Source organism: Bubalus kerabau, chromosome 6 (genome assembly GCF_029407905.1).
Source record: "Bubalus kerabau isolate K-KA32 ecotype Philippines breed swamp buffalo chromosome 6, PCC_UOA_SB_1v2, whole genome shotgun sequence".
NCBI classification, from domain to species: Eukaryota; Metazoa; Chordata; class Mammalia; order Artiodactyla; family Bovidae; genus Bubalus; species Bubalus kerabau.
The window spans coordinates 34,472,080-34,725,958 of record NC_073629.1 but is presented as its reverse complement, the minus strand read 5'-3'; the positions used below and the strand labels follow the sequence as shown (position 1 = coordinate 34,725,958).

The 253,879-nt window shown below is 46.1% G+C and overlaps 7 protein-coding genes, 2 long non-coding RNA genes and 1 pseudogene across 24 annotated transcripts; 6 read left to right on the top strand and 4 right to left on the bottom strand.

Moving 5' to 3' along the window:
• The first annotated feature begins 15,006 nt into the window (after positions 1 to 15,006).
• LOC129655001 (glutathione S-transferase Mu 1) lies at positions 15,007 to 43,850 on the top strand. 2 transcript variants are annotated; one of them, XM_055584819.1, is made up of 8 exons: positions 37,297 to 37,398; positions 37,684 to 37,759; positions 38,199 to 38,263; positions 38,565 to 38,646; positions 38,746 to 38,846; positions 39,940 to 40,035; positions 40,123 to 40,233; positions 43,292 to 43,850. In XM_055584819.1, exons 1-8 carry the CDS (start codon positions 37,363 to 37,365, stop codon positions 43,379 to 43,381), a joined length of 657 nt encoding a protein of 218 aa, XP_055440794.1. In that variant the 5' UTR covers positions 37,297 to 37,362; the 3' UTR covers positions 43,382 to 43,850. The 2 variants fall into 2 exon arrangements, with proteins under 2 accessions (XP_055440795.1, XP_055440794.1); XM_055584820.1 differs by lacking the exons at positions 37,297 to 37,398; positions 37,684 to 37,759 and adding an exon at positions 15,007 to 15,528.
• A 4,688-nt stretch (positions 43,851 to 48,538) lies between these two features.
• Positions 48,539 to 55,280, top strand: LOC129655002 (uncharacterized). The gene is made up of 3 exons (XR_008715702.1): positions 48,539 to 48,669; positions 48,757 to 48,867; positions 54,592 to 55,280. It is a non-coding gene; the product is annotated as an uncharacterized LOC129655002 (long non-coding RNA).
• Positions 55,281 to 71,438: 16,158 nt separating this feature from the next.
• On the top strand, positions 71,439 to 80,490 carry LOC129655000 (glutathione S-transferase Mu 1-like). Of its 4 annotated transcripts, none has more exons than XM_055584818.1 (9): positions 71,439 to 71,584; positions 71,859 to 71,934; positions 72,375 to 72,439; positions 73,014 to 73,095; positions 73,195 to 73,295; positions 73,952 to 74,047; positions 74,136 to 74,246; positions 79,525 to 79,569; positions 79,981 to 80,490. In XM_055584818.1, the coding sequence occupies exons 1-9, from the start codon at positions 71,549 to 71,551 to the stop codon at positions 80,068 to 80,070; spliced, it is 702 nt and encodes a 233-aa protein (XP_055440793.1). In that variant the 5' UTR covers positions 71,439 to 71,548; the 3' UTR covers positions 80,071 to 80,490. The 4 variants fall into 4 exon arrangements, with proteins under 4 accessions (XP_055440793.1, XP_055440792.1, XP_055440791.1 ...); XM_055584815.1 differs by having other exon boundaries at positions 71,495 to 71,627; positions 72,969 to 73,095; XM_055584816.1 differs by lacking the exon at positions 79,525 to 79,569 and having other exon boundaries at positions 71,441 to 71,584.
• A 2,074-nt stretch (positions 80,491 to 82,564) lies between these two features.
• On the top strand, positions 82,565 to 93,403 carry LOC129654998 (glutathione S-transferase Mu 1-like). Of its 2 annotated transcripts, XM_055584810.1 has the most exons (8): positions 82,565 to 82,690; positions 82,998 to 83,073; positions 83,481 to 83,545; positions 83,848 to 83,929; positions 84,028 to 84,128; positions 84,890 to 84,985; positions 85,073 to 85,183; positions 92,869 to 93,403. In XM_055584810.1, the coding sequence occupies exons 1-8, from the start codon at positions 82,655 to 82,657 to the stop codon at positions 92,956 to 92,958; spliced, it is 657 nt and encodes a 218-aa protein (XP_055440785.1). In that variant the 5' UTR covers positions 82,565 to 82,654; the 3' UTR covers positions 92,959 to 93,403. The 2 variants fall into 2 exon arrangements, with proteins under 2 accessions (XP_055440785.1, XP_055440787.1); XM_055584812.1 differs by lacking the exon at positions 84,890 to 84,985.
• A 7,693-nt stretch (positions 93,404 to 101,096) lies between these two features.
• Positions 101,097 to 111,710, top strand: LOC129654999 (glutathione S-transferase Mu 1). Of its 2 annotated transcripts, none has more exons than XM_055584813.1 (8): positions 101,097 to 101,247; positions 101,574 to 101,649; positions 102,056 to 102,120; positions 102,423 to 102,504; positions 102,603 to 102,703; positions 103,476 to 103,544; positions 103,632 to 103,742; positions 111,392 to 111,710. In XM_055584813.1, exons 1-8 carry the CDS (start codon positions 101,212 to 101,214, stop codon positions 111,479 to 111,481), a joined length of 630 nt encoding a protein of 209 aa, XP_055440788.1. In that variant the 5' UTR covers positions 101,097 to 101,211; the 3' UTR covers positions 111,482 to 111,710. The 2 variants fall into 2 exon arrangements, with proteins under 2 accessions (XP_055440788.1, XP_055440789.1); XM_055584814.1 differs by having other exon boundaries at positions 103,449 to 103,544.
• Positions 111,711 to 116,659: 4,949 nt separating this feature from the next.
• On the top strand, positions 116,660 to 231,387 carry LOC129654995 (glutathione S-transferase Mu 1-like). Of its 9 annotated transcripts, none has more exons than XR_008715698.1 (9): positions 116,665 to 117,026; positions 117,324 to 117,399; positions 117,817 to 117,881; positions 118,500 to 118,581; positions 118,669 to 118,769; positions 119,569 to 119,664; positions 119,751 to 119,861; positions 186,393 to 186,561; positions 231,234 to 231,383. XR_008715698.1 is itself a non-coding variant. In XM_055584802.1 (8 exons), the coding sequence occupies exons 1-8, from the start codon at positions 116,991 to 116,993 to the stop codon at positions 120,659 to 120,661; spliced, it is 858 nt and encodes a 285-aa protein (XP_055440777.1). In that variant the 5' UTR covers positions 116,661 to 116,990; the 3' UTR covers positions 120,662 to 122,391. The 9 variants fall into 9 exon arrangements, 6 of the variants coding, with proteins under 6 accessions (XP_055440778.1, XP_055440777.1, XP_055440781.1 ...); XR_008715699.1 differs by lacking the exon at positions 231,234 to 231,383 and adding an exon at positions 196,850 to 197,675; XM_055584802.1 differs by lacking the exons at positions 186,393 to 186,561; positions 231,234 to 231,383 and adding an exon at positions 120,371 to 122,391 and having other exon boundaries at positions 116,661 to 117,026.
• On the bottom strand, positions 146,320 to 151,552 carry LOC129654997 (uncharacterized). Its single transcript, XR_008715701.1, has 3 exons — positions 151,514 to 151,552; positions 151,344 to 151,388; positions 146,320 to 146,494 (listed from the first exon to the last, which is right to left on the bottom strand). It is a non-coding gene; the product is annotated as an uncharacterized LOC129654997 (long non-coding RNA).
• GSTM3 (glutathione S-transferase mu 3) lies at positions 156,209 to 159,517 on the bottom strand. The gene is made up of 8 exons (XM_055584809.1): positions 159,362 to 159,517; positions 158,889 to 158,964; positions 158,258 to 158,322; positions 157,492 to 157,573; positions 157,305 to 157,405; positions 156,884 to 156,979; positions 156,685 to 156,795; positions 156,209 to 156,406 (listed from the first exon to the last, which is right to left on the bottom strand). Exons 1-8 carry the CDS (start codon positions 159,407 to 159,409, stop codon positions 156,308 to 156,310), a joined length of 678 nt encoding a protein of 225 aa, XP_055440784.1. The 5' UTR covers positions 159,410 to 159,517; the 3' UTR covers positions 156,209 to 156,307.
• Positions 162,206 to 173,273, bottom strand: EPS8L3 (EPS8 signaling adaptor L3). 2 transcript variants are annotated; one of them, XM_055584800.1, is made up of 18 exons: positions 173,200 to 173,273; positions 172,994 to 173,058; positions 171,165 to 171,323; positions 170,729 to 170,878; positions 170,588 to 170,643; positions 170,047 to 170,186; positions 169,849 to 169,967; positions 169,477 to 169,597; positions 169,316 to 169,377; positions 168,930 to 169,004; positions 168,428 to 168,576; positions 165,074 to 165,155; positions 164,806 to 164,840; positions 164,130 to 164,313; positions 163,802 to 163,930; positions 163,407 to 163,480; positions 162,988 to 163,120; positions 162,206 to 162,731 (listed from the first exon to the last, which is right to left on the bottom strand). In XM_055584800.1, exons 1-18 carry the CDS (start codon positions 173,228 to 173,230, stop codon positions 162,720 to 162,722), a joined length of 1,776 nt encoding a protein of 591 aa, XP_055440775.1. In that variant the 5' UTR covers positions 173,231 to 173,273; the 3' UTR covers positions 162,206 to 162,719. The 2 variants fall into 2 exon arrangements, with proteins under 2 accessions (XP_055440775.1, XP_055440776.1); XM_055584801.1 differs by lacking the exon at positions 168,930 to 169,004.
• LOC129656419 (L-lactate dehydrogenase B chain-like) lies at positions 209,853 to 234,834 on the bottom strand (annotated as a pseudogene).
• Positions 234,835 to 253,879: the final 19,045 nt, after the last annotated feature.

Genomic DNA, 253,879 nt, shown 5'->3' with positions numbered 1-253,879 from the left:
AACTTTTTACAGCTTTTTTACCTTCAGATTTTGTCCTATGTTTTCCCTTTCTCTCTCTTACTCTTTTTAACTTTTCTTTAGGATAAAATTCCTTTTTTTCCTTAACAAACACGTTTTTATTCCTTGCTTACCAAGATGTTTTTCCTTACTAATTTTAGTAGTTTTCGTCACACATATTGATTGGAATTCTTAACCTTTAAAAATCTTAATTTCTAGTGAAAACTAAGAAGTAAACAACTGTAAATTTACTTTCACATTTGTTGTTAGTGGCTAAGGTTGTGTCCGACTCCTTTGCAACCCCATAGACTGGCCTGTCAGGCTTCTCTGTCCATGGGATTTCCCAGAGAAGAGTACTGGAGTGGGTTGCCATTTCTTTCTCCAGGGGATCTTCTCAACCCAGGGATCTAACCCCTGTCTTTTGCATCTCCTGCATTGGCAGGCAGATTCTTTACCTCTGAGCCACTGGGGAAGCTCTCACTCACTTTCACATTAGCAGTGTGAGATTGGCAAGCTTGTGAACACATTCCACAGCCTCTAGAAACACACATGTCCTCCCAGCATAATTTATTTCCTCATTGTGGTACAAGATGTGTGTCTGATAAACCGAAACATCTTTCTTGTTTTGTTTTTTTTTGTCTACTAAGAAGATAAAAATAGGTAAACTTAGACTTGTTTAGCAATTAATGCCTAAGTATTTTGTCTTATTTTGAAAATAATCTAGACATTCAATGAATTCCCATAATTTAATTTAATGTAGCAAAACTCCAAAGTTTCAAGTCACCATAAAGATTTGGAGAAACTTTTTTTTAAATTCAAGATCTTTCTTTCCTTTTTTTTGGCCATTCTGCATGGCTTTCAGGATTTTAGTTCCCTGACCAGGGATTGAACCTGAGCCTGTGGCAGTGAAAACATCGACCAGGGAATTCCCTGGAGAAACTATTTTTCAGTAGATATACCATAAGACATAATTATTCTCAAAAGTGAAATTGCTCAGTTGTATCCAACTCTTTGCAACCCCATGGACTTTAGCCTACCAGGCTCCTCTGTCCATGGGATTCTCCAGGCAAGAATACTGGAGTGGGTTGCCATTTCCTTCTCCAGGGGATCTTCCCGACCCGGGGATCAAACCTGGGTCTCCCGCACTGCAGGCAGATGCTTTACCATCTGAGCCACCAGGGAAGTTATTATTCTCAAAAGTTTACATCAAACTCTTATCTCACTTACATTTAGTTTACTTATGAAAATACCATCATACCAAGTTATTTTTCTTGATGACAAATTTTGTTAGAGATAACATGAACTTATTTCACTTTCGGTAAACTTAGGTAGAATAAAGGTTTTAATACTGATAACTCTGTAGACAAGATAGGCCTATGTAAATTAAGCCAAGCAACAAACTTGTTTTTATTTACTAAGTATTGGTTTTAGATCATGCGTGCAGGCTGGCTCAGTCGCTTCACTTGTGTCTGACTCTTTTGTGACCCCATGGACTGTAGCCCACCAGGCTTCTCTGTCCATGGGATTCTCCAGATAAGAACACTGGAGTGGGTTGCCATTCCTTCCTCCAGGGGGTCTTCCCAACCCAGGGATAAAAATTGCATCTCTCATGTCTCCTGAATTGGCAGGTGGGTGCTTTATCACTGGTGCCACCTGGGAAGCCCCAATCCTAGATCACATAATCTTAAAAATAATGCATTGGTTTCTATTACATTTAGAAATAGTTAATTCACAAGCGTTTACTTTTAAGCCAATTAAATAGAGCTGCTTTACAAATTAAGATTGGCAATACTGTCAGGAGTTAGAAACATAACTTATCTATAAAATATATAAGACATAATAGATAGACACAACCAGAGATCACATTGCTTTCATTTTAAGGCTTTAGTTATGAATCAGGTATAAAACAAAACTCACTAGTTTATAAATAATTGTTAATTTATAGCTGTGCTGGGTCTTTGTTGCTGTGTGGGCTTTTCTCTAGTTTCGGAGACCAGGGCCGCTCTCTAGTTGCACTGCGCAGGCTTTTCACTGCAGTGACTTCTTCTGTTGCGGAGCACCAGTTCTAGGGTCTGCACGTTTCGGTAGTTGCAGTGCTTGGGCTTAGTAGTCGCGGCTCCCAGGCTCTAGAGCATGGCCTCAGTAGTTGTGGGGCACAGGCTTAGTTGCTCTGAGGCATGTGGGATCTTCCTGGACCAGGAATCGAACTTGTATCTCCTGCATTGGCAGGTGGATTCTTTACCACTGAGCCCCCAGGGAAGCCCACTAGTTTATGATTAACAGCTGGAATAAATTAAGTCTCTCGCCTGAGTTTAGAAAGGCCTTTTTCCCTCTCAGTCTCAGGAATTGGAGATGGTCTAGATAAGAGCATCCTGAAAAGACCTGGAGAAACATCCACATCTCACAGGCACAGGAAGATAAGTGTAATTTCCTCCCAGAAGGACTTTTGCTCCCCTGGGGTCAGAACTTGGAAATGATGTTTTTCTCAAGCTGGCTTTCTCTAGCTGCGTACACAAAAAAGCCATTTGGAGCCTCATCTTGACCATTTCAAGGCCAGATCTTTAGTTCCCATTTAAGTAAGTACTTCTAAGTATATTCTCTGTACATGCATAAGCCCGGCTAGCGTGGTCAGGGTTTGACCATCCATCTGTCGCCCCTTTTTCATTCTATCTGAAGCCTTTGCCTCCCATTTCAAGGTGGTTTGTCAGGACAGAATTACTATAGAAAACTGTGGGGCTGGTGTGCTGCTTTGAGCTGAACTCCTCTAGGTGTCACTCAAGAGTCATTTCTTCCCCCTCCAGCAGTCTAAAACCAGCATGGGCTCTCAGAGCCGATCTCAACATGGTTCTCACATGGCCAATCTTAATGCGTGTGTCCCTCAGACAAGCAGTTTTTAAACCAGTGAGTGGTTTTCCCTGAGGGACCACTGCACAGGTATAGGACTCACCTCCACCACTTCTGTAAATTTCTCAGTTGCCTGAAAAATCTGTAACTGGCCAGGAGGAACTCTGTCCCTTATCTTCGAAGCTGAAAGCTCTCATGTGATATCTTCACTTTTATTCAAATAAACTCTGTTAAAGTAGCCAATTAACAAAGAACACCAGGTCGTTTTTAGCCAGGTCAGCCCCCTACCTAAAAACCGTCTCAGTGTCTTTCCAATAAGTGACCTTCCTTCCCAGTGTCTTTCAACTGAAAGTCCAGGTACCTCTTTCTGAACTGCTTTAAGTTCAGAGAAACTTTCTCCTCATAGTGAGGAGTTAACCAATCATGGAATAAAACTCAGGATCATTAACCAAGATGTGAGATCTGAGGCCGGGAGAGACATCCAGTTATGGGACTCGCTAAGGAGGTGAAGGGCGCAAGGAGACGTTACTAGTACCAACGCTCTGGATCCTTGTAGATTCAGGTGAAGAAGAAAATTTGCTCTGGGTCTCTTTGTGGTCACTAAAACTGTTAACCAAAAGAAAGACACCTAACATAAGAGCTGTGAGTTTATGTTTTATTCAGTATCTTACTGAGGACAACAGCCCAGCAGATAGTCGTTCAGTAGCTCAGAGAAAATGAATCCAAAGAGGTACACAGAGAGGCCAGTTTATGTGTAATTTTAGCTAGAGGCTATGTGCACTCAATCACTGAGGAAGGCTTTCTTATCTCTCCTTGCTATTCTTTGGAATTCTGCATTCAAATGGGTATATCTTTCTTTTTCTCCTTTGCTTTTTGCTTCTCTTCTTTTCACAGCTATTTGTGAGGCCTCCTCAGACAGCCATTTTGCTTTTTTGCATTTTTTTTTCCTTGGGGATGGTCTTGATCCCTGTCTCCTGTACAATGTCACAAACCTCCATCCATAGTTCATCAGGCACTCTGTCTATCCAATCTAGTCCATTAAATCTATTTCTCACTTCCACTGTATAATCATTAGGGATTTGATTTAGGTCATACCTAAATGGTCTAGTGGTTTTCCCTACTTTCTTCAATTTAAGTCTGCATTTGGCAATAAGGAGTTCATGATCTGAATGACAATCAGCTTCTGGTCTTGTTTTTGCTGAATGTATAGAGCTTCTCCATCTTTGGCTGCAAAGAATATAATCAATCTGATTTCGGTGTTGACCATCTGGTGATGTCCATGTGTAGACTTTTCTCTCGTGTTGTTGGAAGAGGGTGTTTGCAGTGACCAGTGGGTTCTCTTGGCAAAACTCTATTAGTCTTTGCCCTGCTTCATTCTGTACTCCAAGGCCAAATTTGCCTGTTACTCCAGGTGTTTCTTGACTTCCTACTTTTGCATTCCAGTCTCTCATAATGAAAAGGACATCTTTTTTGGGTGTTAGTTCCAGAAGGTTTTGTAGGTCTTCATAGAACTGTTCGACTTCAGCTTCTTCAGCGTTACTGGTTGGGGAGTAGGCTTGGATTACTGTGATATTGAATGGTTTGCCTTGGAAACCAACAGAGATCATTCTGTCATTTTTGAGACTGCACCCAAGAACTGCATTTTGAACTCTTTTGTTGACTATGGTGGCTACTCCATTTCTTCTAAGGGATTCTTGCCCACAGTAGTAGATATAATGGTGATCTGAGTTAAATTCACCCATTCCAGTCCATATTATTTCACTGATTCCTAAAATGTCAATGTTCACTCTTGCCATCTCCTGTTTCATGCAAAAATGGGCTCAATAAAGGACAGAAATGGTATGGACCTAACTGAAGCAGAAGATATTAAGAAGAGGTGGCAAGAATACACAGAAGAACTGTACAAAAAAGATCTTCATGACCCAGGTAATCATGATGGTGTGATCATTCACCTAAAGCCAGACATCCTGGAATGTGAAGTCAAGTGGCCCTTGGGAAGCATCACTACAAACAAAGCTAGTGGAGGTGATGGAATTCCAGTTGAGCTATTTCAAATCCTATAAGATGATGCTGTGAAAATGCTACATTCAATATGCCAGCAAATTTGGAAAACTCAGTAGTGGTCACAGGACTGGAAAAGGTCAGTTTTATTCCAATCCCAAAGAAAGGCAATGCCAAAGAATGCTCAAACTACCGCACAATTGTACTCATCTCACATGCTAGTAAAGTAATGCTCAAAATTCTCCAAGCCAGACTTCAACAATGCATGAACTGTGAATTTCCAGATGTTCAAGCTGGTTTTAGAAAAAACAGAGGAACCACAGATCAAATTGCCAACATCTGCTGGATCATCAAAAAAGCAAGAGAGTTCCAGAAAAACATCTATTTCTGCTTTATTGACTATGCCAAAGCCTTTGACTGTGTGGATCACAGCAAACTGTGGAAAATTCTGAAAGAGATGGGAATACCAGACCACCTGACCTGCCTCTTGAGAAACCTATATGCAGGTCAGGAAGCAACAGTTAGAACTGGACAAGGAACAACAGACTGGTTCCAAATAGGAAGAGGAGTTCGTCAAGGCTGTATATTGTCACCCTGCTTATTTAACTTATATGCAGAGTACATCATGAGAAACGCTGGGCTGGATGAAGCACAAGCTGGAATCAAGATTGCTGGGAGAAATATCAATAACCTCAGATATGCAGATGACACCACCCTTAAGGCAGAAAGTGAAGAACTAAAGAGCCTCTTGATGAAAGTGAAAGAGGAGAGTGGAAAAGTTGGCTTAAAGCTCAACATTCAGAAAACGAAGATCATGGCATCCAGTCCAATCACTTCATGGCAAATAGAAGGAGAAACAGTGGAAACAGTGTCAGACTTTATTTTTCTGGGCTCCAAAATCACTGCAGATGGTGATTGCAGCCATGAAATTAAAAGATGCTTGCTCCTTGGAAGAAAAGCTGTGACCAACCTAGACAGCATATTAAAAAGCAGAGACATTACTTTTCCAACAAAGGTCTGTCTAGTCAAGGTTATGGTTTTTCCAGTAGTCATGTATGGATGTGAGATTTGGACTATAAAGAAAGCTGAGCACTGAAAAGTTGATGCTTTTGAATTGTGGTGTTGGAGAAGACTTTTGAAGAGTCCCTTGGACTACAAGGAGATCCAACCAGTCCATCCTAAAGAAGATCAGTCCTGAATATTCATTGGAAGGACTGATGTTGAAGCTGAAACTCCAATACTTTGGTCACCTAATGCGAAGAGCTGACTCATTTGAAAAGACCCTCATGCTGGAAAGATTGAAGGCAGGAGGAGAAGGCAGAGGATGAGATGATTGGATGGCATCACTGATTCAATGAACCTGAGTTTGAGTAAACTCCAGGAGTTGCTGATGGACAGGGAGGCCTGGCGTGCTACAGTCCATGGGGTTGCAAAGAGTTGGACAGACTGAGCGACTGAACTGAACTGACTGATGTGCAGTCAAGCAGGCATCTTGGCAAAATATTACTGCTAGTCACGAAAAATAGATACCTCAAGTTGCTGATTTAAATGCTTTTCCATGTATTGGAAGGTAAAAGAATCTGAGGTCATTAAAATTCTTCCTGAGATTAATTAATTAATAAATTAATATTAATACATCTAAGAGGCCTGCTTGTCCAACACATGGTGCATCCTGTTATCATAGTCCTTTCTTCTGTCTGGAGCGCAGAGTGCTACCAGCCAGCAACTGCAGTGGGTTAATCCTTGCAGAACTGGGTGATGAGCAATGCGGTCTGTTTTTTTGTTTCCACCTCACCCAGTCACACCCTTTCTTTCGCATTTTCTTTGTATTTAGAAGTTCACTAATCTTCTTGTGTGCAAAAGCCCAAAGGTTAGATACAATGAGTCTTCTGCAGCCCAATGAGGTTTTTGTGCCCCTGTGCACTGTTTTGAATCTTTCCAGCACATTCTTTCTGGCTTATTATGATCTCCCTCGGGTGTATCAGTTACCTTGTTCACACCACTCAAAGTATTTATAAGATCTACTAACTTTCACATAATCTGGCCTTGTGAAGTTGCATTTCTTGCTGATAAGGAATACAAAAGACATAGAGCATTCTAAGAAACACCCACTATGTTTGGTGTGTGAGGGCCCTTTGCTTACTGCCAAGTTTGTCTAGTATCAGCTCCCACGGTGTTTGGAAACACTCTTGAGTTGTTGTTGGATCTTCTGGTCCTGTGGTTTCAGTTTACAGCCTTTGTGGGCAGGGTGGTGTCTTGGGTAGAAGCAGGCCTTGGGGTGGTCTGCACTGAGCCAAATATACTTCAGTGACTTACTAGCTATGTGTCCTTGGGTAAGTTAGTTAATTTCTCTGAGACTTAGTTTCCTCATCCATAGAATGGGAGAAGAAATATGTAATTTAAAGAGATGTTTGATGGTTATCCATTTTAAATATAGCAGTGTGTACATGTCCATTCCAAACTTCTTTAAAATGGATAGCACAGGACCTCTATATAGCACAGGAAGCTCTGCTCAATGTTATGTGGCAGCCGGGATAGGAGGAGAGTTTGGGGGAGAATGGATACCTGTACATGTATGGCTGAGTCCCTTTCCTGTTCATGTGAAACTACACAGCATTGGTAATCAGCTATTATTGCTGTTCAGTCACTAAGTTGTGTCTGACTTGTGGCGATCCCATGAACTGCATCATGCCAGGCTTCCCTGTCCTTCACTATCTCCTGAAGTTTGCTCAAACTCATGTCCATTGAGTCAGTGATGACATCCAACCGTCTCATGTACTGTCACCCCCTTCTCCTCTTGTCCTCAGTCTTTGTCAGCACCAGGGTCTTTTCCAATGAATTGGCTCTTTGCATCAGGTGGCAAAAGTACTGGAGTTTCAACTTCAGCATTAGTCCTTCCAATGAATATTCGGGATTGATCTCCTTTAAGATTGACTCATTTGATCTTGCTGTCCAAGGGACTCTTAAGAGTCTTCTCCAGCCCCACAATTCGAAAGCATCAATTCTTCAGCGCTCAGCCTTCCTCATGGTCCATCTCTCACATCCATGCATGACTACTTGCAAAACCATGGCTTTGACTATATGCACCCTTGTCAGCAAAGTGATGCTGCTGCTTTTTAACACACTGTCTAGGTTTGGCATAGCTTTTCTTCCAGGGAGAATGCGTCTTTTAATTTTGTGGCTGCAGTCACAGTCTGCAGTTATTTTGGATCCCAAGAAAATAAAATCTGTCACTACTTTCACTTTTTCCCCATTTATTTGCCATGAAGTGATGGGACTGGATGCCATGATCTTAGTTTTTTGAACGTTGCGTTTTAAGCCAGCTTTTTCACTCTTCTCTTTCACCCTCATCAAGAAACTCTTTAGTTCCTCTTTACTTTCTGCAGTTAGAGTGATATCATCTGCATATCTGAGGTTGTTGATATTTTTCCCCGAAGTCTTTATTCCAGCTTGTGAGTCATCCAGCCCAGCATCTTGCATGATGTACTCTACATATAATTTAAATAAGCAGAGTGACAATATACAGCCTTGACATACTCCTTTTCCAATTTTGAACCAGTCCATTGTTCCATGTCCAGTTTTAACTGTTACTTCTTGTCTCGCATATAGGCTTCTCAGGAGACAGGTAAGGTGGACTGATATTCCCATCTCTGCCAGAGTCCAACTCCAGCAACCAGGGATTCAACCTGAGGAGGTGAACGGTGTCGGCGATGAGACAGCCTCTCAGTTTTCTATGGACTGCCTGTTTATTTCAAGTTTAAGATTCTCTTTTATAGTTTTACAAAAACATTAGGCCAGAGGTTTGACATTTTCAGTTCCCCCTCTCCCAGATTGATTATCCCCATAAATCATTGTTGCTCTTCAAACAGAGTTCCTGCTTCAGTGATTCTCTCAGTATAATATCATCTATTATCCACCTCTTCTAATGTGTCCTATAGTTAACTTGTGATTACATTGTAACTCATGCTACATTCCTCAGTTTATTAAGTATCTTCCTAAATCCTGTTTGCCCCTAACATCCTGAGCTCACTATCTCTTAAAAAAGGCTTCTAGCTATAGTGTCTCTAAAAATTCCTAACTTCTATAAGCTATATTAAAATATGCTAACTTTACAACATTCCTTAAATCTTTAACTTCTAAATATTTTAATTATTTCTAAGCCCTAAATTCAGTAAACTCCTTTGCCATAAACATTCTCCTCACAAATAGGCTTCAGATATCAATTTCTCCCATGGCCTCAAAGTACGGCCTATGTGCTCATCCTGGAACACTCTTTTGTAAAAGTCCTTGAACAAATGTCAATGATTAACTTTATGAATTATTTTCTGAGCAATGCTGCAGAAGGCTTTGTGCCTTCTCATGCTCCTCTCAAGACCAATAAGCACCTTAATATTCCTTTTCAGTCAACTCAGCCAAGGAGAGGAAAAGACAAGTCAGAATTATAAGGCCTAACTCCTTCATCCCAGGATCCGTGCCTGCGGAATGAGGAGAGGGGGCTGGGGACCGTGCCTCCATTTTGTCAGTAATGCCTAACGCGGCTCCCGACACATCTCTTTGAGAATTTTCCATAGTTTGTTGTGGTCCACACAGTCAAAGGCTTTAGCATAGTCCCAGTGAAGCAGGAATAGATTTTTTTTTTTTAATTCCCTTAAAAAAAGAGGCAATGCCAAAGAAGGTTCAAACTACCACACAGTTGCACTCATCTCACACACTAGCAAAGTAATGCTCAAAATTCTCTAAGCCAAGCTTCAACAGTGCATGAACTGTGAACTTCCAGATGTTCAAGCTGAATTTAGAAAAGGCAGAGGAATCAGAGATCAAATTGCTAACATCCGCTGGATCATCGAAAAAGCAAGAGAGTTCCAGAAAAACATCTATTTCTGCTTTATTGACTATGCCAAAGCCTTTGACTGTGTGGATCACAGCAAAGTGTGAAAAATTCTTCAAGAGATGGGAATACCAGACCATCTTACCTGCCTCCTGAGAAATCTGTATGCAAGTCAAGAAGCAACCGTTAGAACCAGACATGGAACAACAGACTGGATCCAAATCACGAAAGGAGTGTGTCAAGGTTGTATATTGTCATCTGCTTATTTAACTTACATCGGAGTACATCATGCAAAATGCCAGGCTGGCTGAAGCACAAGCTGGAATCGAGATTGCTGGGAGAAATATCAATAACCTCAGATATGCAGATGACACCACCCTCATGGCAGAAAGCAAAGAAGAACTAAAGAGCCTCTTGATGAAAGTGAAAGAGAAGAGTGAAAAAGTTGGCTTAAAACTCAACATTCAGAAAACAAAGATCATGGCATCTGGTCCCATCACTTCATGACAAATAGATGGAGAAACAGTGGAAACAGTGGCTGACTTTATTTCTTTTGGGCTCCTAAATCACTGCAGATGGTGATTGCAGCCATGAAATTAAAAGACACATGCTCCTTGGAAGAAAGCTATGACCAACCTAGACAGCATATTAAAAAGGAGAGACATTACTTTGCCAACAAAGGTCCATCTAGTCAAGGCTATGGTTTTTCCAGTAGTCATGTATGGATGTGAGAGTTGGACTATAAAGAAAGTTGAGTACCAAAGAATTGATGCTTTTGAACTGTGGTGTTGGAGAAGACTCTTGAGAGTCCCTTGGACTGGAAGGAGATCCAACCAGTCCATTCTAAAGGAAATCAGTCCTGAATATTCATTGGAAGCACTGATGCTGAAGCTGAAGCTCCAATACACTGGCCACCTGATACGAAGAACTGAGTCATTGGAAAAGACCCTGATGCTGGGAAAGATTGAAGGCGGGATGCGAAGGGGACAACAGAGGATGAGATGGTTGGATGGCATCACCGACTCAATGGACATGAGTTTGAGCATGCTCTGGGAGTTGGTAATGGACAAGAAAGCCTGGCATGCTGTAGTCCACAGGGTTACAAAGAGTTGGACATGACTGAGCGCCTGAACTGAACTGAACTGAACTGCTTTTCCTATGATCCAATTGGCTATAGTCAATTGGCAATACCCCAGTACAAAATTTAAAAAAATGTTTTTCAAAGAAATGTTTTGAGAATTCAGTGAGAAAGTATATGTAGTAGATGTGATTGGCACTCAGAAAAATATTGGTTAGGGTTACTAGTCAATTAGTAATTAGTACTGGGATTACAGGCTCCTCCTTTAAAAAGGAACATAGCTCTTTACTAAACACTTTGCCAAGAAGTTGTGGTTCCCCCAGACATCCAGGAGCAGAGGCTGGGGAAAGGGTTATTTCAGGGAGCAGGGGAGAGGGGCTGCCCCTTGGTGCTAGGGATCTGCAGCCTCAGACAAAAAGCAGGAGAAGGGCCATTTCCAGCTTCTGCAGTTTGAGGAGCTGAGCCCTCCACCTGGGGCAGGTGAGGCAGAGGCAGGTTGTTCTGGGGAATTATGTAAAAGGACTGAAGCCAAAGGTGGGATCCAATTTCAGGGAGCAGCAGAGCTTCCAGGAGCCTCGGGTGAGAACTCAGGCCCCAGCCTTAGCAGAGTGGTTGAGGCTCCACAGGCAGTGAGCCAGGTCTGGCCTGAGGATCACAGACACACACACACACACACACACACACTCATGGAATTTGGGCCCTGTGCAGAGCACTGTTCAAGGTGCTCTTCACATGTGAGCAGATTCAATGCCCCAAACCACCCCCCATGAATGCGTTTTGCAAAATTTGCCTGTTTTGTTCACTGCGGAATTTCTCAAGAGTTCCTGCCACACAGTAGATGCCTGATACACATTTGCTGAAGGAACAAGCCCTGTGAGGTTTGTCAGTGGCGCTGGAATCAGGAGGAAGTTCGAGTACGCAGGGAGATGAAGTAACTTGCCCAAGATTCCCCAGCTGGTAAAGGGCCAACTCAGGATGGAACCCAGGCCACAGGGAGAAACTGCCTGCAAGCGTCCGGATCCCCAGTCTCCCCTCTGCCTGTTTTCATCGAGTGTCTGACCAGCTTCTTTTCTTTCTTGTGATCTGCTTACTGGAGCTTTCCCTACCTTGCCTATCTGTAGATGTTTGTAAACTCGGACAAATTACCTTTGGGGCACTTATTTTCACCCACACTTGATTTCCCATTTTCACAGCGTATGTCGCTATACTTCAGTAGAAGAGTCTGGTTTACATGTTTGCAAACTCTAGTTTTTCCTGATGATGAAGGTATTCAGAGAATTAGATCTTCAAGGTTGAAGGCTGGTGATTTGCACCAAATCAGAAAGCCTTCTGGACTGTCCAGGCGTGTTCTGCACATTTAGTGAAGACGTGAGAAATGGGAGGGATGATGTCTGAACCTGCGCTTCTTCCAGGCCAGCCTGGAAAGAAATCAAGAACAAGCTGGAAAGAAAGCAGCCATCTTCGAGGTGTCTGGATCTTGGCCTCAGTTCAGCAGCTCTTCTGCTGCTTGCTTTTCCCATCCCTCCACCCTCCTGCCTCAGCCCCAGAACTGCTGTTACTCTGGTTCCGAAGCTGGAGGGCTTCGGGCCTTGTCCTGCCCAGCCTGAGGATGTCCTCTCCGGTCTGGGGCTCTCAACCCTTCCTGCCCATCATCAGCACTTGTGGGTCTGGAATAAATATATGCAAGTGCCCTGTACCACTGCCCTCCCCAGAGTCGAATTCAACAGGTCTGGTGGAGGGTGGAGGGGTCTGCATTCACAGACTCTGCCCACCAATGATTCTCATCAGGCTTTGATTGACACATTGCCCTTTGATGTTGCCAGGTTTCCTTAACTTGGGGTGATACAAAAAAGAAATGAAAGGATATATTTGAGTTACTGTGCTGTTTCTGTGAAAAGAACTATTGTGCTCAGGAAGTTTACTTGGAATATCCCCCCAGCTTTATTAAAATAGATGTAACTGACATAAACCACCTTACCTGCCTCCTAAGAAATTTGTATGCGAGTCAAGAAGCAACAGTTAGAACTGGACATGGAACAACAGACTGGTTCCAAATCTGGAAAGGAGTACGTTGAGGCTGTATATTGTCACCCTCCTTATTTAACTTAATGCAGAGTACATCATGTAAAATGCTGGGTTGGATGAAGCAGAAGCTGGAATCAAGATTGCCGGGAGAAATATCAGTAACCTCAGATATGCAGATGACACCACCCTCGTGGCAGAAAGTAAAGAACTAAAGAGCCTCTTGATGAAAGTGAAAGAGGAGAGTGAAAAAGTTGGCTTAAAGCTCAACATTCAGAAAACAAAGATCATGGCATCCGGTCCCATCACTTCATGGGAAATAGATGGGGAAACAGTGGAAACAGCCACAGACTTTATTTCTTTGGGCTCCAAAATCACTACAGATGGTGACTGCAGCCATGAAATTAAAAGACACTTGCTCCTTGGAAGAAAAGCTATGACCAACCTGCTGCTGCTAAATCGCTTCAGTCATGTCCGACTCTGTGCAACCCTACAGATGGCAGCCCACCAGGCTCTGCCGTCCCTGGGATTCTCCAGGCAAGAACACTGGAGTGGGTTGCCATTTCCTTCTCCATGACCAACCTAGACAGCATATCAAAAAGCAGAGACATTACTTTGCCAACAAAGGTCCATCTAGTCAAAGCTATGGTTTTTCCAGTAGTCATGTATGGATGTGAGAGTTGGACTATAAAGAAAGCTGAGTGCTGAAGAATTGATGCTTTTGAACTGTGGTGTTGGAGAAGACTCTTGAGAGTCCCTTGGACTGCGAGGAGATCCAACCAATCAATCCTAAAGGAGATCAGTCCTGAATATTCATTGGAAGGACTGATGTTGAAGCTGAAACTCCAATACTTCGGCCACCTGATAGGAAGAACTGAATCATTGGAAAAGACCCTGATGTTGGGAAAGATTGAAGGCAGGAGGAGAAGGGGATGACAGAGGATGAGATGGTTGGATGGCATCACCAACTCGATGGACTTGAGTTTGAGCAAGCTCCGGGAGCTGGTGATGGACAGGGAAGCCTGGTGTGTTGCAGTCCATGGGATCGCAAAGAGTTGGACACGACTGAGTGACTAAATGGAACTGACATAAACCATTGCATGAGTATAAGGCAGACAGTGTGATGAATTGATATGTGTATATATTGTGAAATGATTACCACAACAAGGTTAGTTAACACATCCATCACCTCACATAGTTACTGTTTTCATGCAGTGTGTGTTGAGAACATCTGAGATTGACTCTGTTAGCAATTTTCGAGTGTACAATGCAGTATTGTTTACTATGGCCACGATGCTGTACATTGGGTCCCCAGAACTTGTTCCTCTAACAGCTGTAAGTTTGTACCCTTCGACCAACAACTCCTCACCTCCCCTACCTCCTGGCTCCTGGCAACCACCAACCTATTCTCTTTCTATGAATCTGGCATTTTTAGATTGCACATATCAGTGAGATCATACAGTATTTGTCTGTCTTGGTTACTGTAAGTAATGCTGCAATCAACATGGCAGCACAGGTATCTCTTTGAGATAGTGATCATTTCCTTCGGATAAACACCCAGAAGTGGGATTGCTGAATCATATGCTAGTTCTATTTTTAACTTGTTGAAGAGCCATCATATTGTTTTCCATAGTAGCTATGCCAATTTACATTCCCACCAATAATATACGAGGGTTCCCTTTTCTCTATATCCTCACCAGTAATTGTTGTATCTCTTTGATGATAGCCATTTTAACAGGTGTGAGGTGATATCTCATTGTGGTTTTGATTTGCATTTCCCTGATGATTAGTGATGTTGAGCATCTTGTCATGTACCTGTTAGTTATTTGTATACTGTCTTTGGAAAATAAAAACTGTGGGCTTCCTAATGGCTCAGATGATAAAGAATTTGCCTGCAATGCAGGAGACCAGGGTTCAATCCCTGGGTCAGAAAGATCCCCTGGAGAAGGGAATGGCAACGCACTCCAGTATTCTTGCCTGGTGAATTCCAGGGACAGAGGAATCTGGCAGGTTAAAGTCCATGGGGTTGCAAAGAGTTGTACACGACTGAGCAACTCACACTTTCACTTCAGTTTTGGAAAATATGTCTATTCAGGCCCTTTGCCCGTTTACTTATTTATTTGAAACTTTTTATTTTGTACTGGGGCATAGCTGATTAACAAATAATGTGTGGTAGTTTCAGGTGAACACTTTTGCCCATTAAAAAATTTTTTTTTTTTTTTTGCTGTTGAGCTGTATGAGTTCACTATGTTTTGGATGTTAACTTCTTATCAGATATATGGCTTGAAAATGCTTTCTCCCATTCTATGGGTTGCATTTTCATTTTGTTGATTGTTTCTTTTGCTGTGCAGAACTACTTGGGTTATTGTAACTTATATGTTCTCATTCTGATTACACTGAGGTAACACTTCATTTTCACACTGATTGGTGAATAGCAGGAGCCTCCTTGACCCAAGTGCCAGATCACATAGACTCTCTCTCTGCTAGCTGCCCATAGCACTGCTTCCCCTGCTCTGACCCCATGTGATGGCCTTGAGCCAGGCATAGCTGCTGACATCCTTGATAGCCCCGTGTTTCCACCTCAGAGCCTAGAAGTAAAAACAGCTGGGAAGCAGTTAACCAGACTTTCCTCCAGGTGTGAGGAACATGGAAGGAATTACCATCATCGTCATCATCATTATCATCTTCACAGCTCACACTGTGTGCCAGGCAGCTCCAACTGCTTCACTACATTTCATCCTCCCAGCAACCCTCTGGGGTAGGTACTGTTGTTAACCCCATTGAACAGATGAGGAAACTAATCTCTCAACATCGGGCAGCTAAGTAAAACCAGTGTGTCTCTAGAGGGGCTTACTTGCAGCATCCCACAGGCATGAACATTACTGAGAGTCCCATGTACCTCCCAGAAATCTTTAAACCAGAGATGCAAATTCAGCCTCTGTCAACGTGGCCCTGCAAATCTGGAATTCCAGGTCAAATTGCCTCCCTCTCCACTTCATTCTTGTCCCATTCTTCCCTTCTGGTCTAATACAACCATCTCTGACCATTAGTGAGAACAAATATCCCCTTTGGGGAAATTCTCTCCAAATGCAGGAGACGTGGGTTCGATCCCTGAGTCAGGAAGATCCCCTGGAGAAGGAAATGGCAACCTACTCCAGTATTTTTGCCTGCAAAATCCTATGGATAGAGGAGCCTAGTGGGCTATAGTCCATGGGGGTCACAAAGAGTTTGACATGACTGAATACTCACATACACATCGTTCACCATTACTTTTCTCAAGATTTGAGTTGGGGACTTAAGTAGACACCAAAGAGGGACATCCCAGGCTAGCTCTGAGGTCCTCGCCTTCTCTGGGACACAAAAACTAGCCATAAGATTAAAGCACAAGCACCCACTAACCCCAAAGTATGCAAATAAACGAGGGCGTGCATTCCATGTTAAACAAATGATCTTTTCAGAAAAAGAGGACAAACAATTTCTCAAAGGAGTTCTTTTGTTTCTGGTCTTCAAAATCTCTTTAAAATGCTTAACCAAAAGTTCATGCAGTGGAGTGATTTGCCAATTTTGGTTTATGTTTTGATATTAAGCCATCAATAAAAAAGTGGAAAGGGAATTAGAATAACTTCAAGAGCTAATTCTGATTAAAGTCTTACGGGGATTATTAGGGAGACAGTTTCTCACATTTTGTAATTGCTTTAGCTAAAGAATATTTTGGAGAGGCAATTTTTGAGTCTGAATTATGATTAGAAGCTAGCTTCCTATTACCAATGAAAGAAAGCCAACTTGTGGACAGTGGGGCTTTTGTTTGTTTTATTTGAAGGTGCCTCTCAAATGAACAATTTTTCCATCTTAAAGTTCCCCTAAAGTGGCCAGTGTAATTTAAAATTGTCACTGATGAAGCTGTGTCAGTTAGAAAGATACACAGGAGGGAGCATTATAGTGAGAAAGAATGAAGGGGGTGCTGCTGCTGCTAAGTCGCTTCAGTCGTGTCCGACTCTGTGCGACCCCATAGATGGCAGCCCACCAGGCTCCGCCGTCCCTGGGATTCTCCAGGCAAGAACACTGGAGCGGGTTGCCATTTCCTTCTCCAATGTGTGAAAGTGAAAAGTGAAAGTGAAGGGGGGCAGGTGTCTGACTTGGAAGGGGGCACAGGTTCAGATGGAAAAGCCCGCATTAGAACTGTGGTGTGACCATCCATAAGAACGTTCAGTGTGACCTGCATCTCTGAGACTTGGTCAAAGACTAGGAATCACCCAGCTAGGGTCAGACAAGAGCTTCTGAGAGAGACAGAAATAAGGTGGTTTCTAAGCAGAGTGGGAAGATACAAAACATTGGTTACTAAACATAATTTTAATTTGTCTTTATTTCTTAAAATGCCAGACAATAACAGAATATGGATAATAATGCACATGCAATGAAATATAATGTATATTTCCTTTGACCTTCTCAAAGCGTTTACATGCTTTGAGATAAATGCTCATTAAAAAACAGCTGGATGGTTTCTAAACTTTCCTTTCTCTTAGTGCCTCTTCTGTCTAAAAATAAGAGAAAATATTGATTAATTAAAGATAATAATTAGTGTAGATGGTTAATTGTCCTGGTTATTGTAATTGCAGAGAGATATAGGTATACGTACAGAGTAAGAGGTGATTTTCTGCTTAATTAGAAAAATTCTTACAATTTATTCAAATGATAAATTTAATATGACACATTGCTTAATTTAATATACTGAGAAGTTAATTATATTTTAAAGCTATAGTTAAAAACTTTAGATTATCATCTGTTTCATTTGCCTAAATACATACAAATAAAGAAAAGTTAACAGATCATTTACTATAATCTGTTACAAAAATAATGTACTAAAGCAGTAAAATTAGAATTTGGATATTTCATGTAAAATGACTAAATTATTTTATGCCCAGAATAGCAAAGTTTCTTTAAAAAAACAAAAACAAAAACAAAATCATTCTCATAACTTTCAGTGCTTTTCTCATACTTTGAAATAATATTGTTAGAAATTCCCCTGGTTAGCCCTTACATAATTTTGTTTGTTTGTATTTTAAAATGCTATCACAGACCTAAATTCACCCTTAAAATATAGACCAGCCCAGCAATCAAATCAGCTCCAAAGACTAAAATAACTGCCCTCATCTGAGTCTGCCAACTGATAAAATGTAAAAGAACAAGCATGTATATAGTAGGTGTGCTTTGGGAGTAGTCTGTAAATTTGGAATTCCTTAGAAATGAAGAGTTTTCTAATTTTGAAAAAAACATATAAAACATATAAAAACATAGCATCACCAACTTAATGGGCATGAACTTGAGCAAACTCCGGGGAGATGGTGGAGGTCAGGGAAGCCTGGTGTGCTGCAGTCCATGGGATCGCAAAGCGTCAATCATGACTTAGTGACTGAACAACTGCAACATAAAAGTTGGACAAGTTAAAAAAAAGCTTTTAGCTGATTTGCTATTACCTAAAGAAATAGCTATAATAAAAGTAGAACTGTTCAAAGCACCAAGACCCACAATCTCCTGGTAATGCTTTAGCTGGCCATTCTTCTACATAAGCAGTGGTAACCAAGACAATGCCTCCTGTAATTGTAGAAGAGAGAGATCCTGGAGGGATTCAAAGAGGCTATTCTTTTTTTTTTTTTCAACATTTATTTATTTATTTGACCGCGCCAGGCCTTAGCTGTGGGATCTTTAGTTGCGGCATGTGAATTCTTAATTGTGGCACGTGGGATCTAGTTCCATGACCAGGGGTTGAACCCGGGTCCCCTTAATTGGGAGTTTTAGCCATTGGACCATAAGGGAAGTCCCAAAGAGGCTATTCTTAACTGTCAGAGACAAATCCCTAACTTGGAGAAGTGGAAATTGGAAAAATTGAAATGTGGGGAAAGTTACATAAAGATAAATTTTGGTGCTCTCAGAATGGCTGACTGATAACACCAAACAATTTAAAATGGAGCTGAGCAAAAATGCTTCCTGATATCACTTACAGTAGCATATACACTGCCAACAGGACTAAACGTACAAGTGGTGCGGTAACTTGAAAGATATTGACAAGGACCGAAGTCTGATTCTCCAAATGGACTTTGTACAAGTGCCCCTTGCAGTGGATTATAAATACCATGTTCTAGTTATTTTCTGGTTTCTTCTCAGAGTAGGTTAAAGCTTTCCTTTATCAGAGAGCTGTGGCTCTAACTGTTGTAAAAAAAATCTTTTTTTGCTTGATTTTGTTTTCTGGCCTGGAGAATTTCTACCTATCTCTCTAATAATGATACTCTCTTATTTTACTGGTACCATTATTAAGGGATGCTAGAATGTTTGCCTTTTACCCCCAAATCTTACTGTTTTTTATCATCCACTGTCTTTAAGAAAAATAGAGAACTAATGGAATTCTAAGTACTAAAATTAACAAGCTCCTTTGAATGTCCATGGCCTAAAATATTGCCATTGACTTTAAGGTGTATGAGATCAATCTCCTCTGGGACTCACAGTTTATCTCCTTATGAAGTAATTAAAATCTAGTCCATGCCTTTGAAAATTTCATGCTCAGTCTAAGTTCTACCCTATAGCAATGATATATGATCAAGCACTGGGAGGAATGCATACAATACCTCCAGCTTTATCATCAGTGATTACAAGCTACATTTCCAAACCACTCACTTGTCATTTAGGGCTTCCCTGGTGGCTCAGATGGTAAAGCATCTGCCTGAAATTTGGGAGACCCGGGTTCGATCCTTGGGTTGGGAAGATCCTCTGGAGAAGGAAATGGCAACCCACTCCAGTACTCTTGCCTGGAAAATTCCATGGACGGAAGAGCCTGGTAGGCTCCAGTCCACAGAGTTGCAAAGAGTCAGATGTGACTGAGCAACTTTGCTTTCTTTCTTTTATTTGTCATTTACAACAGGAGATTAAGTGTTCTGGAAAAGATACCTGAGATAAGCTGCCTTAATTCTTTAATAAAAAAGGACCTATTAAGGTATTGTTAACAACTGACTCACTAACGAAACTCCAATGTATTGATCCTTAGGTTAATATTTCCCAGTTCAAAAGATTAAACACTTCCTTCTGACTATTCCACCAGAAATCTTAAACTGAGATTATGAGGAGATGCTGACTTCAGGAGTAGACAATTTCTGCTCAAGACTTCAGATCAAGATGATCATTCTGATACCAGGACTTCCCTGGTGGTCTAGTAGTTAAGATTCCGTGCTTCCACTGCAGGGGTGTGGGCTTGATACCTGGTTGGGGATCTAACTAAGATCCCTCATGATGTGCAGTCAAAAAAAATTTAATATTTTGATATCAATTTATCAACTTATATCAATTAAAAAACTAGGGCCTTCCCAGGTAGCTCAGTGGTAAAGAATCCACCCGCAGTGCAGTAGGTGCAGGAGACTCGGGTTCAATCCCTGGGTCAGAAAGATTCCCCTGGAGGGGGAAATGGCAACCCACTCCAGTATTCTTGCCTGGATAATCCCATGGACAGAGGAGCCTGGTGGGCTACAGTCCATGCGGTCCCAAAAGAGTTGGACATGACTGAGTATATATATATATAGGAACAGAACTTGGAAAATTCGAAAGCTAATAGCATCAATTCTATTTAAGAGGATAATTTAATTCCTTTGTTTTCTGAAAAGGAAAGTAGCCCTTTACCTTGCTGTTTGGAGATGTAGTACAAGGACTGAAAGTCATTTAGTTCCTGACAACTGCGTATTTGACCGTTGGCTGATGTCCATGTGCTGAGTCTTAAATGTGGCCGCACAGCCACTGTCACATCATGCAGTTCAGCCCTTCGTCCTGCAACAGGAGAGGAAAAGAGTGCCTTCAGTTTAATTAGACTGCTGTCAATGTACACTATTCTCTTAGCAAAATCTTGACATTGGAGGAACTCTGGGATCCCTGGATAAGCATCCTGTGGTCTGACTTTGTCTGTCTTTGGTCCAAAGATGGGGATGGGGAAAGCAGAGGGGTGGTGCTGAGAAAGAAAGGAAGCAGTCCCTGGTGTCTGGAGCTGATCTGCCATTTCGAGCAAGGCCTCAATGTTATTGCAAGCTGCTTTGATGCTCACAGCAGGGCCCTGCTCTCCTCTTGGACAAGTGGCCCCACAGAATAACAGTCTCATAGTTACTCTGAGCTCATGATAAAATGAGACAAAACAACACCACCCTATAATTTTACCTAATCACAGACAAAAACAAGATCACTGTGTAACCCACAAAATACCCAACCACAGAATCCGCTCCCCGCTTTCTGACAGCATTAAATCTAGAGGTAGCCCCTGCTTCCTTGGACCTCTCCCAAATTAGCCAACCAGAACCCAAATTCTGTGATAGAACCCTCTTCCTGAGACACTCTCTGGCTTTCCGAGGGTTTTCCTTGGCTGTGAGGGTCAGTAAACCTGTCTTACTACCATGGCTATGTTCCTGGTTGTCCCTGGCTGCAGTGCAGGGAAGGGACAGTGTCCAGCAAGTAAAATTCTTGGCCCATCTTTCAAAACATTTCTCTGTCTGGTGATGTAGGTTGTCCAGTGCTGCTTTCTTTTGTAACAGTTGTTCTTCTCAGGTGCCCATGTCTCTCTCTCGCCCCCACTCTGGTCTCTCCTTGTTTCCAAGAGGCATTTTCAAGAGACATAAAAAAGACATACGGAATTTTTAAAAGTGAGGTAATTCAGGGGAAAGTACAACAAAAGGAAAAGAAATACTGCTGAGTCAGAGGCCAGATTAATACAGAATAAACAATGTGAGACCTTGTGTTCTTTCCGGGTGACAAAATTTGGCTGTAAATTTCCTACAAGGAAAGGCAAAGAGTGAAGTACAATTTGTTATCCAATTCTGGGTCTAGAACAATTTTTAGAAATGAACAAGTGGCTTGGAGAAAGTGCCCTTGTTCTGGTAATGACCCCTTAGAGGAACGTTTCCTGGAGGATCCTGTTAGAGTGAATGCTCTCCACATCACTCACAAGGGAAAATTCAGTGACAGGCTTCAGGAGGCTATTTCTTCCAACATCCTTCTAAAGAACTGGTTTAGCATCCACCAAGATGAGGACTGCCTCTCCCTCCTGGCCAGGCTGTACTGGGCCTCTCATGAGCACAATGCCCAGGGCATCACAGGGCTCCCGCCACGAGGGCCAGTGCCCACCCCACCCTCTCCCAGGAGCTGCCGTTCTTCCATTGTCTGGATAATCCAGGCCTGACTCCATCCACTGGACTTTGTGGAGTGACTGGTCCCTGACGTGTCCAGGCCTCCGCAGGATACCCTGGGCAGCTCACAGAGACGGAGGACTGTTGGTTTCCTTAGCAAGCACTGTGGGCAGCAGGTGACAGCCAGTCACACGTCCCTCACTTCTTCCTGGGCCCTGAGCTACAGTGCTTACCCTCTTCTCTGAAGTAAACACACAAAAAGAGTGGGACTGAAAACACTTTAGTTTACTGCTTTGTCAAAAGTCTATAATAAGCAATCAGGGAAGAGACACACAGGTCTTTGAGCACCTTTTGTAAGAACAATAACTCACAGCCACAGGCTGTGCCTCCCTTGTGCTTCCCACAGCAGAAGCACCTGTCCTGTGATGATGTCAGAGGGTCTCCAGTCCATAGAGGGGACTTTCCCCAGGTTCTCCCGTAATGGCAGGTGGACGACAAAATGCCAAAGCTCTGCTGGGTTAAAGCGGTTTTGTGATAGAGCAGTGTGGTCAAGGTTAAAATGGTGAATTTTATATTAGGTGTATTTTACCTCAATTAAAAAAAAATTATGGTCTAAAGACTCACTTTCTGAAAGTCTGTTTTAATCTAGCATTATCAGTATCTAAAGGAATGAATAAAGTACAGAAATAATCTAAAGAACATTATCTCTTGCAGTGGAGCATTTGGTAATTATCAAGAGGGTTTAGACTGACATCTGGCAAAATCCTGGAGTGCAGATATCCCATGTTTCTGATGAGAACAGCATGCTCTGTAAAGCAACTATTCAATCCTGGCTCACGAGAGAATCACCCAGAGAGCTTTTAAACCTCCAGATGCCACCACATTCGGAGATTCCTACTTCACTGGCCTGTAATGTTGGACCCAGTATCGTTTCAAAAGTTCTTCAGGTAATTCTTGTGCAGACAGGTTGAGAATTACTGCCTTTAAAAGTCAGAGAGGTTGAGGAAAGGCTGATAAATTGAAAAAAAAAAAAAAGTAAGCATAGAACTTTCCCTGGTGGTCCAATGGTTAAGAATCCACCTTCCAATGCAGGGGATGCAGGTTCAATTCCTGGTCAGGAAACTAAGATCCCACATGTTGTGGGGCAACTAAAGCCCCTGTGTGTGCAGCAGCTACTGAGATCTCAAGTCCCAACTAGAAAGAAGTCCACGCATTGTAACAACTAGGATCTGACACAGCCAAAAATCATAAATTAATAATTTTTTAAAAAAGTTAGGCAGTACATACAGGGCATGTGCCTGGATTAGAGGATCAAGGATTGCCTGTGTCTCTGTGAGACAGTTTCTATCTTTTAATCTTAGTCGAATCTACTCAAATGACAACTTCCTTTGCTTGTACTGTAATTGGGTACAACTCTTCAGAGTTTGCAGATCACTGTCGCTTGATTCACACAGCCACCTTGTGAGACAGGATGGGTTTATCAGACTTATTTTCCAGGTGAAGGAAATCTTTATTCGGCCTGAAGGCACCAATTAACCAACTAGCCACCGGATGTGTGTGAGAGGTGAGATAGAGACACCCCACTGATGGCCCGTGTCCTAAAATCTCGTGACACAGCCCGCTGTCACTAGCTTGGGTGAGTGTTCCCCACACCACTGTGGCCCTTGGCCTTTTGGTCCACTAAAGGAACCTGTGCAGTTCTATGTCTGCGCTGAAGTGTTCTTTTAGGCCCTACACACACTCTGCATAACAAAATACTAATGGAATACACAAATCTGCTCTGAGAAGCAGACTGTAACCAAAGATGTCAAAGTGGAAGAAAAAAGCACACAGACTCTATTTCCTCAGTGGTCAGATGCACTGTTACTTTATGGACAAATAAGAAGTTTTAGAAACCCTATGACAACCCACTCCAGTGTTCTTGCCTGAGAATCTCATGGATAGACAAGCCTGGTGGGCTATATAAACCATGGGGTCGCACCGAGTCAGACACAACTTAGTGACTAAACAACAACAGCAACGATGCAAACAACAAAGTGTTGCTGATTGTAAGACATTTTGATTTTAGAGATGTTAGCGTGTGGAAAAAATAAGTGCATTTAAAATATTTTATTTATTAATATTTTTGGCTGTGCTAGGCTTTAGTTGCAGCATGCAGAATCTGGGATCTTCAATCTTTGGTGTTGCCTGTGGAATCCTTAGTTGCGGCATGTGGGATCTAGTTCCCCGAATCAGGTAAAAACCCAGGCCTCCTGCATTGAGTCTTAGCCACTGGACCACCAGGGAAGTCCCAATGAGTGAATTTTAGAATCAATAAAATGGGTACTTCTTTTTTTATGCTCTGTAAAGAATGTGATCCATATTCCCAGGGCCCAGAATAAAAACAGGGTTGCAGGGACTCCAAGTACCTGCATGCAGGAATTCCGACCGTCATTCCTGGGGTCTCCATGGCACCTCTGCCTCCCAACTCGGCCCTGTGGCAGCTGCTTCTGTGAGGCTGCTGACAGTTCTGAGGGATGCTCTCCCTAGGCAGCCTCTGAAAGCACTTTAGCTCAACTTGCCCTGGAAGTTTGGCTCAGCTTGCCCTGGAACTTGCCCTGGAAGTCCCTGCAAGTAACAAATCAGTGGACTTAGTGTTCATTTCAAATGCCACACCTGAGAAGTGAAATTCATCACCGCCCCCTGCGCACCCCCACCCTGCCCCTTAAACAACTCAGAAAGTACATCGTCTTGTCATCTTGGAGACTGAGGCAAGGTTTTGGATTTTCTTTATCTCAAGCCAAGATCCCTGTACTGCCTTTAGACATAGGGTGTAGCTCACATCATCAAGTGTGTGTTGAAATGTATAGATGGATTTCAGGACCCAGTAGTCTCTCTCAATTTGGGAGCCCAAGGAAAGCAGCACAAACATGCTCTCAGGTCGAGGGAAGCCTAAGTGTGGGGGCAGAGGGACAGCCCCCTACCCCAGCACCTGCCATTGCCTTTGCTTTTCTCAACTGCCTCCTTGATTATGGGCTGTGGCTGCCAGTTCCAGGAGAATTGAAGAGCCCTGCCTCCTCTCTGGCCATCACTCCCATCCCCCTGCAGTTCCTGAAAGTGCCTATTGCCTTCTGTTTGTGTCCTTCCTCCCTCTGCTCAGAATAAGTGTACCTTCCAAGGTCCCACTCATAGTTGACTCTTCAGACTTTCCTGACTATTCTCTCCTGGTCCTCCAGACACTGCCACACCAGTTGGCCCTTCTCGGATTTCCTCAAGCTCTCTACCAGCGCCATCCTGAGGAAATGCAGACAGTCCCTCATTTATGCTGGTTTGACTTTACGGTAGTGGGAAAGCCATAAGGGTCCAGTGGAAATGGGGCCTTTTTTTTTTAAGATTTATTTGTTTTCGGCAGCACTAGGTCTCCATTGCTTTCTCTAGTTGTGGTGAGCAGAGGCTGCTCTTCATTGTGGCATGTAGGGCTACTCATCGCAGTGGCTTTTCTGGTTGCAGAGTGCAGGCTGTATTGCGTGGGCTTCAGTATTTGCTGGGCACACGGGCTTAGCTGCTCTGAGGCATGTGGGATCTTCCTAGACCAGAGGTCAAACTTGAGTCCCCTGCATTGGCAGGCGGATTCTTAACCACTAGACCACCAAGGAAGCCCAGAAGTGGTGCTTTGAATTTTGTATTTTGCTCTCTTCTCGGGCTAGGGATGCGAGGTATGACACCCTTTTGTGATGCTGGGCACTGGCCTGTCAGCAGCTCCCAGCCAGACATGTGCATAAACAACCTGATGCACTGGCCACCATTTGGTAGCAGACAGTCATTCTGTTTTACACTTTCAGTATGATATTCCATAAATTACATAAGATATTCAATACTTTATTATAAAATAGGCTTTGTGTTATTGATTTTGCCCAACAGCAGGCTAATGTAAGTGCTCTGAGAACTTTTAAGTTAGGCTAGGTGTATTAAATGCATTTTCAACTTACAGTGGGTTTATGGGGACATAATCTCTCCTAAATCGAGGAATATTCACATGATGCCAACCACCTGTCTAATTTTAAGTGTTCTACTGCTATTGCTAAGTCACTTCAGTTGTGTCCGACTCTGTGCGACCCCATAGATGGCAGCCCACCAGGCTCCTCCATCCCTGGGATTCCCCAGGCAAGAACACTGGAGTGGGTTGCCATTTCCTTCTCCAATGCAGAAAAGTGAAAAGTGAAAGTGAAGTCGCTCAGTCGTGTCCAACCCTTAGCGACCCCATGGACTGCAGCCTACCAGGCTCCTCTGTCCATGGGATTTTCCAGGCAAGAGTACTGGAGTGGGTTGCCATTGCCTAGCCTCATTATAAAGTTTATAAAAGTAACTTTAACAATATATTTTATTTAACCCAATATCCAAAATATCATAATTTCAACATGTAAATCAACTTAAAATGATTAATAAGATATTTTACAAGCTCTTTTGTCCCTACTAAGTCTTTGAAATCCAAAGTGTATTTTATACTTAGAGCATGTCTCAATTCAGATCCTAAATTTTCATTGGAAATACTTAATCTGTATCTAGATTTATAAGCATTTACAGTTGAAAAAAATTGAGTCACATACCCAGTTCATCCCAAATATACCTAAAAGATTTCAATGACGGAACTGAGTATCAGCTTAAAAAACGAAGTTAATTAAAATTAAATAAAATGAAGATCTGCGTTCCTCAGTGGCACTGGACACACTTCAAGCTCTCAGTGGCCACATGTGGCTGGTGGATCCCCAGTGACTCAGCACAATTCTCAACCATAGGCTTCCTGAGAGTAGGAATTGTTTCTTTGCATTCGCAGAGTCATACTCCCAGCCTCACACAGAGGTACTGAAATGTTTGTTGAATGAGTCACTAACAGAGCTGGGACTTTTAAGAAAGTGAAAAACAAGAGGAAAACACCATGTTTACAGATCAAAGGCTGCTGGGGTCAGTGCTCACCAGGGCATTTCTCTGGAATGCTCTTCCCTCTCTTAAATCCTTTTAGGTTTTAGAGAACCTTCTCCCCAGCACCAACCCAGCTCTTGTTTCCACCCTCTCATTTGGCTTCTAAGGCCTTCCAGAGTTTGGCTTTCAGATCCTTAGGGTTGAGAGGTAGAAACAGACTTTATTTCTTTCCCGGATGTTTCCACAATAGAGGCTCTGCCTTTCTCAGGTCTCAAAGCACCTGGCAGGCCAAGGGGGCAGGAGTGAGTCGAGTCACCCTCGCAGCCCCTCGAAGGACCATCCAGAAAGAGTTCTGTGCTCCAGCCACAGCTAAGGCCAGTGGCACTTCCATCCCATCACTGATGGCCCCTCAGGGACAAGAGAGCAGAGAAGACTGGGGTGCCAGACATGTCCTCCAGGTCAGTCTCTGCAGAGGGGAGCCTAGTGTATATTTAGGTCCTTTCTTTCAAGCCGGAATGTTCTTCTTGGGAGGTGGGTGGAAGACAGCCAAAGATAGGAGGATTGTTAACTTCCTCAGGGTCAGTGTGGGAGAAAGTGGTGTGAAGATTTTGGCATTAGAAAATGAGGTCATGTTAATCTCTCCAGGTTCTGAGGGAGTTGTTAATTTTCAAACCCCTCAGTCATGTTACATACTTGAGGGCCATTCTGCCTCAGTGATCAGGAGAAAAAGCTATAGGGGCAAGTTAGGAAATCTGAAACAGTTCTTGAACCAGGCTAAGGAGTTTCACTTTCTCCTCTAAGGGGAATAATTAGAACCTGGCCTGGCACCTCCTCCTCTTCCTACTTTATCCAGTTTTACTGTGTCATTCAGCCTCTCTTGCAAGTTGTATAGGCATGTTCTTGCAAGTTTGTTCTTCTGGGTTACCTCTTGTGCTTGCAGCTCTTAAGGAACTATGAGCCTCCTTCTGAAACAGAAGAATATTGTAGAGATGGAGTGAGTGATAGGGCAGCCTGAGGCACAGAAGGTGGTTAGGGGGCAGTGAGGAGAGTGCAATGGAAAGAGCGTAGACCTTGAGGAGAACCCAATCCTGTGGTTGCCTCTGCCCTGAAGAGTTCAACTGGACCTCTCCTCCACTGTCCTTCCAGGAAAGTACCAGCCTGTGTGGAGGCCTCCTGGCCAGCTGGGTCTTTCACTGCTCTCAGTTGCAGCAGCTAGCCTGGTCCCTGTCCCTGACATGTCTGATCACCAGGTAAAGACTGGCTAATACCTACTGTGTCTTGTCTTTTTCCCTCCTGGATACCTGGACTCACCAACTAGCCCCACTGCTTCTAGGAGATTTAAAGGGCCAGCACCATATTTCCCCATTCTTTATTTTTCACTTTTAATCCTTTTGGAAGCCAGATGTTTAAGGTCTAGGATATTCAAAAGCAAGCATATATATGGGAGGATTTAGAAAGGTACCACACAGACCTTACAAGTACATCTCAGACTGATCCCATAGAGACAGCATATAACACAAACACACATAGACTGCAGCAAATTCTAAAGAAGGGGCAGAATCTGATTTCCACAGTTACTACATTATAAGATCCAAATATCCATTTAAATAAGTCACAAAGCATACTAGAAACAGGAAAGTATGGCCCACTCCAAAGGGGAGGAGGTAAATCAATGGAAAAACAATGGAAACTATTTCTGAGAAAGATCAGATTATGGGCTTGCTAGACAAAGACTTTAAGCCACTAGTCTTAAATATGACCAAAGAGCTAAAAGAAGATGTGGACAAAGTTAAGAAAACAACGAATGAACAAAAGGGAAAGATCAAAAAAGATATAAAAAACATAAGAAGGAACCAAAAGTAAATTTTAGAGCTGAAAATTACAATAATTGAAATGAAAAATTCACTGGAAGAATTTGAAGGAAGGTTCAAGAAGGAAGAAGAAAGAGTCAGGGAAATTGAGGACAATATAAGTGAAATGATTGACTTTGAGGAACAGAAAGAAAAAAGAAGAAAACTGGATGGAATGTAAGGGACTTGCGGAACACCTATGCATCGTGGGAGTCCTACAGGGAGATGAGAGACAAAGAGACTGAAGATTTTTGAAGAAATAATGTCTGAAAGCTCACCAAATTTGATGAAATACACAAATATAAACATTCAAGAAGCTCACAAAACTCCCAGTAGGACGAATTCAAAGAGATGCACACCAAGACACAGGGCAAATTATTAAAAGGCCAGATCTTAAAAGCAGCAAGAAGGAAACAACATATACAAGAGATTTTCAAAAAGACTGTTATCAGATTTCTCTTAGAAACCTTGGAAGCTAGAAGCAGTGTGTTGATATATTCAAAGTGATAAAGGAAAGGTTTTCCTGTCAACCAAGAATCCAATATCTGGCAAAACTGTCCTTCATTTATTAGGTGAAATTAAGACATTCCCAGAGAAGTGAAAGTTGAGTTTGTCACCAGTAGACCTTTCCTGCAAGAAATGCTAAAAGGAGTCCTTCGGGTGGCAGTGAAAGCACAACTAGAGAGTTATGCGAAACCACGTTGAAGAAGTAAAGAATCCTGGGAAAGGTAAATATACGTATAATGATAAAAGCTAGTACTACTACTGTTACTTTGTTTTATAACTCTTTTGGTTTTCTATATAATTTAAGAGACTCAGTTCAGTTCAGTTGCTCAGTCGTGTCCGACTCTTTGTGACCCCATGGACTGCAGCACGCCAGTCCTTCCTGTCCATCACCAACTCCCGGAGCTTACTCAAACTCATGTCCATTGAGCCGGTAATGCCATCCAACCATCTCATCCTCTGTCATCCTCTTCTCCTCCTGCCTTCAATCTTTCCCAGCATCAGGGTCTTTTCAAATGAGTCAGCTCTTCGCATCAGGTAGCCAAAGTATTGGAGTTTCAGCTTCAACATCAGTCCTTCCAATGAATATTCAGGATTGATTTCCTTTAGGATGGACTGGTTGGATCTCTTTGCAGTCCAAGGGACTCTCAAGAGTCTTCTCCAACACCACAGTTCAAAAGCATCAATTCTTCAGGTCTCAGCTTTCTTTATAGTCCAAGTCTCACATCCATACATGACTACTGGAAAAACCATAGCCTTCACTAGATGGACCTTTGTTGGCAAAGTAATGTCTCTGCTTTTTAATATGCTGTCTAGGTTGGTCATAGCTTTTCTTCCAAGGAGCAAGCATCTTTTAATTTCATGGCTGCACTCACCATCTGCAATGATTTTGGAGCCAAAAAAATAAAGTCTGTGGCTGTTTCCACTGTTTCCCCATCTATTTCCCATGAAGTGATGGGACCAGATACCATGATCTTAGTTTTCTGAATGTTGAGTTTTAAGCCAACTTTTTCACTCTCCTTTTTTCACTTTCATGAAGAGGCTTTTTAGTTCTTCTTCATTTTCTGCTATAAGGGTGGTGTTATCTGCATATCTGAGGTTATCTCCCAGCAATCTTGATTCCAGCTTGTGCTTCATCCAGCCCAGCATTTCTCATGATGTACTCTGCATAGAAGTTAAATAAGCAGGGTGACAATATACAGCCTTGATGTACTCCTTTCCTGATTTGGAACCAGTCCGTTGTTCCATGTCCAGTTCTAACTGTTGCTTTCTGACCTGCACACAGATTTCTCAAGAGGCAGGTCAGGTGGTCTTGTATTCCCATCTCTTTCAGAATTTTCCACAGTTTATTGTGATCCACACAGTCAAAGGCTTTGGCATATTCACTAAAGCAGAAATAGATGTTTTTTCTGGAATTCTTTTGCTTTTTCGATGATCCAGCGGGTGTTGGCAATTTCATCTCTGGTTCCTCTGCCTTTTCTAAAACCAGTTTGAACATCTGGAACTTACTTCATGGTTCACGTATTGTTGAAGTCTGGTTTGGAGAATTTTGAGCATTACTTTACTAGCATGTGAGATGAGTATAATTGTGCGGTAGTTTGAGCACTCTCTTTGGCATTGCCTTTCTTTGGGATTGGAATGAAAACTGACCTTTCCAGTCCTGTGGCCACTGCTGAGTTTTCAAAATTTGCTGGCATATTGAATGCAGCACTTTCACAGCATCATCTTTTAGGGTTTGAAATAGCTCAACTGGAATCCCATCACCTCCACTAGCTTTGTTTGTAGTGATGCTTCTGAAGGCCCACTTGACTTCATATTCCAGGATGTCTGGCTCTAGGTGAGTGGTCACACCATTGATTTATCTGGGTCATGGAGATCTTTTTTGTACAGTTCTTCTGTGTATTCTTGCCACCTCTTTTAATATCTTCTGCTTCTGTTAGGTCCATACCGTTTCTATCCTTTATTGGGCCAATTTTGCATGAAATATTCCCTTGGTATCTCTGATTTTCTTGAAGAGATCTCGTCTTCCCCATTCTATTGTTTTCCTCTATTTCTTTGCACTGATCCCTGAAGAAGGCTTTCTTATCTCTCCTTGCTGTTCTTTGGAACTCTGCATTCAAATTGGTATATCTTTCCTTTTCTCTTTTGCTTTTTACTTCTCTTCATTAGACAGCTATTGTAAGGCCTCCTCAGACAGCCATTTTGCTCTTTTGCATTTCTTTTTCTTAGGAATGGTCTTGATCCCTGTCTCCTGTACAATGTCACAAACCTCCGTCCATAGTTCATCAGGCACTCTATCAGATCTAGTCCCTTAAATCTATTTCTCACTTCCACTGTATAATCGTTAAGTGGTTTTCCCTAGTTCCTTCAATTTAAGTCTGAGTTTGGCAATAAGGAGTTCATGATCTGAGCCACAGTCAGCTTCTGGTCTTGTTTTTGCTGAATGTACAGAGCATCTCCATCTTTGGCTGCAAAGCATATAATCAATCTGATTTCGATGTTGACCATCTGGTGATGTCCATGTATTGTCTTCTCTTGTGTTGTTGTAAGAGGGTGTTTGCTGTACCAGTGTGTTCTCTTGGCAAAACTCTATTAGTCTTTGCCCTGCTTCTTTCTGTAATCCAAGGCCAAATTTGCCTGTTGCTCCAGGTGTTTCTTGACTTCCTACTTTTGCATTCCAGTCCCCTATAATGAAAAGGACAACTTTTTTGGGTGTTAGTTCTAGAAGGTTTTGTACATCTTCATAGAACTGTTCAACTTCAGCTTCTTCAGCATTACTGGTCGGGGCATAGATTTGGATTACTGTGATAATCCAGACTGAAAACCACAATCACAGAAAACTAACCAATCTAATCACATGGACCGCAGCCTTGTCTAACTCAATGAAACTCTGAGCCATACCGTGTAGGGCCATCCAAAACGGATGGGTCATGGTGGAGAGTTCTGACAAAATGTGGTCCACTGGAGAAGAGAATGGCAAACTACTTCAATATTCTTGCCTTGAGAACCCCACGAACAGTATGACAAGGCAATAAGATAGGACTCTGAAAGATGAACTCCCCAGGTTGGTAGGGGCCCAATATGCTACTGGAGATCAGTGGAGAAATAACTCCAGGAAGAATGAAGAGACAGAGCCAAAGCAAAAACAATACCCAGTTGTGGATGTGACTGGTGATGGAAGGAAGGTCTGATGCTATAAAGAGCAATATTGCATAGGAACCTGGAATGTTAGGTCCATGAATCAAGGCAAACTGGAAGTGGTCAAACAGGAGATGGCAAGAGTGTATGTCAACATTTAAGGAATCAGCAAAGTAAAATGGACTGGAATGGGTGAATTTAACTCAGATGACTATTATATCTTCTACTGTGGGCAAGAATCCTCTAGAAGAAATGGAGTTACCGTCATAGTCAACAAAACAGTCTGAAATGTGGTACTTGGATGCAATCTCAAAAACGACAGAATGATCTCTGTTTGTTTCCAAGGCAAACCATTCCATATCACGATGATTAAACAGACTAGTCCATTAAAGAAGAATTATTAGTCTATGGTTTTGGACACGCGTGTATAAAAATGTAATTTTGTGACACCAATAATCAAAGAGAAAGGACAGAGATGTATAAGAGCAAAGTATTTAAGAGCTATTTGAATTAAGCTGGTATAAATTTAAACTGAAAAAACTAAGATCATGGCACATGGTCCCATCATTTCAAGGCCAATAGTAGAGAAAAAAGTGGAAGCAGAGACATATTTTCTTTACTTGGGCTCCAAAATTACTGTGGACGGTGACTGCAGCTATGAAACTAGAATATGCTTGCTCCTTGGAAGGAAAGCTATGACAAACCTAGACAGCATATTAAAAAGCAGAGACATCACTTTGCCAACAGAGGTCCCTATAGTCAAAGCTATGGTTTTTCCAGTAGTCATGTACCGATGTGAGAGTTGGACCCTAAAGAGGGCTTTCCAATTGTGGTACTGGAGAAGACTCTTGCGAGTCCCTTGGACTGCAAGGAGATCAAACCAGTCAATACTAAAGTAAATCAACCCTGAATATTCATTGAAAGGACTGATGCTGAAGCTCCAATACTTTGGCCACCTGATGCAAAGAGCAGACATTGGAAAAGACCCTGATGCTGAGAAAGATTTAAGGCAAAAGGAGAAGGGGGCAGGTGAGGATGAGACGGTTGGATAGCATCACTGCCCAATGGACGTGAATTTTAGCAAACTCCGGGAGATAGTGGAGGACAGAGGATCCTGGCACGCTGCAGTCCATCCAGTCGCAAGGAGTCAGACATGACTCAGTGACTGAACAATAACAACAAAAAATAAGAAAGCACAAACACTTAGGAGAGAAACTGAAAACACAGAATGCAAACACTTATGGAACGCAGCAAGAGCATTGCTAAGGGGGAGATTTATGGCTAGAAATCTCTACTTTAAAAACAAGAGGATCTCAAATAAACATCCTAACTTTATAAATTAAGAAATTAGGAAAAGAACTAAACTGAAATAAATTAAAGAAAGGAAATAATAAATAGTATGGCAGAGATAAATAGAAAAATAAAATAGAAAAACAATAGAGAAAATCAATGAAAATTTTAAAGAAATTTCTTTGAAAGATTTATGAAATTAACAAGATTGACCAACCTTTAGCTAGACTAAGAAAGAAGGGAGAAGATGCAAATTACTGAAATCAGAAATGAAAGTGGGACAGGACTGCTAAGTCTACAGAAATAAAAATATTGCAACATATATTTTTATTATCATGTATGAAACGAGTTGCCAGTCCAGGTTCGATGCAAGATACTGGATGCTTGGGGCTAGTGCACTGGGACGACCCAGAGGGATGGTATGGGGAGGGAGGAGGGAGGAGGGTTCAGGATGGGGAACACATGTATACCTGTGGCGGATTCATTTTGATATTTGGCAAAACTAATACAATTTTGTAAAGTTTAAAAATAAAATAAAATTAAAAAAAATATTGCAACAGAATACTACAAAGAATCATATGCCAACAAATTGGATAATCTAGATAAAATAAAAATGTTCCTAGAAACACAAAACATGACAGGACAGAAACACATAGAAATACAATTCCACATGTTATTTATTTTAAATTTAATTCCTGTTTAAATTCCTGAAGCCTTTGCTTATATTTATTTGTTCTTAAAACTATGACATCTGACTCTTTGTGACCCCACGGACTGTAGCCCACCAGGCTCCTCTGTCCACGGAATTTTCCAAGCAAGAATGCTGGAGTGGCAGGCGGATTCTTTACCACTGCACCACCTATAAAGTCCCCATCTTAAACTATATACTACTATCATAGAATCTTATAAATTATGGGTTTATTTTCTATTCAGATTAGAAAAATATCCTTTATATCCTGGATTACAAAAGTTTATCCAGATAATACCTTAAAAACCTTTAAAAAATTACTATCAAGTAGAACACAATTTAATACTACTCTTGGTATTTAATGTGTTAATTTGTATTCTGAGGCTGTTTTACATAGAATTTTAAATTTACTCTGGGAGTTCAGAATGTCAGCAGTAGAGCTGGAAGGATGGAGTGCAGTGCAGAGTCAGATCAGAGGCAGGATTCTCAACTGGATACTGGACACTGTGTGTTCTGATGTCTTGCACAGTGTTCTCTAAAATATTAAAACCTGTCAATACTTACAGTCAAGCGAGAGCGCCTGTAAATCCAGATGTGGCCGCTTTAACACTGAATTTCAGCAAGGCAACCACTGGCTGCATTTGGCCCTTCAGCCCCCTCTCCAGTTTCCCGAGTCCCCGTGCCCCCTACTGCCTTCCACACCCACTGCCCCCATCGGTGGGACCCCTGGGCCTGGAGGCTGAGTCTGAGAGCCTGCTCCGCTAGCCCCCCTCCTCCTCCTGCAGGATTGATGTCTTCCTCCTGACTGGCCGCCTGTGCTTGGGGCCTATCCCTGTGTCCTCAGTTCCTTGTCCCAGTAGGCACGGCCTGTTTCTCCTGCCTTCAAGCTCCCTCCCTCTCAGTGTCCCTCAGAGATTTTGAACACTTAAATATCTCTTCTATATTTTAAAATCTCTCCTTGTATTTCCTAGCTGATTTCCAGCCTTTACTACCTAGAATTTTCTTTTTCTTAGTGCTGCTCTATGACAGAATTTCAATGATTTTTGTAAATAAATGACTGACTGAATACTAGCATAACAATATCTAGTTTAACTGTTATTAACAATTAACTGTTAATGAACAATTAACAGTTATTATTAATTTTTAACAATATCTAACAATTATTATTAATTGTTAACTAACAATTAACATTTATTATTAACTGTTTTTAACAATATATAACAATTATTGTTAACTGTTATTAACAATATCTATTTAACTGTTTTTATTCTGTTTAGAGTTTTTAAGAAAGTCATTTTCTCAGTGGAATCCAGTCATGTGTCTTTTCCAGGCTTAAGATGTGTAAAACTCAGAATGACAACCCCTTTATAATATGAAAAATACAACTATTAAGAGAGGCAGCACTTTTGTGTGGCCAGAGCCACTATTGCCTCCCTTTGGGCAAAACGACAAGGGAATCTGCCTTTCCCTGATCTGTCTCCTGGCTTTGGACCCAGAGTTGAGCTCTGAGGACTGGCAGGGTGGGAATGGCTAGGGGCATCCATAGAGGGACTGAGCTCTGCCAGTCTCTGCTGATACACTTTCCCTGCTCCCCAGCTTAGCAGAGATGTGTAGACTCTGAGTCTGTGATTCAACATGGATTAGAGAAAGTCTGTCTTCTTCAAACCCCCACTCCATACTTCATCTTGGTGGTCTGAAACCTTTATTGAATACTGGGACCTTTCTATCCTTAAAAAGTGTTAGCTAATTTTAAACTGACTTTCCTGTAGCATTCCAAGCTTGCCTTTTGACTTCTGAAATCAATTTGTTTTTAAAAGGTCTTGTCATCTCTTTTTGTGTATCCATTACTTTGTAGTGTAAACAAGGGAAAAGGAAATACAGGCCAACCTTGTCCTCTTCTCGTAATTTTGAAATAGCCTTCAATCTTCAGAGGAAAGTTGGCAGGTAGGACACTGTTTTTGAGGAGGTTGTATCACAGAGTGACATCAGAGGCCACCTGAGCCACCCTCTCCTACACAGAACCACATCAGGGCAGGAATCTGTGGACTGGGACAGCCAAGCTGTGCTGGGCCCACTCTGACTGCAGTCCTGTGTGGTGTGCTCCAGGCTCCTTGCTGGCCACCCCTACCGGTCCCCCTTGCAGCAGGAGAGGCTCCTACCTGCTCAAAGAACAGCTCTCCCCCTTTCATTCGGAGCCCTCTGTGACTACCAAAGTCCAGGTCATCGACCCAGTCAAAATGAAGTACATCTAGCTGGTTGTCGGGTTATTTCTGGAGTTGCACCTGGATATCTTCTTTGCTGGACCTGCTTCTGTATTTAGATTCATTATTTAGGCCATAAATCTACTTGATTAATTTACATTTGATCATTATCACTCTTAGCTACACGACTGAAGGGACGAGTCCCCTCTAGTCCCTGAAAAGAAAGCACTGACAAACTTCTTCCGGCACCTTGTGGGTGTTTCTTGTATCCCATTAATAGTCTGTTCTAGAAGACATGCTGCCGTCAGGAATTATAAAGAGTCAGGGGAGCGTGAGGATTACTTGGAATACTGATCTTCCTGTGCCAGCGGCTCATTTAGAGTTTCGATGTGAGGGGCACCCACTCGTAGTCTTAACTTGGCAGTTAAGAGCTTCCCAGAGCCCAAGGGAACTCGGTAACCCAGGAACCAGTCTGAATGATTGTGGGAGAACAGGGGAGGTGGAAGATTCGTGCTGTCGTTAGGATTCAGGCTTGTTTCCTGAGCGTGCTACCAACTCCCCCGATTTAGCTGAGATCGAACTGGCGACGGGAACCAGGCTGCCCTCAGCGTCCTGGTGTCCAGAGCTCGGCTCCCGAGTTTTGAGGCTGGAGGGGGAAATGGACTATTTCGACTGCCCTGGGCGCAGATGCCTCGTTGAAGAGTCCCGGGTGCCCCGAGTGCCAGGAAGCTTCGGAGATTGGGCAATAGTTGGGGGCGGGGCGGAGAGAGGCGATGGGGCGTGGCCTCACTCAGGCCACACCCAGATTTGACCCACAGATAAACTTCCAAATCAACGGTGCAGAGCTGGAAATCCGATCCACAGACGCTGACTATGACGATAACCCTGGGTTACTGGGACATCCGCGGGGTGAGCGGGGGTCCGCTAGGACGGGTGGGATGGAGGCGGGCTGGGATATGCCGCGCAGCTGGGGACCGGTAAGCCAGAAATGTTTTCTGCTCGCTTCAGCCTAGCCCCTTCGCACCGCCGCCTCCTTCCCAGGTGTGTGTGTGTGTGTGTGTATGTGTGCGCGCGCGCGCGCGCTCAGAAGTAGATGGATAGGGGGAGAGGGTTGGGAGTATGGGAGTGACTGGAACCGTGAAAGTTTTGCAGTCAAGACCTGACATCTGCCCTGTGTCCTGGCATCTCTCTCAGCTAGCCCATGCCATCCGCCTGCTCCTGGAGTACACAGACTCAAACTATGAGGAAAAGAAGTACACGATGGGGGACGGTAATGGCATCCTTGCCATGTCCTGACTTCTGCTCAACTCATGCTGGTTTGGTGCCAAGCATCCCATGTCCTGACCCCTATCACGATATCATGTTCACGTCTATCGCCTTCCACCAGCTGGAGCAGGGCCCTGCCCCTTCCCGAGCCCTTTGGGGTGCGGCTGGCCTTCAAGGAAGGCTGTGAGAGCCCGCAGCTGGGTCCTGTATCAGCCATTGGCACAGGCTCCCCTTAGTGCTTACCTAAACCCTTTGTAAGGATTACTCATGTAGTTTCAGGAAATTTCTGTTTGTTTTTCCCCTCAAAGCTCCATGTGAGGTTAGTGGTTCAGATTCCAGATCCACCAGTTCAGGGAGGTCTTGCCCCTGACTCCTTTGTAGGTCCCCTGCAAAGGAGGGTTGGATTTGTGGGAGGTTGTTTCACTGCGTCTTCTTTTTCTCAGCTCCCGACTATGACAGAAGCCAGTGGCTGAATGAAAAATTCAAGCTGGGCCTGGACTTCCCCAATGTAGGTGCAGGGGCTGGGGTGCTGGGAGGGGGAGTGGACAGTGTCTCCATCCATCTCCTTTCCTGGCTTAGAGGTTTCAGGAACAGGTGCCTTCTGCTCTGTTTCTTAACTTCCTGGTTCTCTCCCCTGCCCTTCAATGATACTCTGTGTCCAGCTCATCCCTCCATTTTATAGCATATTATTTAGTGCCTACCATGGGACAGGCTCTGTGGGTGCCAGGTTTCATCTCTGCCCTTGCTCAAGGGAGCAGATGCAGGGGGAGCCTGGTGGCCCACCTCACCTGGCCTTATTGTTCTTCCAGTTGCCATACTTAATTGATGGACCTCACAAGCTCACCCAGAGCAAGGCCATCCTTCGCTACATTGCTCGCAAGCACAACATGTGTGAGTGGGGCTGGGGTTGGGGGCAGGGATAGAGGTGGCCATGCCCTGGGCCGGGCTGGGAGGGGATACTGAGGGTGAGTCTCTGTTGTGTGGGTACAGGTGGGGACACAGAGGAGGAGAAGATTCGCGTGGATGTATTGGAGAACCAGGCTATGGACACTTTTAATGACTTGGTTATGCTCTGCTACAACCCTGAATTTGTGAGTCTCCTCCCGCTGATCTGGGATGGATGTGCTTTAAAAGGAGACTAGATTAGTTTATCCCTTCTACACAGATCATTTTGTAATTTGATCTCCTTGGAGCTACTGAGCTGGTCTATATGGAGTCCCCTGAGTGATTCTCATAACATAATTCAGGATATAGAACCTCTGACTCAGTTCTCCCCAATCTAAGGATAGAATCCAGACTCCCCAAGGTGGAAATTCAGTTCCTAGACAGGATATTTACCTTGTTAGCGCAATGCCTCTTCTTCAGCATCTCAGGCATAAACCCATTTTGCCCGGTGGGCAGGGCTGGGTCTACATCTACATGGTCAGGATCTGTTAAAGTCCTGACTGTGAGTCCACTCCTGCTGAGTTGGACAGGGTCTTATCTACACTGGTCCTTTTGCCATTTAAACTCCTTGGAACTACTGATTCACCAAGCTAGTCCCTACAGAGTTCCGAGAGTGACCCTCAGAACTCCCAGTGCATGAAATGCAACCTTGGACTCAGTTCCCATCAATCTTAGGGTAGAGTCCAGCCTCCCAGGGTAGAAATTCAGATCCTAGATAGGTGTTTATGAGTTCAACCAGTGCCTCCTCCTTGGCATCTCAGGGATCAGGACATGTGTCCAGTGGGCAGCCCACCCTTCCTTCCTTCCTTTCAGCTCCCAATTCTTTCCAATTGTCCAGAAACTGTCCAGGCATCCACACCATTCTGTCTCCCACACTGGAACAAAGGACTTCTTTCCTAGTTATTTTAGTGTTGATCAGCCTGAGGTCTGAGGCCTGAGCTCTGCCAAATCTCACAGCACTGCTGGTCTGACCCCGGGCAGGTGTCTGGACCACTGGTGACAGGGTCAGGGACGGTGTGGTTTTGCCCTTTGCCTTCCCATCACCTCTCACAGATGGGAGGTGGTACCCATAGGAGTCTGAAGAACACAGGTGGGTTGAAATGGCAGGTGGGTGCCAACCCAGGTTCAGTCGGGGGACATGGCTGCTCACCTGGCAGCTGGGATCAGACACATCCCCAGGAGGTCTGCTCTGCCAGGGAGTCTGTGTCTGAGGGCAGTGACAGCTGTTTTGTGTCTCAGGAGAAACTAAAGCCTCAATACTTGAAGGAGATCCCTGGAAAGATGAAGCTCTACTCAGAGTTTCTGGGGAGGAGGCCTTGGTTTGCAGGGGACAAGGTAAGTGGGATGGCTTTAGGGGAGGGAGAGCTGTCACTTTCCTGAGGTTCAGAGTTTGGTGCGCATTCATGCTTTGTCTTTCTGCAGCTCACCTTTGTGGATTTCCTGGTTTATGACGTTCTTGACGTTCACCGCATATTTGAGCCCAAGTGCCTGGATGCATTCCCAAACCTGAAAGACTTCATCTCTCGTTTTGAGGTACTCTGCTGATCGTCCTACTATTAATACATCTCTTTTCTCTACACTCTTCTCCCTGCAGCTTTCCTAATTGGAACTAAAACCAAGTATAAGCTAAGCTAAGCTAAGCTAAGTCACTTCAGTCGTGTCCAACTCTGTGCGACCCCATAGACAGCAGCCCACCAGGCTCCCCCGTCCCTGGGATTCTCCAGGCAAAAACACTGGAGTGGGTTGCCATTTCCTTCTCCAGTGCATGGAAGTGAAAAGTGAAAGTGAAGTCTCTCAGTCGTGTCTGACCCTCAGCGACCCATGGACTGCAGCCCACCAGGCTCCTCCATCCATGGGATTTTCCAGGCAAGAGTACTGGATTGGGGTGCCATTGCCTTCTCTGAAAACCAAGTATAACTAGCATTTATTGAGAACTTGGTTTATGCCAGGTTTTCTGCTCAGGACTTTACATACATTGTGTCAGATTTGATCTTTGCCTTATTTCTACAAGGTAAAGAAGTATCACCTCCATCTTAAAGACAAGGAATAAGCCAAGCGGATGTGTAATTTCTGATGGTCACAGAACCAGTACAGGCTGTGCTGGGCTCCCAGTCAGAGTGTCTGCGTTCTATGGGCAGCAGTCAATGGCTCTCCGTTTCCTGTGTGGAAGCTAAAAGCTCAGGTCCTTTTGTTGTCTGGGCTCAGAGCTCTGGAAAGTGTGGAGGAAGGAGAAATCTCAGGAGTTTGGATGTGGCTGGCATTAGTTGAGTTGAGGCACAGTAAGAGTGATCTTAGGTGTCAAAGACATAATGTTTTTTCCTGATCACCCAAGGGCCCTGCGGCTTATTGGCTCCCTCTCTGGGGTTGTACCGAGATTTCCAAGAATGTAATTCGTTCTGGGATTTTCTTCCGTAGGTAGGTGCCTTCTTGGGAAGATCTTATCTTGTCTCTATAGTAGGCAGTTTCCTTCCCTCTCTTTTCTTCTTCCAGTTACTCATAATTCTGTCTCAGAGACAGGATGGTCCATTCATTTTAAGTCACATTCACCAATCTGACCCTGTCTTCTGTATAAGGCACTGTGTCAGGCACAGGAGGGATACAGAAGTCACGCAATCCTGGAGTCCTAACTCTGGGGCTCAGTGCAGCTGGAGAACTTGAGGAATCCTGAAGCTGTGTGGTATGGGTGGAACGTCCTTGGTTTTGGAGGAGCACAGCCTGACCTCACCTCCCAGCTCATCGTCATCCTCAGTCAACTATTAATAATTGGAGAGCAACAAAGAGTTGAGATGAGTGCCTGGGAAGGAGGACGGGGACAGATGTGGACTGCAGTGTGTGGCCTGTGGGCCCTGGGCTGTGGGGTACAGTCAGCCCTGAGTTGACTCTTGGGAACTCTGGGCACTGTCTTGAGAAGATGGTGCACAGGTGCATCTGAGTGTCTCACTGCCTGTGTGGCTGTAGCAGGACTGGGATGAGGTAGGTCGGGGCCCAGTGAGAGTGGGCTCAGGTCCCAGGCCAGGAGTTGGATTCTGTCCTTTAAGTGGAATAATTACAGCCTGGTCTTGCTGCTTCTCACCCTCCTATCACCTTTCTTCTGGGTTTTGCTGAGTCATTGGGTGAGATCTGGTCTCTTCTGCAAGCTGCTCATGTATTTTCTGAGGCTGTTTGTTGTGCTAGGGGTCCCTCTGTGGGCAAAGCCTGGAGTCTCCCTCTTCGAAAGAACCAGGTTTGTGTGCAGGAGGAAAGACAAGCCCTCCTGTGGGGAAATGGGGGAAGGGAGTGCTTTGCCAAGAGCACAGAGTTGGAGAGAGAGCCAGCTGTGTTCCATGCTATCACTTTCTAGTGGCTTGAACGTGAGGAAGGTGCTTAACCTCTGTGATCCCGTTTCCCCCCGGATAAGGACACACTGACCACTCTTAGGTTACTTCTGTGGAGGTTCTCAGTCGTCACATATACCTCAGAATTCCTGTAGTTCTCTAGCTGCACTGAGCCCCAGAGGCCGGGCGCCAGGACTGTGTGACTTCTGCATCCCCTCTGGGCCTGATACAGTGACTCATACAGGGGAGAGGCTCAGATCAGTGAATGTACCTTAAAATGAATGTACGATCCTGTCTCTGAGACAGAATCATGAGTAACTGGAAGAAGGAAAGAGAGGGAAGGAAATTGCCTACTATAGAGACTTCAAGATACAACCCTCCCTGATGTATTGAGGGTTTGGGTCTAAGATGTCCACAATACAGTGAAGTGAGTCACATAGCTTTTTTGGTTTCTCAGGGAATGTAAAAGTTGTTTATAGTATACTGTAGCCTGTAAAATGTGCAATAGCATTATACCTAAAAATATATATATATATATATATATATATTTATCTTAATTTAAATATCCTTTATTGCTGGGCATTAATTCTCTGGCAGTCCAGTGGTTAGGACTCCATGCTTTCACTGCCAGGGGCCTGGGTTTGATCCCTGCTCTGGAATCTAAGATCCCACATGCCGCACATCTCGGCCAAACAAACAAACAAACAAACCTGAAACTTTCTTGCCAAAAAATGCTGAGACCATCATCTGAGTCTTAAATGAGTTTGATTTTTTTTGCCACAGTAACATCAAAGATCCCTGATCACAGATCGACATAACAAACATAATCATAATGAAAAAGTAGAAATATTGGGAAAATCACCAAAGATGACACAGAGACAGAAAGTGAGCAAATGTGGTTGGAAAAATGGCATCAGTTGACTTGCTTAATGATGGTTGACACAAAGCTTCAGGTTGTAAAATACACAAAACGTGTGAATCACAGTAATTTGAAGTGGACTGGAATGAGGGATGGCTGTGTTTGCTCATCTCTGGGTATATACAGCAGCTAACACAGCCTGTTCTCCATGTGTGGCAGGTCTTAGTAAGATACCACATTAGTCACAGGAAACTGAAGAGGTAACTTATCAGAACTGGGGACCCTAAGAAGATGGTTTTTTGCTGATTGCTTCACTCCACAAGGAGGGGTTGGACCAGGGTTCCAACTCAAAGTCTGGAGTAGAATTGCGTGAGCCCCACTGGGGCAGCAGACCTGACCTTCTTTTTTCCACCCTCAGGGCCAGAAGAGGATCTCTGCCTACATGAAGTCCAGCCGCTTCCTCCCACAACCTGTATATTCAAAGATGGCTGTGTGGGGCAACAAGTAGTGCTCTGAACGGCAGGAGATGGAGTGAGGAGCCTGAGCTGTGTGGAGAACAGCTGGAGCTTCCTGCACCCCAGAACCAGATGTCTTGTTTTCTCCTTCTCTCTTTCCATTTGTCGCACTTAGGTCTTATTTGGCCCCAACTCTTTCCCAACCCCATTCATCCAGGATCTTTAAGCCCTATAGCACCCCACTCTTCTTCAGTGAAGTCACCCCCTGACATTATGCTTTCTGCTCTAAAGCCAACCAGATCATCCTTCCTTTCCATGTTGCTGTTTTTTTTTTTTTGTTTTTTTCCCTGCTGTGAGTAGCCTGACCAGATCCCTGGCTTGGAGAGTTCAAGCCTGAGCCCCCAGCACTGCCCTGAAGACCAGGACAGGCCTAGTGTGCAGGCCTTGCTCTCCCAGTGTGAGCCCTGCCCAGCCCTGCTGATCACCAATAAAGCCTTAACCACACCTGCTATGTCATCCTTTTTCCTCCTGACCATCTGAACTGTATAACTGGCCCTGCTGCTTCCTAGGGATGGAGTGGTGATGCTGGCAGTGGCTGGGTGCATGGGGATCCTGTCTGGTGGTAAGATGTTCTGAGACTTCTTGTTCCCATTTCTGAGCAGGAGTCCTCAGAGGGCTCCTTCTATTAATAGAAGGGAGGCCTCTTCCTGAGCCTCCATCTCTCATCCATTTCTCCTCCTTATTAAGAGCTCAGGCGCCCTCTGTTGGCTGCTGCGCAGCTGTTATTCAGGACTGTCTTTCTGGGTTACTTCCTCATTTTCTTAGCTACCCACAAGGTAAATTTCTTTAGTCCTCACATATCTGAAGATGTGTTGCTAGTGTACACGAAAGTAATGTTTTTGTTGGTTATACAATTCTAGGATAAGGACCTTCAGGCCTCTGATGCAATTAGACACAGCTAGAATTAAGCCTTGTTCACGGGAAGGGTGATGCCAGTCTCTCTTGAATATCCAGTCTCTCTTGAATATCTGATGGATACATATATTTTTTAACTTAAGGCACTTGCTTTTTAGTTCTTGCCAATGTGAGGTATCCGAGTCCAGAGTCTATATAGAGATCTTGGGGCTGTTGTGTTTTTACTTCACATCCTTCTATGAGTATACTAAGTTTCCTGGTCTCCTTTTTATCAGGCACAATTTGTCACTGCTTTGCATCCTCTGGAAGTAACTTCAAATCACACTGTCCAGTGGTCTGCTTAAGAGAAAGTTTCTAGGACCTCAGGAGTTCCCAGACCATGCTACCATAAATAGTTGTTTATTTTGGGGTCTAGTATTCAGTCAAGGCTCAGTTGGGAGAAAATATTACAAATCACAAAGGACCTTTATCCAAAAATATTTAGCAAAAAATGTAACCAATGGAAAAAAAAGGCCTAAGTGGCTTTTTGGCCACATCATGTGGCTTGTAGGATCTCAGTTTCCTAACCAGAGGTTGAACCCAGGCCCTGGCATTGAAAGCCCAGAATCCTAAACAGTAGGCCACCAGGGAACTCCAAGGCCCAAGTCTTGATTGGGTATTACAAAAGAGAATATTCCAAAGGCCAGTCAGTATATGAAAAGGTGCCCAACAATATTGGATTTGGGGAAGTTATGAACACAGTTAATCCAATTATATACTCACAGAAGCTAAAATTAAAAGGACCAACAATTGTTCACAAATATGTGCAGTAACTGGAACCATCAGTCACTGCTGGTGGAACAACCACTTTGGAATACCAACAGCACTTCCTGGAACTAAACATAACATCTACCCTACGCCCCTGGAATGCCACGCCTTGTTATATACTAATAGGGATGTGGACATGTACCATAGTGTTCAAAGCGGCTTTATATGAAAGAGCCAAGAACTGGCAACTTTCCAATGTCTGGCAATGCAAGAGTGGACAGATAAGCTGTGATATGTTACATAAGTCCATTATACAAATTCATTATTCATATGATGGAGTATTATACAATATATATACTTATGATGAAAATATTATGAAGGGCTACTGCTACACACAATAACACGGATGACTCTCAGAGACACAATGTGGACAACAGGATGTAGACACCAAATGCACCTACCACATCCTTCTATTTACATGATTATTAGTAGGCAAAATAAGTCCAGGGTAACAGATGTCAGCTGAATGGTGAGCTTGTCTTTGTTGAAGAGATTGTGCGGGGCTGGAAATGTTCTCTATCTTGACCCAGGTGGTGATTCCATAAAAATATACATACCTAAAAACCCACTGAGTTGTCCACTTAAGATGGTGCACCTTACTGCTTGTGACGGACATAGACATGGTCTCATTGTTATATTGCTTTTGTTTTTCTTTATCATCAGTCTTCCCTGTAGGATATAAATACCATGAAAGCAGGCATTTCTGTCTCTTCTTGTTCCTGGTCTTACTGGTGTTTGCATACAACCAGAACAGCACCTGGAAGATACTGGGTGTTCAGTGAAGAGTTATTAAGCTAGTTGTATTTAATATTAGGGGGATCACTTCAAGTATTCACTTGATTTTTACTTGTGCCTACTTCTTTGGGTACATGTAATTTGTGTGTACATACATTTTTAGGTTCTGCTCTTTTTTCTCTTAAGGTTTCCCTTAAAAATCTATACCTATTAGCCATACACTTGTGCACGTACTACTAAATAGTTCCTGGATCCAGTAGATAAAGTGTAATTTGTCTAGTCAGTCACTCATTACTGGGCAATGTGGGGTTTTATATTTTTTACTTTTTCTTACGATAGTGTCATCTTAAACTGATGTTTTCCTCTGGTTTGTGGCCTTTATTTGGTAGATCCCCTAACAGATACTAGAAGGCAAAATGTGAGAATGGTTTTAAGCTTTAATAGCAGACTATTTTATTGCTCTGTAAAGAGAGTAACTTACTTGATGGTGCCCCCAGCAAGGCACGTGGGCCTCTTTTTCCTGTACCTTAGGCACTTGGGGTGTCACAATTTCATTGTATGCTAATTTTATGGGCTCATTATCTACCCTGCTGTTTCCGACCTTTACATTTTTCCAATTGTTTATTGGCTGTGCATGTTTCCACTTGCTGAATAAATCCCAGTCTATAAATCTCCCTGTGTCCTATGCTCACCCCATTACTCATTTAATTCTGGATCACAGTTAAAAGGTGAAGTGATGGTAGTCACAACCTTTTTTTAATGGGCAAAGTGGAACTTATTGTGGTTCTATTCTAGCTTATTATCTAGAGCAAATGAACACACACATTGAATATGATAATAAATATGTTTTTAAAGCAAAACATAAGAGCTAAAGCAATCCGTTTTTACAGAACTTATGAATTAGAGGGGACTGGCTGAGATGCCTTATAAAAGAACTCTAAGTAGGTTTGGAGAGAAGAGGTCCTCTTTTCCACTGGTCAATCTCCTTGACATTGTCATTATTTTAAGGACTTTAAAGGGCAAGTCGTGTCAGTCTGAGTGTTTTGCCAATTTGATGTATATGAGTGTCTCTAGAAGGCCTTGAGTGATGGGCCAACAGTGGTAATTGAGATACACTGTGGTCCTGTCCATCACCAATATCCTTGTGTGGCAGTCACTAGATGCTTACATATTCAACTTTCGATCACCCTACAAGGGTGATAAAAACAGGTCTCAGTCTAGACACTGAGTTTGCAGTGACTTGTTGCAAATTTCTGTACAATCTTCTCAGTCATGTGGGGTTTTTATTATTATTATTTTGTTTTTCAAATTTCTTTTCCTGTTTCTCAGTGCCAGGGAGGTTTCCAGCTGTGATCCTAGAGGCACGGCCAGCCAACCCAGCCCTTCACCTTTGGTGTAATGGGGTTGCTCCACCTCTGTTTCAGGGCCACCCCAGTGGCCCAGGGGCTGGAGGATGGCCTTTAGACTGTCACAGGAGCTGTGGACTCCAGTGCCTGGCTGTGGGGAGCATGGATGTCCAGGCTTCTCCTGAGCACACCACTGCTTTTCAGACACAGGTGTCCTGGTGACCGCCTGACCCAGCTCCTCCAGTCTAAGTGGACACCTAAGCAGGGCTATGCTGTGAGAGCCACGCCAAAGACCTCCCCCAAACTTGCCCCTTGGTGGACACAGTTTAACAATCCATTCAGTTCTTCCCGGTGTAGGTTTGAAATTTTTCTTCTTAGCATTGTTCCTTATTTTCCATATTTTTCACCTTGAACTTAGTTTCTTTTCCAAAATCCTGCAAAATCCTAGTTTGTCCGCGTTTCTTTATTCAAAGTAATGTAAGTAGACAGTTTTCTTTTCAGATATCCCACTTGGCAGATTCTTGTCAATGTTTATTTTCATTTTCTTATTTTCAAGTGAAAAATATATTCCTTTGTTTGGCATATTCTAAGCTTACACAGACAACATTTAACAATCTTTAAAAAATTAACATAAATTAGGACACATTTGGCACGACTGAGCGACTTCACTTTCACTTTTCACTTTCATGCATTGGAGAAGGAAATGGCAACTCACTCCAGTGTTCTTGCCTGGAGAATCCCAGGGACGGGGGAGACTGGTGGGCTGCCGTCTATGGGGTTGCACAGAGTCAGACACAACTGAAGTGACTTAGCAGCAGGACACATTTAAATCTTACTGTTTGTATTTATTTATACGACATAATTTAGTATTCTGAGGTTATTTCACATAGAATTTCTGTTAATTCACTAGAGAGTTCAGAATGTCTGTCAGCACTAGGGTTGGAGGGGATTATGGAAAGCCATGCAGGAGATCAGAGGCTGGACTTTTTGACTGGATACTGGACACTATATGTTCTGATGTCCTGCACCGTGTTCTCTAAAATATTAGAACCTGTCAACATTTTATAGTCAAGAGAGAGCACATGTGAATCCAGAAGATGTGGCCGCATTGACTCTGAATATCAGCGAGGCAACCACTGGCTGCGTCACACCCTGCATCACTCTCCAGTTTGAGAAACCCAGGGCAGGTGTCTGGAGCTGAGTTAGGTTAGGAACAGTGTGGTTTTTGCCCTTTGCCTTCCCATTGCCTCTCACACACGGGAGGTGGTACCCATAGGAGTCTAGTGAACACAGCTGGGTTGAATTGCAGCCCGGGCACCGACCCAGGTTCAGGCGGAAAACATGGCTGCTCACCTGGCAGCTGGGATCAGACGCAGCCCCGGGAGGCCTGCTCTCTGCCAGGAGTCAGTGTCTGAGGGCAGTGACAGCTGTGCTTTCCTTCAGGAGAAAATGAAACCTGCATAACTGGAGGGAATCCCTCTGAAGATGAAGCTTTTATCCCAACTTCTGGGGAAAAGGCATGGTTTTCAGGGGAGAAGGTAAGTGCAGGGGCAGATTTGAGAGCCAGGAGTTCATTTTGCCCAGGTTCAGAGTTTAAAGCCCATTCTTGCTTTGCCTTTCTGCAGCTCACCTATGTGGATTTATCTGCTTATGACATCGTTGACCTGCACCACAGATTGGAACCCAAGTGCCTGTATGAATTCACAAACCTAAAAGACTTCCTCGACCGCTTTGAAGTAATTCTCCTGGTCCTCTCACTATTTATATCTCTTCTGTCTTCTCCATGATACTTTCTTAGTCTCGGGGCTAAAAATTAAGACTACCTACCATTTATCAATGATTGATTTATACCAGGATATCTGCTGAGCATCGTACATATATTGTGTTTCATCTTTGCAGCATTTCTACGTGGTATAGGAATTATCACCTCCATCTTTTTAAATTAATTATTTTAATTGGAGGATAATTTATTTACAATATTGTGGTGGTTATTGCCATACATTGACATGAATCACCCATGGGTGCACATTATCACCTCTGTCTTATAGTAAGGAATTAAGTTGAAAGGACAGTAATTGCTGAAGATCACAGAAAGCCTGTGCTGGGCTCCCAGTGAGAGCATCTGGCTTCTATGTGCAACAGTCAGTGGTTCTGTTTCTTGTACTGAAAAGAAAGGCTCAGGTCCTTTCCTTGTCTGAGTTCACAGCCCTGGACAGTATGGAGGAAGCAGAATCTTTAAGAGATGGTATGCAGCTGTGAGTAATAGAATGAGACACAGAAGGATTGATATCAAGTACCAAAGATGGACACAATTTTTTCTCCTGGTTCCTGGGGAGCTTAGCAGCAATCATATCCCCGCCTGGGGTTGTATTATGATTCCTAGGACTAACTGGGGGCTTCCTTGGGGGCTCAGTAGTAAAGAATCTGCCTGCAATGCAGACAGATTCGATCCCTGGGTTGAGGGGGATCCCCTGGAGGAGGGCATGACAACCCGCTCCAGTATTTTTGCCTAGAGAATCCCATGGACAGAGGAGCCTGGTGGCTGCAGTCCATGGGGTCGTACAGAGTCAGACAGGACAGAAGCGTCTAAGCAGCAGCCCCAGGACTAATTGATGCTGACATTTGAAAACATAGGTAGATACCCATGTGGAAGTATTTTTCTTGACGCCTCTTATGGTGATCACTACTCTTCCCTTTCTGTCTTCCTTTCCTTCTTCCTTCTAGTTACCCCAGATTCTGTCTCAGAGATATGATAGTACATCATTTTAAGTCACATTCACTGATCTGACCCTCTCCTGTGCATGAGGCACTGAATCAGGCACAGGGAGTCCTGGTGCCCAAACTCTGGGGCTCAGCGTAGCTGGAGAACTATAGAACCCCAAGCTGTGTGGTATGGGTGGAGCCACCTTGGTCCTGGAAGAGCACAGCCTGACCTCATTTCCCAACTCATCACTGGTACCCTCAGTCAACCAACTAGAGAGCGACAAAGTCTGCTTTATGTCAGGTGTGGGAATTTGAAGCTCTAGTCCAATAGGTTTTCAGCCTACAGAATGCTTTTTATGCCCCCTCTCCATCATGGAATCTCCTCTCAGCTAGTTCTCATCAGTTCTGGTTCTGGTCCAAGCTGATCCGCCTTGGGGATCATTCAAGAGTCATCTGGATCATCATTCAGATGACTGCCTGGAAGTGAGTTGGAGACAGATGTGGGCTGCAGTGTGTGGCCTTTGGGGCCTGGACTGTTGGATACAGGCAGCCCCAGGATCTTTGGATCCTTGAAACTCTAGGGGCTCAGTGAGACTAAGCTCAAGTCTCAGGCCAGGCAGTTGGACTTTGTCCTTTAAGAGAAATAATTAGAATCTGGTTCTGAGCTTTATACTTTTCTATCAGCTTTCATCCAGGTTTGCTGAGTCATTGGGTACAGTGGTCTCTTCTGCAAGTTGTTTATGTATTTCTGAGCCTCTTTGTGGTGCTAGGGGGCCCCCTGTGGGCAAAGCCTGGAGGCTGTCTCTGATAAAAGTTATGTTTATAGTATACTGTAATCTTTTTTAAAAAAATAATTTTTCAATTTCTTTATTTTTGGCTGTGCCTGGTCTTCACGGCTGGGCTGGCTTTTCTCTAGTTGTGGCAAGCAGGGGCTACTCTCTAGTTGCATTGGGCAGACTTCTCACTGCAGTGGCTTCTCTTGTTGCTGAGCACCGGCTCTAGGAACGTGGGCTTCAGTAGTTTAGCATGTGGGCTCAGCAGTTGTGGCTCCCGGGCTTTAGAGCACAGGCTCAATAGTTGTGGCGCCTGGGCTCGGTTGCTGCATGGCATATGGGATCTTCCTGGATCAGAGATGGAACTTGTGTTTTTTTGCATTGGCAGGCAGATTCTTTATCACTGAACCACCAGGGAAGCCCCTACTGTAATCTACAAAGTGCGCAATAGCATTCAATTCAGTTCAGTCGCTCAGTCGTGTCTGACTCTTTGCGACCCCATGAATCGCAGCACGCCAGGCCTCCCTGTCCATCACCAACTCCCGGAGTTCACTGAGACTCATGTCCATCGAATCAGTGATGCCATCCAGCCATCTCTTCCTCTGTCGTCCCCTTCTCCTCTTGCCCCCAATCCCTCCCAGCATCAGAGTCTTTTCCAATGAGTCAGCTCTTCTCATGAGGTGGCCAAAGTACTGGAGTTTCAGCTTTAGCAGCATTCTTTCCAAAGAAATCCCAGGGCTGATCTCCTTCAGAATGGACTGGTTGGATCTCCTTGCAGTCCAAGGGACTCTCAAGAGTCTTCTCCAACACCACAGTTCAAAAGCATCAATTCTTTGGTGCTCAGCCTTCTTCACAGTCCAACTCTCACATCCATACATGACTGCAGGAAAAACCATAGCCTTGACTATGTCTACAAAAAGAATGTATTTTATCTTAATTTAAAATAGTTTATTGCTAAGAAATGCTAACCATCATCTGAGCATTCAGGGAATTGTAGTGTTTTTGCAATTGTTGTTTAGTCACTAATTTAAGTCCGACTCTTTGTAACCCCATTGGCTGCAGCACACCAGTCTTCTCTGTCCTTTACTATCTCCTGAAGTTTGTTCAATCTTGTGTCCATCGAGTCAATGATGCCATCCAACCAACTCATCCTCTGTTGCCTCTGTTGCCCTCAATCTTTCCCAGCATCAGTCTTTTCCAGTGAGTCACCTCTTCACATCAGGTGGCCAAAGTATTGTACCTTCAGCATCAGTCCTTCCAATGAATAGTCAGGGTTAATTTCCTTAAGGATTGACTGGTTTGATCTCTTTGCTGTCCAAGGGACTCTCAAGAGTCTTTTCCAGCACCACAATTTGAAAGCATCCATTCTTCGGTGCTCAGTCTTCTTTAGGATCCAACTCTCACATCCATACATGACTACAGGGAAAACCATAGCTTTGACTATAGTGACCTTTGTCAGCAAAGTGATGTCTCTCCTTTTTAATATGCTGTCTAGGTTTGTCATAACTTTCCTTCCAAGGAGCAAGCGTCTTTTAATTTCATGGCTGCAGTCACCATCTGCAGTAATTTTGGAGCCAAAGAAAAGAAAATCTGTCACTGCTTCCACTTTTTTTCCTCCTATTTGCCATGAAGTGATGGGACCAGATGCCATGATCTTAGTTTTTTGAATGTTGAGTTTTGCAATAGTAAGATCAAATGATCACAGACCACCTTAACAAATGTAATGATTATGAAAAATTTGAAAATGGTGCTATAATTACCAAAGTGTGACAGAGACATTTAGTGACCTTTAGTGAGCAAATAAATGCTCTTGGAATAAATAGTGTCGATATACTTACTTGATGCAAGGTTGACACCAACCTCAGTTTGTAAAATACACAATACCTGGGATGCACAATTAAGTGAAGTGTGATAGAACCAGAGATGCCTATACATCACCCTTTCTGGTGGATATCCTCAGAGTGGAGTCTCCATGTGTGGTAGGTCTTAGTAAGATAGCACATTAGTTAGAGGAAACTGAAGGGGTTGAGTTCTGACCACTAGGGATTGCAGGATGACTGTGCCTTCTGTAACACTTGCCCCCACAAGGAGGGGCTGTACTGGGCTTCCCAACTTGGGTATCTGAAATGGAACTGCTGAAGCCCCAGTGGGGCACCTGATCATGATCCAACTTCCTTTTTCTTATCCTTACGGTCTCGAGAGGATTTCTGCCTACATGAAGGAGCCAGTGCCATGCTTGTTGCACCAGGGCCCTGGAGAACAGCTGGAGCTTCCTACACCCCAGGACCAGATGTCTTGTTTTTTCCTTCTTTCTTTCTGTTTGTCCCCACTCAGGCCCTATTTTGCCCCAACTCTTTCCAATCCCATTCATCTAGGATCTCTAAAGCTCTCCAGTACCCCATTTTTCTTCAGTGAAGTCATCCCCTGATGTTATCATTTCTGCTCTAAAGCCAACCAGATCATCCTTCCTTTCCATGTTTTTTTTTTTTTTTTTTTCTGCTGTGAGTAGCCTGACCAGATCCCTGGCTTGGAGAGTTCAGGCCTGAGCCCCCAGTACTGCCCTGAAGACCAGGACAGACCTAGTATGCAGGCCTTGCTCTCCCAGCGTGGGCCCTGCCCAGCACTGCCGATCACCAATTAAGCTTTAACCACACCTGCTATGTCTTATCTTTTTTCCTCCTGACCATCTGAACTGTCCACCTGGCCTTGCTGCTTCCTAGGGGTGGAGTGGTGACGCTGGCAGTGTCTGGGTGCATGGGGATACTGTCTGGTGGTAAGATGTTCTGAGACTTCTTGTTCCCATTTCTGAGGCCCTCAGAGCAGGAGTTCTCAGAGGGCTCCTTCTACTAATAGAAGGGAGGCCTCTTCCTGAGCCTCCATCTCTCATCCATTCCTCCTCCTTATTAAGAGCTCATGGCTTTGTAGAGCTGTGTGTCTTAGCAGGGCTCAGAGTGGTGGGAATGCCTAGTGGAGAGAACAGGATTCGTTTCCCTTTATAGTGCCAGACTTTATCACATCTGGAATGTGTCTAAGGTCCCATCTCCACTCTTTTCTCAGATGCCTTCAAGGTGCCTTCTGTTGGCTGCTACACAGCTATTATTCAGGACCTTCTTTCTTGGTTTGCTTCCTCATTTTCTTGGCTACCTAGGAGATAAATTTCTTTAGTCCTTGCATATCTGCAGATGTATTGCTAGTGTACATTAAACTAACATTTTGTTTGGGTATAGAAGTCTAAGACGAAGATCTTCAAGCCTCTGATGAAATTAGTCATAGCTTCTAGAATTCAGCATTGTTCATAAGAGGGTGATGGCACTCTTGCCTGAATCTCTGGTGGATGGCTCTTAATGCTGCTGACTCTACTTTTAGTATATGTGCTTCTGAAGCGACCACAACATCCATAACCCTAAAGACGTGGCTGTGTTAATTAAACCGATAACTTAAACTGGTTTTAATTCATTAAATATTAAATATAGTTTTAAAATTGGGGACAAGTTTCTGTTACATTTAGAAATATTTAATTTGTAAACACTTTTAAGTCAATTAAATAGAATTCTTTTATTAATTAATTTTACTAATGCTATTCTGAGGGAAAAGCATATCATATTTATAATGTGCACAGACAAGCATACATCTAGATAGACACAGAGATCTCGCAGTTTTATTTTAAAACTTAGTTATGGGGGTCCGGTGACTAAGATTACATGCTCCCAATGCAGGGAGCCCAGTTTTGATCCCTGATCAGGGAACGAAATCCCACATGCCACAACTAAGAGGTCACATGCTACAATTAAGCCCTCACACGCTACAATTAAGCCCTCACACAGCCAAATAAATAAATGAAATATTTTTTAAAAGTAAAAAAAAAATACTTAGTCATGAATCAAGTATTGTAAACTCACTAATTTATAAGTTGGAATAATTCATTTACACCTTGAATTTAAAGAAGGACCTATAACCCTTTCCCCTTTTTTTCTTCATTTTTAGGTTCTACTGATGGACCCAAGGCTGTTGTTTCAGGCAATATGGGCTGTGTTTACAGGTCTCAGGACATGATAAGAATTATAACCACAAGCTTTCTCCTGGGAGCACTTTTGTTCCCTCAAGTTTGGAATCTGTAAAAGATGTTTTTCTCTAATTTCAGAAACAAAAAACCAGTTTGGAAATGATGAAAGCACCCTATCCTGGCCAACTGGGGGCAAGATAAGGACTTTCAGGTATTGGCTGTGTACCAGTTGTACACAAAGCCAGCTGGAGTTCTAGTAGGTGGCTGCCAGCCCCGGAGCTGATAGACTTTCAGTTCAGTTCAGTCACTCAGTCGTGTCCAACTCTTTGCGACCCCATGGACTGTAGCACGCCAGGCCTCCCTGTCCATCACCAACTCCTGGAGCTTACTCAAATTCAGGTCCATCGAGTCGGTGATGCCATCCAACCATTTCATCCTCTGTTGTCCCCTTTTCCTCCTGTATTTAATCTTTCCCAACATCAGAGTCTTTTCAAATGAGTCAGTTCTTCCCATCAGGTGGCCAAAGTATTGGAGTTTTAGCTTCAGCATCAGTCGTCCCAATGAACACCCAGGACTGATCTCCTTTAGGATGGACTGGTTGGATCTCTTTGCAGTCCAAGGGACTCTCAAGAGTCTTCTCCAACACCACAGTTCAAAAGCATCAGTTCTTTGGCACCAAGCTTTCTTTAGTCCAGCTCTCACATCCATACATGACTACTGGAAAAACCATAGATTTGACTAGATGGACCTTTGTTGGAAAAGTAATATCTCTGCTTTTTAATATGCTGTCTAGGTTAGTCATAGCTTTTCTTCCAAGGGGAAAGCGCCTTTTAATTTCATGGCTGCAGTCACCATCTGCAGTGATTTTGGAGCCCATAAAAATAAAGTCTCTCACCGTTTCCATTGCTTCCCCATCTATTTGCCATGAAGTGATGGGACCAGATGTTGTGATCTTAGTTTTCTGAATATTGAGTTTTAAGCCAAGTTTTTCACTCTCCTCTTTCACTTTCATTAAGGCATTTTAGTTCTTTCTACCATGAGGGTGGTGTCATCTGCATATCTGAGGTTATTGATATTTCTTCTGGCAAGCTTGATTCCAGCTTGTACTTCATCCAGCCCAGCATTTCGCATGATGTACTCTGCATATAAGTTAAATAAGCAGGGTGACAATATACAACCTTGACGTACTCCTTTCCCAATTTGGAATCAATCTGTTCCATGTCCAGTTCTAACTGTTGCTTCCTGACCTGCACACAGATTTCTTAGGAGGCAGGTAAGATGGTCTGGTATTCCCATCTCTTTAAGAATTTTCCACAGTTTGTTGTGATCCACACAGTCAAAGGCTTTGGTGTAGTCAATACAGCAGAAACAGATGTTTTTCTGGAACTCTCTTGCTTTTTCGATGATCCAACGGATGTTGGCAATTTAATCTCTGGTTCCTGCCTTTTCTAAATCCAGCTTGAACATCTGGAAGTTCATGGTTCACGTACTGTTGAAGCCTGGCTTGGAGAATTTTGAGTATTACTTTGCTAGTGTGTGAGATGAGTACAATTGTGTGATAGTTTGAGCATTCTTTGGCATTGCCTTTCTTTGGGATAGGAATGAAAACTGACCTTTTCCAGTCCTGTGGCCACTGCTGTTTTCCAAATTTGTTGGCATATTGAGTGCAGCACTTTCACAGCATCATCTTTCAGGATTTGAAATAGCTCAACTGGAATTCCATCACGTCCACTAGCTTTGTTTGTAGTGATGCTTCCTTAGGCCCACTTGACTTTGTATTCCAGGATGTCTGGCTCTAGGTGATCATACTATTGTGATTATCTGGGTCATGAAGATCTTTTTTGTACAGTTCTTCTGTGTATAGTTTTTGTATAGTTCTTTTGTATAGAACTTCTGTATAGTTCTTCTGCCACCTCTTTTTAATTTCTTCTGCTTCTGTTAGGTCCATACCATTTCTGTCCTTTATTTTGCGCACCTTTGTATGAAATGTTCCCTTGGTATCTCTAATTTTCTTGAAGAGGTCTCTAGTCTTCCCCATTTATTGTTTTCCTCTATTTCTTTGCATTGCTCATTTAGGAAGGCTTTCAGAAACACAATTTTGACAGACTTTAGAAATACAATTTCTCATTTTCTTATAAAGTACAAATCTTTCCAATTTTAAGCCATATTAAAAAAAAAAAGTCAGTCAGATCAATTCATTCGAAGGCTCATTCTAGACTTTTCCTGTCTCTGGATTTCTTCTAGGTTCCTGCTAAGAAATCAATTCTAACTTCTTGCCTAGTAAATCACTCCAGATTTTTTTTCTAGGCTTTTCTGCCTAGGGTTTCCTAGGCTTATTTCACTGTGGAAATGTGCGATAATTTCTTCTAGACCTTTCTTGCTTATAGATTCCTCATAGGTTACTTTAATCTAGGAAATGTACTACTACCCTATTAAGACTTCAGGTCTTGGGAATTCCCTGGCAGTCCAGTGGTTAGGACTTGGCGTTTTCATTGCTATGGCCCAAGTTTGATCCCTGGTCAGGGAACTAAGATCCTGCAAGCCACGAAGCCCAGACAAAACAAAGCAGAACTTAAAGACTTCAAGTCTTAATATCCTAAGATTTCAAATAATAATCCTTATTAAGTGAAATTATCCTAAGATTTCAAATAAAGTTACCATAAGGAGGTCCAGATATCAGGAAGAGCTCCCAGAAGCACCTGGAGTGCTCTATAAGGCTAAGGGAAGGGGGACACAGAAGGTGCAAGCTTAGTACTGAGCACTGTACCAAGTGCTGTACTAAGTCTACCACATAGACTCCAAGTGCCCTCAGGTAGATTTTCAGATATCTTGTCGACTCTGCCAAGCAATGTCTGTGGAAATAATCAACAATCCAATCTATAACAGAAAAGAGCTTTCTTTGAGGCAAACTGAGAAATTTAGCCCAGGAAACAGATTCAAGAAGCACTTGAATTGTGTTCCTCCAAACTGCAAAATAAGGGAGGCTTATAAAGGCAAAAAAAAACCCCCCACAAAATTATCTAAGTTGTTTGTGAAGAATTATAATTGAAGTTGCCAAGAAGTAAGGGTGCTTGTTAAGCAAGGCTTGATTGGGATCCAGAATGGTTGCATAGTTGTGAGGGGAGACCTTGAGAACATAAGGTTGCAGCTGGCAGGGCTAGTGTCCTAGAGTCTGATCTTGCTCAGAGAAAAAGTTTGCAGCAGCACAGGAACACATCTGAAATTATATCCACAATGGCCACAGGGCTCCGTTTTGGATGCCTGAACCACAGTTACTGCATTTTGATCTGTAGATGCATTCTTTTCTTTAAAGATTAAAGCAGATATACAATCCACGTTTGACAGATCACAAAATAGGCTGTTCTGTTGACATAATGTTTAAGTCATAAAAGCCAATGGCTTTCTCTAACCTCCATAGGTGAAAATTTTTTCCATTACACCCTTCCATGAATATTTTAAGCATAAGTTTTCTCCACCATGATTTACCGTCACCGCTCCTCTCTCTGCATTGCATCCACTAGAAGGAATTTCAAATCACACTGCCCAGTGGTCTGCTTAAGAGGAAGTTTCTAGTATCTCAGGAGTCCTCAAACTGTCCTACCATACGTAAGTAGCTTCTGATTTTGTGGGTATGGTATTCAGGCAACATTCAGTTGGGAGAAAACATTGCAAATCAACAAAGGACATTTATCTAAAAATATAATCCAATGAAAAAAGGCCCAAGTCTTGAATGGGCATTTCCTAAAAAAGAATATCCAGAAGGCCAATAAGCATATGAAATGGTGCTTAGCATCATTAGATACGAGAGAGGTTAAGAACTCAGATCTGATTACATACCTACATAGACAAAAATTAGAACAGAAAAGAGTGCTTTTTTTTAATTTAATTTTTTAGGTTGAAGTATAGTTGATTTTCCCCTTCATGGATCACAGCCTTATCATGGCAAAGAGGCTTGTGTAATTCAATGAAGTGATCAGCCATGCTGTGCAGGGCCACCCAAGACTGACGGGTCATAGTGGAGGGTTCTGACAAAACATGGTCCACTGGAGTAGGGAATGGCAGACCACTACAGTATTCTTGCTGCAAGAACCCCATAAACAGTATGAAAAGGCAAAAAGATATGACACTAGAAGATGAGCCTCCCAGTTCAGAAGGTGTCCAATATGCCACTGGGGAAGAGCAGAGGGCAACTACTAATAGCTCCAGAAAGAATGAAGCAGCTGAGCCAAAGTGGAAAGGATGCTCAAGCGTGGATGTGTCTGGTGGTGAAAGTAAAGTCCGATGATGTAAAGAACAATATTACAAAGGAACCTGGTATGTTAGGTCCATAAATCAAGGTAAATTGGACCTGCTCAAGCAGGAGATGGCAAGACTGAACATGGACATCTTAGGTATTGGTAAAGTAAAATGGATGGGAATGGGAGAATTTAATTCAGATGACCATTATATCTACTGGGGGGAATAATCCCTTAGAAGAAATGGAGTAGCCTTCAAAATGCAGCACTTGGGTGCAATCTCAAAAATGACTGAATGATCTTGGCTCATTTCTAAAGCAAACCATTCAACATCACAGTAATCTAAGTCTATGCCCCAACCACTGATGCCAAAGAAGTTGAAATTGACTGGTTCTATGAAGACCTACAACACTTTCTAGACCTAACACCAAAAAAAAAAAAAAAAAAAAAAAATGACCTTTTCATCATAGGGGACTGGAATGCAAAAGCAGGAAGTCAAGAGATACTTGGAGTAACAGGCAAGTTTGACCTTGGAGTACAAAAGGAAGCAGGGCCAAGGCTAACAGAGTTTTGTAAAGAGAACATGCTGGTCATAGCAAACACCCTATTCCAATGACACGAGACAACTTTACACAAGGACATCACCAGATGGTCAATACTGAAATCAGATAGATTATATTCTTAGCAGCCGAAGATGGAGAAGCTCTATACAATCAGCAAAAACAAGACCGGGAGCTGACTATGGCTCAGACCATGAACTCCTGATTGCAAAATTCAGACTTAAGTTGAAGTAGGGAAAACCACTAGACCATTCAGATATGACCTAAGTCAAACCCCTTATGATTAACAGTGGAGGTGACAAGCAGATTCAGTGCCCAAAGAACTATGGACAGAGGTTTGTTACATTGCACAGGAGGCAGTGACCAAAACTATGCTAAAGAAAAAGAAATGCAAGAAGGCAAAGTGGTTGTCTGAGAAGTCTTTATAAATAGCTGAGGAAAGAAGAGAAGTGAAAAGCAAGGGAGAAAGGGAAAGATATACCCAACTGAATACAAACTTCCAGAGAATACCAAGGAGAGATAAAGTGAAGTGAAGTGAAGTCACTCAGTCGTGTCCGACTCTTTGTGACCCCATGGACTGTAGCCTACCAGGCTCCTCTGTCCATGGGATTCTCCAGGCAAGAGTACTGGAGTGGGTCGCCATTTAAGACCTTCTTAAATGAACAATGCAAAGAAGTAGAGGAAAGCGATAGAAGGGAAAGACTAGAGATCTCTTCAAGAAAATTGGAGTGATCAAGGGAACATTTCATGCAAGGATGGGCATGATAGAAGACAGGAATGCTAAGGACCTAACAGAAGCAGAAGAGATAAAGAAGAGGCAGCAAGAATACACAAAACTATACGAACAAAGTTTTAATGACCAGGATAACCACGATGGTGTGGTCACTCTCCTAGAATCAGACATCCTAGAGTGTGAAGTCAAGTGGGCCTTAGGAAGCATTATTGAGAACAAAGCTAGTGGAGTGATGGAATTCCAGTTGAGTAATTTAAAATCCTAAAAAATGATGCGGCAAAAGTGCTGCACTCAATATGTCAGCAAATTTGGAAAACTCAGCAGTGGCTCTAGGAGCGGAAAAGATAAGTTTTCATTCCAATCCCAAAGAAGGGAAATGCCAAAGGATGTTCCAGCTACTGTGCAGTTGCCTTCATTTCACATGCTACTAAGGTTATGCTCAAAATCCTTCAAGCTAGGCTACAGGAGTAGGCTACAGGAGTACGTGAATTGAGAACTTCCAGATGTACAATATGGTTTTAGAAAAGGCAGAGGAACCAGGGATCAAATTGCCAACATTTGTTGGATCATTCACTTTCATGCATTGGAGAAGGAAATGGCAACCCACTCCAGTGTTCTTGCCTGGAGAATCCCAGGGACGGGGAAGCCTGGTGGGCTGCCGTCTATGGGGTCGCACAGAGTCGGACACAACTGAAGCGACTTAGCAGCAGCAGCAGCAGAGATGCAAGGCGATTCCAGAAAAACATCTACTTCTGCTTCATTGATTACTTGAAAGCCTTTGACTGTGTGGATCGCAACAAACTGTGGAAAATTCTTAGAGATGGGAATACCAGACCATCTTATCTGTCTCCTGAGAAACCTGTATTTGGGTCAAGAAGAAACAGAACCTTAGATGGGACAACTGACTGGTTCAAAATTGGGAAAGGAGTGACACAAGGCTGTATATTGTCACCTTGTTTATTTAACTTATATGCAGAGTATATCATGAGAAATGCTGGGCTGGATGTCAAGATTACCAGGAGAAATATCAACAACCTCAGATATGCAGCTGTTACCACTCTAATGGCAGAAGTAAGGAGGAACTAAAGAGCCTCTGGAAAACGTGAAAAAGGTAGGTGAAAAAACTGGCTTAAAACTCAACATTCAAACACTAAGATCATGGCATCCAGTCCCATCACTTCATGGCAAATAGGTGAAGAAAAAGTGGAAGCAGTGGCAGATTTTATTTTCTTGGGCTCCAAAATCACTGTGGATAGTGACTGCAGCCATTAAATTAAAAGACGCTTGCTCTTTGGAAAGAAAGCTATGAGAAAGCTAGGCAGTGTATTAAAAAGCAGAGACATCACTTTGCCAACAAAGCTCCCTATAGTCAAAGCTATGGTTTTTTCAGTAGTCATATACGGATGTAGAGTTGGACCATAATGAAGTCAGAACACTGAAGAAGTGATGCTTTTGAATCCTGGTGCTGGAGAAGACTCTTGAGAGTCCCTTGGACTTTAAGGAAATCAAACCAGCCAATCCTAAAGGAAATCAACCCTGCATATTCATTGGAAGGACTGATGCTGAAGCTGAAGCTCCAATACTATGACTACCTGATATGAAGAGCCAATCATTGGAAAAGACCTTGATTTTGGAAAAGATTGAAGGCAAAGGAGAAGAGGGCAGCAGAGGATGAGGTGGTTAGATAGCATCATGACTCAATGGACATGAATTTGAGCCAACTCCAGGAGATAGTGAAGGACAGGGAAGCCTGGTGTGCTGCAGTCCATGGAGTCACAAGGAGTTGGACATGAACAACATGAGCGACTGAACAACAATAGCTGGTTTACGAAGTTGTTCCAGTCGCTACCGTATAGCAATGTGACTCAATTATACACAACCTAGTTGTGTAAAAAACAGTCTTTTTTTAAAAGATTCTTTTGCATTATGGTTTATCACAAGGGATATCAAGTATGATTGCCTGTGCTATTGCATTTGTTTTTTACCTATTGTATATATAGCAGTTCGCATCTGCCAATCCCACACTCCTGGTCCTTGCCTCCCCATCTCACCCCGTTGGCAACCACAAGTCTGTTCTCTCTGTCTATGAGTGTTTCTGTTTTGTAGATCGATTCATTTGTGCCATATTTTATATACCACATATGGTATTAGTCTTGCTCTTTCTGACTTACTTCACTTAGCATGCTAATCTCTAGGTTCATCCTTGTTGCTGCAAATGGCATTATTTCATTTTCCCCATCCTCATCCCAGCTTCTTCCTCCCATTTGCTTGTGGCTGGTTCCAGGTTACAGAGGTGCAGTACCACGGTGAGATTCCCAAATGCTATTAGCTTTTACTCGGGATTTTGAAACTATTGTGGCCCACTCTGGACAGCTCTCTATCATTGCTTGAAAGGGGAAATCCAGAGTTGCCTCGGGGCCCCTGGCCTCCTGCCTGAGTGAGGCTCGTTCCCTGGGGTGGGCTGGGCAGTGAGGCTGGCTCCCCAGGTGTCTGAAACAGGCTGCAGGGGTTCTGAGGCCTGAGAGGACCCACGCCCCTCCAGGGACATGCCAAGACACTGTTGAGGTGGCCCAGAAAAGCTGTGTTGTTTACAGGCTCAGCACAGTTGTTACTTTAAGATGTTGATGGAAGGCAGTGTGAGGCATGAGACCCCCGGTTGGGTTGGGGCTGGGGGGAGTTGCTAGGCACACCGGAGGGGCAGATAGCCACAACTCTTTTCAAAATATAGGTCCCATAAGGCCTCAGCCAGAGCATGGACCTCAGAGTGGAGTTTCTCTTCCTCCTAGCCCTAGGCAGAGACCCATAGGAGTAGGTTTATATAACCCTAGGTATATATGTATGTGGAATACATACATATACCACATCTTGTTTATTCATTTTTCTGCTGATGGACATTTGGGTTATTTCCATACTTTAGTTATGTGAACAGTGCTGCTGTGAACATGGGGTGAAGGTATCCTTTTAAATCACAGTTTTATCCAGGTGCATGCCCAGGAATGGTATTGTTGTATCGTAGAGTAGCTCTATGCTTAGTTTTCTGAGGAATCTCCACATTGTTTTCCATAGTGGTTGCACCAACTTAAATTCCCACCAACAGTGTAGGAGGTTCCCTTTTCTCCACACCTTCTCCAGCACCTATTATTTTTTTCTTTTTTTTTTTTCCATTTGTTTTTTTGTAGACTTTTTAATGGTGATCATTCTCACTGGTGTGAGATGGAACCTCACTGTAGCTTGGATTTGCAATTTTCTAATAATTTGTCATGTTGAGCATCTTTTCATGTACCTATTGGCCATCTGTATGTCTTATTTGGAGAAATGTCTGTTAAAGTATTCTGCCCATTTTTTGATCGGGTTGTTTGTTTTGTTGTTGTTGTTGCTGAGTTGTATGAGCTATTTGTATGTTTTGGAGATTAAGGCCTTGTCTGTTGCACCATTTGCAAATATTTTCTCCCATTCTGTAGGCTGTCTTCATTTTTTAATGGTTTCCTTTGCTGTGCAAAAGCTTGTAAGTTTGATTAGGTCCCATTTGTTTATTTTTGGTTTTATTTCTATTGCCTTGGGAGATTGACCTAAGAAAACGTTGATATGATTTATGTCAGAGGATGTTTTGTCTATGTTCATGTCTACCTGTGTACATATATCCTTAGGTTCTTCTTCTTTTCCTTTAACATTTCCCTTTAAATCTATACCTATTGGCCATACACTTGTCCACATACTACTAAGTATTTACTGGATATGTTTCATTCTTTCCAACAGATAAAGTGCAATTTGCCATGTCAGTCGCACACTGTTGGACATGTGGGGTTTTATAATATTTTATCTTTTTTACCACACTATAGGATTATCTTAAACTAATGTTTTCCTTTGTCTTATTTCCTTTATGTGGTAGATCCCCAAGCAGATACTAGAAGGCAAAGGGTGAGAACGGTTTTAAGCTTTGATAGTAGATTATTTTATTGCTCTGCAGAGAGAGTAATTTACATAATGGTGCCCCCAGCAAGGCATGTGGACTTCTTTCTGCAGTATCTTAGGTAGTTGGGGTGTCACAATTTCATCTGATGCTAGTTTTATGGGCTCATAATCATACCTTATGGTTTTCCACCATAAGATGTTTCCACTTTTGGTGTTTATTGGCTGTGCTTGTTTACAGCTGATGAATGAATCCCTGTCTGTGAATCTCCCTGTGTCCAGCGCTGTTTGACTTTGTTCATCCATAACTTATTTAATTCTGGATCATAGTTAAAAGATGAGGTGGCAGAAGTCACAACCTTTTCTCATAGGCAAAGTGGAACTACTTGTGGTTTTATTTTGCACTTCTTACCACATAGCAAATAAATATATAATTATAATAATCAATGAATATGTTTGTAAAACTAATCATAATATAAAAAGCTAAAGCACCCCATGTTTTTGAAGTCTCCTCTATCAAACTGGACTGGCTGAGATATCTTATAATAGAACTCTAAGGAGGTTTAGAGAGAAGAGGTCCTTTTTTCTACTGGTCAGTCTCCTTGATCATAGGGACTGTTTTAAAGCCTTTAAAGAGCAAGTCACAAACATGTCTGCCTGCATGTTTTGCCCACCTGATGTGTGTGCATCAGTGTCTCTAGGAGGCCTTGAATGGTACGTAAAATATGGAGAAGGAGCTGTTTCTATGGTTACTTCCATCACTGATATCCATGTGTGGCAGTCATTAGGTGCTGACATATTCAACTGTGGTCACCCTATGAGGGTGTTAAAAACAGAGAGGATCATCCTGGTCTAGACATTGTGAGTTGCCAGTCATCCTTAATAGAAATAACCCCCAGAGAAAAATCAGGGATATCTTGAAGCAAAAGGACAGCTTTATTCTCAAGGTTTACAAACTGAGGATGTTCAGTCTTCGGCTGGAACGGAAAATATGTTGGGAGGCGGGGCGCAGGGAGAGGGAGTGAGTAATTTTTGTAAACAAACAAACAAAAATACCCACAGAAACCATAGTTTGAGAGACTTGTAATGGGACCGGATGGTCCTTGCAGCCACAAATCCTGGCTGAGTAATGGCAAGATTGTTTTCAATGATTGGCTGTCATCCAAGTTTCCTATTAGGGTGTGTTTTTTTGTTTTGTTTTGTTTTTTTTAAGATAGGACCCTTTGCAAAAACAGGCATCCTTGTAGATTTTGCCTGTGGTTTTCCAAGAAAACAGAGCACATGAGTGAAACTCAGGTCCATCATAACTGCCTAGCTTCATTTTATTTTGGCTCCTCATTAGCTACAGGGGTCCATTTTCTAGGTTTTCCTTTGTGGATTTTTCTTCATTTTCCTTTCCTTAGGGGATTTTATTTTATTTTTAAAGCAGTAACTTGTAAGAATTTTCTGTACGTCTTTCTCAGTCATGTGGACAGTTTTTTTTTCTTTTAACTTTTTCCCTTTCTCCTTGGGGCCAGGTCAGTTCCCAGCAGGGCCCCCAGAAACTTGGCTGGTCAATCTCAGCTCTTCACCTTTGGTGTAATGGAGTTGCTCCACCTCTGTTGTAGGGCCACCCCATTGGCCCAGGGGCAGGAAGATGGCCTTTAGACTGTCACAGGAGCTGTGGACCCCAGCACCTGGCTGTGGGGAGCATGGCTTCTCCTGATCACGCCACTGCTTTTCAGACAGGGGTGTCCTGATGACCACCTGACCCAGCTCCCCCAGTCTAAGTGGGCACCTAAGCAGGGCTGTGCTGTGAGAGCCACACCAAAGACTTCCCCCAAACTTGACCCTTGGTGGACATGGTTTAACAATCCATTCAGTTCTTCCCATGTAGCCATGTCAGCAGCTCCTGGAGAATTAACTGTCCTGGCGGAGGTCAGCACTGTGGCCCTGGAATGAACCTTGGGGAGCTCCACATGAACCCACTGTCTGACAACCAGAGCAACCCCACACCACACTCTGCACCCAGGAAGCCCAGACTGCCAGCCCAGCACCACATTCTCTGCCCCGCTCTCCTGCTCTTGTCCTGATTTACTGCCTGGTGCCCGCGGAGACAGCTCCCAGAGCAAGACTGTTTCAGGTCGTCCCTGCAGACAGCCCTTCCTGCTGGGTGCTCTGGCTCCTCCTGCCAGGGCAGTAGGAGGAAAACCAGCTGCAGGTTTTGACCTATGGTCGTAGACTAGAATACCTTAACCTCAGCACCACGGACAGTTTAGATGGCGTAATTTTAGATTGTGGGGGGCTGTCCTATGCATATTGAGGTTTTTTGCAGCATCCCAACTCCTCACCCATCAGACGCCAATAGCACTTCCCAGTCATGATAATCACAAGTGCCCATAGACACTGAAAATGTCCTCTAAGGGAAAGACTCACTCCCCGCCCCAAAGGAAGACAAATGATGTAGTGAATGGAGGCTAGCATTTAAAAAGAAAAGAAAATCAGACTTCCCTGGAGGTGCAGTGAATAAGAATCCACCTGCCTATGCAGGGACATGGGTTCAATCCCTGGTCAGGGAAGATTCTACATGCTGAGAAGCAACTAAGCCCGTGTGCCACAGCTACTAAAGCGTACACACTCTAGGGTCTGAGGGCCACAACTACAGAGCCTGCATACTGCAACTACTGAAGCCCGTGCTCCTAGAGCCTGTGCTCTGCAACAAGAGAAGCCACCACAATGAGAAGCTCTGCAATGAGAGAAAGCCTGTAGCAGCAACGAAGACCCAGTGCAGCCAGAAGTAAATAAAATAATAAATAAATAAATAAATAAATAAATATAGAAGTGTATCATTTCAGTTCAGTCGCTCAGTCGTGTCCGACTCTTTGTGACCCCATGAATCGCAGCACGCCAGGCCTCCCTGTCCATCACCAACTCCCGGAGTTCACTCAGACTCACGTCCATCGAGTCAGTGATGCCATCCAGCCATCTCATCCTCTGTCGTCCCCTTCTCCTCCTGCCCCCAATCCCTCCCAGCATCAGAGTCTTTTCCACTGAGTCAGCTCTTCTCATGAGGTGGCCAGAGTACTGGAGTTTCAGCTTCAGCATCATTCCCTCCAAAGAAAGCCCAGGGCTGATCTCCTTCAGAATGGACTGGTTGAATCTCCTTGCAGTCCAAGGGACTCTCAAGAGTCTTCTCCACCACCACAGTTCAAAAGCATCAATTCTTCGGCGCTCAACCTTCTTCACAGTCCAACTCTCACATCCATACATGACTGCAGGAAAAACCATAGCCTTGACTAGATGGACCTTTGTTGGCAAAGTAATGTCTCTGCTTTTGAATATGCTATCTAGGTTGGTCATAACTTTCCTTCCAAGAAGTAAGTGTCTTTTAATTTCATGGCTGCAGTCACCATCTGCAGTGATTTTGGAGCCCAAAAAAATAAAGTCTGACAGTTTCCACTGTTTCCCCATCTATTTCCCATGAAGTGATGGGACCGGATGCCATGATCTTTGTTTTCTGAATGTTGAGCTTTAAGCCAACTTTTTCACTCTCCTCTTTGACTTTCATCAAGAGGCTTTTTTGTTCCTACATGTCCAAAAATAATAAAAATAAATTTTAAAAAAAAGAAGAAAGGAAAATCAGAATGCAACACATGTTGATAAGGTCAGTCTTCCTTGACAAAACTTCTATTTTGATTAATAATATATCCATGTATGTCCTAGATCATCTGGTAAATTATTTTTAAGCTTTGACATTTCAGACTTTTAGAAAATTTTCAAAAGTACAAAGAACTTGTGTAGACCCCAATACTAATTTTCCATACTTGATTTCTCTGCCTTCTCCCCTCCCTCTCCTTCCGTCGTCTCTGTTTCTCAAATGCTCCCTATGAGCACATGGGCCTTTTGTACCAAAACACCACCCTCTGTGCTCTAAGCTGTCATTGCTAATGTTTGGGTTTAGGTTCATAAGTGACAGTGATTTATAATTGTTCTCACCTGTGTTGTCATTTTAGGGTATTCAGGCCATACTTGTCTACAGTTTGTGACAATTTCTGTATTGCATTTCTGTTTAGAAAGTTTTGAAAAATTACCAAAAAAATTCCCAAGGACCAAGTGTCCTTTTGGGTTATTATTGTTCTTTATAATGCTATTATTCATTCAGAATCTTTGTTTCTTTAGCACATGTTTTGATGTGTGTATGTTTGTTCCATTTGTTTGCAACATTAATTAGCCATTACCTGAGAGAGATTTACCCCAACTTTAGAAATTGTTTGACTAATTTTTAGGTATCTTCCTCAGTCCTGATTTTTACTATCATGTAAAACTTTTTGTTTTTGTTGTTAGACTGCTGTTATATTGATTTATTAATGTTTTCAGACAATTAACTAAAGGTTTTATAAACATTTGTTTAAATGTGGAATTTTTGTTCTTAGCATTGTTTATTTTCCATAATTTTCACCTTGAACTTGGTTCCTTTTCTAAATCCCTGAAACCTGAGTTCATCTGTCTTTCCATATTGAAAATAATATGAGCAAGTAGTAAAAATTTGTCAAACATACAATTTGGCAGTAAATTGTCACTGGGTTTTTTATTTTGTTATTTTCAGGTTAAAAAATGTTCTTTATATCTTGGATATCCTAAGCTTACACAGACTATTTCCAAGTCTTAAAAAAATTAACAAGTAGGGCACATTTTAATTCTATCGTTTGTATTTACTTATACTGTATAATTTAGTATTCTGAGGCTATTTCACATATGTTTCTGTTAATTCACTAGAGAATTCAAAAGGTCAATAGTAGAGCTGGAGGAAATTATGGAAGGCCACGCAGGAGACCAGAGGCTGGACTTCTTGACTGGATACTGGACACTCTATGTTTTGATGTCCTGAACAGTGTTCTCTAAAATATTAGAACTTGTCAACATGTTACAGTCAAGCAAGAGCACGTGTAAATCCAGAAGACGTGACCACACTGACACTGAATATCAGCGAGGCAACCACTGGCTGCATCAGGCCCTTCAGCCTGCTCTCCAGTTTCCCAGGTCCCCCTGCCCCCTACTGCCTTCCACACACTCACTGCCCCCACCGGTGGGACCCCTGGGCCTGGAGGCTGAGTCTGAGAGTCTGCTCGGCAAGCCCCCCTCCTCCTCCTGCAGGACTGATGTCTCCCTTCTGCTGGGGCTGCCTGTGCTTGGGGCCCATCCCTGTGTCCTCAGTTCCTTGTCCCAGCAGGCACGGTCTCTTTCTCCTGCCTTCAAGCTCCCTCCCTCTCAGTACCCCTCTCTCATCGCCCCTTGGTGTTTGAACATTGAAAATCTCTTCCATACTTAAAAATTCCTTCCTGTATTTCCCAGATGACTTTCAGCCTTTATTACCCAGGATTGTCTTACTCTCGTGGCTACTATATGACAGGATCACAATGATTGTTTTTTGCAAAAAAGGAATGAAGGACGGATGAATAAATTACGTTATATTACAGTATCAGCTTTACCTACTTTAAAAATTATTATTCTCTTTGTTCATTTGAAACAGCCATTTTCTTCATGGAATCTAGTCATGTTTCTGTTCTAAGCTCAAGATGTGTAAAACCCAGAAAGGCAACTCCTTAATGTGCTATGAAACATATAATTTTCAAGAGGGCCAGCACTTTTGTGTTTGCATGGCCACCATCATCTCCCTGTGGACAAACCTACCAGGGTATCTACCTGACCTGAGCCGCATCCTGAGTCTGCACCCAGAGCTGAGCACTGAAGACTTACAGGGTAGGGACTAGATGGACATAGAGGGACTGAGCTCTGCTGGTCTCTGCTGATACATTCTCCCTTCTCCCTAACTTAGCAGAGATGTGTACACTCTGCGATTTAATGTGAATTAGATAAAGTCTATCTGTATCCTCAACCCCTTGGTGGTTTGAAACTTTTATTGAATACCTGATTCACTTAGTTCAATCTGAACAAAGTGTTACATAGTTTAACTTATTTTTCTAGTACATCAACCTTGAATTATTTTAAAAAAATATTCATTTATTCGTCTGCACTGGGTCTTAGTCGCGGCATGGGGGATCTTTGATCTTCCTTGTGGCATGTGGGATCCTTTTTTTTTTTCAGTTGTGGCATGCAAACTCTTAGTTTTGCCATGTGGGATCTAGTTCCCCAACCAGGGATCAAACCTTGGCCCCTTGCATTGGGAGCATGCAGTCTTAGCCACTGGATCACCCAGAAGTCCCTCAACCTTGTATTTTAACTTGTAGACCCATTTGTTTTTAAATGTTCTTCTCATCTGTTTTCATATATCCACTAATTTGTAATACTCTTTAAACAAAGAATAGAAAACATAGGCCAACTTATGTCCTATTCTCCTAAATTTGAAATAGTCTTTAAACTTCCAAGAAGAACACTGACAGGTAGAAGCTGGTTTTCTGGAGGTTATATCACAGAGAGAATTCAAAGGACACTTGAACCATCCTCTCATACACAGAACCACACAGGGGTCAGGAGGCAGGATGAGGGCTGGAATCTGTGGACCTGGGCAGCTGAGGGTGTGCTGGGCCCACTCTGACTGTGGTCCTGTGCACTGTCCTTCAGGTTCCTGACTTCCACCCCTTCTGGCAACTCTCTGCTACAAGAGAGGAGACTGACTACTCCGAGGACAGCTCTTCCCCTTTCAGTCACATTCCTTCTGTGACCACCATTCTCCCCATCACTGTATCATGTGAGAGACATCTAGCTGGCTGTTAGGATATTTCTGGACTGCACTTTGATATCTTCTTTGCTGGCCTGATTCTGGATTTAGATTCACAATCCAAACCATAAACCAGTTGGTTACTCTACATTTGATCAGTTTCACTCTTAGAACAGCAGGGAAGGGCTGGGTCCTCCATAGGCCCGGAACAAAGGCACTGAGGCACGTTTTCTTGACCTGGGTGGTTCTTCCTATCCCAGGGATAGGCTTTTCTTCCAAGACTTGAGGCTGTTAGGGATCGTAACTGACTGAGGAGCTTTAGGATTGCCTGGAGTCCTGTTCTTCCTGTGACAGGTGCCAATTAAACTCTCAATCTGAGGGGCACCTGCTCTTGGCCTAAACTTAGTGGTCAGAGCTCCCCAGAGCTCGCGGGATATCTGAAGCCCAAGGGCAAAACTAAGCGGTTACTGAGAGGGAAGGGAAGGCAGAAGAGCCTTGCTGCTGTTGATTCCGGTTTATTTCCTGAGCGTGCCACCAACTCCACCGACTTAGCAGAGATCTGACTGGGATCAGGAACCGGGTGAGCCCTACTTGGGGGTTCTTGGCATCTCAGAGCCCACACCTTGTCTCTGGAGCCCCCTTGGCTCTGAGGCGGAAATAGGTCTCATTTTCGCTTGCCTAGGGCTGCATCTGGGAAAGGCCTCGCCGAGTTGGGGGCCGCGCTGGGGGTGGGGCCTAGAAGAGGGGCGGGTGCTTCCGGCCGCGCCTTCACCGCCGGATCAGAGGATAAATTTCCAGCCCAGCCCCTGTAAAGCGTTTCCACTCAGCACGGAAACCAGCCCCATGACCATGATCCTGGGTTACTGGGACATCCGCGGAGTGAGCTGGGGTCACCAAGGCGGGAAGGATGGAGGCCGGCAGGGTAGGGAGGGTTGCGGGTGGGAAATGCTGTGCAATGGGGATTGATTTCACTAGAATATTCCTCTTCAGAGCTTGGTGGAGCCAAGCCCAAAGTCCTATCCCTCTGCCCTTTTTTCTCAAGCGGGGCTTGTGCGCGGGAGTGTGGGTGGGGATTGGTGTTGAGGTTGTGGGAACATAGAAAGTCAGGCAATTAGGACCTGACATCTCCTCTCCCTCTGGCCTTCTCTCTCAGTTGGCCCACGCCATCCGCCTGCTCCTGGAGTACACAGACTCAAACTATGAGGAAAAGAAGTACACCATGGGGGACGGTAATGGCATCCTTGTCATGTCCTGACTTCTGCCCAACTCATGCTGATTTGGTGCCAAGCATCCCATGTTCTGACCCCTGTTGTTCACGTCCGACGCCCTCCCCTCCAGCCCGCCCAGCTGGACCAGGGACCTGCCCCTTCCCGAACCCTTTAGGATGCCACTGGCCTCCAAGGAAGGATATGAGAGCCCACAGCTGGGTCCTGTATCAGCCGTTGGCACAGGCTCCCCTTAGTGCTTACCTAAACCCTTTGTAAGGATTACTCACCTAGTTTCAAGAAGTTTGTAAGTTGGTTTTTCCCCTCAAAGCTCCATGTGAGACTTGGTTCAGATTCCAGATCCACCAGTTCAGGGGGGTCTTGCCTCTACTTCTTGCTGGGTCCCCCTAGAAAGGAGGGTTGGATTCCTAGGAGGTTGTTTCACTGCATCTTCTTTTTCTCAGCTCCCGACTATGACAGAAGCCAGTGGCTGGATGAAAAATTCAAGCTGGGCCTGGACTTCCCCAATGTAGGTGCAGGGGCTGGGGTGCTGGGAGGGGGAGTGGACAGTGTCTCCATCCATCTCCTTTCCTGGCTTAGAGGTTTCAGGAACAGGTGCCTTCTGTTCTGTCTCTCAGCTTCCTGGTTCTGTTTTCTGCCTTTCCATGATGCTCTGTGTCCCAACTCATCCCTTCATTTTACAACATATCATTTAGTGTCTGCTGGAGAAGGAAATGGCCCCCACTCCAGTACTCTTGCCTGGAAAATCCCATGGATGGAGGAGCCTGGTAGGTTGCAGTCCATGGGGTTGGTAAGAGTTGGACACGACTGAGTGACTTCACTTTCACTTTTCATTTTCATGCATTGGAAAAGGAAATGGCGACCCACTCCAGTGTTCTTGCCTGGAGAATCCCAGGGACGGGGGAGCCCGGTGGGCTGCCGTCTATGGGGTCGCACAGAGTCGGACACGACTGAAGCGACTTAGCAGCAGCAGCATTTAGTGTCTGCAGTGGGCCAGGGTCTGTGAGTGCCAGGTTTCATCTCTGCTCTTACTCAAGGGAGAAGATGCAGGTGGCCCAAGTGACCAGGCCTTGTTCTTCCAGCTGCCCTACTTAATTGATGGGACTCACAAGCTAACCCAGAGCAATGCCATCCTTCGCCACATCGCTCGCAAGCACAACATGTGTGAGTGGGCATGGGGTTGGGGGCAGGGGCACAGGTGGCCATGCCCTGGGCTGGACTGGGGTGGGATGCTGAGGGTGAGTCTCTGTTTTGTGGCCACAGGTGGGGAGACAGAAGAGGAGAATATTCGAGTGGACTTATTGGAGAACCAGGTTATGGATGTCCGCTTGCACATGGCCAGGATCTGCTACAGCCCTGACTTTGTGAGTCCTTTCACATTGAACTGGACAGGGTTTGAAACGCTGGACACAGTCCTCTACACTGGAGAATCTTAGGAAAGACTCCGGCTTCCTCTGGGTGGAAATTCAGTTCCTAGACAGGTGTTTACATTGTTAACCCAGTGTCTCCTCCTCAGCATCTCTGGCATAAACACAGGTGCTGGGCAGGCAGCCCGGGGTCAGACTTTATTCCTCTGCCTCTTCTTTCAGCCTCTCAGATTCTTTCCAACTGTCCAGAAACTGCTCAGGCGTCTACACCATTTCTGACTCCCAAACTTGAATGTAGGACTTTTTTCCTAGTCATTCTACTGTTTATTGGCCTGAGGTCTGAGGACCGAGCTCCACCAGGTCTCACAGCACTGCTGGTCTGACCCAGGGCAGGTGTCTGGAGCTGAGTGGTGACACATTCAGGAACAGAGTGGTTTTGCCCTTTGTCATCCTGTCGCCTCTCGCAGATGGGAGGTGGTACCCATAGGAGTCTGATGAAGACAAGTGGGTTGAATTGCAGCCTGGGCACTGCCCCAGGTGCAGTCAGGGGACATGGCTGCTCACCTGACAGCTGGGATCAGACACAGGCCTGGGAGGCCTGCTGTCTGCCAGGGAGTCTGTCTGAAGGCAGTGACAGCTGTTTTGTGTCTCAGGAGAAACTGAAACCTGGTTACCTGAAGGAAATTCCTGGAAGGATGAAGCTCTTCTCAGTTTTTCTGGGGAAGAGGTGTTGGTTTGCAGGGAACAAGGTAAGGGGGATGGCTTTTGGGGAGGGAGAGCTGTCATTTTTCCCCAGGTTGAGAGTTTGGTGCACATTCCTGCTTTGTCTTCCTGCAGCTCACCTATGTGGATTTCCTGGCTTATGACATCCTTGATTTGCAACGCATATTTGAGCCCAGGTGTCTGGATGAATTCCCAAACCTGAAAGATTTCCTCACCCGTTTTGAGGTCATTCCCATGATCCCCCTAGTATTTATGTCTCTTCCCCCACCTTTCCCTGATGCTTTCCTGGGTGTATGCATGCTAAGTTGCTTCAGTTGTGTCCAACTCTTTGTGACCCTATAAACTGTAGCCTGCCAGGCTCCTCTGTCCATGGGATTATCCAGGCAAGAATACCGGAGTGGGTTGCTATGCCCTCCTCCAGGGGATCTTCCCAGTCCAAAGATCGAACCTGCATCTCTTTCATCTCCTGCATTGGTAGATGAGTTCTTTATCACTAATGCCACCTGGGAAGCTTGGATGATTCCCTAGTTGGAGCTACAATGAAGAATAGCATTTATGGAGAACTTGGTTTATGCCAGAATCTCTGCTCAGCAATGATATATATTGTGTCAAATTTAATGTTTATAACATTACTACACAGTAGAAAAATTATCCTCTGCATTTTACAGATAAGGAGTCAACCTGAAAGGACAAGTAGTTTCTGCAGGTCACAGAACCAGAGCAGGCTGTGCTGGGCTCCCAGTCAGAGCGTCTGACTTCCATGGGCAGCATCAGTGGCTCCTCGTTTCCTGTAGGAAAAAGAAACCTCAGGTCCCTTTCATGACTGTGTTGACAGCTCTGGAAAGTGTGGAGGAAGCAGAACCTTCAGGAGATGGTATGCAGCTGGCATTAGTAGAGTGAGACACAGTAGGATTGATATCAAGGACTAAAAAGACAGACAGTATTTTCTCCTCATCTCCAAAGGGCTTTGCAGCAATTGAGTCTCTGCCTGTTGTTCTGAGATTCTCAGAGCTGTAGTTGGTGGCTTCCCTGGTGACTCAGATGGTAAAAAATCTGCCTGCACTGTGGGAGACCCCAGTTGGATCCCTTAGTTGGGAAGATACCCTGGAGAAGGGAATGGCTACCCACTTCAGTATTCTTGCCTGGAGAATTCCATGGACAGAGGAGCCTGTGGGGGGCTACAGTCTGTGGGGTCCCAAAGAGTCAGATATGACTGAGTGACTAACATAACATTTCTGCTAACATAATATAGATGTCCTGTGCAAGGATTTTATCTTGACTTCTCATTTGGTGGGCACTTTGCTTCCCTCCTCATCTCCCATCCTGTCTTCCTTCCCCTTACTCCAGATTCTGTCTGAAAGATGGGTTAGTATTTTCATTTTAAGTCACATTCACTGATCTGATCCTCTCCCCTGTATGAGACACTGTGTCAGGCACAGTGGGATATAGATGTCACACAGTCCTGGTGCCCTGCGTCTGGGGCTCAGTGCAGCTGGAGAACTATAGGAGGCCTGAGCTGTGTGGTGTGGGTGGAGCCACCTTAGGGCTGGAGGCGCACAGCCTGACCTCACCTCCCAGCTCATCATTCACCCAACTGGAGAGCAACAGAGTCTGCTTTGGGACGGATATGGAATTTGAAGCTCTTGTCCAAGAGGTTTTTCAGGCTACAATCTGTTTTGTATGCCCACGTCTGTAATGAAATTTGCTTTCTCAGCTAGTTCTCATCAGCTCTGGTTCTGGTCCAAGGCTTGTCACCTTGAGGATTTTGCAAGAGCTGGGGTGACTGCCCAGCAGGGAGGATGGGGACAGATGTGGCCTGCAGTGTGGCCTGTTGGGCCCTGGGCTGTGGGGCACAGGCAGCCCTAGATCTTGGAGTCCTGGGAACTGTTGGGCACTGTCTGTCTTGGGAAGATGGTGCACAGGTACACCTGAGTGTTGCTGCCTGGCTGGCTGTAGCAGGACTGAGGATGAAGTAGGTTGAGGCCCAGTGAGAGTGGGCTCAGGTCCCAGTCCAGGCAATTGGTCTGTGTCTTTTAAGTGGAAAAACTAGAGTCTGGCCTAGACTAGTCTTAGTGCTTCAACCCTCCTATCATGTTTCATCCATGTTTTCCTGAATAATTGGGTGAAATGTGGTCTCTTCTGCAAGTTGGTTGGGTACTTTCTGAGCACTTTTGTTTTGCTAGGACCTATCTCTCTGTGGAAACCCTTGCAACTAGGAGCCTTTTCTGAGAAAGAGAATAATTTTGGAGAATGAGAAGAACAAATACTCTTATGACCAGTTGTCAATTGGAAAAAACCCTCACAACTTAAGAACAGTGTCGTTGTTCAGTTGCTCAGTTGTGTCTGACTCTTTGCAGTCCCATGAACTGCTACACACCAGGCCTCCCTGTCCTTCACCATCTCCTAGAATTTGCTCAAACTCATGTCCATTGAGTCGATGATGCCATCCAACCTTCTCATCCTCTGTTGCCCTGTTCTCTTGCCCTCAGTCTTTCCCAGCATCAGGGTCTTTTCCAATGAGTCAGTTCTTCCTATCAGGTGGCCAAAGTATTGGATCTTCAGCTTAAGCATCAGTCCTTCCAATGAGTACTGCAGGTTGATTTCCTTTAGGATTGACTGGTTTGATCTCCTTGCAGGTCAAGGGACTCTCAAGAGTCTTCTCCAGCACCACAGTTCAAAAACATCAATTCTTTGGTGATGAACCTTCTTTATGGTCCAATTCTCACATCCATATATGACTACTGGAAAAACCATAGCTTTGACCAAACAGACCTTTGTTGGCAAAGTGATGTCTCTGTTTTTTAATATGCTGTCTAGGTTTATCATAGCTTTCTTTCCAAGGAGCAAGTGAAAGTGAAAGTCACTCAGTTGTGTCTGACTCTTTGTGACCCCATGGACTATAGCCTGCCAGGCTCCTTTGTCCATAAAATTATCTAGGCAAGAATACTGGAGTGGGTAGCCTTTCCCTTCTCCAAGGAATCTTCCCAACCCAGGAATGGAACCCAGGTCTCCCACATTAGGTGAATTCTTTACCGTCTGAGCCACCAGGGAAGCCCTTCAAGGAGCAAACATCTTCTAATTTCATGGCTTCAGTCACCGTATACAGTGATTTTGGAGCCCAGGAAAGTAAAATCTGTCACTGCTTCCACTTTTTCCCATTCTATTTGCCATGAAGCAATGAAACTGGATGCCATGGTCTTATTTTTTTGAATGTTGAGTTTCAAGCCAGCTTTTTCACTCTCTTTTTCACCCTCATCAAGAGGCTCTTTAGTTCCTCTTCACTTTCTACCATTAGAGTGGCATCATCTGCTTATCTGAGGTTGCTGATGTTTCTCCCGGCAGTCTTGATTCCATCTTGTCATTCATCCAGGCCAGCATTTCTCATGATGTACTCTGCATGTAAGTTAAGTAAGCAGGCTGACAGTATGTAGTCTTGTCTTACTCCTCTCCCAATTTTGAATCAGTCTGTTGTTCGATCTAAGGTTCTAACTTTCCTATACAGGTTTCTCAGGTGATAGATAAGTGGTCTAGTATTGCCATTTCTTTAAGAATTTTCCACAGTTTGTTGTGATCCACACAGTCAATGAAGCAGAAGTGGATGTCCATCTGGAACCCTCTTGCTTTTTCCATGGTCCAACAAATGTTGGCAATTTGATCTCTGCCTTTTCTAGACAGCTTTTACATCTGGAAGTTCTTGGTTCACGTACTGTTGAAGCCTAGCATGAAGGATTTTGAGCATAACCTTGCTAGTATGTGAAATAAGTGCAATTGTACAGTAGTTTGAACATTCTTTGGCATTGCCCTATTTGGGGATTGGAATGAAAACTGACCTCTTCCAGTCTTGTGGCCACTGATCAGTTTCCCAAATTTATTGACATATTGCACTTTAACAGCATCATCTTTAAGGGTTTTCAATAGCTCAGGTGGAAGTCTGTCACCTCCATTAGCTTTGTTTGTAGTAAAGTTTCCTAAGGCCCACTTGACTTCACACTCCAGGATGTCTGGCTCTAGGTGAGTGGCCACACCATTGTGGTTATCTGGGTCATTAAAACCTTTTTTTGTGTAGTTCTTCAGTGTGTTCTTGCCACCTCTTCTTAATCTCTTCTGCTTCTGTTATGTCCTTACTGTTTCTGTCTTTTATTGTGCCCTTCCTTGCATGAAATGTTCCCTTGATCTCTCCAATTTTCTTGAAGAGATCTCTAGTCTTTCCCATTCTATTGTTTTCCTTTACTTTGCATTGTTCATTTAAGAAGGCCTTATGTCATTTAATAGATCTTGCTATTCTCTAGAACTCTGCAATCAGTTGAGTATATCTGTCCCTTTCTCCTTTGCCTTTCACTTCTCCTTTTTCCTCAGCTATTTGTAAAATCTCCTCAGACAACCACTTTGCCTCCTTGCATTTCTTTTTCTTTCAGATGATTTTGGTCACTGCCTCTTGTCCAATGTTATGAACCACCATCTATGTTCTTCAGGCACTCTGTCTACCAGACCTAATCTTTTGAATCTATTAATCACCTCCACTGTATAATTATCAGGGAATGGATTTAGGTGCTACCTGAATGGCCTAGTGGGTTCCCCTACATTCTTCAATTTAAGCCTAAATTTTGCAATAAGGAGCTGATGGTCTGAGCCACAGTAAGCTCCAAGTTTTGTTTTTAGTAACTATGTAGAGCTTCTCCATCTTTGACTGCAAAGAACATAATCAGTCTGATTTTGGTATTGGCCATCTGGTGATGTCCTTGTGTAGAGTTGTCTCTTGGTTTGTTAGAAAAGGGTGTTTACTATGACCAGCTTGTTCTCTTGAGAAAACTCTATTAGCCTTTGCCCTGCTTCATTTATGTACTCCAAGGTCTAACTTGCCTGTTATTCCAGGTATCTCTTGACTTCATAGTTTTCTATTCCAATTCCTGATGATGAGAAAAGACTGTTTTGTTTTGATGTTAGTTCTAGAAGGTGTTGTAGGTCTTCACAGAACTAATCAACTTCAGCTTCTTTGGCATCAGTGGTGGGGGCATAGATTTGGATTAGTGTGATATTGAATGGTTTGTCTTGGAAACGAACCAAAATCATTCTGTCGTTTTTGAGATTGCACCCAAGTACTGCATTTTGGAGTCTTGTGGACTATAAGGGCTATTCCATTTCTTCTAAGGGATTCTTCGCCACAGTAGTAGACATAATGGTCATCTGAACTAAATTCTCCCTTTTCCATCCATTTTGTTTCACCGATTCCTAAGATGATGTTTCATCTTGCCATCTCTTGATTGACCACAACCAATTTACCTTGATTCATGGACCTATCGTTCCTGGTTCCTATGCAGTATTATTCTTAAAAGCATCAGACTTTGCTTTTACCACCAGATACATCCAAAACTGAGCATTGTTTCTGCTTTGGCCCAGCCACTTCATTCTTTCTGGAGCTTATGCATCTTAACCATCTAGGGACCATGTATCCAAAACACAGAAAGTTTCATCTTGTTTTTTCCCATCCTGAATTCCCTTGCAGGCACTATTGGTGGGCAACTGCCCTGCGGGTCACTTAACTGTTTGGGTAAGTGGATGATGAGTGAGCCTCCTTGTTTTCAGCTATGGGGAAGGGGGTGCAGCAGAGAGACTCAGAATGGAGACGGAGACCAAGCAGGCTACATTCTAGCCATATTACTTATGTGCAGTGTGATCATGAGGGAGGTGCTAATCTTCTGAGTGCCTCAGTTTCCCTTCTATATGTAGCACCTAATACAGTATAGAGTCTCTGTACGTGGTGATTCTGGATGTCAGATGAATTACAGGAAACTGGAAAAGTTAACTTCCCAGAGCTGGGGACCCCAGAAGACTATCTTTTGCCCCAATATTTGACTCTCACATGGAAGGGCTGTACCCCAGGTCCTAAACTTGGGGAGAGCTGCCTGGGTTCCAGTGGGGCAGCAGACCTGAGGCCTGGTGTTCTTTTTCCCACCCTCAGGGCCTGAAGAAGATCTCTGCCTACATGAAGTCCAGCCGCTTCCTCCCAGGCCCTCTGTTCATGAAGCTTGCCGTGTGGGGCAACAAGTAGTGCCCGCAACCGGGAGATGGGCGTGAGGAGCCAGTGCCTTGGAGACCAGGTGGACCTCCTGCCTGCAGAACCATCTGTCTTCTTCTTTTTCCTTCTGTTCACTCTAGATGGCTTCTTGGCCCCCTTATCCCCCTCCCACACCCCTTTCCATCCCTACTTTAAAGATTCAGTTTCCCACTATTTTTGAGCCAAGTTCCTCCCCACCCCACATTATCCCTCCTGCCTTAAAGCCACCCAGACTATCCTTCCCTTCCATGATTACTTCTGCTGTGAGCAGCCCAGCCAGGCCCCTGGCCCACGGGGCTCTGCTCTGAGCTCCCAGCGCTGCCCTGAAGACCAGACCTGGCCTGGTGTGCAGTCCATGCTTCCCAGTGTGGTTCCTGCCCAGCCTGACTGATGCCCAATAAAGCCTTAATCACACCTGCTGTGTCTTATCTTATTCTCTCGGGGCTTCCTGGAGTCATGACTGACTGTGTTGGGTGTGTGTGGGTGTCTATTTTTCCTAGTGTTGTCCACTGCAGGGCTCCATGGATGGGTATGGATGTGTGGTGGGGTGGGGTGGGGTAGACTGTTGGGATGAGTAGGTTATATGATTGCTTGTTCATTTCTATCTACACTTCATGTACCTCTGTTCCTTAGCATCAGATCTCTGCAGAAGGGGAGCCCTTCTATGTCTTGTTCCCTATTTAATTCAACATTCATGGGATACCTCCTGTCAGCTTGCAGTATTGCGAAATGTGGTCTCTTCTTTATGTTGCCTGGCCACTTTCTGAGCCCTTTTGTTTTGCTAGGCATTTTCCCTCTGTGGGCAAACCCTGTGAACTAGGAGCCTTCTCTGTGTCATGGTTCAGGGGACTCTTGGGTGCTGGGGAAGGAGTCTGAATAGTCTACTGATGGTGTGGGATTCTGGTGGATTTGCTTCTGTCACCCTTTCCTGGAAGCTTACCCTGCTTTAGATACCCTTCATCTGTGTTCTTACAACATGCATGTGTGTGTGCATACATGCTAAGTTGCTTCAGTTGTATCCAACTGTTTGCAACCCTATGGATCTAGCCTGCCAGGATTCTTTGTCCATGGGATTCTCCAGGCAAGGATTCTGGAGTGGGTTGCTATTCCATTCTCCAGGGGATCTTCCCGACCCTGGGATCAAACCTGAGTCTCCTGTGCCCCCTGCATTGACAGGCTGATTCACTACCACTGAGCCACCTGGGAAGCTCTATTTTTAAATACATTTTTGTAGTATACAAACTTTGTGTATTAACTTGCAAAATTTATTTGTTTTTTAAAGTTCCTCTCACTAATTACCTATATCCACTACTTTGTAATAGCCTTTCAACAAGGAAAAGAAACCACAGTCTAACCTATGTCCTATTCTCCTAATTTTGAAATAAACTTCTGCCTGCAAAGACGAAAGTTGGCAGGTAGGACATTATTCTTGTGCAGATTATACCTCAGATCACAGATCATAGAGTGACATCAAAAGACACTGAGCCCTCACACTACTATATATAAGATGGATTCCCAGTAAGGAGGTACTGTGCAGTGCAGGGAACTCTACTCAATATTCTGTGATAATCTATATGAGAAGAGGATCTGAAAAAGGGTGAACATCTGTATATGTATAACTGAATCACTTTATTGTAGACCTGAAAATAACACACCATTGTAAATCAACTATAATTCAATATAATTTTTTTAAAGATACAAATCACTCTCTTAAAATCACATTGGGTCAGGAGGCAGGATGAGGGCTGTAATCTGTGGATCTAGGCAGCTGAGGGTGTGTGGGGCCACTCTGACTCTGGTCCTGTGTGGAGTTGTATAGGCTGTCAACCCTCTATGGACCCCCGCCCGAGCCACACACTCAGAGGACTGGTCACCCCTGGGTCACTTTCCCACCACACTCCCCATCACTGTCTCATCAATGTGAGAGACATGGAGCTGTCTGTCAGGACATCTCTAGAGCTGCACCTGGGTACCCTCTCTGCTGTGTGTGGATCTGGATTTAGATTCACAAGTGAGGCCATAAACTACTTGATTAATTTATGTTGTATCTTTATTTTTAGGCACATGATGAGGGATGGGTCCTACACAGTCCCTGAAAGGAGCACAGGAAAACCACATTTCCTTTCTCTGCCTCCTCAACTCTTTCTATGGCACCGATGGTCTGTTCTGGAAGACCACAGCTATCATGGGTTATATTAATAAGTCATGGGGGAGCGTTAGGACTGCCTGGGGTTCTCATCTTCCTGTAACACGGGCCGATTTAATGTTATAATTCAGGCTTGTTTCCCAAGGGCACTGGCAACTCCACCGGTTAGCTGACGTCGCCCTGGGGTCGGAAACCAGGAGAGCCCGACCTCGGCGACCTTGATCTCTAGCTGCCCAGAGATTGGCTTCCAAAGGAATCTGCTGAGAGACAGAGTAGACCCTGCTCTGCCGGCCGGGGGCTGAGTCAGGGGCTGGGCTGGGGGCGGGGCCGAGAAGAGGGGCGGGTGCTTCCGGGCCCACTTTCTCCCGGATTCAGAAGTTTCAAGCCCAACTGCACTGGAGCTTCTCCTCTCTGAGCGTCATAACCTGCACCATGCCCATGATCCTGGGTTACTGGGACATCCGAGGGGTGAGCTGGGGTCCCCCAGGGCGGGGAAGGTGGAGGCGGGTAGGGAAATGCTGCGCCCCCCTGGGAAAATGCTGCAAAGCTGAGTCCGGTTCAAACCAGAAACTTCCACAGGACTTGCTGCAGCGGAGCCCCTCTCCCCTCAGCCTGATCATCTTATCTGGGTGTTGGCATGTGTGTGTGTGTGTGGCGTGGGTGGGCTGGTGCAGGTGATGGTGCTAAGGGAGTTGGAGGTGTGGAAGTGACCTGGAACAGTGAGAGTTTTGCAGTCAAGACTGACGTCTGCCCTCTGTCCCACCGTCTCTCCCAGCTGGCCCATGCCATCCGCCTTCTCCTGGAGTACACAGACACAAACTATGAGGAGAGGCAGTACTCGGTAGGAGATGGTAATGAAATCCTTCTTCTATTCTAACTTCTGCTCAACTCATATTGATTTGTTGCCAAGCAACCCATGTTCTGGCCTTGTTGCTCCCATCCCTCAAACTCCACCAGCTGGAAAAGAGACTTGCCCCTTCCCAAACCCTTTGGGGGTGCAGCTGTCCTCCAAAGCAGGACATGAGAGCCCCTTGGGCTCTGCTTAGTGCTTGCATTAGCTCTCTGTAAGCCTCATCTCAGGGAGGTTCCAAATCCTTCTACGTGTGCTTTCCCCTAAAGATCCATGTGAGATTAGAATCCAGTTCAGAATCCGTATCCACCAGTTCAGGGGGGTCTTGCCTCTGATTCCTTGGTCGGTCCCCCCGGGAAGAGGGTTGGATTCCTGGGAGGTTGTTTCACTGCATCTTCTTTCTCTCAGCTCCTGACTATGACAGAAGCCAGTGGCTGAATGAAAAATTCAAGCTGGGCCTGGACTTCCCCAATGTAGGTGCCAGGGTTGGGGTGCTGGGAGGGGGAGTGGACAGTGTCTCCATCCATCTCCTTTCCTGGCTTAGAGGTTTCAGGAACAGGTGCCTTCTGCTCTGTCTCTCAGCTTCCTGGTTCTCTCCCTTGCCCTTCCATGATACTCTGTCCCAGCTCATCCCTCCATTTTGCAGCATATTATTTAGTGCCCACCACAGTATTTAGGCTCTGTGAATGCCAGATTTCATCTCTGCCCTTTGGTCAATGGAGGGAGTACAGGGGAGTCTGGTGGCCCAAATAACCAGACCCTGTTATTCTTCCAGCTGCCCTACTTAATCGATGGGACTCACAAGCTCACCCAGAGCAACGCCATCCTTCGGTACATCGCTCGCAAGCACAACCTGTGTGAGTGGGTCTGGGGTTGGGGGCAGGGGTGCAGGTCATCATGCCCTGGGCTGGGCTGGAGGGGATACTGAGGTTGAGTCTCTGTTGTGTGGCCACAGGTGGGGAGACAGAGGAGGAGATGATTCGTGTGGACATTTTGGAGAACCAGGTTATGGATGTCCGCTTTGCCATGGCCAGGATCTGCTACAGCCCTGACTTTGTGAGTCCTCTCACTTGGGGGAACAGGGTGTGAGATGCTTGTCATGATCTCATCTACTGGTCTTTTAGATTTTTACTTCCTTAGAGCTACTTATCCACCAAGACATTTTCTTGGAAACTCTGATTCAGTTCCCACCAATCTTAAGAAGAGTCCAGCTTCTCCTGGATGGAAATTCACTCCCTAGACAGGATATTTTCCTCCTTACCCCAGCACCTCCTCTCCACATCTAAGGCCTAAACACATGTGTCCAGTGGGCAGCCCAGGGTTAGACTTTCTTCCTCTCCCTCCTTCCTTTCAGCTTCCAGTTCTCTCCAGCTGTCCAGAAACTGCTCAGGCGTCCACACCATTCCCATCTCCCACACTGGAATGTAGGACTTCTTTCCTAGTCATTTTAGCGTTAATCAGCCTGAGATCTGAGGCCCAAGCTCCACCAGGTCTCACAGCACTGCTGGTCTGACCCAGGGCAGGTGTCTGGAGCTGAGTGGTGACAGGTCCAGGAACAGTGTGTTTTGCCCTTTGCCTTCCCATTGCTTCTCACAGATGGGAGATGGTTCCCATAGGAGTCGAGTGAACACAGGTGGGTTGAATTGGCCCTGGACCCTGACTCACGTACAGTCAAGGGACATGACTGCTCACCTGACGGCTGGGATCAGGCACAGCCCTGGGAGGACTGCTCTCTGCTGGGAGGACTGTTCTCTGCCGGGAGGACTGCTCTCTGCAGGGGAGTCTGTGTGTGAGGCTGGTGCTGTTTTGTGTCTCAGGAGAAACTGAAGCCTGGTTTCTTGAAGGAGATCCCTAAAAAAATCAAGCTGTTCTCAGAGTTTCTGGGGAAGAGGGCTTGGTTTGCAGGGGACAAGGTAAGTTGGACGGCTTTGCGGGCAGGATAACTGTCATTTTCCCCAGGTTCAGAGTTCAGTCCGCATTCATGCTTTGTCTTCCTGCAGCTCACCTATGTGGATTTCCTGGTTTACGACGTCCTTGACATGCACCGCATATTTGAGCCCAAGTGCCTGGATGCATTCCCAAACCTGAAAGACTTCATTTCTCGTTTTGAGGTGATTCCCCTGAACCCCTTGTATTTACACCTTTCTTCTCTCTCTTATTCTCCCTGATTTCCTAGTTGGGACTACAGTGAAGACTAGCATTTATGGAGAATTTTGTTTACCAGAATCTCTCCTCAGTTACTGACGTGTATCGTGTCACATTTAATCTTTATAACATTCCTACATGTGGAACAATTATCCTCTCCATTTTACAGATAAGGAATTAAGCTGAAAGGATAAGTAATTTCTGAAGGTCACACAACCAGAACAGGCTGTGCTGGGCTCCTGTGAGACTGTCTGGCTTCTATGGGCAGCAGTCAGTGGCTCTCCATCTCCTGTATTGAAATGAAAAGCTCAGGTCCTTTTATTGTCTGGGTTCGCAGTTCTGGAAAGTGTGTAGGAAGCAGAATATTCAGGAGATGGTATGCAGCTGGCATTAGTAGAATGAGACACAGTAGGAATGATATCAAGTACTAAAAACACAGACAATATATTCTCCTGATCTCCAAAGGGCTCTGCAGCAATTGAGCCTCCACCTGTTGTTCTGAGATTGTCAGATCTGTAGTTGGTACTGGGATTTGGGTACATACAGAGGAGTCCTGTGCAAGGATTTCATCTTGACACCTCTTATGGTGGGCAGTTCCTTTACCCCTCATCTCCAGTCCCTTTTTCCTTCATGTTAACTCCAGATTCCATCTCAGAGATGCAATAGTACATTCATTTTAAGTCACATTCACTGATCTGATCCTCTCCCCTGTATGAGACACTGTGTCAGGCACAAGTGGGATACAGAAGTCATAAAGTCCTGGTGCCCAGCCTCTTGGGCTCAGTGCAGCTGGAGAACTATAGGAACCTTGAGCTGTGTGGTGTGGGTGGAGCCACCTTAATTCTGGAGGAGCACAGTCTGAACTCACCTCCCAGCTCATCATTCACCCAACTGGAGAGCAACAGAGTCTGCTTTGTGACAGATATGGGAATTTGAAGCTGTTGTCCAATCGGTGTTTTGGCCTACAATCTGTTTCGTATTCCTACTCCCCATCATGAAATTTGCTTTCTCAGCTAGTTCTCATCAGCTCTGGTTTTGGTCCAAGGCTTGTTGCCTTGAGAATTTTGCAAGAGCTGGGGTGACTGCCCAGCAGGCAGGATGGGGACAGATGTGGCCTTCGGTGTGGCCTGTTGGGCCCTGGGCTGTGGGGCACAGGCAGCCCTAGATCTTGGAGTCCTGGGAGCTCTTGGGCACTGTCTGTCTTGGGAAAATGGTGCACAGGTACACCTGAGTGTCTCACTGTTTGGTTGGCTGTAGCAGGACTGACACAGTAGGTTGAGGCCAAATGAGAGTGGACTCAGGTCCCATGCCAGGCAGTTGGTCTGTGTCTTTTAAGTGGAATAATTAGAGTCTGGCCTGAGCTAGTCTTACTGCTCCACACCCTCCTATCATGTTTGATCCATGTTTTGCTGAGTAATAGGGTGAAATGTGGTCTCTTCTTTATGTTGCCTGGCCACTTTCTGAGCCCTTTTGCTTTGCTAGGCCTTCATCCCTCTGTGGGCAAACCCTGTGAACTAGGAGCCTTTTCTGAGGAAGAGATTATTTTTTGCTTGATGAGAGGAACAAATACTCCTATGATGAGAGGTCAATGGAGAAACATTTGACACCACTTAAGAACAGTGAGTTTTGACTTTACTTGGAGACCTTCAATTTTGTTTGGAACCCAGGAGACAGCTTCTCATAGAGCTCTGAAGATGTAGGGTAGGAGACAGTAGGTATATGAATTTTTGGCTGGGATATACATATAGTCAAGCATGCATCTTGGTAAAAGATTAATGCTAATTATTGAAAAACAAACATCTCAAGTTAATGATCTTAGTGCTTTTCTCTGTGTGGGAAGATGGGTAAATCTGGAGTCATGAAAATTCTTTTTTTGAGATGCTTCCTAACTCTCTGGGGCCCCGCTGTCTAAAACACAGAATGTTTCATCCTGGTTTTCTTCATCCTGAAATCTCAGGGTGGATTGTCTGTGGTTGACTGCAGTAGATTGAAGCATACCCCTTTCTATACCAGTTAGGAGGGAATATCTTCAGGCTTTTTACTGTTCATGGCAACGATATAAGATTTGCATTCATTCTTTTATTTTCATAAATTTTAAAAAGTTATTGATTTATTTTTGGCTGGGCTGGGTCTTCGTTGCTGGGCCTGGGCTTTCTCTAGTTGCAGGGAGCTTGGTCTACTTTCTTGTCGTGGTGCTCCGGCTTCTAATGCAGTGGCTTTTCTTGTTGCAGAGCACTGGATTCTAGGCACCTGAGGTTCAGTACTTGTGGCTCTCAGGCTGTAGAGCATAGGCTCAGTTGCCCCAGGGCATGTGAAATCTTCCCAGACCAGGGATTGTACCCATGTCCCCTGTTTTGGCAGGCAGATTCTTAACCACTGGACCACCAGGGAAGTCCTTCATTCTTGACAAATCCTTTAAAAGGCTGTAAATTAGATTTTGGGTGAAGGAGCCTTTCCAATTGGTTGAATTTAAAAACACCTCTTTTCCGTTATTTTTTCCCTTTGGTGTTAGATTTTATCTTATTAAGTTAATCAGGCTTAGTCTCAGGTCATTGTGTGCTATATTTACATATCTGACATGAAGAGATTTTTTAAAATATATAATTTTTTTGGCTACAATGGTGTTAGTTGTGTCATGTGGGGTCTTCCACTGTGGTACTCAGGCTTCTTCTATTTGTGGTGCGTGGGCGCCAGAGCACATGGGCTCTGTAGTTGTGGTGTGCGGGCGGAGTTGCCCCAGGGCATATGGGATCTTAGTTCCTTGACCAGGGATTGAACTGCCTTCACTGCACTGGAAGGAAGATTCCTAACAACTGGACCACCAGGGAGGTCCCCTGATATGTGGAGATTTGCAAGACAAACACAGTTGCTTTCAATTCCCTGAAGAACTGGGCTGCTACCTAAATGATATCAAAAGATTGATTTGACCAACTACCTTTTTTTTAAATTTTGTTTTTTTATATCAGTAGGAAAATTTCCAACTAAACTGGAAATTAAAAGATCTATTCTAGATCTATTCTAGAACTTTAGGGATCAGTGTATTGTGTCTTCAAATGTTTGCAGAAGGCCCTCTTTCTGAGTGCACAAGTCAAACTCAGACCAGTTTACCCTTGGTCAAAAACAAAACCAACCAACCAACCAAACAAAACCCCCAAACCAAACTCCAATATTGCTTTTATTAGGCCCTGAATATTAGATTGCAATTTTAACCTTGTGGTGTGTGGGCTCAGGTAACCCTGTTGGTTTCCTCTGTTATATTTAATTAACATTGCCTGAGAAGCAGATTATATGCGGTGTCTTATGCCAGGCAGGGGAGCATTCCCCAGTGAGACATGTTTGTATATCCCCACAGTATAATCTGGAGAAGGCAATGGCACCCCACTCCAGTACTCCTGCCTGGAAAATCCCATGGATGGAGGAGCCTGGTAGGCTGCAGTCCATGGGGTCGCTAAGAGTCGGACACGACTGAGCGACTTCACTTTCACTTTTCACTTTCATGCATTGGAGAAGGAAATGGCAACCCACTCCAGTGTTCTTGCCTGGAGAATCACAGGGACGGGTGGGCTGCTGTCTCTGGGGTTGCACAAAGTCGGACACGACTGAAGCGACTTAGCAGCAGCAGCAGCACAGTATAATCAGGTAAAAGAGATATAACCATCTTACATAAACCCTGTTCAAATATACCACTTTTTAGTATGTTACTGAGTCCAAGTTTAGACTGCTTGCTGCACAACAGGCCAATCATCTGAGAGACAAGGTACAGACTGAGAGGATGGCAGACTAATGTCTCAAAATAACCATCTTATCAGGGTCTGGATGCCAGGTTCTTTTATAGAACAGAGATGGGGGAGGTGAGGAAGTAAATAAAAAGGTCATTAATCTTGCAAATATCTCCTGGAATTGTCAGCCTTGGGGAGGGGATATGTTAATTTTTTCCTTCCTGTAGCCATCCAAAGGTGGACAGGTCCTGAATAAGGGCACTTTGGTTTAACATTCAGGCAGAGGGTCAGGGTTCCCCAAGGCAGGCCATTATGTATGGAGGGTATGCTTTTAGTGAACAAAAGCAATGGGAAGCAAAGTTTAAAGTAAAAGAAACAGATCTGGACTTCTCTGTTGGTATAGTGGATAAGAATCTGCCTGCCAATGCAGGGGACATGGGTTCAATCCTTGTTCTGGGAAGATTCCACATGATGCAGAGCAACTAAGCCTGCACCACAACTAATGAGCCTGGCTCTAGGGCCTGAAAGCCACAGCTACTAGTCTATGTGCTGCAACCACCTACTGGAGCCCACGCACCTAGAGTCTGTGCACCACCACAAGAGAAGCTACTGCAATGAGAAGACTGCATCATAATGAAGAGTAGCCCTTGCTGGCTGGAACTAGAGAAAGCCCAGGCTCATAATGAAGACCCAGTGCAGCCAAAAAAAAAAGATACAAATCTTAAAAAAAAGAAACAGATCCAACATGGAGGCAGCAAACGTTCATCTCAATTCTATCAACTATTAGTATTTTGCCTTTAACCATAGCCCTTCTAAGGATCCTGCTAACAAGTCTTGGTCTTATAAGGAGTCCCAGAAACTTTCCTTTTTATTCCCTGGCCATTTTACCCAGTTCTGTCCCCAGTGAGGGGTTGAGCCAAAGGACCCAGGCTTCTTTCGTCAATCTTTATTGGATTGTTTGGCATATTGCCCTGAGCAATTGCTGGTGAATTTTTCTACTTTCTTGCCTTTAAAATTTTCCTACACTGGGGTAAATAGAGTGGATTTGTTTGGGTCTCTTTAACATTTAAGGGGACTGATAAGGGGTCTTTTTGGCTCGTCCAAAACATCTTTTTTGGTAGTGCTGTATCAAAATCTTTAATTTTATGCCATCAAAGTCTGTTTCATTTATCATACCTCTTAATAGCCATCTAAATATTTTCATCCTATTGGGACTAGTCCCTTTAAAATTTCTACTTTGTAGGAAGAACTCACTTGACTTTCCCCTCAGCTTTTAACTATTCCCTTGTTAATTAACCTAATTAACTTTAGTTATTCTTTTGTTTTTATTAGCATCTGTAAGATCCATTGAGGGGGAGCTGAGACCATAAATAAAGCTCTAGGAACAATTTTTGTTGGTTGGTTGATGGGTTTGAAACTAAGAAAGTTCTTAAGGTTAGCCACCATTATATACCTGTGTATCCACCCTTTAGTTTGATTTTTCCATAGGGACCAGCTAAACAACTGTTTTCAATGAGAGATCTCTAAAAATTTACCAATTTAGTAGGTTTCCCAGTTTAAAGGATCCATTGTTAGAATTCTTAGTTATAATTCAAACCAACAAGAGGCAAGAGGAATCCGCATAAGAGAGTGCAAAGGATGCTGCCTTCTCAAGAACCAGGACGTTTATTCACAAATATAGTCTAAGAAAGAAAAGGCCTTTGTTGTGCAGGGAGACACAAGGAGGGTTGAAACAACAAAGACCCTTTATGAAGTGGGACCTCTAATGACACATTGAGCTAATGCTAGCATAGCTGGACAAAAAGACTCTTGGAATCACAGTCTATGCAACTTGCTGCCAGCCATACACCGTATGTGTACCTTCACGATTAGAGAGACTAAGCTTTCAAAGTGCACTGGAAGATGCCTAAGAAGATGAGGTAGAACTTTTATGTCTCAAAGCTAGAGGGAGATGATGCAAGTTCTTCCTAAAAGGACTTTTGTTTCCTTAAGGTCAGAATTTGAAAACAAAACTTTTTTTGGCCAAAGTAATCCCAATTTTACCAGGCCTTCTAAATCATTCAGTCTGTTTGATTTTAAAACCCATTCCTCTAGCTGTGTACACAAAAATCCCCTAATTTTGAGTGTCAAAGAACCCTATTTTGACCATTTTTAGGATGAGATCTCCTTTGGTATAGTTTCCCCAATTAAGTAAGTATTTGCAAGTGTAAACTCCATATGTAACGTACCTGAACCTACCTGTAGTGTCAGTCTTAGGTTGGCATTCTGTCACCCCTCTTTCTTTTGTTTATAAAGCTTTGTTTCCCATTTCGCAGTATGTCTGTCAGGGTAAATTTCTTTTGATAAGTGTGTCTGATGGGCCCTTCTGCTATTTGTGAGCTTAACTCTGCTCGTTGTCACCTGTAGTCATTTCAGGTCTTTGATATGTCTCAGACAGTCTGAAAACATCGTGGGCATTGGGAACACAGGTTGGCCAAACCTTTTGTGTGTGTCCCTGGATGAGCAAGTTTCTTTAAAAAGTGGGATTCCCTATGGGATTGCTGTGTGGTATGAGGACTTGCCTCCACCACTCCTGCAAGTTTCTCAATTGCCTGAAAAAGCCTTGCTTGGCCAGGAGGAGCTCTGTCCCTTATCTATGGAGCTAAGAGATCTCATGTGGTATCTATGCTATATTCCGGCCAACTCTGGTAAATTAGTCAATCCAAGGAAGGACACCAGCCAGTCCCTGACCTACGCACCCAACCTGAACCTTCCCACCCAACCTGAACCTTCCCATTGTCTCAGCTGGGTACTTTCTCAGTATCTCTAAAATGAGATGACAGGAAGCTTTTTCATGTACCACTAAAGAAAACTCAGGATTGTCAATCAAGATGGTAAATCTGAGATCATGAGAGATTCACCTAAATTCATATGATCACATACAGAGGTGGACCGGCACAAGGGGCCTTGCTGGTACCAAGGTTCCAGCTCCTTGTAAGGTTCCAATACCAGTAAGAAGTCTCGTTTGAACTCCTTTGTGGTCACTATAACTGTCCACTGGAAACAAAGCCCATACAATGTAAGAGCAGTGAGTTTCCCTTTTATTTGGAGACCTGTATGCTACCATACACCCTCTCAGATATCTCAGATATCTCTGGGAAACTGCTTTCAGGAGGTGGAGAAGGAGGTCTGGGAAATAGGAGTAATCAATTATACATCTTGGTAAAGATTACTGCTAATTACCAAAAGCTAGGGATCTCAAGTTACTGATTTTAGTGCTTTACTCTGTGTAGAAAATGATACAAACCTAGGTTGATTAGAGTGCTTCTTGAGATGCATCTTAACTGTCTAGGGACTGTGTATCCAAAACAGAGAATGTTTCATCTGTTTTTTTCCCACCCTGACTTCCCCTATGGGCACACTGTTGGTGGGCAACTGCCAGGACTGGTCACTTAACTGTTTGTATAAGCGGATGATGAGTGAGTCTCCTTGGTTTTTTTTTTTTTTTCAGCTGTGAGGAAGGGGGTGCAGCAGAGAGACCTCAGAATTGAGAGGGAGAGCAAGCAGGCTGCATTCTAGCCATATTACTTATGTGCCGTGTGAGCATGAGGGAGGTGCTTATCCTCTGTGTGCCTCAGTCTCCCATCTGATAAATGGTCTCAGTAGAACCCATCTTGCAGGGCAGTCATTTAGGGATTCTGAACCTATGTCATCATCTCCAGCAACAAGCCCTGGGTAGGGTCTCCAAATGTCCTGTTTTATCAAAATATCACTTGAATTACAGATAATTGGAAGAGTTAACTTTCCAGAGTTGGGGACGCCAGGACGATGGTATTTTGTCCCAATATTTGACTCCACATGGAAGGGCTATATCTAGGTTCCAAACTTAGGGAGACCTGCATGAACCATAGTGGGGCAGCAGACCTGAAGCCTGACCTTTTTCCCACCCTCAGGGCCTGAAGAAGATCTCTGCCTACATGAAGTCCAGCCGCTTCCTTCCAGGCCCTCTGTTCATGAAGCTTGCCGTGTGGGGCAACAAGTAGTGCCTGCAACCAGGAGATGGGCGTGAGGAGCCAGTGCCTTGGAGACCAAGTGGACCTTCCTGCCCGTGGAACCATCTGTCTTTTTCTTTCTCCTTCTGTTCACTCTAGATGCTTCCTTGGCCCCCTTATCTTCCTCCCACCACCCCCCCCCCTTTCCAGCCATCCTTTATTTTAGTTTCCCACTTTTTTTTTCTTTTTTTTTTTTTTTAGCAAAGGTCCTCCCCCACCCGACATTATCCCTCCTGCACTAAAGCCACCCAGACTATCCTTCCCTTCCATGGTTGCTTCTGCTGTGAGGAGCCCAGCCAGATCCCTGGCCCATGGAGCTTTGTTCTGAGCTGCCAGTATTGCCCTGAAGACCAGACCTGGCCTGGTGTGAAGTCTGTGCTTCCCAGTGTGGTTCCTGCCCAGCCTGTCTGATCCCCAGTAAAGCTTTATCACACCTGCTGTGTCTTGTCTTATTCCTCCTGGCTTCCTGGAGTCATGACCAACTATGTCGGGTGTGTGGTGGTGTCCATTTTCCCTTCTGTTGTGCTCTGCAGGGCCGCATGGATGGGCGTGTGTGTGTGTGTGTGTGTGGTGGGAGGTTGGGCACAGGTGAGATTATACTATTGCTTGTTCATTTCTATCTCCACTTCATGCACCTCTGTTTCTTAGCATGAGGTGTCTACAGAAGCGAGGCTTCTGTGCCTGGTTTCCTCTTTAATTCAGCATTCACGGGCTGCCTCCTTTCAGCTTGTAGTATGTGTAGCTGTGTCATGGTTCAGGGGGCTCTTGGGTGCTGGGGAGGTCTGAGTAGTCTACTAATGGTGTGGGATCCTGGTGGATTCACTTCTGTCACCTTCTCCTGGAAGTTTTCTCTGCTTTAGATACTCTTCATCTGTGTTCTTACAACATATATCAATAACATTTGCTTCCAGTGTATTATAATCATTGTTTAACTTGTTCTTTCTCTAACTTGGTCATAAAGACATTGAGGAGAGAATCCATTTCTTATTTGACTTTATATCTCACATCTATTATACTGCCTTGCACACAGTAAATGTTCGATAATGGTTAGAAACGTGAAAGAAGTATCTCTAGTTAAAACCCTGGGAAACTCTACAGCCATTTTATGGATTTAGGGCTCTGCATATAGGTACTTAGCTTCCAGGTGGTACTAGTGGTAAAGAACCCACCTGCCAATGCAGGAGATGTAAGAGATGCAGAGTTCGATCCTTGGGTCGGGAAGATCCGCTGGAGGAGAGCATGGCAACCCACTTCAGTATCTTTGCCTGGAGAATCTCATGAACAGAGGAGCCTAACAGGCTACAGTCCACGGGGTCGCAAAGAGTCAGACTCAACTGAAGCGACGGCACTATATAGTTTCTTGAGCCACTTAAGATAAAGAATCAACATCAGAAGATTTGAAATCTATAGGTCTAGGGGAAAGCCATTCAGTTCAGTTCAGTTCAGTTGCTCAGTCGTGTCCAACTCTTTGCGATCCTGTGAATTGCAGCACGCCAGGCCTCCCTGTCCATCACCAACTCCCGGAGTTCACCCAAACTCACGTCCATCGATTCAGTGATGCCATCCAGCCATCTCAACCTCTGTCGTCCCCCTTTCCTCCTGCCCCTAATCCCTCCCAGCATCAGGGTCTTTTCCAATGAGTCAACTCTTCGCATGAGGTGGCCAAAGTATTGGAGTTTCAGCTTTAGCATCATTCCTTCCAAAGAACACCAAGTACTGATCTCCTTTAGAATGGATTGGTTGGATCTCCTTGCAGTCCAAGGGACTCTCAAGAGTCATTTGATCTCTGGTTCCTCTGCCTTTTCTAAAACCAGCTTGAACAACTGGAAGTTCACGGTTCATGTATTGGTGAAGCCTGGCTTGGAGAATTTTGAGCTTTACCAGTGTGTGAGATGAGTGCAATTGTGCGGTAGTTTGAGCATTCTTTGGCATTGCCTTTCTTTGGGATTGGAATGAGGACTGACCTTTTCCACTCCTGTGGCCACTGTTGAGTTTTCCAGATTTGCTGGCATATTGAGTGTAGCACTTTCACAGCATCATCTTCCAGGATTTGGAATAGCTCAACTGGAATTCCATCACTTCCACTAGCTTTGTTCGTAGTGATGCTTTCTAAAGCCCACTTGACTTCACATTCCAGGATGTCTGGCTCTAGGTGAGTGATCACACCATCGTGATTATCTGAATCATGAAGATCTTTTTTGTACAGTTCTTCTGTGTATTCTTGCCACCTCTTCTTAATATCTTCTGCTTCTGTTAGGTCTAGCCATTAGGTCTCCCTAACTTAAGCATTTAGTGGGCTGTAGCTGGCCCTTGGATAACTTGACCTGAAATGAGCAGGGCTAGTGTGTGGACCAAAGTGTAGCCACTCTGTGCAGTCAGGAGGGAGAATGCCATTTGAGGTAAAGTGTAGGCCTCATCAGATAACAATATGATTGGCAGATCCTTCAAAGAGTGGCTGGATGGTGAAGTTGGGCTTGTTATAGCACAGCCTCAAGTCATAGCCCTCAGGTGCTTTGGAGAAGAGTCTTGTTGGGTATTTGTCTGGATGGTCATTTCTTACAGTTATTAAGCAAAAAATATTAAGCAAAAGTAGTAATAATGTGAAGTAAATGATTTTTTAAATAAATAAATGATTATTTAAAAAAGTAAAACTGCTAACGTAAAAAAGTCCAGTAAACTAATAGTTAATGAAACCTATAAGTCAGTAAATATTTTTGATTTTGCAAGCCATATGGTCTCCATCAGCACAGTTGTTCACCTTTATTATTGTAGTGTGAAAGCAGCCATGGGACATACATAAATGAATGGATGGGGCTGTATTTCAACAGAACTTCAAAAACAGGTGAACTTATTTCTCTGACTCCAGATTTATATGCTCAAATTGAAAGGGCATAGTGTGGGCAGAGAAGGCAATGGCACCCCACTCCAGTACTCTTGCCTGGAAAATCCCATGGATGGAGGAGGCTTCCTGTGTGCTGTTTTGGATGTGTCATGAATCCTCTGTCCCTTATTAACTCCTGAATATTCAGGAATTAAGTGGAGCAGCAAGCTACTCCCGGGGCTGAAGTATGCATGCATTTACATACAGTGATAAGCAACTATTTTCGACCCTCTTCCTTTTTATGAACCATACGATAAAAGTGATTATTTACAACCCTCTCTCTTTCATATGGATGACCTCATGTTTCCTTGATAACTTGTAAGTTTTGATTTTATCTCCGCTGAAAATAGCTGCCTTGTAAGACAGTATAAATACTCACACAATGTTGAATAAAACATCTCTGCTCCATCAGAGCTTTGGTCCCGGTGTCTTGCTTTCTCTCCCTCTCTCTCTCCCCCGCCTGTCTCTCTTTTTCAGGCTGATACCCTGGAGCGCAGAGGCCCTCTGGGTTCACTTTCCTGCCTGGGCTTCTTTCACCTCCTCGACAGGGCGCCTGAGGCCTTCGTGAACAGAGCAAGCCCCGTGCAGGGGCTTTATTGGCTTTCTGCGTAAACCAAGGAACATCAGCCTCTTTCTCTCTCCTTTACTTTCTTATCGGTCGACTCGGGACCACCAGGTTCTGGCCCATTAAAGGACCTCAACACTTGTCAATGGTTATTTCTAATGTCTTATTTTAAGATTAAAAAATGTTCTCTATAACCTAAAGTTAAACAGACAACACTTACAAACTCAAAAAAAAAAAAAATAGCAAGATGAAGACACATTTGGATTCTACTGTTTGTATTTATTATACTATTAATCTTGTGTTCTGGGGCTATTTCATTTAGAAACACTGTTAATTCACTGAGAATTCAGAAGGTCATGAAAGGTTGTTGTTGAATCACACGAAGACACCGGGATTCTTGGCCCCCGGAAGAGAAGCATTCAATCCGGGGCCAGAGACGAGGCTTGATCGCTCAGAGCTTTTGTATAATAAAGTTTTATTAAAATATAAAGGAGATAGAGAAAGCTTCTGACATAGGCATCAGAAGGGGGCAGAAAGAGCACCCGCTTGCTAGTGTTAACAACGAAGTTATATAATCTCCAATGAATCCAAAGAATGTCTGGAGGTTGTAAAGACCGCATCAGACCTACTCCCATGATTTACATTTTAAGATAACAGAAGGTTTAATCCAGAGACTGTCCTTAGGCAAGATACATTATTGTTATATAATCCTAAGGAATGTGGAGAAAGAAAAAAAGTTTGTCCTTTCTTCCTCCTTGAGAATTCCAGACCCCTCTCTCCTTGGGGACCCCTAGACTCCCTATCAACCTGCCTAGGAAATGACTCTCTCAGTCAGAAGTAGAGCTGGAGGGAATTATGGAAGGCTGCACAGAAGAAAGACCACAGGCTGGACTTTTCAACTGGATACTGGTCACTGTGTGTTTTGATGTCCTGCACAGTATTCTCTAAAATACTAGAACTTGTTAATATTTACAGTTAAGTGAGCACATGTACATCCAGAAGACGTGACCACACTGACACTGAATATCAGCGAGGCAACCACTGGCTGCATCAGGCCCTTCAGCCCCCTCTCCAGTTTCCCGAGTCCCCCTGCCCCCTACTGCCTTTCACACATTCACTGCCCCCACCGGTGGGACCCCTGGGCCTGGAGGCTGAGTCTGAGAGCCTGCTCCGCTGGCCCCCCTCCTCCTCCTGCAGGATTGACGTCTCCCTCCTGCCGGGGCTGCCTGTGCTTGGGGCCCATCCCCTCAGTTCCTTGTCCCAGCAGGCATGGCCTCTTTCTCCTGCCTTCAGCCTCCCTCCCTCTCAGTGCCCCTCAGTGTTTGAACACTGAAAATCTCTTCCATACTTAAAAATTCCTCCCTGTATTTCCCAGAAGACTTCTAGCCTTTATTACCCAGGATGGTCTTACAGTGCTGCTATATGTCAGGATCATAGTGATTGTTTTTTCATAAGGGAAAATGATAAATGGATGAATTAGATTGCATTATTTACAATATCTGCTTTATCTATTTTAAACATTACTATTGTGCTTAATGTAGCTTTGGAAAATCATTTTCTCAGTGTAATCTACTGGTGTTTCTGTAAGTTCAAGAGGTAGAAAGGTCAGAATTGTAATTCGTCATGTTATGAAATGTGTAACTATTGCGAAGGTCAGCACTTTTGGTGACCATAGTCACCATCGCTTCCCTGTGGGCAAAAGGACAAGAGAATCCACTTGACTCTGAGCCACATCCTGAGTCCGGACCCAGAACTGAGCCATGAGGACAGGCAAGGTAGGAATGGCTGGGACCACTGAGGGACTGAGCTCTGCTGGTCTCTGCTGACACACTCTCTCTGCTTCCAAATTTAGCAGAGATGTGCTAAACTCTAAGTCTGTGATTTAACAGGGATTTGAGAAGGAAATGGCAACTCTCTCCAGTATTCTTGCCTGGAGAATCCCAGGGACAGAAGAGCCTGGTGGGCTGCCGTCTATGGGGTCGCACAGAATCGGACACGACTGAAGCGACTTAGCAGCAGCAGAAGCAGAAAAAGTCTATCTGTCTTCCAAGCTCCACTCCATACTATACCATGGTGATTTGAATCTTCATGGAACAATGGTTCATGCCTTTCTATCCTACAAAGTGTTGTGCTGTGCTGTGCTTAGTCATGTTTGACTCTTTGGGACCCCATGGACCGTAGTCCGCCAGGCTTCTCTGTCCTTGAGATTTCCCAGGCAAGAATACTAGAGTGGGTTGCCATTTCCTCCTCTAGGGGATCTTCCAAACCCAGGGATTGAAACCATGGCTCCTGAGTCTCCTTCACTGGCAGGCATATTCTCTACCACTGAGCCACTTGGGAAGCTCTGTTTTTAAACATATATTTTTGTAGTATATCAACTTTGTGTTTTGGGGGAAAGGCATGGCAATCCACTCCAGTATTCTTGCCTGGAGTCATGGAAAGAGCCTGGTGGGCTTGTTGCAGGAAAGGGGACTCCTTCCAGGGCCCAAAACTGGGCTCGTGTCTAACACTCGGAAAAGAATTGTCCGAGGAGACATGTGCTGACAAAGCAAGAGATTTTATTGGGAAGGGCACCCGGGTGGAGAGCAGTAGGGTAAGAGAACCCAGGAGAATAGCTCTACTGCGTGGCTCGCAATCTCAGGTTTTATGGTAATGGGATTAGTTTCCAGGTGGTCTTTGGCCAATCACTCTAATTCAGAGTCTTTCCTGGTGGTGCAGGCATCGCTCAGCCAAGATGGATGCTAGCGAGAGGGATTCTGGGAAGTGGACGGACACGCGGTGTCTCCTTTCAACCTTTCCCAAACTCTTGCGGTTGGTGGTAGCCTATTAGTTCTGTGTTCCTTATCAGGATCTCCTGTCATAAAACAGCTCCTGCAAATGGTTACTATGGTGCCTGGCCAGGATGGGCGGTTTCAGTCAGTGTGCTTCCCCTAACAGGCTTATAGTCCATGGGGTTGCAAAGAGTCAGACATGACTGAAGCAACTTAGCACATAACCCATAGCAGAACTTTGTGTTTTAACTTATCAAATTTGTTTGTTTTTCAAAGTTCCTCTCATTTGTTTCCTTCATCCACTACTTTGTAATATCCTTTCAACAAACAAAAGAAACCATAGCCCACCCAATGTCCTATTCTCCTAGTTTTGAAATAACCTTCAAAGAGGAAAGTTGGCAGGTAGGACATTGTCCTTGTGCAGTTTGTACTACAAGTCACAGATCACAGAGTAACTTCAAAGGACACCGAGCCCACACAATTATATGTAAGACAGATAATCAACAAGGACATACTATACAGTACAGGGCACTCTGGGCGTCTCTAGTGGCTCAGATGGTAAAGAATCTGCCTGCAATGCAGGAGACCTGGGTTTGATCCCTGGGTTGGGAAGATCCCCTGGAGGAGGGCATGGCAACCCACTCTAACATTCTTGCCTGGAGAATCCCCATGAACAGAGGAGCCTGGTGGGCTACATATAGTCCATGGGGTCACAAAGAGTCAGACACAACTGAGCGACTAAGCACAGCACAGGGAACTCTACTCAGTATACTGTCTATGATAACCTATATGAGAAGAGAATCCAAAAAAGAATGGATATATGTTTATGTATAATTGAATCACTTTGTTGTACACCTAAAATAAAGCAGGATTATAAATCAAATATACTTCAATAACATTTTTTTTAAAGGCACAGATCACTCTCTTAAAATCACATTGGGTCACAGGGAGGCCTGGCGTGCTGCAACTCATGGGGTCACAAAGAGTTGGACACGACTGAGCGACTGAACTGAACTGAACTGAATAACATATCCCAGGGTGAGGGCTAGGACTGTGGATCTAGGCAGCCAAGGGTGTCTGGGCCACTCTGACTCTGGTCCTGTGTGGAGTCGTCCAGGCTGTCACCCTTCTCTGGACACCCTCTGGAGCCACCCATCCAGAGGACAGGTCCTCTCCCCTGGGTCACATTCCCACCAAACTACCCCTCACTGTCCCATCAATGTGAGAGACATGGAGCTGTCTGTTAGTACATCTCTGGAGCTGCACCTGGGTAGTTTCTCTGCTGTGCATGAATCTGGATTTAGATTCACAAGTGAGGCCATAAACTACTTGATTAATTTATGTTATATCTTTATTTTTAGGCACATGAGGAGGGCAGGGCCCTCCACAGTCCCTGAAAGGAAGACATGGAGGGCACATGTCCTTTCTCTGCCTCCTTTCTACTCTTCCTATTGCACACACACACACACAAGTCGCTCAGTCGTGTCCGACTCTTTGCGACCCCATGGATTGTAATCCCACCAGGCTCCTTGGTCCATGGGATTTTCCAGCCATGAATACTGCAGTGCTCCTATCTCACTGATACTCATTTCTGGAAGCCTGCAGCTATCATGGATTGTAAATCATGGGGGAGCGTTAGGGTTGCAAATCATGGGGGAACGTTAGGATTGCCTGGGGTTCTCATCTTCCTGTAACACAGGCCGATTTAATGTAATGATTCAGGCTTGTTTCCCAAGGGCACTGGCAACTCCACCGGTTAGCTGACCTCTCCCTGGGGTGGGGGATCCAGGCGAGCCCGACCTCGGCGGCCTTTGATCTCTAGGCGCCCAGAGATTGGCGTCCATAGGAATCTGCTGAGAGAGACAAGAGTAGACCTGCTCTGCCGGCCGGGGGCTGAGTCAGGGGCTGGGCTGGGGGCGGAGCCGAGAAGAGGGGCGGGTGCTTCCGCGCCCGCTTTCTCCCGGATTCAGAAGTTTCAAGCCCAACTGCACTGGAGCTTCTGCACTCTGAGCGTCATAACCTGCACCATGCCCATGATCCTGGGTTACTGGGACATCCGAGGGGTGAGCGGGGGTCCCCCAGGGCGGGGGAGGTGGAGGCGGGTGGGGAAATGCTGCGCCCCCACTGGGAAAATGCTGCAAAGCTGAGTCCGGTTCAAACCAGAAACTTCCACAGGACTTGCTACAGCGGAGCCCCTCTCCCCTCAGCCCGATCATCTTATCTGGGTGTTGGCATGTGTGTGTGTGTGTGTGTGTGTGTGTGTGTGTGGCGTGGGTGGGCTGGTGCAGGTGATGGTGCTGAGGGAGTTGGAGGTGTGGAAGTGACCTGGAACAGTGAGAGTTTTGCAGTCAAGACTGACGTCTGCCCTCTGTCCCACCGTCTCTCCCAGCTGGCCCATGCCATCCGCCTTCTCCTGGAGTACACAGACACAAACTATGAGGAGAGGCAGTACTCGGTAGGAGATGGTAATGAAATCCTTTTCCTATTCTGACTTTTGCCCAGCTCATGCTGATTGGTTGCCAAGCAACCCATGTTCTGCCTTGTTGCTCCCATCCCTCAAACTCCACCAGCTGGAGTAGGGACCTGCCCCTTCCCAAACCCTTTGGGGGTGCAGCTGTCCTCCAAAGCAGGACATGAGAGCCCCTTGGGCTCTGCTTAGTGCTTGCATTAGCTCTCTGTAAGCCTCATCTCAGGGAGGTTCCAAATCCTTCTACGTGTGCTTTCCCCTAAAGATCCATGTGAGATTAGAATCCAGTTCAGAATCCGTATCCACCAGTTCAGGGGGGTCTTGCCTCTGATTCCTTGGTCGGTCCCCCCGGGAAGAGGGTTGGATTCCTGGGAGGTTGTTTCACTGCATCTTCTTTCTCTCAGCTCCTGACTATGACAGAAGCCAGTGGCTGAATGAAAAATTCAAGCTGGGCCTGGACTTCCCCAATGTAGGTGCCAGGGTTGGGGTGCTGGGAGGGGGAGTGGACAGTGTCTCCATCCATCTCCTTTCCTGGCTTAGAGGTTTCAGGAACAGGTGCCTTCTGCTCTGTCTCTCAGCTTCCTGGTTCTCTCCCTTGCCCTTCCATGATACTCTGTCCCAGCTCATCCCTCCATTTTGCAGCATATTATTTAGTGCCCACCACAGTATTTAGGCTCTGTGAATGCCAGGTTTCATCTCTGCCCTTTGGTCAATGGAGGGAGTACAGGGGAGTCTGGTGGCCCAAATAACCAGACCCTGTTATTCTTCCAGCTGCCCTACTTAATCGATGGGACTCACAAGCTCACCCAGAGCAACGCCATCCTTCGGTACATCGCTCGCAAGCACAACCTGTGTGAGTGGGTCTGGAGCTGGGGTCAGGGACACCGGTGGCCATGCCCTGGGTTGGGCTGGAATGGGAGGCTGAGGGTGAGTCTCTGTTTGTGGCCACAGGTGGGGAGACAGAGGAGGAGATGATTCGTGTGGACATTTTGGAGAACCAGGTTATGGATGTCCGCTTGGCCATGGCCAGGATCTGCTACAGCCCTGACTTTGTGAGTCCTTTCCACTGAGTTGGAGAGGGTGTGAGGTGCTTGTTAGGATCTCATAAACTGCTCTTTTAGATTTTGATCTTCTTGGAGCTAGTGATCCACCAGGACATTTCCTTGGAAACTGACTCAGTTCCCTCTAATCTTAAGAGGAGTCCAGCTTCCCCTGGATAGAAATTCAATTCGTAAACTGAATGTTTTCCTCCTTACCACATAGCCTCCTCCTTGGCATCTCAGGGATCAGGACATGTGTCCAGTGGGCAGCCCAGGGTTAGACTTTCTTCCTCTCCCTCCTTCCTTTCAGCTTCCAGTTCTCTCCAGCTGTCCAGAAACTGCTCAGGCGTCCACACCATTCCTGTCTCCCACACTGGAATGTAGGACTTCTTTCCTAGTCATTTTAGCGTTAATCAGCCTGAGATCTGAGGCCCAAGCTCCGCCAGGTCTCACAGCACTGCTGGTCTGACCCAGGGCAGGTGTCTGGAGCTGAGTGGTGACAGGTCCAGAAACAGTGTGTTTTGCCCTTTGCCTTCCCACAGTCTCTCACAGATGGGAGATGGTTCCCATAGGAGTCTAGTGAACACAGGTGGGTTGAATTGGCCCTGGACCCTGACTCACGTACAGTCAAAGGACATGACTGCTCACCTGACGGCTGGGATCAGGCACAGCCCTGGGAGGACTGCTCTCTGCCGGGAGGACTGCTCTCTGCCGGGGAGTCTGTGTGTGAGGCTGGTGACAGCTGTTTGTGTCTCAGGAGAAACTGAAGCCCGGTTTCTTGAAGGAGATCCCTGAAAAAATCAAGCTGTTCTCAGAGTTTCTGGGGAAGAGGCCTTGGTTTGCAGGGGACAAGGTAAGTTGGACGGCTTTGCGGGCGGGATAACTGTCATTTTCCCCAGGTTCAGAGTTCAGTCCGCATTCATGCTTTGTCTTCCTGCAGCTCACCTATGTGGATTTCCTGGTTTACGACGTCCTTGACATGCACCGCATATTTGAGCCCAAGTGCCTGGACGCATTCCCAAACCTGAAGGACTTCATTTCTCGTTTTGAGGTGATTCTCCTGACCCCCTTGTATTTACATCTTTCTTCTCTCTCTTATTCTCCCTGATTTCCTAGTTGGGACTACAGTGAAGACTAGCATTTATGGAGAATTTTGTTTACCAGAATCTCTCCTCAGTTGCTGACGTGTATTGTGTCACATTTAATCTTTATAACATTCCTACATGTGGAACAATTATCCTCTCCATTTTACAGATAAGGAATTAAGCTGAAAGGATAAGTAATTTCTGAAGGTCACACAACCAGAACAGGCTGTGCTGGGTCAGCACTCCTAGTCAGACTGTCTGGCTTCTATGGGCAGCAGTCAGTGGCTCTCCATCTCCTGTATTGAAATGAAAAGCTCAGGTCCTTTTATTGTCTGGGTTCACAGTTCTGGAAAGTGTGTAGGAAGCAGAATATTCAGGAGATGGTATGCAGCTGGCATTAGTAGAATGAGACACAGTAGGAATGATATCAAGTACTAAAAACACAGACAATATATTCTCCTGATCTCCAAAGGGCTCTGCAGCAATTGAGCCTCCACCTGTTGTTCTGAGATTGTCAGATCTGTAGTTGGTGTTGGGATTTGGGTGCATACAGAGGTGTCCTGTGCAAGGATTTTATCTTGACACCTCTTATGGTGGGCAGTTCCTTCACTCCTCATCTCCTGTCCCTTCTTCCTTCATGTTAACTCCAGATTCCATCTCAGAGATGTGATAGTGCATTCATTTTAAGTCACATTCACTGATCTGATCCTCTCCCCTGTATGAGACACTGTGTCACGCAGTCCTGGCGCCCAGCCTCTTGGGCTCAGTGCAGCTGGAGAACTACAGGGACCCCAAGCTGTGTGGTGTGGGTGGAGCCACCTTGATTCTGGTGGAGCACAGCCTGACCTCACCTCTCAGCTCATCATTGTCACCCTCGGTCAACTAATTTGAGAGCAAAGAAGTCTGCTTTGTGATGGATTTGGGAATTTGAGGCTTTAGCCCTAAAGGCTTTCAGCCTTCAATCTGTTTAGTATTCCCACTCCTCATCATGAAATCTGCTTTCTCAGCTAGTTCTCATCAGCTCTGGTTTTGGTCCAAGACGTGTTGCCTTGAGAATTTTGCAAGAGCTGGGATTACTGCCCAGCAGGCAGGATGGGGACAGATGTGGGCTGTAGTGTGTGGCCTGTTGGGCCCTGGGCTGGGGGGCACAGGCAGCCCTAGATCTTGGAGTCCTTGGAACTCTTGAGCATTGTCTGTCTTGGGAAGGTGGTGCACAGGTACACCTGAGTGTTGCTGCCTGGTTGGCTGCAGCGGGACGGGGGATGAGGTAGGTTGGGGCCCAGTGAGAGTGGGCTGAGGTCCCATGCCACGCAGTTGGTCTGTGTCCTTGCAGTGGAATAATTAGAGTGTGGCCTGGGCTAGTCTTGGTGCTCCACACTCTCCTATCATGTTTCATCCATGTTTTGCTGAGTCATTGGGTGAGATGTGGTTCTGCAAGATGCTCAGGCACTTTCTGAGTGCCTTTGTTTTGCTAAGGGCCCATCTGTCTATGCAAACCCTGGGAACCTAGGAGCCTTTTCTGAAAAAGAGAATATTTTTGCATAAAGAGAAGAACAAATACTCCTATCATGAGATGTTGATTGGAAAACATTTGACAGAACTTAAAAGCAGCAAGTTACAGTTTCATTTGGAGACCTTACTGAGGACTGTAGCCCAAGAGACAGCCTCTCAGAGAGCTCTGAAGATGTAGGGTAGGAGACAGTAGGTATATAAATTTTTGACTGGGAAATACATGTAGCCAAGCATGCATCTTGATAAAAGATTAGTGCTAATCATCGAAACACCAACATCTCAAGTTAATGATCTTAGTGCTTTTCTATGTGTAGGAAGATGCATGAATCTTAGGTCACTGTAATTCTTAGTTTGGGATGCATCCTAACTCTCTATAGGACCCCATGTCCAAATCACAGAATGTTTAATCCTGGTTTTCTTCATCCTGAGCTCTCCTCAGGGTACACTGTTTGTGAGTGACTGCAGTTGGTGGCAGCTCATCCCTTTCTATAACCAATAATGAAGAAAAATCTTCAGGCTTTTTACTCCTCATGGAAAAGAATAAGATTTGTATTCATTCTTTTTTTTCATAGATTTTAAAAAATATGTATTTATTTTTGTCTCAGCTGGGCTCTTTGTTCCTGGGCACAGGTTTCTCTAGTTGCAGCTGCTGCTAAGTCGCTTCAGTCGTGTCTGACTCTGTGCAACCCCATAGACGGCAGCCCACCAGGCTCCCCCGTCCCTGGGATTCTCTAGGCAAGAATACTGGAGTGGGTTGCCATTTCTTTCTGGGGCTAATCTCTAGTGTGGTCATCTGGCTTCTATTGCAGTGGCTTCTCTTGTCATGGAGCATGGGCTCTAGGCGTGCGCTTTGGCTATAGAGCCCAGGCTCAGCAGTTGTGGTTCATGGGCCCAGTTGTACTGGGGCATGTTGAAACTTCCCAGTCCAGGGTCAAACCCATGTCCCCTGCATTGGCAGGCAGATTTTCAACCACTGGACCACTAGGGAAGTCCTTGCATTCATTTTTGACAAACCCTTAAAGAGGCTGTTAAGTATATTGTGGGAGAAGGCAATGGCACCCCACTCCAGTACTCTTGCCTGGGAAATCCCATGGACAGAGGAGCCTGGTAGGCTGCAGTCCATGGGGTCGCTAAGAGTCAGGCACGACTGAGCGACTTAACTTTCACTTTTCACTTTCCTGCATTGGAAAAGGAAATGGCAACCCACTTCAGTGTTCTTGCCTGGAGAATCCCAGGGACGGGGGAGCCTGGTAGGCTGCCGTCTATGGGGTCGCACAGAGTCGGACACGACTGAAGCAACTTAGCAGCAGCAGCAGCAGCAGCAGCAAGTATATTGTGAGTGAAGAAGCCTTTCCAACCATTTGAGTTTAAAGAGGCCTCTTTGTTATTTCTTCCCTTTGGAGTCAGATTCTACCTTATTAAGTTAATCCTGCTTAGTCTCAGGTCATTGTGAGCTGCATTTACATTTCTGGTATGTGGAGATTTTTAAAAAACATCTATTTGTTTGACTGCATAGCGTGTTAGTTGCGTCACGCAGGATCTTTCATTGTGGTACTCGGGCTTTTTCCAGTTGTAGTGTGCAGGCTCTAGAGCTCATGGGCCTAGTGGTTGTGATGTGAGAGCTTCGTTGCTCCAGGGCATGTGAGATCTTAGTTCCCCGACCAGCAATTGAACCTGAGTCCCTGCTTTGGAAGGCAGAGTCCTAACCACTAAACCACCAGGGAAGTCCCTTGATAAGTGGACATTTGCAAGACAAACACAATTGCTTTTAATTCTCTGAAGAACTGGGCTGCCACCCAAATGATGTCAAAAGATTGATTTTCCCAAGTACGTTTTCTTTCATTTGCTTTTTTATATCAGTAGGAAAATTTCCAACTAAACTGGAAATCAAAAGATTTCTGTATTCTAGAACTATAGGGATCAATGTATCATGTCTTCAAATGTTTGCAGAAGGCCATCTTTCTGAGTGCACAAGTCAAACTCAGGCCAGTTTATCCTAGGAACAAAGATAAAACCAACCAACCAAACAAACCTCCCAGACCAAACTCCGTTATTGCTTCTATTAGGCCCTGAATATTGAACACCTTCCCTGGTGGCTCAGATGGTAAAGCGTCTGCCTACAATGTGGGAGACCCGGGTTTTGGGAAGATCCCCTGGAGAAGGAAATGGCAACCCACTCCAGTACTCTTGCTTGGAAAATTCCATGGACAGAGGAGCCTGGTAGGCTACAGTCCATGGGGTTGCAAAGAGTATTTGAATATTAGAGTATCTGAATATTGGACTGCAATTTTTATCTCATAGTTTGTTGGCTTAGGTAACCCTATTAGTTTTCTTTATTATGTTTAATTAAAATTGTTTGAGAGGCAGATTATATGCTGTTTCTTATGCAAGGCAGGGGAGCATTCCCCAGTGAGACATGTTCGTATATCCCCACAGTATAATCAAGTAAAAGAGATGTAACCATCTTACATAAAGCTGTTCAAATATACCACTTTTAAATATGTTACCAAGTCCAAGCTTGGTCTGCTAGCTGCACAACAGGCCAATAATCTGAGAGACAAGGTGTTGAGGGAGGGAATGTGACTTTATTCAGAAAGCTGGCGGACTGAGAAAATGGCAGACAAATGTCCCAAAATAACCAACTTATCAGTGTCTGGATGCCCATATGCCTCAGTTTTATAGAACTGAGAGTGGGTAGGTGAGACCGTAAAGTAAAAAAGCCATTAATCTTGCAAATGTCTTGGCCAGCCTCCTGGAGGGGATGTGTTAATTTCTTCTTTCCTGTAGCCATAGGTAGCCAGGGTCTTGAACAAAGGTACTTCGGTTTAACATTCAGGCAGAGGGGCAGGGTTCCCCTGTGGAGGCTATTATGTATAGACAGTGTCCTTTTAGTGAACAAAAGCAATGGGAAGCAATGCTTAAAGTAAAAGAAACAGATCCAGCATTGCATCAGAGTTTGTTTGTATCTGTAACAAATCTCAGTTCTATCAACTGTTACACCTTTAACCGTAGCCCTTGTCAGGACTCTGGTAGCAACTCTTGGTCTTATAAGGAGTCCTAGAAACTTCCCTTTTTATTTCCCAGGCCATTTTAACCCAGTCCTGTATAAAGGGTTTTGGGCTCCAGTGAGGGGTTGAGCCAAGGGATCCAGGCCTTTTTATCAGTCTTTAACTGGATTGTTTGGTTTATTGCCCCATGCAATTGCTGGTCAAGTATCTCAGTGTAATTTTTTTTACCCTCTTACCTTTAAAATTTTTCTAGACTGGGGTAAGTAGAATGGACTTGTTTGGGTCCCTTTATATTTGGGGGACTGATAAAGGGGTCTTTCTGGCCCATCAAAAACGTCCTTTTTGGTAGTGTTGTATCAAAACTTTTGTTTTCATGCCATCAAAGTCTGTTTCATTCATCTCATCTCTTAATAACCATATCAAGATTTTTATCCTATTGGGACCAGTCCCTTTAAAATTTCCTACTTGTAGGAAGAAATCACTTGATTTTCCCCTCAGCTTTTATCTATTCTCTGTTTATTAACCTAATTAACTTTAGTTATTCTATTGTTTTTATTAGCACCTGTAAGATCAATTGAGGGGAAGTGTGAGACCACAAATAAGGCTCTATGAACAACTTTTGTTTGTTGGTTGATTGATTTGAAACTAAGGAAGTTCTTAAGGTTAGCAACGATTATATTTCTTTGTGTCCATCTTTAATTAAAAAATTTTTTTTTAATTTAAACTTTTAATTTTCTTTGGGGATATAGCTGATTATCAATATTGTGAATATCCACCTTTTAATTTTATCTTTCCATGGGTACCAATAAAACAACTGTTTACAATGAGAGGTCTCTAAAAATTTACCAATTTAGAAGTTTTTCCAGTTTAAAAGATCCATTGTTAGGATTCTTAGTTATAATTCAAACCAGTAAGAGGCAAGAGGAATCCCTGCAAGAGAGTGCAAAGGATGCAGCCTTCTCAAGAACCAGGACGTTTACTCACAAATATAGTCTAAGAAAGTAAAGGCCTTTGTTGTACAGGGAGACACAAGGAGGATTGAAACAACAAAGACCCTTTATGAACTGAGACCCCTAATGACACATTTACCTAATGCTAGCATAGCTGGACAGAAGGACTTGGAATCGCAGTCTATGCAGCTTGGTGCTGAGTGTTCACCATATGTGTTCCTTTACAGTTGCAGAGACTAATCTCTCAAAATGCTCTAGAAGATGCCTAAGAAGATGAGGTAGAACACTGATGTCTCAAAGGCACAGGGAGATGAAGCAAGTTCCTTCTATAAGGCCTTTTGTTTCCTTAAAGTAAAAAAAAAAAAAAAAGTTTTAAAAACTATTTTTGCCAAAATATTTACAATTTTACCAAGTCTTCTGAATTATTGTTGCTTTTGTGGGAATCAATTTTGGTGTTATAAAAAGGAAGTTCAGAGAGAGTTGAATAGCATGAAGGAGAGCATTGCAGAGTGTACTTAGAGGAGCAGGGAGGAGCAGTAGAGAGCAGGGCCAGCTTCAGGGGCCTTTTAAAAATTCTGATAAAATTTCAAGCAATTTTTTGTTGGTTTTCTGCAAAAGTTACTTTCTCATTTCCTCTTTTAGAAGCTTCTAAATACAAATTGAAACAGACCTTCTATTCAGTCTGTTGGATCTTGTAGTCCGTTTCTTTAGCTGTGTACACGAAAAAAAACCCCAATTTTGTGATGTCAAAGAACCCCACTTTGGTGATTTTTAGGACAAGATCTTCTTCGGTATAGTTTAAGCTTTATATGTAATGTATCCAAACCTGTGGTGTTAAGTCACTGGTAACTCCTCTTTCTTTTACCCAGAAAGTTTAATTTGCCTTTTCAGAGTCTGTCTGGACAACTTGCTATTGATAACTGTATGTAGTGGGCCCTTCTGCTGTTTGTGAGAATAACTCTCATTTCAGGTTTTATACTCTCAGTTTTTCCTTCTGACAGTCTAAAACCACCGTGGGCACTGAGAACCCAGGATTGCCAAACCTTTTGTGTGTGTCTCCCAGATGGGCGAGTTTCTTTAAGGAGTGGGTTTCCCTACGGGACTGCTGCATGGTATGAGGACTCCATGGTATGAGGCCTCCACCTCTGCTACAATTTCTCAATTGCCTGGGAAAGCCTTGCTTAGCCAGGAGGAGCTCTGTTTCTTATCTAAAGAGCTAAGCGCTTGCCTGTAGTATCTACACTATATTCCTACCGACTCTAGTAAAGCGGTCAATTCAAGGAAAGACACCAGCCAACCCCTGATCTGTTTATTCATCCTGACCTGTTCTCTCTACTGGGTACTCTCTCAGTATTTCTGAACTGAGAAGTCAGGTACATTTTCATCTACCACTGAAGAAAACTCAAGAATGTCAACCAAGATGGTAAATCTGAGCTCACTAGAGAACTCAGCCAAATTCGTATTCATATGTAGAGAAGTAGACCAGCACAAGGGGGCTTGCTGGTACCAATGTTCCACCTCTTTGTAACGTTCTGGTGAGGGGAAAAAGTCTTCTCTGGGCCCTGTTGGAGTCACCAAACCTGTCTACTGGAAAGGAAAGCCCACACAATGTAACAGCATGGGGGGCAACTGCCCTGCGGGTCACTTAACTGTTTGCGTAAGTGGATGATGAATGAGCCTCCTTGTTTTCAGCTGTGGGGAAGGGGGTACAGCAGAGAGACTCAGAACGGAGAGGGAGACAGAGCAGGCTACATTCTAGCCATATTACTTATGTGCGGTGTGATCATGAGGGAGGTGCTTATCTTCTGAGTGCCTCAGTTTCCCTTCTGGTAAATGGCCTCAGTAGAACCCATCTTGCAGGGGAGTCGTGTAGAGATTCTGAACCTGTGTCATCATGTCTAGTGGATATGTAGCACCTAATACAGTATAGAGTCTCTGTATGTGGTGAGTCTGGATGTCAGATGAATTACAGGAAACTGGAAAAGTTAACTTCCCAGAGCTGGGGACCCCAGAAGACTATCTTTTGCCCCAACATTTGACTCCCACATGGAAGGGCTGTACCCCAGGTCCTAAACTTGGGGAGAGCTGCCTGGGTTCCAGTGGGGCAGCAGACCTGAGGCCTGGTGTTCTTTTTCCCACCCTCAGGGCCTGAAGAAGATCTCCGCCTACATGAAGTCCAGCCGCTTCCTCCCAGGCCCTCTGTTCATGAAGCTTGCCGTGTGGGGCAACAAGTAGTGCCCGCAACCGGGAGATGGGCGTGAGGAGCCAGTGCCTTGGAGACCAGGTGGACCTCCTGCCCGCAGAACCATCTGTCTTCTTCTTTTTCCTTCTGTTCACTCTAGATGGCTTCTTGGCCCCCTTATCCCCCTCCCACACCCCTTTCCATCCCTACTTTAAAGATTCAGTTTCCCACTATTTTTGAGCCAAGTTCCTCCCCACCCCACATTATCCCTCCTGCATTAAAGCCACCCAGACTATCCTTCCCTTCCATGATGACTTCTGCTGTGAGCAGCCCAGCCAGGCCCCTGGCCCACGGGGCTCTGCTCTGAGCTCCCAGTGCTGCCCTGAAGACCAGACCTGGCCTGGTATGCAGTCCATGCTTCCCAGTGTGGTTCCTGCCCAGCCTGACTGATGCCCAATAAAGCCTTAATCACACCTGCTGTGTCTTATCTTATTCTCTCGGGGCTTCCTGGAGTCATGACTGTGTTGGGTGTGTGTGGGTGTCTATTTTTCCTAGTGTTGTCCACTGCAGGGCCGTATGGATGGGCATGCGTGTGTGTGTGTGTATGGTGGGAGGTTGGGCACAGGTGGGATTATACCATTGCTTGTTCATTTCTATCTCCACTTCATGCACCTCTGTTCCTTAGCATGGGTTCTCTACAGAAGGGGGGACCTTCTGTGCCTGGTTCCCTCTTTAATTCGGCATTCATGGGATGCCTCCTTTCAGCTTGTAGCACTCTGTGTCATGGTTTAGGGGGCTCGTGGGAGTTGGGGAAGGGGTCTGAGTAGTCTACTGATGGTGTGGGATCCTGGTGGACTCATTTCTAGGAAAGGGTGTTACCCTTTCCTAGAAACTTTCCCTGCGTTCTTATAACGTATCTCAATAAAACCTACCCCCACTGTATTATAATTGTTGTTTTACCTGTTTTCCTCTGTAACTTGATCATAAAGACACTAAGGAGATAATCAATATCTTATCTGACTTTAAATCTCATCTGTTACACTGCCTGGCAAACAGTAAATATTCATTAAAATTGAAAATATAAAAGAATTATCTCTAGTTAAAACCCTGGCAAACTCTACAGTCGTTATATGGATTTACAGATCTGAATGTGGTTATAGCCATTTGAGATAAACAATATATTCAAAAGATTTAAAATCTGTAGATCTGGGGGAAAGACATTAGGCCTCACTAACTTAAGCATTGATTAGATTGTAGCTGGGCCTTGGATAACTTGACCTGAAATGGGCAGGTCTAGTGTGGTGGGCCAAGGTGTAGCCTATCTGTGCAATCAGGAGGTGGTGTGCTATTTTATGTTAGGATACCTGCAAAGTGTAGGACTTATCAGATAACAATACGATTAGCAGGCTCAGAGAGTGGCTGGATGGTGGGTTTGGACCTTGTTATGGCATGGCCTTAAGTCTTGACTTGGCCTGAAGTCTGATAGGCCTTGGGCTTTGGAGAAGAGTCCTGTTGGGTGTTCGTCTAGATGGCCATTTCTTGCAGTCACTGAATAAAAAGGTAGCAAAGGAATAATGTGAAATACATGATTATTTTAAGAAATAAGAAACAAATGATTATTTAAAAAAGTGAAACTGCTAACAAAAAAGTACAGTAAACTAAAAGCTAATGAAACTGGTAAGTCAGTAAATTCTTTTGTCTTTGCAGGCCATGTGGTCTCCATTTTGGTCTCAAATTGCTCCATATGGTCTCAGTTGCTCACCTTTATCTCTGTAGTGTGAAAGCAGCCACAGACCATACATAAATGAATGGATGGGGCTGCATGACAACAACTTCAAAAACGGAGGGACTTATTTCCCTGACTCCAGATTTAGATGCTCAAATTAAAAGGGCATAACTATATTAAAACTTAAATCTTAGATTCCGATGTAAAAGGTGACGCTCAAAACAAGGCAATATGTGATGATGAAGACAGATGAAGTGTAAACACATTTCTTTAAATGTGAATTTTTTCTTGTTAGTATTCCTTGTTTTTCATATATTTCATCTTGAACTTGGTTCCTTTTCTAAATTCTTGAAACCCTAGTTTACCTCTTCTTATTCAAATACTATGTCAGTGGAAAAATTTTATCTCATATATAATTTTGTAGTATCTTGTAAGCAGTTACTTCTATTATTTTCAGGTTAAAAAAATATTCTTTATAGCCTGAATATCCTATGCTTACACAGACAATATTTAAAACCTTAAAAAATTAACAAGATGAAGGACACATTTAAATTCTACTGTATTTATTTACACTATGTAATTTTGTATTCTGAGGCTATTTCATATAGAACTTCTGTTAATTTATTTGAGAGTTCAGAATATCAGCAGTAGAACTGAAAGAATGGAATGCAGTGTAGAGTCAAATCAGAGGCAGAATTCTCAACTGGATACTAGACACTGATGTCCCGCACAGTGTTCTCTAAAATACTAGAACTTGTTAATATTTACAGTTAAGTGAGCACATGTAAATCCAGAAGACGTGACCACACTGACACTGAATATCAGCGAGGCAACCACTGGCGGCATCAGGCCCTTCAGCCCCCCTCTCCAGTTTCCCGAGTCCCCCTGCCCCCTACTGCCTTCCACACACACCAATGGGACTCCTGGGCCTGGAGGCTGAGTCTGAGAGCCTGCTCTGCCAGCCCCCCTCCTCCTCCTGCAGGATTGACGTCCTCCTCCTGACGGGGCCACCTGTGCTCGGGGCCCATCCGTGTGTCCTCAGTTCCTTGTCCAAGCAGGCACGGCCTGTTTCTCCTGCCTTCAAGCTCCCTCCATCTCAGTGCCCCTCGGTGTTTGAACACTGAAAATCTCTTCCATACTTAAAAATTCCTCCCTGTATTTCCCAGAAGACTTCCAGCCTTTATTACCCAGGATGGTCTTATTTATGGGTCTTATTATGTCAGGATCATAGTGATTGTTTTTTCAAAAAAGGAATGAGGGATGGATGGATGAATTACATTATATTACAATATCGCTTAACCTGTTTTAAATATTATTATTCTATTTAATGTAGCTTTTAAAATAATTTTCTCAGTGAAATCTAGTTGTGTTTCTGTTCTAAGCTCAAGATGTATAAAACTCAAAATGGCAGCTCCTTAATGTATTGTGAAATGTGTAACCTTTGTATGAGCCAGCACTTTTGTGTGGCACAGACACCATCACCTCCCTGTGGGCAAACAAAAACAGTGATCTACCTGACCCTGAGCTGCATCCTGAGCCTGGACCCAGAGCTGAGCCCTGAGGACTGGCAGGGTGGGAATGCTGGGAGTATCCGTAGAGGGACTGAGCTCTTCCGGTCTCTGCTGACACATTCTCCCTGCTCCCCAGCTAAGCAGAGATGAGCAGACTCTGAGTCTGTGATTTAACAGGGATTGAAACCCCACTCCATACCATGTCTTAGTTATTTGAATCTTTATTGAACACTGGTCCAGACCTTTCTATCCTAACAAAGTGTTACCTATTTTTAAACATATTTTTTTTATCGTGTACCAACTTTGTATTTCAACTTAAAAAATTCATTTTTTTTTTAATGTTGCTCTCATCTCTTTCCTACAGCCATTACTTTGTAATATCCTTTCAATAAAGAAAAGAAATCACAGCCCACCCTATGTCCTATTCTCCTAATTTTGAAATAAACTTCTGCCTGCAAAGAGGAAAGTTGGCAGGTAGGACATCATTCTTGTGCGTGTTGTACCACAGGTCACAGATCACAGAGTGACTTTAAAGAACACTGAGCCCACACACTACTATAAATAAGACAGGTAACCAGAAAGGACCTAGTGTACAGCACAGGGAACTCTACTCAATATTCTGTGATAACCTATATGAGAAGAGAATCTGAAAAAGAGTGAATATATATATATATAAAACTGAATCACTTTGTTGTACACCTGAAACTAACACAAGATTGTAAATCAACTATACTTCAATATAATTTTTTTTTAAGGCACAGATCACTCTCCTAAAATCACAATGGGTCAGGAGATGGATGAGGGCTGGAATCTGTGGATCTAGGCAGCCAGGGGTGTCTGGGCCACTCTGACTCATCCTGTGTGGAGTCGTCCAGGCTGCCACCCCTCTCTGGCCACCCTCTCTAGCCATCTACACAGAGGACAGGTCCTCTCCCCTGGGTCACATTCCCACCACATTCCCCATCACTGTCCCATCAATGTGAGCTACATGGAGCTGTTTGTCAGGACATCTCTGAAGCTGCACCTGGGTACCCTCTCTGCAGTGAGTGAATCTGGATTTAGATTCACAAGTGAGGCCATAAACTACTTGATTAATTTATGTTGTATCATTACTTTTAGGCACATTAGGATGGCAGGGACACCCATAGTCCCTGAAAGGAAAACACAGAGACCACATTTCCTTCTTCTGCCTCTTCACCTCTTCCTACCTTGGGCTTCCCTGATAGCTCAGTTGGTAAAGAATCTGCCTGCAATGCAGGAGACCCTGGTTTGATTCCTGGGGTGGGAAGATCCCCTGGAGAAGGGATAGGCTGCCTACTCCAATATTCTTGTGCTTCCCTTGTGGCTCAGCTGGTAAAGAATCCACCTGCAATGCAGGAGACCTGGATTCAATCCCTGGGTTGGGAAGATCCCCTGGAGAAGGGAAAGGCTACCCACTCCAGTATTCTGGCCTGGAGAATTCCATGGACTGCATAGTCCATGGAGTCGCAAAGAGTCGGACATGACTGAGCAACTTTCACTTTCACCTCTTCCTATTACAGTGATATTCTGTTCTGGAAGACTGCAGCTATCATGGATTATATGACTAAATCATGGGGGATTGTTAGGATGGCCTGGAGTCTTGATCTTCCTCTAATAGGAGCCAATTTTTAAAATGTTTATTTGGGCTTGCCAGTTCTTAGTTGAGGCACTGGTGATCTCAGATCTTTGTTGAGACATGCAGGCTGTTCGGCAGCCATGCAGAAACACTCAGTTGTGGCTTGTGTGATCTAGTTCCCTGACCAGGGATCCAACCTCATTCCCCTGCACTTGGAGTGGGAAATCTTAGCCACTGGATGACCAGGAATGTCCCCAGGGACCGATTTAATGTCTCCATTTCAGGCGCATGACTCTTAGCCTAAACTTGGCAGTCAGAGCTGCCCAGAGCCCACAGGAACTCTGCAGCCAGGGTTAAGGCTGAGCTGAGCCAGAGAAGGGAGTGGAGAGGGAGGAGCCTTGCTCTTGTTATGATTCAGGCTTGTTTCCCCGAGGGCACTGCCATCTCCCCTGAATAGTCAAGGGCTGACTTGAGGCAGGAACCTGGCGAGCTCGACTCAGGTGGCCCTAGTCTTCTAGGCGACCAGAGCTTGACTTCCAATTCCTTCTGCTAAGAGACAGGAACAGTCCTCGCTCTGCCTGTCTGGGGCTGAGTCAGCGTCTGTGCCGGGGGTGGGACTGAAAAGAGGGGCTGGTGCTTCCGGGCCTGCCTTGACCCCCCTGGTCACAGGATAAGTTTCAAGTCCAGCTGTCCTGGAGCTTCTGCACTCTGAGCATCATAACTGCACCATGCCCATGATCCTGGGTTACTGGGACATTCGTGGGGTGAGCGGGGGACCACAAGGGCTGGGAAGACGGAGGCGGGTGGGGAAATCCTGGGCAGTGGGACTGGTTCAACCAGAAGCTTCCACAGGGCTTGCTGCAGCAGAGCCCCTTTCCTTACCCCACCATCTTACCTGGTGTTGGCATGTGTGTGTGTGTGTGTGGGTGGGTGGATGGCTCCCATGCAGGGTTGGGGGTGTTGGTGAAGGGAGAGGGTTGAGAGTGTGGAAGCCACCTGGAGCAGTGAGAGTTTGGCAGTCAAGACCTGACAACTGCTTTCTGTCCTGGCATCTCTCCCAGCTGGCCCATGCCATCCGCCTGCTCCTGGAGTATACAGACTCAAACTATGAGGAGAAGAAGTACACGATGGGGGACGGTAATAGCATCCTTTTCATGTCCTGACTTCTGGCCAAGTCACACTGATTTGGTGCCAAGCCACTCATATCCTTGTCCCTGTTGCCTCTGTTGTCCTCCACCAGCTGGAGCAGAGGCCTGCCCCTTCCCAAACACTTTGAGGGTGCAGCTGGTCTCCAAGGAAGGACACGAGAGCCCATAGCTAGGCCCTGTATCAGTCCTGGGCTCCTGTTAGTGTTGTACTAACTCTCTGTAAGCCTCACTCAGGGAGGTTCCAAAACCTTATAAGTGTGCTTTCCCCCAAAGCTCCATGTGAGATTGGCGGTTCTGAATCCACATCCACCAGTTCAGGGAGTTTTGCCTCTGACTCCTCGGTGGGTCCCCCGGGAAGGAGGGCTGGACCCGGGAAATTTGTTTCACTGTATGTTCTTTTTCTCAGCTCCCGACTATGACAGAAGCCAGTGGCTGAGTGAAAAATTCACGCTGGGCCTGGACTTCCCCAATGTAGGTACAGGGGCTGGGGTCTGTGGGAAGAAGTGGACAGTGTCTCCATCCATCTCCTTTCCCAGCTTAGAGGTTTCAGAATCTGGTGCCTTCTGCTCTGTCTCTCAGCTTCCTGGTTCTCTCCCCTGCCCTTCAATGATACTCTGTGTCCAGCTCATCCCTCCATTTTACAGCATATTATTTAGTGTCTACCATGGGCCAGGTTCCGGAGAAGGCAATGGCACCCCACTCCAGTACTCTTGCCTGGAAAATCCCATGGATGGAGGAGCCTGGTGGGCTGCAGTCCATGGGGTCGCTAAGAGTCAGACACGACTGAGCGACTTCACTTTCACTTTTCACTTTCATGCATTGGAGAAGGAAATGGCAACCCACTCTAGCGTTCTTGCCTGGAGAATCCCAGGGATGGGGGAGCCTGGTAGGCTGCCGTCTATGGGGTTGCACAGAGTCGGACACGACTGAAGCGACTTAGCAAGCAAGCAAGCAAGCAAGCAATGGGCCAGGCTCTGCGAGTGCCAGGTTTCATCTCTGTACTTGGTCAGGGAGCGGGTGCAGGGCAGTCTGGAGTTCCAAACACAGACTCCTGTGTGTTGCACAACAAAGGCCCTGTTGTTCTTCCAGTTGCCCTACTTAATTGATGGAGCTCACAAGCTCACCCAGAGCAATGCCATCCTTCGCTACATCGCTCGCAAGCACAACATGTGTGAGTGGGGCTGGGGAACACATGCCTACTCTCCTGGGCTGGGCTGGAGTGGGACGCTGAGGGTGAGTCTCTGTTGTGTGGCCACAGGTGGGGAGACAGAGGAGGAGAAGATCCGTGTGGACATTTTGGAGAACCAGACTATGGATGTCCGATTGCACATGGCCAGGATCTGTTACAGCCCTGACTTTGTGAGTTCCCTTCCACTGGGCTGAGTTGCAGAGTTTAAATGCAGGACAGGGTCCCATCTGCACTGGTCCTTTTGCCATTTGAACCATTTGGTGCTACTGATCCACCAAGCTTGTCCCCACAGAGTCCCCAGAGTGACTCTCAGAACCCCCAGAACATAAAATGCAAACTCTAATTCCCACCAATCTTAGGAACAGTCCAGCCTCCCCTGGGTGGAGATTCAGTTCCTAGATGTTGTTTACCTCATTAGCCCAGGTCCTCCTTCCTGGCATCTCAGGGCTCAGGATGTGTGTCTTGTAGGCACCCCAGTGCCAGACTTTGTTCCTCTCCCTCCTTCCTTTCAGGCTCTCAAATTGTCCCCAACTGTCCAGAAACTGCCCAGGCATCCACACCATTCTTGTCTCCCACACTGGAATGTAGGACTTCTTTCCTAGTCATTTTAGTCAACACTAAATTTTAGTCAACACTAAGACCATCAGCCTGAGGTCTGAGGACCGAGCTCCGCCAGGCCTCACAGCACTGCTGATCTGACCCAGGGCAGGTGCCTGGAGCTGAGTGGTGACATGTTCAGGGAGAGTGTGGTTTTGCCCTTTGCCTTCCCATCGCCTCTCACAGATGGGAGGTGGTACCCATAGGAGTTTAGTGAACACAGGTGGGTTGAATTGCAGAGTGGGCACGAACCCAGGTGCAGTCAGGGGACGTTGCTCCTCACCCACAGCTGGGATCAGACACAGCCCTGGGAGGCCTGCTCTCTGCCAGGGAGTCTGTGTCTGAGAGCGGTGACAGCTGGTTTTTGCCTAGGAGACACTGAAGCCTGGTTTCTTGAAGGAGATCCCTGAAAAGATGAAGCTCTTCTCAGATTTTCTGGCGAAGAGGCCTTGGTTCGCAGGGGACAAGGTCAGTGGGATGGCTTCAGAGGAAGGAGAACTGGTGTATTTTCTTACTCAGAGTTTGGTGCACATTCCTGCTTTGTCTTTCTGCAGCTCACCTATGTGGATTTCTTGGCTTATGATGTCCTTGACCGGCACCGCATATTTGAACCTACATGTCTGGATGAATTTCCAAACTTGAAAGACTTCATTACCCGTTTCGAGGTGATTTCTCTGGTCCTCCTACTATTTATATCTCTCTTCTCTTCCCTCTACTTTCTGATGCTTTCCTAGTTGGAACTACAATGAAAAATAGAATTTATTGAGAACTTGGTTTATTCCAGGATCTCTGCTCAGCAGCTGACATATATTGTGTCAGATTTAACCTTTATAACATTCCTACATGGTAGAATAATTATCCTCTCTGTTTTACCGATCAGGAATTAAGCTGAAAGGATAAGTAATTTCTGAAGGTCACAGAACCAGTACAGACTGTGCTGGGCTCCCAGTCAGAGTGTCTGGCTTCTAGGGGCAGCAGTCAGGGGCTCTCTGTTTCTTGTATGAAAATGAAAAAAAGCTCAGGTTCTTTTGTTGACTGGGTTCACAGCTCTGGAAAGTGTGGATGAAGCAGAATCTTCAGGAGTTTGCATGCAGCTGGCATTTGTAGAGTTGAGATACAATAGGGTTGATATGAAGTAATAAAAACACAAACAATATTTTCTCCTGCTCTCCAGAAGGCTCTCTGGCTATTGGCTCCCTCTCTGGGATTGTTCGGAGAAGGCAGCGGCAACCCACTCCAGTACTCTTGCCTGGAAAATCCCGTGGACGGAGGGGCCTGGCGGGCTGCAGTCCATGGGGTCACTAGGAGTCGGACACGACTGAACGACTTCATTTTCACTTTTCAGTCTCATGCATTGGAGAAGGAAATGGCAACCCACTCCAGTGTTCTTGCCTGGAGAATCCCAGGGACGGGGGAGCCTGGTGGGCTGCCTTCTATGGGGTTGCACAGAGTCAGACACGACTGAAGTGACTTAGCAGCAGCAGCAGCTGGGGTTGTACTGAGATTTCCAGGAATGTAATTGGTGCTGGGATTTTCTTCTATATGTAGGTGCCTTCTTGGGAAGATTTTATAAGGATGCCTCTTACGATGGGCACTTTCCTTCCCTCCATGTCTTCCTTCTTTCTTCCTTCCGCTTACCCAAGATTCCATCTCAGAGATGGGGTAGTACATCATTTTAAGTTACATTCACTGATCTGATCCTCTTCCTCTATGAGGCACTATGTCAGGCAGAGGGGGATGCAGAAGTCACATAGTCCTGTCACCCAGCCTCTGGGGCTCAGTGCAGCTGGAGAACTATAGAAACCCTGAGCTGTGTGGTGTGCATGGAGCCACCTTGGTTCTAAAGGAGCACAGTCTGACTGCACCTCCCAGCTCATCATTCACCCTCAATCTACCAACTGGAGAGTAAGAAAGTCTCTTTATGATGGACTTGGGAATTTGAAGCTCTAGTCCAATATGTTTTTCAGCCTAATCTTGTTTTGTATTCCCACTCCCATCATGAAATCTGCCTCCTCAGCCAGTTCTCTTCAGCTCTGGTTTTGGTCCAAGGCTTGTTGACCTGAAATTTTTGCAAGCACCGGATGACTGCCCAGCAGGGAGGATGTGGGACAGATGTGGGCTCCAGTGTGTGGCCTGCTGGGGCCTGCGCTGTGCGGTACAAGCAGCCCTAGGTCTTTGGAGTCCTGGGAACTCTCGGGCACTGTTTGTTTTGGGAAGATGGTGCACAGGTGCACCTGAGCGTCTCACCACCTGGTTGGCTGCAGCAGGACTGGGGATGAGGGAGGTTGGGGCTCAGTGAGAAGGGGCTCAGGTCCTAGGCCAGGCAGCTGCTCTGTGGCCTTTAAGTGGAATAATCAGAGTGTGGCCTGGCCTAGTCTTGCTGCTCCACACCTCCTATCACCTTTCATCCATATTTTGCTGGATGAGATGTGGTGTCTCTTTCAAGCTGTTTATCTACTCCCTAAGCCCCTTTGTTGTGCTTGGGGTCCACCTGTGGTCAAGCCCTGGGAAGCCAAGAGCTTCCTTCTGACAAAGAGAATTGTTTTGCAGAATGAGAAGTTGTTCTGTAGGGAGATGTCCCCTGGGGAGTGGGGGGAGGAGACAATAAAAAACTACAATGTAAATGCAGTGAGTTTCAGTCTTATTTGGGGGTCTTACTGAGGACTTGTAGCCTATGTGACAGCCTCTCAGAGAGCTCTGAGTAACTGCTATGAAGAGGTAAGGTAGAAGACAGCAGATATATACATTTTCACCTTGAAAATACATATAGTTGAGAATGAAAAATTTGCCTGCCAAAGGCAGTAAACTAAGGATGTTGCAGCCATCAAGCCATTGCATTATAGTTGTCCCCTGTGGTGGGCCCTGAGGGAATTCAGGATGGAAACCCTGTACCCACCACCTAGCCATCATCCACTGCAGCCGCACCCAGCAGTGTACCCAGCAGAGACTCCAGATGGGAAAACATAGGATACTGGCCTCAGATAGCGGAGGTACATATCAAAGTAACGATTTCAGTGAGCCCAAACTTGCGTAGCTTCCTATACAGAGAACAGTGCTAAATTCATTAACTTGAGATGTCTGATTTTCTTTAATTAACAGTTATCTTTTGATATTCCAACTACTTGGTTTTGTTACAAAACTCATATATATCCTGGCTCCATCCTTACTTCTTTAAGCCCAGGAAGCAGCCTCTCAGGTAGCTCTAAGGGACTGCTCTGAAGTCCTCAGAGAATTACAGTATAAAACATAATTCTCAACTTTTAGGTTGTGCATTTTTTTCATGACATCGTCAAATATACATGTTGGTAAAAGATTGCTACTAATCATCAAAAAACCAACATCTCACGTTAATGATCTTAATGCTTTCCTATGTGTGGGAAGATGGGTGAATCTCGGGTCTTTGTAATTCTTCATCCGAGATGCAACCCAACTCTCTAGGGACCCTGTGTCCAAAACACAGAATGTTTCATCCTGGTTTTCTCCATCCTGAACTCCCCTTAAGGCACACAGTCTGTGAGTGATTGCAGTGGGTTGCAGCTTAGTCCTTTCCTTAACCAGGTAGTGAGTGAGACTCTGTTCTTTTTGTTTACAGCTTTAGGCCATAAATTTGACCAAGGATTGGGAGGCATTTCATCACCAATTTGTCCCATGGTGCTAGGAAGGCTCATTTCTAGATCAGATAAGGACTTCATTGATAGGTCACTTCTATGCTATATCTGGACACTGTTAATATACTAAAATATCTCTGGATCATCTGTCTTACTAACTAGTCTATTATGACCCAGAATATGTTTCTCTTTGTTACTTCTTCCCATATCTAGAGTTGCATCATCACGATTAATTTTATATAGAGCTGTGTGTGTGCTAAGTCGCTTCTATTGTGTCTGACTCTTGGTGAGCCCATGGACAGTAGTCTGCTAGGCTCCTCTGTCCATGGGGATTATACAGGCAAGAATACTGGAGTGGGCTGTGAAGCCCTCCTCCAGGAGATCTTCCCAACTGAGGGATCAAACCTACATCTCTTATGTCTCCTGCACTGGCAGGCCAGTTCTTTACCACTAGGGCCACCTGAGAAACCAATATGGAGGTATATATGTGATATATAGAGGTTTACCATCGTTAATTTTATCAGAGACCCGGCTGCACAGAAGGTAATGCAAGAAACAATAATCTTATAAAATAATTAAGGTATAAGCAATATAGCTAGTAACATTTTTAAGGTCACAGTACAACAATGAAGGAAGCAAAGCATGAATAGTTTGAAAACAACAAAGAATAAATTAAAACAATGATTAATATAACTTGTTGCAGTCTAGATCACGAGACGCCATCAAGTCCAGAGAGGGGCCAGTTGGAGAGGCCAAATGCTGAAGGGATTAGATAGAAAGAAAAAGATAAATGCTCCATCTTTGTTTGCAAAGGTATACTTTATCAACTTGCTGCAAGTTAGTAGGCATAAGAGGAAATGTTTCCTCATATCCAGAGAACAAAGATTAAAAGCCAGCAATATTTCAAACAGCCATAAAATTATAAATTCACTTCATTCAGTGCCATGGAATTAAATCTTGTTGACCTTGACTTTTTTTTGTTAGTAGTTTTATGAAGCCATCAGGTTTTCCATTTACAGTTTTGTAAATTTTTCACTCAGTTCAGTGGGATCATTTAAAAGTTACCAGAAATGTGTATTTGTAAAAAGGTCCTTTTTATGAATCTTCAAGATCTACATTCTTTTAAAAAGAATCAGAGTAAAACAATAACTGCCCATAAATGTCAAAAGACAAATGATCTGATTACAATATAACTGTCAGTAAAATGTGGTTATTTCTGTGGCATACAAAATTTTAATACAATAACTAGAATTATGACACATAAGATGCCAGGATACTTTTAGTAATTTTATATAATAATAATTATCTATATAGTATAATCTAAAAGTGTTCATTATAACTCATTTGACAACATTTCCCATGTTACTTAACATACCAAAAAGTGTAATTAGTATCTCTCTTTGAGTTATTTTAGGGCCCTCTGAGAAGGCAATGGCACCCCACTCCAGTACTCTTTTGCCTGGAAAATCCCATGGAGGGAGGGGCCTGGCAGGCTGCAGTCCATGGGGTCGCTGAGTCAGATACAGACTGAGTGACTTCACTTTCACTTTTCACTTTCATGCATTGGAGAAGGAAATGGCAACCCACTCCAGTGTTCTTTCCTGGAGAATCCCAGGAACGGGGGAGCCTGGTGGGCTGCCGTCTATGGGGTCGCACAGAGTCGGACACAACTGAAGTGACAGCAGCAGCAGCAGCAGCTGAATCATTCCAAAGTGTTAGGTGTCCAAAGAACTTCATTTAGAATTTGACTTGGGGAAGGTTTGCCAAAGATATCAAGTTTTTATAGCACTTCTGCAAGGAGATCCAACCAGTCCATTCTGAAGGAGATCAGCCCTGGGATTTCTATGGAAGGAATGATGCTAAAGCTGAAACTCCAGTACTTTGGCCACCTCATGTGAAGATTTGACTCATTGGAAAAGACCCTGATGCTGGGAGGGATTGAGGGCAGGAGGAGAAGGGGACGACAGAGGATGAGATGGCTGGATGGCATCACTGACTCGATGGACTTGAGTCTGAGAGAACTCCGGGAGTTGGTGATGGACAGGGAGGCCTGGCGTGCTGCGATTCATGGGGTTGCAAAGAGTCGGACATGACTGAGCAACTGAACTGAACTGAAAGTAGGATCATGCTGCTGCTGCTGCTAAGTTGCTTCAGTCGTGTCCAACTCTGTGCGGCCCCATAGGCGGCAGCCCACCAGGCTCCCCCATCCCTGGGATTCTCCAGGCAAGAACACTGGAGTGGGTTGCCATTTCCTTCTCCAATGCATGAAAGTGAAAAGTGAAAGTGAAGTCGCTCAGTCGTGTCTGACTCTTGGTGACCCCATGGACCGCAGCGTACCAGGCTCCTCTGTCCATGGGATTTTCCAGGCAAGAATACTGGAGTGGGTTGCCATTCCATCCTCCAGGGGATATTCTGGACCCAGGGATTGAACCCACATCTCCTTTGGCTCCTGCACTGGCAGGCAGAGTCTTTATCACTGAGCCACCAGGGAAGCCCAACAGTGGAGAGTCACAGGTCCCAATAAATACTTATTCACTTAACCAAAGAGACAGTAAAAGATTTTAAAGTCTAAATATGTGAAATTATAATAGATCACTTAAGAGGTAAAGAAACATTTTACATTGTTACCAAAAAATCAATACTTCAAGAAAACTTTGTCCTCTCCATGGAAAGAAAAATCAGATTCTAGTTTTGCACCACCTGACATTTAATACTGAACTTTATTTACTTAGTTTAACTCATTCTAATCTTAGCCAGACTGGACCACACATAGAATTCCTTTCTAAAGTTATCTTTTCTTTCTCACAAGCCTTTTACAACTTTTTATATCCATATTAGCTTGTCTCTCGTTTTCTTTCCCATTTAGAAATAACTTTTTAAAAAAAGGAAAAAAAGAGAAATAATCAGCTTTAGCACAAAGTCACTTTATTTTCCCTTAACAAAGTACATTTCCATTTTATTTTAAAATTGAAGTATTTTTGATTCAAGTTTTGTACTGTTTCAAGTGTATTGCAAAGTGTTTCAATTACATATAATTCAGAATGTGTATATATATATATATATACACTTTTTCATATTCTTTTCCATCATAGTTTGTTACAAGATATTAAATATAGTCCCTGGTGATATACAGTAGTTCCTTGTTGTTTACTTTATATATAGTAGTGTGTATCTGTTAGTGCTGCTACTGCTAAGTCACTTCAGTCGTGTCCAACTCTGTGCGACCCCAGAGACAGCAGCCCACCCGGCTCTGCTGTCCCCGGGACTCTCCAGGCAAGAACACTGGAGTGGGTTGCCATTTCCTTCTCCAATGCATGAAAGCGAAAAGTGAAAGTGAAGTCGCTCAGTTGTGTCCAACTCCTAGCGACTCCATGGACCGCAGCCCACCAGGCTCCTCTGTCCATGGGATTTTCCAGGCAAGAGTACTGGAGTGGGGTGCCATTGCCTTCTCCGGTATCTGTTAGTGGCAACTCCTAATTTATTCCCCCTCTTTCCCCTTTGGTAACCATAAATTTATCTTCTATGTCTGTGAATCTATTTCCATTATGTGAATAAGTTCATTTTTTATCATAATTTTAGATTCCATATATAAGTGATACATATGAGATTTGTCTTTCTCTGTCTGACTTATTTCACTTAGTATTATTGTCTCTAGGTCCACCCATGTTGTTGCAAATGGCATTATTTCATTCTTTTCTATTCCTGAGTAGTACTCCATTGTGTGTATATACACATACACACACACACACACACACCCCAAATCTTCTTTATCCATTTATATGTTGATGAATACTTAGGTTGGTTCCATGTCTTGGGTATTGTAAATCATGCTGCTGTGAACATAGGAGTACATGTATCTTTTTGAATTAGAATTTTCTTCGGATACATGCCAGGAGTGGGATTGTTGGATCATATGGTAACTCTATTTTTAGTTTTTTAAGGAACTTCAATATTGTTCTCCATATCATCTGCACCATTTCATATTCCCACCCCACTGTAGGAGGGTTCTCGTTTCTCCATTGTCTATTTACAATTTATAGACCTTTTAATGATGGGCATTCTGACTTGTGTGAGGTGATGTATAGTATCATTATAGTTTTGATTTGCATTTCTCCAACAATTAGCAATATTGAACATATTTTAATGTTCCTGTTGGTCATCTGTATGTATTCTTTGGAAATGTCTAGGTCTTCTGCCCATTTTTTAAAAACCTTTTATTTTATATTGGAGTATAGCTGATTAACAGTGTCATGATAGTTTCAAGTCAATAGCAAAGGGACTCAGCCATACATATATGTATGTATCCATTCTCCCCCAAACTCCCCTCTCATCTAGGCTGCCGCATAACATTGAGTAGAGTTCCATGTGCTATACAGTAGATCCTTATTGGTTATGCATTTCAAATATAGCAGTGTGTACATGTCCATCCCAAATTCCCTAAGTATTCCATCCCCTCATCCTTCTCCCTGGCAACCTAAGTTCATTCTCTAAGTCTTTGAGTCTCTTTCTGTTTCATAAGTAATTTCATTCGTATCATTTCTTTTCAGATTCCACATGTAACGGATGTCATACGATATTTCTCCTTCTCTGTCTGACTTACTTCACTCAGTATGACACTCTCTAGGTCCATCCATGTTGTTGCAAATGGCATTATTTCATTCTTTTTAATGGCTGAGTATTCCACTGTATGTATGCACCTCGTCTTCTTATTCATCTGTCAGTGGACATTTAGGTTGCTTCCATGTCTTGGCTATTGTAGACAGTGCTGCAATGAATATTGGTGTGCATGAATCCCTACAGATCAAGTTTTTTTCTGGATATATGCCCAGGAATGGGATTTCAGGGTCACATAGTAGCTCTATTTTTACTTTTTAAGTTACTTGCATACTGTTCTCCATAATAGCTGTACCAGTTTACATTCCCACCAACAGTATAGGAGGACTCCCTCTTCTCCACACCCTCTCTAGCATTTACTGTTTGGATTTTTTGATGATAGCCATTCTGACTGGCGTGAGGTGATATCTCATTGTAGTTTTCATTTTCATTTCTTTAATAGTTTTTCACGTGCCTCTTGGCCATCTGTACGTCTCCTTTGGATAAATGTCTATTTAGGTCCTCTGCCCATTTGTTGACTGAGTTGTTTGTTTTGATGCTGTTAAGCATTATGCACTGTTTACAAAATTTGGAGACTAATCCTTTGTCAGGTCACATCATTCACAAATTTTTCTCCCAATCTGTGGGTTGTCTTTTCATTTTGTTTATTGTTTCCTTTGCTGTGCAAAAGTTTTCAATGGTCTCATTTGTTATTTTTTGTTTTTATTTCCATTATTCTGGGAGTCAGATAAAAAAAGATGTTGCTGCAAATGTCAGAGTGTTCTGCCTATGTTTTCCTCTAGGAGTTTTATAGTGTCCAGTCTCACATTTAGGTCTTTGGTTCTATTTTGAGTCTATTTTTGTGTATGGTATTAAAGAATGATCTAATTTCATTTTTTTTTATATGTAGCTGTCCAGTTTTTCCAGCACCATTTTTTGAAGAGACTGTCTTTCCAACATTGTGTAGTCTTGTTTCCTTTGTCATATGTTAATTGATTGTAGGTGTGTGGGTTTATTTCTGGGTTTTCTATCCTGTTCCAGTGATCTATAGTTCTACTTTTGTGTCAGTACCATACTGTTTTGATGACTATAGCTTTGTAGTATAATCTGAAGTCAGGGACCCTGATTCCTCTAGCTCCATTTTTCTTTCTCAAGATTCTTTGGCTATTTGGGGTCTTTTGTGTCTCCATACAAATTTAAAGATTTTTTTTTGCTCTAGTTCTATGAAAAATGCCATTGGTAATTTGATAGAGGTTGCACTGAATCTGTAGATTGCCTTGAGTAATATGGTCATTTTGACAATATTGATTTTTTCAATCTAAGAACATGGTATATTTTTCCATCTGTTTGTGTCATCTTTGATTTCTTTCATCAGTATCTGATAGCTTTCCGAGTCCACGTGTTTTGCCTCTTTAGATAGGTTTATCCCTAGATATTTTTGATATTCTTTTCGATGTGATGGCAAAAAGGGTTGTTTCCTAATTCTCTTTCTTATAGTTTATTGTTACTGTATAGGAATGCAAGAGATTTCTGTTTATTAATTTTGTATCCTGCAACTTTACTGACTTCATTGATGAGCTCTACTAGTTTTCTGATAGCATCTTTAGGATTTTCTATGTATAGTAACAGTTACAGTTTTACTTCTTCCTTTCCAATTTGGATTCCTTTTATTTCTTGTCTGATTGCTTGTGGCTAGTACTTTCAAAACTATATTGAATAAAAGTAGTGAGAGTGGGCATCCTTGTCTTGTTCCTGATGTTAGCGATCATGCTTTCAGCTTTTCACCACTGAGTATTATGCTAGCTGTGGGTTTGTTATACATAGCCTATGTTGAGGTATGTTCCCTCTATGCCCACTTTATGGAGTTTTTTTTTTTTTTTTAAGAATGGTATCTTTTTAAAGATTATTTATTTTTGGCTGTGTTGGGCCTTAACTGCAGCACATGGGCTTTCTCTAGTTGCAGTGAGTGGGGGCTACTCTTTGTTGCAGTACACAGGCTTCTCATTGTGGTGGCTTCTCTTGTTGTGGAGCACAGGCTCTAGGCACATGGGCTTCAGTAGTTGTGGGCTCAGTCACTGCAGCTTGTAGGTTCTAGACTGCTGGCTCAGTAGTTGCGGCACACAGGCTTAGTTGCTCCACAGCATGTGGAATCTTCCCAGACCAGGGATTAAACCTGTGTCTCCTGCATAGGCAAGTGAATTCTTAACCACTAGACCACCAGGGAATCTCTTTTCTTTTATTATTATTATTTTTTGCCATAAATGGAATTTGAATTTCATCAGTAGCTTTTTCTATAACTATTGAGGTGATCATATGGTTTTCATTCTTAATTTATTGATACAATGTTTCAACTGTTGATTTACAGATACTGAAAAATCCTTGTATCCCTGGATAATCTCACTTATTCATGGTGTATGATCCTTCTAATGTATTATTGGATTAGTTTGCTAGTATTTTGCTGAGAATGTTTACATATCTGTTCATCAGTTATATACTTACACTTTTTTGTGTGATGTCTTTCTTTAAATTTTTACATATTTGTTTATTAGTTATATACTTATACTTTTTTGTGTGATGTCTTTGTTTGGTTTTGGGATCAGGGTGGTGATGTCCTCATGGAAAGAGTTCAGTAGTTCCTCTGAAATTTGCAGGAATAGTTTCAGAAGGATAGGTGTTAAGTCTTCTCTAAATGTTTAGTAGAATTCACCTGTGAAATCATCTGGTCCTGGGCATGCATTTGTTGGGAGTTTTGTATTTATAGATTCAGTTTTAGTACCCATAATTGGTCTATTCATAGTTTATCTTCCTTCCTGGTTCAGTTTGGGAGATTGTACCTTTCTACGAATTTATTCCTTTCTTCAGGCTGTCCATTTTATTGGTATATAGTTGTCGTATTTTTATTCTTTATAATTCCCCCTTTGCCAAAAAGGTTTTTTTCCTTATTTTAATAGTTTTAATTACATATATTAATTAGAATTCTTAACCTTTAATACCTTAGTTTCTAGTGAAAACTAAGAAATAAGCAAGATGGGCACAATAAAGGACAGAAATGGTACGGACCTAACAGAAGCAGAAGATATTAAGAAGAGGTGGCAAGAATACACAGAAGAACTATACAAAAAGATCTTCATGACCCAGATAACCATGATTGTGTGATTGCTCACCTAGAGCCAGACATCCTGGAATGCAAAGTCAAGTGGGCCTAAGGAAGCATCACTACAAACAAAGCTAGTGGAGGTGATGGAATTCCAGCTGAGCTATTTCAAGTCGTAAGAGATGATGCTGTGAAAGTGCTGCACTCAATATGCCAGCAAATTTGGAAAACTCAGCAGTAGCCACAGGACTGGAAAAGGGCAGTTTTTATTCCAATCCCAAAGAAAGGCAATGCCAAAGAATACTCAAACTACCGCACAATTGCACTCATCTAGCAAAGTAATGCTCAAAATTCTCCAAGCCAGGCTTCAACTGTACGTGAACCGTGAACTTCCAGATGTTCAAGCTGGATTTAGAAAAGGCAGAGGAACCAGAGATAAATTGCCAGCATCCACTGGATCATTGAAAAAGCAAGAGAATTCCAGAAAAGCATCTGCTTCTGCTTTATTGACTATGCCAAAGCCTATGACTGTGTGGATCACAACAAACTGAGGAAAATTTTTGGCAATACCAGACCATCTTACCTGCCTCCTAAGAAATTTGTATGTAGAACTGGACATGGAACAACAGATTAGTTTGAAATTGGGAAAGGAGTACTGAACTGAACTGAACTGAAGAAACAAGCAATTGTCAACTGTCTTTTATATTAGTATTCTGTAGATTGGCAAATTTATAAATACTATTTTTGGTTTCTAAAAACATGTGCTTTTTCTGTATAAAAATTTGTCAGTGTGGTACCAAACATATTTATTAATAGTCCTAAATATCTTACAGTCAGTTCAATTCAGTCACTCAGTCATGTCCGACTCTTTGTGACCCCATGGACTGCACACACCAGGCTTCCCTGTCCATCACCAACTCCTGGAGCTTACTCTAACTCATGTCCATCGAGTTGGTGATGCCATCCAACCATCTTATCCTCTGTCGTCCCCTTCTCCTGCCTTCAATCTTTCCCAGCATCAGGGTCTTTTCAAATGAGTCGGCTCTTCATATCAGGTGGCCAAAGTATTGGAGTTTCAGCTTTAGCATCAGTCCTTCTAAAGAACACCCAGGGATGATCTCCTTTAGAATGGACTGGTTGGATCTCCTTGCAGTCCAAGGGACTCTCAAGAGTCTTCTCCTTTTGAACACCATAGTTCAAAAGCGTCAATTCTTTGGCACTCAGCTTTCTTTATAGTCCAAGTCTCACATCCATACATGATTATTGGAAAAACAATAGCCTTGACTAGATGGACGTTTGTTGGCAAAGTAATGTCTCTGCTTTTTAATGTGCTGTCTGGGTTGGTCATAACTTTTCTTCCAAGGAATAAGTGTCTTTTAGGATATCCCAATAGTAACTTAAACCACGAAGATGCAAGAAGCATTCTCACAAGAGGGTGCAATTATGCAGCCTTCACAAGACCCAGAAAGTTTACTCCTTGGTATAGGCTATGAAAATAAAGGCCTTGTTGTATAGGCAGATACAAAATAGGTTGAGACAATAAAGGCCCTTTACAGATTGGAACTCCATATAACACATTTCCCTAAACCTGGCCTAGCTGGACAAAGAGACTGCTCGGAATCCCATTCTACTTGACTGGTTGCCAAATATGCATTATATGTGTACTTATCTGATGGCTGACCAAGCTCTTGAAACAAAGTGGAAGGTGCCTAAGATTAGTTAGAACATTTGTATCTCAAAGGCACAGGCAAATGATTCAAGTTCCTACTAGAAAGGCTTTGGCTTTCTTATTGTCAGAATTTTGGGGAAAAAAAAAGTTTTAAAACTTCTTTGGCCAAAATAATTACTTTACCAAGCCTTCTGAATTATTGTTGCTTTCATGGGAATCAATTTTTGGTGTTATAAGAAGGAAGTTCAGAGAGAGTCAAACACCATGTAGGAGAGCATTGAAGGAGATGCTTAGAGGAGCAGGGAGAAGAAGTAGAGAGCAGGGCCAACCAAATTCAGGAGCCTTTTAAAAATTCTGATATAATTTCAAGCAATCTTTTGTCAGTTTTCCGTAAGAAGTTACTTTCTCATTTCCTCTTTTAAAAGCTTCTAAATACCAATCAAAAGAGGTCTTCCATTCAGCAGATCTTTTAGTCTGCTTTCTCTAGCTGGTGTTCATGGAAAAAAAAAAAAAAAAAAAAACCCTCAATCTTGAAATGGCAAAAGAACCCTATTTTGGTGATTTTTAGGTTGAGATTCCTTTGGTATAATGTCCTAAATTAAGTAAAGTGAAAGTGTTAATCGCTCAGTCATGTCTGACTCTCTGTGACCCCATGGATGGTAGCCCTCCAGGCTGCTCTATCCATAGAATTCTCCAGGCAGGAATACTGGAGTGGGTTGCCATGTCCTTCTCCAGGGGATCCTCCCAAACCAGAGATTGAACCCAGGTCTCCTGCATTGTAGGCAGACTCTTTACCATCTCAGCTACCAGGGAAGCCCTTTATCCCAGTTAAGTAAGTATTTGCAAGTATAAGGTCCATATGTAATGTATCTAAACCTGACCGTGATGTTAGTCATTGGTTAGCAATCTGTCATTCCTCTTTCTTTTGTCTAGAAAGCTTTCCCATTTCAGAGTCTGTCAGGATAAACTGCTATTGGTAACTTTATGTGGGGGGCCCTTCTGCTGTTTATGAGCTTAACTCTCCTAGTTGTCACCCAGTAGTCATTTCAGATTTTTTACATGTCTCAGTTTTTCTCTTTGACAGTCTAAAACCATGGTGAGCACTGGGAACCCAGGATTGCCAAACTTTTTGTGTGTGTTCCCCAGATGGGCAAGTTTCTTTAAAAAGTCGGTTTCCTTACGGGACTGCTGAGTGGTATGAGGACTGGTCTCCACCTCTGCTGCAAGCTTCTCAATTGCCTGAGAAAGCCATACCTGGCCAGGTATGGCTTATTCATCTACCACTGAATAAAATTCAGGATCATCAACCAAGATGATAAATCTGAGATCATGAGAGATTCACCCAAATTTGTACGCACATGTAGAGAGGTGGACCAGCACAAGGGGCCCTGCTGGTAGCAAGGCTCCAGATCCTTGTAAAGTTTTGTTGAGGGGATGGAGTCTCCTCTGGGCCCCTCTGTGGTCAGCAAAACTGTCCACTGGAAAGTAAAACCCACATAATGCAAAGCAGTGAGTTTCCCTTTTATTTGGGGACCTTACTGAGGTCTATATTCTAGGACTATATCCTAGAACACAGCCTCTCAGATAGCTCTTGGGGAACTGCTTTCAAGAGGCAGGGGAGGAGGTCTGGGAAATAGGAGTAATCAACTATATATCTTGGTAAGATTACTGCTAATCACCAAAAACCAGCGATCTCTAGTTAGTGATTTTAGTGCTTTTCTATATATGAAAAGATCTTGGGTGTGTATGTATGCGCAAATCTTGGGTGATTAGAGTTCTTCCGTAGATGCATCTTAACAGTCTAGGAACCATGTGTCCAAAACACAGAATATTTCATCTTTTTTTTTTTCCCCCATCCTGAATTGCCTTCCTGGCACACTGTTGGTGGGGGACTTCCTTGAGTAGTGACTTAACTCTTTGTATAACTGGATGATGAGTGAGCCTCCTGGTTCTTTTTGTTTTCAACTGTGAGCAAGGGGGTGCAGCAGAATGGGGAGAGAGAAAGGGGGCAAGAGGGAGCAGGCTGCATTCTAGCCATATTATTTATGAATTTTGTGATCATGACAGAGGTCCTTAACTTCTGTGTGGCTAGTTTCCCTTCTGATAAACGGTGACGGTAGAACCCATCTTGCAGGATAGTGGCATAGAGATTCTAAACCTATATCATCATCTCTAGCACCCAGCAGTGGGTGGAGTCTCCATTTGTGATGTCTTATCAAGATACCGCTTGAATTACAGGAAATTGGAAAACTTAACTTTGCAGAGCTGGGGACACCAGGAGGACTTTATTTCTCCCCAATATTTGACCCCACATGGAAGGGCTATATCTAGGTTCCAAACCTAGGGAGAACTCCATGAACCCTACTGGGGCAGCAGACCTGAGGCCTGATCTTCTTTTTCCCACCCTCAGGGCCTGAAGAGGATCTCTGCCTACATGAAGTCTAGCCGCTTCCACCCAAACCCTATGTTTCTAAAGCTTGCCGTGTGGGGAAACAAGTAATGCCTCCAACTAGGAGATGGACATGAGGAGCCAGTGCCCTGGAGACCAGATGGACCTTCCTGCACACAGAACCTTCTGTCTTTTTCTTTCTCTTTCTGTTCACTCTAGATGCTCTCTTGGCCCCATTATCTCTCTCCCACACCCCTTTCCATCCCTACTTTAAAGATTCAGTTTCCCATAATTTTTGAGCAAATTTCCTCTCCCACCCCACATTATCTCTCCTGCACTGAAGCCACCCAGGCAGTCCTTCCCTTCCATGGTTGCTTCTGCTGTGAGGAGCCCATCCAGATGCCTGGCCCATAGCGCTGTGCTCTGAGCTCCCAGCACTGCCCTGAAGACCAGACCTGGCCTGGTGTGCAGACCATGCTTCCCAATGTGGTTCCCGCCCAGCCTGTTTGATCCCCAGGGAAGCCTTATTCACACCTGCTGTGTCTTGTCTTATTCCCTCCTGGCTTTCTGGAGTCATGAAGGACTGTGTTGGGTGTATAGGGGTGTCCATGATCTCTTCTGCTGTTTACTGCAGGGCCACATGCATGGGCATGCGTGTGTGTGTAGAGGGGGTGGGGCTTGCTTGTTCATTTCTATCTCCACTTCATGCATCTCTGTTCCTTAGCATCAAGTATCTACAGAAGGGGGGCCCTTCTGTGCCTGGTTTCCTCTTTAATTCAGCATTCATGGGCTGCCTCCTGTCAGCTTGCAGTACTCTGTGTCATGGTTCAGGGGACTCTCAGGGGCTGGAGAAGGGGTCTGAGTAGTCTACTGATGGTGTGGGATCCTGGTGGATTTGCTTCTGTCACTCTTTCCTGAAAGCTTACCCTGCTTTAGATACCCTTCATGTGCATTCTTAAAACATATCTCAGTAAAGTCTGCCCCTACTATATTACAATCGTGTTTTACTTGTTTTCCTCTCCAGCTTGACCATAAAGTCACTGAGGAAAGAATCCATGTCTTATTTGACTTTATGTCTCATATCTATTTTGCTGCCTGGCACACTAAATATTTAATGAAAGTTGGAAATTTGAAAGAACTATCTCTAGTTAAAGCCCTGCGAAGTGTACAGTAATTATATGGATTTTAGAGGTCTGGATATAATTATCTCAGCCACTTGAGGTAAAGAATAAATTTCAGAAGATTTAAAATCTACAGGTCTGGGGGAAAGCCAGTAGGTCTCATTAACTTAAGCATTTAGTAGGCTGTAACTGGCCCTTGTATAACTTGACCTGAAGTGGGCAGGTCTAGTGTAGCCACTCTGTGTGATCAGAAGGTGGAGTGCCATTTTATATCAGGATACCTGCACCTGCAAACTGCAAAAGTACTGCCTCAATACCTGAGGCGTAAATCAAGTCTTAGCTCAAAACAAGGACTAACTTTAGAGAAGTATCCTGTTGAGCAGTTCTCCAGCAGTTTAAATAAACAGAGAACAGTAAGAATACTTGTAAAATCTTTAAGAATTATATGATTAAAGATAAAACTGGTATGACAGAAAAGAAAAAAAAAGCCCAGTAAAAGAGAGCAGCCAAGATGGTGTAGTATTAAGACTCTGAGCTCACCTTCTCTCATGAGCACACCCAAAATCACAACTATCTGCAGAAGATGCATCAATCAAAAAGACTGGGACCTACCAGAAAAGATCTTCTATAACTAAAAGACATAAAGAAGGAACCACAATAAGACAGGTAGGCAGGGAAGACTCCTGCTATCATGAAATCCCATACCTCCCATGGGGGTGACCCACTAACTTGAGAATCATTATATTGCATAGGTTCTTCCATGCATGAGCTAAGTAACTTCAGTCGTGTCTCATTCTTTGTGACCCTATGAATGGTAGCCCACCAGGCTCCTCTGTACATGGGATTCTCTAGGCAAGAATACTGGGGTGGGTTGCCATTTCCTTCTCCAAGGGATCTTCCCAACCCAGGGATTGAACCTGCATCTCCTGCATTGGCAGGCAGGTTCTTTACCACTAGCGCCACCTGGAAAGCCCAGGTTCTCCTATAGGGGAACTGTTTTTGTTCACTACCTGCTGGGAGCCAGCATATTGCATATTGAGTGAGGATCTGGAATAGCTCAACTGGAATTCTATCACTGCCGGGAGCCAGCGTGAGGCACTCCGCCCATGACAAAGGTCATGAGGAAGGAGGCTCGGCATACGCAAAGGCGGGATCGAGCCTCAGGAGTCCCCCTGGAAATTCTCGAGCATCTACCCCCAAAACCAGAGTCTGCCTACTTTCTGCTTTGTGCTTTCACCTACACCTCTGACTTTACGGGGGGCTGTCTCCCACTACCTCTCTCTGGAAAAAGAGTTAGCTTACGGCTCCAGTTAATAATTCTTGGATGTGACAGTGTTTCAACCTACAAACTCCTTTGGAAATCCTCTAGCCTGCCTGAATAGGTTTTTCCGGCCACATGTGATTGTTCAGAGCCTCCCAACTGTGAGAGGCAGGAGATGTTCTAAACTGCCTAAACACAGATTCCTTTGAGTAGTTAAAAGATTGATTAGAAAATGTATTGGTGAAGGGTTTTTCACTTGTTGGGCCAATGTTTGCTGCTAAGTCTCCATACTCCTTACCTACTGTGTCTTTGGCAGTGTATTGATTGATATAATGGGTGTATAGAAATGTAAAATGCAGCTTTGTCCAATGCTTTTTGGAAGGCTGGTGCCTGACTTTGGAATAATCACCTTTAGAGAAAAATAAGTTTCTTAAAATGTTAACAGGCCTCCGGGCCAGAAGATGATGTCAATCACCTGAACTTTTGCATATGATAAGTTTGAAAGCCTGGCTTAGATTAGAACCAGGAACTGCTGTCCTTACATGACTCCACCCCTTCCCCCATTATCCTCTATGCATACCTTAAGGTATAAAAACTACTTTGGAAAATAAAGTGCGGGCCTTGTTCACTGAAACTTGGTCTCCCCATGTCACTCTCTCTCCCAAATTCCAGCTGAGTGTCCATCTGGAGCGCGGATGTCCTCTGCGACCATTTATTTGCCTGGGCTTCTAAGACCCACTCGAGAAGGTGTCTAAGGTGGGGCACCTTCCGCTATTCGAGAGGGCGCCTGCGGCCTCCGTGGTCAGAGCTAACCTGGTGTCATGGGTTATATTGATTTTCCGCGTAAACCAAGCCACTCAGCTTCTTTTCTCCATTGAATTTTCCTACTGAGCTATCCTTATTTCAGCCGCTTTTCTCCACTGAATTTCCTCACTGAGCTATCCTTATTTTATTACTCTTTGTATCTTTAATTAAAGTGTAATTAAGCAGTTATTCCCTGACCCTCGCCTAGCCGTCTCTCCTTCGAATACCCTGGATCAGCCGGGGCTGGTCCCCGGCAGGTGGCGCCCGAGACAGGCTATTCCAAGGTAAGCTCCCTGCAATTAGGGTCATCAGCCCTTTTGCTCCCCCGTTCTCGGAACAACTGGGTCATCAGCTCTCTTGTTCCCCCACGGAACAGTTTGGGTCATCAGCTCTACTGCTCCCCCCTCGGAACAGTTTGGGTCATCAGCCTTCTGTTTCCCCCCTGGGACAATCTGGGTCACCAGCCCTATTGTCCTTCCAATGTTCGGGACGGCTAGGACCCCACTCAAGGGTGCCGCGGGACCCCCCTGTACGATAGACAGGGCTGAGGAGTGGGAAGTGTTGAAAGTGTTGAAGACTTAGAGAAAACGGTTTCTGAAGTTAAAAGGCCAAAGAAAAGCCTGATCTTTTAAAAGCTAAAAGCTTTATCTTCTATTATACTTAATTTTCTGACATGGGTAACACTGAAACTAAGAATGGCAACTCTTTATACAAGTAATCTTCAAACTGATAAAGAGGCTACTGTTAATTTAGATACTTGGGTGAAGGTAAAAAACAACTAAAAACTTATCCTATAAATATGATTAAAAATGTTCTGGACCCTCCTCATGAGGCTGTGGGATAGCCTATGGGAGAAGCTATAGCGGTGGATGGTAGTGGGTCTCCACCTTCTGCGCAGATCATATTTTCTGCCATTGACAAAGGAAAGGAGGGAGACTGTGCTCTACCTCCCGAGGAAGGAGAGGGCTTACAGGACGCTGCGGCCGGGCGCCCTGGCGAGCCCCCTCCCCCTCTACACAAACCTTTAAAAATTTATCCAACAATTTCTGATTTAAGGCAACTACCCCACCTCCGCTTGCACCTCCCAGGGCCTAAGAATTCCCCAGTTTACATCCAAAGTCTCCCAGACAATTGCCTAAAGCTGAAAAAGATAAAAAAGATTTTTTTTAAAACAAAGGAGCTTTTAAAGAATACACAATATACAGAGCCTGCTCATTGCAGAAAAACCCCTCGGGGGGCCTCACCCAAGCAAAAAAAAAAAAAAAGAAAGAAAAAAAAAGTGGAAAAAAAAAAAAGGAAAGAAAATAGAAAAAGATCTAGAAAAAGAGCTAAAGAGTGAAAAGGAGAGGAACAGAAAAGGAAGGAATCAGGGAACGCATCAAGATAGAAAAAGGAAGTTAAAAAAGGAGATACAGAGAAAAAGATAGGAAAAAAAAAATTAAGGAAGAGAAGAGGGTAAAGAGAAAGAAACGAAGGAAAGAAGGGTAGCGAAAAAAGAAGGGTGAGAAAAAAGTGAGAAAGGCAGGAAGAGAGAGAGAAAGACAGTAAGAGACGCTGTGACCAGGTGCCCTGGCGAGCTCCCTCCCGCTCTGCACAAACCTTTAAAAAACAAAAAACTTATCCACCACTTTCTGATTTAAGGCCATCGCCGCCGCCTCCGTTTGCGCCTTTCAGGGCTCAAGAGTTCCCCACTTTGCCCCCAAAGCCTCTCAAAGTGTTACCTAAGCCTGAGGAAGAAAAAAAGTTTTTTAAACAGTGGAGCTTTTAAAACAGACTGCCTGCACAATATGCAGAGCGTGCTCCTTGGAGAAAACCCCCTCAGGGGGGTCTCACCCAGGCTAAGAGAAAAACCGTAAGGGGATTTAGCAACAATATTAACCCTTGACTAGCTGGTTACTCCAATTCCAATGGGAGTGGCTGGCCCCCTGCCTGAGGGCATTGTAGGACTTGTGCTAGGGCGAAGCTCGCTTTCTTAAAAAAAAAAAAAAAAAAAAAAAAAAATTCGGTGGTGCATGGTGTAGTAGATTCTGATTATATTGGAGAAATTAAAGTTTTGATCTCGCAGCCTACTAAAACTGCAAATTAATAAAAGTCAAAAAATAACACAGTTTTTGTTTTTACCTTATCAGACAGGAAAAAATTTGACTTCTCAAGCTAAGAGCCACAGAGCATTTAGATCTAGTGATCTAGCCTTTTGGGTGCCAGGAAATTACAGCTCCAAGGCCTTTAAAAGATCTTTTAATTCAAGAAAATAAAATGTCAGGGCTATTAGACACAAGAACAGACGTCTCTTAACATTTCTGGGAAAGACTGACCCAGCTCCTGGCCAACACATACTACTGAAAATGAGTTGGTGGGATTAGAGAAAGCGGAGTGGGAATGCTGTAGAGAAAAAGGTGAGGGAGAGTTTAAAACCTTGGAGTAGTGAGTTCCCCTGGAAGTATTCAAGCAAAGTTAGATGGTTACTTGTCATATAAAAAGCTATAGACCAGATTTAGTTTACAAAATGATAATTGGAGAAGCTTATAAAGATGTTGTGTAACACCTCTTTACTTGCTTCTCATATTTAGGTGCCAAAAGTTTTGAAAATTGATAATGCCCATTTGAAGATTGTTTACTAACTTTAAATGATTTCCAAAAATTATTAGGGGACATTAACTGAATACGCCCACATTTAAAACTGACTACTGCAGATTTAAAGCCTTTGTTTGATTGCTTAAAAAGCGATCCTAATTCCAGTTCTAAGCGAAAGTTGACTAAGACGACAGACGGCTCTTGTTAAAGTAGATGAGACTTTAAATGATCAGTTAATTAGGATTAATATTACCAAAAGATGAGATTAAATTATTCTTGCCACAAAACATACACCTACAAGGTGCTTGTGACAAAAAGGCCCATTGGTTCCATCTACCAGTGACTCCAAGAAAAATAGTTTTATCCTATCCCAGCTCGGTGGCACAATTAATTATAAAAAGAGGAAAAAAGTGTGAAACTTTTTAGAAAAGAAGTAGCAAATATAATAATTTCACTCAATAAGGATCAACTGCAAGTCTTTTACAAAATACTGATAATTGACAAGTTGCCTGATAGATTTCAGGGGTCAAATTTTGTTTCATTTGCCCTCAAGCCCCCACAGTAGTTAAAAGTTCAAAAATGTTAGATTGGCAGTTTGAGGATACCTGTGGAACTTTCCAACCCTATGTAGTTCCTACGCTCCCCTTTACCCTATGGGGGAGGGACATGCTATCTCAAATAAGAGATATTCAGAGAAGGAGTTTTCTCAATTTCTTAGTTATCAACAGGAGGTACAATTAACAATACTTTATATGTTATAAATACATAATATAAATATATTTGCATAATTACAGTTTGCCTAATTAGGTATGGGTATAAATAAAATATAATAAAGGTATACCTAATTCTATTTATAGATCTATACTTGATTAATTTGTATATAAATATGTATACTATATATACATATTATATATATACTGTATAATTAAATATATATTGCAGTAATATAATGTGTGAGTGGCTGATATTAATTGGTATAGATTGATGTGCTGTGATGATATATGTTCTATATACCGTATAATTATATTATATATGTGTGACATGTATTATTGCAGTGCATTGGTTTGTGTTGGTTGGTATTAGCTGTGTACGTGTTGTATTGCTGTAGTATATATATTAATTAATATATTGATTATAACGATTAATTCAAGTATATTGATTTATATATATGTCAATAAGTTTATACTTGTTGCCATATATAAATACATATATAAATACATTTTGCATTTAGGTATATCTGTATACTAAAATGAGATAAGGAGGTTATACATTTATTATTTAAATTTATACAGAGACTTAAACTAAACATTAGACCTAAATTAACATATCTTTAAATTCATGTTGTTAAAATGTAAATTTTAAAAATTAAAAAATTAAATTGACAACTGCTTGACAATTCCTTTGCCATAAAACCCCCATAGGTGTAATTGGGGAAGCCAGACAAAAAATTGGTTTTCTGGCAAAACGGCCCCCTAGAGTGAGTCCATCTTCCCGCTCAAACTAAAAAAGTAGCGGCTTCTTATCCAGGATTGATAGCTACTTTGATATTAAAGAAAAAAAAGTGGAACATTGAATTATTTGGTAAAGAGCCATCAGAAATTGTAATTCCATATAATAAAGAACAACTTGATGTGCTTCTAATGTTTGATGAAAATTGGCAGATTGCTATAGGAAACTATTTTGGTCAAAATTTTTGCATCATTTACCTTCACATGCTTTGCTGAATTTTATATCCAGACATCCAGTTAATTTTCCTGTCAGATATAAACAGTCTCCTATTCCAAATGCTCAGATAGCCTTTACTGATGGGTCAGCAAATGATAAAGCCTTCATAGTTACTAAAAATCACCAAAAAGTTTTAAAAACACAAAAAACTTCAGCTAAAAGAGCTGAAATAACAACAGTCATAGAGGCTTTTGCTATGTTTGCAGATGAAGAATTTAATCTTTACTCTGATTCTCAGTATGTGGTCAGGCTGTTTCCACACATTAAGACTGCGGTTTTGCCTGAAAATAAAACCACCATATTTCATTTGTTAACTAAATTACATCAACAAATTTGAAAAAGGAATAAAATATTTTTCATTGGACATATTCGGGCTCATTCCGGATTGCCTGGCCCTTTAAATGCCTTTAATGATTTGGCTGACTTGTTAACCAGAAATACAGTGGCTACTGTGATTGAGGAGGCCAGAGCCTCTCACTCACTTCATCATCAATACGCTACTGCCTTAAGATATCAATTCCAAATTCCCAGAGAGACTGCTCGAGAGATTGTGCATTCTTACTTACACTGCCCTACTGTTTATAATAGTCTACCTATGGGAGTTAATCCTCATGGTCTCAAACCTAACGTACTCTGACAAATAGATGTAACTCATGTTTCTTCATTTGGAAAACTGTCTTTTGTTCATGTAACTGTAAATACCTTTTCTCACGTTATTATTACAACTGCTTGTACCGGAGAGGCAGGTAAAGATGTAATACAACATCGCTTTACTTGTTTTTCATATTTGGGCCTGCCAAAAGCTCTGAAAACTGACAGTGCTCCTGCTTACACTTCTAAGTCTTTTCAGAAATTTTGTATAAAGTTTCAAATTAAACATAATACAGGCATCCCTTATTATCCCTAGGGACAAGCCATTGTGGAAAGAGCACACCAAACATTAAAAATCCAAATTCAAAAACTAAAAGAAGGGGAGTTTAAGTATAGTTCTCCCCATCAAATCTTGCAACATGCTCTTTTCGTAATAAATATTTTAAATACTGATTCAGCTGGAATTACTGCAGTGCTTCCCATTGGTGCCCAGAGCAATTAAATACAAAACCATTAGTCAAATGGAAGGCCCTCTCAGGACAATGGAAGGGTCCTGACCCATTATTAACTATCGGTCGAGGATGTGCTTATATTTTTCCACAGAATACAGATTCTCCAATTTAGACAGGCTGATTCACCATGTTGCAGACCCCCAGACATCCAGTTCCCCCATTGCTTCGATCGCAAAAGAGGAGCCCACCAGAAGGGGAGGCAAGATAAACATCGAGATCCTGGCGGGACCGACGGGGCTGCTGCAGCGCGAACTCCAACCAGAAAATAATTCTACTTATTCTGTTTTGGCTTGTCTACCCTCTTCTTATGTTTTTCTCTTTACCAATGATTCTGGAAAACTTAATGTACATGTGACTTTAAACTGGTGGACCCAATGTAGTGACCTGTGAATAATGTATGCTCTCATCTTATTTAAACCCTCAATATAATGTTTGCTCCTTTGTAGTGTTACAACGTCCACCTTATCTTATAATGTAACCACTTATTGATATAACTATAGTCTTGCTGTATTACAACAACTTCAGGATTTAATGCGATTGCGACGATTTGTGGGCTTACTTATTTTAGGAATATCAGCTTTAATAACCGCAATTACTTCTGTTACTGTGGCAGCAATATCATTGACTCAACAAGTGCATACTGCCCAATATGTTGATACCATGTCTAAAAATGTTTCACTAACTCTAGCAACACAGGAAGCTATAGATAGGAAATTAGAGATGAGAGTAGACGCCTTAGAAGAGGCAATAATGCATATTGGGACTGATTTACAGGCTTTAAAAGTGAAAATGGCTTTGTCTTGCCACGCTGATTACCGGTGGATATGCGTGACATCTTTAAAGGTCAACGGGACAGACTATGAATGGGAAAAAATCAAAAATCATATCTCAGGTGTTTGGAACAGCTCTGACATTGGCCTGGACTTAGTGAAACTTCATAATCAAATACAGACCCTGAAACACTCTTGACTGGATTTTACCGCAGCTAATGACTTTTTTCACACCTTCTCTAACTTTCATTTCAGGAAAAAACATTCTGTCTAATATCCTTGGATACATCACTGCTGGTGCTTTAATTTTGCTTCTCATATTCATTCTTCCTTGTATTGTCAGGATTCTTCGGCAGAACATTCAGAAGCTCGCGACTGAGCTGCATCTGGCTGTTTTAAGAAATAAAAAAGGGGGAGATGCTGGGAGCCGGCATATTGCATATTGAGTGAGGATCTGGAATAGCTCAACTGGAATTCTATCACTGCCGGGAGCCAGCGTGAGGCACTCCGCCCATGACAAAGGTCATGAGGAAGGAGGCTCGGCATACGCAAAGGCGGGATCGAGCCTCAGGAGTCCCCCTGGAAATTCTCGAGCATCTACCCCCAAAACCAGAGTCTGCCTACTTTCTGCTTTGTGCTTTCACCTACACCTCTGACTTTACGGGGGGCTGTCTCCCACTACCTCTCTCTGGAAAAAGAGTTAGCTTACGGCTCCAGTTAATAATTCTTGGATGTGACAGTGTTTCAACCTACAAACTCCTTTGGAAATCCTCTAGCCTGCCTGAATAGGTTTTTCCGGCCACATGTGATTGTTCAGAGCCTCCCAACTGTGAGAGGCAGGAGATGTTCTAAACTGCCTAAACACAGATTCCTTTGAGTAGTTAAAAGATTGATTAGAAAATGTATTGGTGAAGGGTTTTTCACTTGTTGGGCCAATGTTTGCTGCTAAGTCTCCATACTCCTTACCTACTGTGTCTTTGGCAGTGTATTGATTGATATAATGGGTGTATAGAAATGTAAAATGCAGCTTTGTCCAATGCTTTTTGGAAGGCTGGTGCCTGACTTTGGAATAATCACCTTTAGAGAAAAATAAGTTTCTTAAAATGTTAACAGGCCTCCGGGCCAGAAGATGATGTCAATCACCTGAACTTTTGCATATGATAAGTTTGAAAGCCTGGCTTAGATTAGAACCAGGAACTGCTGTCCTTACATGACTCCACCCCTTCCCCCATTATCCTCTATGCATACCTTAAGGTATAAAAACTACTTTGGAAAATAAAGTGCGGGCCTTGTTCACTGAAACTTGGTCTCCCCATGTCACTCTCTCTCCCAAATTCCAGCTGAGTGTCCATCTGGAGCGCGGATGTCCTCTGCGACCATTTATTTGCCTGGGCTTCTAAGACCCACTCGAGAAGGTGTCTAAGGTGGGGCACCTTCCGCTATTCGAGAGGGCGCCTGCGGCCTCCGTGGTCAGAGCTAACCTGGTGTCATGGGTTATATTGATTTTCCGCGTAAACCAAGCCACTCAGCTTCTTTTCTCCACTGAATTTTCCTACTGAGCTATCCTTATTTCAGCCGCTTTTCTCCACTGAATTTCCTCACTGAGCTATCCTTATTTTATTACTCTTTGTATCTTTAATTAAAGTGTAATTAAGCAGTTATTCCCTGACCCTCGCCTAGCCGTCTCTCCTTCGAATACCCTGGATCAGCCGGGGCTGGTCCCCGGCAACTACCAATATAATTTTATTGAAATATGGAATGTAAACAGCTTTTTTTAAAAAACCAATCTAACCTTATAGAAATGTATGACATTATTAAAAAGTTAATAAAGATTCTAAAGGGTGATGGGGTAGACATATTGAGCGCCACCGTAGTTGTGAGGTCCCCAGAACTGTGGCATGACGCTGCAGCTGGGGGTAGGAGACTGCTTGTAAAGCATAAGTGAGAGTTGAGACCCACAACAGGCTCCCAGCCTGGGAGTCTAGCACTGGGAAGATGAGCCCTTACAGTGTCTAGCTTTGAAGGCTAATGGGGAGTAACTGCAGGGGCCCCACAGGCCTGGGGGGGATGGGGATTTCACTCTTAAAGGGTTTACACGAACCAGAGGGACCCCTGAAGCACTGGCCTCAGCCAATTAAGAGGCTGGGACCTGCAGTATCACAGATGCCCAAGGACTCTTAAAGCAGAATCAAGGGGCACAGTTAGGAGGTGGACTGTGTCAAGTCAAGAGACTGGGCTGTACTACAAGAAGTTCCTGGCTTACCCCTGGATCCTGACCATCAAGTGTGTTGGTATCTCCCGCATTGACCTGAAATTACCTGCTATTAATACAAGTTCCATGCCTAGTGTTCCTCCGTCATTGTTGTAGCAGCAGAGAAAGATGAAGCTGATAGAGATCCCAAGCTAGCAGCCTACAGAAAATGGAAGTTTATTCTTTCATGTCCCATGACGAACAGGTCAGGCTGTTGAGGCAGTTATTCGGGAACTGAAGCTCATTTCATCCTGTGGCTCTGCCATTAGCAAGGTTGCTTCCTCATTTCCTTGGTAGCAGATGTAACATGAGTATGGGGAAGAAAACAGAGCAAACCTAAGGAAGCAAGTTAGTATACAAGTGAGGCAGAAGTTGCACATGTCACGACTGATCACATTCCATTTGTGATCAGAGGTGTGGCTTTACCTAGTCACAAGGGTAGACACATATTTCAACAGAAAAATAGATTTTGTGGCCAGTTTCAGTCTCTCCCACACCCAGGAGAGAGAGGATAAAGGTTAAATCCAAGACAAGGAGAAACCTTGGGTTTAAGGCAGTGGTTTCAAGCAGGGAGAATAGAAAGCAAAGTATTAAAGATAAGATCTTTATCTTCAGACAGATCAAAGGGGAGTGGAGTATTCTTTAGTGTTCCTTGCTGAAACAGGAAAATACTTTTTTTTTTTAAAGGAAAGTAAAAAATTTTATGTAATCACATTGCCGTGGTCCTATACAGTAAAATGGAAATTCAAAGGACATGATTTTTCTGAATGCAGGAGACCCCGGTTTTGATTCCTGGGTCAGGAAAATTCCCTGGAGAAGGGATAGGCTACCCACTCCAGTATTCTGGCCTAGAGAATGCCATGGACTATATAGTCCATGGGGTCACAAAGAGTCAGGCACGACCGAGCCACTTTCACTTTCACGTGCGGATATTATTAAAAAAAATGTGGTAACAGATCTAGAATCTTTGGCAAGCTAACGAATGAGTAATATAAATATGAATAAGCAACTTTGTCCTTCATGGTGATTACCGTCGGGTATTTGCTTTGAGAGCAGTTGAACTCCTCATTGTTAAAGAGAAATAATCCTTTCCTCTCTGAAACATTTGTGAACCATTCAGTTGGGTGTGGTGAATAAAATACTTAAGGATCTAATACATAAAAATGCAATAGGCAAAGCACATTATTTTTTTGCTCCCTTTCTCAAAGGATGGAATATTTTGTATTTGCCCTGATTTTATGTCTTGACTTCATGTACCATCATATAGTGACATTTTTAGTTGAAATACAGTAGGACTAAAAATATTGATATAATACTAATAAATCATGTTGGTATGTGTGGTTGTCACATAGGATTCACAGGAGATTTAAATTCACAGTTGTCAACGTAAAGGATTCATGCTATTTAGCTTCTTCATGAATCTATACCACGAAGGAAGAGCTTTTCGCAACATATTTCACTGAGGGAACTACAAGGATGATAGGCCTAATACTATGTGTCAACTCATGGATTTCTAAGCATTGCTCACGATACAGGTCTGATTTTCAACATCAGGGTTCTTTCAGTGTCCTTGAACAGCATTTGTTTTTCTGTTCAGTTCAGTTCAGTTCAGTCGCTCGGTCCTGTCCGACTCTTTGCAACCCCCATTGAACCGCAGCACGCCAGGCCTCCCTGTCCATCACCAACTCCCAGAGTTTACCCAAACTCCTGTCCATTGAGTCGCTGATACCATCTAACCATCTCATCTGCTGTCGTCCCCTTCTCTTTCTGTCTTCAATCTTTCCCAACATCAGGGTCTTTTCAAATGAGTCAGCTCCGCAAACACTGGAGTTTCAGCTTCAACATCAGTCCTTCCGATGAACACCCAGAACTGATTTCCTTTAGGATAGACTGGTTGGATTTCCTTGCAGCCCAAGGGACTCTCAAGAGTCTTCTTCAACACCACAGTTCAAAAACATCCATTCTTCCGCACTCAGCTTTCTTTATAGTTCACCTATATATTCTGTGGTCCGCACCCCTCCGCTCTGCTCACTGGATGCCGATCCAAGGGGACCCAGGAGCGCACGAAATGGCAGTTCCCAGCCGCAATGGCAACCCCGTAAGCACAACTGGGAACCGCCCCCCCCCACCCCCCCGCCCGCCACGACCCGATCCCCGCCCCGCGCCGCCTGGGTTCGCCCCGCCCAGGAAAATAATTTTTTAAAGGTATTGGTAGCTCACTAAATCTCTGGGGAGGCCAGGGAGTTGGCATTGGAAGCTGGGTAACTAGGAAGTGTGCCTAACCACATGGGGGGGCTGTCCTAGAGACGACCCCACAGCCACTGTGGTACCGGATATGAATGTCTCGTCACTGCTGCCTCCAGCATCCTGAGCCCTCCACCACTACTGTGCCAGATAAATGCTCAGGGTCTGCTTCTTTAGAACTGAGGTCCTGAACTACTGTGTGCAGTTAATAGAACCTGGGTCACAGGCCTTTACCTCAGCCACAAGGGAGGCTGGAAAAGCAGGTGAAGTCATTGGAATTAAGTTCTTCTGTGTATAACTAAATAATAATAGTGGCTTATAGACTTCCCTCGGAGAAGGCGATGGCTCCCCACTCCAGTACTCTTGCCTGGAAAACCCTATGGACGGAGAAGCCTGGTAGGCTGCAGTCCATGGGGTTGCTAGGAGTCGGATACGACTGAGCGACTTGACTTTCACTTTTCACTTTCATGCATTGGAGAAGGAAATGGCAACCCACTCCAGTGTTCTTGCCTGGAGAATCCCAGGGACAGGGGAGCCTGGTGGGCTGCCGTCTATGGGGTCGCACAGAGTCGGACACAACTGAAGTGACTTAGCAGCAGCAGCAGCATAGACTTCCCTGGCAGTCCAGTGATCAGGAGTCCACCTACCAGTACAGGGGACATGGGTGTGATCCCTGGTCTGGGAAGATGTCACATGCTGCAGGGCAACTGAGTCTGTATGCCACAACTACTGAGCCTGAGCTCTAGGGTCCAGAAGCTGCAACAAGAGAAGCCACCGCAAGGAGAAGCCTGCACACTGCAACTATCACCACAACTAGAGAAAGCCCACGCACAGCCACAAAGACTGCACAGCCAGAAATTATATATATATATATATATGTGTGTATATATATATATATATATATATATATATATATAAACAGTGGCTTAAATAGGACAGGAGTTTATTTCTCATGTGAAAAGATCTCTGGAGGTAGACAGTTAAGCACTAGGAATGCTGGCTTCATAGTAGTCTTAATGACTTAGCTTTTTAACTTTATACTTCATCATCCTGAATGGGTGTTTTCCATTCTCTATGTCACTTCATAGACAAAACAGCTGCTAAAGCCCTGTCACATTTGCTTTGCAAACAGCCGGAGGGAGAAAGACGAGTGGCTCTTGCTCTTTCCCTCTTACAGAAAAACTTTCTGGAAGTAACATATAACACTTCTATTTATATCTCATTAGCTAGAACTTCCGGAGAAGGCAATGGCACCCCACTCCAGTACTTTTGCCTGGAAAATCCCATGGACAGAGGAGCCTGGCAGGCTGAAGTCCATGGGGTCACTAGCAGTCAGACATGACCGAGCGACTTCACTTTCACTTTTCACTTTCATGCATTGGAGAAGGAAATGGCAACCCACTTCAGTGTTCTTGCCAGGAGAATCCCAGGGACGGGGGAGCCTGGTGGGCTGCCGTCTATGGGGTCGCACAGAGTCGGACACGACTGAAGCGACTTAGCAGCAGCAGCAACAGCAGCTAGAACTTCATCATTTTGGAAATGACATCTTCTGCCTGGGAAGTAACATGCCCAGCAGGAGTGGAGGTTCTGTGACAACAGAAGATGGGGACATGGATATCGAGAGTCAACTAGCAGTCTTCCACCTGGGGGAGGTGGGACCTGTAGTGTGAGAAATTCCCCACCTGTGGGAAGGATGTTTAAAAGATGCAGAGGACAGATGCCAAACAGAAACATCCTTTTGCACATGTGTGTTTCCAGTCATCACTACCATCACCACAACAGGATACTCACGCCTACCGTAATACAACCATCCCTGTATGAACAAAAATACATCCACCCTCTTTCACCAAAACAGGGACAACCCAGTGTCATTAACTACTGCATCCAGCTCCAAGTCTGGCATTTTGGGATAACACTTATGTTGATATTCTGAAAATGCCAGACTAAAGCACAATGTCAATGACTCCCAATTCAGTCCATATGAAATATTAAGGGAATGGGAGGTAGAAAAAAGGCAAAATTAGAAGAGCTCTGTAATTTAATAGAAAACAGCCTACACTCATATTTGCAAATAAGCTGTTTTGCCTTTATTTACCACGCATATAGGGGCTTCCCAGGCGGCTCAGTGGTAAAGAATCCGTCTGCCAATACAGGAGATGTGGGTTCAATCCATGGGTTGGGAAGATGCCCTGGAGGAGGAAATGGCAACCCACTCCAGTATTCTTCCCTGGAAAAATCCCATGGACAGAGGAGACTGGCAGGCCACAGTCCACAGGGACATGATTGAGCACTTGTTTTTTTGTTTTTTATCACACATATGCCCTTCTATGGTGAGAGATTCCAAAGAGATACTGCATAATAAAGCTTTTACACTAACCATCGATATCTGTAAACTAAAGTTATTCCCTGGGTTGGCTCTTGCGTCCATCCCTCTGGTGACCTCACTTTCAGGTTCACTGTTAACCCACTTTCTTAGTCTACCACCTGACTGATGACAGACACACAGAGACCAGCCTGCTCTGTATAGCAACTCAAGACCTGGAAGCAAAGAAGAAGGTCCAGTCCTGGTGGATCCCATAACTAGTCTTCCAGAATATGCCCATGATACTATTCCTGTTAATCAGACCTGGCTTTTCCCAACTCTTCCCAACACAATCCCCTGACAAAGCACAGTCCTGTCTAAAAGACCCAGCAGCCACTCTGCATTTCCTACATTCTACTTTTCTTCCCATTTTAAACATAATTCTGGAAAGAAGCAGATAGGGTTTCAGTCATGGTTTACAAAAATCTGTTAGTACTATTGGAAACATTACACCACAGAAGATAAAATACAGATCTAGCCTCATTTTCCCTCAAACGTCTCACCCAGCATGCAAATTATCCTGTTGGTTCTAGTCCCACGTCTCCCCACCACTGTAAACACCCCTTCTAGTGACAATACCTCAGGTTGGCCCTCTGTCTCTATGTGTCTTCTGCACAGCAGCACCTGTTCATTTGAAATTCAAACATACATACGTCTATTTAATCTTTTCTTCTGGGTTTAAATCTCACGTGTGACACACCTATAATTATTTCTATTGAAAATCCTCCCCAAACACAAAGAGCTCATACCTGCTGGTCCTCAGAGATGTTTCATTACAATCTGGCCTAAGCAAGCAGCAGACCAGACCATAAAATCTCATTACCCACTCTCCAGCCTCAGAGTTCTTGGCTGATCTCTGGCACCTCCCTGAACCTGATCTTCCGTGCTCCGTCCAAGCACTTCTGCCATCTACTTCAAGAACAGGGCATTCTGTGCTGTGTTTTATCTCCCAACCAGAACAGAGTGAAATTCTTAAGGCTCCTTGAGACCATTAAGTACTTTTCTGAAGCAAACTCTTCTTTATTCTTTCCATTTTCATTAGAAGGGAATCAATGCATTGTTGTGCCTACTTTGAGTCAGGCTCTACACAAGCTTCAAATAAAATTTGCTTAAGTCACAGTCCCTGCTCTCAGGCAACATATTGTTCAATGGCAGAGATAGACATTTAAGCCAGCAACTAGAGTTCAGTACGTGCTGACAGAGGAAAACATTGACTCCTATAGGAACAGGGATTTAAAGTCAGTGCACTGAAATTAGCTGGGTGGAAGGTGGAGGAATGTCACTCAAGTGAAACCAAATCTCAGTGGCTTAATGCATGTTTATTTCTTGCTCACCTTTTCTGTCCACTGCAGTCAACAGCCCCTGGTTTTCCTGGTCTGTCAGAGACCCAGACTGATGGAGGCTTCCACAGCAGTCTGAAGTAGATATATTCACTCGCACGGTGGCTTTTAAATTTTTGCCCAGAAAACGTGTAATTTCCACTGCATTTAATTGGCCAAAACAAGTCAGAATGTTACATGTAAGTTCAAGAGGGAAGTGACACTTCTCTAAAAGGGAAACAATCATAAATCATTGGTGACAATCACTAATACTTCCCAGAGGGATTATCAGTTGTGGCTCCCCCCAGATAGGGGCTTCTCAGCTTACCTTAGATGGTGAATAGGCATTTGGCAGGCTTAGCCGGCCAGAACAAAAGCATTCCAGGCAGAGAGAACAGCAAGTGCAAAAGCGTGAAGAAAACGGAACATGGTGCTTTTAGATAATTTGTAAGTTTATGTAACATTCATCCATTCTAAATGCTTTAGAAATACTGGCCTATTCCTGACAAGGTCCAGTGGGCGTTGGGTGGGGTGGCGGGGGAGGGGGCAGTTCGTTTGTCAGAGAAGGCACAGGAGGCCAGAAGTTTACTGTAGCAAGGCTGGGATCCCAACCCAGGCAGCCTGACTCTGGAGTCTAGGGTATTCAGAAAAGCTAGAACCCAATGCTGCAGGGAAAGGGACGTACATCTGCCAAGAGATGTAGCTGGAGAGGAAGCAGAGGTCAGGCTATGGTTTTGCAAAATGAAGAAGACTGTCTTTTTCTGAAGGCCTACCATATTCAAGCAGCAGTGATGTAAGCAAACTTACACGTTAGGAAAATCACTGGCTAAATGTTACTTCCTCCCTCCTCTACCATCCACCTGGACTCCTTAAATCCCTTTGATCCACATGGCTTACTGTACCACCTAGTCCTGCAGCTGAGGGATAAGGAAAATGCAATTTCTGTACCAAGTCCAGGTGTTTTAATAAGCTGTTAAACTACTTTTAAAGGCAGATCCATTTCTGTACACATCACCTATCCCATCCATGAAATAACTCTACAAATTTTTCTTGACTCACATAAGCCATTTTCTTCTGAACTGGAAATGCCTTTATCTAGCTGCTCAATAATGAATACAAATGAAGTTCTCTACTTTTGGGGGAACTTCTCCACCACATTCAGCTATCACAAGTTTTTTGTTTTAAGAACTTCTTACTGATGCTACTTGCACAAACCCATCACTAGTCGACTAGTTTCACACTTGTGCGATCTCTGTGCCTCTGGGGTGACAGGGTGTCCACTTTCCTTCTTTGCTTGAAGGCAGACATTGTGAGAGCATTCTCTCCTTGCCCATCTTAGAACTAGAGTCAGGGGCAGTTGGGACCTGGGGGAGCCACATCTCTCCATCGTATTACTTTTGCTGTGGTTTATTAGAAGTCATAGGTCCTGCCCACACTCAAAGGGAGAGGATTTCATAAGAGCCTGAGTACAAGAAGGTGGGATTATGAGGGCCATTTTAAAGTCTGTTCACCACAGGGAAGAGGCAAAGAAATGGGAAACTGGCCCTTCAGTCCCTGGAGAAATGAGTCCTGGGAAAAAGTGTCCACCAGCAAGAAATCCTTGTCAGTTTCCCAAGCTTTTCCAATACTTTATAAACTGTAAATTTGTTCATCTGAAAAATGGTCCTCTTACTGGTATAAATTTCAATTTCTTGAATTATAAACATCTTTTAAACTTTTGGGCCATCAATATTTCTACTTCCATAAATCATCTGTCCATAGCTTTTGTTCACTTTTAAAAAACTGAGTTACCTCCATAGTGATATCATCTCACACCAGTCAGAACGTCATCATTAAAAGTCTACATATAATAAATGCTGAAGAGGGTGTAGAGAAATGGGAACCGACCTGCACTATTGGTGGGAATATAAATTGGTGCAGCCAATATGGAGAACAGCATGAAAGTGAAAGTGTTAGTAGTTCAGTTGTCTCCAAGTCTCTGTAACCACATGGACTGTAGTCCACCAGGCTCCTCTGTCCATGCAATTCTCCAGTCAAGAATACTGGAGTGGGTAGCCATTCCCTTCTCCAGGGGATCTTCCCAACACAGGGATCAAACCCCATCTCCTGCATCGCAGATTCTTCACTGTCTGAGCCACCAGGGAAGCCCAGAGAACAGTATAGAGGTTCCTTAAAAACCTAAAAATAGAGCTGCAATATGATCCAGCAATATTACTCCTGGGTACACACCCAGAAAAGATGAAATTTCTACTTTGAAAAGATACATGCACCTCAATGCTCCTAGCAGCACTATTTACAACAGCCAAGACATGGACACAAACTAAATTCCACTGACAGATGAATGGATGAAAAAGATGTAGTACATATACATGGTGGAATATTACTCAAAGAATGAAACACTGTTTGCAGCAATGTGGATGGACCTAGAGATTATCATACTAAGTCAAAGAAAGACCAATATCATATAATTTCACTTACATGTGCTGCTGCTGCTGCTGTATGTACATCTAAAAAATTGATACAAATGAACATAGAAAATAAATTTATGGTTACCAAAGGGAAAAGGTGGGGGCAATGGCGGGGAATAGATTAAGAGTTTGGGATTAACTGACAGACACTATATATAAAATAAATAATAAGGACCTACTGTATGGCACAAGGAATTATGTTAGTTTAAAAAAATATCTGGAATACCTTAATGATTTCAGTTCAGTTCAGTCACTCAGTCGTGTCCAACTCTTGGCGACCCCATGAACCACAGCATGCCAGGCCTCCCTGTCAATCACCAACTCCCAGAGTTTACCCAAACTCATGTCCATTGAGTGGGTGATGCCATCTAACCATCTCATCCTCTGTCGTCCTTCTCCTGCCTTCAATCTTTCCTAACATCGGGGCTTTTCAAATGAGTCAGCTCTTCGCATCAGGTGGCCAAAATATTGGAGTTTCAGCTTCAACATCAGTCCTTCCAATGAATATTCAGGACTGATTTCCTTTAGGATGGACTGAGTTGGATCTCCTTGCAGTCCAAGGGACTCTCAAGAGTCTTCTTTAACACCACAGTTCAAAAGAATCAATTCTTTGGCACTCAGCTTTCTTTATAGTCCAACTCTCACATCCATACATGACTACTGGAAAAACCATCACCTTGACTAGAGTTCTTTATATAATAGTCTCTATACTGGTCTTTTCAGAGAAGGCGATGGCAACCCACTCCAGTACCCTTGCCTGGAAAATCCCATGGACGCAGGAGCCTGGTAGGTTGCAGTCCATGGGGTCGCTAGGAGTCGGACACGACTGAGCGACTTCACTTTCACGCATTGGAGAAGAAAATGGCAACCCACTCCAGTGTTCTTGCCTGGAGAATCCCAGGGATGGGGGAGCCTGGTGGGCTGCCGTCTCTGGAGTCGCACAGAGTCGGACACAACTGAAGCAACTTAGCAGCAGCAGAAGCATACTGGTCTTTTATCTCATTTGCCATTTAATTTTTCTTAGTTATCCCTTGTCATAAAAAATCTTTACAATCTGGAATAACGGTAAATCTGTAAAATCTTTCCCTTTATAGCTTTTAAAATGGTGTATTTAGAGAAACTTTTTCTTCCCTATGATCACAAAATTTCATACATTTTCATTAATACTTCTAGAGCTTTAACATTGGGCCTTAAACTCCAGATGAATTAATTTTAGTGAATAGCATAATGTAGGAGTCCATTATTTTTAATTGCTAAGTAACTGTCCTATTCCTATAAATGGGTTAGTCCACCAGTTTGAAGTATCTTTATCACATACACAAGGGTCTGTTTCTGATCTCCAGTTGAGTCCATAGTACCACACAATTTTACTTGAAATCTTCCACAACTACCCCCACAATTTTACTTGAAATCTTCCCAAATCTACCACACACCTTTACTTGAAGACTTCACCAAGTCTTTACAGGGGGTACAGTTTCATTTAACAACCTGTTATCTACAGCTGTGAAATCTCACCTTACTCTCAAGGTCTGGGCAAGAGCCTCTAGCTCTTGAACTCAGGTGTGGGGTAGGCGAACGCCAATTTGCAGTGATTTAATTCACATGTCCTTACTCCCCTTCGGCCTTTATTCCCAACAGAAATCAAGCTAGACACCAGTAGCCTGAATGCTATTTATTGAAAAGAGCAGGAAAGAGGGAGTACAAGTACCCTAGAGACGGAATGGAACAAAAAAAGGAGTACAAGTCTGCCTCCTGCTCAGCAGATTCTCCTGTTGCCCCACTGGGCCATCTTGTTGTTGACAGGCATCTTAAGGAAGCGGTCAGACTGCATGTAGGTAGCTATTTTCTCCAAAGCCTGAAAGGAAAGCACACCAAATCTTATAAAGACTCTAACCCAGGCCAAAAGACCCATTTCAGAACAGTAGCACTCGCATGCTGCCTGACTCCACCCCCATGTCCCTCATCCCCACCACTTCTTATAGACAGTGCCCTCCCAAGACTTAAAGTTTAGAGGTGTCAACCACTGATCCCTTTAGGCAAAAGTTGGTGTTAGGCAAGAATATACAACAATGGGGTCCCTTGAGGGCCCAGGGCAGCCTGTGTTTTTTAAGAGAAAGGTGCAAGGGGCATCACCTCAAAACGGCACATGAAAGCCTTCAGATTCGGAAATTCATCCAGGCACTTGGGCTCAAACATACGGTTCTGATCTAAGACATCATAGGTGAGGAAATCCACAAAGGTGAGCTACAGGGACAATAAGATCATCAGGTCTGGGGAGTTCATTAATACCTGCAGAGGCAGCAAAGGATCCCCTCCCTTCCCTTTCTTCTACCTTTTCCCCTGCAAACCATGAGTATTTCCCCAAGAACAAGGAGAACTGTTTCAGTTGTCCAGGTAGCTGTTCCAAGTACTGAGGCTTCAGCTTGTCCTGGGGGAGAAGTAAAAGCAAAGTGAGAACAGCTGCGATCATCTCCATGAATCAGGGCATGGGCCAGTGATGGACACTTAGCAGCCCTTTCTCCAGGTGCCTTCCTCTCCATGCCTTCAGGGAGAGGTGGCAGATGGAGAGGGATGTGGAAAGAAGAAGGGCCAACACCAGAGTTACATGACAAACCAATCCTCCAGAAATAAGAGTTCTGTTTCTTATTCTGACAGACTTGGTGGGAAGGTAGCAGCAGTAGAGTGGGGCAGATTTAACCGTTGAGTTCCTAAAGGCACCTTGTTCTTGATGCCTTCCTGTTCAGGAAACTCACGTGGTCAGGGTTGTAGCAGAGTTGTACCAGTTGCATGCGAAAATCCATTATTTGGTTCTCCATGATGTCCACTCGAATCCTTTCCTCTTCAGTGTCACCGCCTGTAGGCCAAATGACAGGAAATCACCCTTGGCCTTATCCATTCCCAGGTGAGCTGCCCTCACAACACCAGCCCTACCCCACTCACACATATTGTGCTTGCGGGCGATGTAGCGCAAGATGGCATTGCTCTGGGTCAGCCTGTTCTTACCGTCCATGAGATAGGGCAGCTGGAAAGAAAAGGACAGGCCAAATGAACAACCTCTCTCTTGCCTCCCTGCCTCTCTCTCCTGGGAAAGAAGACTTGCAGGGAAGAGAACAGTAGAGAAAAAATGCTGTGTTAGAAGAAAGAAGAAAGAAAGTAAAAGGTAGCAACTGAGTCTACACTTGATTCTAGACAGGGGTGCTTTACTGCGTGTGTGTTTGTGTATGGGTATGTGCACGCTATGCACTTTTTCTCTGAATAAGGCTTTTAAATGCATAAAGCAAATTACACATATTACATAATTTATATAACATTAAAAGAACAAAATTTTAAGAGTAATATGTGCCTATGAATGCATTAAATAACAAGAAGATGTAATGACTATCATACTTTCAAAGTATGATAAGTGTAAATAATATTTATTTATATTTGCAACACATGTAATGCAAAAATACCCAGTCACAGGCTTGGCTAATAATCAAGGTTACATTGCCTACATTCACAACAGAAAGAACTGTTAACTTTTAGCTAGTGGTTAGTAGAAATGCAAATGTAATTTTTTCTTCATCCAAGTCTAAGGACACCCTGCATTCTATCTATTCTATCGAGATGAAGAGCCCTTATTCTACAAACCACTAGAGGCGAGAGGAAAGGAGCAAGGATATAGTTGAAGGCCTTCCCTTCTGCCCCCTCTTCTAAAACCACCTACGTTAGGAAAGTCCAGGTCTAGTTTGAATTTCACATCCAGCCACTGGCTCTTATCATAGTCAGGAGCTGTAAGAGAAAGAATGAAGTGGGATCCAACCAGCTTAATATCCCACCTGAGGAGCGTGGAAAGATGTACAGACACACCCTAATTCCAATTCCTCACAAGCATGCTAAGTCGCCTCAGGGTGGCCGACTCTTTACGACCCTGTGGACTGTAGCCTGCCAGGCTCCTCTGTTCATGGGATTCTCCAGGCAAGAATCTCCAGGCAAGAACTGGAGTGGGTTGCCATGCCCTCCGCCAGGGGATCTTCCTGACTCAGGGATCAAACCCACATTTCATGTCTCCTGCATTGTCAGGCGGGTTCTTTATCACTAGCGCCACCTGGGAAGCCCAATACCTCACATACCCAGATCCCAAAAGCTTAGCCATCAGGCAGAGTTGGGCTACAGCAGGAGGAAAATTCCCAGCTCTCTCCCCACACCAAACACAGCAGACAGCTCCCAGGTGACTGGTGGCAGAAGTCCCACCCGACCTTGGCGTGATGCCACCCTCTGGGCACAATAAGACAGGAACAGTTGGAAGACCTGCTCAGCTCAACGCGGCGTCGCACCGGCACCTAGTGTGGCATTACCTTCCCCGCACGTGTATCTTTTCTCTTCATAGGATGTATCCGTGAACTCCAGGAGCATGCGGATGGCGTGCGCCAGCTGATGGGTCGGGGAAGAGGGGTGGGGGTGGGGAAAGCGCTCCGTCAGCACCTGCGCAGTCCACACCCCCCTCAACATCCTCCACCCCCCACCCGCCAACGTCCCTGCTAGAGCTGCCGAGACGCCGAATCCCGCCGGGATGGGGTGGTTAAGCAGCTCCCGAGACCTACCCCGGGCTGGCTTGCTGCCCTCAGCCCCTCTCCCCCAAGGCCAGCGTCTCCAACGGCGAGGCAGGGGGTCGGTCTCCGCGGCCCCGGAGCTCGCAGGGGGCCGGCCGCGCACCTTTGGCAGCGCGGAGTAGGAGGTTTGGCCTCGGAGACCGCTGACCAAGAGGACCCCCGCTACCTCCGCGTCAGTCGCCCAGACCGAGTGGCTTAGCCGCTGAGACCGCACTCACCCCGCGAATATCCCAGTAACCTAAAACCATAGACTTTGACGAAGCCATGTCGATATCGCCCGTGTGCCTTCGCGCACTGGTGGTAGATGGCTACCGGGAGAGGCTTTATACCCGTCGTAGGTAGGTGGTGCCAACGTGCGCGCCCTGACTCCGCCCCCACCGTCGTCTCGCCCCCCCCCCCCCACCCCGCCCCCTCCCCACCCTCCGAGTGTCCGCTTGGCCGCGTGCCCGCGCGACTTCTGCAGTTTCTGGCGTTGGGGGAGGATTCTCCCGAGGCTAGACCCGTGAGGAGAATGCCCGGGCCCTGTGATTGAGTCTCTGTACTTTCCGCGCGTGAAGCCGCACTCTGTTTAATAGTTCAGTTAGAGTGGGATGGGGCTGAGCCCTAGCAGTCCAGGCCGTGAGGACCCTGTTACCTAGTTGCCATAAATATTTATCTAGTAGGGATGGGAGGTTTGGGGGTAAGTGGGCAAGCACCAGGAGTCGACAGAGGCTGACCATCAATCAGGGAATCGCTCTCTTTGGCGTGTGTATAGAGTGTGGATGGCGAGGAGTTCTGAGCTACTGGGTAGGTGCCTGGCCTGGCCTCTGCAGCACAGACACTTAGAACACAGAGCCCCTAAACCCCTTAGGCCAGGCATGGGAAAACACATTTCCCCCTAGTTTGGGTGTAGCAAAGATGAAAATTTTTAAAAGGACAGTTCACTAAAAGAAGAAAGGAAAAAAGTACAAATGCGTTGGGACAGATGAATTTATAATTTTTGGATTTCTGCTCCTAAGATAACAGGCCAGTCACAAATTAACTTGGGATATAAGACTAATGCTTATTGAAAACCTATGATATGCTAGTCAATAGTCTAGGTACTTCATGTATGCTAGCTAATTTATTCCAATTTAAGCTTCACAACAACTTTGTGAAGTAGCTGTTACACCAATTTTATAGATTAGCAAGGCGTAGAGAGGTAGGGTGAGTTGCTGTTCTAATTTCAAGTGTCCATGGGTGGCCTAGAATTCAAAACTGCTGCTGCTAAGTCACTTCAGTCGTGTCCGACTCTGTGCGACCCCATAGACATCAGCCTGCCAGGCTCTCCTGCCCCTGGGATTCTCCAGGGAAGAAGAACACTGGAGTGGGTTGCCATTTCCTTCTCCAATGCATGAAAGTGAAAAAGTGAAAGTGAAGTCCCTCAGTCGTGTCCGACTCTTAGCGACCCCATGGACTGCAGCCTACCAGGCTCCTCCATCCATGGGATTTTCCAGGCAAGAGTACTGGAGTGGGGTGCCATTGCCTTCTCCGAGAATTCAAAACTAGGTCTGTGTAATAGCCCGACGTGTGCTAGATCCTCTGCACTTGGATATCCAAACAGTCTCACCTCATCTCAGTCTTTGCTGGGAAATCTGGGGAGACCTGGGTTAAAATACTTTTTTACCTGGTTCTGAAAGTTTTCCCTGTTTTAGGACTCCTTCAGCCCCTTGAAGCCCCAGAAGACAATATGTCAATATCGCCTCTCCTCATTCCCCCAAATTAACTTTGCTATTTAACTTTTGCTCTTGACAGTCAAACCTTAAGGGTCTCACCTTTGTTCTATTTTGTAAGGGAAACTATTTGCTTTCTTATTCAGTGTTACCAGTTAGGAGAGATGATTTTCTGAGGCCAGGAACTTGAGGGAATGAGATAGGCAGGCAAAAAAGAGGATATTTTGGCAATGTTAGGGTCATGGACAGATTCAACTGAGTGACTATGGGAAGATCTTGTCTTCTTTTTTTTATTGCAGCATAATTGCTTTATAATGTTGTGTTAGTTTCTGCTGTAAAACAGGGTGAATCAACTACATGTATATAGATCCCCTCTGTCCTGAGCCTCCCTCCCATCCCACCCCCACCTCACCCCTAGGTCATCACTGAGCACCAGGCTGAGCTCCCTGTGTTGTGAGTAGCTTCCCACTAGCTCTCTGTTTTACACGTGATAGTGTAAATATGTCAGTGCTACTCTCTCAGTTCGTCCTGCCCTCTCCTTCCCCACTGTGTCACAAGTCTGTTCTCTACATCTGTGTCTCTATCTGTGCCCTGTAAATAGGTTCATCAGTACCATTTTTCTAGATTCCACATATATGCATTAATGTCTGATATTTTTCTCTTTCTGCCTTTGTATGACAGACTTTAGGTTCATCCACCTCACTACAACTGACTCAGTTTTGTCCCTTTTTATGACTGAGTTATAGTCCTTTCTATCTATGTACCGCAACTTCTTTATCCATTCACCTGTTGATGGACATCTAGGTTGCTTCCATGTTCTGGCTATTGTACTAAGGGAACATCTTAAGGACTCTTAAGGGGCCCTTAACTCACATGTACATCAAACCTTATCTGCAGACTAACTGAATGAAAGTAGAACCTCTGTTATATAAGGAGGGGAGTCTTGTGATTGTTCTGAGATTAAAGAAGGCTATATATCCTAAATATTAGAAGCCACAGATAGTTCAGACTCTTCACTTAACATTTGAGAGGAAAAAGAGAGCCAGAGAGTGAAATGACTTGCCCTGAGTTCACGTAGCCAGTCCAATGTTCCCTATGTTCCACCACTAAAGAGACAAGCTGGGGAGGGGGCCTCAAAATTAGCTCACTGCAACAGGAAGTGACAAAAGTACTAAAAGAGGAAGTTGCCAGGTAGAGCCTGGACATGCTTTTTAGTGTGTCTTTGCATCATCAGCCAGTGTGGCTGATCAAAACCTGCAATTGTCGGCCTCAGTACTCCTTGCTCTGATGTTCTGCCCTCACCTGTACTGGGTGTCTTGGAATATACCAGGAGAAATGTACACAGAAGGATAAAGATGTCGAGTATAGCCTTATTTTCAAATTTATTTAGAAATTAAGGAGAGTTGGGCCATAATCATTGAATTCTGACTCTGCTCCAGTGAATTCCCACTTATAGTCTGGCCCAGTGATGGATGTAGGGCTGCTGCTGTTTCATGCCCAGTGTCCTAGCTCTTCCTAATTCCCTGCCTTTGGCCTCCACCAGGGCCAGAGGAAGCTGCAAGAGAGGCACATGACAAGCTTGAGGATACCTTTATTGGGGAGGAGAGGGTCTAAACAGTCCTGACAAATCTAGGCATAAATGCTCTAAGCTCAGGAGAGAGACGCAATAAATAGGTGGCAACTGGGGAGACCTCTCCACACAGCGAGAAGGGGCACGGTTTATCTCAACCTCTGGTCTTGTTCATCCTCTTTGCTGTGTGAGCTGGGGTGTGGGGTTTGCTGCAACCTAGGGGCTGGAAGAGGAATTCTCAGGGCTCTAAAGAGTATCAGATCTGCCATCTTGCTTGTGAGAAAGTCTTGGTCTTGGAGGTGTCTGAATTGCTGCCTAAGGGCTCATCTGAGGAAAGAAAAGGTTGAGGTGAGGCCAGTGCCAGATGAGGGACCCCAGAGCTCATGCCAACAGTCAGTTAGGAGCTTCAAGGTGTGCCTGCGCAAGTGAAGTCAAGCCCCTGGGGGACGGTCCTGTACCAGACCTCCCTCAGTGAGTGCTGCTCCAGGGTCGGGCCTGCTGGCTTGCCCACCGGGCACTCTCATGCTCACTCAGGGAGCACCCCACATTTCCAGCAGGGCTTGGGACCCCCATGTGTCCTCACCCCCAGCATCCTTCTGACAGCCTCCAGCCGTGCCAGGACCCGGGGGGCCTCCTGTGGACACAGCATCTGTAGCTCTCCAGGTCTCATGTGAAGCAGCTGGCTCCCTGTCATGGACCCAAGGGTCTTCACGGTCCTGGAAACAAATAGAGCAGAAACTGTCAGTGGTGGGGTGGAAGGACCCAGCCCTGGATATCTGGGTGGAGAAGGGGATGTTTGGGCTTGGAGGGCTGGGGTGACAGGAGAATTCACAGAAAGAGTGTTTGGAGGTCAGGGAGTAAGGTAAACATACTGGCTTAAACCAACTCCATAAACTCCTGGGGTTGAAGGGACAAGTGCCCTGGAAGAGACACTTGTGGAGGTGGGGGGCAGTGGTCATCGGCGCCCTTTACAGAGGCAAAGCTGTGGCACTTGGCACTCACACAGTGGAGAAGTTCTCTGCCTGTAGCCAGGCTGTGACCTCCTCAGGCCTTGAGCTAAGTCGAAGCATCGGAGGCTAGAACCAGGGGAAGTGGGAGTCAGAAGCCATCTCATCTCAGAGCCACCCACAGCCCCTCTCATCAGGGTCCCTTCTCAGAGCCACCCACAGCCCCTCTCATCAGGGTCCCTTCTCTGGGCTTTCATCAAACCACGTGTCTCGCTCCATGGTTTGCTTGTCCGACAAGCACAAGGCTTGTTCTCTGCTCTGGCCCCACAATAAACATGATAATACTGATTCAGTTGAACCAGGGCCATCTCCTCCACTTGTCAAAGAATCCTCCCTGCCCCCACCTCTGATTCAGGCTTTATAGCTTCTGAAGTCTAGGCATGGTAGTACCCGAGTGGGTGACTCGCTCTGGCTCCTGGGGGCTCCCGACTCTAGGGGCTCCAGGATGTTGCTGGGGATGTAGCCACTCCGTCCCATTGCATTCTTCACCAGCCACCACCGCTTGCTCTGGTCCAGAACCTGCCAGGGAGTCACTACGTCAGTGACCCGAGCCTCTCTCCAGCCAGCCTTCCCCTCCCCCACCGGACTTTCTCTCTCTGGGCCCTTCCCAACCTTCCTTCACTTTCTCCAGGCCAATCCCTCCACCCCCCATGCTCCCAGTAGCTCCCATCAACCACCAACCGCCGCCTCCTTTTCTCAGCTCAAGTCCATGCCTCACCTCCAGCACCTCTCCCTGGACAACCGTCAGTTCCTGTGGGTTCCTAGCTTCAAACTCATAGAGGACTTGCATTTTCAGGGCTGGCTTGACAGGTCCAGGTCTGGAGGGCACAGGGCTGGGGCCATGGTTGTGTGTCTCCTCTTGAGCAAAGTGCGAGGTGCTCCTTAACCTAGGGCTTTCCCCACTAGCCCCACAGAGACAGAGTCAGGATGGCTGGAGAGTGGGTCCTCAGAGATCCGGCCCCTGTCTCAGCCCCAGACGTCTCCCCCTTGGAGTCTAGCAATGACTTTTGGGGTTTCCACAGAGCTTGAGGGCAGGTCACTTTTAGACGGGCTTGGGGTGTGGGTTTCTATGGGCAGAAGGGGTCTAGATGTTGGTGATTTCTCAAGACTCTTCTGGCAGTGGAGTCTTCTGTATCTGAGCACTCCTTTGAGTACTTCATACTCAATCTCTGAGAAATCAGAGCTACGTGTGGGGAATATTGAAAGAAGAGGGATTGTATCCTAGGAAGGTAAAAAACTGCTTTTTCACCCAAAGTAGGGGAGAGATGTGCTTGTGCGTGTCTGACTAAAAGAGAGCCTAGAGGTCAGTGAGGCGTAGAATCTGCAGATCCTCAGGATCAGCCTGGTCCTTCCCTCCCCAGAACCACACGGTCCTAACAAAGCCCAGGGCATACCGGATGGAAGTAGGGTCTTGGTAACTTGAGAACGCCTGTGGGGGCAGAACAAAGTGAGAGCAGGATGTCAGCTGCATGGTGGTGGAGAGCAGGGGTGTGAGGCCACAGGCCTGCCCGCGCACAGCTGCTTCACGTCCCCTCGCCTGCCCGCTCTCCACACAGAACCCACCTACCACTTAGGAGTCACGTGACCGTGGCTGGACTGAGACGGTGGAAACTAGCCAGAGTCTAGGGCTTTGATTCGGGCTCTGTGCTAAGCTCCCCTTACCTGGTAGGAGGTTTCTGGAAGCTGCCAACCATCATAGAATGTGGGTTTGTAGGGCAGGGGCTCGATGCCTGTCCAGTTGGCCCTAGGGAAAGAACAGGGCTGAGTCCACTCTGTGCCAGACTGTGGGATGTGGAGAAGGCGGAGATGACAGCAGCTGGCCTGGGGGATCTTCTAGGTAATGGAGAAAGTGGCCCATGTGCACAGATGAAAGGCCCCAGGACACAGGAGCCAACAGCTAAGCACGTACAGGTCCCACGGCACAGGTATCTGTGGGCCAGCCTCACCTCTGCCCGTGAATGTGCAGACATATCAACACCCTAAGAGATGAGTACTTTAACTCACTGATGGGGAGTTTGAATGAAAGTGGCAGAACTGCAGTGTTAGGGCTGGAAGACACTCCTGGGGTCTAACCTATTTCGGTTCCCAAAAGCAGGGGGAACCATCTAGCTGGTTCGTGTGTGGACCTCCCCTTTGTGATCATCACAGGGCACTCTGGCTGGCTCTAGGGTGGGGGCTGGTACTTGCCTCTCAGCCTGCTCCCTCACCCGTTGCCCGGGACGCCAGAGGAGCAGCACTGCCTGTGGCCTCCAGGCTGGCTCTGCTTGCCTGCCTGGGGAACGCGGAGGCCCCTCCTGGAGGAAGTCTCTCCCTGCCTCCCAGAGACAGATGTGAATGCTGCTTCTTTGCACTGTGCACACACATTCTGAATTGCACATGATTCTCACTTATCCATGTTTCTTTCTGTGTTGATCTCCTTGATAGCTGTCTCCAGAGTATAGTGCAGAAGGGACAGAGGAGGCAGTGAAAGTGAAAGTCACTCAGTCATTTCCAACTCTTTGAGACCCTATGGACTGCCTATACAGTCCATGGAATTCTCCCGACCACAATACTGGAGTGGGTAGCCTTTCCCTTCTCCAGGGCATCTTCCCAAACCAGGGATCAAACCCAGGTCTCCCAAATTGCAGGTGGATTCTTTACCAGCTAAGCCAAAAGGGAACCCCTAATAAATATGTATTCAATGGGAACAAATTATTCCCTCTTCTGAATCTTTTTTATTGGCTCCTTTTCTTTCTTTCTTTCTTTCCTTTTTTGATGTGGGCCTTTTAAAAAACCTTTATTGAATTTTTTATAATATTGCTTCTGTTTTATATTTTGATTTTTTGACCGGGAGGCAAGTGGGATCTTAGCTTCTGGACCAGGGATAGAACCCTCTCCTCCGTGCATCAGAAGGTGAAGTCTTATCACTAGACTGCAAGGGAAGTCCTCACTGGCTCCTTTTCTTTGCCTTAAAAACATGCTCAAGTCTTCCCTTGACTCTGTTACTATGCTTTTAAAGATGCCATCCTATTATCTTATCTTTATCAAATTTTTTGAGGATGTGTCCATAGGCCCTGCCTATATTTTCTTACCTTTGGATCTTTCTTTATTCCTTACCACATGACTTTTACCTCTGCCATTCCTCTGTTGAAACTAGTTCTTCTAAAGCCCTGATGATTTCTGATTGCCAAATCCAAATGGCCTTGTGTGATCTGTATCCTTCTAGTCTATTACCACAGAATTTAGTGTCATTTATAGTTTTGGGTCGGAGAAGGCAATAGCACCCCACTCCAGTACTCTTGCCTGGAAAATCCCACGGATGGAGGAGCCTGGTAGGCTGCAGTCCATGGGGTCGCTAGGAGTCGGACACGACTAAGCAACTTCACTTTCACTTTTCACTTTCCTGCATTGGAGAAAGAAATGGCAACCCACTCCAGTGTTCTTGCCTGGAGAATCCCAGGGATGGCAGAGCCTGATGGGCTGCCGTCTATGGGGTCGCACAGAGTCAGACACAACTGAAGCGACTTAGCAGCAGCAGCAGCAGCATAGTTTTGGGTCAATTTGCTTCAAGCCAAATAGTTTGAATAAAATTTGCCTGAAATTGAACTCTTTTGAAGGTTTTTACATCTCTTTAGTTAATTCTGTTCTCTGTGTTTCTGTCTTTCATTTCATTCATACATTAATTTTTGGTTGTTTTAAGAAATGAGAAAACATGTCAGGACACAACTGACTTCAATCTTATATTTAAAATGATAAGCAGAAACAGAAAATAGAATAGAGGTTACCAGGGGCTGGGGAAAGAAAGGAATGGGTAAAGAGTTTTGTTTGGTTGTTTAATGGGTATAGAGTTCCCATTTGGGATACTGAAGAAGTTCTGGAAATGAATAGGGGTGATGGTTGCTCAATATTGTTAATGTACTTAAAGGCATTGACCTATACACTTAAAAATAGTTAAAATAAATTTTATCCTATGTATATTCTACCACAATAAAATAAATAGATTATGTTAAGTTAAATTTTATGTCTTTAGATGAACTGGACACAGACGTCCTTTAATGGGGCTGAACTGAAAAGCAAAACAAAACTCATTAGGCAAAAAGACTCCTGGAACCATTGGCTTTTCCCCCAGTTGATTTCTCTTTCTAAAACCCTCTTCTCTCTTGGTTTTCATGCTTCTGCTTTTTTGTTTCTCCTTTTTAACTCTCCGGAATTTCTCTTTGCCTCCTTTACCTCCTTATCCCTGTTTCTTTTTGCCACCTCAAAGTTTTCCGAGGCCTGTCTCTCGTGGGGAGAGCAGGCCATGCTTATTAAAGTGGGCTCTGCTTACTTTACTGCAGTGCTTACCTCCAGGGGGTCCCAACTATTACATCTGTACTGACTGTTCTCAAACCCTTGTAGCCAGGTTAGACCTCTCCTTGCAGGGCCAGGCCACCCAGTCTCTGCAGACACCTCAGCTCAGGGTATGCTAACTGATTTCACATCCCACCCCCTGCACTCATCAGCTTGGCCTTGCTGCCCAACTGCCTGTATCACTGTTCCACCCACATGAAACATCTCTTCTCTTAGCTCCTCTGCCAGTTGGTTGCAAATCTTATTGATGTTACATTTGCAACATCTCTTATGTCAGTAATTGTTAAAATCTGGGCTGCATTGAGACAAAGTTTTTACTTTGTCCTTGACAAAAATGAGAAAAATTTTAGTAGAAGGTTGCCAGTGCGCCTTTCTTGGGAAGAATTGTTCTATTTTCTGAGATAATGCTTTCCTGCAATGGTGGGCGATGGTAAGTGTGTTGGTTTTTTTTTTTTTTTTTTCATTGTGCTTAGCCTAATTAAATGTTGGGAACTCAAGGTAGATTTCCCTGATTTGTTTTTAGATATTTCATAGAGTAGGGGTTACCAGGAGCTGGGGAGTGGAGGAATGGGTATAGTTTTAATGGGTATAGAATTCATTTTAAGATACAATGTAGAGCTTGTCACCTCCTGCCCTACACCCCCATGTTGCTTGCCTCCAATTCATTCAGGCCTTATTGTCACTTACTGGCTGGTGGTCCAGGCTGTGCCCAGCCCTTCCCAGAGGTTATTCTCTGATGGGCTTAGACAGGACTGCAGCAGCTCGATGGCCTTGGTGGTGAGGAGGGGTGAGATCACTCGGGCTGCTAAGCCAGACTCAGGGCACTGGGTCTGGATCTGGGGAAGGATGAAAGGTGTCAGGAAGCCTGAGCTTCTTCGGGGCCAGGCAGGAGTGGGAAAGGGCTCGGGGTCCCTGGCTTCCTACTTTGCCCCAGGCCTGCTCCTTCCTGCCCTCACTGGTGTCCTTGGCTCCAACCCCAGCGCACCTAGTCTGCTGAGAGGTGCTTGCTGTGCACAGTGGGGTAGTGTCTTGGGGTCAAGGAAGAGGGTATGCTGGCGGTGAGCAAGGAGCAGACCCGTACCTCTCTCTGCCCCCTCCCTCCCACCCTGGCCTGTCTCATCTTAACTTCAGCACGTCCCTCTGTACCACCCTGTTCCCCCCTACCCCCACCATCCCTGCCCTGACTCACGGAGTCCAGAATTTTGAAGATGATGTGTACAAACTCAGGGGCACTTGTATCCTGCAGCCTGGTGGCCAGCCTTCCCTGAAGACACAGGGTGAAGCCTGTCACCAGCCTTCCTCCCACCCCACTTTCACTAGGACCCCAGGGCCCCATAACTGTTCAGGGCTGGGCAGCCTGGCATTCTCCCAAAGTAAGCCAAGAGTGGGGTGGGGCAGTTCCAGGGGGAGAAGCTGGAGCAGCATGGGATGTCCATGGAGAGAAGAGAGAACAGGATTGCTCAGGGGTGGGGGGGCGGGGGCAGGGGAAGAAGGGAGGGAGAGGAGGAGGTTGCTGAGGTAGGGGGGGGAGGGAGCAGGCAAAAAGAGCTGGGAAACTTGTGGGGAGTCACGTACCAGGAGGTTGAAGCTGTACTTGATCTTCTGGAAGCAGTCGATGTAATGTGCCTCTGTTATCTCTATAGCAAGAAGGGGATAGATGGCGGGTCATGTATCATCCCAAGACTTCCCCCTGTCCCCCAAACCCCGACTCCTCTCCCCGGGCCCTCCTCACTCACCTTCCTTATTCTTTTTCTTTTTCTTCCTGTGACTCTTCTTCTTACGACTGGCCTTAGACTGGGCCTCATCCAGCTTCCCCACAAACAGCTCGATGTCCCTTAGGACATGGTCCAGCACCTCCTGGGCCCCAAACAACCCCTGGCTGAGTGGGCAGTTAGACCCACCCTGGAACTCCCAACCCTGCCTCCCTCCACCACAAGCCTGAGCCTCAGGCCCAGCCCAGGGCTGACCAAGCTTCTGTGTCCCCTCTTAGGCCAGGCCCTGCCTTGGTGGACCTGGGGCCTGGCTCCTTGAGGCGAGGGAGACAACTGGTGTCTTCCCTTTGGCTAGACCACAAAAGCCTCAACAAGCCCAAGACAGTCTGCAGTTACCTTATCCCATTTTGGGTCCTCGGGGGATGGGGACCTCCTTGAAGGAGATAGCGAGAAGATGCTTGGCTCTCGGATGCTGGTGCGGTGTGGCAGGGGCCTCGGAGATGGTGGTGGGGTGTCTGCAGAGGAAGGGGACCATGGCCCAGAACTTCTTTGATGGGAACCTTTCCTCCCACTGGCCCCCACGCCCAAACTTACCGTGCTCTGGGCTCATCAAGTAGTGCTGTTCTGGAGGGGGCCCCCACACCAGAGGACGTGCCTGCTCCTTAGGGAGCAGCCTTTCCAGAGGAGGCCCCCTCCATCGGTCCTGGTCTGGGCGAAGGGCTCCCAACCGGGGCCTGTCGAGCACATGACAAGGACACAGCTTTGACTGGGTTCTTGGGGCAGAGGCTCTGCCCACACTTCTGCCCCAGAACCCAGGGGGTACCACTGCCCCTCTCCAGGAGCCCCACCAGCCTTGCCCCCTAGTCTCCATCCAAACCCTTCCCTGACTCTCCCCGGCGTCATCGGCCTGCCCTCCGGGACCAGTTGGTCCCACGTCAGTCTCTGAGGATAGTCTCCAGTGGTCCCTGGGCCCAGCACTCATTTGCACCCTGCTTCCAGCCTCGCCACTCCCCAGGTCAATGTCTGTGTTATTGGGTCACAGGCCCCTGAGCTCCCCCAGGTATGCGGCAGAGTGTAGCCCACCCAGACCTGAGCTCGAGGGTTCTGCAGGTGGGCAGGGGCAAAGGCTGCCTACCTTTGCTCTAGCTCCTCCTCCAGAGCCTTCTCCAGGCTGGTCTTCAGTCGCTCTGCCTGGAGGAACCAGCAATCAGACAGGCTTGGGGGATGGGGGAGGGGAGGGGTTAGGTCGGGGGTGGTGATGGTTGTTAGATCTCACCCCCACTTCCTGGCACTGGAAAAGCAGAGTGCTAGTGCTTCGCAGGTCTGAATCCTGCACAGTGATGGACAGGACAGAGTTGTAGGAGCCAGTGTTGAGCGCCACGTCCATGACCTTGATGCGGTCCAGGCGGTAGGACTCTAGCTCCTCCTGGGCCAAGCAGAGAGACTGGCTGTGAAGTCACTGAGAGCCCGACAGGCCCCTAGGAGCTCCTGACCTGGGTTGCTCCACACTTCCAATGGCTTGGGATGGGGTGTCCTTTCCCCTGACCCCTGTGCCTCTATCTCCTGTTTCTTCCTAGTCCTGGGTATGTATTGTGTGGGGGGAAGGGTGCTTGCCGTGTGGGGCATAGTGGGATGGTGTTCATGCCCTGGGGCTTGCTTTCCCACAGCCCAGGTTAGCTATGACCCCTTGCAGGGAATGGTGGGAGGCTGACCTTAGTCTCGATGTCCAGCAGTTGGAGCCAGCCATCCCTGACCTGCAGGAGCAAGTCCTGGCTCCACACCCGGCCCTGAGCGTCCATCTCCTGCAGCTTCTGCAGAGCATCCTTGGGCTCCTGGATTCTCTGTGTCCCCAGCTTACATGTCATCAGGTGCTGAGGGGACAGGAGGAGATGGGCTGGGAGAAGATTTGGAGAGGGGGCTCACAGGTGGGGATGGACAGGGGTGGGGGTGGGGGAAGGGCAGCAGAAGGGGATGACATGTCTCTGGCCTCCTCACTGGGGAGGCCCCAGGCAATCCCCATAAAGTAGCCTTCAAGAGACAATGTGAGGTCTGGAGGCAGTCGGGCAAGGTGGGGACTGACGGGCTGTAGGAGGGGATTTAGAACTCTGGAGGAAGGACAATCATGGCCTGTAACAGTCTAGATGGTGGTAAATGTGGGGAGGGGGCGTGGGCTTCAGCTATCCAACATATAAGTCTCAGCTTCTCCAGGTAGGTTACAGGATGCTCAAATTCTGTCCCCTACTTTTCTTTGCTCTCTTTGAGAATCACCCACCCAGCCTGGTCCATCTCTTCCCTGACCTAGCCTTTCTGTCTCCATGCATGCTGCGCCCCATGCCCAGCATGCATGTCCCCCTTCTGATAATCCATTACCTCCCAGTCTCTCAGGAATAAGTCAAGCCCACCGCCGTTCTCCCTGATTCTATCTCAGAGAGGTCCATACTGACCTCAGTCTCCACTTAGGCCCTTGTCCCCTGCTAGTCTGATCACTACAGCAGGGTTTTGCTGTTATTCTCTCTTCTCAAGGATACCCTTCGCTTCTACCATCCATGTTCAAAAGTCACAGTCCTGCCCCTTGTGCTCCTCTCCAGGCCCTTGCTGGGAGGATGCCATCTGCCTCCTGCCCCTTGACCCCACTGCCCTGTCCTCTGCATAGCTCCCAGCTCTTCTTCAAGTTCACTCGGCCAGCATATTCAGGAGCCCTGATATCATGGGCAAATGCCCTGGCACCCTGGACACGCCTCCCCTGCTCTTGCCTCCTAGACCTAAACAAAGCCAGTTCCCAGTCCTCATTCCCTCCATGAAGCCCAGGGATCTTAGTCCCAGCTCAGCTGACTGGGGAAGCCTGACTTCTTCTAGACGGTTGCTCCAGCATCCCTCCTGCCTTTTCCCGGGGTGAGTGCTAAATCTACTGCTGCCTGGGGGTGGCTTCTACCCAGACCTTCAGCCTGATGCAGTATCTGCTCTTCCCTGCCACACCCTTCCAGTCTGAGCTTTCACGTGATGTCAACAGCTGTCCTGGCAACTAGATCTGGCAGTGCCAGTGTCGTTCTCCCAGGCAGCGCCAGAGCCTCCATTCCAGGCTCCAAGCTGTGCACAGGAAGCTGAAGCCCAGATGGCTCCCCTCTCAGATAGTGGTCCTTTCAAGTCCCTGCACAAGAACCACTGGCTGACCTCACACATTCTGTCCTCCAGCTGTACCAGATCCCGGGCAAAGAGCAATTTCTTGGGGCAGGGGATGATCCGAGAGACAGGAAGGGGCGGGATCGAGTGGTGGATCCCAGCCCATCCCTCTGCTACTTGGGGATGGGATGCCCACTGGCTTAGCTTCCTCTGCCCATGCCCAGCTGCCCCATCCTCCTCCCCTGCACTTAGCAAATGCTTAGGTAGGCTTGCTGGACCTGAGCCCACCTATTCTGGCCGGGTCAGGCCATTGGCTTCTATGGCAGACTTATTTCAGATATCTGCTTTTTGTCAGGGTGGGGGGCATGTAGGAGAACTTGGCTTGAATCAGGAAATTGTATGGGGCCCTAGGGTTACTCACCTCCACCCTGTGCTGCAGGTGAGTGGGCTCTAAGGCGATATTCTGCAAGTACTCCTTCCGGTGCACTGCCATGGCATGAAGCAAGGGGGTGAGGGCAGAAGAAGGAGTTGAGACAGGCACAACTATAGCAGGTGGTCAGTGTGGGGAGGGAGAGACTGGACGCAGGGGGTTCAGGGAACCCAGAGGGAGAGAAGGGGACCACTTACAATAAATGGCTCTGCTGCTTGGCCGGGACATTCTGACGCTGCTGAGATGACTCCCTAAAACCCAAAATGAGCAGAGGAGACAGCGATCAGGGCTGGGGAGAGGGATGAGCAGGCAGGGCTGGGTGGAAGAGCCGCTGGCGCAGCCCATCCCTGACCTGGGTCTGGGGCTCAAACCACGGTTCCTTCTGGATCCGTCTCCAGCCGAGACCTCTGCAAGGAGCCCTCCATCTTGGCTGGGCCTCGGAGGCCCCCAGGCAGGCCCCCAACTTCCCATTATTTGGCCAATAATGCTCATCCTGATGGCCCCAGGGAAGCTGTGTGGACAGGTCGCTGGGACCAGATCCCATCCTGGGCCCGAGTGTAAAAGGTGCTGGATGGGTGTGCCTGGCTTCTGGAGGGGAGGCATGAGGGTCAGCAGCCTTCCCTGTCACAGCAAGCCTTTTGTCCAAGCCTGTTTCAACTCTGCAAATTGGGAGGAGGCCAGTGTTGGCTCTTATGCGGGGGAGCCACTCAGGAGGGGTGTACGTGTGTGTGTATGCACACACATATGTTTGCACGTTTATGATGGAGCTCTGTAGGATGTGTTAGTGACTTGAACTTCCCTAAATGTCTTACTAAATCTCCTCTCTTTGCCTTTCCATACTCTGAACCCTCTGCCCAGAGCCCCTCCCCACCCAACCCTGTAAATTCCAGCTCAAGGGAATAGATGTTTTTTTCAAAAGAAGACATACAGATGCCCAACAGGCACATAAAAAGATGTTTAACATCACTAATTCTTAGAGAAATGCAAGTCAAAAATCACAATAAGCTATCATCTCACACCTGTCGGAATGGCTATTATCAAAAAAGCAAGAAATAAAAAATGTTGGTAAAGAAGAAAAGGGAATCCTCGTGCACTGTTGATAAGTCAAATGTAATGTAAAATGGTGCAGCCACTGTGTAAGATGGTACGGAGACTCCTCAGAAAGCCAAGAACAGAACAATCATATGACCCAGCAATCCCACTTCTGGTTATTTATCTAAAGAACATGAAAATATTCATTGAAAAAGATATCCACACCCCTACATTCATCATGGGGGCTTCCCAAGGGGTGCCTTGGTAAAGAATCTACCTGCCAGTGCAGGAGCCCAAGAGATGAGGGTCGATCTCTGGGTGGGGAAGATCCCCTGGAAAAGGAAACAGCAACCCACTCCAGTATTCTTGCCTGGAGAATCCCATGGACAGAGGAGCCTGGGGGGCTACAATCTATGGGGTCCCAAAGAGCTGGTTGTGACTGAGCACACTCACAGGCATGTTCATCCTGGCCTTTACAATAGCCAAAATATGGTAACAACTTAAATGCCCATCCACATGTGAATGGATAAAGAAGATGTAGTGTATACAAAGGAATATTAGCCATAAAAAGATGAAATCTTGTCATTTGCAATAAAATGCATAGACCTTGAGGGTGTTATGTGAAATGAAATAAGACAGAAAAAGAAACACAAATATTGTATGACTCCACACTTATGTAGAATATAAGAAATAAAATAAATGAATAGACTAAACCAAATGAAAATAGAGATAATAGGTACAGAGAACAGAGTAGAGGTTACCACAGGGGAAGGGGCAGGAAGGAAGGTGAAATGGGTTAAGGGGATCAACTGTGTGATGACGAACAAAGTAAATTTCGATGGTAAGCATGTTATAGTGTGTACAGAATTAGAAATATAATGTTGTACACATGAAACTTATATAGTGTTATAAACCAAGGTTAATGCAATAAAAAAATAAGTTAAAATATTACAGTTTAAGGATCACCTCCTCATTGAAGCCCTCCTTGACCACCCCACTCAGCCCTGCCCATCTTCCTAATGCCACACCGAGTCTTATAAGTTCCTCTCAAACAACAGCACCACCCTGGTTAGTGCTATGAGCCTAGTGTCAAGTGCCTTATGAATTTTGTGTCATTTAATTTTCACTACCATCACTTATGCTTCCCTGGTGGTTTAGGTAAAGAATCTGCCTGCAATGTGGGAGACCTGGGTTCGATCCCTGGGTTGGGAAGATCTCCTGGAGGAGGGCATGGCAACCCACTCTAGTATTCTTGCCTGGAGAATCCCCATGGAGAGAGGAACCTGACTGGCCAAAGTCCATAAGGGTCGCAGAGAGTCAGACATGACTGAGCAACTAAGCATAGCACAGCACAGCACCATCACTTATACTTCCTTGATGCTATGTGCTGAGTGCTGTTCTACAGATGTTACACCCAACAACTCATTTAATCCTCAGAACAACCTTGCTGGGTGGGTACTGTTATTACCCCTCTGACCAGAAGAGGATGATGTGGCAGTTCAAAGAGGATAACAGGTCTGAGATCACAAGTAAATATTTTATAGAGAATGAACTCAGCCTGGGTCTGACTACAAGCTCCATGCTTTAACTGTTTATGTATGCGCCTCTGTCACTGGGCTGTGCCCTCCTGAGAGTGGACTTATGTTGCTCCTGCTGTTCCCCCAGTACCTTCCTAGCATACAGGGAGTCTAGAATATATACATATATTGAGGTGGAATGGAGGTAAATGAGATGTGTGGGGGTGTGGCAGGAGTTAGCTGAGTGTGTGGGTCCAGGTACGTGTTAATGATGTGTGTATACATCATGGACAGGTGTCAGTTCTGTGATGTCCTTGCATTTCCATGATGCATCTGAGTTGTACAGAAACCCTGGAATATCCTGGGCAAAGTATCAGAGAGCAGCCCACGCCCCTGTAACTAGGCCTGCTATGAAAATAGCAGAAGATCTGATTAAGATGACTCAGTGTTGGGGAAATGAGTTGCTAATAAACAAGGGACTGTCTATGGGTCTGTGTTTTCCACGTTTGGAAGGATCCCTTTCCTCTCCAAGGGTAAGGGGTTCTAAAAGCCTGCTCCCTCTCTCCCCAGCTGCACCCCACAGGCTGCAACACTTCCTGCTTCTAGATCCAGAAGATAAAGAAGAGAAAATGAACTTTGTTTCTTTAGCACCCCTCCCTACCTGCCAGCCCCTCCACACAGGATGGTCCCTGTGGGTCTTATTGCAGCAAAACAGAAATGAGTGAGCAGCCTGTGGCACATTCCAGCCGAACAGGCCTACGAGACTTAAACAATCTTGGTTATTCTTTAGCTGTTACTAGTAACAAACACTTGTAGCTGGACTTGTCCTTCACAAAGCTGATTACTCTCTGACTCCATATAGATTATACTCAGCACCTGGCATTCCTCTCCCCCTCCACTCTCATGTAGCATTCTGCATTTCAGAAAGAAGGTCAAGGGCTGATAACTTCAGGAACACAAGACCCGGTTGCTGAGTTACCTGATGGCAACTGTGGCCATTTTGAAATGTTGCAAAAGAAAAAGAAAATGCAAGGCCTTCAAGAGGATATAAAACCTCTCCCTATTCCCAAGAAAGGGGGGGCCTAGTTCTTGAGGCACTAGCCTGCTGTATTTCCCTTTTGCCTGGCAAAAATAATGAAGCTCTTCTTTTCGACTTCCTCCAAACTCTGTCTCCTTATTTCTATCTGGCATCAGTAGACAGGGAGCCAGGATTTTGGCAACAGTCTCTCTTGACAGGTCCAAGCAACATCTCCTGCCCCACATCGCAACACGAGGTGGGACGGGGATGCGGGATGAAAGGTAGGGGTGGAGGAACGGGGGTTGACTTTGGTCTGTCTTGCCTCTGGTGGGGGGTGAGAGAATCTGTGGCAGCCCAGTTTCCCCATTTATCCCCCAAGTTTAGGGAGTTGAAGCATGGAAGAAGTTCATGTCTGCATCATGGGCCCTGGAGGTGCTGCTGGAGCCCAGCCTGCCCCACGCTCTGCTCCCTGGGCCGCTGGGCCGCTAGCCTTCGGCTGAGTCCCAAGCCCTCCTTAGGGCCGCCACATCGAGAATGGGCTGGAGACCCTGGCCTGGGAAGCCACTGAGCTGTCCCCACTATGTCGGGACCTCCTGCGGCTTGGCTGGGCCCTGATCTTCCCGAGAGCCAGGCCCTTACCTGGGCTCCAGTGAGGCCTGGAGGCTGGTGCCTCCGAAGGGGCAGGTGTCTGAGCTGGTGGCCTGGTGCTGGTGGTGGGAAGACAGTGGCTTCTCTGCTAGTGGCGCAGTCCCGGGCAGGCGCCCTGTGGTCAGTTGAGCCCTGAAGCAGACTGGTCTTATGGTGCGGAGGCCGGGAGGCAGCCACACCTGTGCTCTTTGGACTCTTAGTGGGTGGGGCGGCCTACCTGCCCAGTGCCAGAACCCAGGCCTGTGCCGTGCCTGCGCCGACAGGTGTCCCTAGCTTAGACAGAGCCCCTTGCTTCCAGGCTTCCTGCTTGACTTGCCTCTGCCATTAGCGTAACCCTCTTCCCTCTGCCTGTGGGTGCCTCCCCTGAGGCCCCAGGTCAGCATCAGGCACTGGGGCAGGGAGCAGGAGAGGGCACCCCGGGCACAGGTGGGTGGAGGTGGACCCAGGCTTGGGGGAAGTGTGGACTGGCATGTGTGCCTGTGTGTGCTGCCCATGGGGGTGTGTGGTTATGGGTGCCCAAGTGGTGCCTGTGAGCAGGATGTGGGGCTCATAAGAGTTGATGGGGGCTGGGAGCTGGGACCACTATGGGCATTAGGTGGAGGACTGAGATTTCTTCCCAGAAGAGCCCACCTCATCCTGCCTTTTCTTCTTTCCCCTCTGACCCAGCAGGTAGTCCTTCCCTCACCATTCTCGCTCTTCCACTCTTTCCTCCCCACCTGACCCCATGCCCTCAGACTTCTGGTTGAGCCTGGGCAGCTTCAACAGAGATGTGAAACTGAGACCCCCCTCTGTCCCTGTATGTGATCCAGTCTTCATGCTTCATGATATTTAAGAGCCTTCCTTGGCATCCAGGCTGCCTGCCCTCTGGGGGCTTACAGTCTAACAAGGGAGGTAGGACAGAAACAGGGAGTGAGGCAGGAGGGGAGAGTCAGTAAGTCAGTTCAGTCGCTCAGTTGTGTCCGACTCTTTGTGACTGCATGGACCGCAGCATGCCAGGCTTCCCTGTCCATCACCAACTCCCGGAGCTTACTCAAACTCATGTCCTTTGAGTCAGTGATGTCATCTAACCATCTCATCCTCTGTCGTCCCCTTCTCCTCCTGCCTTCGATCTTTCCCAGTATCAGGGTCTTTTCCAATGAGTCAGTTCTTCACATCAGATGGTCGAAGTATTGGAGCTTCAGCATCATTCCTTCCAGTGAATATTCAGGACTGATTTCCTTAGGATGGACTGGTTGGATCTCCTTGGAGTCCAAGGGACTCTAAAGAGTCTTCTCAACACCACAGTTCAAAAGCATCAATTCTTTGGTGCTCAGCTTTCTTTATAGTCCAACTCTCACGTCCATACATGACCACTGGAAAAACCATAGCTTTGACTAGACAGACCTTTGTTGGCAAAGTAATATCTCTGCTTTTTAATATGCTGTCTAGGTTGGTCACAGCTTTTCTTCCAAGAAGCAAGCATCTTTTAATTTCATGGCTGCAGTCACCATCTGCAGTGGTTTTGGAGCCCAGGAAAATAAAGTCTCCCACTGTTTTCATTGTTTCCCCATCTATTTGCCATGAAGTGATGGGACAGGATGCCATGATCTTTGTTTTCTGAACGTTGAGTTTTAAGCCAACTTTTTTTCACTCTCCTCTTTCACTTTCATCAAGAGGCTCTTTAATTCTTCTTCACTTTCTGTCATAAGGGTGGTGTCATCTGCATATCTGAGGTTATTGATATTTCTTCTGGCAGTCTTGATTCCAGCTTGTGCTTCATCCAGACTGGCATTTCACATGATGTACTCTGCATATAAGTTAAATAAGCAGGACACAATATGCAACCTTGATGTACTCCTTTCTTCAATTTGGAACCAGTCTGTTGTTCCATGTCTGGTTCTAACTGTTGCTTCTTGACCTGCATACAGATTTCTCAAGAGGCAGATCAGGTGGTCTGGTATTCCCATCTCTTTAAGAATTTTCCACAGTTTGTTGTGATCCACACAGTCAAAGGCTTTGGTGTAGTCAATAAAGCAAAAGTAGATGTTTTTCTGGAATGCTCTTGCTTTTTTGATGATCAAGAGGATATTGGCAGTTTGATCTCTGGCTCCTCTGCCTTTTCTAAATCCAGCTTGAACATCTGGAAGTTCATGGTTCACGTATTGTTGAAGCCTGGCATGGAGAATTTTGAGCATGACTTTGCTAGCATGTGAGATGAGTGCAATTGTGCGGTAGTTTGAACATTCTTTGGCATTGGCTTTCTATGGGATTGGAATGAAAACTGACCTTTTCCAGTCCCGTGGGCCACTGCTGAGTTTTCCAGATTTGCTGGCATATTGAGTGCAGCACTTTCACAGCATCATCTTTTAGGATTTGAAATAGCTCAACTGGAATTCCATTACCCCCACTAGCTTTGTTGGTAGTGATGCTTCCTAACACCCGCTTGACTTTGCATTCCAGGATGTCTGGCTCTGGGGAGGGAGTCATGAAGGAGGAGAAGTTTCCACACAGTAGGAAACTGTCTCACGGGGGGTCTGTGGGGAGTTTTAGAATCTCAGAAGGCAACATAACTGGGAGGGAAAAAACCCAAAACCCACAGAATACACGCCTAACTGCAACTGCAGAAGAGAGAACTTTCCCATGAAAGGCTCTAACCTAACTGCCTAACGCGCAGCCTCTCCGGCTCAGAGAACAAAGGATTGAGCAAATACCAAAGGAGAGCTAGCTGCATACCGGTCCCTCTCCACCTGGAGGCAGAGAGGCAGGCTTTCGACAGCCAGAGCCAGAAGGCAAGGGACTGCTGCAATCTCGTCCCCAGAGAAGGCTGTGAGCAGGCTCCCAGCTGCTAGCCACATCTTCCTGAGATCCTGGATGGTTGACATCTGCCAGGAGGGTCACAGCCTGAGATTAGCTCTCCAGAGGAGACATACAGCACATCTGAGATGGTGCTCTTGCAGCACACCCAGGAAACTGAGTGACTGGGACCAGGGAGGTGATTAAGACACACAGTCCACCTGGGACAGTGTGCTCAGCAAGCACCTGATCGCCTGAGCTGCTCAACCTGGAAAGGGCACAAAACGCATGCCCAAACCACAGAGACTGAGCCAGAACTGTGTCTGAGTGTCTCCTGTGGAGGTACAGGTCAGCAGAGGCCTGCTGCAGGGGTAGGGGCTCTGGGTGCAGCAGACCTAGGTATGGCATAAGCCCTCTTGGAGGAGGTCTCTATTAATCCCACCATAAAACCACCAGAACTTACACAGGACTGGGGAAACAGATTCTTGGAGGACACAAACAAAGCCTTGTGTACACCAGGACCCAGGAGAAAGGAGCAGTAGTAACCCCACAAATTGACCCAGACACGCCCCTGAGTGTCCAGGAGTCTCTGGCGGAGACATGGGTCGGCGGTGGCCTGCTGCTGGGTCGGGGGCACTGAGTGTAGTAGTTCTGCAAGGGACCTTTTGAGGAAGTCGCCATTATCTTCACTACCTCCATCATAGTTTGGCTCAGGTCAAGCAACAGGGAGGGAACACAGCCCCGCCCATCAACAGAAAATTGGATTGAAGATTTACTAAGCATGGCCCTGCCCATCAGAATAAGACCCTGTTTCCCCCTCAGTCAGTCTCTCCCATCAGGAAGCTTCTATAAGCCTCTTATCCTTATCCACCAGAGGGCAGACAGAATGAAAACCACAATCACAGAAAACTAACCAAACTGATTACATGGACCACTGCCTTGTCTAGCTCAATGAAACTATAAGACATGCCATGAAGGGCCACCCAAGATGGACGGGTCATGGCGGAGAGTTCTGACAAAACGTGGTCCACTGGAGAAGGGAATGGCAAACCACTTCAGTATTCTTGCCTTGAGAACCCCATGAACAGTATGAATAGGCAAAATGTTAGGTTACTAAAAGATGAACTCCCCAGGTCAGTAGGTGCCCAGATGCTACTAGAGAAGAATGGAGAAATAACTCCAGAAAGAATGAAGGGATGGAGCCAAAGCAAAAACAACACCCAGTTGTGGATGTGACTGGTGATGGAAGTAAAGTCTGGTGCTGTAAAGAGCAATATTGTATAGGAACCTGGAATGTTAGGTCCATGAATCAAGGCAAATTGGAAGTGGTCAAACAGGAGATGGCAAGAGTGAACATTGACATTTTAGAAATCGGTGAACTAAGATGGACTGGAATGGGTGAATTTAACTCAGATGACCATTATATCTACTACTGTGGGCAGGAATCCCTTAGAAGAAATGGAGTAGCCATCATAGTCAACAAAAGAGTCCAAAATACAGTACTTGGATTCAGTCTCAAAAACAATAGAATGATCTCTGTTCATTTCCAAGGCAAACCATTCAATATCACAGTAATCCAAGTCTATGCCTTGACCAGTAATGCTGAAGAAGCTGAAGTTGAACGTTTCTATGAAGATCTACAAGACCTTCTAGAACTAACACCCAAAAAAGATGTCCTCTTCATTATAGGGGACTGGAGTGCAAAAGTAGGAGGGGAAAGAAGGGAGGGAAATACCTGTGTTTGTGTGGTGGTGGTCTCGTGGTCAGAGACTCGGCTTTGTAGGGTTAAGATCTGTGTTTGGAGAGTCCTGTGGTCTGGGAACAGAGCCTGTGTCTAGCCCCCACCCTTGGTTTCCTTGGGGCCATCCCAGGAGATCTCAGCCTACTCCTCTACCCCTACCCCGGCCAACAGAGCCCTAGATGGCCTGGAGTCCAGGGATGGGATCTTGTCCATAGGCCTTCCAGCGGAGACAGTCCATTGGGCAGTCAGCGTTAGAGGCCCAGGGGTCACAGGGCTGCTGAGCTAGCCCTAGCCATGGCCTCATGGATCCAGCTCTCCTGACCTCCCCTGCTGCTCCGTTCCATGGGTCTGAGGCTCTTGGTCCTTCAGCTTCTCTCAGGACAGGATAGCCTGTCCCTTCCTTGCCTCCCCCAATCCCAGCGCCAGCCCCGATCAGAATGCCCCACCAAGACTGCGTTCCTGTCCAGCTCAGGCTGGACCCTGTCCTTCCCACAGGCCTCTCCATGTATTTGAGGGGCAAGCACTGCAGGTACTCTCATGGAGCCTGGGAGCGGAGGCTGGGAGAGGGGCCTGGCCCACTGCAGAGGTCCCTGTGAAGTCTTCAGGTGGAGAAACAAGGAGCTCCGCTTGCATCCTCAGCATCTTGCTCCTTCAGGGCCCTGTAGGAGTGCCCTTGGGAGCAGGGCGGGTCTCCTCAGACAGGAGCCCTTGGCAGCTTGGGTGGGGCTGGGCCTGGGGCTGCTTCAGTGCCAAGCATGGTGGAACCACTCCAGGGAAGGGGGCTTTTGGACTGATGGCGAGGCCAAGCCCCTCATCCCTGGGGACCAGGGGGACATAACTGATGCTTCCACAAAGAAAGCTCCAGGTGTCAAAGAAATTCTTTGGCAAAGTAATCCTGACTGGGACACCAGGAGCTGGGACGCAGGTATGAGGGGAAGGGATTAGAGGCTCAGAGGCATCTCATTGAATTACAAGGCTCTTAAGCCTGGAGGACCGTGTTCATTCATTCATTTATTCACTTATATATTCACTCCACAGCTATATACTGAGGACTTCCTGTCTGCCAGACACTGTGTTACATGCTAGGGGACACCTTGGAACTCAGCTTGAGTTCAGTATCTCCCTCCAAACCACCCAGCCTCTCCTCCCATGTTGCCAGCTCAGCAAAGGCACTACCACTGGTCAAGTGTCCAAGCGGGGCACAACCTCTGCACCTGGCCCACCACCCCTCCTGCGAGTCCCATCTCCTTAGCAACTTCTTAAGCAACCAAAACAACAACACCAACAACAGGTCCACCTTCCTCCCATCCCGCCTCCGTAGCCTGAGTCCTGCCCACTGTCAGACTGTCTGCCTGTGAGGGCACCGTAGTGTCCTACACCCCCTGCCTCCAATCTTGTTCTTATTAGTCCCCCCCATCCTTGCAGGCAGGGGATCTTCCTTAGCTGGAAATTTGATCATCCACTCCTCTGTATAAAACCCATCACTAACTCCCCACTGATCCCAGGACAAGATCCAAATTCCTTATCACAGCGCTTAAAAAAGATGCAGAAATTTATTAAAACTTTGGAGATATCTAACAAGTTATTGGACAAATTCTTATTATCTCTAGGAAATCTAGAATCTGAGGGATTGGATTTCAGAAGATTTAGAAAGAATTCCTTCTAAAAGCTTTCAATATTATATTCTTCATTAAACTGGGACTTGGACCCACTTTAGGCATCCTTTTGTCTCTGAACCATCGCTTTGATAAACTAGTCCACAGCAGCACATGAAATGGTGGCTAGATGAGAGACTGGCATTCTCTCTCACCCAGATATAGCAAACAGCGCCATAGTTCCGACTTAACGGAGTAGGAGCTTTGTGAACTTGAGACTCCAGCCTCTGGGTTCAGCCCTTATCTCCCCTCACTTCGTGCTGCTTGTACTTTACACTCAACTTAGAGACTGACTCATGATTGGTTCCTAGATGCGTCATAACTCGGAAGGCAGGCTGTTCTCTCTGCCCATGGGAAAGGCCCACTGTCCTTCGTGTCTACCTGTAAGCCCCACCTTCTCTAGCAGCCTTCCCACTGCCTGAGACTGGTGGGGACCAGGCCCTGGTTCACACGTCCCTCCACGACTGCATGTATCACTCTGAGGGAAAGTCCACATCAGAGCCCTCAGGGGGGAGGAGGACCTGTGGACAAATTCATGAACTGTGGCCCCCCAGGCACAAAAGACCACATACTGTTTTGGGGGCATCAGGGAAAACTTCCCAGAGGAGGGGATGCTGGGGCCAGAGCTTAAAAATCACACACGAGTCAGGCCCAGAGACAAACTGGGAAGGGAATGCCAGGTGGAGGGAGTAAAAATCCTGTTGGATGCATGAGTGAAATGGAGTGGTAGACATTGGGAGTGGCCAATGTGTGTGTGTGTGTGTGTGTATGTGTGTGTGTGTGTGTGTGTGAGTGAAGATGGTGATGGCAGGTGACAGGGAATATCTGTGTCTTTATCACCTGGTGGTAAGTGGAGTCACTAAGTGCTTTGAGTCACTGAGCGTCACAAAGATGTGACAAGGATGTCGCTGTTCCCTGCCCCAACCCCGCCCCCTCCCCTGCCCCCGACCCCTGGGAGAACTTGCCACTTGCTGGTTCTCAGGGCCTAGAGAGAGGCTACTGAGGCATCAAGGTAGAAATGGACCCAGCTGCACAGGGTTTAGGCTGAAGGGGCCAAGGAGCCCCTCCAGGCTACCCTGGCCTGGCCATGGAAGCAATCCTGGGCTTCTTGGAAACTCCAGAGCAGACCCTGGTCAATAGGGGGCAACTCTGGAGGACTCTGGGGAACGAGGGCTCTGGTTTCATGAAGGGCGGAGCCTTTCCGTGGCTGAAAGGCTCCGGGGGTGGAATGTCAACTAGGAGCGTCTCAGGCTCACGGAATGGATGCCACAAGCAGAGTCCAGCCAGAGGTCTGACTGGCGCCCTGCACAGACAAGGCACGGCCTCCACGTCAGATCAGGGGTGGGGCCCGAGTCATGGTGGTCCTGGCTGGGGCTGATGGATGGTCCCGGGGCTGCCAGGCAGTCACAGAAACAGTGCATCTCAGCTGCCCCCAGCACTGGCATGCAGGGCGAGTTGCTTCTGTGAGCCAGACAGAGGAGTCAGCAAGAGCCATGATGTCCCTGTACTTGGAGCTTACCTTCTGGGGGTCAGAAGAAACAAGCATGCTCAGCGTGGGGTCCAGAGTGTAGAGGGAGGGGCTGGCCTCCCTCTACACTGGGAGAGGAGGGGTCTGAGCCAGCCCGGGATTTCTGCACATACACAGCCTCTGGCCTGGTTCCCAAGAGTAGCTCTGCTGTGTTCCCTGCCTCCACCTTCACCTTCCTGCTCCACAGACGCAGAGGAAAGGGGTCTGCAGCTGGGGGAGGCTGGGAGCGGGTGGCTTGAGGGCAAGCACTGTGCAGCCAGGGTGGTGTTGGAGGATTAGATTTTCAGGAGACAAGGCTGGGCTTCAGGTACTCCTGGAAACAGCTCCATTCAGGGGCTGGGAGGCTGGGGTCGGAATCCCAGGGCCCACCCTCATCTGCCCTGTTCGCCCTGAGTTCCTCAGTCTCCTAAGCCCCCACCCCAAGCCAGTTCTCAGGCCTTGTTTCTCCATCCTTCTCCTAACTGTCCCTGGCAGCAGGATGGCCCCCTAGATGACATTCTCAGTGTCTCTCCCCCACTTCTGGGCAATGGGTTTGGCCTTCGTCCAGCCTTAGATGGGGTGGGTGACTCCCACACATACCTCCTCATCCCACCCCTCTGTTTTGCATCCCACCCCTCATCCAGGGAGATCCGTGGTCCCAAGGGACGAGATTCCTCCAGCCTCCTCTCACACAGGCAGCCCTGGCAGAAAGGCCGACAGGGACGCCTGGAAACCTCTTCACCAGAGGCCTGACCCTTGGATGGTGATTCAGAGCAGGCATCCAGAGAGGCTGGGGTGGAGGAACCTCAGGCCAGGCTGGGGAGGGCTGCTTAGCAAGCGGAGCCTCAAAGAAGGGCCTATCCTGGGTGATCTTAAGGGAGGGGATGGATATATGCCTGGCTCACTGTCCCACGAGGGGCAGCGCCCTGGGTCACCCTCCCTGGGCCTGGCCTGGCTGCCTGCTATGGGTGTGCAGGGGAGGGCACTCATCCAGCGCCTCCATCATGCACTTCCGTTCCTGTCCCCGTTTCAATCCGCTGCCCGGCGAGCACAATGCAGCCATTCAAAGTCTATTATTCAGTGAAGCGGGGGGAAAGTTCATGGAGCAGCACAAGATAGGAAGGCAGGCCACACAGTGGTAGATACTGTGTAGATACTAGTTTAGTGGAATAAACAAAAAAACACATAAATTGAGATCATATAAATAAAAACATAGAAAAAAATCTAAAAACACACGTAACCTTATAAATAGAAACAAAGCGTTTCAATCATGTAAATCTTAAATATAGCTAATGTTCGTGATGTATTAGGTGAAAAAAGCTTGCTATAAAATGGTAATATTCAATTTTATAAACAATTTTAATCACGAAAATCTAAACATAAAAATAAACATCAGTGTTTGAATCTGAACACTTTTTTGGCATCTAGTGTGTGACAGGCACCTATATGCTGACGCTCACAACAAGATTTTGAAGTAGCCTCTGTTATTTTCATCTCCAGGTTAGATATGAAGAAACTGAGGTGTAAAGAGGGGAGAGGCCATTTATGCCGCGTCACACCCCAGAGACGACAGGACAGCCATTTGAACCTGAGCAGCTTGTCTACAGGGTCGCACAGAGTCAGACACGACAGAAGCGACTTAGCAGCAGCAGCTTGGCTTGAAGAAAAGGTACTGAAAGAAACAATGTCGGTTCTCTTTAGGGTTTTGGGGGTGGGGGCGGCTTCTACGTGATTTCTTCTCTGTGCTTTTCTATATTTTTCAACTTTTTCCCAAAAAGCATGTTATTTTTGTAATCAGTGCCTCTCCTTTCCCTCTCTACTCCACACAAAATAAATGGGAGTTTTAAAAGTAACAAAACAAGACTAAATTGTCCCAGGAAAGTGCTGCTCCTGCAGCCCTGGGACTCAGTCCTGCCCAGAGCTGGCTGTTGGAAAGTGAGATCAGTGTCCTGGGACCCCCACCCGACCCTGGGAAGGCCAGTGGGAGGGCTCAACCCTCCCCTCTGTGCCACAGAGGGTCCCAAAGGCCTTGGGCTGTGCCCCCGAGGAATCTCGGGTCTCTTCATGGAGGCCACCCAGAGCGTGGGCTGGGTCCAGGCCACACCTTGGTTGCCCTTGAGAGGCACTGGACAGATTGTGCTGTCCTTCCCGAGCCCTGGGGAGGGCTGAGCGTGTGGGGGTGGGGTGGGGGACTGGTGGGGGAGTCTGGAAGCCTCTCTGTGGTTTCCTGGCCCTCCCACACCCACTACATATTCCCACCCCACGTGGTTCCTCCACAGAGAGCAAGGCTCCCTTCTGCAGCACCCAGCTGCTGTTGGGAACCTCTTAGTGACCAGTCCCTCATTACCTCACCAGCAATGTAGGCTGTGTGGGACCCTATACAGTCCAGAGCAAGGGACTCAGGGCCAGAAACACTTAGTTTGACCCTAGTTCTGGCTCTTAGCTGTGTGGCCTTGGAACCTGAGTTCTCTGAGCTTCAGGTTCATCGTTTGCCAGAAGAGCTGGTGATGACTAAGGATTACATAAGATATCATAGGTCACAAGTCTGGAGCAGGAAGGGGCTCTGTAAATCTGCCTCCCAACTCGGGCCTCCCTGTAAGTGCTGCTGCTCCCAGCTCTCCCTGCGGAGCCATGCAGAGTAGACTCCACGCGTCCAAGGGGTGTCTCCCCCGGCAGGCCTCCCCAAGCTCCCGCAGCCACCCCAGAAAAGCACGGCGCGGCGCCGGGCAGGCTGCCACCTCGGTCTCTCTAGAGCAGTGTCTCACATACCTGGTCTGTGGGGATCCCTGGGCAGCCTGGTTGAACACTCCAGCCATGGAGAGTCCAGGAACGAGTCCCAGAATCCACAGTTTCACAATCTCCCCAGTGGTTCTCATGGGAACCAATTGGTGAGGCCCTTCCTTAAGCGTGTCACCCGGAAGAGGCCCGTGCTGGGCTGCTGCTGTCTGACTTGGACCTGAGAGGCTGTCCTGTCTGCTTCCCCTCTTCCCCCTCAGTCCCCTGGGTGTGCCCCCTGGGGTGTGCTTGTGCCACAGACAGGGAGCATCCTTTCAGAGAAATAACCCACCATGCTCTGCTCTGAAACTGGATAGTGGCTCAGGTCAGGAACCCTGGCCTCCCCAACTCAGACCCAGAATACTTGTCCAAAGAGAGGCCTGATCCATAGCCTCGCAGGGCTCCCAGAATAAGCCTGCTGACTGTGGCAGGCTGCCCTCCCCAGCAGACTGGCAGGGCCACAGCCCTGTGAAAAGAGCACAGAACTCAGGCCAGCAGAGACCCTGCCCTTGAGAGGCCTGCCCTGGATTCCAGAACAAGCCTCAGAGGAGGGGCCAGCTGTGGGGCAGCCAGGAGTGGGGGTGGGGCGGGGGGTAGGAGTGGGGCTGCCCCTGGGCTCCTGACTGGGATCCAGAGCCTGCAGAGAAGGTCCTGGGCCTCTCTGGCCCTGAGGCTGAGCGTGTCCTGGGGAGAGTGTGGACATCTGCAAGGCACTGGAGAGAGCTGAGCCCCCAGAGGGGCAGTGGCTTCCTTGACGCAGGGCAGGCACCCACTGCACTAGGCCCTTCAGTCCTCTCAGAACGTGGTCCTCTAGGCTGGAGGGAGGTCCTCTAGGCTTTAGAGAGACCCACCACCCCTTAATTCCTGGCTGCCTAAAACATTCCCTCAGAGACCGTGCTCACCGTCAAGGCAGTCCCTGTCCCGGCCAGCCAACCCTGACCATTGGAACATTTTTTCCTAAGCCGGTGTCAGGCCTGTATTCCTGGAACATTCACCCAGGGTGCTCCCTCTTTTAAGGCAAGTTCTTCACTCGTTAAGAGTGTGTTATCATGCTTTCCTGGAGCTGCCTAAATAGTCATGGGTGCCTGAACCCTTGGGTTCAAATGTAACTCTTGGAATCCCAGTTTCCTCATCTGCAAAATGTAGACTATGGCTCCTACTTATTGAATGAGTGTCCCAGGCTTGCTGCTGCTGCTAAGTTGCTTCAGTCGTGTCCGACTCTGTGCGACCCCATAGACGGCAGCCCACCAGGCTCCCCCTCCCTGGGATTCTCCAGGCAAGAATACTGGAGTGGGTTGCCATTGCCTTCTCCAATGCATGAGAGTGAAAAGTGAAAGTGAAGTCGCTCAGTCGTGTCCGACTCCCAGCGACCCGGTGGACTGCAGCCCACCAGGCTCCCGGGCCTAGTGCTGCACTAAGCAAGTCACATGCTCCACACAGCGGTGATTTAGTCAGGTTTCCTGTCTCTTTGCCAGCCTCCCTGGCCGGGCTCCAGGTTGGCTGGGAAGGGGTGTGGGCCCCCTCTGCTGGCTAGTAGGTGAGTTGCAGACACGAAAGGCCAGGACAGGGTGGAATCATAGGCAGTTATGGTGGGTGGGACCTCGAAGGTGGCCTGACCCCCCTGAGCAGTTTTGTTGTTGTTGTTCAGTCACTAAGTCGTGTCTGACTCTTTGTGATCCCATGGACTTCCCTGTCCTTCACAATCTTCCGGAGTTTGCTCAAACTCATCCACTGAGTTGGTGATGCCATTCAACCATCTCAGCCTCTGTTGTCCACCTCTCCTGCCTTCAGCCTTTCCCAGCATCGGGGTCTTTTCCACTGTGTCCTGCCTCTGAGTGTTTGAGGGTCTTCTGTGGAGGTGTGAGCTAGCAGTGGCCTGCCACAGGGACAGGGGGACTGGCAGCAGCAGTCTTGGGAGGCACAGCGTGTTGGCATAAGTCCTCTTGGAGGAGGTCGCCATTAGTCCCACCACACAGCCCGTAGCCCTACCATAGAGCTGGGCATTTTACAGCTGAGGAAACTGAAGCTGGGGCTGCCACCTCATTGGATAGAATTTGCCTTCATGGCTCCTGGCCTGGGGAGCTTCCCACCCCCCACCTCTCTTGCAGGGGAGCTGAATGGTTCAGTCCTAGTGGGCTCCCTGGCTCCTTCACCTCCATTTTTTTTAAAATCTCATCCACCCAACTCCTTTGGGGCTGCAAAGAGGAAGGGCAGGAACCCGTGTGGTGGGGAGGACACAGGGCAGAGGCCGAGGTTCCCGCTATGTCCTTCCACCAGCAAGGTGCAGTTCCAGGGAAGGTCTTGAAGGGCAAGGCAGGGGTCATGCGGGCTGCGGCATCCATGCAGGGAACACTGTCCTTGGGGAGGACAGGGGCCCCAGAGATTGGGCTCCAAACTAAGCCTGTTCCTTCTCCAGTGTCCCCATCTCAGTCTGTGGTCCCACCATCCATTCCCCACATCTAGGACTGAGTCGTATGTTTTCTTGTTTGAAACTCCAGAATCTGCTATGATTTTCCATCCCTACTGCTATTGCCTTAATTCAGACCCACCCCCACCCCCTTTATTCCACCACAGCCTCCCAAACCTCCCTATGGATGCTCCCTTCGCTGCTTGCCAACCTCTGCCTAACAGATCTGTCTAAAATTCAGATGTACACACGTCACTTCCCTGCTTATAAATCCTTCAGTTGCTCCCTTTGCTTTAAGAAAAAAAAAAAAAATCAAAGTCCTTATCTTTGCCCATGGCACTTGAGATTTGCTTTCTGCAAATCTCCTCTTCCCACCCTGAATCCATGTGCAAAGAAGTGTCCAGAAATCCAGACCTGGCTTCACTTTCTGTCTCCCCACCTTTGCTGCCTGGTTAATGACTGGGTGCCTCCTTCCCATTTCACCTCCAACACACCCACATCCTGGCAGGGTCCCTGGATTCCCCTTGCCTCTCAGCTGGTTCAGCTGTGGTCTGGGAGGACACACAGCTTCTTCTATCTCTGTCAGAACCCTTAACGCGAGATACTGGTGAAGACCTTCATTTTCTCTTCTACTAGACAAGGTACTTCTTGAGGACAGGGTTTTGTGTCTTCTTCTGTGTAATACTCACAGCCAAACCAGTGTCTGCCACCTAACAGAGGATCACAGAGTGAGTGAGTGAAGATAGACAGGAACCAGAAGTCAGGAGAGCAGAAGTGGCTGGGAGAGGAGGGAGTGACCTGGAGGAGGGTGTCAGCATCCCCTGCACACACATTTCTCCCAGGTCCAGCTGCACGTCAGGGGGCCTCCCCTTTCCCGCCTCTCCTTGACAGCTGGTGCCGTCCAGATACTAGTTCTGTGAGGGCAAGGGGCCTGGAGGATGATCAGGGACCTACACTTTAAACTGAGAGCACCCTTCCCCTCCCGGGGGACCCTGCCAGCCTCCCTGCAGCCCTTGGGGCTGGTGGGAGAAATGGAAACATGAGGTGCTGGGACTGATCACCTATCCCACCCAGCACTGAGTATATGCACTGGCTGTGTGCACGGCCCTGTGCTGAAGCCCTGAGTCTGTGCACATTCGATGTGACTATCCTTTGTCTAGCTGCAGATGGAACGAGGGTGGGCACAAGCCACAGGGGACAGGGATGAGCTCTGGCTGAGTGCTGGAGCGTGTCTGGAGCTGGGGTGCTCAGCCAGGAGGTAAGACTTGACTGGATCTTGAAGCAGAGAGAAAAGGGCCATGGCAGTGCTGGAAAGGGATAACCTGCATCAAGGCCAGCAGTCAGAACACACTGGAGAGTGTATTCCAGGGGCAAAAAACCAGATGCTTTGCTGGCGCCAGGGTTTGGGGAGGGAGTGGTGGGAAGTCAGATGGGAAAAGGACTTTGGAATCAGGTCCTGAAGGACTTTGCCCAGCCAAAGAGTTTGGACTTGAACAGTAACTAAGGTCAAATGGTGAGACCCACAGGACAGCGGGAAAGTTGGGGCTGGGGTGGTCGGTGTCTTCAGGAATAATGCCTGGCAGAGTGGCCAGGCAGCGCCCTGCACTTTCCTCAGGGCTATTTTCTCCGAGGCCAGCAGGGGGCAGGACAGACCCACGATGTTTCCTGAGGTCTGGGGTGGGGTGGCCCTTCTGAGAGTGCGGAGGAACACCAGGTTCAGAGGGTTCAGAGGGAACCATCCAGCTGTGCACAGCTGAGTGTGCTTGTGTGTGTGTGTGTGTGTGTGTGTGTGTGTGTGTGTGTTGTGGTGGGGGTCAGGGCAGGCCAGCTCCTTCCCTCAAAAGGCCCGTGCGTGGCCTCTGAAGCCACCGAGTTTGGGTGACCTAACAGGACAGCCCTGCCTTGGGCATCCACCCTTCTAGGGCACGCGTCCCAGCCGAGTCCAGCTCTCCAGCTGTGCCTCTTGCTTTTGGTATCCCCAGCTCCTCCCCATAATGAGGGAGCCCCAACCTCAAGAGTATCTGAATTGGGCCCCCACTGAGGGCACCCCAACTTCTTTGGAATCAACCCAAATCCAGGAAAGTACCTACGGAAAAGGAAGGCCCATTCCCCTGCTCAGTCCCCTCCCCAAAAAGGAGTGGGGAAGATTGTTAGGAGACAAGCAGAAGTCATTCTGTGGGCATCTGACAAAGGCTTGCCCAGTGGCTTCTATGTTAGACAGGACACGAAAGGGCAGCATCCTGGCCCAGAGTTCCTGGTGCACAGGGTCAGTGACTCCCGAGACCTAGCTGGTAAGGGCTGAGGGTGTAGGAGTAAAGTGCCCAGAAGTCCTGAGGAGCAGAGGATGCTTCTGCTCATCTAGCGCTTCAAAAGTTTTGACAAAGGAGGTGATACTGGTGTGTATGCTCGATCTCTGTTGTGTCCGACTATTGCCCTGGACTATAGTCTGCCAGGCTCCTCTGCCAATGAAATTTTCCAGGCAAGAAATACTGGAGTGGGTTGTCATTTCCTTCTCCAGGGGATCTTCCCAACCCAGGGATCACACTCGCATCTCCTGCGCCTTCTGCATTGGCGGGTGGATTCAAAGGAGGTGATACTGGAGGTAGGTCTTAAAATAGTAAGATTTTGCCAGATGGAGAAAAAGGAAGGGCATCTGGAACAGGGAAACCAGCATAGCAAAGACACAGAGGTGAGGCTGTGATAACAGAACACTGATGAACAGAGGTATATGTGCTCCCACCCCCAGCTCTATTGGGATGTAATTGACATGTAACATGGTATAAATTTAAGATGCACAACACAATGAATTGGTATAGGTATATATTGTAAAATGATTACAGTGGCAATTGCAATTAATAATTATTATTGCAAAATTACTACCACATAAAGGTAGTTAACCATATGCTTTTTGTGTGGCACTCCTCCTGCTATAATATTTATTTATGTTTCTAATCCTCACATCAACCCTCAGGGTGCCATGATGCCCACTTTATGGATGAAGAGACTGATGGCCAGGGAAGCAAAGTGACAGCCCTGATAAGAAACTTAGGAGCTGACCTACCAGTCAAGAACCATGTGACCCTACTCTGCCTCTGGGACTGGAGTTAAGATGGGGGTGAGTGGGTTGCAGAAATATCACAAAGTCTTCCTCCTCCAGAGGACCCCACCCTTGGTCTTAGTGTCCCTGGCCAGGCTGTGAGACCTTCCGGTCAAACACTCTGCTCTCAAACAACTATGTATCTGATCGTCTTGTAGCTTTTGCTTTTCCTTTTAAAAAAGTTGTTGTTCTAATTGTATTCTTGTGGGTTGGAGATTTTGTCCAGGCCTGGGTCAGAAAGAGAAGGAGGAGCCCTGGGGTGGAGGGAGAGGAGAGGGGGCTGAACCATACCCCAGGGCAAGTCAACCTGCCCCTTCAAGGCTTGTCTCCCTGCCTGAGAGGGTGAGGTGCTGAGAGAGCAGAGCTCCCTCCACTGACATCTTCTTCCAGATGAGAGACAGGCCTGCTCCTACGGGCCTCCCCTCATCTGTAGGGGCCCCTCCAAGCCTCTGCTCTGGACCTTGGGACAGCCATCCTCACATCTTCTGAAGGCCCCTTCTTAGAAATCACCCAGAGCTTCTAAACTGGGAGCTCGCATCTTTTCCTTGCCAAGTGAAAGAGAAAGTCACTCGGTTGTGTCTGATTCTTTGTGACTCCACGGACTGTAGCCTGCCAGGCTCCTCTGTCCGGGGAATTCTCTAGGCAAGAATACTTGAGTGGGTAGGCATTCCTCAAAAATCAATTTACATACATATATTAAATCATTATGTTGTACACCTGAAACTGTGTCATATGTCAATTATACTCAATACAAATCATTAAAAGTTATAAAAATTTTGATAAATACTATAAGATCAAGGGAAGGCATATAAAAATTAAGAGCGTTCTGTCCACCCCTGCTCCTGCTCCCATCCTATTCCCCAGGGAACCACTCTTAAGAATTTCTTGTTTATCCCTAAGGCATGTTCCTTATAAACAAGCATATATAGATACACATCACTGTATTTTTTTTAACACAGTTGAATCATAACTATATTATTTTATGGCTAGCTTTTGTTCTCATTTAATGTCATATTTTGGGCCTCCTTTTTATGTCAATGTCTGTATATCCACCCATTCTTTGTACTGACTGCAAAGTCCTTGTAAAGACTCAAGTAACCAGTTCCTTTTTTTGCTGGACATTTAACATGCTTCCAGTTTTTACTATTACAGATAGTGCTGAGATGAACAGCTATATTTGTAGATTAATTGCCTGCTGATTAAAATTTGAATATTTGTTACCAAATTGACTTCCCAAAACACTGTAACAACCTACAGTACCATCAGTAGTGCATGAGAATACCCATTTTCTTGCATCTTTACCAATATGAGTATTGCTGCTGCTGCTAAGTCGCTTCAGTCATGTCTGGCTCTGTGCGACCCCATAGATGGCAGCCCACCAGGCTCCCCTGTCCCTGGGATTCTCCAGGCAAGAACACTGGAGTGGGTTGCCATTTCCTTTTCTAATGAATGAAAGTGAAAAGTGAAAGAGAAGCCGCTCAGTCGTGCCTAACTCTTAGCGACCTCATGGACTGCAACCCACCAGGCTCCTCCATCCATGGGACTCTCCAGGCAATAGTACTGGAGTGGGTTGCCATTAAATCTTTATTGATTTGATAGGTGAAAAATAATATCTCATTAAAAATTAAGTACCTTTTAGAGTGAGTTTGAGTATATTTTCCTATATTTGTTGACTATTTTAATTTCTTCTTCTCTTTTTGTGAATCCCATGTTATTGATGTTTGACCATTTCAAGGGAGGTCTATGCATCATTTTCTCATTGATTCACAGGAGCTCTTTGTATATTAAGGAAATAAGCATATAAGATCCATTTTATTATCTGCTATATACTCCATATTTAGAAGAAATTTGTTAAATAATGATTGCTAATTTATGACTTCTTTCTCTATTTTCTCAATCTAATTCTGGTACATGGACCCTCAGAAAGCTTATCAAATGGTCTGCACTGAGTTGATGTGACTCTGGCTAAAGCAAAGCCAGAGTCCCAAAAGCCTCACTGTTAATCCCAGAAGCCTCGCTGTGGCTAAATGTAGGCTGTCTGTTGGCTTTCTGAAATATTTTAAGTGGCTTGAGGCACCGTCGGGCCGGGGGCCCCAGCGTGGGAGCCGCAGCCGCAGCCCTGGCCCCGTCAGCGCAGCTCATTTGATCAGCAGTGTGGTCTGCACCTGTGCGCATCGCTCGGTCCAGCTGTGAATTCTTGTGTTCTTGTGAGTGGGCTGAGTGTTTGCATATTTTCCTCTTTGTTTACAGGCACTTAGGGGTGTGGGTCCCTCTTCCCTTAGCACAAAGTCCCTGAGCCTGCTCCCAGGCCAGACTCAGTGGGACATTACTGGTGCTGAGTCCTGGGGATGGAGGAGAGCATGTGGAAAGCAGGAAGGCGAGCAGGAGGAGGCTCCCAGCTGGCCCCAACCTCTCTGGCTTCTCCGCATTCTTGGGGGAATCTTCCCAGGGACACATTCCATTCCTTTGAGGGACCCAGGCAGGATAAGAGCTGGTTTGCAGGGCCTGAGATTGGGAAGTGGGGCTGCTAGACACCAAATATGAAGGAGTAAGGGGCAGAGATTGTGGAGGATAGAGCAGGTGGTGAGGGGAGGCCCTGGGCAGGGGGAGGTGGGTTTCAGGCTTCTGGGCAGCCCCTCCCTGCTCAGCCTAAAGATGGTTTCACTGGGGTTGTGCTGTTCCCTCCTGGTCCTGGGGTGTGTGGGAGGAGGCTCTGAGATCCCAGTGGGAGCAGGGGCTGGGGGTGGACAAGGGTGGCAGGCAGAGCAGGGAAGGAGAAGCCTGGTAGAGCCTCACAGCTGACTTTGAAGCCTCCAGGTTGGTTTGTTTGTTTAACCCAGGGCTGACTTTTATGAGACCGCCACATTCCTGGGGATTGGCGAGAGCGAAGGTGATTAATGGGGTTGGCTATGGTAGCGGGAGCAGCAGGAGGCGGAAGAGGCAGCCAAGAAGAACCTGAGTTGACACCCTGAAGCCCCAGATTCCCAGTGCTGTGGTGGACACCCCGGAGGGTAGTGGTGGTTCTGTGGAACCCAGCAACCCATCGCCTTCCTCCAGGACTGGAGAAGGAGAGATGTCCCTTCTCTTCCAGGGCACAAGGCTGGGCCCTGTTCTCTGCCTGGCAAGCTGTCCTGAGGTTGGGAGGGGACAGAGCCAGGGCAGGGCCAGGGGCAGGTCTACCCGTGTTCTGTCCTGGAAAAGCGCCTGAGGCATGTGACTCATCCCGTGGAGCCTGAGCTTCCTCTGAAAACAAGGCCAAGAGGTAGCTAGCTTATAGATAGTGCCTGGCTGCGCTTTCCTTAACCCTCCTTATCTTGTGAGCGCCCTCAACCAATAAGACCTGGACCCAAACGGAGTCTCTGGGGAGACAGTGAGAAAGCTCCACCCTTTGTTCGACATGGTTTATGTTGGCCTGCAGAAGATTATTCACTGAGTAAATATACAGATCTACCATGATGACAAATTTGAATGCTGCTCCGGTGTACAATGCAAGTCAGTAGGCGTATCAGCTTGTTTCCCTTTCATGCCTGTCAACAGCCAGTGAAAATGTTAGCAGATAGGGTAGGGGGCCCTGGAGAAAGAGAACCAGGCATGGCTTTCTTGACGTAAGAGAAGCCATTTTTGTCCTAAGCCATTTTGGTTGAACTAAGTCTGACCACAATGCTTGCCCTTAAACAGGTCTCGGTAATGAATGATCTTAAGGGAAGTGAGGAAATGCAGGAACAAAGGGAAAGCAGTCAAGAAATAATAGTTCAGCCATAAAAGAGAGTCCTGGATCTTCCTCAAGGATATACATCACCATCTGATGCCCGTCTTTGAGTTCTGCAGGAATTAAGGCCCTCACGCACGTGGAGGGCAGAGTGAGCATGCTGACTCTCCTGACTTCAATCAACTAAAGCTTGGATTCTGTCCATCTTTGCCCTAATTCTACACTGGATTGTTCTCTTCTCAAGACCCTTCATCAACATACATGTGCTGCTGCTGCTGCTAAGTCGCTTCAGTCGTGTCCGACTATGTGCGACCCCAGAGACGGCAGCCCACCAGGCTCCCCATCCCTGGGATTCTCCAGGCAAGAACACTGGAGTGGGTTGCCATTTCCTTCTCCAATGCATGAAAGTGAAAAGTGAAAGTGAAGTCGCTCAGTCGTTCCCGACTCTTAGCGCCCCATGGACTGCAGCCTACCAGGCTCCTCTGTCCATGGATTTTCCAGGCAAGAGTACTGGAGTGGGGTGCCATTGCCTTCTCTGAACATACATGTACCCTTAGCTTAAAAAACTTCCGCAATTTGCTGTTCAGGGAGACACTGCTTTGGGAAAGATCTCCAGTGTTCTTGTTGTTCAGTCGCTAAGTTGTGTCTGACCCTTCACCCGTGGACTGCAGCATGCCAGGCTTCCCTGTCCTTCACTATCTCTTGAGTTTGTTCAAATTCATGTCTATTGAGTCAGAGATGACATCCAACCATCTCATCCTCTGTCACCCCCTTCTCCTTGGTTGCTGCAAGTAATAAATCCTTCCTTCTCCAAGTCTTTGGCTTGGTTGTATCCTTTGGTTTAACACCTACCAAGAAGTGAACCCAGTTTTCAGGTAACAGTGACACTCAGAACATGGTGGTGAAGAACAGGGCACCAGAGCCAGAACCAGGGAGATGAGGAGAGGGCGTGCCTCACCGGAGCCGACTGTGCGTTGGTTCTGCCTCTGCGAACGGGGCCTGGCAGGATGCCCTGCTCCTATGGGGACTGGGTGACCCTGGTGTGTTGGCTCAGCAGAGGGCTGAGGGGCCCTTCTTCTCCCAGCCAGGCTCTGCCCACCTGAGAAGGGCTGGGAGAAGGAGTCTCACTGTAGGCTGGTTGTTCTCACACAGAACATGGGTGGGTCTTGAAATCCCTTTCAGTTCTCCAGTCTGACACCTGAATCTGCCACTAGATCTTGGTCTGGGCTGTCCAACTCTACAGTTAACTTAGCGGGCTGGGTTCAAAGAGTAGGCCTAGGACATAGCTGCTGTGGGGGGAGAAGGTGGGTCCTTCAGGGTTTCAGCAAAGGCCTAGAACCTGAAGGAGACACAGGGCCCCCAGCTGGAGGTGAGAGAGGAGGTAGTTGAGGGTCACTGACACGGCATATGTGTGTGTATATGTGTAGTGGTGTGCGTGCATGCATCTGCATGTGTGTTTTTATGTGGCTTTGTGTGTGTACATCTTTAAAAATAACATTTGTCCCATTTTCCTGTTTTTCTAGAGCAGGCCTGCTTGGGGCAGTCTGTCCTGGAACTGCCAAGGCAGTGTGTGTGTATGTGTGTGTGTGTGTGTGTGTGTTGGGGTAGATGTCATCACTGTGGCTCTTGGTAAAGTCACAGCAAAGCCTTCTCAATTTCTTTGGTGTTGTTTGGGGAATTTGTATGCCTCTGCCACCCTTGAAATTAAGGACTTCTATTTAATGCATTTCCTCAAAGAATGCATGCCCCGAAGACTTGTCTAGGTCAGAGATGGCCTGTGGGTCCCAGAGATAGAGGGAGAATAAGACATGACTCCCACAGCCCCAAGTCCACCGCAGGCGGTAAGATGCAGTGAGCAGGGAGGCACTTTGAGGGAGCCTCCCTCAGGCTGCAGAGAGAGCAGGGGGTGCTTGCTCTGCCTGGGATGGGCAGCAGGAGGCGCCACCTCCTACACCGTATAGTGGATGAACATCAGCAAGGTCCCCATGAAGGGGAGAGGCACCGTGGCCGGAGAACCCACTTGCCACCAGAGTTGTGAAAGAGCCTGGGCTGTCAGAGAACTAGAGGAAGCGTGGTGGCCAGACCTTGGGGTCAAAGACCGTGGAGACAGAGATGCTTGTCTTGAGGGTCACTGCTCAGTGTTTCCAGGGCCTGGCTGAGGGGTTGGGACTTTAGTCTGTGGCAGGGGACCCCCATTCAGCTGCCTGCAGGGCCTGGATAGGGGGTGGAGGTGTGAAGATGCTAGTGCAAGACGTTGCTCTGAAGTGGGCTGGTCTTTTCCCCAAGGTGAGCCAACAGGCACAGTCAACATGTCGCCGAACTCAGTCTTCAGAGAAGCTGGAAACTGAGATTTTTATGTGGTTCCTTTTATTTTTAGATGTTAGTAATTAATCCAGATTTAACACTAAGCAAAACAATAACACACATGCAAGCCTAACAGGAAAGGTCTGCCAGCTGGATTTGGCTCAGAGGCCACAAGTATGACCTCAGGCTGGGGTGGGAGGGGAGGTACCGGAGGTTCAGGGTGGGAGTGAGGGGCCAGGGTCTGCTCCCCGTGGGGGCATCTTGGAACTGCTATAAGGAGGGCAGGCTGCAGGGAGGCCAAGAGATCAACTGAGAAGCTGAGAGAAAAAAATCTTCCTCTTTATTCATTCATTTACTGAATGTTGATTGGGCACGTGTTCCAGGCAGAAACTGTTCTGGGCAGTGCTGCTAAGGGGATACCCAGAGGTGGAACTCCATCTTTGTTAAATATATATATTTATGGGTGTCCCCTTAGCAGCACTGCCCAGAACAGTGCCTGCCTGGAACATGTGCCCAGTATGTATGTGTGTGTGTGTGTGTGTGTGTGTGTGTGTGTGTGTGAGTGTGTGTGTGTGTATGTATGTATGTGTGTATATATATATATATATAGGCTTCCCTTGTGGCTCAGCTGGTAAAGAATCTGCCTGCAATACAGGGGACCTGGGTTCGATCCCTGGGTTGGGAAGTTCCCCTGGAGAAGAGAAAGACTACCTACTCCAGTATTCTGGCCTGGAGAATTCCATGGGCTGTACAGTTCATGGGATTGCAGAGAGTCAGACACAACTGAGCGACTTTCACTTTAATATATATATATGTATATGTATATTATGGGCACTCCAGACATGACTGAGTGACTTTCCCTTTAATATATATACATATATATATGTATATTACGGGCATTCCCCTGGGCGGGGACGCCAGCATTCAAGCTTGCACGCTGATGTCTTTGCTTTTCGGGTTCCTCTGCCTCCTTCAGCCGGATTTCCCCACCAGCTGGCTGAGGTCTAGGGTGTCTCCTGTTCCCTCCCAGGCATCCTCTCCTGTCTTTGGGGGCCCGGGGGTTTATACTTTGGGTCCCAGGCCAAAACCACCTCCATCGCAACCTCTTTTCTGGATTGTGCCCCCTCTCCAGTGGGTAATCCCCCCTTCCCTTCTGGAGTTTACTGCGGCCTCTTTTGGAAACTGCAGGTTCTCTGAAAGCTCCTGTTGTGCTATAGCTCTGCCCTCCACACGCATCCTCCAGCCGCTAGATGCCAGAGGGAGAGGAGCCTCCTCCCCGTCCCCGGCCCTCTCATCAGCAGGACAGTAGCAGAACTTCTCCTCTGGACCCGAGCAGACACTCTCATATCCATGCTACTGGCTGAGCAGCCAGTCTGGGCCTGTGCTAGTCTAGCAATGTCCACATGGGACCTGGCGTCTGTCCTCCAGTCACTCCCAGGAGAGGAGAGTAAGGCCTGGCCACCACCCACAGAAAAACCACTTAATGCCTTTAAGATGGTCCCCAGAAACCAATGAGGGCTATGCGACAGCAGAGACCCAATTCTTAGGGCAAGGCACTTGACCTTCATGAGCTCATGGAATCTCACCACAACCCGTTAAGCCTTGTTATTGTACCATTTTACAGGTGAGGAGACTGAGGCTCTGAGAAGTGAATAACCAGCCTGACATGTCATAGCTGCTTTTTTTTTTTTTTGACCAGGGGGGTTGACTGCCAAGCCCACTTCCTTCATGGGGTTGAGGCATGCCCCTCAGTCTTGGGGGTCGGCTAAGGGCCAGCCTGAGGTGGTGGTGGAGGCTATTTCAGGGATGGGGTGTGAGAGCTGGGGGGCTGCCAAGGCATATCCCCATGGGCTTCTGTTGTACTTTCTCTGGAAATGGGGAGCACTTCAAGCTGACTTACGTATTATTTGTGGGCAGGCCTGACTGCTGGAGGGGTCTGGCAGTACCCCCACCCTCCTCAAGCCCTCGCCCAGCCCTCTCTCTGATCTCTGAGTCCATGGCTCATGCCTCCACCGTCTCCTTCTAAACAAAGGATAAGCACTGGATTAGGAGGCAGGGGCCAGGAATTCACCTGTGACCTTGACTTTGGGTCTGCAAAATAGGCATAAGCACTGACTATCCTGCAGGGACTTAGTAGAGATCAAAAAATTGAAGGTTACAGAAGGAAACTGCTAGAAAAATTTCATGGCATGATTCATTCATTCATTCTCCAGGTATTTATTGAGCACATAACCTGTGCCAGGCCATGCATTAGATTTTAGGGATACAGTCCCAAAGAAGACAATTCTTATCTGCATGGGGCTTAGCATCTAGAGGGGAGACAGGCATGAAATAGGAGCACAGACAAATACTTAAGTACCAAATGAATTGTGCCCTACGAGATTATTTAACAGGATCAAACGTGGGATCAGGGAGGTTTTCCCGAGGAAATAAGATTTAAACTGAGGGAAGGGAGTGGTCAGCCTTGTACAGGGCAGGTAAGGGCCTCTGGGTACAGGGCATGAGAGCAAAGTCCTGGAGTGGGGAGTAAGCCAGAGGCTTGTGATGGGACATGGGGGGAGGGGGACGTGGACTGACAGCTGATTAGGCATGGCCTTGCGAGGTATCAGGTGAAGGCGTTTAAGTGACCTAACAACAATTAACCTTATTTCCAACCCCTGTCTCCTTGTCCTGGGTCCCTGGAGCTTCTCCCTGCCTTCTTTGCCCGGAGTATCTCCACTCCAAGTGATGAGAAATTGGGCTTGAGGAAGAGGTCTCAGGCCCCTACCCCCCTCCCTGAGCCAAGGGGCAGCTGATTGAAAGCAGACGCCTTGCCCTGGTGGGGCCCTGGCGGGAGCGGCAAAGCTGGCTCCCCACTGCTGACCTCAGACCTGCACCGCTGGCATGTCCTGGCCGCAGACTCTCTGTCAGCAAAGCCGCATCCGTCCTGCCTGGAGACGGTCACTGTGGCTGCCCACACCCCCAACCCAGCAATTTCTCTGCCACGGTGAGAAACCTCCTGTGCTCCTGGGCCAAGGCCCAGCCTCCTCTAATTGGGCCTGGAGCCCTGGCTGGAGGAGGAAGAGATGCCAAAAAGGTTCTTAGAAAGGCACGAGCCTGGGAGAGGTCCCCATCACCCTTACCCGCTTCCTCGGCACACCTGTCTCAGGGTCATGCCAAGTGGGGGCTCCATTATTCTCTGTGCCTCGGGCTACGCTCTGTGCTAAATGCTTTGCATCCTCACTAAATGCTCACAAGCAGCTCCATGAGGCGCGTGACAGGCTCACAGAGGGTACTTGTCACATAGCTGGTAAGCGGCAGAACTGGGGTTTGGACCCAGGTGAAGTGAAGTGAAAGTCAGTCAGTCGTGTCTGACTCTGTGACCCCAAGGACTATATAGTCCATGGAGTTCTCTAGGCCAGAATTCTGTAGTGGGTAGCCTTTCCCTTCTCCAGGGGATCTTCCCAACCCAGGGATTGAACCCATGTCCCCCGAATTGCAGGCATATTCTTTACCAGCTGAGCCACAAGGGAAGCCCAGGTACTGGGTTCTAAAGGCGATGACCCCAGTAGGCCAGTGGGCCCTGGCTCTTCCTGTCCCCCTCAGACATTCCTTGTGTCTGCTGCTCCTGAGGGAGCCCAGCTCAGGTCCAAGCTGCTCAAGGCCCAGAGGTCCCTGAGGATCTTAGCACAGGGCACTGAGATGGACCCAGAGAATGCTAGAGCCACCTCTGGGCCGTGGGAGCCCCTCTCTTGAGCAACCTGAGCTCTGGACATTGTCAAGGGCAGTGTGTCCAATTCACAGTTTGAACCATGCCCAGCCGCCCCTTCTGAGAGAGGAATTATGATTTGATGGTTTCCCCTGAATGCCCACCCCCCCCCCCCAGGAGCCCAGATGTCCCTTCTGAGAGAGGAATTACAATTTGATGGTTGCCCCTGAATCCTCCTGCCCAGGAGCAGGTCCTGCTCACCTAGCTTCTGAGGCTGCTGCCTCCCCAGGTCCTGCTATCATGTTCCCCAGCTCCTGTTGTGTACCTGGAGGAGTCTGGGATCTCCAGAGATGCCTCCTAGGTCTCTCAGCAAACCCGGTGCTACCCTGACTGCCCCGCGCTCTTAGGCAGCCCTAGAAGTGCATCCTCTTTCCTTGACCCCCACAAGGAGCCCACCCCACCTCACAGACCCACATGCTCTCCCGTTACCCTGGTGTCCCTGGTCCATTTAGCCCTCTTTTGTCCAAGCCAGCACCTCTGCCTGACCCCCTCCTTCAGATAGGTCTTTTTGCTCTCCGTTGGTCAGTCTGTCAGTCAACAAGCATTCACTGAACCATATGGACATATTGGCAAGAGCTCAGGAGCTGGAGCCAGCTGCTAGGGATACTGTAATGCAACTCTCTTGCATCCCTGGTTCCAGGAGCTCACATCTGGGGCTTCCAGGGTGTGAAGAGAAAAGGCTCCCCTGCTGCCCTGGCCTCAAGATTGGCTTGTCCCTGCTGCCAGTTACTGAAAAAAACATTGATCTGGCAGGATGCCCCACGGAGACCAATTTTTTTCTGTTCCATGTGAAAGTTACCAAGTTGGTGGTCTGTGGGCAGGTGAATCGGCACTGAGGCTAACCGAGGTGTGCGGCTTTCAGGGATGCTCAGACACAGAGGAGTAGCGAGATTGTTTGTGTTTTAGGGTCTGAAAAGGAGAAGTAGCCCCAACCCCAGCAGGGATCCTGGGGAAGGAAAAGGGACTGAACTCCTGTCTGCAGGAAGTGGGCCCAGAAGCCCTGCAGATGCAGCACGGAATGACCACGTGTAAGCATGAGCAGCATGAGTGTGGGGAGCACCTCAGCAGGCAGGGTTGGTGGCACCTGGGGCCATACGTGGAGTCGCCCCCCTGGGAGATCCATGTGGCCTGAGAGTATAGGACGAGCTTCTTCTGCCATGGGGGGATAGTGTCACCAGGCACGGGACTGGTCAGGATCCCAGTGCTCCTGGCCCCCTTTGGGGAGTTGGACCTTCCACCTCTCCCTTTGGAGCACATAAGACTTGGGGTTCTTGGACAACTCAAAGGGAGAGGAAGCTTCCAGAGGAAGGCACAGACTTCCTTCAAGTATAGCAGGTTGGGTCTAGATGGTTTTAAGTAAAATTCCAAAATCAAAGAAATGCAATGGTATTTGCATTCTGTTGCCACACGTAGCGGTTACTAACATAGCAGCTTCTGTGGTCCAAAAGCTTACAGTGTGCCAGATACTGTGCCAAACCTTCCATATACATTATTCTAGTTAATTCTCAAAACAAGATAGGTGCTTTTTTTTTTTTTATCGCCATTTTACACAAGAGGAAACAGAGGCACAGAGAGGTTAATCAACTTGCTCAAAATGACACAGCTAGCAAAGCTATGAGCTGGTTCATAATCCACATTATCTCTCACTCCAGTCTTTCAATCACAGATCCCCCTGCATCTGCGTCTAAGGGTTCCGTGCATCTGTGGAGGCCCGGGAGATCTGGGCCTGCAGGGAAGAACGCTGGCATCCGGAGGCCTCGGGGCCTAACAGAAGGGGCCGCTCTCAGGTGCCTGTCTCCCGCAGCAGCTGGATCCCATTACAGCACAGAGGGCCATCTTTAGAAAGCCACCTTCTCCTGGGCCGCGAAGGAACAGGGTGACCACAGCCCGTGAACCCTGGGGCCCCTTGAGTTCCCACTGCCTGCCCGGCAGGGTTTCACAAACCCGTTGACGTTGACAGGGCAGCCTGTGAGGAGGGAGCAGGAAGCCTGGGGGCCCTGTGGTCTGCCAGCATGGCTCAGAGTTTCCTGGGCTGAGCCCTTCCTGCGGGGCCCTCTTCAGGGCTCTGCCAGCAAGTGCCCCCTGTCCCGCGGCTCTCTGTGGCCCTGTCTGGCTCTGAGAGACAAAGCCCACTGACCCCAGAGTCCCTGAAGGGCCAAGAAGGTCCTGTCCTTTGCATGCTGAGCCTTGGGGGAGCTTTGCTATCCTGGCCCTGGCCTCAGGGTGTCTGAAGCTTCCTGGGGACCAACACTGTGAGGCTGGGGCAAGGACTGTACTACATGCAGTCAGGAGTCCCGGCCTCCACCCTCAGCTCCAGTGCTGTGACCTCGGGCAGGTGTCAACATCCCTGAGCCCTGTTCCCTCGTCTGCCTCACAGGGTGTAAAACCCTTGTTGAACAGGAAAATACTCTGCAAGTTTCAAGGGCTCTCTCACCTGGCTGTGGCCTGATCTCAGGATCTAATGGTTCTCCCTTGTGGAAACTCTGCCAAGTCTGAATCCCCAAGTTTCCACAGAAAAGGGAGGACGCATTCCAGATAGTGGACAGCCTGAGCAAACGCTCAAGGTCAGGAACGCAGACACTCACACGCGCACGCACACACACACACACATACACACACTGAGCTCTTTGTGCCAGACCCTGTCTTAAATATTTTACATATGTAAACTCATTTATCTCTTGCTGCTGCTGCTGCTGCTGCTACTAAGTTGCTTCAGTCGTGTCCGACTCTGTGCGACTCCAGAGACGGCAGCCCACCAGGCTCCCCTGTCCCAGGGATTCTCCAGGCAAGAACACTGGAGTGGGTTGCCATTTCCTTCTCCAATGCATGCAAGTGAAAAGTGAAAGTGAAGTCGCTCAGTCATGTCCGACTCCTAAGCGACCCCATGGACTGCAGCCTACCAGCCTCCTCTGTCCATGGGATTTTCCAGGCAAGAGTACTGGAGTGGGTTGCCATTGCCTTCTCCCTTATCTCTTGTAATATCCCTATAAAGTAGGTACTAGCTTGCCTCCATTTTACAGATGAGGCAATGGAGGCTCAGAGAAGTAAAGTAACTTGCTCAAGATCGCACAGCTGAAAGTGGGGAACCCAGATTGTAACCTAAGCAGTCTGCAATGAGAGCATGAGTGGAGGTGAGGGTAGTGGGCCTGGAAAAGATGGGAGAGACATCACGGATTTGGCCGCATCTACCTTGTCCTTTCTGGTAGGGCCAGTGCTTGGTATGGAGTCTGGCACACAGTGGGTACTCAAAGATGTTTCTGAAACCTGGGCTCTGCAGAAGGTGCTTATCTGCGGACCCTGAAGTTTTGCACGATCAGGGGATGCTGGACTTGCTGGGTGGGAGGGCAGTATGGGCCCAGGGCTGAAGCCTAGACTGTCTCATTGCTTCTTTGGCTTGAAATGGGGTTCCTGCCCAGGCCTGTCCTGGGGCATAGGCTCCTTCTCAAAGTGGCTGCTGGACCCGCATTGACATGAGGGCCCACCAAGTGGACAGGCAGGAATTTTAGCTTAAGTAGCTCCTCAGTCCCCCTCTGGGCTCCTCCCCTTGGGCCCTGCCTCTCCTCCCTTCCCTCCTGCACTGGCACACTTGCTGCCTCCCTCCCTGTGGGATGTTCTTTGCTCCTGGAGCTCAGGGTCCAGGGTGGGCCGGAGCCCTGGGGGGACACACACAGACTTGGTGGAGGGTGTTTGTTGCCGGCAGAGGCTGCTGAGAGACCAGCCTGTGTGCAGGGCTGGAGAGCCAAGGGGCTGGTGAGAAAGGAAGTTTCTGTACTCTGTGGCACTCAGACCCCAACAGGAATGTGGCTTTGGGCCAGGATCCCTCTGGGCAAGAAAGGATGACTCAGCAGAAACAGCATCCTGACCCCACAGGATAACTGGAGCCGCTGTGTTGGGGGTGGGTGCCAAGTGGCAGGGCTGGTAAATTCATGATCCCGCCACTTCAGCCTGCATCTCCACCCTCCACCCAGCCCGCCTTCAGATGCCCTTCTCTGGGCTGGAGTTTTAAGACTCTCAGAGTAAAAACCTTCAGAAAGACTTGCGGGGGCGGGGAGGTGGGAAGGGGTACCCCAGCTCTTCCCACTCCAAGGGATGGAATTGAGAAATGATGGATAGGATGAAATCTGTGATTGAGGCCCCTAGGTCTGGTCGTGGGAAGATGCCCAGCACGATTCAGGGTGGGGGGCACTGGGCAGTGGAGAGAGCTGGCCTGGGCCGGGCACCGGGGAATTCCAGCCCCAGAGAGCCAATTGGAAGCACATGTGTTTAGACAGCCATGGAAACCCGCAAAGCTACTTCTCTGTTCCTTGAGTCTAGCCTGTGAAAAACGAAGCATCTATTGCCAGGAACCCTGAGAAATGTCTCCCTTTGTCAGCGGAGGCCTTCATAGCGCAAGCTGGTCACTACTGGGGACTGTAATGGGACTCTAATTAGAGCCATCCTCCTACCCACTTGCACCCCAAGTCCTGAGCAGAAGTGGATGATGGTGGCAGTGAAAGTGAGGGTATTATAGCCGCAGATGCTGCTGCTGTTAGCATTTATCAAGTGTTTCCCATACATACTGCTAACCATCTTTACCTGTTTAATCTCATGCATTCCTCATAAATTCCATACGAAATAGATATGTCCTGAGCTCCTAATTTTAAGAAAGCAAACAGCTTTGCAAAAGATTAACTTGCCTGGGGTCACCCAGGTACCGAGTGGCAGGATAAGCTTCTGAGGCTGGGATGTTAATGATTTGCTTGGTTTGTGACCCCCTTCTTCTGCCCCTTGGGGGAAAGAGGAAGTCAGAGTGCTGGCGGCTCTGCCCCCTCCCCTGGGTGCCACATAGTGACAGGGGGTCACCAGGGTTGACCCGTGGAAACACTGACCCCTTTCTGGGTGCGTTGCAACACTCGGCGGTTTCCCGCGCAAAGCATCACGGGTCTTGGGGTCTGGCAAGCAGTGAGGATCCTGGGATTTGGGGCTAGACGACATGGGTCTGCCCTTGACTTACTAGCTCTGTGCTTTGACACTTTACTCTGTCCCTCTGTGACCCTGGTTGTCACACCTGTAAAGTGAGAAAGAAGAACACAACAATTTGCCCTCCATTTATCTGCCCAGTGAGATGAAATGTAGACCATTAGGCCATTGCAGCCAGAGTAACCAGCCAGACAGCAAGCACAGGGGCTGCTTTGGGGTCCCTCCGGTGGCGGTGGGGGCGGGGATAAAAGAGGGGGGAAGTGGGCGGGGCTGGCATCACACTGCTCAGCTCCCTGGTCAGGAGAGAGGCGGGCAGAGATCAGGAGTTACTTTCTTAACAGATAACACCTGTTTTGCCCTCATCCACCTGCCTCACAGAGATCTCCTGGAGGTGAGGACCTGCAGTGGAATGGCTGCATCTTCCCAGGAAAATCCCACGGGTAGCACTGGTCTAGGCACCAATGACAACCATCAGTCCCTTACAAGTGCCCTGTTTGCTGACTACCCTGTGGATGGAATCTCTTGTCCTGCTCTAACGTGGGCTTCTGTTAGTAGACTGGTTCCTGTTGCCCCAGCAACACAGCAATAGTGGAGGTGGCAGCAAACGGCTGTTAAATCACTTAATCAGTTGTGGCCCATGGGCACTGTGCCAACCAGGGTGGTTACAGCTTTGCCAGGCTTAGTCACCACCGCCTGTAACTTAATGTGGCTGACATCGTTGTAAACACACACAAAACAGGCAAATAATAAGTCCCCAACAAATACATCTTGCTTGCTTGATTTCAGAATCATGAGGGCATTATATTATGTCCCTTACAGTTTTATCCCTGAGTCTATTTTGTTATACTCAAGACCTTGGCAAACCAGTAATTTCCATAGGATGTGTATGGCTAGACTACCCCCCAGTCACCTCATTCCTTGGCTCTTCATAAGGATTTATCAATAACAACATACCCATTCTGTTTAGGCTGTTATTATGGTTCTATCCTGAAACATCCTGTAGTGGTTATTTTTTGGAAACATCATTTGGTTCATAATCTCTTAGCAACAGAACTTGAGGGCTAACGGCCGATGCAACTCCAAGCGAGATGATTGTGCCTCGTGCGTGGGCAAACAAACCCACAGCAGCCAAGTCGGTGCACCCTCTGATTATGGGTTTCATTGTTTTAGGTCATCGCACGTCACCGGCACCCGCCACGAGCCAGGCTTGCTTTGTGACATGGCTGAGAGCACATGCTGTGACAGCCATGCACCCAGGCCTTGGAGAACTTTCAGTCGCCAGGTGCCCAGGCTGTAGTCATAGACGCATCTCCTCCTGGTGCAGGTCCCAGAGTGTATCTGACTGGGAAGAGGAGGGGGCAGGAACAGTGACCCCTCGCTCTGTGCCTGTCTGCACTTCATGTCATCACAACCCTTCTGCCCAGCATTGTCAGGACTGTCCTGCCGTGTGACAGCTGAGGAAGTGGCAGCTCGAGCATATGAAGCCACCAGCCATGGTCACAGGTTGTCAGAGGCAGAGGTAGGATTGGAATCCAGACCTGCCCAAGCTCCCAGCCTTCATCCTTTCTTTCTCTCCTTCCATCTTGCTTTTTATTTTTTATTTTGATAGTTAATACTCCTAGAGCAAGGGCTCCTATTACAAACATTAAACCACAAGCATGGCCTTTGATTCTTTGACCCCAAATTCACACATCTAGGAAGAGAAAAAGAAAACTGTGATCCATATACATGGATGAAAACCAAAGGCTCATGGATAATCACATTGGAGTGTTTTTGTTTCTATTTTCATTTTTATGTTTTGGCCACTCCACGCAGTATGCAGGATCTTAGTTCCCTGACCCAGAATCGAATTTGTGATCTCTGCAGTGGAAGCGCAGAGTCTGAAGCATGGGGCCACCAGGGAATTCCCTCACATAGGAGTTTTAAAATTTCTACAGCTTAGAACCCAGAAGCCACAGGCCTTACAGGTCCTTCTGGATGTCCCTCAGTGTATCTGCACTTTTCTTGAGTTGAGCAGCCTTATCAGCCTTCAGCTTTTGGTTGATAACACTGCTTAACCCCTGAGCATTAAGGACACACGGACGATTGAGGAAGACTTCATTCTAAATGCCACGAATCCCCTTCACCATTGTGACACCAGATGAATCCTGGATAGATTTTTCACCATGGATTCAATGAGATCAGTCACATGTCAACCAACAGACCAGTTGGTTACCCTTTTAGCTTGGTGATTTCACAGGCACTTTCCACTACCGCCTTACATGCTGCTGCTGCTGCTGCTGCTAAGTTGCTTCAGTCGTGTCTGACTCTGTGCAACCCCATAGACAGCAGCCCACCAGGCTTCCCCATCCCTGGGATTCTCCAGGAAAGAACACTGGGGTGGGTTGCCATTTCCTTCTCCAATGTATGAAAGGAAAAGTGAAAGTGAAGTTGCTCAGTCGTGTCTGACTCTTAGTGACCCCATGGACTACAGCCTACCAGGCTCCTCCGTCCATGGAACTCTCCAGGCAAGAGTACTGGAGTGAGGTGACATTGCCTTCTCTGACCACCTTACATTCTTCCTTCCAATTTTCACTATTATTGTTCTTTCCCATTTCTGGGCTCAGTTCCCAAACAGAAATGCTGGCCACATATATTCTACTCCAAACAGCTACACTTGAGTCACCGTGTTCTCCCCAAATCCATCCATGACAGCTGCTGGAATGAATGCCAAGTTTTCAGCCATAAAATAGTGAAACCTTTGACACCCACTTTCAATCACATGGTGCTTGAGTCATCCACTTAGTTTCCAGGTAATGTATATGAGGATATCCACTGGGTTGGAAGCCTCACTTATGATGCAATTGGGACTGTACTTGATGATTGCAGGAATAATGAATTTGAAGAAAACATTCCTCCGCACCGGACTGAGATGACTCTCTCTCTCTCGCTGGTGGACTCCTGCGGTTATCCCCATAGTCACAGGGTGATCTGTTCTCTGCCACAATTTTAAGTGTCTGAAGAAAGATGTTCCCATGCTGCAGATGCATTTCCAAGCATTCACAAGGGCAAGTTCATCAGCCAGGGACTTTCCCAGAATGCTGCTTTCACATGCCTTACCTACTTGTCCAACACCCACTGCAATGATTTTATTGTTTGCGACTGTTGCCTCCTCTCCTGCAGCCATGCAATCAGTTTTCCCTTAAGAGTTGCCCTTGTTCACAGGAGAGAAAAGGCTCGGGAGACAGTTGTAATCGTTGTGCAGAGGACGACTATTGTGCAATGTTAGCCATGTGCTCAGCCTCCCTTCTTTCTGTTCATCTTGTTCATGCATTCAAGTTCCTAGGGGCAGCTAGGACTTCATTCGACGTGTGGTCTCCCTAAGGCTGTTCTCCAGAAGGCAGCACAGGAGGGCCATCACCACACACCAGTTCCACAGGTCAAAACCACGCACACAGTGCGCACCTCCTGCAGCCACTGAGCCCAGCCTTCACGGGCAGTGTGGGCTCATAATCCTCTTTTTATTTTGCTTACTTCCCACAGCCCAGACAATGGTTCTCCCTCTGTGTCAGATAGAAATAAAAATTAAAATAATTAGCTACCACGTATTACACTGAGCTGGAAATTTGATTTACATGCTTTTATTTACTCTTTAAAACCTTATAAGGACATTTACAGTTCAGGAAATTGGGTGTCAGAGTAGTTGAGTGACTTACTGTAAGTCACATAAAGCAGGTTCTTTGGCGACACCCACAGTCACCCTCCACCCTTCCTACGGCTCTGTTACTCATGAGCAGAGGTGGAATTACTGAGAAAACTCTTGATGCCTATGCTCTGGGCCCCCTTACTCATACCTACCCCTTCCAAGCCCTAGAAGTCTATTCATAGAGCCATGTGTTTTGTGAAATTTGAAAAAATAAGATGTTTTAATGTTTATTTTCCAGAGGAAAGCCTCACTCAGGTTCCACAGGTCCTGGACACCCTGTTCATGAGTGTATGCCTTAAACATCTTATGTAAAACTTTGCTTCTGCCTCTGTGTCCTTTCCCGACTTCACTTGCTCTCCTTGTCACTAGCACACCATGCACTTTATGTGTTTATCTTGTTTACTGCACATGGCAGGCACCACTCACGAAGTGTTTTGGGGTGAATGAAGGCAGCCATTGTCCTTACACAAAAGCTGGTCTGTGTAGTAAGTTGTTTTCATGTTATAGACAATTTATAAAGATGGAGGAAATGGCTTGCTCAAAGGCACCCACCAACAAGTCCAATCCCCACTCTTCTGATCTGAGCTGCCTTTGGACTTGGCCCTGTCTAGGCCATGACATCATAACTTACTTATAGACCAGACATCATTTTATTGGTGTTTCATCCTTGATTCATCTCTCTTGCAACTGTCTCCCCCTACCCTCCAAGCCCTACCAGCCACCTCCCAAATATCCATCAGACCCAATCACTTCTCCCCACAGCCCCCACCATAGACACGGTCTTCATCTACCTCCCACCGGTCTCCCTGCCCCCATGTCTTCCCCTCAGCTTCCAGAGGCTGATCCAATCAAGTCACTCTCCTGCTGGAACTATCCCATGAATTCGTATTTCTTAGAGGTCAGATTTGAAATCCTCAGCCTGACCCATGAGGCCTAAGGTGGTTTTTATTTTTTCCAGTTCCTCAAACTCACCATCTCCTTCCTGACTCAGAGCCCTTGTACATGTTCCACCCACTTTTGGTGCCTTAGCAGTCTTCCTCTCTTCCCTCTCCATCTTTCTACTTAATTTCTACTCACCCTTTTGGTCTCAAAGCAGCATCATTTCCTCAGGGCTACCTTCCTTGTCCACCCACACTGGGCGAAAGCCCTTTGAACAGTTTTCACAGCTCCCTGTATATCTCTGCAAAGAACTGATTACAACTATCATTAAATAAACAATTGTATTCTCTTGCGGGGTTTGATCTGTCCTTGTGACCCCTGCCTCCATCCTCTTCCCCAGACACGGTGTGCCTTGCTCTCTGCTCTATCTTTGCATTGTTTGTTTCATATTGGAGTGTAGTTGATGAACAATGTTGTGTTCGTTTCCTGTGTACAGCATGCATTGTTTGTTTGGCTTAAGGCAGGGGTCCCCAACCTCTGGGCTGCGGAGAGGTACCTCCTGTCAGGTCAGTGTGGCATTAGATCAGAAATAAAGTACACAATTAATATAATATGCTCGAATCATCCTGAAACCATCCCCCTCATCCCCTCTGGTCTGTGGGAAAATTGTCTTCCATGAAACTGGTGTCTGGTGCCAAAAAGTTTGGGGACTGCTGGCTTAAAGGTTAAAGGCAAGTGTTCCTCTCTCACATATACCCCTTGAGGTGAGTTTTTCTTATCAGCTGGCAACAGTGCTCCACGTGATCCTTTGGGACCCAGGTCCTTTCCTCCAGTGGCTCTGTCGTCCTAGGAGTTGTCACCTGCGTCGTGGAGGATGGATCATTGCCACATCTGGGTTGGAGTCAGCAGGAAGGGAAAGAGTTTTCTTGGTCTTGGCTTGGTTCCAGATATCTATTACTGGATAACGAACCACTCTGAAATAGTGCTATAAAATATCAACTATTTCATTATTCTCATTGATTCTGTGGGTCTGTGAGGAATGCTGGGAGTTGGGGCAGAATTCCTGGACCGTGGCTTGTGTCTGTACTCTACAATCTCATCTGGGAAGACTCAGATGGCTAGGGGTGACTCAAGTGGTAGGGGTTGAATTGTCTGGGGGTGTCTTCACTCACCTGGTGCTTGGCTAGAAGACTGGGCTCAGTGGGGCCTGTTCCAGGGTACTTACATGTGGCTTCTCTAACTTGGGGTCCTCACAGGAGTTGGACTTCTTTTACTGAGACTTGGGGCATTAAGAGCGAGTCTTCCCACAAGGTAGAAGCTGCCCAGTCTTCTATGCCATAGCCTCAACAATCACATGACTTTCCACTTTCTTCTGGGATGAAGACCACCCAGGTTCAGGCGGAGCGGTCATAGACACCTGTCACTTGGTAGTTGAGAGTCAAAGAATTTTAAAACCATTATAGCCAGAGGGGCTAATACCAGCTCCACTCACATTCCCCTGCTGAGAATGTAGTCATACGAGTGCATGCGTGCATGTGTGTGCTCAGTTATGCCTGACTCTTTGCAACCCCACAGGCTGTAGCCCACTAGGCTGCTCTGCCCATGGGATTTTCCAGGCAAGAATACTGGAGTGGGTTGCCATTTCCTTCTCCAGAGGACCTTCTTGACCCAGGGATCAAACCCACATCTCTTGCATCTCCTGCATTGGCAGGTGGATTCTTTACCAACTGAGCCACCGGGGAAGCCCATGCAGTCATATGGCCCTTTCTAAATGCATGGAGGTGGGAAATACTATCCCCAGATGGGCAGCCATGTTCAGCTTCAAGTTCATCATAGTGGAAAAGGGACAATGGATTTGGTGGACTGTTTCCTCTCTGCCACAGTCTGTTCCTCTGACCAACCAAGCATGTGTACATACCTCTTCCCACATGCAATACACATCTCTTCAGCAAAAACACCAAAATTCCAGTGATTGAATCCACTGCTGCCTGTTTATAGAACAAATCACTGATTGGATGTCTGCAGTGCCTCTGTGTTCACTCCTCCATTATGGATGGTCCACTTCTTAGCCTAGAGCCTCGACATCTGCTAGTTCTAAGTGGGAAGGCAAAATCAGCTAGTTGTGGCCTGTTGAATGGAGAGGAATCTGCATTCACCTTTATCTCAGTACTTCAATCTATTTACAGAGTGGGAACATCAATAGATGTTCATTGAAAAGAATATCAACTAAAATTAATTCCAGATGGATCAAAGATTCAAGTGTAAAAAGCCAGCCCATAAAATGCTAGGGTTCAAAGAGGGTAAGAGCAGACAGCTTACAGAAGAAAATAAACAGAAGGCCAAATGTGGATGAAAAAGCATGTTCTTGAGGATGTGGGGAGAGAGAAACTCTCACATGCAGTTTGTCGGTGTTTGAGCTGATCATTTTTAGACAGGGGGTTGGCAATATCTTTCGAGGTGTCAAATGTTCAATATTTTTTACTTAGAAACTCCACTTTTAGGTATATATTATACAGATATACAGTATTCCCACAAGTGAGCAAAACTATATGTCAAGAATGTTCCGTGTAGGCTTGTTTAGAATAGCTAAGCCTCTGGAAACCACCTAAATACCCTTGCATGGGAAACTATCAAATAAAGTAGAATCTCATGCAGCTGTTATAAAGAACACAGGAGAATGAGTAGCACTAACACAGAAAAATTCCAAGGAACAGTGATAACTGGAAATGAAAGGCATGTTGGAGAACATTATGCATAGTGTAAGCTCATGTGTATAAAGAAAGAAAACAAACTAATATATTCATTTGTATTAAAAGACACCTGGAAAGATTCATAGAAAGTTTTAACAATGGTTACTTCAAGAGGGAAGTGAGTTTTAAGGCTGGGGGAAGCAGGAGAAAGTTTACTTTTGGCTCTGTATCTTCTCTACTATATAGATTATCTTACAACATCCATGCATCATTTCTATAGGAGAATCAAATTCAGAATGGTGGGATTTCTGGTGGATCAGATGGTAAAGAGTCTGCCTGTGATACAGGAGACCTGGGTTCAATCCCTGGGTCGGGAAGATACCCTGGAGAAGGAAGTGGCTACCCACTCCAGTATTCTTGCCTGGAAAATCCCATGGGCAGAGGAGCCTGGTGGGCTACAGTCCATGGGGTTGCAGAGTTGAACATGACTGAGCCACTTCACTTCACTTCACTTTTCTAGGGAAGAAGGGAAGGGGATGGTGGAGAGGCCATAAAGGTTCTTTAGCTGTATGTAAAATGTTATGTTTCTAAAAGAGATTGAAATGGTTAAAATGGTAAATTTTGTTAGTATATTGTACCACAGCAAAAAGAGGAAAAAAATGTGACAATCTGTTATGAACTGATAAAGCTGGATACTAGGATGCTCATTATATAATCCCTCTGCTTTTTCACATTTTAAAAACATTTCACAACTTTTTTTTCTAAAAAGATTCACTCAATAAACAAGATAAAATAAAGGGAAAGAAAACCAGAAAAATGAAGCAAAAGGGACGTCTAAGCAGTAAAAGAAACAATCTCATGGTGCACACCTTTAATATAGCAGCTTGGTGAATTCAATGACAGTCTCAGCAGAGACGTGCACACTAGCATTTCCTGTTCTGAGCTCAGGATGCTGAGATGTCAGGAACACAAGAGACATGGCTGGCATTGCTCAGAAAAAGGAAATTTGCCACTGCGTTGCAGAGACTTAAAAGACCGTCACAGGCGCAGACAAGAGCTGGCGAGGACCCGGGCCGTGAGAGCTGTCTCCTCTCAACCTGCAAAGCCGCGTGGCAGCCCTGCTGTCATTTCCCAGTTGCCCCCCTCCTTGCCCCTTCGCCCACTCCTACCCTGGGGGTCTGGGCAAGCAGCGGCCTCCCCTGCAGGCTGGCACGCTCTTCCTTGCCCTTGGCCCCTGCCCACCCTGCAGGGCCTTAATCTGCTGCACCTGCAGTTCTTTGATCTTTTTTGGTTTCCTTTCTTTTGAACAAATTGACCACAGTGCCGTTCTGTGATGTTTTGAAAACCCTCTTCCTGTGAACTTGAAACGCGGGTGATAAAGAAGTAAAGGGCAGAGGGCTGCGGGTTTCACCAGGGACCTTTGTTCTGGGCACGGAAGCGATATCTCAGGTAGACAGAGGTGGGGTGAGGGTCTGGAGTCTGACCTTGAGGTTCCAAGGGCTGCCTTGGAGGGGCCTGGACATCCAGGGGCAGGTGGCTGGGTGCCCTGTGAGGTGGTGAGCTCCCTCTCCATTGCTGCCAGCGGGCTGTGTGCTCAGTCACTCAGCCGTGGCCAACTCTTTACAACTCCATGGACTGTAGGCTAAGAGTCCTAGGCTCCGAGTCCTAGGCTCCTCAGTCCATGGAATTTTCCAGGCAAGAATATTGGAGTGGGTTGCCATTGTCCCACCTAGATGACACGTGTCTAGGGTGCCTGGGAGGATTTCTTCACAAGGAGGTGGACTAGTGCTGCTAAGTTTTCCTTCTAGCTGGGCCCATGATTCTGGGCAGGGCTAGGAGGCCTGGCCCTGCTGTCTGTCCCTCCACTGACCTCAGCCATGCAGAGAGCAGACCTGGGCTGTGACAAGCCTGTTGCTGCTTCTCTCCAGAGGGGCCGAGGTGAGACACTGCCCTTCCTACAGCTCCACTGTGTGCGTGTGTGTGTGTGCGCGCGCGCGGAGAGACTGCTTCTGGGTTCCAGTCCTGGAGGGCCTCCACGAGCTGCTGAGCAAGCCTCTCATTGGTGTGGTGTTCAGATGTCCAGGGTTTCTGGGCTGGATGTCCGGGGAGTCTGGCTCCTTAGTGGCCTCGATTTTGTGTTCTCATTGCTGACTCTTGGAAACCAAGTGCTGGCAGCCAGTCAATGTACTCGGGGCTCCAAGCTGGATCCTTAAATTCATCGCTGAACTTCAAATTTGGAACAACATAAGCACACTCACTGTCCTTTTTACAGAGAAGGAAACTGAGGCCCAGGGAAGTTGAGGGGCTTGTCCAGAGTTGCTGTCTGGGAAGGGGGGGAGTTGGAATTGGGTGTCCTCTCACTTCCAGGTCTGCTCCCCAACTTCTCCACCCTGCTCTGTGGTGCCCCAGGATGCTCACTTGTGGAATCACTTTGATGGGTACCCTTCCCTTCTGCTTTGACCAGTGGGGAGCATTGCCAGCTGATGGGAGGCAGAGAGGAGAGGGAATTAAGGCACTTATTCCCACTAATGTTCCCTGTGGGGTTGCCACAGTCTGGCTGTGGCCCACAACCGAGGCCACAGAGATGCTCAAGCAGCCTTTCCATTCAAAACCATTCTGGTCACCTCCCCAGGCCAGCAGGCCTAGCAGTGGAATAGATGGCTGCCCTTGGTCCAGGTTCCTGCAATCCTTTCCTACACCCTGGTCTTACCTTTGAAAAGAATCTCTTTACTGAATGCTCCTCTAATGGTCCAACTGAAGTATGCTGCCTGTTTCCTGCTAGGATCTTCCTGATCCATACCATCCTGCCAGTTCATCAGCAAGGACCCCTGGGTCTGCTGAGTCATCACTGAGCATGGGCCCCGCCCTGAGATGGGGGCCCATGGGGGCTGGAGGTGGGCTTTCTAATTCCTACTCTTTTCTCTGCCTCTGCTCACACTTCACTCCTCCCCTAACTGCCTGCTTTGCCTCCAGCCCTCACCTGTCATTCTTCCCCTGCCTGATATCTGAGGATGTTTAAGGGATGAGAGTGAGAATTAAGCAACTTTTACCCCTACCCTGTCCAACCATGATACATCCGGGAAGTGATGCTCTGAGGTCTTGGACATCACAGACCAGTCAAAGAGACCCTGGGTCCTTGGGACAAGGTGTCTTGGAAGCCAGTGCACAGAGACAGGGTGATTTCACATTGCTGGAAGAAGCCTCTTCCCTGGGGACTCTCGTTCAGGAAAGCTCACCCACCCACTCACTCACTTGCAATGCAGAGGCACACTCCTTACCAAGCCCACCCCCGAGGGACCTGAGCGTCACTTCCTCAAGGAGACTCTCCCTAGCCCTTGGCTGAAGCTGGCTGTCCCATGATGTGTTCCCAGCACACCCCATCCCTCCTTGTTTTGTAACTTTCATCGCGCCAACATCACTTGTCCATCGTCTACATCCTCTACTGCTCCATCCTCTCCCTAAGAGCAGGCCCCGTGTCTGTGCTGCTGACCTCTCTACCCCTGGCACGGTGCAGGGCACACTGTAGGGGTTCAGCAAACTGGCGAACTGAAATGGAAAAGCAACACTACAATCCACACCGTGCAGATTACCCCTCTTGTCTCTTGGTAGAAACTGACAGAACAATGACAAGCCATGGCAGGCTGAAGAAAACATCAGCCTGAAGAGGCTGGAGGTGGGGCTCTGGTCCTGCTGTGCCTTAGAGACTCCAATCAGTCTCTGGGCTTTAGGTTCTTTAGTAAGATGAGATAATACTTACGTTAATGTTTTCTGGGACTTCATAACAAATTATTATAAACTTCACAATTCAAGACAGCACATCTTTGTTATCTACAGCGTCCATGGGTCGGGAGCTGGGTCCTTTATGAAGCTGCAGTCAAGATGCCGGACAGGGGGGCATATGTATACCTGTGGCTGATTCATGTTGATCTATGGCAGAACCCAGGGCAATACTGTAAAGCAAATATCTTGCAATAAAAAATTAAAGAAAAAAAAAGATGACAAGCAGGGCTGCATTCATATCTGGAGACTCCAGTGAGGATGGGTTCACTTCCAGGCTCACACAGGTTGTTGGCAAAATTCATCTCCTTATGGTTAAAAAACTGGAATTTTGGTGGCTATTGGCAGGGGGCTGCTCTCAGCACTTAGAGGCCACCCACAGTTCCTTGCCATAAGAACTTCTGTATAGGCCCTCCCCGGACAAGGGAGCTTATGTCTTCAGAGTCAGTGAGAGAGGAAGTCTCTGGCACCAGCCTGCTGGTGAGACTGGATCTTTGTAACATGCTGTAATCATGGAAGGGACATCCAATCCCCTTTGCCAATATTGGTTAGATATTGGCATAATGGCTATTCCATTGATTGGAAACAAATCCCAGGTCCTGCCCACACTCGAGGGAAGGGGATTACACAAGGGCATGAACATGAGGATATGGGATCACCTTAGAATCTGTCTCCTATGACACTAATCTGTCAAAATTCTTGAGTGAGTTAAATGAAAGCACAACAGCACTTCATACAGTGCCTGGCACTTAGTGAAAACTCAGAAAATGCCATAAAAGGCAGCTAGAGGCAGCTGTTTCTTCTTTGGCCAGCTTGGGAATAGCAAATGTTGATCCATTATTGGCCCCCAGGCCCTACTATGTCCATCAACTGCTTCAGCCATTTGTAAAATCTGTTTGGCTCTTGAAGGCATTTGAATTTGCCAAATGGCATTAGATAGTATGATCAATAGCTGTTCTTTTTATTGTAGCTTAAAGATCTTGGAAGATCAGTAGTGTATCTTATTAATTTTTCCAGCCTCCGGTGCTTAGCTTGTTGGGCTTAGGATGTTGAATTCAGTCTGAATGTGTCACAAGTGTTGAGCTACAGCACTCACCAGAACAATTTGGATCTGGAGCTATATAGGCCCAGAGGGCACATGGTGGTGGGTGGGAGGGAGGGAACAAGAATAGGTTGAGTAGCCGAGTCAGGGAGGACAAGGAGCCACCTGTCGGGTCCTGCTATGGGGAGACCCCAGCTCCTGTTGTCATGCGTGCCCACCTACCTCCACCCCTAGCTTCCTCCCCTTCTTAGTGTTCAACTCCCCTCCCCACCCCACCTCGCCCACTCCAAGCAGGGTCTCTTTGGGATCTGGGTGTGTTGAGCCTGCCAGTGTTAATGGGGGAAGAAAAGAGGGATTCCTTCAGAGACATGGATTATCTGGGCTGCAAAGTGCCTTAGTTAGACCCCTGGAGAGGGATCAACAGCCGTGTTCAGGATAAGGGAAGAGAACTCATGTCTATTGAGCACCTACTCCTGCCTCTGGGCTCCACGCTCTACGTATTTCATTTCCTCTGTTTTTTCAACCTTCAAGGTAGATAAACAGAAGCCCAGAGAAGGAAAGCAGCTTCCTCTTGTCACACAGCCTCTGGGAAGTAGAATTAGAACAGAACCTTGGTATCCTGGGCTGCTGGTCCAGGGTTTTCTCTCAACAGGGTTTTCTTCTCCCCACTGGGGGGACCTTGGTGTTGTAGCGCACTCCTGGCCTGGCCCAGTTCTCTCTATAGAGCCCTGGTTCCCACTTCAATTCTTCTTCCCCTCTACCTCTGCTTCCAGGACTTTCTCTGCTTGGTGTGCTCCAGACTCCTGCTGACTCAGGAGGTGGCACCTTGCTCAACCTCAGCCTGGCACTGGAGCAGCCACTCAGCCCATCCAATCCAGAATGCAGACATTTTTTCCAGCAGGGGCAGAAGCAGTTTGAGGCTCACACACCTGGGCACCTGTTGCCCAACTCGGATCTGTAGAAGACAAACCAGAGGGGTCATGTCATCATTTCTGGGCAGAGCCATGGCCCCAAGAGCTGGAGTCTCTGCAGAAGGCCCATCTGCAGAGGGTGGAAGGTGGTGGGCGAGGTCACCCGTCCTGGGGCCGGTTAGACGGGAGGTTCACCCACCCTCCTTAGTAGAAAAGTGGAGGCCAGAAGCCACAGGCAGCAGCCTGGGGGCTAGGACTGTCAGGGCCTGTGAGAGTCTGAAACACTCCTCCGTCCCTCATCTGAGTTGCTTTAGACCCCCCTCCACTTTCCCTGAAGGAGTCTGTGTGTGGGGGGTGAATTCCTTAAAGGCAGGTCTTCAGGGTAAGGAGAGAAAGACAGCTGGGTACCAATGTTACTTTTGCACTCAAAATAGGTCTGGGGAGAGCTAGGGGCAGCTGTCCGGGCTGAGAGAAGCCGGCTGTGCCCCTGCAGGGGGAGCTGCCAGGGCCTGAGCCAGGGCTGCGCTGGGAGCACTGGGAGCTGCCGTGAGGGCTCAGACAGGTTGGCGCTGCTCCTGAGCCTGGCCTGTTCCGAGAAAACACTCTAGGACCAGTCAGTGACCCAGGGAAGAACATCCTGAACCTAGTTATACTTCTTTTCAAAAGTTAGAGGAGTAGAACCTAGAAAAAGAGAAAGCACACAACATACACCACACACACACACACCTCTTCCTCACCTACCATGAAATATGGGCTTCAGACCTCTCACCTCCCTGGGCCTGCAGAATCATACGAAGCCCACCTAGTCACACACAACTGTCCACAAACACACACTGTCACACACCATGACTGTCAGCAGCACACAGCCACGTAGAGTCACATGTCACCAAAGGCGACCATGCGTTCACACACCATGACACACAAGCACATGAGAACACACACACAGTGCACAGTGAGACTTAACCGCAGGCACTGACGCTCACCCGTTCATCTGCGTGTAATCACACAACTGGATGCTGTGACATGCAGGGATTCTGAATCTGCACGGTCACACACAGACTCATACCACCTTATACAACCACAGACACACTCAGCCACACTCACAGACGGGTGAGGACACACACTCGTAGGCAACTGGGCACAACCACACACCGTCGCCGGCAATCAGAGGAATGACCTGGCAGGTCCCAAATGTGCTTAACACAAGTGGCAGGGCAGGGGGCTGGGGGCGCCTTGTTCTCGAAATGGGGGTCGGCGAGGGCCTGGCTGTGACTGAATCAGGGACAGAGGAGTCCACTCAACCCTCCAGATGGCCCATTTTCTGGTCACCCCTCAGAGCAGCAGAAACCGGGAAGGAAGTTGGTCGTCTTTGCTTCCCGTCCAGCAGAGCATTCCTGGGTCCTGATGCAGTGTCCACAGCCTCCTTCCTCCCTCCCCTCCAGTCCACTGGGCTCCTGGCAGGAAGCTCGGACCCAGGGGGACTGCGGTGAGTCAGCAGGAAAGGGCTCAGGGAATTGGGCTTGCCTTTGCTGAAGCTTTTGCGCGAGAAATGGCTGCCGTTCTTGTGAGGGGCTATCCGTTGGAGGTCACTCTTCCAGGGAAGAGAGGGTTATGGCCTCAGGACTTGGTAGCAATGGCATTTCTCAGCCAACCCTGTGTGTGAAGCAGCAGAGGTAAGGTGCCATGCTCCCTCACAGGCTGCACTCGGATATCCGTTGCCTGCCACGGGCTCTGTCTCTGCATGGTCCTCAGCTGGGCTTGGCCCACTGGCAGAGCCACCTGCTCTCCACCGTCATGGACTCATTAGTTTATTCAACCATTCATGGAGCACTGACCATGCTGAGATGCATGATCTGTGCCTTCCAATTGGGAGGGTGACCTAAAAGATGATTCCAGGTCAATGTGGGGACAGAGATGTACACAGGCTTTTGTGAAAGCTGCTGGGGCTGGCTGCTTGGAGCCCTTGACCTCCAGCCCCTGCAACGGAGACCAGGATGGCTGCGGATGGTGGTGTCCTTCCCTTCGGGTGTTCTTGACCTCTGACCTCTCCCAAACGAGGCAGGTAGCACACCAGGATGGCTCTTTCAGGAAAGGCATGAGTGTTCACAAGTGTTAATAATATGGCCCTTTTCATTTTCCTAGGAGTCAGGGAAATACTTTTTCAGATCTGAAGGACAACATTTTAAATACCACATCCAAAGGAAATTTTTGTAAAATGACTTCCTGCCTCCTGCAACTCAGAAGAGTCCCCGCAAGCATTCTCCTTGCTGTCTCAGGGTTATATCACAAACTTCCGTTTATCAGACCAGATATAGCGGTCCTTTCTTGGATTCAGAGGAGGTGGTCAAAAATACTCATGGAAGAAACAAACACACTAATGAGCTCAGATCTCTGGGTGGAAAGATTGGAAAGAGGCAGCAAAATTTCCAAAGACTTCTAGGTATGGGTATGGGGCTTAGGGGGTGGTGGATGCTGCAGGGGTCATTCTCTTGGTCCCTGAACTCTTCTCAAGAGGAGCCTGACTCTTCATGCCCTCCTTTCTTGTTCACTGTAGAGCTCAGCTGCTTCCCCTCCTCTGGGTTGGGTCTGATTGCATCCTCCCCGCCTTGTCTGAAGACTGTATCCCAGCCTCATCTCATCCCCCATTCCTGGCTGTCCCTGAGCTTAAAAACAAGCATCAACCAAGTTCCTTTTAACCCCTTCTAATCACTCCATGGAAATGAGAACAGCAGAGAAGTTATGAAAATTCTGGAATCTCATAGAGTTCTTACATTCCAATCGACTCTCCATTTGAAAAAGAGAAAATTCACTCCTGCCTTGTATGTATAATGCAATTTTTAAAACTCCAGATAGGTAAAGTACTTAAATATAAAAAAGAAACCACAGACGTCATTAAGAAAACCACGGTTGACGTTTTATTGTGTGTTATTTTAGGGGGAGTGAGACCTTTTAGGCAGAAAACCAGAAAAGCCTGATATACTGAACCACACAAAATTTGTAAAGTTCTGACAACAAAAGCTCTCTATAAAAAGTCAAAACACAAAGGACAAGCTGGGGAAAATATCTGCAACAGATTAAACAAAAGGCTTATATCCCTAATTTACAAAGAGCTTTCACAAATCAACAGCAGAAAGACAACTCAATAAAAAAATGAACAAAGGCCACGAGCAGGTAATCCATAGAAGAAGAATTATAATTAGTTAATAAATGTGTGCAAAGATGTTCACTCTACCTTATAGTTTAAAAAAAACAAATTAACTCTTTGTGTGTGTTAGTCGCTCAGTTGTGTCTGACTCTTTGTGACCCCATGGACTATAGCCTGCGAGGTTCCTCTGTCTGTGGAATTCTCCAGGCAAGAATACTGGGGGTAGCCATTTCCTTCTCCAAGGGATCTTCCTTACCCAGGGATCGAATCCACATCTCCTGCATTGCAGGCGGATTCTTTTCCACTGAGCCACCAGGGAAGACCCACTGGTATAGCCAACATTAGAAAGATGGGTAATATTTAGTATGTATGAGATGGCTAGATGGCATCACCGACTCGATGGACATGAGTTTGGTTGAACTCCGGGAATTGGTGATGGACAGGGAGGCCTGGCGTGCTGCAATTCATGGGTCGCAGAGAGTTGGACACGACTGAGCGACTGAACTGAACTGAACTGAACACTAACAAGAAGAGGGTTGATGGACCTTTTCATAGGCAGTATTGTTGGAAGGAGAAATGGGTAAAACCTTTGTGGAGGGTAATTTAGCAATGTCTATTAAAGTTTGAATACGAAGCCCTTGGTCCCAACATTTCTATTTCTAGGAATTTATCCTTACATTCCAGAGAAGGCAATGACACCCCACTCCAGTACTCTTGCCTGGAAAATCCCATGGATGGAGGAGCCTGGTAGGCTGCAGTCCATAGGGTCTCTAAGAGTCGGACACAACTCAGCGACTTCACTTTCACTTTTCACTTTGATGCATTGGGGAAGGAAATGGCAACCCACTCCAGTGTTCTTGCCTGGAGAATCCCAGGGATGGGGGAGCCTGGTAGGCTACCGTCTATGGGGTCACACAGAGTCGGACACGACTGAAGCGACTTAGCATAGCATCCTTACATTCAGGTATATGCTCACATATCAGGATGCTTATGGTGCATTTTAGGGGAAGTGGTATGAATTTGCTCCTCTTACACTGTGCTTGCGCTCTACCCCCTTGGGATTCACACCAGGGTGTGGGGTTTATACAGTTCAAAAATCCACTTGCTTTTCCCTAAGTAGGACCACTTTGAACCCATTCATCCTTATTCATGAACCCCTGTTGGTTTTCTCCTCAGTTTCTACTCTCCTGGTTCCCCTTTGCCAACATCCTAATTTTTATTAGAAAAATACCTCTGACTTTGGGAAAACCATCTGCTTCTATAACCTCAGAGGGTTAAACTCTCTGGAAACACATGACCCAGACTAGATCTGTTAGGACATTCCACCTTCCCATCACTGTGATTGGTTCAGTAGTAAGCACATGACCTAAACTGGTCCAGTCAAGATGCATCTCAGGAGTTTTACTGTACAGAGACCAGGACAGAGACATTTCCTGTGAGCAGTGTCATGAGTGAATGTGGGCCCTGAGCTAAGTTTTTTCACTATAAGGGAAAAAAATGATTCTCTGGACAAAGCTAACCTACGGAGCAGAACTGAGTCAAGAGAACCATAGGAAAACAGAACCAGAGCCTGAGGCTACTGAGAACCTCTGAATCAAACCACACCTGAATCCCACTTAGCCCCTAGGTTTCGCTGACACAGGAAGCAATACGTTCTCTCTATTGTCTAAGCCAGATGGAGAGGAGATATTTGTGTGCCTACAATGGAAGCTCCCACAAACACAGAGCCCCTTTCCTCTCTGACAATCTGGTTCTTTGTCTCTGTGATGCTCAGTCTTGGAAAACAAGGGCCGATTAATTCTTCCTAGGAGCTAGGGAAGCCCTAGATTTTTTTCACCGAAGGCTTGATTACTTTGAGGTGTGTTGGGGTGGTGTGTGAAGGAGAGCGAAAAATGCCTCCCCATCATTGGGAGCCTCCTGTAGCAATGCTGGCAAGTCAGCTATTAATCTCTCACTGAACTATCTTGCCACATTTATTTCAACTGGAAAATCAAAAACAATCCAAATGCCCACGAATAGGGTAACTACTCATGGTCCTTTGTCAGCAGCCTTTAGAAATAGGGAGGAAACACTACATGGGCTGCCATGAAAGACACCCCAAATATTTCATTTATTGGAAAAAAAAACAGATTGAAGAATAGGATGAGTAGTATAATCCCACTTTTGATTTCTAAAATTATAAGTATATGCTTCTATCTGAATAGAAAAAGTTCTAGAAAGAAGATCACTTTACACGGCAATTTTTTTTTAATCTCCAGAAGCTGGCATTCTGAAGGATTAGCATTTTCTATTTTTTTTCATGTCCTTATTGAATTCTTACGATCCTGGCATTTGGTCTATAGTTCCCTGTTTCCTTTTGTGGTAACTAGAGGCCTCAAGGGAGCTGTCATTGCCTGGGTGTGCAGTCCAACTCCCCCATTCCTCCCAGAAACTCCAAGCCTGGCCTGTTGGCAGATCTATACAAAGCACCTCCAGGATGGACAGGGCTTCAGATCAGTGCTGAGTTTTCAGTTGTTCTTACCCTGGTGTTTGGTGCCAAGGAGACAGTGATAGGGCAGCACGCCAGGGCTGAGTGGCAACCTGCTATCTGATTTGGTTGGTGGAAGACATTGGCTTGGATAATAGGCTGAATGTGTGGTGGTGGTTTAGTCACTAAGTCGTGTCTGACTCTTACAAGCCCATGGACTATAGTCTACCAGGCTCCTCTGTCCAGTGGATTCTCCAGGCAAGAGTACTGGAATGGGTTGCTGTTTCCTTTTCCAGGGGATCTTCCCAGCCCAGGGATCGATCCCGCGTCTCTTGCATTATAGGCGGTCTCCTGCATTGTAGGCAGATTCTTTACCGACTCAGTCACCAGGGAAGCCCAGTGGCTGGATGATGATCCTCCAAGATATCAGATCTTCATTCCTTGAAATTTATAAACATTACCTTATATGGAAAAAAGTTCTTAGCGGATGTAAGATTAAGTTAAAGGTTCTTAGGTGGAGGGATGCTTTTCTGGATTATTCAGGTAAGTTCTTAGTGCAATAACAAGAGAGGCAGAGGGAAATTTGACACAGATAGAAAAGGAGAAGGCAATGTGACCATGGAGGCAGATGCTGGAGTGATGCAGCCAAAAGCCAAGGAATGTCAGCAGCCATGAGAAGCTATAGGAGGCCAAGAACAGATTCTTCCTTAAAGTCTCTGGAGGGAGCATAGCCCAATGGAAACCTTGATTTGGGCCCAGTGATACTGACTTTGGACTTCTGACCTCTAGGGCTATAAGATAATAGATTTCTGTTGTTTTAAGCCACCAAGTTCATGACAGTTTGTTACAGCAGCCATAGGAAACCAACATAACTTTTGAAAGAGAAGCATAACTGTAACTGTACCAAATGCCCTTCCCTGCAGATCTGCCTGCCTCACTAGACACTGCTCAGTCTGAAAAGAGTAGGCGATTGCTTTCTCTAGACACCCTTGAGAGAGTCCCAGAAGCATCAGAAGAGCTCTGGCACTCCTGACGAGGGATTGTGGGGGGTTTGCGGAGCACCCTTGGCTCTCCACTAGGCCTTAGCTGGGGTGGGAGGCCAGAGGGGTTGCCTAGCAACCCTAGAAGCACAGCAAGGCTCCCCACTGTGCCCTGGTTTCTAGTCAGAGCCCCTACTTGTCTGTATTGTTAGAGTGCAGAGGCTATTAAAGAAATAACAAACATCAACCCTCTGCTCAAAATAACTTCCCACATTCTAAAAATGGAATTGTGCCCAGTAGTAACATTTCTCACTCCTACAATAGTAAAATTTCTCACCCCCTCGTGCTCTGTGGGTTTGTGACTGGCCCCAGAAGGAACTGCTATTAATGGCAATTTCCACCTGATGTAACCCCGTTGATGACCCACTCGCCCATGGAGGGTGACAGTCCCTTGCATCCGTTGCATAACAGGCCTTTTCCCTTCCTCCCATGGAAACTCTTCAAGGGTGTTACGGTTTTGCTTGCTTTAATATTCATAGTCTCTCTTGGGACATAAAATAATAAGTTAATAGTAATAAATCAACTGCTTTACAATGTGCCTTACAATGTGCCCGGCATTGTCTTAAGCACCTTATGAATATTAACTTATATACTTCTTGTGAGAATCCTATGTGGTAGGTACTGCATTATTGTTCTCAATTTTTTTTTTTAAATGTTCTCATTTTATAGATGGGAAACCTGAGGCATACAGAGGTTAAGAAATTGCCCAAGGCCACACAGCTATCAGGTAGCTGAGCTGAGGTTTGAGCCCAGGATGAAAGGCTCTAGGCTATGTATTCTCCCCTCCTACTGTATGTTGCTGGCTGGAGCAGCAGTGGGGAGGCTAATCTGACCAGTGACCAAGTCCTTATCTCTGTGTAAAGTGAGCTGTCTTGAGCAGGACCTAGCCTGAGACTTGGGCCTCACCAGCAGAGGAGCCATTCAGCTTTCTCATGGTTGGGGCCACAGTGGTGCATAGAGGTCAACGCCCAGCACACTCTTTCCCTTAGTGCCATCCATCTTCTCTGTCTGCTGGGGGTTTTGCCAAGGTGGTGACCTTGAGCAGAGTGGGCGAAGAGGACCAGTGCCCACACCAGTTGCATCAGTGCAGGGCCAGCCTGGCTAGTTGAGATGAACAGAACCTAGAACTTGAGTGAGGAGACTTGGTCCCCAGTCCTGGTTCTCCCAGGTTTGAGATGAGGCATTATTCTCTCTGCATCCCAGACTTCCCCTCTCTAAGCCAAGGGATTAGATGTGCTTTGACATGGGAAAGCCCCTCATAAATGCATAACTGCTCTATAAATCCAAGTTGGTTTCCTGAGTTTCCTGAGAGAGAGAGCAAACCCTAAACAGCAAAATCCAACCCTCATGTTCTGGAACTTTTGTGTTATCACCTCTCACTTAGACTCTGTTCCCTTACTAGCTAAATAGGGGTTAAAGATTACCCATCTCAGAGTTGTTGCCTGTCTTAAAGAGACAGGACACCAGGTGCTGCGAAGGATGGAGCCCCACTCCCTGGGACCCACCAGAGAGGGACTCCTATTCACTTGGATTCAGAGAGGCTGGGATCCTTGGGAGATGAAAGGAAATCAGCTAAAGGGGTCAATCACAAACTGATCAGGTCTGGCTTTTTTTTTTTTTTTTTGGCCCAGCAAAAATAGCACATAAGAAGACTTCTGAGTACCTTGGGTGGGAGACGATGGATCCCCCTCTTTAGCTCTCACCTCATAGTGCCTACATGGCTTCCCAGGTGGCTCAGTGGTAAAGAATCTGCCTGTCAATGCAGATGTGGGTTCAATCCCTGGGTCAGGAAGATCCCCCTGGAGGAGGAAATGGCAGCCCACTTCAGTATTCTATCCTTGAAAATCCCATGGACAGAGGAGCCTGGCAGGCTACAGTTCATGGGGTCACAAAGAGTTGGACATGCCTGAGCAACTGAGGCTACCTGCATGATACATGGAGCCAGTCCTCTGTACTTAGTCAGGGCTGCTTCACACACTGGGAACTGCCTGGATCCAGTAGGCTGATGAGTGGCCCTTTGAAGAATCTGGACCAGAGGCTTTGGCTGTCCTGGGGAAGCAGCACTCTCCCTGTCCCCCATCCAGGTCTTGGCAGAGCCCAAGTGGGTATGTTGTGATGGGAACTTGCCAGAGCTCCAAGTCCAGCCCTGGCAGGCCTGCTGCCTCCTGTCCTCTGTCTTGGGGGTCTCTGGATTCCTCTTTCCCCAGAGAGGGTCAGGGCAGAGGGAGGCAGTATTCCTGCTGGGCCCATAGAGGAGGCTGAGGGCTGAGTGTACCCTGGCCGGCAGCCCAGGAAGCCTGAGTATGTAATTAAAAGATTGTATCTTCTTGCATCTGTCTCCAGGAACAAGGGCTCCCAGTGTTGTCCCTGTCCTGTGACCTTCGTCTGGGCATAGACCTGCTGCCTGGCTCTGATGTGTCCCTTTAGGCTGGGTGGGCAGATCCATTTCAGCTGGTTCTGTGCACAGAGAGGACAGACTCCTCTTCTCTCCTTCAGACCACCTAATAGCTGCCCCTCAGGAGGATGGACATGCCTCCCATCCATTTGGTAAAGCCTTTGCTGTTTGTATTAATAAATCACAGCCACATCCATACTGGCAGGATATCTACACAGAGCCACCAGCTAGTCAGCAGAGAGCCAAGCCTCAGATGTAACTCTGATGGGTGTTGCACCCTGACTCCCCTGCCGGGAGGACCATGGGCCTTAAGGATGAGGAGGGTGCAGGAGAAGAATCCTCTCCCCCAGCACTAGACAATGGCTTTGAGGGACCCACATGGTCATGGAACACTTTGGCCTTTGCATGTAAGACCATAAGAGATCAAGTCATCATGATCTCGGCAGCTCCAAACCATCCCACTTGCCAGCAGGAAGGGAGGCTGGTAAATGTGCCCAGTAGGGAAAAGAGGCCAGCTTCTGGAACACCAAGGGGAGGGAAGACAGGATAGACAATGGGGGAAGGTCAAGGGCTAGGAGCCTGGGTACCAGGGCAATGGGGAGAGCCTTTAAGGGGATGAGTTGGGGGCTGCCATGTGGCCCTGTCTTTCATCTTCTCTGTAGCTGGTCAGGAGTTAGGTTTGGCATGTGCTTCTTGGGCCTGATGGCCTGGGCACAGAGGCCAAGTGGGGCCGTGAGTGGCATGTGGAGAACAGTTAGGAGGTGTCAGTCAGAGTGGGGTCCACACACTTCATGGAAGAATTCTGAGCAGCTGGGACCAAAGCGCAGCCTGCCGTCGTCTGGGCCTGGGCCGGGCCTCACCTTCGCCTCAGTGGGAGAGCCAGTTTGGCTGGACAGTTGAGCAGGCGCAGAGAGCAGATGTGGCTGGTGCGAGTGCGGCTGGGGCAGCCGCCGGTCCTGTGGATGAGTCAGTCGCCTGGGTCCCGTGCCAGCACCAATGGCTTCCTGGGATTGGGACGAGGATTCAAGGAAGGGTGGGGGTGTGAGGGGGCTGGGAGGTGGGGAAGTGCGGCAGGAGCCAGTTCGGGGAGGCTGTGGCTTGAGATGCTCCAGGCCAGCCTGGGCTCTACCTCTACTTACAGTAAGAAGGCACAGCTTCAGAAGCCCGTTTGTGCACAGAGGCTGGGCAACCCAGGTTAACCCCTTCAATGCCAACTTTGTTACGCCCTGCCCCCCTGCCCCTGGCCCAAACCTCCAGGGGTGCCTCAAAGCAGGACTGGGAGGTCAAGCCTTCATTTCCTTTCTCTCTCAGGTCAACAGAACATTGGCTTCCGGCTCTCCCAGCCTGAGAATCCTGGAGCTACTCTTCATCTTGATGCTGTGGCCAGGAGCCAGCGCCCTCCTCTACACCTGCCCTCTCTGGTAGACTCCATCTCTGCCAAGTGGCTCTGCAAAGAGGTTAAATAAGCAACCATGATCAGCTGGCTTTCCCAGAAAGGTAGCTGAAGGCCTGGGCTCCATCTGAGGAATGGATTCTAATGGTAGAATCCTGCAGTCGCTGCAGGTTGGGGCTGTCAGAGGCTCTGACACCAAGCTGGACAACAAGCTGGGGTAGCCTTCTCTTGGGGCTCCTTGGAGCTGTGTTCTGAGGGCCCCACATTGGAGGGGGCTGGCTCTCTAGAGCAGGGAGCTGGGGTGTGGGGCCTTGGCTCAAAGGAGGGAGGGCAGGAGGACCACTGGTGCCATTGTCTTTATTAAACGTGGGCCTCCAAAGGTCAGAGTGAGTCCCTGCTTCAGGCTTGGTTGCTCCCTTGGCTCCATCTGAGAGTGGGAGGGAGGCCTGATAGACCTTTCCTGGGGAGTCCCCTTTGCCTTTCTGGAAGTGGGGGACATGGACAGGGGTGAGGGAGAAGGTGGCTTTAGGGAGATTCCATGGTCAGTGGAAAAAAAAAACACCGAGATAGGAAAGATGACTGCATGAGATGTCTGTTTCCTGAGTAAAGCAAGCAGGAGTGGGTGGGGCTGAGGAGTTGCTGAGTAATGTCCTCCCGGGGGAGGGCCAGAAATGAGGAGGACATGTGACCCTTGGGTGGCTCAAGGGCCAGTGAAGTCACTTTTTCTCCTGACCTAGGCGTCTCCATTCTCTCAAGATGACTGGGTGCCCTCCTGATGCAAGCCCCTCTTAACAGACACATGATCAGACTCCCTGGACAGCCAACCTTCCTTCCTTCCCTTCTTCTCTCCCTACTTTCTTCCTTTCACCAGCAGCCACTGAGAACAAAGAGCAGGGCTTCTGTGCTGGTGGGGGGAGTGGAGGGCACACATCACAGATGGGTGATTCTCTCATGGTGGGTTAACATCAGAGCCTGCAGAAGTCCAGGGACAGAGAGATGTGGGGGCCTGCAGAGAGGGGGTGGCTCTGCTCAGTCATGATGGGAGGGCTTCACAGAGGAGGTGACATTTCCTAAAAAAAGGGTGGTGACTGGTTTCAAGGAGCAAATGGGAAAGAACCTTCTGGGCAAAGGGCAGGGGCCCACTTAGGTGAGGGTAACTAAAGGAGGCACAAGGAGGGAATGTTTGCAGGGTGATGAATGCTAGGATGTGAATAAGCAGGAGTGATTGCTTTAGGTGAGGAGGGAATCACCACCTATCACAACCTGTCATCTGGACTTGATGTCAGGTGAAGAGTGAGCAAGAATCTTGGTTTAATGTAGAATGTGAGGACCAGAATATGACAGGCCTGAGTTCCAGTCCAAGTTTTATTGCTTAGCTGCCAAGTTTGGGCTGAGCACTTAATATGCCTGAGCCTCAGTTTCATTGTACAGTTTCATCTGTACAATGGGATCACTGTGACTCTGGGGTTTCTATAAAAATCAGCTGTGACTGTGCTTTGCAAGCTGTCAATAGCTCTGCAAACTTGAGGCCTTCTTGGGGTAGCACCTCAGCAGGAGCCCATTTCTGCATTGACCTTTTGGGTTGCCATTTCCTGGGGAGTGGTCATAGATGGCTGCTCTCACCCAGGCTGGCTAGTGTTCAGGTAGAGGATGATGTTTTTTACTTTTACCATACTTTCCATGGGGTCAGTTTATTTGGGATCAGCTGCTGCCTTCCCAGAGTCTCAGGGGCCTGCTGTGAAGAGCTTGGGGGCAAAGGAACCAGAAGTCTGAATCTAGAACTGGAGGACTTTCTAGGTCTACTTCTGGTCTTTGGGTCATGAGGGCTGGGACAATGAGGCATGACAAGGCAGGGCCAGTGTAGGGTAGGGCAGGGCAGGATGCAGGACAGGGACCCTGTGGCAATGGGGCAGCAAGTGAGTGAAGCTAGGAGTGGGTTAGAGACATAGGGGAACTGTGGGGCTATGGAGGAAACAGTAGAGTGAGCAGCAGATGGAGAGACAGACAGAACTCTGTCCCTCCCTTGCCCCTCCCCCTCCCCACTCCCACCCCAGTCTCAGCATCCTCAGCTCTGGGGCTGCCTCTGGTGGGGAGGAAGGAAAGGGCCTGTTGATGCTTCTTCTTGTGGCGCCTGCCCCATGCTGTACTATGGTAGAGATTCAGTTCCCCATAAATCTGATGGGTCCCCCTCCATCAGCCTGGGCAGTAGCCCCAGTGATCTGTGACTCAGTAGTTCTTTGCCAGTGGGTGGGGCTCCAGCTGGCTACAGGGCTCAGGTCCCCCTAAGGCTGAAGCACTGCCTAAAGGCAGGTGGTCCTCAGCACCAGGACTGGCTCCGGCTCCCCCTCTAAGCCCCTCGTCTGCGCTTGTGGCCCTTGAGGTCCCTCAGTCAGCCATGCAGTAGTGCCAGGACAGGGCCGTGCCCAGTGACTCAGTCTGGCCCCATTGCACTGAGTAGGTGCCATAAATATTTGTTGAATGGAATTCTTGCCTCTGGCTGGGATTTTCCACTGCACCACATAGCTGTTCCCAGTTCTGTTGTGGGCCTAAGCCGCTTCTGTGTCTGCCTGCACACACGCCGTTCCTTTGCTTTCCTGCCATGCCCTGTCCCTCCTCAGACACCCCTTCAGATTGCTCCCTCAAACCTCCATCTCCCAGAGGTCCTCTCCTTCCCCTCCAGCCCCAGCCTCCCCTTGGCCCCATGTCTGTCTGGGAGCTCTGACAGCTGAGTGGTCTCTACTTTCTGCTCCTACATCGTTTGTCCCTCTTCCATGCATGCCCCAGTGGTTTGACTGAGGAGAACAGGCCGGGGCAGAATCTATCATGGCGTTTTGCAAGTGCCCATATGTGATAGAAGCACAGAGGGCCAGTGTCAGGCTGAGATGTGGGACAAAGACTTTGGGCTGGGGAGACAGAGATTTGGTCTGGGGAGAAAAAGTTTCCCTCATAGGCCAGGTGACCACACACCTTGGTTACCCAGGGCAGGTGTGGCTCAGGGCTGTCACCCTGGACTAATTATTTAACAGCACTATAGGTCCTTCAGCTGCCCTAAGCAGAGGGGCTGCCATGGGGCTCAGCGCATGGGAACTGAGCCCCTGTCATGCTTCCAGGGTCCAGCAGCTTCAATCCTCTTCCTTCTGAAAGACCAGGCTGAGCCTTCAGCCTCACCACCCAGGAACCATCACTCTCCTGACTGAACCAGGGTTTCCAGATGGAGGTGGGCTCGTGCGGCACACAGTACCAGGGCAGGCCGTGGGTAACTGCAGTGTGAATTGAAAGGGAGTGTGTGACAAGTGTATGAGCGTCAAAGAAGGTCAGGTAAGAAAGGAAGAGAACTTTGCAAGTCCTGAAGTTCCTATATTCACAGTAACAGGTTCTTAGTGATATGACTAAGCAGCACCGTGACAGGGAGCACATTATCACCTCCATCTCATAGATGCAGAACTGAAGCACAGACAGGTTAAATGATTTACCAGAGGTCACACAGCTAGTAAGCCAGACTTCAAACACCAGAGCCATGTTTTTATCTACTTTATTATAATGCCTCATATCTGGTGCTTAGTAACATCTACCATAGGATTTTGTGAAGGCAAAATAAGGCCAAATGTATGTTTGCTTTGTAAACTTGAGTTTTACAAGCATTAATGAACTATAGAGTATTTTTGAAATAGCTAACTATAGAGTAGAAAGAAAAAGTGTTTGCAAACTTCTCCCCAATTCATTGACTCAAAACTAACCATATGATTTCCCCCCCCTTCTTTCTCTCCTTTCCAGATGAATATTATAATTGAATTGCTCTGATGGTCAATTTTAGTCACTTGTTTTTGTGATTCATATCACAATTAAATCCAATCGACTTTTCCTCTAAAGGCTGTCTTAGCTGGGGGCTTCCCCAATGGCACAGAGATAAGGAATCTGCCTGTGATGCAGGAGCCATAAGGAGAGGTGGGTTCGCTCCCTGGGCCAAGAAGATCCCCTGGAGAAGGGAAAGGCTCCAGTATTCTTGTCTGGAGAATCCCATTGACAGAAGAGCCTAGCAGGCTACAGTCCATAGGGTTGCAGAGAGTCAGATATGACTGAAGAGACTGAGCGTGCATGCATGCACGTCTCTTAGCTGGAGCACCCCTTACCATTTTCTAGGTGTTATCCATAGCCAAGTCATCTTCACATTGAAGCTAACTTAGAACAGCAGCTCTCTAGCCAGCGTTCTGCTTCTGGCCACTCTTGTCTCATATCCATATCCATCCTTCCCGTAGCTGCCTGAATATTCAACATGGTTTTCACCATTCCCCCAAAGGGCCTACATTATAGCCAAAGAGATAAGGCAGGGCATAGAAGTAAGGCAGGAAATAGGAAGTAGGATAATGAAAAGAGAATTGGCCAGTTTTTCATTATTCACTGAGGATATAATTGCAAACCTAGAAAACGTGAGAGCATTCACTGAAAGGTAAATATTTTATGTGGCTCAAAAATAACAGTTGAGTACTTCCCTTGTGGTCCAGTGGTTAAGAATCCATCTGCCAATGCAGGGGACATGGTTTGATCCCTGGTCCCGGAAGTTTCCACTTGCTGCAGAGCAACTCAGCCTGGTGGGTCACAATTACTGAGCCCACCCTCTAGAGCCCACAAGTGACAACTACTGAGCCAGTGCGTGCCTTAGAGCCTGTGCTCCCCAACAAGAGAAGCCACCGCAATGAGAGGCCCACACACCACAACTAGAGAAAGTCCACGAGCAGCAACAAAGACCCAGAGCAGCCAAAAAAAAAATAAAGTAACAGTTGACACTTATGTAGAGCATACCCCATACCAGGCCCCCTTGTAAGTGCCTTACATGTGCTGCCTTGGAAGGGAACCAGTGTCCTTATTTTGTTGACAAGGAATCTAACTCAGGGAAGTTCAGTGGTTTGCCTCAAACCCAGGTGGTTTGGTCCCTGGGTCTGCTTTCTTGGCTACTCTGCCATTAACAACTTTCCTATGTACCAGCAATTACTTCATTCAAGATATATTAGGAGGGTAAGATACAGACATAGTAGCCGTCAGAGGTACTGGCATTTCCAACTTTGGCACCTCACTTTGTCACCTGTGTCCCATAGCAGCTGAGCTTGTGCCCAGAGTCTCACATAGCCTCTCACAATATAGTCACCAGCTTCTGGCCCTTATTCCACTAACACCAGGGCCCCACTCTCAGCCCAGGGAGCAAAAGGAGAGGAAAACTTCCCTAGCCATTCATCAGTCCTGTCCCTTCCTTAGTGAGAATACATTTGTCCACAGCAGCTTGGTTTGCAAAGTTGCAACTCTGCCTTCAGTAGACAAGTCAGAGTCTTCTCGAAATCACAGCTCCATTTTAGGAGAGGGCCCTTGGGACATAACATGACCATTTGGGGAGTTCTTGAACAAAACAATGGAGCACTCCAAAGTAATATTGCAGCCTTCCCTTTTTAAAAACGTATTTATTTTTAATTGAAGGATAATTGCTTTACAGTACTGTGTTGGTTTCTACCAAATATCAACATGAATCAGCCATAGACTTACCATGTCCCCCCACCGACTTGAACATCCCTCCCACCTTCTTCCACTTCTTATTAGACAGCAACGCCCTGAAGCTATGCTGGCAGGGCCCCCGAGAGCAGCAGTGACCTCTCAGTACCTCAAGACCCAGGGGAGGCATTGGTCACACCATCTTGATTTGCTAGTAAAGCGCATGTATTATGGTTTCCCTCACCCCCTTGGGAATTGCTCCAGGGCTGAGACAATATCTCCTCCACACTCGAATCATTTCTAAATTGTTGTTGTTCAGTTGCTCAGTCATGTATGACTCTTTGTGATCCTATGGACTGCAGCACACCAGGCTTCCCTGTCCTTCACCATCTTTCAGAGCTTGCTCAAACTCACGTCCATTGAGTTGGTGATGCCATCCAACCATCTTATCCTCTGTTGCCCCTTCTCCTCCTGCCTTCAATCTTTCCCAGCATCAGGGTCTTTTCCAGTGAATTGGCTCTTTGCATTAGGTAGCCAAAGTACTGGAGCTTCAGCTTCAGCATCAATCCTTTCCATGAATATTCAGGGTTGATTTCCTTTAGGATTTACTGGTTTGATCTTGCATTCCAAGGGACTTTCAAGAGTCTTTTCCAGCACCACAATTCAAAAACATCAATTCTTCGATGCTCAGTCTTCTTTATGGTCCAATTCTCACATCCATGCATAACTACTGGAAAAACCATAGCTTTGACTAGATGGACCTTTGTCAGCAAACTATGTCTTTGCTTTTGAATATGCTGTTTAGGTTGGTCATAGCTTTTCTTCCAAGGAGCAAGTGTCTTTTAATTTCATGGCTGCAGTCACCATCTGCAGTGATTTTGGAGCCCAAGAAAATAAAGTCTGTCACTGTTTCCATGGTTTCCCCATCTATTTGTCATGAAGTGATGGGACCGGATGTCATGATCTTCATTTTTTGAAGGCTGAATTTTAAGCCAATTTTTTCATTTTCACTTTCATCAAGAGGCTCTCTAATTCCTCTTAATTTTCTGCCATAAGCATGGTGTCATTGGCATATCTGAGGTCATTGGTATTTCTCCCGGCAATCTTGATTCCAGCTTGTGCTTCATCCAACCTGGCATTTTGCATGATTTACACTGCATATAAGTTACATAAGCAGGGTGACAATATAGAGCCTTGACGTACTCCTTTCCCAGTTTGGAACTAGTCCATTATTCCATGTCCAGTTCTAACTGTTGCTTCTTGACTTACATGCAGGTTTCTCAGGAGAGAGGTAAGGTGGTCTGGTATTCCCATCTCTTTAAGAATTTTCCACTGTTTGTTGTGATGCACACAGTCAAAGGCTTTAGCCTCGTCAATGAAGCAGAAGTAGATGTCTTTCTGGAATTCTCTTGCTTTGTCTATGATCCAACAGATGGTGAATGCTACTGAGAAGTACAGGATGCTAAAAGGCTGATTGACTAAGCTATGGTCCATGATGCTCCCTCTGGGAAAAGTGGGAGGAAACAATATTTATCAAGCATCTTTTATATGTGCCCATCTTTTATATGTTAGGTACTATCACAGGTCACCTGATTTAATCTCCATAGTAACCTTCTGGGCTAAGTGTCATCAGAATCATTATAGATGTGAGGAAACTGAAGTTCAAAGGGGTTGAAGAACTTTGAGTAAATAGCGTGACTCGGGATTGAATGCCAGCCTGTTGGCTACTAAGCCCAGTCGTTCCATTGTGTTATGAAAGCTTCATCATAATACCCATTCTTTGTGGTCTTGCTAAAGAGATGTAAAGTTAGAGAGGGTGCGAGTTAAGCATCTCCTCAAAAATCTCAGAAAGGCAGTCACAGTGGGACACTCTCCCACAGGGTGAGAAAATTTCAAGGCAGTGGGACTCTGGGAGGGGGAGGAGTGGGACTTCTAAGGACTGGTGACTTCCTTTGGGATGTCACCAGCGGCATTAGCAGGAGGCTGCCGGAAGCCTCGTCAGATAGAGCTTGTGCAGAATGCTCCCTGGGTCCAGCAGGCCTGCCTTCTGCCTGCAAGCTCTCACCTCCTCTGCTCTGAGCCTGTCTGTAGCATGGGATGGCCCCACTGGGAGACTCAGACCAGTGGCTTTCCCAGCCCAGGGTCTCTGCCGCTTCTAAGGCTGAACCCACAGCTTCTCTCCCTGGGGCCTAATTAAATGCCAGGATGCTGATAGAGTAAACAGGAAGGAGGGAGTTTGGATTTAGTCTCTGAGGCCAGGTCTGAGGGTCAGCCTGTCCTCCAGGAGGAAGGGGAGATGGTAGGGATGCTCTGTTGCTGCCAGCTCCCCTCCACTCCCAGCTGGCGCTCTGTTTTTTGTGCAATTCCCCGTGCCTTTTTGAAGGGTGGGGGTTTGGCTGGAGTGGGATTGGGTGAGAAAAGAGGGACTCGTAGTGGCCCTGGAGGTAGGAGCCCCTGAAAGGCAGGGCCAAAGCACCATGGCAGATTATACTGAGTTCTTACCACAGGCCCGAACATCCCTGGCACTTCACATGCAGCAGTTCTCAGAACACTCACAGTCTCTTAAGAGCCAGCTCCACTTCCTATTGTACTGATGAAGGCCGAGGCTTAGCCGAGACTGGAGCCAGATCTGTGTGCCTCCCAAGCCAATGAGCTTGCCCACTATGGGAGTGGGGTGGGGCTGTAAGGAGGGATTCTGAGGAGAGAGAACAAGAGAGCCCAGGAAACTGAAGCCCGGCAGGCTGGCCGAGAGCCGAAACCATCCATAATCCTGGGTTCCACATTCCGATGGCCCCTCATCTTGCCATTGTTGTCTGCACCCTTCTCTGTTGGGAAGGTCTATGTCTTTTAGGTACCGCCTGCTGTGCTCTTTGCCTCAGGAAAATCTGCTCTCTGCAAGGGCCTGATGGTTCACTGATGACTCAGAAGGGAGCTGAGGTGCTCTGGGAAAAGCACCATTCATGTCCTTCCTGGGCCATTTACGAAACAGAGATAACTTGGGAGAAAGAACCTGGAAAGTGGCCTGGCATAAAGTAGGTGCTCATTAAAATTTTCATCAGTAAAAGCAGAGATAATAAGTTTGGATGAATATTCTGTATGTGAAATCTCTTAGGGAACTGTAAAATTATTTAATTGTAATGGTATTAGTATGATCTCAGAAATGTGTGTGTTTTATGAGTGCAAAGCCTTGAGCCAAGGCATGAGGCCTTGACTGGCTAGGGAGTTTTCCTGGGTACAGAAAGTCCCCACTGCTTCTCTTGGAACACACCTAAAATCCCACAACTTGTGTCTGGAGGCCTTCTGTGAGACCAGAAGCTAGGCTGAGCTGATAAAAGGCTCTCTCAAGGAACCCTAAAACTGGATCCCTCAGATCTTCAGAGGAGCAGAAAGTCCTGTTGTCAGCGGGTATAACTTAGGTTTGGGCTTCCCTGGTGGCTCAGTAGTAAAGAAAAAGCCTGCTAATGCAGGAGACGTGGGTTTGATCTGTGGGTTTGATCCGTGGGTCAGGAAAATCCCCTGGAGAAGGAAATGGCAACCTACTCCAGTATTCTTGCCTGGGAAATCCCATGAACAGAGGAGCCTGGAGGTGTATATTCCATGGGGTCACAAAAGAGTGGGACATGACTTGGTGCCTAAACAACAACAACACAACAACAAACAGGTTGAGGTGCAGGCCGCTGTGCATAGGGCTGAGCTCACCGATCGACCTGGGAGATCCCGGCACTACAGCCACAGCTCTGCAAACTGGCTCCTGTAGACCAGACGACGGATAGACAGGAGTGCAGTGGGAGGGGGCTGTAAGTTTCATACTGCTCACGGAAGACACTGCTGTTTGGACTCTCCTCAATTTCTGCCAGGCACTTCACTCACCCCTAACCTTCTGCTGGCACTAAGAACTAGCTATTTTCTTATAGAAAGCACTCAGGCATCAGGGGTTGACATCACTCACCCAAGTCGCACAGCTCTGGAGAGGCAGAGTGGAGATGTAAATCCAGATTTGTCAATCCAACACCCAGTTCTGTCTGCTAAGTGGTGTGGCTTCTAAGTGGCCTAATCTTTAATTTTTTTCCATTTTACACAACATAAAATTTACCCTCTTAATCTTTAAGTATATAGTTCAGTAGTATTAAACATTTTCACATTGCTGTGCAACAGATCTTCAGAACTTTTTCGTTTTACAAAACGGAGACTCTGTGCCCATGGAAGAACAATTCCTAATTTTCCCCTCCCCTCAGCCCTAGCCATCGTCATCCTACTCTCTGCATCTACGAGTCTGACTACTTTAGAGACATCATTTAAGTGGAGCCATACGGTATTTGTTGTTTTGTGACTGGTTTGTTTCACTTAGCAGCGTGTCTTGAAATTTCATCCATGTTGCAGTGTGTGCCAGGATTTCCTTGTTTTTTTAAAGGCTGGATTACATTCCATTGTCTGTATATATCATACTTTTTGGGCTTCCCTGATGGCTCAGCAGCAAAGAATCCACTTACAATGAAAGACATGCAATACAGGAGACGTGGGAGACACTGGCTCCATCCCTGGGTGGGGAAGGTTCCCTGGAGGGGGAAACCTATTCCAGTATTCTTGCTGGGAAAACCCCATGGACCGAGGAGCCTGGGGGGCTGCAGTCCATAGAGTCGCAAAGAGACCACTGAGCACACTGACCCACCACATTTTTTAGTTCTTCTGTCAGTGGACACTTGAGTGACTTCCACTCCTTGGCTATTGTGAATAATACCGCAGTGAACAAGAGTGAACAGCAGCATCTATTGAAGCAAAGAGAGTTGCATGGGTACTCAGGTACAGGAAGGCATGAGCACACTCACAATTGAGTGGTGTGTACATATGTCTCCACGAGGGCGACCCAGGCATACCTTGCCTTTGGTCGTACCTCAGAGCCAACCAACTCCTTTAAGCAATCACATTTTCATGGAATAAAGTCAGGTTTTTTAAAACCCTCATCAAATTAATAGAGCATTAAAATACAACAGAGAGTCTTTAAAATTTTTAAAAAATATTTTACTGAGTTCAAAACAGTGAATCTATTTTAGTAATTAAACTGGTTTGGGACTTAAACCCTTTTTTATTAATTTCATATTTTGAAGCTGCCATTCAGGTTTTCTCAGGGCTCTGGCAGTGGCACTTAGCCATGAGGAATATTTGGAAGGACAATGTCCCTCTTCTAGGATGGCCTGTGTCACTCTAGATAAAGAGGGATGTCAGGAAGGGATTCAAACAATAAGAAGTACAAGTACATTTTATTATCTCATTCCCGAACACGTAAACACATGTGCCTAACCGAAACAAAAGTTTTCTGACTCCATGTAATGCACTCACATTTTCCAGTCCAGTGCTACTTGAAGTGTGGTCTGTGAGCTGCTTATCAGCAGCCAGGAAGGAGATAAGTGCAGAAATTAAGTGTACAGCACATGAAAAGATGCCTGCCATCATTAGCTATGAGGGAAATGCAAACACAAACCACAGTGAGATATCATTTTACACTCGCTAGGATGGCTTGAGTAATAAGTGCAGATGAGAATGTGGAGAAAGTGGAACCCCCATACACTGCTATTGAGAAGGTACAATGGTGCAGCTGCTATGAAAAACAGTATAGCGATTCCTTAAAAAGATAAGCATAGTGTTATATGACCCAGAAATTCTACCCCTGGGTGTGTATATACCAAGAGAAATCAAACATGCCTTCACGCAAAAATCTTCATAGCAGCATTATTCAAAACAGCCCAAAGATGGAAACAACCCAACTGTCTGTCAGCCGATGAATGGATGTGTGCCGTGGGTGCTGTCCCTTCTGTCGTATCCGACTCTTTGCCGCCCCATGGACTGTAGCCCACCAGGCTCCTCTGTCCATGGGGATTCTCCAGGCAAGAATACTGAGGTGAGTTGCCATGCCCTCCTCCAGGGGATCTTTCCAACCCAGGGATTGAACCCATGTCTCTTATGGCTCCTGCATTGACAGGTGGGTTCTTTACCACTAGCTCCACCTGGTAAGCTTGATGAATGGACAAATAACATGATATACTCAAAGGATGGAATACTATTTGCAATAAAAAGAAATGAAGTACTGATCCATGCTACAACATACATGTACCTTGAAAACGTTATGCTAAAGAAAGAGACCAGTCACAAAAGAGCACATTATTGTATGTTTTCATTTGTATGTAATGACCAGAATAAGCAAACCTTTAAAGATAGAAAGTAGATTGGCAACTATTTAAGACTGGGAAGAGTGGGTCTAGAGGAAAAAGTGCATTAACTTCTAAGGGATAGAAGACTTATTTCAAGAGTGATAAAGTGTTCTAAAATTGGTTGTAGTGATGATTGTACAACTATGTGAATATACAGAAAACATTGACTTGTATACTATAAATGGGTGAATTGTATGGTATGGGTATTATATCTCAATAAAGTAGGAATTTTTAGAAACTTTTATAGTAATTTGATATCACTGTGACATCCAGGAGCATGGTCCTTTTTCTAGTAATTAATTTTTATTGCCTTGTATTTTATGAAGTATCAGTCCATGACAGATTGGAATTTTTAAAAAAGCAGGCCATCCATGCAAAAGTCACTGGTTTAGTCTATTTCTTTTTTTTTTTAACTCATTATGGACGAGTGATAGTTTGAAAAATACTAAAAAGTATTGTCTTGAGCCCAGAAGCACCCAGGCAGGCAAAGTCTGCTCTGTTCAGGGTTCTCAACAAACCATCAGAGAAAAGAGGCATCTTCAGGATAAACTAAATGCATGATTTGTGATCTGACTTCTGCCCAACCTCCAGCCCATCACTCGCTATGTTTCCAGAGGCCCTCTCTCCAGTCATACCCTGCAACATGCTTCCCCAAACCCACCAAACGAGCTCAGATTCCAAGGTCTCTGCAGGTGAAGGTTCCCCTGCCAGGAATGATGACACTCAGCGCCGCCCTCGAAAATACCACGTCATTCCCCAAACTGCATCCCCGATATCACCCTCCCTGTACTGGACCTGCCCCCTCTTTGCTAGTCTTTCCCCAGGTCCACAGAAGCATCCATTACACAGCACGCCCATCACACGCCTGCTGGTCTGTCTGTCTCAGTTGCTGGTAAACTTTCTGAGGCCAGTTGTGACCTTTGGTGCATCTTTGCATCCTGGCCCTCACTAAAGGGCAGATGCATAATCGGTGTCCAAAGTGTAAGTGTAGGATCGTTCACCCCAGTTTTTATGAAAACCAGGATACTTCCTGGCTCCAACACCAGCTGGAAGAGCTAGGCAGAACTCCCTTAAGTAAGCCTGCCCACATCCTTTGCCTGGGCTCTCTCTTCCCTTGTGTTTCCGAGCTGCATTTCCCAGCACCATGGGTTTCCATGGTGACTCTGGTTTCCTGGCTGTTTATATGTCTTTCCTTACTTCCATCTTCCACTTTGGTACCAACTGCATCAGACTTCTCTTTCTGTTTCATACTGATCATATCTGGGGCCACAGTTTGTATCATTCCCAGGCTTCTTTAATACGGGAAATTTTATGTTGCACTGTGACTCAGGACAAAATGTTAGCTTCTAAATTTATTACTCAAAAGAGAATCCTCCCTTTGCCCCCTACATTTGCCCTGATTTTTTCCATGTCCAGCTGGACCCAGGCTACTGTTTATGATACATGATATTTTGTTAACCTTGTTTCTCTCTCTTTCAGACATGTGAATCGTTGAGTGCTATTAAAGTGTAAAAGGTCAAATTACTCCTGTCTTAGGTGACTGATATAAACAAATTAAGGGAGATAAGCAGACTGAAACACATTGTTGAGATGGTTTATATGGGCAGAGAAAAGCAGGTGGAACTAAGCTGCCTTTGGTCAAGGTTTAGCACAAATTAGAAGCAACCTACAATTTATTACTATCAGCCACTTTCAAGCTGGATTTGAACTGAATTTGTGTCTCTACCCCAGTAACAGGGCAGCAGAGTACAGCACTCAGGAGCAAGGGCTCTGAGATCGGAATGTATGGGCTTGTATACCGGCTCTGTTATTTACCAGCTGTGCTACCTTAGCCAAGTTACTTAACTTCTCTGTTCCCCTCGTTCCTGTCTGTAAAACAGGGATAGTGATCGCATACATTCCATTGGGCTATCGTGAGAATCAGATGAAATAACACAAAAAAGGCACATCACACAGTGCCTGCTTGTAGTAAGTGCTCAATTAATGTTAATTGTTATTAACTGTTTTTGAGAACTACTCTCTGCATGTATTCACTAATGCTAAAGATTGAGCAATATGGGTGGGAAGCAAGAATTGATTTCATAGGCAAAGCCTGTGCCAGGCTCTGCCTTGTGGTAGACACTTGATAGCTAATTTAATTTTTACAATTACCCCATTAAGGAACAGTGTGTTATCCTATTTCACATCACGGTTAGGCTTAGACTTGTTGTGGTTAAAGAAAAAGAGCAAAGAATGCTACTGTCTAAAATAGGGCAAAACAATCGATGATTTACTGTCCTGTCAACAATGTCTCACCCAAAGTCAAAGTGAAAATTAGTAGGAGGTGATGCTTGACTAGCCATCTAAGGATGTGAGAATTCTGACTGGAGCTGGTTCCTTAAACACACTCTTGTTCTAGTAACAGAGCGCCTTCCCACATAGTCTCTCCATTTAGTCTTTAAGCCTTTAAACAACTTTGTTGAGAAGAAAATTATAATGTCCCCAACTTATGGGTGGGGACTTGAGCCAACTCGAATGGCCAGTGAGTGACAGAGAAGTGCCTGTAATTCAGGTCCGTTTATGACCACAAGCAGTGGCTGTTGATCACGGACAGTGCCACCCAGTTCCTGGCTGCAGTGGCACCCAGTTCAGATCCCTGCACAGGCCATGGCGGTTTTTCAAGGGAGTACACTCCCGTGCTCTCAGGGTCAGGCGCAGCCGAGAAAGCATCACACTTGGGTTTCTACACACAGGCTTGCTCTGCTAGAGCAATTGGATTGGGAGGTGATAGTTAAGTCACCTCTTTACAGGCCCTTTCCCTTTTCTTGGGGGTATTGGTGGTCTTCCCCACCAGTGGTCCTCTGGTGGGACCAGGTCAGCTCACCAGAGAGGTTCTCATAATCTTGAGTCTGAAAAGGAGAGGGATTGGGGTGGTGATTCCTTTCATCCACCTTGGCACACAATACTTAATACACCTAATTTCACTGAATCTGATTCCAATCCCAAGAATTTCTTGTGACTCACATAAAATCTGAACCAGTCTGTAGAAATTCAAATAACTTTTCTGTACTCCTTACAGATGATTTTGAACCACTTTAGAAACTGCTCAACTGGGTGAGTTTTAAATGGAAACCTGAACTTCCTTAGTTGAAGTCTGCATTTCACCCAATGACAGCTTCATTGTTTTGTCACCTCCATCCTCCCAGCTTCTGCTAAGCCATAAACACCATGGGGATGGGAAAAATGGTATTTTTCATTATTACACCCCCAATGTCCAACATAGAACCTGGCACGTAGTGGAAGCTAGACAAATGTTGACTTGATGGATGAAGGTATAAGTGGATGAGTGAAGGGTCAGATGAATGAATGGCAGGACAGACCCAAGACCTGTGGCTGGATAAGTGGATGCAGCCACAGTATGACAGAGTTGCATTGTCATGTGGCTGTTAGCACATTCTCACGGTGAACTGAATGTTTGCTCAGCTAATCTGGAAGAAAATCTCAACAACTGATTGGTTTTGAAAAAACAGAAATGTAAGACCTTTACTTAAGCATTAACTCATTGCTTTTCCTTCCATTTAGTTATCTTTGGTTTTCAGTGATGATATGCATTTCAAATAGATATGATTGACATTCTTTAGAAGGATCCTGGTCAAACCTCCAGCCATAGGAACTGCCCAGTCTGGAGTCCATGCCAGGGATTTGGCATCTTTTTAGCCCCCAGTACACCTCAATACCCTCCAAGAGGTGTCCCTGTACCTTCGTTCCCAACTTGGGACTCCTGGAACAAAGAACACAATTTCTGTCCCTCCAGGAACTCTCCCTTTCCTAAGAGGTCAGAGAGCTTGTGAGAGTAGATAGACTAGACAGACTGTATGGACAGCCTGCTCGTAGGGCTGTGGACAATAGTTGCCTATTAATAGTGGACTTTGGCAACAAACCTGATGAAGGAGGCGTTCTCTGCTCTAGCTGTTCTCCCCGGCCTTCTTTGCTGGGGCTGCCAATCAAGTCTCTTTCTGCTCCTCTCTCTCTCCTGGGCTGACATCCTGAAGTCATGAGGGCCCTGACCAGCTGCTCCACAGTCATTCATGCTCTGCCACCCACCACTGATCTGCCTCTCCCTGCATTCTTGTTACTCAGACTTATCTATCTGCCCTGATCCAGCTCAGTGCTGCCATGGTCCAGGGTATGGTTGGTTAGTTCTAATAGAATGTTCTGCATAGTACCAAGCTGAAATCTTCCTGCGCTAACACCACCTCTTGGTTCTATTTTCATTCCCTGAAGCAACAGTGAATAAATCTACTCCATCTTCTGCATGAGGTTCCTCCAGTGTTTGAAGACAACCTTGCAAACAACTAACATGTCCCCTTAAGACTTCTCTCTAGGCTGACAGCGCCAGTCCTGGCAAAGTTTCCTCGGGGTTCTTGCTTTCCAACCCACACTATTCTAGACATTTTCTGGTTTGTCAAATTTACCCTCAAATAGTCTTTCATAAGACTGATGAACTGTTCCAGTTTGAAGGAGACCAAAGAGACGCAACAACTATTAATAACTGCTATGTGGAAGCCTGGCTCCAGGCCTGGTACAGAAAAGGGTTATGAGTGGGACCATTGAGCTAACTTCAGTAGCACCTGCAAACAAGTTAGCAGGATCAATGTTAATTTTCTGGTATTGATCATTGTACTCCACCTACATCAGATGTTAACATTTGGGAGAGCTGGGTAAAGCATATACAGGAATTCTTTTGGCAATTTTAAAAATAATATTTGTGGAATTAAAAAAATATATATATTTATTTATTTGATGCATCAGGCCTTAGTTGTGGCACTCAGGACCCTCGCTTTGACTTGCAGGAACTTTGAATGAGGTGGGCAGGCCCTCGCGTGGGCTAGTAGTTGTGGTACATGGTTTCAGCTGCCCTCCGGCTTTTGGAAGCTTAGTTCCCCGACCAGGGATTGAACTCGAGTCCCCTGTGTTAGAAAAAAGACTCCTAACCACTGGACCACCAGAGCAGTCCCTTGGCAGCTTTTAATAAGTCTAAAATTGTTTCTAAATGAAAAGTTCAGTGCTTGCTTCGGCAGCACATATACTAAATGAAAAGTTCAAAGATAGTCCTTCTGATGTTGTGTGGGATTTGCATGTTTTCGAACGGGAGCTGCAGTCCCCAGACTTCCCTTCTCTGCTTAAGTCACAGTCAGTGTGAGTCACAACAGCCTGTGCAGGAGAAGGCAGTGAGGCGTGCTCGCAGGTTCTGTGGGTACCGCTTATCTGCCGCTTTCCCTTGATGGCGAGGGGCGGTGGCCACATCCACAGCTACTGCCTGATCTGCTTCAGCTCCTCTGACTCCTTGGCGTGGAAGAACAGCATTGGGAAAGAACAGTTTGGAATCTTGAGGCTGCTTTTTTCATATTTAATATATGCTGAGCATTTTTCTAGAAACTGCCTTCCCCCCCTTGTCAATACACTCAGTTCATTACTCCTGTGTATCAAAGCTAGTTGTTAATCATCTGGTTCTCACAGAAAATACTTGGGTGACCTATATTCAAATCATTTTAATCTATCTGTAAGGAATTTGACTAATGAATTGGTGGTTATTAGTACATCTGTATCAATGTGATCTAAACTTTTATTACCTTTCTGAGTAACTATGACATTTTGCTGCCTCCTTTTAAACTTGGGTCACCTATAAATCTCCCATGTATTGTTCTCAAGTTAGGTCACCTCCAGTTCATTCTTGCAATTGACTTTGAGAAACGAAAGGTTTAATTTTACATTTTCCCCCATAAAATGTCATCCTGAGGTCTTTGGCTCATCATTCTAGCCACTCTGATTAATTTGAGCATGGTATCTGTCACATCTATCATATTATTCCTACCAACTTCATATGATTTATACATTTGATAAGAACACATTCAAAATCTTATCTAAGTCATTATAAAAGCACAGAGGCATGCAATTTTCAATCCTCAATCAATTCATCCCAATGAGTGTTAAGCTGGCTGACAACCCTCATACTTGTATTGTCATCTAACATACATTTCTCTAATTTATCCATAAAAATACTATAAGGTGTAATCTCTGCAATTTCTTGTTTATCACAAGAGATAAGCCAGCTGTTAATAAGCTGTGTTTAGCATAACTTGTTTTACCAGATTGAGATTCAAATAAGATTCACATCATTTCTTATTTTTCAGATTAATCTCTTGAATCAATTTGTTTCTAGGACTGCTGTAACCAAGTACCACTAACTTGCTGGCTTACAACAACAATAACATTTATTCTCTCATAGTTCAGGAAGTCAAAAGTCTGAAATCAAGAAGAATCTGTTCCGTGCCTCTCTCCTAGATTCTTGGGTCTCCTGACAATATGTGGCATTTCTTGGCTGCAGCCACATCACTACAGCCTCTGCTTCCATGCTCACATGGCCTTCTTCCCTTGAAGTCTTTATATGTAATCCTCTCTTCTTACAAAAATACCAGTCTTATTAAATTTAGGGCCAGGGTGACCTCATCTTAGCTAATTACATCTACCATGACCCTATTCCAAATGAGACCTCATTCTGAGGTTACAAGTGGACATGAATTTGAGGGGTGGAGGGGAATACTTTCCAGCCCAGTACATCATATCAGTAAAAATCTCTGGGCTCCCTGTGTATGGTTGTGTTTGACCAAGGGGGACCCAAGCTCTCTTTGCTGCTGCTACCCATATCTATCACTGCTAAAGGCAGATGGCCCCACCCAGCTCGTGTGCACTAATGTCAACAGCCCACCCAGCTCTCTTCACAGGCCATGGCCAGTCTTCCCTAGCATCAAGATTACAAGAGAATGTGCCAGACATGGGCTTATATTGAAACCGTGCAACTCAGATGGGACTCAAACCCCAAACCCAGGTTGGGGCTTGGACCCACTGTCTTTTCATTGAAATCACACATCTGGTCTCAGAACTTAGTGAAGCTCAGGTTCTTGATGTCTCATCCCAGAAGGAATTCAGTGGGAGACAGAGTGATAGTTTAAAAATGGATTTATTTGGAGACAAACATACTCCAAAGAAAGAACGTGGGCCATCTCAGAAGGCAAGAGGCCCTGAAATATGGGGTGGTTAGTTTTTATGGGGTGGGTAATGTCATAGGCTAATGGGTGGGAAGATTATTTCAACTATTTCCGACAAGGGGCGGAGATTTCCAGGAACTGGGCCTCTGTCCATTTTTGACCTTTTATGGTGCCTTAGAACTGTCATGGCGCTGGTGGCTGTGTCACTTAGCTTATGCTAATGCATTATGATGAGCATATAATGAGGCTCAAGGTCCACTGGAAGTTGAGTCTTCCACCATCTTGGACCTAGTTGGCTCTAATCAATTTTTGTCATGTCCTGCTGCTGCTGCTGCTGCTAAGTTGTTTCAGTCATGTCCAACTCTGTGCGACCCCACAGGAGGCAGCCCACCAGGCTCCCCCGTCCCTGGGATTCTCCAGGCAAGAACACTGGAGTGGGTTGCCATTTCCTTCTCCAATGCATGAAAGTGAAAAGTGAAAGTGAAGTCACTCAGTCGTGTCTGACCCTCAGCGACCCCATGCACTGCAGCCTACCAGGCTCCTCCGTCCATGGGGTTTTCCAGTCATGTCCTATAGATACGTTATTCTTTTAAAGGTTGTGCCCTGCCCCCTTCCCTCCTGTTTCACTACTGCAAAGCCTCTCTGCTAGGCCAGCTGGGTTGGGTGGGTGCTTTGGCCTCAGCCACACACAGTGCTGGAGGATGATCAAGTCACGGTTTCACACACCCCCCACCATATGGTTAGTGTCCCCCCTGTGGGGGAGGTGCTTGGTCATCTTTTCAGGTGTGGCCATTTCAGCACATCAGAGAGGATCTAATAGTCTTTAGCCTCAAGTGAGAAGGGAATGAGTCTGATCCTTTTTCTTCCAGAAGGCTCCTTGTAGCTGTATAAATTTGCCCAATTGTTTCTAGCAACCCAGCTATTCATACCAAGAAATTTGGAGAACAGCCTTTGTCAAGCTCTACACTAGGGGAAGTGTCCAATTATGCTCTATTCTGAGGTTACTGAGTGCCTAGCTGCCTACATTTACACCACTGAAGGTATCAATTGTGTGATTTTTCTAGGAACGAACACTTCCTCCAAGGTAATTCTCTGCTTCCACCCAGCTGCCTGGTGACTTTGAAATGGTGGCCTACTGAGGTAGACAAATATAAAATCCTACTTTCTAGGCATCCAGTTACAAATCTAGCACGTACTTGTGCAGTGAATCAGTGTCATATTTGGAAGTCAGAAGTCAATAAATTTACCCAAATGCACATTCTTTCCCTGTTTAAAAATGGAGAAATGTTTCACGTTTCCCTGGCTATTGGCTCCTTTCCCAAATTTCTCAGAAATCATGGACAGTGACTCTGCAATCATATTTCCAAGTCCTGCAGAGATTCATCCAAAACCGGAGCTCACGCAATGTGGCTAATTGCTCCCAAAACTCTTCACTGATCTTGAGCTTGCCATTCTCCTTCTGGAGCTTGCCTGTACACTTTCTGGCTGGAGAATTACTCTTCTTGAGGGAGAGGAACATTATGCATGAGAAGTTATGCCTCATTCTGCCGCACTAAGTGTGGGGTCTGGCTCTTCCTTGTTATTTTTCCTGCTCCAAAGAATTTTCTAAAATAGTCTTTCTGTGGTCTCAGTCATTTATTTAAGCCTCAGCTCATTTTACACTTTAGTATTCCTAACACCAGTCTTACAGGTTTGCACTTTTGGCATTTGTTTTTGGCCCTCTGCCCCCTCTGCTCATTGAAATTCTGGCCTCACTCTATTTTTGCACTGGTTTCTTTACATGACCCCTCATTCCCTCTCCACCTTCTTTCTCACTGAGGTTATTAGTTTATTCCTCATCCCATAGTTATTTACATTAAGCACAGTGCTGGGCTTATCAATACACCAGGGAATGAAACCAGACATAGTACCTATTGTTACAGACTTTATTCTAATAATAGTAAATTACAACTCTGATAACTATGAAGAAGAGGTAGAATAGTTCTCCAGGAATTTGAGGTTTGTTTGTTTGTTTGTTTTTAATCTAGACAAAGATGCAAAGAAGAGATTGCTGGTTTAAGATCTAAATTTGAGAAAGAAGGATATATTGAGGTCAGAAAGGGAGAAGGAAACAATCCAATTTAAAAATGGGCAAATGGGTTCGATCCCTGATCCAGGGAGACCCCACAAGCCTCAGATCAACTAAGCCCATGTGCCACAACTACTGAGCCCCCAGACCAGAGACCAGGAGCTGAAACCACTGAAGTCCATGCATCCTAGAGTCTATGCTTTGCAACAAGAGAAGCCACCCAAGGAGAAACCACTGCAATGAGAAGCCCACATTCCACAATAGAGAGTAGCCCCTGCTCTCCAAAGCCCATGTGGCAACAAAGACCTAGCATAGCCAAAAATAAATATTATTTTTTTAATGGGCAAAATATCTGAACAGACATATCATCAAAGATGCTATACAGATGGTAAACAGCATCTGAAAAGATGCTCAACATCACAGACATTAGGAAATTGCAAATTAAAACAACAATGAAATACCATTATAAACTAATATAGATGTATACACAGCTAGCCAAAATCCAAAATACAGACAATACCAAATGCTGACAAGGACATGGACCGGGGGAGCACTCACATGTTGCTGGTGGGAATGCAAAATGATGCAGCCAGTGAAGTGGCAGAAGAAGACAGTTTGGCGATTTCTTACAAAACCAAACATACTCTTACTATAGTATCCAACAATCATACTTCTTGGTACTTACCCAAATGAATTGAAGACTATATCTGCACACATACACACACACACACCCACAAATGTTTATGGCAGCTTTATTCATAATTGCTAAAACTTGGAAGTAATCAATATGTCCTTGAGTGGATGAGTGGATATGCAAATTGTGGTACAGCCAAACAATAGAATATTATTCAGCACTAAAAAGAAACGAGCTATCAAGCCATGAAAAGACATGGAGAAACCTTACAAAAGCATGTTGCTAAGTGAAAGAAGACAATTTGAAAAAGTTACATATCATACAATTCCAACTATAGCATTCTGGAAAAGGCAAAAACTATCAAGGTGATAAAAATCAGCAGTTGCTATGGGATTAGCGGGCAAGCAGGGTGAATAAGTGGAGGACAAGGGATTTTTAGGGCAGTGAAAATTCTTTGATAGTATTAAAAAATAGTATGATACATACTATAACGTTAGGTTTGTCCAGACTCAGAATATACAGCACAAAGCGTGAGTCATGAACTATAAACTTTGGTTGATAATGATGTGTTGATGTTGGTTCATGGATTATAACAAATGCACACACTGGTGTGAAGTGTTCATGGTAGGGAAGGCTCTGTGTTGAGGTGTGGGGAGTGTGGGAAGATGGGTATTTGGGAACTCTATATTTTCTGCTCAATTTTTCTGTGAACCTAAAAGTGCTCAAAAAATAAAGTTTAAGTGTTTTTCTTTAAAATAGGGTAGATGGATTTCCCTGGTGATCCAGTGGCTAAGACTCTGTGCTCCAGTGGCTAAGACTCTGTGCTCCCAATGCAGGGGGCCCAGTTCGATCCCTGGTCCTGAAATAGATCCCACAGGCTGCATACGAGTGCTCATGCTGCAGTGAAGACCTGATGTAGCCAAATACATAAATATATTTTTTTAAAAAAGAAAAACTGATGGCTGTTGTGAAAAAAAGAAAAATTAAAGGGAGTGGAAGTGGGGAGAAGGAGCCTTCCAGGAAGAAACTAGTACATGCAAAGGCCCAGTGGCACAGGGAAGCTTGGTCATTATGCAGAACGGAAGGAAGGCCACCGTGGGTAGAGCAAGTGAGATGGAACTGGTGGAGCTGGAGAGACAAGTGAGGCAGA

Excerpts from the sequence above, each read along its gene's own strand:
- LOC129655000 (XM_055584815.1), top strand. Across the intron at positions 71,935-72,374 it reads GAAGTACACCATGGGGGACG|CTCCCGACTATGACAGAAGC; the intron begins GTAATGGCATCC and ends TCTTTTTCTCAG. Across the intron at positions 74,247-79,524 it reads ATTTCCTCACCCGTTTTGAG|GCACTATTGGTGGGCAACTG; the intron begins GTCATTCCCATG and ends ATTCCCTTGCAG.
- GSTM3 (XM_055584809.1), bottom strand. The coding sequence starts at position 159,409 with ATGGCTTCGTCAAAGTCTATGGTTTTAGGTTACTGGGATATTCGCGGG. Across the intron at positions 158,965-159,361 it reads GTTACTGGGATATTCGCGGG|CTGGCGCACGCCATCCGCAT; the intron begins GTGAGTGCGGTC and ends CCGACCCATCAG. Across the intron at positions 156,407-156,684 it reads CTTTCATGTGCCGTTTTGAG|GCTTTGGAGAAAATAGCTAC; the intron begins GTGATGCCCCTT and ends CTTTCCTTTCAG.
- LOC129655001 (XM_055584820.1), top strand. The coding sequence starts at position 15,417 with ATGGAAGGAATTACCATCATCGTCATCATCATTATCATCTTCACAGCT. Across the intron at positions 38,847-39,939 it reads TCTGCTACAACCCTGAATTT|GAGAAACTAAAGCCTCAATA; the intron begins GTGAGTCTCCTC and ends TTTGTGTCTCAG. Across the intron at positions 40,036-40,122 it reads CTTGGTTTGCAGGGGACAAG|CTCACCTTTGTGGATTTCCT; the intron begins GTAAGTGGGATG and ends GTCTTTCTGCAG.
- LOC129654999 (XM_055584814.1), top strand. The coding sequence starts at position 101,212 with ATGCCCATGATCCTGGGTTACTGGGACATCCGAGGG. Across the intron at positions 101,650-102,055 it reads GCAGTACTCGGTAGGAGATG|CTCCTGACTATGACAGAAGC; the intron begins GTAATGAAATCC and ends TCTTTCTCTCAG. Across the intron at positions 103,743-111,391 it reads ACTTCATTTCTCGTTTTGAG|GGCCTGAAGAAGATCTCCGC; the intron begins GTGATTCTCCTG and ends TCCCACCCTCAG.
- LOC129654995 (XM_055584802.1), top strand. The coding sequence starts at position 116,991 with ATGCCCATGATCCTGGGTTACTGGGACATTCGTGGG. Across the intron at positions 117,027-117,323 it reads GTTACTGGGACATTCGTGGG|CTGGCCCATGCCATCCGCCT; the intron begins GTGAGCGGGGGA and ends CATCTCTCCCAG. Across the intron at positions 117,400-117,816 it reads GAAGTACACGATGGGGGACG|CTCCCGACTATGACAGAAGC; the intron begins GTAATAGCATCC and ends TCTTTTTCTCAG.
- LOC129654998 (XM_055584810.1), top strand. The coding sequence starts at position 82,655 with ATGCCCATGATCCTGGGTTACTGGGACATCCGAGGG. Across the intron at positions 82,691-82,997 it reads GTTACTGGGACATCCGAGGG|CTGGCCCATGCCATCCGCCT; the intron begins GTGAGCTGGGGT and ends CGTCTCTCCCAG. Across the intron at positions 84,129-84,889 it reads TCTGCTACAGCCCTGACTTT|GAGAAACTGAAGCCTGGTTT; the intron begins GTGAGTCCTCTC and ends TTTGTGTCTCAG.
- EPS8L3 (XM_055584800.1), bottom strand. The coding sequence starts at position 173,230 with ATGTCCCGGCCAAGCAGCAGAGCCATTTATT. Across the intron at positions 169,005-169,315 it reads AGTACAGCTTCAACCTCCTG|GGAAGGCTGGCCACCAGGCT; the intron begins GTACGTGACTCC and ends CTGTGTCTTCAG. Across the intron at positions 164,841-165,073 it reads TTCCAGAAACCTCCTACCAG|GCGTTCTCAAGTTACCAAGA; the intron begins GTAAGGGGAGCT and ends CTGCCCCCACAG.